Source organism: Chiloscyllium punctatum, chromosome 18, assembly GCF_047496795.1.
Source record: "Chiloscyllium punctatum isolate Juve2018m chromosome 18, sChiPun1.3, whole genome shotgun sequence".
NCBI lineage: Eukaryota > Metazoa > Chordata > Chondrichthyes > Orectolobiformes > Hemiscylliidae > Chiloscyllium > Chiloscyllium punctatum.
Window position 1 is genome coordinate 91,916,552 of NC_092756.1, and position 288,358 is coordinate 92,204,909.

The 288,358-nt window shown below is 44.5% G+C and overlaps 2 protein-coding genes across 9 annotated transcripts; one reads left to right on the plus strand and one right to left on the minus strand.

The window, feature by feature from the left end:
- The first annotated feature begins 70,666 nt into the window (after positions 1-70,666).
- LOC140489329 (uncharacterized) lies at positions 70,667-214,021 on the plus strand. 7 transcript variants are annotated; one of them, XM_072588763.1, is made up of 8 exons: positions 70,667-70,881; positions 179,601-179,703; positions 189,495-189,671; positions 193,820-194,007; positions 204,849-205,146; positions 208,527-208,726; positions 211,488-211,513; positions 212,967-214,021. In XM_072588763.1, exons 3-8 carry the CDS (start codon positions 189,510-189,512, stop codon positions 213,578-213,580), a joined length of 1,488 nt encoding a protein of 495 aa, XP_072444864.1. In that variant the 5' UTR covers positions 70,667-70,881; positions 179,601-179,703; positions 189,495-189,509; the 3' UTR covers positions 213,581-214,021. The 7 variants fall into 7 exon arrangements, with proteins under 7 accessions (XP_072444864.1, XP_072444865.1, XP_072444863.1 ...); XM_072588764.1 differs by lacking the exon at positions 70,667-70,881 and adding an exon at positions 71,932-71,969; XM_072588762.1 differs by lacking the exon at positions 70,667-70,881 and adding an exon at positions 147,100-147,258.
- Positions 214,022-250,646: 36,625 nt separating this feature from the next.
- LOC140489330 (serine/arginine-rich splicing factor 3-like) lies at positions 250,647-269,381 on the minus strand. Of its 2 annotated transcripts, XR_011963121.1 has the most exons (6): positions 269,249-269,381; positions 266,287-266,502; positions 263,943-264,086; positions 259,518-260,130; positions 256,616-256,708; positions 250,647-254,231 (listed from the first exon to the last, which is right to left on the minus strand). XR_011963121.1 is itself a non-coding variant. In XM_072588767.1 (5 exons), exons 2-5 carry the CDS (start codon positions 266,493-266,495, stop codon positions 254,204-254,206), a joined length of 474 nt encoding a protein of 157 aa, XP_072444868.1. In that variant the 5' UTR covers positions 266,496-266,502; positions 269,249-269,381; the 3' UTR covers positions 250,647-254,203. The 2 variants fall into 2 exon arrangements, 1 of the variants encoding a protein (XP_072444868.1); XM_072588767.1 differs by lacking the exon at positions 259,518-260,130.
- Positions 269,382-288,358: the final 18,977 nt, after the last annotated feature.

A 288,358-nucleotide genomic window follows, 5' to 3' on the forward strand; every position in this document is an offset into this window, starting at 1 on the left:
AGGATATGGAGGTGGTGGTGGATCTCCTGGTTCTGAAGAAATATCAGATTTGCACTCTGCTGTCATATGTGAGCGAATGGGTGTGCAATGACCCAAAATCGATATGGTTAGATATGGAGGCCTCCCAGGCAACGTGTCCCCTCATAACCTTGCTTTTCATGGATAAGATGAGATCAGTAATCAAGCGCTGTGAAAGTCCTATTATTATAAATACAGTAAAAGCATGGAGGATGGCGCAGCAGAGTGAGGGCAAGTCATTGAAGACTTCACTGTTCATCCCATTAGTGGGAGCCCCAGGATTTAGACCGAGGTCAATGGACTCCGGCTTTAGAGCGTGGGAGTGTAAAGGAATCTCCTGTCTGGGATATCAGTTGAGGGAGAGGTCAGGATGTGTTTTAGCCAATTAGGTCAGAAATATGGAATCCCTAATAGGGACCTTTTCTGATATTTCCAAGTTAGAGACTATATTCAGAAGAAAACCATGCTCTTGACTCAGCCCTACAAATATAATTTAGAACGTAGAGTGCTCCGATGTGGGAGCGCTCTCTCAGTTGGTACCTTATATCATCTGCAAAGAGGGAATGTCTTGGGGGAATATGGAGAGACTTCATGAAATTTGGAATACGGAGTTGGGGAAGAATTCTCGTCAGAAATGTGGGAGGATATATGGGGGAATGTAAGAAGATTTCAACATGCAGCAAGGCACAAGCGACACAATTGAAGATCCTCCATAAGGGCTGTATGGCGCCAGAGAGACTAGCAAAGTTTAAAAAAGTATCTTCTCCGAAATGTCCCAAACGTAAAAACTGTGTTGGCACCCTTCCACATTGCCTCTGGTCCTGTCACAAGATCCGTGGGTATTGGGGGGGCTGTAGTGAGTGAACTGGAGGGGATCTTGGTAATGGAATTTAGTTGGGGGGGGGGGGGGTCCAGTATCCCTCCTCTTAGGATTGCCAAAACCTCCCTCTTTGGACGAGCATGGGAGGAGATCATTGAATAATATTCTGATGCACTGTGCGAGGAAAGAATGAATTGGATATCAGAAAAGTCATCAGGGCTTGTAGGGTGGCACAGACTTGTGATGGAGCACGTCCCTCAGGATTATCTGTAAAGTATGGTGCACCATGCAACAGAGAAATTTGATTAGATATGGCGGCCCTTTTTAATTTATATAGACATGGATTTGTCGGCAGTATTGATAAGGGCCTTTGTATAGCCACGAGGGCTGTTATGGTGGCATGGAGGTCCCAGGGAGGGGGAAGGGGGTAGGCCAAATAAATACGGGTATAATAACTGTTGCCCCCGTGGACGGGAGCCTTGTTGGAGGTGTGGCAAGTGGAGAAATATAATATAGTGCAATATAGTGTAATTTAATTTTGGTGGATTGCGATTTAATTTAATGTTATTTTATTTAATTTAAGTTTGTGTTAGTTTGGATTAAGTTAAGTAAATAAGATTGGACTACAATCTGGAGAATAGTAGGCAGTTTATTGTTAACGATATTGTAATATAACATAATAGTCTGATATTATTCCTACTTTTCTGTGCCTTTGTACTTGGTTTTTCTTTTTTTTCATTTGTGGTTTTTTTTGTAAAACAAGGAAAATCTTTTTCAATAAATGTATACAATAGAAAAAAAGTAAGACATCATGGTGTTAGGGGCAAGGGACCGGCGTGGATAGAGGATTGGCTGACTGGCAGAAGGCAGAGAGTTGGGATAAAGAGGTCTTTTTCAGGTTGACAACTGGTGACTTGTGGAGTTCTGCAGGGGTTAGGGTTGGGACGTTATACATTACTGATCTGGATGAAGGGAACTGTAGGCATTGATGCTAAGTTCGCAGATGACACAAAAATAGGTGGAGGGACAAGCAGTGTTGAGGAAGTGTGGAGATTGCTTGGACAGACTAGGTGAGTGGGTAAACAAGTGGTAGGTGGAATAGAATGCAGGCAAGTGTGAGAATATACACTTTAGTAGGTAGAATACAGATGTCTATTTTCAAAATGGGGAAAAGCTTTGGAAATTTGAAGCAAAAGGGAATTTGGGATCCTAGTTCAGGATTCTCTTAAAGGTTAACAGGCAGATTCAGTTGGCAGTTAGGAAGGTAAATGCAACGTTAGCATTCATTGCAAGAAGAACATGGATATACAGCTGAGGCTGAATAATGCTCTGGTCAGATTCTATTTAGGATGAGTGATTTTGGGCCCAGTATCTAAGGAAGGATATGCTGGCCTTGGAGAGGGTGCAGAAGTAGTTTACAAGAATGATCCCAAGGATGAAAGGCTTGTCATACGAGGATTGATTGAGGACTCTGGGTCTGTACACGATGGACTTTAGAACGATGAGGTGGGGGAAGTCTCATTGAAACTTACAGGATACCGAGGGGCCTGGCTTGGGGGAGGTGGGGGGGAATGGTGGTGGGGAATGTGGAGAAGATGTTTCCATTAGTAGGAGAGACTAGGACCCAGTGTGAAGGGACGACCTTTCAGAACTGAGCTGAGGAAGTATTTCTTCAGACACTTCGCAAAAGAACAGCGAATCAAAAATGGATGACGCAACTCATGATCTGAAGTTTTTGAACTCAATGTTCAATCCAGAAGGTTGTGAAGTAACTCATTTGGAGGATGAGGTTAAGCTTGGAAACTGGTCACCACGTTGTCGATTCACCATATAGGGTAAGGCAGAAAGTAAAATGCAGAAAACATTTTCCCTCTGGTGTTAAATCTATACTTTTACATCACCTATTTGTGTAATTCTTCATTTTCTTCTAATTAGAAGCTGTAATATGAAGCCTTAACAATGGCCTGAGTCCAACACTAAAAGGGTGGTCCTGAAAAGCTTGTTCTGAAGGGATGAGGTTTGTAATAAAATGCTTCAAAAAAGTGAGAGTAAGAAATAAGTGAGGGATGAGGCAGTCATTGGGGCAGTAATGAAGTGACACCAGCTGAAACCATACAAATATGTTGCCTTGTTCTCCTGGCTGGTGGTAGTCATAGGTTTGGAAGGTGGTGTTGAAGAAGCTTTGATGGGTTGGTGCAGTACATCTTGTAGATGTACACAGTGCTGCCAATGTGCATTGGTGATGGAATGAATGACTGTTTCTGGCAACAGATGAGACAATAATCAAATAGAATGGGGACATGCAAGTGTCTCACCAAACCACTCACCCTCCTGATTTGGAACTATAATCGCTGCTCCTTCAGTGATGCTGGGTCAAAATCCTGTACCCTCCTTCCTAATGTCATTGTGGGTGCATGGACACCACATGGATTGCAATAGTCCCAACCACCTTCTCAAGAGCAATTAGGGATAGTCAGTATCTGAAACTCTTCACATTGTTGCCTGTAGGGATTGGAACCAAGTGGATATTATTGACTATGAGATCCTTGATTGGGGTTATTAACCTGGGCCAATTGGAGTCCTGGGTGACACATAAACAGAAGATCAACCCGGAAGGTGCATAGGGACAGGCTGCCTTAGAGTGGCTGGAAGGTGGGAGGGATGGGACCTTACTGGGTTTTCTAGGGGTCTGTATTGTATGCACTGTTTCTTGCGTAATTGGACTGTCTTACATGTGCAAATGTCATTGTTACTGTTTTACAATGATTGAAACTGGGATTTGAGGTTTCTCATTACCCTGAAAACTGGTGAACGATTGGGTTTGGGGCCTGGCTTTGCCATTCCCCTCTCTTGTAAAATTGCTATTTTTCTGTATACAGCTGTAAATGTTAATTGTTTGTGTAAACTGTGAATTGTTTAATTAAAAAAAAAATCAGAAGATCAGCCCTCTGGCAGGAGTAGTGGCTGTTGTCAGGGAGCTGTTGCTCAGGAATCTGCACCCCTGTACACACTGGTTCGAGTGGCTGTCGGAGGGGAGGGCTGTGGTGGCGAGGGTGACCAGGGTCGGGGACGTGCTGGGTGGCAGGGGCCTGGGCTGGACACTGCCGCAGGACATAGCGAGCAGGGCAGCGGTAGATGTCCAGTACGTGGCCACCGCCATCCGGTGCCTTAAAACGGCGGTGTTCAGACCCGACATAGTGCACCAGTTGGAGGACGCTCAGGTATGCGTGGATGGAATTTCACATTGGCCCCAAATCCTGCACTTCCCTCAGGAACCTGTGCCTCACAACCTGAGCCGCCTCCGGAATTTTAGTTTGGTCCCTTTTAAAGGGCATAAAATGGTGGGCCCTGTATCGACTGCTGCTGCACACTGTCCACCTCTTCTCCCTCATCCACCGCCCGGACACGCCTTGGCGTGCCCATTTGCCACCGGGCGGTGGGGATCCCCAGTGGAGGGCTCCCTACGCGAGAGAGTCCTCCCCCTTTCTCTCAGGGATCTGGGGTCGAGTGTGTTGCACGCAGTGGTCCCCTGCAACTGCACATTGTGGTGGTTCACGGACTCTCAGCCCAACTGCTTGTTCTGTGGAGTCCGTGGACCATGTATATATTGGGTGTGGGCATTTGCACTCCCTTTTTGATTTTCTTAAAAACCTCCTCCTCTGCTTTTGGTTGCACTTCAGTCCCACGCTCCTGATCTTTGGGCACCCGGTACGGAAGGGGAAAGGCAGGTCTGAAGACCTCCTAGTGGGTCTGCTCCTGGGCCTGGTCAAACTGGCCATCAACAGGTCCAGGCAGCGGGCTGTGGAGGGGGTCGTTAGGGCCGACTGCCTTCCCCTCTTCCCGGGTGTCTCTGGAGAAGGAGCACATGGTGTCCACCAACACCCTGGAGTTGTTCAAGGAGAGGTGGGTGCCACAGTGGAGTGCACTATTTCCCTGTCCAATTCTATTTTGATTTAATCCCTGCCCCCCCCTTCACTGTTTGATAACACGGCATTGCCCTTTGTTGTGGAGGGCACTGCTTGTCACTGGCTGCGCGGGTGTTTTCCTATCTTCCTGGTGGTGGAAACTGAATAAAGATTCATGCACTTTGTGTCTTTCACTGTGTCTCACACCTGCACACACACACCATGGGGGCTGGGGAAAATAAGCACTACCGCAGTTAGGCGGTAGTGAAAATAAAAAGGGAAAAGGCAAAATAAAAAAGGAGTGTCAGAGATTCTGTTCACTCAGAGCTGGCTCTGAGGAATCTTGATCATGATCAAGTACAATGCATGTGTAATAAAAGGTGACTTGGAGACTGGATACTGGCCTTTGTGAAGTTATTTCATTTTTCTCTAGCAGAAATTTTATTTTTGAGTTCACTTCAGTTCAGAGGACCCAATCACTGAAGTAGCAGTGTTTTCTAGTCCGTGAAGCTTTCAGACCAAGAGTTTGCAGCCTTCAAGTTGTTAGAACTGAGAAAGTTTAGACCCTCAATAGTGAAAAGAGAGAAAAAAAAAGAAAAATAAACAGAAGATCAGAGCCTGGGTATCCCTGGAGAAGGTGCACGCAGTGTCCACTAACACCCTTGAGATTTTCAGAGGAAGGTGGGCACTGTAGGGAGTGGAGTGCATTATTTTGCCCTCCAACTCATTTTGATTTAATCCCTGCCCTCCCTTTCACTGTTTGATCCCCTCTGAGAAGGGCACTGCTTTTCACTGGCCACCCCTGGTGTTTCCTTTCTTCCTGATGGTGGAAATTGAATAAAGATTTGCACACCTGTTGTCTTTCACTGTGTCTCACATCTACACACACACACACACACACACAAACACACAACATGGCTCGTGACCTCAGGAGATCCCAAATACCTTACACTTTTTGGACTGGTTTTTCTATTTTATTGTAGAAAACATGAAAGGGATTTTGCATACAGTAAGTTCTTACAAACAGGAGCGTGATAATGTCCAGTGAGTATATTTTTGGGATGTTGATTGGAAGAATTCCGCTGCTCATTTTCCAGATAGTACCGTGGGATCATTTATATCCACCTCAGATAGAAGTCAATGTCTAACCTGAACAACAGTGTCACTGACAATACAGCACTCTCTCAGGGCTGTGCTGGAGAGTTAACCTTAATTTCCTTTTTGGTGAAGTTCTGGAATGGGATGATTGCAGAAACTTGTAATGAAGAGATGAGGATGCTGAAGATTAACAATTGACCTAGAGTGCGGCATGGTAGCCCAGTGATTAGCACTACAGCCTCACAGCACCAGGGACTTGGGTTCAATTCCAGCCTTGGCGACTGTCTTTGTGGAGTTTGCACATTCTCCCAGTGTCTGCGTGGGTTTCCTCCGGGTGCTCCGCTTTCCTCCCACAATCCAAATGCGCAGGTCAGGTGGATTGGCCATGCTAAACTGCCTGTAGTGTTAGATGCATTAGTCAGAGGGAGATGGGTCTGAGTGGGTTACTGTTCGGAGGGTCGGTGTGGACTTGTTGGGCTGAAGGGCCTGTTTCCACACTGTAGGGAATCTAATCTAAAGTGGCTCCCTAAATGCTGGATACGTGATTGAGTTGACAATCCAGCATTGTATTGATAAGCTGTTCCTTTTTGAACCAAACATTAAAAAGGCGTCCCCTGCGCTTGGAGAGAGTGAGGACATTCCCGATGAAGGGTTTATGCCCGAAATGTCAGCTCTCCTGCTCCTTGGCTGCTGCCTGACATGCTGTGCTCCTCCAGCACCACACTTTTCAACTCCTGTTCACTTACCTGTTTAAGAACAGAGGGAGTGTGGCTGAAATGTTGACTAAAGATGTTCTACCCTCTAGTTAAAACAAACTAACTGGTCAACCATGTCCTGATTGCAGGATTCTGATCTTGATAAATTGACTGCAATTTGAAACGGGAACAATTAGCTGTGAGGTAATGTAGTGAGATCTGTGGATATGGTAGAAATGAACATTTTGGGGAGATATCAGAGGTTTAATCTCAAAGAAAGCATTTTTTTCAGGGCTAAGAAGGAGGAGCCAGGATAGGAGAGGGATAGAGCTCGCATATGCTCAATGGGCTGAATGGCTTTCTCCTGTGTTTTAAGGGTCTAGGATCATCCTTTCTTGTGGATTCTGTGGCAGATTGAATGGAGAGCAGTGAATGGATCTTCTCACTACCTTTCAGTGTTACCTTTCCCTCTGCATGTCAGGATAATTGTTAGGAAATGGAGGCTATGCAAAACTTTGCTAACCATATCCTCACTCACAACCTGCTTTGCGCTCCCTGACCAACATTTGCCAAACAGGGAGTCAATGTGTTAATTGCCAAATTCTCACCTTGGTGCAATGCTTTATCTTTCCCTTCAGATGTAACCTCCCCCAGCCTCAACTCTTTGAGATAGCTGCAGCCCTCCAATTTTGGCGTCTTGAGTGTCAGATTTCAATCACTGCACAATTGTTAACTGGGCCTTCAGCTCTCTGAGCCTTAAAGTTCATAAATTCTCTCCATTACGATGCTCTTTCAAACAGAATTCATTGACCAAGTTTTCCGATCACCTGTCTACTTATTTCAGTGGAGAAAAATTGAAGAAAGCAGCAACACAAAAAGGACTTGGGGTGACTTGTGCATGGAACAAAGAAAGCTAGCACTGTGCAGTGGGTGATCAAGAAGGCTAATTAACCTTCTATCAAGAGGGTTGGAATATAAGAGAAGGGGAGTCTTACTGCAAATGGACAAGGTGCTAGTGAGACCACATCTGGAGGAGTGTGAGCAGTTTTCTGGCTGTTATTTAAAGGAAAGATGTTATTTCATTGAAGGCAGTTCAGAGAAGGTTCACTAGGATGATCCCCGATATGGAGGGATTGTCTTATGAGTAAAGGATAAACAGGTTGGGACTCTACTTAGTGATATTTAGAAGACTTAGAGGTGATCTTGTTGAAACATAGAGTAATTGTTAGGAGGATGTTTCTCCTCATGGGAGAATCTAGGACCAGATGGCATAGTCTCAGCATAAAGGGGTGCCAATTTAAGACTGAGATGAAGAGGGTTTTCTCCTTTCAAAGGGTTTTTAAATCTTTGGAACACCTTGCCACAGAGAGTTCTTGGGGGCAGAGTCCTTGTTTATATTTAAGGCAGACAGAGATAGATTTTTGATCAGTCGGGGAATCAAGGGATACAGGGAAAGGGCAGGAGAATGGACTTGGGGTGTTTTGAGTGTTAATGCGGTGTCGTCTTGGACTTTCTCAAGATTTCCTCCCACAATTGCCCCACACCCGCAACCCAAATCACCCCCATCTGTGTTCACATCAGCTCTCTGATGGCGAAACCTGACCGCTTTGAGAAAGCAGCCGTCATGAGACAAATAATTCCAGGCGACGCCAACTCAAAAAAGTGTAAGAATTGTGACCGAATTAACACGTGCATCAAGCAGAAAAGGGCAGAAAGTGGTAAGGAGAAGAGAGTGAGAGACAGAGAGATAGAAGGAAAAAGAGGGGAAAGAAATTTCAAAGAAGTGAGAGACTGGAGATAAAGACAGGTACGTAAACAGTTCAAGTCAGAAGAGGGAGTCAGGCATTCTATAAATATCTGGCTGCAGCGTGGTGCAAAGAAGCAGCAAGCTGCTATTTTTAGTTCCTCGCACTCAGCATTTGGGAACAGCCCTGCATCCTAATGTGCTCTGGATTAGCACGGAGCTATCCCAGCAAGAATTTGACCGCATTGGAAATGTTAGACAAAGACAGGGAGGTGACTGACATTAAGAGGGGACATTACTGTAAAGTGAGGGGTGGGGAAGCAAGCGAGAGAAATGCCACTGGGTTAATATTTGATGTTGTTTTCTAGGGCTCAATTGAGGCACTCAGTCTCTGTGAGGGACAATAATTATCAATGCATTTAGGCAGGGAAGGGCAGTACAGGAGGGAGTGGAGTGCTGGGGAGGGGGTACATGAGCTATTATTTGCCTCCCGTCATTGGGAGTGAGCAGTGGTGCTAGTTTTGTGCCAGGGCAGCAAGTAAAACCACAATGGTCACTTCACAACTTAGCAATGGAAATGTTGTGTGTTCCTACACAATCTTAGCACAGAAGATGTGCCTGCAATTAAAAGAAAACATTTTACTGATAGATGCTTGTATTTTTGATTAGATTAGCTTACTTACAGTGTGGAAACAGGCTCTTCGGCCCAACAAGTCCACACTGACCCGCCAAAGCGCAACCCACTCAGACCCATTCCCCTACACCTAACACTGCAGGCAATTTAGCATGGCCAATTCACCTAACCTGCACATTTTTGGACTGTGGGAGGAAACCAGAGCACCCGGAGGAAACCCACACAGACACGGGGAGAATGTGCAAACTCCACACAGACAGCAGCCTGAGGCAAGAATTGAACCCAGGTCTCTGGTGCTGTGAGGCAGCAGTGCTAACCACTATGCCACTGACTAGCTGCTCTTTTGAAGTTTGGGCTGTTCCAATGCATCAAATGGCCAATTAAGTACTTTTGAAGTATAGCCATGTTTAATTTTTAAAATATATTTCTATTGTTCTTGAGATGTGTTAGACAAGTATGTATTGTCCACCCCCAGTTGGAGAAGGCAGTGGAAAATTGTTTTCCTGAGCTTCTGCAGTCCATGTGGTGCACAGGTGATGCTGTTAAGGAGGGAGCTCCAGGATTTAGGCCCAGCGACAGTGAAGGAACACTGATACATTTCCAAGTCAGGATGGCTTGGAAGTCAACTTGCAGGGGTTTGCTGCCTTTTTCTTTTTAGGTGCTGGAGGTCACTGCTTTGGGGGATGCAGCGGGAGGATCCTCATGAAGTTGTTGCAGCACATCTTGCGGATGGTACACACTGCTGCCGCTGCAGTGGTGGAGGGAGAAATGGCGGAAGTGGAGGATGGGCTGACAGTCAAGTTGTTTGCTGTTTTCTGGAGTGTTGTTGAAGCTGCCCCCATCCAGGCAAGCGGCAAGCATTCCATCACTCTCCTGACTTAGGCCTTGTTAATGGTTGACAGGCTTTGTGAGTGAATTCTGAGCCTCTGAGCTGCTCTTGCAGCCTGAACAATTGTGATGGGCAAAAAAAAAATGTTGATCCTTGGGATGACGTCAACATCCCGTGAACATTATGTTGATGGTGCAGTAAATAATTTCTGGTCACTGATGACGTCAGAGTGTTGAAGGTTGGGATTGAGTGATGCCAGTGCCACAAAATGTTAAGGGGAGGTGGTTAGATTCTCACCACTTCGAGGTGACCATTCATGCCACACAAGGGCCAAGCAATGTAACTTGCCAATTATCAGCTCAATCCGGAATGTTGTGGAGGTCTGGTTGCATGTTGGCAAGGACTGCTTCCTGATCTAATGTAATTGAATGCTGTGCAATCATCCACAAACATCCCCACTCTTGCCCTTATGAGAAAAGGTCATTGGTGATGCTTGATGGTATGACACTGCAACGGATGACTGATAATGAAGAGCAGATAACGAACCTCTGCTATTTTATTAGTGCTAAGAGTAACTCTGGTCAGCAGGAAGATTTCCCTTGTTCCCATTGACTTCAATTTTAATAGGAAAGCAGCAAAGACACCAAGGATTCCCTATCAAGGGAGCTCACTCTCACCTCACTCAGGACTTAGCTATTTTATCCATGTTTGATCAAATCTGCATTGAGGTCAGGAGCAAATCACCCTCACAGAACTGAGACCAAGAAGCAGTAAGCAGAATGGTGACTACCTCTTGCCAGACAGCAGTACAGATTACGCCTTCTATCAATTTTCTGAAGCCTGAGACTAGGCTGAAGGATTTGATGTGCTCTGTTTTTTTTTGTGGACATGACGTACTTGAGCAATCTTCCACATTGTCAGGTAGGTGCCAGAGTGTAGCTTGCCAGAAACAGCTTGGAAGGAGATGAATTGGCTGAGAACCAGAGTCTGTGATGCTGCAGACTTCAGGAGGGGCCAAGGTGAACCACCCACTTGCAACTTCTGCCTGCTACCCTCCTCAGCCTTATCTTCTGTGTCAGAGTGCTGCATCCGTGTGGTTTTATGCATGGAGATATTCCACTGAGCTATCCCAGCAAGAATTTGACTGCATTGGAAATGTTAGACAAAGACAGGGAGGTGACTGACATTAAGAGGGGACATTACTGCCCAGATCTTCTCATGTTTGTCATTTAGCGGCAGCACAATTCTTGGATTGTGTGGAGAGGGTAGATTCCATTTTAAATTTGCTCACTGAGCTGGAAAGTTAGATTTCAGACATTTCATCACCAGACTGGGCAACATCTTCAGTGAGCTTCTGAATGAAGGGGCTTCATTTGGAGGCTCAATGTAAGATGTTACCTAATATGGTGATGAAATGTCTGAAAATGAACCTTCAAGCTCAATGAGCAAACCTCCATCCAGACGCGCAACATGGAGGTTCAAATCTTCTCAAAACTCACGAATGCCATTTTAAAATCTCTCAAGCAGCGCAAAAGGCTCTAACGTATGAAAGAAGAGCCAAGAAAGGCAAATATTCATGTTGTCTTTGAGTACTTAAATGTTGTAATGAACAAAAACATGGACAGCCAAACTATGCACAGCAGGATCTTTTCATGGATTTGATTGAGGGTTAAATGTTTGTTAGGGACAGGTAAGAAATTGCTGAAGATAAGATATAGGAGCAGAATTAGGCCATTTGGCCCATCAAGTCTGTTCCACCATTTGATCATGACTGATGCTTCTCAAAAACATTCACCTGCCTCCTCCCCATAACCCTTGATCCCCTTACTAATCAAGAACCTACCTAACTCTGTCTTATATACATCAATGATTTAGCTTTCACAGCCTGCTGTGACAAAGAGTTCCACAAATTTATCACCCTCTGGCTGAAGAGATTCCTCCTCCTTCTCAGTTCTAAAGGGTCGTCTCTCCACTCGGAGGCTGTGCCCTCAGGTCCTGGTCTCTTCTACTGATGGAAACATCTTCTCCACGTCCTCTCTATTGCAAGCCTCTCAGAATTCTGCAAGTTCCAATCAGATCTTCCCTCATCCTTCTAACACCGTCAAGCACAGACACAGGGTCTGTAAGGGCTCCTCATATGACAAACCTTCATCCCCAGGATCATTCTTGTAAATCTCCTCTGGACCCCCTCCAATGCCAGCATATCCTTCATTCGATATGGGGCTCAAAACTACTGAAGAAAGGCTCATGCCCGAAACGTCAATTCTCCTGCTCTTTGGATGCTGCCTGACCTGCTGCGCTTTTCCAGCAACACATTTTCAGCTCAAAACTACTCCCAATATTCCAAATATGGTCTGACCAGAGCCTTATACAGCCTTAGCAAACATCACTGTGTTTGTATTCCAGTATCTCAATGTCTCAGTTATAAGGAGAACTTCCTTAACAAACACAATGCTCCAGTTCTGTGATCTTATCTGTGCTGACTGTTTGGGAAAGCTTTTCAATGACTCATATTCCTCAGGACTTGCCTCAACATCCTCCATTTCTTTCCCCCTTCAGATAGCCACCCAATTCTCTGGGAAACTTAACATTGAATCTTTTTTGCTCAGAACTTTCAGGAAGTGCCTTCCAGATCGCAATCCCTCCCTGCAGGAGAGAATATTTCAGCATCTCCCTCTGGTTTTTTTTCCAAATCACCTTAATTCCATATCTTTTGTTTTTCCAAGGCTTTTGTCAATAGACACAATATCTCCTTAATTATTTTGTCCAAAAACAAAAGCATGGTTTTGAACACCTCTATCAGATATCCTCTTAACCTTTCCTTTTCAGGGGAGAACAATTCCAGCTTCCCCAATCTCTCGACATAACTAAGGTTCCTCATCTCTGGTTCCATTTTAGTTAATCTGTTCCGCATCCTCTTTAAAGTCTTCTTGACATGCCACTTAAAGAAAAGGGCCCAGAACTGGATACTATACTCCCATTGGTGGATCTAACACGTGTTTTATAATTTTTTAACACATTTACAGATTTGACATCTCTATTATTGAGGCCAACATGACCATGAGCTTCCTTAACATCAAAACTAGTAAGACAAGTAGACAACAAAGATAGATATCTATTATGTACTCCCCCACCCCATCCCAGTCTCATTGTTCCTCTGCCTGTTTAAAATTGCGCCATTATTACACACTACCTCTCTTCATTCTTCCTGTCCAAATCAATCTGCTCCCACCTCTCTTTCATATGCCATGTATCTGTCTCTTTTAGCAGTCTTGAACTATGTCACAATGCTCCTTATTGTTTAATCATATTTCTGAGATTTGCATCATCCACAAATGTTTAAATTTTGCATTGTATACTCAAGTCAACGTAATTGAAAGGTGTTCTTTTATTTAACCCTTACAACACCACTGCACACTTCCCCGCCAAGGACCCTATAAAAGCACCCATTCATCAGTAACCTTCATTTTCTATTCCTAAGTTAGTATTACACCAATGATATCTCTATCCATTTGAACTAGCCTACTATGTGACATTTTATCAAATATGTCTATTAACAAAATATTAATCACAATACTAACCATTATAAGGTCAGAAGTGGAAACGTTCACTGATGATTGCACAATATTCAGAACGATTTACTATATCAGGCTCCTTCCTATTGACCACAGCGCTGCCTTCAACACCCATAACTTCAAACAAACTCATGTCTAAAGCCAAGACCTAGGTGTAGGCTCCCCCACTCTGTAACGGGATCCTTGACTAGCTGACCTGTAGACTGCAAATCAGTAGGAATAGGTGACAACACCTCCTCCACCATAATCCTTAACACCAATGCCCTGCAAGGCTGTGTACTCAGTCTCCTACTATATACCTTAGACACTCATGGCTGTGAGTCCAAATTCTGCCTCAACTCCATTTACAAGTTCGCTGATAACACCATCATTGTAGGTCGGATCTCAAAGAACGATGAGACAGAATACAGGAGGGAGATAGAGTGCTTAGCAGCATGCTCTAAAGACAACAATTACTCCTCAATGTCAGCAAAATGAAAGAGCTGATCATTGACTTCAGGAAGTGGAGTGGACGGCATGCCCTTGTCTATATAATCAGTGGTGCTGAGATGGAACTGGTCGAGAGCATCAAGTTCCTGGAGGTGACAATCACCAACAATCTGTCCTGGTCCACCCACATCGATGTAATGGTCAAGAGAGCACAACAACATTTCGACTTCCTCAGGAGACTAAAGAAATTCGGCACGTCCATAAGGACTCTTACCAATTTTTATAGACTCACTATGGAAAGCATTCTATCTGAATACATCACAGTGTGGAATGGCTGCTCTTCCCAAGACTGCAAGAAACAACAGAGTTGTGAACCCAGCTCAGTCCATCATGCAAACTGGCCTTCCATCCATTGACTATCTATACTCACTGTTGCCTCGGGAAAGTAACCAAAATGAAATAACTGCACAGCGACTGGAATCCCGTCACTAAATCACTCTTTATTTACTTGTGCACAGTACACTGGCTGGGGCCAGCCAGGTCAGAGTCAGTCCCCTGGACTGAGGAGATTCTGAATCTCCTATTTATTTTATTAAACAACACAGTTCACAAAACAATTAACACTAACAGCTGTATACAGAGAAACAGCAATTTTACAAGGGAGAGGAGCAGCAAAGCAAGGCCTCCAAACCCTACCATTCAACTAGTTTTCAGGGAAATCAGTCCTCCATAAAAAAAGGAATACAGTTAACAAAACTGACTTTGTAAACCAGCCAGTTCAGGAATCAGGTTTCCTCCAGAAACAAACAGAAACCAACAATAGCAGTAACACATTGTCCAGCCCACGCAGAGTCAGTCCCCTTAACTGAGGAGATTCAAAATCTCCTGGTTATATTTTTAAAATTAAAAAAAAAATTTACAAAATACAGTTGACAATAAACAGGCACTTGACAAACCTCAGTATATACAGGGGAAAGGACAGCAAAGCCAAACCCCACTGTTCAATGAGTCTTTAGGGAGATGAGGTCAAACCTCAAATCCCACTTCCATTTATCACAAAGGTAACAGTAACAAACACAGACAAGACAATGCAATCAAATGAGAAACAGTGCGTAGAACACAGACCCAAAATAGCTATAAAAAAGACACCTGACACCCGTCCCCACACATTCTGATCAGATAGTCCTTGGCTAGCCTTCCTGCAGATCAGTCATCATCCTTCCAGTCTCTGGCCACCCTGCGTACTGACCGACCCTCTCCTGGCCTGCTTTCCTCCAGCTGGTCATCGACCAACCCGCTCCCAGTTGCCTTGTATACTCACCGTACTACCCAAGGCTGCTTTCCGACAAGCTGGTTATTGGTCTCCTGGTCTCTAGCCTCCCTGCGTACTGACTGATCCTCCCCAGCCCTCTTTCCCCAGAGACGGACATCAGCCACCAGTTCCCGTCACCTCGTGTACTAACCAAACCACCCCCTGACCTGCTTTCCTACATTCAGGCTGTCTGCCTTCCAGCACCCGGCCGCCCCACGTACTGACTGACTCTTTCCCCTGGCCAGCATTCCAACACACTGGCCATCGGTTGTCTGGCTCCCAGCCTCCCTGCTTACTGACCGGTCCTCTCTAGGTCGGCCTTCCTATGGGCTGCCTGGTTCAGCCTCCCCGTGTACTAACCAGCCTGCCCCATTCTGGCTTTCCTGTGAGGACGCTATCAGTTGCCTGGCCTCGCCCACCCCCGTGCACTGACAGGCTCCTTCCGGCCCACCTTCCTCCAGGCCAGTAAGGGACCCTCCAGATTTGAGCCAGCCCACGTACTGGCTGCCCATCCCCGAGCACCTTTCCTATGGGCATGCTGTCAGCTACCTAGCCCCTAGTCACCCTGTGTACTAACAGACCCTCCTTTGCCCACCTTCCGCCAGGCCGGTCATTGACCCTCCAGCTCCCAGCCACCTTATGTACTCAGTGGCCCATTCCAACCCACACAAACACAATTAGTTACAAAACCCACATATGGTAACAGAATTCACAAAATCCTCATTGCAGTTTCCAGTACAAAGACAGTGTCCGTGGCTGAAGGTGGAGTCCATGCCCAAACTCCAAAATGTAGCAAATGCTAACCTCCCAGCACACATACAGGTGTTCAGTCTCCATAGAGGCCTGGCTCTTCCAGAGCGAACCAGGTCCATTCTCCGGAACACAGCACATTGTGAAGCTACAGTTAACTTACAGGGGTTGGTCCAGTCCCAAAGGCGGACTCCACACCACACATACAGAGGTGTTCAGTCTTTAGAGGTCTGGTCCACCCAAAGAACCACACCCACTCACAGGAACACAGTACATTGTAAAGGTGCAGTTAACTCACAGGGGGTTTAGTCCACTCCACAATGCAGCAATTGCTCACCTCCCAACACACACACACACACAGGTGTTCAGTCTTTACAGAGGCCTAGTCACCCACAAAGGGCCAGGCCTACCCCTACAGGAACAGCTCATCTGGAAAGAGGTATTGTCTCACAAGGGTTTAGTCCAAACACCAAACAAGTGAAAACACATTCAAAAGAAAGAAAACCAGAGTGCAAGGGCTGAATCCTGCCTCTAAATCAACATCGTCAAAGAGGACAAGAAGAGAATAACACACAGGCTGTGACCAGTCAGTGAAACAACAGTTTCCTAATGAGAACTGAGTTACACCTGAAACACATTGATTATGTGGACCATGTAGTTTAAAAATCAGTTCTCAATAAAAAAGGAATACCAAACTGGCCATGAACAGGTCCAGGCAGCGGGCCGTGGAGGGGGCTGTTGGGGTTGATTGCCTGCCCCTCTGCCACGGTTATGGCAGAGCCGGGGTGTCCTTGGAGAAGGAGCACGCGGTGTCCACCAACCCCCTCGAGTTGTTCAGGGAGAGGTGGGAGCCGCAGGGAGTGGAGTGTCCTATATCCCCCTCCAACTCTATTTTGATTTAATCCCTGTCCACCCCTTCAATTTTTGGTCGCGCGGCATTGCCCTTGGAGAAGGGCACTACTTGTCACTGGCCACTTGGATGTTTCCCTTCTTCCTAGTGGTGGAATATAAATAAAGATTTACACACTTGTTGTTTTTCACTGTGTCTGACACCTGCACACACACGACATGGGTGCTGGGGTACTGCTGTTAGGTGGAAGTGTGGGGGGATAAAAAGGGAGAGAAAAAAATTAAAAAAGGAATACCAGCTTACAAACTGGCTAAATAATTCAGCCTCTTTAGGAATCAGGTTTCCCTCTAAAAAAAACAGAAACCAACAACAGCAGTAACACACTGACTGTGGCACAGCCAGCACGAGTCAGTGTCTTGAACTGAGGAGATTCTAAATCGCCTGGTAATTTTTTTAATGGGTTACCCACACCAGGCAGTGTAGAGTAGACAGATACCGATCCATCACCTGTTTATTTTTTTGCTTATATCTTCCCCAGCAGCCATGTTGTGTGTGTGTAGGTGTGAGACACAGAGAAAGACAACAGATGTACAAATCTTTATTCAATTCCCACCACCAGGAAGAAAGGAAACACTAGGGTGGCCAGTGACAAGCAGTGCCCTTCTCATCAAAGGGCAATGCTGTGTGATCAAGGGGAGGGCAGGGATTAAATCAAAATAGAGTTGGAGTGGGAAATAAAGCACTCCACTCCCTTTGGCACCTACCTCTCCGTGAACAGCTTGAGGGTGTTGGTGGACACCGTGTGCTCCTTCTCCAAGGACACCTGGGCTCTGACATAACCGTGGAAGAGGGGCAGGCAATTGACCCCAATGACCCCCTCCACTGCCTGGACCTGTTTATGACCAATGTGATCAGGTGCAGGAGCAGACCCATGAAGAGGTCCTCTGACCTAGCCTTCCTCCTGAGCACTGGGTGACCTCCTGGTTATATATTTTTTTCTAAATCAAAGTAGAGTTGGAGGGGGAAAAATCCCTGTTTATATTTTTTTCAAAGGGCAATACCCTCCTGCTTTTTTTTCTTCTTCTTTTTTTTCTTTTTTTAACCCCCACACTACCGCCTAACTGCGGTAGTGCTTATTTTTTCTCCAGCACCCATGGTGTGTGTGTGCAGGTGTGAGACACAGTGAAAGACACAAAGTGCACAAATCTTTATTCAATTTCCACCACCAGGAAGATAGGAAAAACACCCGAGTGGCCAGTGACAAGCACTGCCCTTCACATCAAAGGGCAATGCTGTGTGATCAAAACAGTGAAGGGGAGGGTAGGGACTAAATCAAAATAGAGTTGGAGGGAGAAATAATGCATTCCACTTCTTGTGGTGCCCACCTCTCCCTGAACAACTCCAGGGTGTTGGTGGACACCACGTTCTCCTTCTCCAAGGACACCCGGGCCTAACGTAACCGTGGAAGAGGGGCAGCATTTGACCCTGATGACCCCCTCCGCTGCCTGGACCTATTTATGAGGAGACAGTGAGGACTGCAGATGCTGGAGATCAGAGCTGAAAATGTGTTGCTGGAAAAGCGCAGCAGGTCAGGCAGCATCCAAGGAACAGGAGAATCAACGTTTTGGACATCAGCCCTTCTTCAGGAATTCCTGAAGAAGGGCTGATGCCCGAAACATCGATTTTCCTGTTCCTTGGATGCTGCCTGGACCTATTTATGACCAGTTTGATCAGGTCCAGGAGCAGACCCATGAAGAGGTCCTCTGACCTAGCCTTCCCCCCTCAGCACTCCGTGATCTCCTGGTTATATTTTTTTTCTGCATCTCCTGGTTATATTGGTGAGCCAGGGCTTTCCTGACTGTCCCAGGTTAACAAACCCAATCAAGGACTTCATAGTCAATGAGGTCCACCTGGTTCCAATCACTACACCAACATAATCACATCCTGGCTATACTCTCCTGCACCCTCTTCTGTCACACAGAAGTTTTAACAGTTTGAATGCACTTACAAATGGATTTAAGAACAGCTTCTACCCTGCTGATATCAGATTTATGAAGGAACCTATCAAATATTAATTCTGATCTCTCTCTCTCTCTCTCTCTCTCTCTATCTATCTTCTCTGTGGTGGTAACATTATATTCTGCGCTCTGTTCTGCTACCCTGACACACTTTGTATGGTACAGTATGGCATGATCTACCTGTATAACATGTAAAGCAACTCTTTTCACTGTATTTCAGTTTATGTGACAACGATAAATCAATCAATCAACTGCTTGGATACTGAAGCTGTTTGTACCTGCATACAGCTAGACTTAAACTCATTCTGGTTTGGGCTGAGGAGTGGCAAGTAACATCTGCACCACTTGAGTGCCACACAATGACCAAGGAGAGAGTATCTATCCAAATCCATATGACTTGTTTTACCAATTTTGAATGCCTCACAATCAATACTTTGGGAAAGGTTACCATTGAATAGAAGCTTAATTGGACCAACCACAGAATCACTGTGGCTACAAGAGCAGATCAGAAATTCAGCATTTTATTGCAAGTGATGGCTTTCTGACTTCCCAAAGCCTTTCCACCATTGATGATGAAAGCACGATAATATGTTTCTAAGTCAAGATAGTATCTGACCCAAAGGGAGACTTGGAGAGGAGGTGGGCCCATGTTTCTGCTGTCCTTCACAGCAGAACAGATTGTGGTTTTTGGAAGATGCTGTTGGGGGAACCAAGCTGAGTTCCTGCAGTGAACTATGTGAACCATCCACAAAGCAGACGTCACTTATCTGGATCAAAGCAATGATAACAACACTCAAGAAACTAGACATTATTCAAGAAAGAGAATACACTTGATCAGAACTCCATGCACCACCTTAGACTTTCACTCCCAATATCACTGACACACAGTAGCTTCAGCGTGTATTAAATACAAGATAACGACAGTGTCATGAAGATGGATTAGAAACCCAAAAAACTTATGGAAGTATTGAACTTTTAATTCCACCACTTGCATTTTCAATGTAGGGCAAAAGGTGACTGCAGAGCTAAGTTCAGAAACTGTCTGGCAGAATCCCATGTGGACCCTTGTAATGTCACACCCACATAGAGTCAGAGGAACAGAAAGACTAAAAAGGAAGAGATAATGAGAGGCTGACCACTCACCCTCCTCTCAGCAGGAAGTCATCTCCTGCAAATATATTTCTGTTCAGCCTTCCAGGGATACACAAGAAAAGCTTAAAAGCCAGTTGCATCGCTAGTCCTTGTCCATATGATAACAGCCTGATGTAGTGGTGTATGGACAAGTGTGCTGTGAAGGTCACAACATGAAAATCCCTGGAGTGCACTAAACAAAAAAAACTACCCTCTCACTTGGGGTACTGCCAGCCAGCCACTGTTGAAAAGAACCAGGGCAAAAGAATTTCAGTCACCCTGCAAATAAGTCAAAACCCTTAAAAATTGACTACTAATGTCAACACTACCTGTACCATACAATGTATCAGCTGCAATTTCCTATTATTTACTCTTCACAAATGACTCAGAGACAGATCTGCATATCATTTTTGTTTAAATTTGATCTCTGTTGGACTCACTTCTTGTCCATAATATGTGTGTGCGTCTGTTGTATTATTATTTTTTCTCGTGTTTTGTAACTAATCAACTCATTATCTTGTAAACAGAAGAAAGCCTGATTAAATTGGGTCCTTTTAAAACATAACTTCATTTGGTACTGGGAAAAATGTGTCAATGGGGAAAGGACCTTCTGTTTAATCACCCTGATTACAACCAATGGGGGGAGTACATGAATAATGAAGAGGAGCCAAGGCCATCACTCCTCAATTGGAGCTAAACAATTTGTGGTATCCCATCGGGGATCATTATGAGGTGGGAGACTCACCCAGGAACTGGTCATAAAAATGACGAATCACCAAGTCTCTTTCACCAGCACCTCCCAAACCTGTAATCCCACAACCATGAAGAATAAATACAGCAGATGCATGAGAACACCATCACTTACAAGTTCCCCTCCAAGCCATAAGTCTTCCTGACTTGGAAATATATTGCTGTGGGTTGGTGGGTCTAAATTCTGAAACCCCTTATGTAATAGAGCCAAGGGAGCACTTTCAATCTACAGATTGCAATGGTTCAATAAGTTGTTTCATCACTATCTTCTTAAAGGCAATTCGGGATGGGCTACAGTCATTGACCTTGTCAACGATGCCTCTATCCCATGACTGGACAAAAACAAAGCAAGGATTAAATTCATGGCAACATTTCAGTTATCACAATGCTGGTAAACTTGAAAGGGTGCAGAAAAGCTTTACAAAGAAATGCCAGGTATGGAGGGTTTGACCTATAGGGAGAGGCTGAATAGATTGGGGCTTCTTTCCCTGGAGCATCAAAGGCTGAGGGGTGACTTTATAGAGGTTTATAATATCATGAGGGGCACAGATAGGATGAATAGCCAATTTTTTTTTTCAAAGGTAGGGGAGTCCAAAACTAGTGGGCATAGGTTTAAGGTTGAGAAAGGAGATAGATAAAAGGGATGTAAGGTGCAATGTTTTCAAGCAGGGAGTAGCGTATGTATGGAATGAGCTGCCAGAGGAATTGATGGAGGCTGGTACAATCACAACATTCAGAAGGCATCTGGATAGATACATAAATAGGAAGGTTTAGAGGGGTATCTTCCACATGCTGGCAAATGGGACTAAATTAATTTAGGATATCTGGTCGGCATGTATGAGTTGAACTGAAGGGTCTGTTTTTGTGCTGTATAACTCTATGACTGTGTGAAAGTGTTGGATGAACCAGAGGGACCTTTCCTGCAGATGTGATTTTGGACATTCCTGACATGAGTAAACATAAATTAATTACTGGGTTTCTGTCAGGAGCAGAAAACATAGGGAAATCTTTTTTCTAATCCCCAGTCTCAAGTTTTGGGGACTCAATCCATGTTTTACTCCCCTTTGGCCCCAGTGCAGATCAGCACTTGGGTCTGATGTACTGAAGAATTGAGGATCACATTCGGCACTTGGAGATAGTCAGGGCTGCAGATGATGAAAAGTCAGAGTTGATAAAGTGTGGTGCTGGAAAAAGCACAGCAGGTCAAGCAACATCAGAGGAGCGTGAGAGTCAATGTTTCAGGTAGAACCCTTCATCAGGACTCAGGACCTGATGAAGGATCCTGCCCGTAATGTTGACTCTCCTGCTCTGCAGACGCTGCTTGACCTGCTGAGCGTTTTCCAGCACCACATTTTATCAAACCACGCTCAGTACTATATACTCAATAATGGCAGCTGTATGGGGTGCGGATGGCATGGTGGTCACTTAGTCTGTATGGTTGGTTTGCTATGCAGAGTGATGCCAACAGCAAGGGTTCAATTTGCATACAGGCAGAGGTTACCATGAAGGACTCCCTATCTCGACATCTCCCCTCACCTGAGGTGTGGTGACTCTGAGGCTAAACCACCACCAAGGGTCTCTCTGTTTCTATAATGAGAGATCAGCCTATGGCCTGGTCAGACTTTGGCTATTTTCTTGCTTTCGGTCAGTGAGACTAAGAGATGCTTTTAAAGTACCTTGTTACAAAAGTAATTACTCACAGTGTCAGTTGATGAAATGAGTGTCTGAGGCCTCTGTTTTCCCCCCATATTAACCTGAAGGAATTAGGTAATTTTTCTCTTTCATTCTAATCTAATGGAGTTAAGCTCACTCTAAATGTATCTTCCTCTATCTTCTTACCTGCTGGAATGGAATTCTTTCTTGCTGTGGGTTACTCTGGGATGATTTTGTTGATGACTAGCTAATGGTCAGCAGTTGGACACTGAGCAGTGTCCAGTTGTCGGCAGTGGCCAATTAAGCGTCATTGTCCAAAATTAAAAAGCTACTCCAAAACTGCTGCCCAAACAGTCCAGCAGTGCCACAATGTCTGTAGTACCACCATTTCCAGTGTCCACTGCTGAGGCTACAACACCAAGGAGATGCCTCAATAGTTAAATTATCTCAAAGTCAGGCCAGTGTAGCTGGGGATGTCAGGACCTGGCAAAAAGTATTCTGCAATGGGAAGGGTCACCATATATTGCTGGGAGTGCTGTTGACATGAGGAACCTCTGTCACTAGCTGAATTCTCCATGGGTCAAAGAGTCTGCATCAAAGACAAATCATCCAGAACCCACAGGGGAGTTTGCCCCAGGGTTTATCACAAATGGTGGTGACTCCCCTGACATGAAATTCCCCCAGTGGCTGAAAGTGGTCCTTAACTGGCAACTTAAGTGTTTCAGTTGCCCAGTTGATGAATATCTGGGCTGCCAAGATTTTAGCAGCTGGGTCAATAGAGTAAGATTGGCAGGGAGACTTCGGGTTCCTTTGCTGGTGCCTCTCCAGGACTCCCTTGCTATTTTGCCAGCACCCCACCTCTCCCCTCCCCTCTCCAAGCCCATTTCCAAGAGGCCAGAGACAGATAGCCCTCTTGATGAAGGTTACAAAACTATGGCATGAGCCAATCTGGAGTCCACCATCTCCATAAAAGACAGTCACTCCTCCCTGGCTTTACTGCTTCGGCCTTTGGTAATATTACAAGCCCGTTTATTTCCCTATTTTGTTCTTTGTCCCTCTTTCTCTCTCCATCTCGTTTCTTTTGTCCTTCTCTGTCCTTCATACCTCCGCTCCCCTTTTCTCTTTTAATTTCTTCTATCATTTCATTCCTTCTTTGTTCTTTTTCATTCCCCTTGTTCTTCTCTCTGATAAAGCCTGACCCCCCCCCCCCCCCCCAACCTTTATGTTTCATTGAATTCCAACTGCTGACAGAACTCTGGTCATTTTCTTTCTTTTTAAATTCATTTTATCATTCGTTTCTCCCTTCCCCATTTCCGTAATTCTCAGTGTCCTTTCTGCCTCCCTAGGGTTTTCTTTGTATTCTGGCTCCTTTTTCTCTTCGCCCTCCTCTCAGCGCTGCATTAATTTGTTACTATTTAAAATCCCTGTTTCTAGGGGAGGCTAATGATGCTCTGACGTCAGTAGAGGTCAGACAGCCACCGGAGGGAGGTATCCTTTCCATCAGCGTCTCAGCTCCTTGTCGCTAAGTCCTCAGCACTCAAACAAGCTTTAGAACTCGTGCTCAGTTCGATTTCATTTACGTTTTCTTTTCGCTGTTTCTTTTTGTTTGCATTGTAACCAAATCCTCCACTTCCACGATGCAGTGGGATTAAAAACCCTCCCTCTTCCTAAACCCCCATTCCAGCAAGGTGCCCTGATCTCGCCTTTTGTGCCATTTCTGTACACTCACGACTGCAGATTGGTAAATGCTTATTGTCTTTGCTGCTTGCATCTCGTGCTGTTACAATTATTGTGCAGTTCAGTTTCACTTGTTGTCGACCAGCTCACGCCATTTCACCCCACTTTCTGCCCATTGCACAGCTTCGGAATCTGGCGTTATGACTTCTGATTTTTTTTTGCCCCAGTTGGGCTTATTTTTGGTTGCAAACGTAGCGAGCCTTTTGTGCTGAGGTTAGCAGTGCAGCGAGTGTATTGTGTCCTGACGAGGCGGGATCTCGACTTAACTAAGCTTTGTGTCGATCAGAGACAATCTCATTCACGCTGTCTTGGGGTTTCGGGAGACGGGGAGGGAGGTGGGGGGGAGCATTGATTGAAAACTTGCTGCTGTTGCTGGTGGGAATATTTCGAGAGATTAAAATATTTGTTTTTGGCGTGCATGATGTGTTACTCTATAAATATATGAGTCTAACCTCAAACCCTTATATTGAGAACTGGCGATCCCCGGTTGCATTATGTTTTTCAAGGGATGATAACAGACAATAGTGAATGACATGTTCTTGAAATGAATATTAGAAAAGACACTTTGTTCTCTCGAATTGGCATAATTCTGCAATGTGCAAATATAGGCGTATTAAAAATACTATCTTTCTGATTTGGAATGGAGACCAAATTTATTTCCATTTGTTGTGGGGACGGGGGGAGGGTGGAATTTTGAAAGTTTCATTCTGGGAGGGGACAAAAGAATACAAACGCTTTGATTCATCGAATAGAAAATGTGCAGTAGTACAAAGCACAGGGATCGCATCAGTGGTGGATCCCAACCTAATCTATGCGATCCCTTGTCTGCAACCAACCAAAAAGACAATGAGAGTCTTTGACTCTTCCCATCCCTCCTCCAACCAAAAAAAAAGTCCGGGGGCGATTAGCCGTATTCGTTTTGAATATTGATCACTTTCACTCAAAAAATTAATCAGTTTTTTTTCGAAACTCGACAAATCTGGGGTTACGTTCGAAAAACAAGTCACGAAAAATCCACAAAAAGCACCCAGAGTTACCGTCTGTAGAAGATTGCTTTGTGTAGTTATCGGAGGACGAAGCTCAGTAAAAGGCAGAGACTGCAACCCGCTTGAGACGGGGTTCCCCTCCACTGTGATCCTTATGGAATATATCTGTATCCAGGAATATGAAACTTTCCATTGTCCTACACCAGAACCCACTGTATATATGTGCACATATCGAAACACATGCATGTTTAAATATATTGAGTCTTTGTGCTGTGAGAGAGATAGGGAGTCACAGAGCCTCACACAGAAATACACACACACAAGAGGGACACCCGGAGCGAGGGAGAGAGCGAGAGAGAAATATGCACACCCAAACTCACAAAGAAAAATCAAATCCACGGGAGAGCGGAGAGGGAAAGGCACTGAGAAAGACGAACACACAAAGGGGTCCGCTACCAAACGCCACGGTAGGAGGATTTCAGCACCTAAGTCAGTGGACAGCTCCATCACCGGGGGATTTTGCTTTTTTTTCTCTCCAGACTCTGTTGGCTTTGAAGAATAAATTCACAAATCAGGCGAATAAATCTCAATGATTGGATATCAAATAAAACAATTTTGAAAGCAGTAACGGGATGGGGAGAGGGTTTCCTGAAAATAAAGAGGGTGGATAGGGCGAAACTGTCAGAAAGCCAATTTTAGATCGCTCATTATACTACCGAGTATGTATCTATTGTAAATTTTAACTAAAACAATAGTCATTTTTGTTTTTGCTAGCCAGACTTTAAAAACAGCATTCTTTGTTATACGTAAGAATGGCCTGGTTTCATTTGTCGATTGTACATGGAACTGTTACAAGGTTGAATGGGACGGAGGATTAATCTCGGCTATTTTTGAATGACCCTCATTCTCCATGAATGAGATTCTGTTCCCAGTGATAAAAAAAAAGTCTCTTTCTCTCAATGAAGCCCTGAGCAGGGGGAGGGTGTTCAGTGGCGACCCCTTGCGTTGCAACTGCTCTGTAACAGGAATTTCTCAATGGATCCGCACGGTGTGAACATTGAGAGCGGGATCAATGTGATCGGTGCTTCCAGACATATCAGTAATCCCCTTCAAATCATTTTGCTTTTCTCCAGGCGCACTCAACTCTTCAAGTGACAAGAGTGCGAGTGGATTATCACTTTGTTTAAACAAAATAGAGATGATTAAGGACTTAATGAAAGCCTCGTATCATTTCATTCCAACCACCATTAAGACAAAGGGGGTGGGGGGAGGGGGGGGGAAATATGTGCAAGTGAACATACAGGTGAAACAACCCTGGAAATTGTTGGTTAAATATATAATGTTTGTTCCCGTTGTCGCTCGGTAATGATTTTGGAAACTTCCTTCCAAAAAGCTCTGTCCTTACACCCTATAAAATACAAAAGTTCAGGAAGGCAGCTTCACCGTCACCTTCTCAAGGATAATAAGGGATGGGCAATGATTGCTAGCTCAGCCGTCGACGCGCTCACCCATGAATGTATAAAGTGAAAAGTAGCCAAACGCTACACCATTGTACTTCTATCCTGACAAGAGAGTTTATACGCACAGGGTAATGCTTTCAGAATAATTGTCTTACGTTGACTTTTTGTTTCATCTTATCCTCTTCACGATCGACACAAGTGTGTTTAATGTGCACCAATAGTAGCTTGTATTATTTATATGAATTGCAGCAAATCGTTTGGAAAATAACACCCCTGTTTAAAGTCTCAGATTCTCGCAATGCACTGTATTGAGAAATAAAATAAAATGTTGATTTGCAGAGCACCCGAAGGGTTTGGGTGGCACAGGTGCAGAATATGGGGTTAAGGCCACTATGAGAATGGTCATAGCCATACTAGGGGGTGGAGGGGGAGAATGGCCAACTTCTTCTCTTATTTCTATGTCCTCACGTGGAAAGCCTCAGTTTCTCTCGCCCCCGCAAAAGAAAATCCACGTGAATGGCAGAATTGTTTTGCTCATGCCACCTTTTAAAGAAAAGGGGCTTGTGATAAAACAGGCAATATATCTACATCTGGTGTTATTTGTACATATGCAAGGATATATATGAAGAGGTGGTACATATGTGGTGAGATGGTGGATATATTTGTGTTGTAGGAAAATCAGACGATGTTACACCTAGACAAAGAAGCTGAAAGGAATGTCATGGCATCCCTTCACAAGGGAATAACATTGGGCTCACTGCCTGATCAAATAATCTTTAATGTCTCCTGAAATAGGAGCTACAGTTTCAAAGTGAAAAGTCGTGACATTCTCGACATTTCTATCCTGTTGTTCAGGTCTGTTGCAGTCTATCTATTCTGTCCTCCCATTAGACAATTTGCAATGCTCCTTATACAGTCTCAACCTCAAGCTATAACATGTACAATTCATTAATACTGTTACTCCCACTGCGAAACCTGCAAGACCAGGATTACTACCCGTGTTTCCATTATTATTCTTATTACTGATAGGGTCAGCATTCTCATTGTTAGCATTAACACAGACCATGATTACTGGTTAACATTATCTATTGCTGGTACTATCATGCACCGATTACGATTCTAATTACTGTACGATTGAAATTGTTGCTGCGATTGTTTAGCCCTTAGCCCTTATTGATACGTACATTCGCAATGTTATTACAGGTTGTCCCAATTCCTCCATTAACGTAGTATCAGCATTACTGATATCCTTATTGGTTGTTGATGTTGTTCCTGGCACTAGCATTGAACATTTTAAAATCACTGTTTGCTTTTAATACTATTCTTGTCAGAATTCGTCATTTATTGTTGAGGATTATCAGTCAACTTTAAGACAATGTCGAACATCAGCGCCAGTACTGAGGGAGTTCTGTACTGAGGGAGTACTGTACTGAGGGAATGAGTACTACAGTGAGGGAGTGCTGTACTGAGGGAGTGCAGCAATGAGGGATTGCTGTACTGAGGGAGTGCTGTACTGAGGGAGTGAATGTTGCAGTGAGGGAGTGCTGTACTGACAGAGTGCTGTACTGTAGGAGTGCTGTACTGAGGGTGAGCTGTAATGAGAGAATGCTGTACTGAGGGTGTGCTGCACTGAGGCAGTGCTGTAATGAGGGTGTGCTGTAATGAGGGAATGCTGTATTGTGGGAGCGCTGTATGGAGGGAGTGCTGTACTGATGGAGTGCTGTACTGTGGGAGTGCTGTACTGAGGGTGCGCTGCAATGAGGGAATGCTATACTGAGGGTGTGCTGTAATGAGGGAATGCTGTTTTGTGGGAGTTCTGTATGGAGGGAGTGCTGTAATGAGGGTGTGCTGTAATGAGGGAGTGCTGTACTGAGGGAGTGCTGTATGGAGGGAGTGCTGTAATGAGGGAATGCTGTACTGAGGGTGTGCTGCACTGAGGGAGTGCTGTAATGAGGGTGTGCTGTAATGAGGGAATGCTGTATTGAGGGAGTGCTGTAATGAGGGTGTGCTGTAATGAGGGTGTGCTGTACTGAGGGAGTGCTGTACTGTGGGAGTGCTGTATGGAGGGAGTGCTGTAATGAGGGAATGCTGTACTGAGGGAGCGGTGCACTGAGGGAGTGCTGTAATGAGGGTGTGCTGTACTGAGGGTGTGCTGCAATGAGGGATTGCTGTACTGAGGGAGTGCTGTACTGAGGGAGTGCTGTACTGAGGGTGTGCTGCACTGAGGGATTGCTGTACTGAGGGTGCGCTGTAATGAAGGAATGCTGTACTGAGGGAGTGCTGTACTGAGGGAGTACTGTAATGAGGGAATGAGTACTACAGTAAGGGATTGCTGTACTGAGGGTGTGCTGTAATGAGGGAATGCTGTACTGAGGGTGTGCTGCACTGAGGCAGTGCTGTAATGAGGGTGTGCTGTAATGAGGGAATGCTGTATTGTGGGAGTGCTGTATGGAGGGAGTGCTGTACTGAGGTAGTGCTGTACTGTGGGAGTGCTGTACTGAGGGTGCGCTGCAATGAGGGAATGGTGTACTGAGGGTGTGCTGCACTGAGGGAGTGCTGTAATGAGGGTGTGCTGTAATGAGAGAATGCTGTATTGTGGGAGTGCTGTATGGAGGGAGTGCTGTAATGAGGGTGTGCTGTAATGAGAGAGTGCTGTACTGAGGGAGTGCTGTACTGTGGGAGTGCTGTATGGAGGGAGTGCTGTAATGAGGGAATGCTGTACTGAGGATGTGCTGTAATGAGGGAGTGCTGTAATGAGGGTGTGCTGTACTGAGGGTGTGCTGTAATGAGGGAGTGCTGTACTGAGGGAGTGCTGTACTGAGGGTGTGCTGTACTGAGGGAGTGCTGTACTGAGGGTGTGCTGCACTGAGGGATTGCTGTACTGAGGGTGCGCTGTAATGAGGGAATGCTGTACTGTGGGAGTGCTGTACTGAGGGAATGCTGTAATGAGGGAATGCTGTACTGTGGGAGTGCTGTAATGAGGGAATGATGTACTGTGGGAGTGCTGTAATGAGGGAATGATGTACTGTGAGAGTGCTGTACTGCGGGTGTGCTTGAAATGAGGGAGTGCTGAACTGCGGGAGTGTTGTACTGAGGTGTGCTGTAATGAGGGAGTGCTGTATGGTGGGAGTGTTGTACTGATGGTGTGCTGTAATGAGGGAGTGCTGTACTGTGGGAATGCTGTACTGAGGTGTGCTGTAATGAGGGAGTGCTGAACTGTGGGAATGTTGTACTGATGGTGTGCTGTAATGAGGGAGTGCTATACTGTGGGAATGCTGTACTGAGGTGTGCTGTAATGAGGGAGTGCTGAACTGTGGGAGTATTGTACTGATGGTGTGCTGTAATGAGGGAATGCTGTACTGTGGGAGTGCTGTACTGAGGGTGCGCTGTAATGAGGGAGTTCTGTACTGAAGGAATGCTATACTGAGGGAGTGTTGTAATGAGGGAGTGCTGTAGTGAGGGAGTACTGGTGTGAGAGAGTGCTGTAGTGAGGGAGTGCCATAATGAGGAAGTGCTTGTATTGAGGGAGTGCTGTACTGAGGGAGTGCTGTAATGAGGAAGTGCCTATAGTGAGGGAGTTCTGTAGTGAGGGAGTTCTGTAGTGAGGGAGTGCCAATACTGAGAGAGTGCTGGACTGTGGGAGTGCTGTAATGAGGGAGTGCTGTACTTAGAGTGTGCTGTAATGAGGGAGTGCTGTACTGAGGGTGTGCTGTAATGAGGGAATGCTGTACTGTGGGAGTGCTGTACTGAGGGTGTGCTGTAATGAGGGAATGCTGTACTGTGGGAGTGCTGTACTGAGGGTGTGCTGTAATGAGGGAATGCTGTACTGTGGGAGTGCTGTACTGAGGGTGTGCTGTAATGAGGGAATGCTGTACTGTGGGAGTGCTGTACTGAGGGTGCGCTGTAATGAGGAAGTTCTGCACTGAAGGAATGCTATATTGAGGGAGTGCTGTAATGAGGGAGTTCCAGTACTGAAGGAGTGCTGTAGTGAGGGAGTACTGGTGTGAGGGAGTGCTGTAATGAGGAAGTGCCTGTAGTGAGGGAGTTCCAATACTGAGAGAGTGCTGGACTGAGGGAGTGCTGTAATGAGGAAGTGCCTGTCGTGAGGAGTGCCAATACCGAGGGAGTGCTGGGCTGAGAGAGTGCTGTAATGAGGAAGTGCTGTAATGAGGAAGTGCCTGTCGTGAGGAGTGCGAATGTTGAGGGAGTGCTGGACTTTGGTAGCTCTATATGAGTGGGGAGCATGGTAAACCATTAGGGAGAGGAATTAAAGACTCAACCCCTGGTGTTCTGACCAGCATTTATCCCTCAATCAATGTCACCCAAAATAAAACGGACAATCTGGTTATGGTCAGATTGCTGTTGGTGAAGGTTTACCTGGCACCAGTTGGCTGCATTTCTATTGCTACAATACAAGGAACACACTTTGAAAAAAGGACACATATGGTTGAAAAATCCTGAGACCAGAAAAGGTTCTATATAAATGCAAGTTTGTTTTGTATTCTTAAAGAAGCAAAAGTATTTAATCATAGGCATTTTATGATCAAAACTGCCAGGCTTTAAATTGTCATATGAACTTCAGTTATATTTGTATCTATAACAATCCTGAACCTCTGCTGATCTGACTGCACCATTGGGTGGGTCCTATGGCATTGTCTTTCTCAACGTCAATCAACCTTTGCACTGCAAAACCGACATATCTAATTAATATTACCACCAGTGCTCATCTGGAATCAATCTGGAATTATTGGCTTTTATCCACTTTGCTCTATCAAGATTTCACTTAAGTAAGGTTACACCAAAACCTTAAAAAGCCAGTGAATTTTAGATCTCTCCCTTGCTTTGCATTGGCAAGTCATTAGTGCAACTTAGCGTCATTTCATTTTAAAGAGAAGGGTCTCATTTAGCACATCCTTACAGTTTCAGTATGGAGTCACACCCATGCTGCAAACAGGTCAACCAGGTCAATGCTTGAGGATTAGCAAAAACTAGCTCCAGTAACCTCTCTAACAGTGGAGTTCTAGTGGTGTACGAGGAGTCCTTGCCCTCAAGACTAAATATTTAGGATTCCAACACCATCTCAGGATACCATGGCTCCATTGGTGTGTCGTAAAATGTCCATAAAAATTTTTTTTTAAAAATGTAACTGAATTTGAATAGGAAGTGACAATTCAGTTGAGGGTTCTATGGTAATTTTTGTTTTATTCATCCATGGGATGAGGACATCGCTGGCTTGCATTTATTGCCTATCCCAGAGAGCGGTTAAAAGTCTGGGTCTGAAGTCACATGTAGGCCAGACCAGGTAAGGATGGTAGTTTCCATCCCTAAAGACATGAGTGAACTAGATGGATTTTTCCAACAATCATTTCGCAGTCATCATTAGACTCATAATTCTAGATTTTCTTTTGAATTCACATTCCACCATCTGCTGTGGCAGGATTCAAACTTGAGTTTTGGTTCCTCCAGAACATTATCTGGGTCTCTGGATTAACAACCCAGTGATAATGCCATAAGGCCATAACCTGCCCTTTCTCCCTTTCTGTCACCCCTCTGGTCTGGGTTCAAGTCGTGCCTGCCTGAGTGTATGTTATTACATGTTGGAACAGAGCATTTTTTTTACACTGGAGCAAATGGAAGCTTTAATGTTATCTTTGGATGAGCTGTATAGAAGTAAAATTGCAATTGTAGGATCATGGAACTTAGGAATAGAAGCTTTTTAAAATGTATAAATGGAATGTGGATATTCCTCACTGGACCAGCATTTATTGCCCATCCCTTGTTGCTCTTGAGAAGGTGAGCTGTCTTCTTGAACGGCTACAGGACATTTGGTTTAGGTGGATCCATAAAGCTTGTTAGGGACGTGGTTCCAGGAATTTGATGCAGTGTCAATGAAGGAACAATGATATAATTTCAAGTCTAGATGGTGAGTAGTTTGGAGTACAATTTGCAGATGTTGATGTTCTGATGTATTTGATGCTCTTGTCCTTCTGGATAATGTTGGTGAGATGCTAACTGCAGAACAGCACGGTGGCTCAGTGGTCAGTACTGTTGCCTCATAGCACCAGAGACCAAGGTTCAATTCCACCCTCGGTGACTTTCTGTGTGGAGTTTGCACATTCTCCCTGTGTCTGTGTGAGTTTGCTCTGATTTTCCTCCCACAGTCCAAAGAAGGGTAGGTTAGGTGGACTGGCCATGCTGCATGTGCAGGCTAGGTGGATTAGCTATGGAGATTGCAAGGTTACAGGGGTGGGATGCTCTTCAGGGGGTTGGTGTGGACTCAAAAGGGACAATTGACTGCTTCCTCACTGTAGGGATCCTATGACCTTGCAGTGTGTCAACATTTTGCAATATATCGTGTACACTGTATATATAACTGCTATGGAGCAGGCCATTCAGCCTTTTGAACTTGTTCCACTGTTCAATATGATCATGACTGATTTGGTTGTGGTCTCAGTTCCATTTACCTTATCAGTGTCCTGTAACCCTTGACTCCACTGTCTATTGAAAATCTAACTCAGCCTTCAGTAACTGTAAATACCCATCCTTCAGTATCACCTAGGAAAGGGAATTCCATGGATTAATAACCCTCCATAAGAAAGCAATCCTTCAACAGATTAGTCTTTTTTTTATTGTTGTACCACTGTGGAATATAGTTCACTAAATGGGCTGGAAGCCAGCTTTAGTTGAAGGGATGTTATTTGGCACCACAAATGCTTGCTAGTTGCAATTCATTCATTGAGAAATTACCTTTCAGTGGCACAAAGCAAATTTGGAAAAGAAAAACAGGAAAAACTGTAATCCAGAAAAAAATTAAACTACACACTTTACAGCAAAGGAGAATCTGTCGCTAGATGAGATGTTAGTCATTTTGAGTTTGTCACTGTTTCCTTTCATTGCACCAAAGACTTAACGTTCTCTCTCTTCTCATTCAACATTCCCAATAACTTGTTTTGGTCTCAGCTCCTTTAATTTCTTAGTATTACAGTACTGGAGATAATTTGACATGAAAGAAGATTTCTTCCTGTTTTTAGTCAGTTATAATCAGGAATAGGTCTGGAGAAACAAGGATCTTGCTTTTATAAAGCACCCTGTATGCCCTCAGAACAGCTCAATACTAATAAGGACATAGAAGGGTAGTGACTATTCTAATATAGGGATTAGGGAAGTCAATTATCTCCCTAAAACAACAATTAGATAATAACCAGAAATTATGTTTTAGTAATGTTGGTTGAAGGTAAACATTGACCAGGGCTCTCACTCCCTTGAAGTGGGACTGTGTGATCTTTAACCTCCATCTGAGAGATCAAGCATTATCTCAAAGATGGCACAATTAGCCCCCATCCTGCCCAACAGTGCAGTAATGAAATAACAGCCTAGATTCTGCATTAAAGTTCTGAAGTGTGAGTTCAACAATCTTTTGGCTTAAAGGTCAGAGTGCCGTGTGAAAGATGAAACCATGCAAATAAGGACTGGGATCCAGAAAGGTATGCTTCAAACCTGGTGAATTTTTCAAGAGGTGATTAGATGTGCTATGATGATAGAGAAACTAGGTTTTTACAGATGGACAATCTAGACAGGCCGAATGGCCACCCCATTTGTTCTTGAAGTTTTGTTGTGTGTCGATATTTCCTTTTCTGGTTGGGCCTAATTCTGATTCCAGACCAGCAGTCATGTGATTGGCTCTTAACAACCTTGAAATCCCCTAAGAAGCTCTTCAGTTCAGGACCATATGGGAATAGACAGCAAATGCTGACCCAAATGACACCTGTACCCCATGAACAAAATGAGGACAAAAATATGCTTTGTTAGAATGGGGAGGGGTTTGCAAGTACTGCATTAGATATCTACGGCACTCTGCCCTCAAGTTTATGGTTTAATCTTTGTGATTTCTCCATTTTTCTTCCTTCTTCATTTTACTCTAGTTTTCTTATGATGTATAGTCACTATTGAGTAAGAAATGTATGAGTTCAAGTCCTACTTTGAATATTTATACAATAGTTAGGGTGACATATCGGATTAAATACAAGGCAATGGCCATGTGTACCTCCTTTTAACAAAAAGAAAGCTACTGGACATAGGAAAGGCGAGTGCACGAACCAAGGATGCCAGCTTCTTGCAGCGTCCTGGTCTTCTTTCACCCAATTAGACTCTCTGTTTGTTCACTTTTACTTCTGACATGTTACTGTGGGGAATTATCTACATTGCATTTGCTTATATTGCAGCCCTAATGCATAACTGCGTCGTGTATCGGGACATTTTGAATATTTTTCTCCACCGGTCTCTCACTAAGTATACACTCATCCTTTGCTCTTTAATTTTGCATCATCTTTTACATGCATTTGTTGTGCACATTTTATCTGTTCTCCATTCCCCCCTCCTCTACTGACTTGCTCCTCCTTTGCTTTCTCCCCCTTTGCTTTTGGTAACATTTGTGATGAAGTAATTTATTTTTATTACCCAATGCAAGTGCTAATTTCTTGACTCACTACAGCCACTTATACCTGGCATTAAAATCTTTGGATACAGTTCCACATGAAAGCCAATTAATTAGAGACAATTCTGGGAAAAATTCTGGGAATGCATAAGAAAGTGGCTGAAGGAAAGCAATTGTTCCCTATTTCAGAAATGATTACCGAACTGAGCATGTTATGAGAGTATTGAGTGGTGAGACCACTGCTGTTTCTAAATTAGTTCGCAGATACAGATTCTGAAGAGGTGGCATCGCACTAGGAGGGATAGTGGAACTGCAAGAGGCACCCCTGAAATTGTAGAAAGAGCTAGGCAATATGTCTAGAGAGGCAGTGCAAAAAAAGATGAGACTTGAAGCAGTGAGATATAACAAAGACATGAAAAACAAGTGACGTGAGGCTTCCACATGTGATTGGAATGGTTAAGAACAAAGTTCTGCAATGGATGGTGATTGTGTGAAGCTTGCACATTCTCTCCGTGTCTGCGTGGGTTTCCTTTGGGTGCTCCAGTTTCTTCCCACAGTCCAAAGTTATGCAGGTTAGGTGGATTGACCATGCTCAATTGCCCCATAGTGTCCAGGGATACTCAGGCTAGGTGGATTGACTATGGTAAATGTGGTGTTATGGGGAAAGGTTAGAGAGATGGGTCTGGGTGGGATGCTCTTCAAGGTTTTGGTGCAGACTGGATGGGCCAAATGGCCTCTTTCTGCACTGTGGGGATTCTTTCATTCTATGGATTTAGAAGTAAGATTTCCATATTTATAATCCGAATCTTGATCCAAACTGAGTGTGGCATAGCAAAGCAACCAAGATGGAAAATGTAATACTACAGTGGAGTAAGTTTATTTAAGCTTATTCTCCAACAGTTGCACCCATATGCTACAAATGCAAACACATGTCCTCGAGAAAGTGGGTGAGATTCACTGTGATGAAGTAGATCAGAGACCACTTACAAATGATACAGCACCATTGTTCAGTGATGTCAGCCTTTTGTGCTTGTTGCTGACATGACTTTGCCTATATGGCATAAGCTTTGTAAAGATAAAATTGGTAAAAGCTGATGAACTAGAATACTCTGGAAGAGCATCTTTATATTCAGTGATGCCTTTGTGTTCTTTTATAGGTGTCCTGCCTGCACTCGAAAAGGAATACACTGACTGGCATCCCGAACTTAATCTAGGATTAAATATGATACAGAAATAGGTCATTCTGTCCACAAGTCCATATTAGTAATCATGCCCCATTCAGTATCCTCCTGTCTTTCCTCATCTGAACCAATCATAGAGTTATAGAGATGTACAGCGCGGAAACAGACCCTTCAGTCCAACTCGTCCATGCTGACCAGATATCCCAACCCAATCTAGTCCCACCTGCCAGCACCCAGCCCATATCCCTCCAAACCCTTCCTATTTATATACCCATCCAGATGCCTTTTAAATGTTGCAATTGTACCAGCCTCCACCACTTCATCTGGCAGCTTATTCCATACATGCACCATCCTCTGTGTGAAAAGTTGCCCCTTCGGTCTCTTTTATATCCTTCCCCTCTCACCCTAAACCTGTGCCCTCTAGTTCTGGACTTCCCCACCCCAGGGAAAATACCTTGTCTACTTATCCTGTCAATGCCCTTCAATGATTTTATAAGTCTCTATAAGGTCACCCCTCAGCCTCCAGTGTTCCAAGGAAAACAACCTCAGCCCATTCAATCTCTCCCTCAATCCTCCAACCCTGGTAACATTCTTGTACATCAATTCTGAAACTTTTCAAGTTTCACAATATCCTTCCACTAGGAAGGTGACCAGAATTGAACGCAATATTCCAAAAGTGGAATATCCAACGTCCTGTACAACCGCAACATGACCTCCCAATGCCTATATTCAATACTCTGACCAATATAGGAAAACATACTAAACGCCTTCTTCACTATCCTAACCAACTGCAACTCTACTTTCAAGGAGCTATGAACCTGCACTCCATGGTCTCTTTGTTCAGCAACACTCCCTAAGACCTTACCATTATGTGTATAAATCCTGCTAAGATTTGCTTTCCCAAAATGCAGCACCTCGCATTAATCTAAATTAAACTCCATCTACCACTCCTCAGCCCATTGGCCCATCTGATCAAGATTGCCTTTTTGAGCCTTGATTCCCTTTTCCCTCACTTGTTGGTCCAGCTTCCCCTTAAATGCACCAATACCATTTCTGCCTTGTGACAGTGGGTTCCACTCTGGGGTAAAAATATAATTCTTCTGAATTCCCTATTAGATATCTTGGTGACTATTTAATATCAATGACTTCTCATTCTGCTCTTCCCCATACAAGCAAATATTCTCTCTGTGTCCATTTCATCAAAACTACTCGTCATTATAAAGACTCCATTGGGTCAGCCCTCAGCCTACTTTTTCAAGGGGAAAGTGACCCAGCCTGTTAATCCTTTCTTGATGTGTAAAACTGCAAATGTCTGGTGTCATTGTTGTAAATCTTCTTTGCAACCTTTCCAGAGCCTCAAAATCCTTTTTATAATATGGTCCAGCAGTGTGCCTTTGGGAATAAAGGGTGGCATGGTAGCTCAGTGGTTAGCACTGCTGCCTCACAGCATCAAGGACCCAGGTTTGATTCCGGCCTCGGGCGACTGTCTGTGTGGAGTTTGCACATTCTCTCTGTATCTGTGTGAGTTTCTTCCATAGTGCCTGTTCTGCTTTTCTTTATAAATGGCAATGTTTAATGATAAGTAATCATTTAGTGCTTTTTGCATGACTGTGCATTGTTAATATAGTGACAGTGCTGCATGCAGTACTCTAAGTGTGGTCTAACCAAGTCCAATACAGGTTCAATATAGGTCTCCCAGTACATATATTTCCTTGGAAGTTGGCCTTAGATATGGAAAGACCTGTTGAAACTGAATGTTAAAGAAGCAATTATGTTTTTTTTGACAATTTCATATTCACTTTTCACCAAATTTGAAAAGTTGTATGTGCTATATCATTCTTCATTTGGTTGTAGCTATGGCGACTGCAAGACTGTTGTACCATCTACGTCACTGCCCTTCATCATAATACTAGGCATACTCTGGATGTTTCTCTGCAATGCGATTATTATTATTTAAACATTTATCAAACATCTTTATTCAAGGCGGTTTGCATTATGTCTCTGACATCAGAAGATAGAAGTGTGACGAATTGAGGATAAGTTTTGAGAACCTCAGACTTTTCTAGGGACAAAGAAGAATAAAGAGCAATAAGGGTAGCATGGTGGCTCAATGGTTAGTACTGCTACCTTACAGCACCAGGGACCTGGGTTCGATTCCAGCCTCGGGTGACTGTCTGTGTGGAGTTTGCATATTCTCCCTGTGTCTTTGTGAGTTTCCTCCCACCACCCAAAGATGTGCAGGTTAGGTGAGTTGGCCATGTAAATTGTCCACAGTGTTCAGAGATGTATAGGTTAGGTGCATTAGTCAGGGGTTAAGGTAGGGGAATGGGTCTGGGTGGGTTACTCTTCAGAGGGTTACAGCAACCCACTCTAGAATCATACCCTGGAAGTTCTAACAAATGTTTAATTTTCCTGGTTGACTAAGTAGTCTGAGTCAACCATCAGGAAAAAGCTGCTGTTGGGGTCAGTACCAAAACTTTAGAAGTTACATTCAGAAACAACAATGATCAAACTTGTTTTGTTTTGTGAGGTATTGTTTGCAACGCCAGCATTTACTTCCATCCCTAATTTGGTGCAGGCTTGGAGGGCCAAAGGGCCTTTTCCTGTGCTGTGTTTAGAGAATCCCTGTAGTGTGGAAACAGGCCATTTGGCCCAACAAGTCCACGCTAACCCTCTGAAGAGTAACCCACCCAGACCCATTCCCCTACCTTAACCCCTGACTAATGCACCTAACCTATACATCCCTAAACACTGTGGACAATTTACATGACCAACTCACCTAACCTGCACATCGTTGGGTGGTGGGAGGAAACTCACATAGACACAGGGAGAATATGCAAACTCCACACAGACAGTCACCCGAGGCTGGAATCGAACCCAGGTCCCTGGTGCTGTAAGGTAGCAGTACTAACCATTGAGCCACCATGCCACCCTTATTGCTCTTTATTCTTCTTTGCCCCTTGAGAAGATGGCTTGAATTGCTGCAATCGGCATAGTGCACATATACGTGGTGCAGACATACCCTCAATGCTGTTGGGGAGGGAGTTCCAGAATCTTGACCCAGTGTGTGTGAAGAAGCAGTAATAAAATTCCAAGTCAGGCAAGCGAGTGTTATGGAAGGGAGCTTTCAGGAGGTGGTGTTCCCATGTATATGCTGCCCTTTTCCTTCTGGGTGGAGGAGGTCATGGGTTTGGAATGTGCTGTCAAAGTGGCCTTGACAAATTGTTGCAGTGCATCTTGTAGATGGTACACACTGCTACTACTGTCCAGCAGTGAGTGGTAAAGTCAGTGAATGTTGCTGTTAATGTTTGAGTTGAGAATGTGTAACTTGAGAAGGTGCCTTTAATGTTCAGTTCTAGTCAGCAAGTGCTGAGAGGCACGAGCATGCTGACAGAGGATTGTCATAAATTGTAATCTCTACTGAGGGAGAGTCTACATTGTAGAATGGGATTAGAAGCACTTAGTCTTTTCAGTCTGAAAGAAGGAAATGGAGAGGTGATCTTCAAGAGATTTGTAAGTTGATTAAGTTTTTGAAATTATTTACTGTGATCATTGTTTTAAATTAAACTGCAGGGGGTAAAGTGTTCTTTTTGCTTTTCTAACCAAAGGCAGATCCAACTCAAATTGAGTGAAGAAGGAGCCCTAAACCCATCCTAACCCCAAATAGGGATTAAACTTTATGCTGTTGACGCTAATCTAGTCACTCAGCCAATTCATCCCCTCCCTCACTCTAAAGAGTTACTCTGACAATTTACGCTTCTAAATGTTTTGAATCAAGATAGCAAGTCTCCAATTTCCTCCCTATCTCATAACCAGGAATCTTTCCTGCTCACGCTACCTGCCTTCAGAGTGTATTGGGAGGATTAGCATGTTGATAGTCAACCTGTTTTATCAGTTATGAATACACCTTCCTTCTCTGTCAAGTCCTGGAGTATGACTTGAACCTGGAGTTTCTGGTTTGCAAGCAGGAGTACCACTGATATAACCACAAGATCTCAGTAGAATCAAATAGTTAAGCTCAAAACTGGAGCTGTGATCAAGGGCAACATGGTAGCTCAGTGGTTAGCCTCATAGCACCAGGATCCCAGGTTGATTCCACTCTTGAGTTTGGACATTCTCCCCATGTCTGTGGGGGTTCCATCCAAGTGCACTGATTTCCTCCCACGGTCCAAAGATGTGCAGTTTAGATGGATTGGCCATGCTAAATTCCCCACAGTCTCCAGAAATGTGCAGGGTAGATGGATTATCTATAATAAGCACAGGGTTATAGGATAGGGGGTGTGGGTCTGGTTGGGATGTTCTTCAGAGAGTAACAAATTTTGACCTTAACAGTGAAGCCCACATCCCATGAATGAATAGAAGGAAAACAGTAAGTGTGGCAAACTCTTTGACTTGGTGAAGCATCATTCAACCCAGTCTGGTCATGTCTTAACCTGACATACACACAGGTGAATATGGATTCTGTGCGATAATGCAATAAGGTGAAGAGAATTCTGAAGTAATAATGAGAATGCATAAGTTAATGATATCCACACATGAGTCTAACATTAACAGTCAGATGCTAGAGACTTTGAGGAGAGAGGAATGGAAGAACCAGAGGGACATGATACAAAGATCAATATTTGCATGTTAGTACATAAATAGGAGAGCTAGTTAGAACTCCTGAGAGTCAGTCAATAGTCACTTTTAGATGGTCACTCGTTGTCGACTTTTTGGGCCAAATGACCTTCTTCCACATTGTAGGATTCTATGAAAATGGCATGAACTCCGACTCCCCAAAGCCCCAAATCATTTTGCCAGCCTTCCCATCTCCTTGCCCGTCTACAAAGGGTTGATAGAATTTCAGCCTTGATCTAAAAAAAAACAAAGAACTGTGGATGCTGGAGAACAGAAACTAAAACAGGAAAAGCTGCAAAACAATACTCGGCAGGTCTGGCAACATTTGTAGAGAGAAAGCAGAATTAACATTTCAGGTGCAGTGACCCTTCTTCAGAATGTTTCTCGAGAAGGTTTACTGGACCTGAAACGTTAATTCTGCTTCCTCTCCACTGATGTTGCCAGACCTGCTAAGTTTTTCTATTTTTATTTCAGCCTTTATCTGATGCTTTCACAGTGGAGTGGGGGAGGGAAGTGGGGGGTATCTTAGCATTCATCTATTTGTGATGGTTTGCCTCTTTTAACCTGCAAACTGTGATCCTCTAACTCATTTGGAAGTCAGACTGCAGTTTTACATTGGGTCATTTGAACATCCATTGCTTCTGGGAACTTTATGTCCTGTTAACTGCCAATGTGACCCTTGCACCTATGGACCAGTTTTATTCAAGTCAGAAGCTGAAAGGATCCTGAAATAAATTTTTCAAAACCCATTTTGAGGGATTAGGAGGGTAACAGAATTACAATTACAAAAGGAAAGTTATACATGTTTTTTTTAGTAAAGGATCCTGGTAGTCAGTTTTCAGTTGTTAAGCAGATCTGATGATGTGAACTCATAGATATTTTAGAAAATATATAATGTGGAAGATGACCATTTGGCCCATTATTTTTTGTGCCAGGAAGAATGATCCGGCCTAACCAATCCTTCTTACAGTGTATCCGGATCTCTGCAGACTGAAGCTCTTCATTGTCTCCATTCTCAATGGGATCCTTGATAGGAATCCCTGCTTGGAATTCTCAGGGGCTCACCAACGGAACTCCCAGAGGAAAAACATCAATAGAAAGGGTGAGCTTTTAGACTATTTCATTGATGTTCATTCATACGTGGGATATGAGTGACACTGCCTGGGCCAGCATCTATAGCTCATATCTAGTTACCCTTGAGAAGGTGGTGATCGTAAGCTGTCTGTTTGAACTGCTGCAGTCCAGTTGCCATGGGGAACCCTGCATTGCTGCTAAGGAGGGTAGCCTGAGATTTGACCCAGCGTCAGTGAAGGAACAGTAATATACATCCACATGAGCATGGTAAGTGAGGGGAATTGTAGGTGTCCCAATGTATCTGCAATTTCTACTCTCCAGTGGTTTTTGCCCAATGATGGCAGGACTTGGGGAAGGTCTAAAATTCACCCCACCCATTATCTCAAAAACAATGTCACCAGTGCGATTCTATCTGACAATCAATGAAATGGCCTAAGAGCTCATCCTTTCTATTTACACTGTCCCTTTGGGAGTTCTGTTAGGGAGCCCCTGAGAATTTCAGGCAGGAATTACTATCGGTTTGTGTTGGCCATTACAACAGAGAGTGCTGTAGAAACTCAACAGGATCTGTGAAGACAGGAGCAGAGTTAATGTTTCGAGTTGGGCACAACTCTTCTTTGGAACTGAAGGAGACTGGAGAAATGATGGGTTTTGCACTGCAGAGACGGTTGACGGGGGAGGGGGGAGGGGAGGTGGGAAAAGGTGCAAGTGGAACAGATGGGAATGTTGCCCTGGAGCAAACGTCAAAAGGAAATGTTTACCAAAGCTCGTTTTCACAGCCTCATCCTCTTCTCTACTACTGTTCACACTTTCTTTGCCTTTAGCTCTGGGCACACTCACCATCTGTTTGACTTAGCTGTCCTCCCCAACTAACCTTCCCTCCCCCCCCCCCCCCGCTTCCCACCCCACCTTTAACAACAGCATCAAACTCAGCATGTTTTCAGTCCCCTTTAGTTTCAAAGAAGAGTCACATTGGATTTAAAACAATAACATTGCTTCTCACTCCACAGATGCAGCCATACCTGCTGTGTTTCTCCAGCAATTTCTGTTTTCATTTCAGGTTTCCTGGGTCGGCAGTGTTTTGCGTCTGTTCTATTGGCCATACCTCATTCCTAAGCTATGCAATATTCTGGGAGGAGCCCTGTTGGTTCTCAATGTTTAAGAGACCCTTATTTTGTTTTGTACTCTGAATTCCTTCGAGATACGGCAGGAACCAATCAGTGCAGCAGCAGGAATGGAGCAGAGTGAACCCAGGGGCAGGGTGGTAGCATCGGGGATTCTCAATGAAAGTTAAGTTGGACCGGTAACTAAACCCCAAAGAAAAAGAGTTTCAAAAGGCTGGTGAATGTGACACTAACGCAAATGAGAGAGCTGACTGTTAACTAGTGGGTAAGTGGTTTTCTTCCACTTTAAAGCTGCATTTAAGCATTCTACTGTCTTTGCTTTTTGAAAAACTTAAGTAAATTTTAACTTAGCTAAAATTTAGGTTACATGTATTTTAACTAAAGGTGTAGCAGGGGAGCTCAGTCCCACACCTCCCAGAAAGATAATGGCTGAGTGCTATTGTCCCTGGACTGTTAATCCAGAGACCCAGCTAAAGTTTTGAGAACCCTGGTTTGAATCCTGTCATGGCAGGTGGTGGATTTTGAATTCAATCAATATCTAGAATTAAGAATTGACTGTCGGGAGAAGCCCATCTGGTTCAATATGCCCTTTAAGGGAGGAAACTGCTATCCTCACCTGGTCTGGCCTACATGTGACTCCAATCCCACCACAATGTGGTTGACTCTAAACAGCTCACTCCCCAGAGGGCTGTGGGATTGGAGCCTGGGATGGGGATGGGCAATAACCAGCCAGTGATGCCCATAATCTTGCTAATAAGTGTTTTTTAAAAGTTGTATTGCGTGGCCCATAATAGGTGGGAAGTCTTAACAATCCTGGCAATCTGGATCTGCAGAAGTGCTATTGGTTTGGCCCTAACTATCTAGGAGTAGGTGAGTGGAGCAGATGACTGTATGGCTGACATATTGGTGCAGAAGTGAGGTCTTTGGATCCTGGATCACTGGGTCCTTTTCCAGGGAAGGTGGGACCTGTACGACACTGAAGGTTTGTACCTGAACTGGAACAGTGCCAACATCTTGTTGGGTGGGGGGGGGGGGGGGGGGGGGGTGGTGGGGGTGGTGTGTGATTGTTTAGGATAATAACAACAATAAGAGATTGACACTTCTGATGTGATAAATAGTGAAGAGGAAAGCCTCAGACAAGTGGACAGGTTGATCAGATGGGCAGATCTGTGATATTTAATCTGTAAAGTGTGAGGCGATGCATTTTGGGAGTACTAACAAGAGAATACATGTTGAATGGTAGGGCCTTAGTAACTACAGAAGGAACCCAACACACATCCTTGAAGGCAACAGGGCAGGTGGAAGATGGTTAAGAAGACATATGGAATATTTGCCTTTGTTAGTTGAGGCCATGAACGTGAGAACAGAGAGGCCTTTGGTGGTGCAGTGGTAGAGTCCCAACCTTTGAGCTTGGAAGCCTAGATTCAAGCTCCATCTGTTCCAGAGTTGGGTAATATCATTTCCGAACAAGTTGGTTTTAAAGAAAATGTATGGGACCTGGCAAGTTACAATGGAACTGTCTGAGAATTTAGATAGGCCTCAACTGGATTGCCATGAAGTTCAAACAGTCAGTTGTGAAGCCTAACAGGACCCTCTGACTCAGCATCCAGGTGCTATATTTAAAAGGCATCCGGAGAGCTTACTGGACTAACTGCAACTCATGTCCAGCACTCAATCTCTGTCCATCACCCTCACCCATGCTGGAAATGTTAGAGACAAGGCACAAGTTGGTGCCACATATTAACGATGCTTCCTTAGAAGTTCTCCAGGAGAGAAGGGAAATATCTTTCCCTCAGGATGGCAACAAAAGGACGTCCAAAGCATAAAGGACAGAGGAGAAGCCAGGGTCCATCGGCAGTTCAGGAGGACCAGGTCCCAGTGCTGCAAGAGGATGAATGATCTGCCAGGGTATGCATCACTGACTACTCAATGCTTCATGCAAACTTTGAGTGTGAGTTAAGATTGTGAGGTTGGTACCTGCAGGTGACTGTTATTTAGGAGGATGGGTACAAGGCATCTCTATCACATATCTCATGGGCAACCAGAGTCTGTCATCCTAATGGAATTACCAATGTAGCACCACTGGCAGCACAGTGGTACCCCTTCCCACACATCTGACATGGTTCACACTTAAAACAGGAGCTGCAACAGTCAGCAGCTTACACACCATCAGGTCACTGACCCTTCATCACAACCAGGAGAATGTGCACAGCTTTTCATGAAAGGCTTGTATGGAACAAGGAAACAAACACAAAAGATGGCCTTTTGAGTTGAGTTTGACCCAACTTTCCTTCCACAGTCAGTCTTGTAAACGTAAACTGTAAATATTTATTAACAGCAAGCTAGACTGCGTATAACTAAACCACTTAGGTGCTGATCAACATGGTAACGCTTCACTCATATCCCTGTAAACACTTGTGGAAATAGCCTCAGTTATGAAGGAGCCAAGTAAGTGAAGATTTTTTTATTCCAGTGGCTTGAAGGAAGAAATTAGAAATAATTTGAGGTGGGCTAAATACTGGCCTTGGCATTGACATAAAAATGTAATTTTTATACCTTATATTTATCAGCATAAATGATTCAAAGTCAAATTTGAGTTGGACTGGAAAGGGTCACTTGACCCAAAGCATTAACTCTGATTTCTCTCCACAGATGCTGCCAGACCTGTTGAGATATTCCAGCAATTTGTTTAAATTTTTGAGTTGGGCTAGGTTTTAATCTGTGCTCTAAACACTGTGGTAACATGTGAGCTCTTAGCCACATATAAGAGGTGTAGCAATGAGTGAAATACCATAATTGTAATTTAGCTGCAGGAAACATTACAGGAAGTACACTATGTTATGACCATATGACAACACTATGTGTAATAAAATGTCCATATACACATAGCAATTTCACTTCAGCTCTATGTGAGCCTGTAGTCTTGTGCTGCAGATTGAGCACATGTGTGACTTGGTTGGAATGGATCATATGTGTACTGCATGCCTCTGCACACGTGCAAACACACACTGGAACTTTATCATTCACTCACATACGCACATACACAGATTGACACACACAAATATGCAGAACACTACTCCACGTGTACAGCTTATGTGTAGGGCGTGTTACTGGTGTTTGTCTGGGTGAGTTTCCTTCTGGTTACCATCAGTTACAGTGCCTCAAGTGTACGCCTGGTCAACCTCTGTAATTTTGTTCCTTAACCAATATCACTGAGGCAAATTACCTGGTCATTTTATTCTCTGTTTGTGGGAGCTTGCTGTGTGCAAATTGGCTCCTGTGTTTCTTACATAACAACAATTGCACTTCAAAAATACTTCATTGGTTATGAACTGGCTTGGGATGCCTGAAGTTAGGGAGTGCATCATTTCAAAGGAGGTTCATACTTTGTTTCTGCTCCTTTCTCCGATATTTGTCGAGTGCTATTTCTATCTGTTCAATGATGTTCTGGAGCTATCAGTTCTGTTGACTGTTCTGCAGCTGAGTTCAAAAGCTGTTGGCAGTAATTTCTCTCTTGATACCACAAAGGAAAATTTCTAAAATTTTAAGGTTCAACAATTTTTTTATTTTGCTTCCAAATTTTCTTTGCAGAACAGTTGTTAATAAGTAGTGAAACAGCTAAAAATGATTTGGAATGTATATGGTTTCTGAATTAAGAAATTATTTTTGTAAATGGCAGTAAAATAAAAATAAAAAGTTCTTGTGTATTTGATGTTTAATTCAGAGGAGTTTTGGTTCCTGGTAATGTTTCTTTTGGTTGAGTGGAAGAAGGGGAAAGGGAGGGAAAATGTTGGGATGTCTTTGAAGAAAATAAAACTCAGAATGCAGGCCATGCATTTATTGTCCAAAGCAAATTTTTTAGAAAATAATTTGTGATTTTTCCTCTGTGATCCAATGCAGTCATTGTGCTGATGATGTTTCCCAGCCTGGCAATAGTGAGGGAATTCCAAGATTTTTACTTTGCAACAGTGAAGGAACAGCAATCTATATGCAAATCAGATTGGAACATGAATTAAGGGAGAAGGTGCAGTGATGGCATTCCAATACTCTTATTCTTGCCTCTGGCTATGAGTGCCAGAGACACTCCTTTGTATGTAAATGGAACAATGATCTGAGCTCAATGGAGATGGCAATTGGGGATTTACAGGTAGACATTAATGGTAACAAAATTAGACCTAATCCCAATGTCATTGTTGTAAGTGCTTGTGTAGAGAGACCAAGAACTGTGCTGAGCTGGATACCCCACACTGTGACCACACACCCCAGGTTCGTAAACGGACAATAACATTAGTAATGCACCTGTAGCATCTGAAATCCATCAAAGTGTTCCCAAAAATATTGATACTTTCAGGGAAGGGCAAGTAGGAAGAAAAATAAATTCTCCTTTTATGTCCTTTTCACTGGCATTGCAGATTGGCTGAAACAGCACAATTGATGGATTGGATATTCCACGGGAGCCATGCATAGTCGAGAATCAAACGCATTGATAATTCAGGAATCGATCTTATGAAATGTTAAAGTGGTGTGATTAATGTTAAGAAAAATCTTTGAGCCAAACCACAATTTGGGAACATGTGTCTTAGGTTACTAGATTGTGAGCTAAGAAAATTGGAACTATGAGCGACTGGGATTAAGATCTTCATCCTTACAGCTGTCAATTTATGGAGCAGATTCGGTACCGAACATGGTGATGTGCTGAAGCATCCAGAAAACATGCTTGCTATCAAGGCAGGAGAGAACACGAAGAGACGCATGACCTGTGAGTTGCTCAGTTGGCTTACATTTATGGAGAGCCTTCTACAAACTCAAAATGCTTTGCAGTCAATGAAGTATTTCTGAAATATTGTCACTGTTGTGGAAGCCTACAATTGTATATTACTTTGCATCCAGTCTCGGCATAAGACCCTCCTGCACCATAAATAGTATGAATTAGTTGTAGAATAAATCTTGTTTTCCTCTAGCAATCCATTTTAAGTCTGTGTCACAATGGTAGCCTTTGCTCTGAAGCAGTGTTATTTTGATTTCTCACACCAACCAGCCCGCACAGCAGCATCTCCCTGGAGAGTTCTGACTTAATATCAACTGGAGTTGAATTATGGTCAGTTTTGTGCTGTAGGCTCATGCTGCTGTGAAGTGGATTCATATAACCCACTTTGCCCAGAAACCCAACAGGCAACAAATGGATTCTGTAACTGAACACACCTTCGGTGGGTGAAAGTTAATCTATTCTGACATGATCGCTGAGTCTTTCTTAGAGAGAGGAGGAGATATTTTGTCTCACTGGTAAATATTAGACTCAAACTCAGATCCTGGAGGTAATGTGAATATTTGCCAATCAGGCCTTTGGCCAAGTGATTTCACTCTCTCTGGCCATTGTAAAGCGTTGGGTTCAGTCACAAATGCAAAGCTGCAATATTTTAGATATCAGGGATGTTAGGTTTTCTTGGTGTTGGCACTGCACCCACATCAAGTGCTAGTCTATAAATTTTCAGCCTTCAGTATTTAACCTTCCACTATTATTTTAAATGGAGAGAAAATCGGAGATTGTTGACCTGTGTTTCCCAATTAGTACTTTGGCCACCTGGCATCAATGGCATTGCACATTGGCTGAAACAGCCCAGTAATGGATGGGGACTTTTCCATGTGAGTTAGATTCAGCCAAAATCAAAAGAACTGGTAAGTGAAGGATCAATCCCAGATATTTCTGAGGTGTTAACATGATATTATAATGTGATTAAAATTTGAGAATGTCTTTATGCCAAACTGCAAAACAGGAACTAGATTACAAGGTGAAGAAATTTGGATCAATATGCAACTGGGTTCAACAACTTCAGCTTTACAACTGTTCAACATGGACTGGATCTGGAACCTAACACAGTTATGTCAACTGGTAAACTTGCTTGGAACTGAAACATGAGAGCTAGCTAAGAGACACACAAGCTGATTTGCTCAATTGGCTTTCTCTTCAATATCAAAAGAAGTTGTGAAGTGTGCTATGGTGTTTAAAGTTAAGCCTTTGTTCTTTCACGTTTCCTTGCATGTACATAACATACTTTGCAGGTGCAGTGTGAACATTTTCTCTCATTCATTCATGGGACTTAAGGTCACTGGCAAGAGCAGCATCAATTACTAACCCCATTTATTCCAAGTGGCTTGATGGCCATTTCAGAGGCCAGTTAAGAGTCAAACACATTGACGTGTATGGATTCACAAATAGACTAAGTTGGGTAACTGGAATGCTCCCTCCCCTGAAGGCCATTCATGTCTTGATGGTTTTCTTTACAATGAGCAGACAGCTCCATGACCACCATTGTTGCTGCTAGATTTCTATTACAGATTAATTAATGCAACCAAATTTTAATTCCATAGCAGGATTTGAACTGATGTATCTGGCTCATTGGTCTGGGCCTCTGGGTGATTAGCGCTGTAACTTACCCATTATGCTGCCATTTCCATGAAACATGCACATGGTGAAGAAATGGCATATTACTTCAACTCTCATGATCAAGGTAAGAATGTTAGAGGCATTGTAATGGAGATAAAGAGAAATTTGTTCAGCCACAGCGTGGTGAGTTTATGGAATTCAATGCCACAAAAGGCTGTGGAGGCCAAGTCATTGAGTATATATAAGACAGAGATAGATAGGTTCTTGAGTATCAAGGGAATCAAGGGTTATGGGGAGAAAGTGGAAGAATGGGGTTGAGAAGCGTATCGGTCGTGATTGAGTGGTGAAGCACACTAGATGGGCTGAATGGTCTAATTTCTCCCCCTATGTCTTATGAGATATGATCTTATGATTTTATGTAACACTCAAAGGGGAAGGAATTACAGAATGATCCATCAGAGAAGACAATTGATTTAAATAATTTGATTGTGTTTATCAGATATTTAAGTGTTAGGTATTGATAAGACGAAATGGGGATAATGCAGGAAGATGGTGATGAGGCAGAAAATAAACCAAGATCCAGATGAATGGCAGACCAGTTCTGAATGGCCTGCCATTGCATAGAATCCTTACATTGTCGAAACAGGCCATTCAGCCCAATGCATCCACACTAACCCTCTGAACAGCATCCCACTCAGACCCAATTCCTGTAATCCTACTAACACACCTAATCTACACATCACTGGACATTGTGGGTAATTTAGCAAGCCATCTACCTAACATGCCCATTTTTAGACTATGGGAGCAAACCGGAGAACTCAATGGAAACCCACACAGATATGGGGAGAAAGTGCAAACTTCACACAGATAGTTGCCCAAGGGTGGAATCGATCCCGGATCCCTGGCACTGTGAGGCAGCAGTGCTAACCACTGTGTCACCATGCCATCCGTCTTTCCTATCTTCCTATTTCTGCATATGGGTTTCATGTAGAACAAAGGGAGCGTTGTTGTCGAGCTAGTTGCCTTTTCCTTAACACTTCCAGTTTAAGGTTTCCTCAGCTTCCTCAATTTGGTGGTGATGCAAATAGAGGGAGTGGTGTATGGTGGGGAAGTCACTTCCTTCTATGTACCCAGCAGAAGGAAGATCCAAAGGAATCTTATAATTAAACCCATACTGCCACTATCATGAGGCAGTCAGAAGATCTAAATCTGATAAATGTGTTCTTATGCAGTCTACAATTGCCAAAACATATTATAAAGTTGCATTGTACTGTTAGTTTCCATTATGTGCATCTTCTATTGCCACACTAATGATCATCACTTACACCAGTATATTGAGAACAAAAATCCATGAAACTGTGGTTATCAAGAAACCAATAGATATTAAAAATATCAAAGGATAATGTCAGAAAATGGTGTTGAGTTAGAGGATCATCTATGATCTAATTGACTGGCAGAACAGACTGGATAGGTCAAATGGCCTACATAGCTCCTATTTCCTCAATTGATATTACACATCATGTGGAATTGATCCTTAGTAAAAAGGGTTTGGCCCTGGAAGGGATCCTGAATGAGGTTCCTTGTCATACAGATCTGCAACATTTAAAAGGCATCTGGATGGGTATATGAATAGGAAGGGTTTGGAGGGATACCGGCCGGGTGCTGGCAGGCGGGACTGGATTGGGTTGGAATAACTGGTCGGCATGGACAGGTTGGACCGAACCTCGGGGTGACAATCCCACCCTCCCCAACATTTAAAACTGGGTATAAAAGATACCAGCAAGCACAGCCTAATTGGCAATTGATGGTATTTTTCAAAATGATTCATTACAAGGAGGCCAATAGGACTTTTTGAAATAATCTTCCCTGTCTTTCCCACTTTCGTTTGGCCAAGTGAAGAAACAAGATAGAAATTAATTTTTCTTCTGATTCAGAAGGTGATCTGATCCCCTAATGATAGCCGTCAGTTTTATCAATGGCCTTTTGTAACAGTTCTCTGTGAACTTCCCGAAAGAATATTGCTGGTAAATCACTCAACGCAGGTAATGTTTTAGAAAAGAAATAAAAAAAAATCGGTGTAGAATTTCTTCAAAAACAAAAAAAAAATGAGACCAATATTCTGGCTGACTCTATGCCTTGCTCCTGACTGCTACTGTGCTGTGTGGGCGTGGGTGGCTCCCCCGCGTTTGTGAGCATTTAAAAAAAAAATCTCTAGTTAATTTAGAGCTCTTATTTTTTTTGTTTCTCTCTCACCTCCCCCGTCCCTCACGTGTGAAGCTAATGTGCATGATGCAGATTTAAATGGGACTTTCTTTGCATCAGTCTTGCTTTCATATCTTTTATCCCCTTTTGCTCTTTCGGTGTCTCCCGGTTTCATGTTTTTGAGTATCTTGCCTTTGCTGTGTCTGTATTTTTTCTCTTCCATCACCACCACCCCCCCACCCCAACTCTCTCTCTCTCTCTCTCTCTCGGTCAGTACGTGGGCGGTTAGGCTCCATGTGTGGGCGTTAGAATAGGAAACCGTAGTCAGGGTTTCTGCTATTTACGTCACTGCGAGAGACAGGCGCCTTCACTGACAAATAGAGTGAATTAATCCTCAGCTTAGCAATCGATGGTTTATGAAAGCTATCCATTTTTATCACAATATAGTCCCGATCCTTTTTTCATCCCCTTCTTGTCTTTTTCCTCGTCCAATCTGATCTCTCACATTTTCTCTTTTTTTTCTCTCTTCCACACGTTTGACCATCCCTTTTCCTTCCACCCAGTTCTCTCTCCTTTTCTCTTTCAGTTGTCACTATTTTAACCTTGCACGACCAATCCTTTATAAATAGCAGTGATAATTAATTCCACAGTGTGAATAATACTGGAACTCTGTCCTCAACAAAGTGGAGCATTTTTTTTTCTTTGAAGGTTGCAAGGTGTCTCTGTATGGGGTTTTTTTTTGCGGGGTTGGGGGTTGCATTAAGTGCCCAGGGAATCAGAGTTACGTCATTGGCACAACACTTGAGTCTGGCTTTAGGGAGTCAATCCCTAGCTAGTCATCAAAGCGTCTGGCAAAGCTGAGCTCCCAGCTTTGTGTGCGTGTGTGTGTATGTGTGTGTGTGTGTAAAATAGGTAGCGGATTTAAACCTTTTCTTTTTGTAGATTTGGGAGTTTAATACCTCATACCAGATATTATGTCAGACTTCCTTGCTGTTTTATTTTACCCTTCGGTCTCTCCTTCTGGCTTGAAGAACCGTATGTTCTTTTCTCATTAATGGGAGTTGGGTTTATAGATTCTGTCTCATGCCTGATGCACGTAAATTCAAAAGCTGCTTCCCTTTATAGGAGAAAAGACTAGAATTTTATGATATTCTGTTCCCTTCTGACTAGCTGACGGCACTCTCAGAGTGCAGGCACTGGACAAGAGGGATAGATAAATCCACCCATTTTATGTTAAGAAAAGCACAATTTTTCATCAGTGAAATTTGAGGTGTTCTCTATGCCCCATTATTCCCCACTGCAAGTCCTGGAACTGTAACAACACCGCAACATTGCTGCTGGGATGGTGTGTGAAAACCAGCTGCACTGAGTGGGAGTGGGAGGAGGAACGAGGGAGCTGTCCACCGTGCTGAAACAAAATAAATCGAGAAATGGGGTTTGGGTTCCATGGACAACCCATGTTCCTGCATTAGCGGCACAATGTTACAACAACCCAAAAAGTTGTGAGAAAAATCACTATCTCAAAGAAAGGAGGAGAATGAAAATAATAAGAGAGAAAAAAAGATATAGTGGTATTCAGGAAGAGGTACAATGATTTTGTTTTCTCAATGGACAAGACTGCATTCTTAAAATTCTGACAAGATCTTCACCAAAGTCCTCCAGGAACAACGCAAGAATGAAAAAAAAACTAATGCATATTTAATGATTCCTACCATACGTATCGGTCAAGTAAGCCCGTGCAATTTTTAGCATCTCCAAAAATGGAAAGAGAAGCCAAAAATAACAGGGTTTTACCCGCCTATAAAAAAAAAAGTCTCTTAAAAAGTGCAGGACAAGCAGTTGGTGTAACAGCTCCGAGCTGTTCTTACTGCTCATACTGGGGGGAGGTGAGACAGAGAGAGAGAGAGAGATAGGGACAGAAACACGGTGAGGAGAAAAGCAGTATTAAATTGTTCGCAAGCCTGTAGTTATTTATATGCGGTTGTGGGTGTCAAGCGAGGACAGAAAAGAATGACATCGGAGGGAAAAAGACACCCAGGTAAGCGAGTGCATTTCTCTTCTGCACCAGCATTTGATAAAACTGCTCTGCTGCAATTTTAAAAACAAACCTGAGCTCATCAACTTGACGGAAAAGCAGCTGAATTTATAGATTTGCATAAAATGTAGTTTATTCTCTGGACCATTCATTTTAAAATTAAAAAGAAAAGTGTCATCTCAGGCTTTTCCAGGATCAGTGTAAATGAAAAAGGAGCCAGTCCCAATAGGAGCTCAGTGAAGCTTTGGCGTCAGGAGCTTGTTCACGGATGGTGCATGGACTTAGATTTACAACTGTTCTAGCGACAGAGCCAACCAGATATTTCGGCCAAACCTGTTGAAATTCTTATGCAGGCAATATCGTTATCCAGCGTTTACTCAAGTCTGTTTCTCACCCACGCTTCGTATTTCTGGATATCTCCTTCTCTCTTCACGGACTGTTTCTCTCTCTCTCTCCCTCTCTCTGTCTTGTGCTGGGTTCTTTTCTGCTCGTCGCTAACAATCTTTGCTTCTTTCTTTTTGTGCTTCGCCATAGAGATTGCACTCCGTCCTTCTGCCTGCCCCCTACACTCTGTCAGTCTTCTTGTCTGGTTTATGTATTATTGTGCAACTGATTCACTTGTTTTGTCTGGTTCACCAGTCACTTGTCTATTTCTAATCATCTGTATTTCTAGGGATTCCCTTTGCTCAGTCTATTCTAGTTTTACGTAGAGGATCCCACATTGTATTTTTATATTGAAACTTCTTTACACTCTCATTCCTTGTCTCTCCTTTCCTCTCTCCACAACTTTGTTTTGAAGAACTGCCTTCTTTCTGGGCTTGGTGTCTCTTTGTTTTAATTATTCACCCCTCTGTAGAAATACATCTCTCTTTATTTCTAACTTTCTATTCTCTTTCCCCCTATCTGTTTCTTTTCTTCGCATTCATTTCCCCTCACTCTTTATTTCTTTCTATGATTCCCTCCTCCATCTTTTCCTTTCTCCTTCTTTCCTTTTCTCTCTACCTTCCTCTCCATTTTTCCCTTATCCCACTCTTTCTCTCATCCTTTTCTCCTGTCTCTCTGTTTCTATTGTTCATGTCCCATTTCCCATCTCTTCCTTTCTCCTTTCTTTCTCTCTCTATCTTTCTTTCTTTCTTTTCCCCATTCCATTCTGTCCCTCCTTTTCTCCAAGTCTCTGTTTCTGTCTTTCTTTCCACTTTTCCCTTATCTTGTTCTTTCTCTCCACCTTTCCCCCGTCTACCTGTTTCTGTCCTTCTCTTCTCTTTTTTCCCAATCTCTTCCTTTCTCTTTCTTTTCAAATCTTCTCAGTTATTTTACTTTTCCTCTTCCATTATCTCTTCCTCTCTCATTTTCTTTTCTCCTCCAAATTATTATCTATCTCTATCCATTTCTTTATTTTCCTGTCCCATCATTTTCTCTTCTTTTTTTTTACTTTCACTGTCCTTTATAATAACCCTCTCAGTTTTGTTTTTCTCTCTTCCCTTGTGTCTCTCGCAAACAAATGCACACACCACATCCTGCTGTAAACATTAAATTAAAGTGCCTGGGACGCTTACAGAGTGTCTGCACCAAACCGCCCACTTCCCTGGGTTTTTCTTGAACACTGTGTGACAATGTGAATCTTGAATAATACACCCTCCAGGCAGCCTCACCTCCCCCTTAATTATTAACATTTTACTATTAAATACACAACAACCTACTTTTCTCCAGTCATTTACAGATTCATGCCCTGAAAGTCATCATTAATCTTTTTATTATTATTGTAATGATGTGTTTATCCTCTTAACCCTACAGTGTAAGAAACCATCCTGAATTATCAATTAAATACACTTCTCATTGTTTAAAATAAACTGTTGTCATAGCTAAAGCACAGAAAAAGAAGGTGAGTGCTTTGCTTGATGTGATTATTTCCCATTACTTGCCTCCTTCCACGTCATCAGAGATTGAAAATCTGCAACAAATTGACTGATAAGTCATCTTCAAAGTGTAATATTGCATCAAACAAAAATTTGAATAGCCTAATTAAGCTATGGACTTTGATTTTCTTTTGTAAGAAAGGGGAGAGGATGGATAACTCAGATGTAGGATGTAGGGGTGCTTCCATTCTCAAAGATGCTAAATTACTGTAAGAAACTGTACCGGTTGAGAGAAGTGAGGTTTGAGAGTGATTTGAATGGTGGTTAGTATTGCCAATTTGGAAACAGAAAATAAGGCCATCACAGGATACCACACAGCCCAGGGAATGTTTACTCTGAATTAGATTAGAAATTGTAATTATGGAATAAGTTACAGCCATTTTCTTTGGAAGAGAGGAGAATGAGGGATTAATGAGTTGAGTTTTTATGAGCAGCCTAGATATAAAGAGTTGGAAGACCTTATTCTTCATGATTAGGGGTAATAACCAGGAAAATATGCTTAAGTTAAGAAATGTAAGGCTTGGAACAGATTTACAGTGATTACTTGGTTCATCAAAGAATGGTGAGTATCTGGAACTCATTGTCTAAAAGGATGTGGGAGGCAGAAGCATTCATAACATTGTAAAAGTATTTAGATATGCATTTGAAATACCATAATCTTCAAGACCCAGCAAGGAGTCTTAGGCTGGATAGCTACTTGTTGATTGGCATGGACACATTGGGCTGAATGGCCTTCTTCCATATTTAGAAGTGTCTATGGTGAATGTGTATGAGTAATCCAACCTCTGCAAAGGAGATAGCTTCATTCTACACTCATCTACCACATCCCCCTCTCATTGGAAACAAATACAATTCTGAAAAATCAGTGTCACACATTAACATTTGTCAATGCACAGTTTGCTGATCAAAGTCAAAGGAGTGGTGTTGGAGTGCAATCATGCCAAGTCACCTCAAGGCTAGCAAAGGGGAACATTAGATAGCATTCTATCTTCTGTTGCTAACCACTGCCGCCACCACCCCAGCCCTCCCCCCAACCCCTTCTTTGGAAGGTATTGCGATTTGTGAGATACAGCTGGCCTTGACTATGATGCCGTCATGGTGAAATTTCTTGCTGGCACTTCACACCACGAAGAGTCACTTCATTGGATAGCAAAGGATTTCAATTGCTTGTGAAACTACAGATTAATGTGGTTCAATGACTTCAGAAGCTCAGGGTAATAGAATAAAGGCAACTGAGAAAGAAATGTTTCTTTCGTAAAAAGGCATAGTAGAAGTACTTAACGCATTAAGACAGGACAGAAATTAAGATTGAAAAGCAACTAAAAAACTGCAATATTACTCATCCTAACTAGTCAGCCTTTACAATGCATATCCTTATCAGTGCATTTTGTGTGCTTCATTAGGATTGAGATTCACCCTAAACCATAGCATCTGAGATCATGTTATTTTGAAATAATTTGTTAATTACTTGAATGATGGTCCAGCTGAGAATGCTTTACTGTTGCCTTGAACTGGTCCTTTTGAAAATAAATTTGAGCAAGATTCTGTTTCATTGCAATTTTAGCATGTGCTATTTAATCAAACCATAGCTTCCCATCACAGAGCCTGCTAGTGAATGACTATCACCCTGGCATGGGACCAAAACAGCAAAGGTAGGTGCTTTTGTTATTTCAAGTAAATGATATATTGTTGGGAACATTTTGAAGAATTACTGATGGGCTAACAGAATGACCATTTGATCTTTGTGATCTAATCAGGGATCATCTTACCAGAGTGATTTAGTGGGCGTTCAAACCTAGTGGATGCTTGTTCTTTTTGGAGAGTGAGAGAGATGACTGTTTACTACCTGCATCCTTAGCATATACCCTTGCATTCAGTGTAATTCAGGAGACTTATGGCAATAAGTGATGAGAATGACTCTGGATCTTGTAGTCCAAAAGTGGAACTTTCAGCTCAATTGAGATTAGTGGGGTGTTTAATTAATTGAGAAACAAGACCCAGAGATTGTCGTCTTCAATTCATATTTATCTAAAAATATATCTATTTTGAAAACTTGTAACTTTAAATGATGCTGTGTTGTAATAATAAATTTAATTTCTTTTTCCATTATTTTAATAGATTAACTTACTTATGGTAAATAGGAAATTAATGCTCCTAGTTGTACCTCTGTTGAATTTAAGAATGTTAGAAATAGGAGCAGCAGAAATAGTCTCTGTTCTGCCATTCAATACAATTGTATCTTCTGCCTCAGCTTTATTTTCCTGCACGCCACTATGTTCTTTAATTCCCTGAGAGAAAAAAAAACTTTTCTGCTTCCACCTTAAATATACTTAATGATGGAGCGAGGTCTTGCTTCTCTCAAAGAGAGATGCAACTGTGGAATTCTTTACTGCAGAGAGCTGTGACAACAATGTCATTAAATACACTCAAGGCTGAATTAGACAGATTTTTAATCAAGGAGGGATACAAGGGTATGTGGAAAAGGATGAAAATTCAGTTGAGGATTATCAGATCAGCTATGATCTCCTTAAAATGCAGACTTAATGGGCTGAATGGTCTATTTCTACTCCAAAGTCTTATGGTCATTCATTCCCCATCTGTGATAGAAAATCCCGAATACTCATAACCCTCTGAGTGAAGTAAGTTATCTTGGATATAGACTAAATGGTTGACCTCTTATCCTGAGATTGTGCTCTGCTCTATATTTTCTACCACAGAACGTTGTTGGGACCCAGTTGTTAGATATATTCAAGAGGCAGCTGGACATGGCCCTTGTGGCTAAAAGGATCAAGGAATACTGAGAGAAAACAGGAATGGGATACTGGAATCACATGATCAGTCATGATCATATTGAATGGTGCTGCAGGCTCGAATGAGCTACTCCTGCACCTATTTTCTATGTTTCTATATACCCCATCCAGTATAAGCAGCCTTTTATTAGCTCCTATATATCAATCCAGTGAAGAGTTGTCAAAGTGCCTCCAGTTCAAGACTATTGTTCCTTAAACATGGAGACCAAAATTATACACAGTTCTCCAGACGTGGTCCCACTGAAACCCTATATACTGTAATTATTGCATGACTTGCTGATGTTTACATTCCACACTGTTACAATAAAGACTGACTAGCCATTTCACTTCCTGTTTGCTTGCTTTACCTGAATGTTAACATTCTGTGTTTTTTTGTAATTGTATTCAAGCTCCCCTAAGTAAAAACATTTAAAGATTTTACATTAGTATCTAATAGTTCCACTTCCTCATTAGAAAGAGATAACCAGTCCTTAGGGAAGGGGCAAGTTTGAGAAGGTGGGACCATCATGGTAACCTCAGCCAATGCAGACATTAACCACACACTGTTGGCATCACTCTGCATCAACAAACCAGCCATCTAGCCAACTGAGCTAAATGACCTAAATGGCTGAGGTTACCATGAAGGATTTTCCTTCTCAACCTCTCCTCTCACTTGGGCGTGGTGATCCCCACTGCCAGACATCCCATAGAGAGAACGCCTCTATGGTCCAATAGGACTATGCTGACGTTACCTCTCCTTTTTGGATCTAATTCCATTAAGAGAACGCTAAATATCTAGAAGTTAAAGGTAACAAGATAAAAGGAGTTGCAAATTAATTAGCTAATTGTATTAAAATGTGTATAAAGAATAATCAAGTGGATGCTTGTGGTGCCAAGGTAGTGTCCCTATCTCTGAGCCAGGAGGCCTGGCTTCAAATTTTACCTACCCTAGAGATGTGTCATAACATCTCTGAACACATTGGACAGAAAACCAATAGTATACAGAATAGCTATTGAGAAGAAAGTGTGGTTGGTTGCAATGTACTCTAATTAGCAAATGTATGTTTGGACTTTGTCACAAAACATTTAATTTCTCATCAGCAAAATATTCTACTTTTATATGTTTAATGTCAAAGTAAATGACTTCACATTTCCCTTACATTATAGATTACCAGCTATCATGCCACTCACCCACTTGACTATAGCTGTACCTCTTTAAATCCTCTGTGTCCTTTTCACAGCTCACATTCCTACGTAGCTTTACAACAGTGAGAAACTTGAATTCCTTACTCTTGGTCTTTAGCATAGATTCCAAATTGCTTAAACTTCAGTATTGATCCTTTTGAAAGTCCACTAATTATAACCCACCAATTGACAATGCCCTCTGTTTTCTGCTTGTTAAACTATTTCCAACCATGCTAATATATCAACCCCAGCTCCATGGGCTACTATCTTGTATGTCAATATTTGAGACACATAGTTGAATGCCTTTGGGAGTCCAAGAATGCTTAACAAAATCTATCTTCCTTAAAAATTCTTCAGCATTCTGCTCCTGTCATCATTTTAGGAAGAGAGTGCAAAAGACTCATGATCCTAAAATACTGGTATTTATTGTGTTTGCTAATTTCCAATCCACTGGAGCCATTATAGAATCTGAGGTATTTGGGGCATCATTACCAAGGCATGCTCTATTTCTGCAGTTACCTCTTGTAGATCCCTAGGCTGCAGGCCATTAAGTCTTGGGGATTTGTCAGCTTTGAGGATCATATGATTTCATAATGCTCTCACCTTCGTGTTCAAAATTCCCTCAATGTTATTCAAAACCAATCTCAGAGACTTAAGCAGGTTATCAGTATGATAGGTCAGTAGAATCATAGAATCCCTACAGTGTGGAAACAGGCCATTTGGCCCATCAAGTCCACATCAACCTTCTACCCAGACCCAACCCCTATCCTAAAACCCTGCATTTTCCGATGGCCAATCCACCCTAACCTGCACATCTTTGAACATTGGGAGGAAACCAGAGCACCCAAAGGAATCCCAAATAGACACAGGGAGAATGTGCAAACTCTGCACAGACAGTCACTCGGAGGGTGAATTTGAACCCAGGCCCCTGGTGCTGAGAGGCAGTAGTGCTAACCACTGAACCAATATGCCAAATGCTAAGAATACTTAGAGTACTAAGGGAGGTGTTACAGGAGCTGTTTTCAGGTGATACCTTAAACCATGTTTTAATACAGAGATGCCCTGATACTATCTGAAGAAGAATAATATAGATCTTGCTCGAGTTGAATTAATAATTATCCCTCAGTCAAAATCACAAAACCAGATCAATGTGGTCATTATCTCATTGTTGTTTGTGGGACCTTGCTGTGTACAAAGTGGCTGCCATGTGTCCTACATTTTAATGGCAATTAGGTTGAATTTGCAGTGAAGCATTTTGGGACGTATCAAATTAAACATATTAAATGTTTATTAAGATATCACATACTCCAATTTCAAGGCTGTTGTGTAAAGAATATTTTCTCCAGATACACTATGTCGTTTCCAGATCATTACCGCTCACGATCTCACAAACTATCTTCTCATTATTGTCAGATTTAAATAAAAGTTAAATTATAAATGGTTTATTGGCCAGTGACTTCTGTTAATCCACATATTTCTTGTGCACAGGTATGATAAGCCATTCTGATACTTTATAGTGAGTATGCGGAGGAGCAGGAAGCACCAGCTTTTTTAAGATTTATGTGAAGCGCTGGTGTATATTGTATATTTAATGTGCGATTGTGTGTATTTGCATACGTGTATGCATGCATGTGTGTGTAAGTGTGGGTGCGTGCATGAGTGCATATCTGGCTGCATGATTGTGTGCATGCATATTTGTGTTTGCAAGCGTGCATGTTTGTGTATGTGTATTAGCTTACTTTCTGTCATGAGGAAAGTGCTTGAATCAATCATCAAGGAAGAAATAACCAGACAGCTGGATAGAAATTGTCCCATCGGGCAGACACAGCATGGATTCATGAAAGGCAGGTCATTTTTAACTAATTTACTGGAATTGTTTGAGGGCATTATGAGCACAGTGGACAACAGGGAACTGGTGGGATATGGTGTATCTGGATTTCCAGAAGGCATTCGACAAGGTGTTGTACAAAAGACTCCTGCATAAGATAAAGGTGCACAGTGTTACGAATAACATGTTAGCATGGATAGAGGATTAGCTAACTGACATAAAGCAAAGAGTGGGGATAAATGGATGTTTTTCTGGTTGGCAATCAGTGTCTAGTGGTGTGCCTGAGGGATCAGTGTCGGGACCACAGTTATTTACAATTTACATGGACGATTTAGAGTTGGGGACCAAGTGGAATGTATCAAAGTTCACACATGACCCTAAGATGAGTAGTAAAACATGTTGGTTCAGTGCTAGACGATACTGAAATTCTAGGCAAAGGTGAGGACTGCAGATGCTGGAAATCAGAGTCTAGATTAGTGTGGTGCTAGAAAAGCACAACAGGTCAGGCAGCATCCGAGGAGCATGAAAATTGATGTTTTGGTTGATGAAGGGCTTTTGCCCGAAACGTCGATTTTCCTGCTCCTCGGATGCTGCCTGACCTGCTGTGCTTTTCCAGTACCACTCTAATATAGACACTGAAATTCTGCAGAGTGATGGAGATAGGTTAAGTGAGTGGACAAGGATCTGGCACATGGAATGCAATGTTGGTACATGTGAGGTCATCCATTTTGGTAGAAATAACAGCAAAATATATAATTATTTAAATGGCGAAAAATTGCGGCATGCTGCTGTGCAGAGGGACCTAGCTGTCCTTCTGCATGAATCACAAAAAGTTGAATTGTACGTGCAGCAGATAATTAAGAAGGCAAATGGAATATTGTCCTTCATTGCTGGAGGGATGGAATTTAATGACAGGGAGGTTATGCTGCAGCTGTATAGGATGCTGGTGAGGCCACACCTGGAATACTGTGTACAGTTTTAGTCTCCTTACTTGAGAAAGGATATACTCACACTGGAAGGGGTGCAGAGGATGTTCACTAGGTAGATTTTGGAGTTGAGGGGGTTGGCTTATGAGGAGAGATTGAATAGACTGGGACTATATTCTTTAAAATTTACAAGAATGAGAGGAATCTTATACAAATATTTAAAATTATGAAGGGAATAGATAAGATAGAAGCAGGGAGGTTGTTTCTGCTGGCAGGTGAAACTAGAACGAAGGGGAATAGCCTCAAAGTAAGGGGGCAGCAGGATCGAGGCAATCTAGCGGCACGGTGGCACAGTGGTTAGCACTGCTGCCTCACAGCGCCAGAGACCCGGGTTCTATTCCCGCCTCAGGCGATTGACTGTGTGGAGTTTGCACGTTCTCCCCGTGTCTGCGTGGGTTTCCTCCGGGTGCTCCGGTTTCCTCCCACAGTCCAAAGATGTGCAGGTCAGGTGAATTGGCCATGCTAAATTGCCCGTAGTGTTAGGTAAGGGGTAGATGTAGATGTAGGGGTATGGGTGGGTTACGCTTCGGCGGGGCGGTGTGGACTTGTTGGGCCGAAGGGCCTGTTTCCACACTGTAAGTAATCTAATCTAGGAGGAACTTCTTCAGCCAAAGGGCTGTGAATCTGTGGAATTCCCTGCCCAGTGAAGCAGTTGAGGCTACCTCGTTGAATGTTTTTAAAGCAAAGATAGATAGATTTTTGAATAGTGAAGAAATTAAGGGTTATTGCAAGTGGGTGGGTAAATAATGCTGAGCCCACAAAAAGATCAGCCATGATCTTATTGAATGGCAAACCAAGCTAGAGGAGCCAGACGGCCTACACCTGCTCCTATTTCATATGTTCTCTTATGCTCTTATGTAAGTCTATGCCTGTGTATGTGTGCATGTATGTCTGTGTGCAAGCATGCATTTCTGACTATCTGTGTGCATATACATCTGTGTTTATGTGTTTGCACATGTCTGTATGTCTGACTGCGCACGCGTATTGGTCTGTATATATACAAGCATATCTGTTTAAATGTCTACTCTTGTCTCTTCCATGCATGCCCATATGTGTGCACATACATGCATGTGTGTATTTTGTGAATTCATCTATGCATGTGCTTATAAAAGTCAAAATGTTTACTGCTACACTCACACAGATATTTTCCTTGCTTGAAGTATCTAGATTACTGATAAAATCTCTCGTCCAGCACGGAAGAAGCAGCTTGATCATATTGTGCTAAGAAAATCCATTTTTAATTTTAATCTTGCTTTTGTTTTGTTTTGCCATGCAAGGTTTTCCCTTATGTTACTCATTTTGGCCTTGTCACAGCTTGGCCGAATCGGTCTTCTTGCCCTCTGAAAAAACTGCCTGAAAGTCAACATGGCTGATTATCGATATATATCGATCCCCCACACCCAGTCCTGTACATCTGTGGAATGCACAGGTATACATCTTCCAGTTGGCATCACTGGACAGCTGTAAGGTGCAGGGATCCCTGTTAATGTTTTCCTTTCTAGCATAGTGCAATCCTTACTTTGTCACGCTGGTTCAGTATGGGCTGGAATGCTGGCTTGGGCTCTTCTGATGGTTAAATCTGAATTATACAATGACCAGAATTTCGTATTTTCTGGCCTTCCATCCTGACATCCTATCATGACTTTATCTACTGAGTCATTGAAAAGATGTTAAGGTGAGCATGTGAGGATAAGCCCCACTATATGCTGTCTCAGAACGTGGAGATCAGCTGCTATTGACCAGATATTTATGTGCTTGGGTCCCCATAATGGTCATCAGATCATTTAAAGTACTTCAGCTTAATCCATGTCAAAGGATGGTCATGGCATTTCATATCTCACCCTATATTTTGCAGCACCTGTGAGGAGATAGTTTACTAAAAATTGGAATGGAGTACCTAATTACAGAACCTTCCAGTTTTACTGAATTTAATTCATTTTCCATTGGTTCTCTCACAGGTATCGATTAATAAATGTTCATAGCTGATCATCTGGTTTGCAACAGGGTGGTGTATTTGTATGGATACGCGCACCCGCAAGGTCTCTTTGCTATTCTCTCTCTCTCTCATCATTCTCACTTTCTTCCTTTCCTCTTTTCCTTTCACTGTATCATCTTGTCTTCTCCCCTTGGTTTCTCTCTGTTCTGATTATTATTACTATTCTCTTCTCCTTTTCTATTCATATTTTGTCACTTCCTTTACTTTCTGTCTTGATCCCTCTTCCCCCTTGCTTCCTATTTCTTACTCCTCTCTTATTTCTCATCTTTCTTTCACCCATCTCCTTATCTGCTTTAATGAAGGCATTTAGAGTCATAGAGTCATAAAGATTTACAGCATGGAAACAGACCCTTCAGTCCAACCCATCCATGTCAACCAGATATCCCAACCCAATCAAGCATGGCCAATTCACCTGACCTGCACATCTTTGGACTGTGGGAGGAAACCGGAGCACCCGGAGGAAACCCACGCAGACACGGGGAGAACGTGCAAACTCCACACAGTCAGTCGCCTAAGGCGGGAAGTGAGGCAGCAGTGCTAACCACTGTGCCACCGTGCCGCCATTAGATGGAGGTGCCCAATATCCAGGTACTCATTACTCATAGGAGAAAGCATCTAAAACCTGAATTAGATTGACCTACCCATTCCAATTCTGTTGGCTTGAATCACAATTAGATTCCAGCTTGCTGGATTTGGTGAGGCTGTAGTAGAAATATTGAGATCTGTGCACCCTGGTGTGTATTAGGACTATTGAAGTTTTATAAAATGTGGAGTAATTTCATCACCTTGCTAGTAAGATAGGAGCTCCCTGGCTGTGAAATCCCACTGCTGGAGATTTGTCATTGTTGGTTTCTATTTGTTAAAGGGCTTGCACCTGTTTCAAACCACTGCCCATTGATTACAGTATTTACTACATTCATTCTAAGGCTGGTGGTGGTTCCTACTTAAAGCTTCAGCCCATCTTTTGTTGCTTGGTGTTAAGGCGGAAGCTGTCTTGGAGTACTGTGTAATCACAGCCGGTCATATACTTCATAGAATCCCCATGTAGAATCCCTACAGTGTGGAAACAAGCCATTTGGCCCAACAAGTCCACACCAACCTTCTGAAGAGCATCCCACTTGGACCCATTCTCTTATTACTCTACATTTCCCCCAACTAATGCGCTTACCTTACACATCCCTGAACACTCTGGGCAATTTAACTTGCCCAATTTACCTAAGCTGACATCTTTGGATTTCCGACTTGCTGGTATTCCGGCTTGATATGTTCATACTCAAGGTTAGGTCATGAGGGTAGAAGGAGGTATAATTTACAGCTATCAAAGCGGAAAACTTGACCTTCCTCATACCAAAGGACCAGATGGAGATAGAAAGAACTTGCCTCAAACAATGGCTAGAGAAGAACATACTATCCATGCCTTATATGAGTCTATCAACATGTGGCATGTTAGTGGTTTTGTTGGGTGTGTTTGTTGTTTATTATTTTGCACAATACTGCCATGTATGACTATGGTCTCAATGGTTTCAATTCGGTGTTGAACAGCAAAAGTGTCAATGTTTTGTGTTAAATCCTTGCTCAAGATACCAGGGTATACCCCTTGTACTTGATAAGATTAGAGGCTGGCACTTCAGCATATCCCTTAGGGAGAGGTGAGCCGGCTTTTATATTTTGAGTCCCATCTTCCCCCACAATTATTCCAAGACACTCTCCGAAACAAAAATAGGAGAAGTGACCTGGCCAGCATTAATTCCCTGCTTCATTGTTCTAGAAATAGATGGATCTGGCTTATTGTAGCCGTTTTCTGTGTGAAAATTGGCTGCTGCAATTCCTACACCACAAAAGTGACAATACTTCAACTAGCTGTAAAGTTGGCACATCCTGAAGCTATAGAAGTTGTTATGTAAACGCAAATCTTTTTATTCCTGTTGTTTGCGGGTGCTGGGGATGAGACCAAAAAAAAACACAGATGCTGGAATCCAAGGTAGACAAGCAGGAGGCTGGAAGAACACAACAAGCTAGGCAACATCAGGAGGTGGAGAAGTCAATGTTTCAGGTGTAACCCTTCTTCAGGACTAGAAGGTGGGGTTAAGGGGAGCTGCAGATAAATGGGGGGAGGAAGCATTGAGGGGGGGGGCATTGGGAAAGGGGTGGTGAGGTAGGGATAGATGAACATAGGTAGAGGGTGTGACCTGGTTGATCGATAGGAGGAAGGAATCCAGTTGGTAGCTGGAAGGAAGGGTCCATCAGAGGAATGGAAGGGAGGGGGGAGAGAGGAGGGGCTGGGAAGGGAGTCATGGGATGGATGGGAAGGACGGTTATTTGAAATTGGAGAACTCAATGTTGAGTCCTCCGGGCTGTAGGCTGCCTGGGTGAAAGACGAGGTGTTGTTCCTTCAATTTACAGCCTCATACGCTGTGGCAATGGAGGAGGCCAAGGATGGTCATGTCAGCAGGGGAGTAGAAAAGGAATTTAAAATGAGCAGTGACTGGGGGGGGGGGGGAGGGGGGTTGGTCAGGTCGGCCCCTGTGGGCCTGGCCGAGCTGCTCAGCAAAATGTGCCCTGAGTTTACATTTGGTCTCCCCGATGAAGAGAATGCCACATCGGGAGCACCAGATACAGTAAACTAGATTGGAGGAGAGGCAGGTGAACCTCTGTCTCATCTGGAAGCACGTTTGGTTTCCCTGATGTAGCTGTGAGTGCTGGTGTTGTACTTATCATCCACATATTTTCCTAATAGTGCGACAATAAGCACACTTTTAAAATACATGCTTTGGATGTGAAGTACTCCAGAATGTATTAAGGATGTGAAAGGCATCACATCAATAGAAGCTTTTGTTAAGTATTTTTGATCCCAGTCACTATCGAGTGAACAGTCCATTGGAGATAGTGACCAATTCAGTGATGTACCAAAAGTGGTCCTAGATGTGACTGACAAGAGTTAGCATCCTACAAGTACAACTTTCATAGGTGAGATAGCTTGCAGTTTGTAAATCTGTAATTGGAACTTCAGCAGAAATGCAGCCCCATTGCACAGCTCATGATTCAATAATTACAACTTGGTCAAGGCATTGGAAAATAGAAAATGGATCAACCACTGACTGAAGAATGAATACAGGGAGTTAAAAATCCATATGAAGGCATATAAATGAAGTGGGGAACGAAAATGAAAATGATTTTTCAGATCTTATTCTATTCCATTTTAATTTATCACAAACATCCTCTGAAAATATAATTCCAGGGATACCCAGTCATATCCAGTTGGACATTTTCAGTGAGAATCCAGATTTGGAATGTCAATTGTTTCTTCAGCATATTGCTGTTGCTATCTAATATCCACGAGCATGCCTCTTCTGTTAGTGGGTACTGGGTAATGCTGTAGATATGGGAACTCAAGCTGACTATTCCCCTTTCAATCTCAGAAGTGCTGTGGTCAATTGCAGAGGAGTAAAGATTATTTTGCTATGCTCCCTCTTTATGCTGATTCCTTACTCCATGCAAAGTACAAGTAGATGAACCTCCTTCCAGGGCTGCATCAATCTCACTCTGTACCTCCCAATTGGGACAGAATGTGAGTAAGTATGGAACAAGAGTCATTTGGCCAATTTAACCTGTTTGTTTCAACAAACCAAACACACATTGCATTTTGTGGTGACATCAAAGCACTTAATCTCTGCAAAAGAAGTTAACAGCATCAGAGAGTAGCGTTAGGAGAAGAAAGCCATGAAATGTCACTATGACCCTGAAAACAGTTAAATAAAGAGAACCTGACATCAAACAGTGCTACTTAATTTATTCAATCTTGATTTTCTATGTTGCATCTGTGACATATGCATTATTTTATTCAAAGTGCTAGACTTATCCAATTATCTGCAGATTTTACCTTATTAGATATTTGTATAACCCTAATATGAATGAATGTAAGAACTTAAACATATTCAAGTTTAGTAAGGACATTTGGTTTTACCATTCCATCTGACATATTCACTCCAACACGACCATATTCTCATTATATGCTCAACCTCTATTCTCTTTAGAAATGCATCTCATCAATATATGATTTTGTGACACTTTCTACCTCAAATAACCTTATGTGACAATTTATTCCATGCATTTCTTACTGTTTGAATACTACCTGAATTCCTATGTTTTTTTAAAAAAATTATCTTCTGTTCCTTGGAATGTGAATCATCATTACGAGAAACTGTTTTGCTGAATACAGGTCAGAACCCTTTTCCAAAACTTTAAGAATATCCATTGAGACCAACACACATTTAACATTGAAAAATACACTTTAAAACGTTTTAATCTATTCATTGTGCCCATTGTTCTAAAAAGCTATGCTGAAGACCATGTGATATTTGACACAAGCTGCTGATTTGGTAGCTCCATCTCCTGAAAGCTCAGCTATGATAGTCAGGTCATCAGTTGCCAACATCAACTCCAACATTCCCTATTGAGTACAAGCATTAACAGTCACCATCATTAAAGTAAGGGCAATGCAACATGGTCAGTGAAGATGTTCACTTATGCACTCCCCAGTAATCATTGCTGATGGATAATCCAATGGAGCTCCAGTGTATGCCTGGGCATCTTTGGCTGTGGCCTCCCGTCCTTTTCATCATGGACCACAACATAAGTATCTAAGCATGCCTCTGATTGGAGAGGGCAGGGATTACTGTTGGGAGGTTTCAGGGGTAGCACCTAACTGCATACTTCTCAATCAACAATGTTTCCCGTCACTAAAAACATGTAGTTGTGAGGGTTCATCGTAAATGTAGAGTGGATTAGCATGCCTTTCTTCCATGGTTACATCTGGGCCTGGTTGTCCTTGGAGAGGGAGTATTTGGTGTCCGCTGTTACATTTAAGGTCCCTCACAAACAGTGGGCACCAAAGGGGCTGGGGTGCATTATTACTCCTCAATCTGAAACTTTTATCTAAAACTCTGGGAGTTTCCATCGTTTGTTTAGATTTTTGCTGCAGCTCCCCTGAGAGGCTATCAGTTTTAATTTGGATTAATTTGGTTAACTGTTTTATTTGGTTAAAACAACAGAGTGCACAAACGCAGTGGGCAGCAGTCGAAATTCTTCTACTATTTTAAAATCGAGCATATTGATTTTAAAAAAATGGTTTTACGATATATATGTGTATCAAATTTCTGTCTTAGATTTTGCAGTATATCCATCTTTCACTACAGGGATGACATAAATGTATCAACCAGGGCTTCAAAATGTCATGCAAACTACTTTGATCTCCCCAAAGATGAGGGTTGAACGAGAGGTGGGGGCGGGGGTGGGGGATGAGGGGGAGGAAAGGGGCTCTTGGTTTAGGAGGGTGCTATGTTGAATAAATTGCGGATGGCTCACAAATCTTGTCCTTCCACTGGACCGTCTGTATAGCTTTTTAAACAACCGTGCAGAGTACTTAGAAAATAAAAGTTCCTGAAATAGCATGATACTACAGGAACAGCGAGGCCAAAGCTCGAAGATCACGCCAAAAAAAAACAGAAAGAAAAAGTGCGATTCCTGAACTAGCTGTGCTAATTTTGCAGCTGCACCGAGACATAAGGTACGTGAAAATAAAACCGACAAAATTAGCAAGTGAGACTGTTGTAGAAGCAGCTAGTTGGAACACGGTACCTATCCCGGTCCCAACAAAGTGACAGTGACTGAGTGTGTGGGGACGCTTGCGGGGAGCTGGGAGATGCCAACATTGAGGCGTCTCTCCAAGAACCGGTCAGGAGAAAAGAGAGAGAGAGAGAGAAAAATATGCCAGTCTAAAAAAAAAGATGAACTGACATCCATAGGGTATGGCAAAAGACCTCGTGAGATTTGAGTGTTGAACCTCCCCACGGAGATATTAAGAAGAGATCCAGTCAGCGGGAGCTGTCCGCGGTGCTGAAATCTACAGTGTGTAGAGAACTTGCCCTCTCAAGTACTTTGGGACTGAGATGTTTCGGCCCCTTCTCTGTTTAAAAAAAAGGAATTAAAAATAAGCTGATTGATGTCGAGTACTGAGTGTTAGTCGTGACTGCCCCGGGGATGCGTCATGCACACAGAGATGGAGGTTCCCACTGAAATCGTGACTGTGAAATGGAGTAGCGAGTGGAGGGGGAGGGGTTGCTGTGCTCTGTGTGTGTGTGTGTGTGTGTGTGTGTGTCTGTGTGCCTGTGTGTGTGTGTGTGTGCCTGTGCGTCTCTGTGTGTGTATGTGTGTGTATATGTGTGTGCGTGTGTGCGTGTGTGTGTGTGTGTGTGTGTGCCTGTGTGTGTGCGTGTGTCTGTGCCTGTGTGTGTATGTGTCTGTGTGTGTATGTGTCTGTAGAGCGGCTCACTGCTTGCAATTAGTCTGTCAGGCACGGGGCTGTTGGCTCTGTGTATCTGTCGGTACTCTGCCTGTTAACGGTGAAATCCCACTCACTCCCAGCCAAAAGAAAAGCCGACCTCCAGCGGATAGCAACAACAAGGTACTGGTTTTATTTTTAGCCCTGTCATCTGGTTTATTTATTTTCTCTCTCTCTCTCTCTCTCTCCCAATGCCAATGCTCTCGAGCGCGAGTTAGTCCAGATTGTCATATCTGAGGCAACAGGCTCGGAGAAAGTTAAGGACTAGGATGATGTTGATAGTTGCCCACTTCGGCAAGATTAAGCACCGACTTATTTACTAATACCGCCGAGAGTGAGACAGAGTCCGCGGACGGGGAGTAGGCGCCGCCAGCGAAGCCAACGCATTCTAACCGGTAAATACCGACGACACTGCCGCGGTTTCTCAGACTAGCGCCGGCCAAACAGAGCACTGGCTGGACAGGAGTTTATATTCTCTCCAAATACCGCACCCTCCCCACCCCAACAACCTCACTCGGTCTCCCACCCTCCCTCCGCGTAAACTGTCTTTTTGATCTTGTTTTGGTTTCCGATTTTGGCCAGCTTTTGGCCAGATTTTGGGGGGGGGTGGGGGTGGGGGGGGGGGGGTGGGGGTGGGTAGGGGGGAACTGTCGGCGCTTGCGAAATCCTCTGCATATTCTCCGCTTGTTCAGGAGCCTGTATTGAACTGATTCAGGGATTGTCAGTTTTTTAATAATAAAAAAAAAGGGACCGACTAATCTTTGGGTTAAGTTGAGCTTCAGCAGCGCTCAGGGAAAGGGAGACTTGCAAGAATTTTTGAAAATTTTGCATTTCTAATCTTTTATTTGTGTAGTACAGACTTCGGAGTGAAGGGCTGGAAGACCATTACATTTCCAAAAGCCTTCAAAATAGCCCCATGTTTTTATGTCAATATCACACTCTGCTGTGTTACAGACACCAATCGCACATTACGTTTGTTTACTTGTTTTTTTCTTGGGAGGGAGGGGGCGTGATTCTGAGCAGTACTCTTTCGGAACAACCTTTTTTTCCTTTATACTCCCTAAAGCTGCACTCACCGCTCTGTGCAAAGCAGTCGGGCGGAGATTGACATCCCTGCCCGTCAGTTTGACCCCCCACTGGAGCGCGAGAGTGGAGGTGAGGGTCGAGGAGTGAGCGGCGGAGGGTTTGGGGGCGGTAGCGAGTTGAGAGAGGGTAGAATAGTCTCCAACTGTTAGAAGTAAATCAGTTAGTCGTCACCGTTACCATGAACGCAGATGGGAACTTAATGCAACTACAGTCCGTTTTAGCGCAAGAACCGTTGTCTTCAACCTGTGGTGCAGCCACGTTTAGACACTTGCAATCTTCAGTGCTGACACGTATCTCACAGAGATGTGGGGAAAAGCCCTCGTGTCGAAAATGAGTACACCACCTCTGTGTCCAGTGCTGCGGGTGGGGTTCTAAGTGCGGTGGGTGCCAGCCTCAGGTGAGATGCTCTCTGCGGTTCAATGGGTCCCTGAGACCAAATCAATTCTCGGTGAGGGTGGGAGGGGGGCTGCAGTTGAGGGGTTGGGGGGAGGCAGTGGATCATCGGCGTGAGGGGTAGTTGGGTGAAGAGACTCAAAGCAAGGAATAGAAACCACTCAGTCTGCATTTGGATGGTGATATTTGTCAGGAGTGCATTGATTTACTTGGAAGAGAAGCTTCGCCCAAACACACGTGTGTTTATCCATCAGTTTCTGTAGCAATCTTGAATGTGTCCATGCCTCCGTTCTTAAGTACTCTGTTCCCAATGGCGAGACATTGGTCTTCCCATAGCAACAAGGCCAGGCTAGGCTGGCGGCCAACTCAATGGGAGCGCATTCGGAATTCCAGAACTTGTGTTTGGGGAGCAGGTTCGGTGGGAATTAGACAGGCATATTTTGCTTTGATTCCAGAATTTCCCCAATGTCCTGCTCCTGAATTTTCAGCTCCCCTTGGGGAAAGGTAGCTACCCAAATGCAGGAATCCTCCCCCACTGTCCTCGGCTCCCATATTTCCATGCGATTGCTGTTTGCGGAGGAGCCGGTTAAAGGGGACATCCTACCACCCCCACACGAAGGAAAGAATTATAGTCACAAGTAAATATCGGGTGGCTGTAGGCGGACTGAAGGTAAACATCACATATCGACTTTTGTGTTATTCTGCAGTCAGTTGGGTGGTGGAGGGGAGTGGGGGGTGGGTGGGAGTGGATGGGGAAATAGATGAGTAAAGAATCCTTTCAGGGAAAAAATGCTGGAGAATGTCCACAGCTCAGCCAACGGAATTCTCAATTAGTTTGTAAACATTATCCATCTCGCAAATGTCGAAGTGCAGGACAATTCACAATTATTTTCATATAATCAGCCTGATCAGAGGCGTTATGACACACCTCTGGAGCAGGTAGGGACTTGGAACCTGGGCCTCCTCTCTCCGCGGTTGGGACATTACCACTGCGCCACAAGGTTCTGTTCACAGGGCTACCAATTCAATTGTCAAAACCAGCACCCAAAGGGTCAGCAACTGGGAGGCACGATTGCTCTTTCTGTGGGATTTCAACCAGAGGGAGGCATCTGAAATACTCAGAGGGGAGTGACGGCTGAATGGGGCTTGTATGAAGTTGAGGTTAATGACGTAACTTGGGCAGGTTGTTGTGCAGAAACTTGAAGCACAGAGGATCACACAAAATAAAACTCAACTCAGCCAGCTCGCAACTGTCTAATTGGCTCAATCCCCTTCCTCCAGCCCATTCTACACTCTTTCTCCGCAAGTTATTCCTTGTCAAGTCTTCCCTCGATTCCCTCTTCAAAGTCAGATTTGAACCCACTTTCACCACCCTTCCAGCCAATCAATCACAACACGCTTTGCAGTGAGAAGGAAAAGAATGTTTTTTTTTTAGCACGTTTCGGTAATTATCTCAAATCTGTCTCCTCTTATTATCGTCACTTCAGCAGTAGGAGCAATTTGTCCCTATTTCCAAAGTCCATTACTTATTTAGCACCTCTGTTAAATCCCACCATAATCTCCCTGCTGTCAGGAATAAAAATAAACCCAATTTCTTCAATACCTGAGTGAACCCCCTCCCCCCCTCTTTTTGTTCTCTCTGGAAAACTTGAACGTCCTCCTCCCTATCCCATTAAGTATGAGTGATCAGAATTGGACCCAATATTCCATTCAAGTGGCTGTCCCTCAAAGAGAAAGCAGAAGGGATTGAGGAGAGGAATATCATCGTTTGAAAGAAGTGAGAGTGAGAGACTTGGCTGGGGAGGTAGGGCAAACCGTTCCCATTAAAGGGGGTGGGTGGGTGAAAAAGCCTCAGGGGTAAAAATGGACTTGGTTTGGATTTGGGAACAGTGTGGGAGTGGGGTGAAAAGAAGGTTATGAGATGCTGGAGCGCGGAAGGGGTGGGAGCATTGGAAGATTGGCAAGGATGGTGCAAAACAGAGAAATAAACAGGAAAATCACTTTCTAGATTAGGAGGCGTTGAAAGTCTAAAGTCACGTTAAGGACGACAGAAGACTAGACTTTGGGAAGAATGACTATGCAAGTTACCACTATAAAGGACCAGCACACAGAGGTGTGAGCAGGTGACATCAGCGCAAAAGAAGAATTGATGGTCGGTATTTGGAACAGGGAACTGACAGGGGTTCAGAAAGGAGGGAGAGATTTTGTTTAAGGAGGTGAAGGCTGAGGAAAACTTTAAAGAGACACTTTGGCAGAAGTTGGGGGATGTGGCTGGTTGAGATGTGAGAGGCTGGGAAGCGGCGTGAGGGTTTGCAAAGGGTGCCTGTCTCTGAAGGCTGAGGTTTGCAAAGAGTGAATGTGGGAGGCCGAGCTTCGCACAGGGGCGCAGGCGATAGGCTGACAAACCAACGTGCTCTGACGCCGGGGATGCGTCTGCCCATGCGCACGCTTTGCTATTTATTCACTGGCTCAGGTTGGAGGTTAGAGTCTTTTTTTACGTAGATTCGACCAGACTGCGAGAGTGAGCGGAGCAGCGAGAGGGAGGGAGAGAAAGAGAAGGGGGTGGGGGGAAGGAGAACTCTGAGGCGAAATGTAGCTCTCTGCAGGGCAGGGCTAGCTGAACAGATGCGCTTCCTCCATCTGAATCAGGGGATGGGTGGAGATCTGGCGAGGAACAGGGTCCCAAGTATTTCCCCCCCCCCCCCCCCCCAACCTCCATGTCCAACCCCTCCCTTGGTGAAGAGCGGGGAGATCGAGGGAGGTCCTGAGTGGTTGGAAAAAAAAGAAGGCTCCTTCAGAGCTAATACCGGAGGAGGCTCAGAGGATGGAACCATGGAGAAGGTGCAAACCACCAGACCACCGAAGGAAGAGACAGACCAACCCGTCCCCCTCGAATCTTTTTGCGGTCTGGGCTTTCTGTTTCTGCCCAAATCTGGTCAGAAAGCCCTTACCACAAAAAGCGTTTGAGGGTGGGCACTGACATCGCTGGAGACTATCCCCTCTTCCTCCTCCACCACTACCTCCTCTCCCCCTCTTCCCCTCTCCCGGCTCCGGGCTCTCACCCGCTCCCCTGTCATCTCATGAATGAATTCAAATAGAATACCTCCAAAATCATTCAGTTTAGACATGGATTGGGGTGAGGAGGGGTTTTGATGAATTGCGGGGGGAGGGGGAAATATATGTGACTTGGTCTCTAATAACCTGTGAAGCCCTCCCCCCCCCTCCTCCAAAAACAACACCTTGTTTAAAACAAAATAGCTCCCTCCCTGATAAGATCATACGCTGACTTCTATTTAGACTCCACGCAGATTGAGTTGATCTTAGCAGGGACTAAACTGTGGACAGGAGAGGATGTGCTAAAGGCAATTGAAGAGAAATAAACAGCTGGAGAACCATGGCATCTCACCAACAACCTCCCCTCTCCTCAAACAAAAATCCTACATTCGCCTGTCTAATTGCTGTTTAGCAAGCAACTTATTATTTTTTTAATTTAGGAAATGTTGAAATTGACTGCACCCTCTTCTCCCCTACAGTTTAACCTCCCTCCCACCACTCCCTATCATCCTCCTTACGCCCCTTCAAGTTGTCAGGAACAGCATACAACATAAGGCAGCTGTCGGTCAGCGCGTCTGCCTATCTATTTAACACTCACTAAACTGGACAGCAGCAAAATAGACTGCAAAATAACTCAATGAGCAGTCAGGCGGGTGTGAAGATTTATTTATTGTGTGATCACAATTGGGACGACGATTCACTTGATTGTAATCAAGTATCCAAAGACGCTAGCTAGCCCCCATCTGAAAGCAGTTTGAATATTTGTCAGAAAACCACATTTTTGCTCAGAAACATATGTAATCTCTCTCTCTCTCCTTCTGCAGACACACGCACAGAACCAGACATACACACAGACACACACACACACACACACTTTCTCCCTCTGACACACACTTAAACACAGGGACCCACAGTATCTCTTACACATGAAGCGCAAACAGGCGCATAGACACACAGGCAGACATACACTTTCGCGTACACATTGACAGAGACACTCTCGTACACATAAAGACATTTTCTCTCACGCACACAAAAGCAAACACACACAAAGACAAACTCTCTGTCACATAAACACACACAACAACATAGACACATACACAGTAACACAGATACACGCACAGTAACACAGATACACACAGTAACACAGGCACACACAAGCACTCTTGTACGCGCTGTTCCAATTGCGAGATGTAGATACCCAAACTGAGCTCCACAAAATTAATCCTTTACTCGTTTCATCGCAGAATGTTTTCATCAGAGCAAGACATTAAAATAAAACACAAAACCTGACATTTAAACCATTATACATTTCTCAAAGGCCTGCACGCACTCATTGGACAGATAACTACTGAATAACCAGGCTTGCCTCGTCTGCGTCAAAGCGGAGAGCAAAACTTAAATGAAGCAACCTTCTTAGTGAATCCACTACACATTCGCTTATGGTTGCAGTGTCTTCTAAGATTTATATTTCTTTTTTTAAATTAAAATATACTTTATATCTATTTTGCAATGGAGAACGATTTGGAATCCTTCATGGCTCCAATGTAGCCTTAATTGCTCCGTTTTCAGAGCATATGAAGTTTGTAAAATGTGTAATTTTCTTTCTCCAAGCTGTTTCAAATCAAATCTACGCAGCTTAGGTACACGTGTACTGTTTATTGCAGCAAACCTAACACAGATATTCAGTCCATGGATCCTGTTTTTCAAATTAGTCCAAGTTTAGTTGGAACGCATTCCAACCTCATAACGGAATGTGTGCGCAGTGTATAGCCTACATCAAACAGTCTAACTTGCTCCTGCGTCACACTGTTAACTTAAAAACTGATCTTTAAAAACCACCTTTAAGCAGAAGACACATAAATGAATCCCATTGATTTGTTTAAAAGGCCAAACATGCACAAGACTTTTTTTAAAAACTGAATCCTTCAGTTTGTTAGTATTTGCTTTATTTCGAGAATAATTAAAAAGATTCTCAGTCAGAATCCTAACCTACTCTCGCTCGCTCTGTAAGCATTTTCCCATCTCTACATCACGTCAAGTCTCTCCATACCCACCCCTGCCTGTGTCCATGTACCTTTCCTCTGACTGTCGCTAACTGTCTCCCAGCAGTTCAGCCTACGTTCTGTCGTTATTTCGCCCTGGCCTTTCCAGTTCTCACTTGAGGGCTGTGTCAGTGTCTGTACTTCTGTTGCTCCTTATCTGTGCCCCTCTGTCTCCCTCCCTTGTTTTGCATTCTCAACTTACAAGAGAAGATTGATGTCTGTATAGGAAGGGAATAAAATGGCGCGGGAATGGTTTCCCCACTGACCATCGAAGAAGGGGGTGGTGGTGGGTGGGTGGTGTTGTACTGATTTCAGGAACAGAGGCGGTTTTTTTTCTGCGAGCTGTTGTTTTTGTTGAACAAGTATTAGTGATTGCACCAGCCCATTGTGTGTGGGGGGATTTGTGTGTCACTGACATGTTGGTGATGTGAGGTCTGTATTAACGTGTGTGCTACAAGTGTGTGTCCTTCACTCGCCGTAGGGCTCGGTGCTGTGCTGTGAGTTGTTTTGGGATCTCCAGTTTATCTGGTGTTCCACTCTTACCAGCTTCTGCCAAGGTCTCTGCGTTTGTGTATGTCATTGGGCACTATTGCCGTGGGCGGGTTACTCTGCACCGTGCACTAGTGTTTTAGTGTGTTCTGGTGCATCACCGTGTACAAGTGTGAACTTTACAATGTACTGGGCTTTATCTACTCTTGTCTGCTTTTTTTTTACTGTGTGCTGATGAGTGTTTTCGTGCTGGTTTTGGCTTTGCAATGTTGCTGCTTGGGATGTGGACATGAGTGTTTGTGTTTTCAATGCTCTTGATGCGTGTTAGTCCAGCTGTTTCATTTAACCCAAGTATTCTGGCCGGACACTACGCGTGTGTTGGTGAACTGAGAGTTGTCAGTGTGTTTATGTGTGAGCGAAGGGACCTCAGATTAGTGTTTGGATAGTTTTGCGTTCTTGACGTGTGTGTGCATGTTTGTGTGTGTGTGCTAATGTGTTTACTTTGTTTTAGAATCATTGCGAATAAGTGCATCTGTATGGCGTGTGTGACTACGTTGGTGTAACTGACTGTGGCCTTGCACTCGATTGTATTAGTGGGTCAATGACCAGGTGATCTGGGCCAGGAGTGGATTTGGTGATACCAAAGAGTACGTGCTGTGTTCGTGCAAGATCCTATAGTCATCTGAACAAGTCCTTATGTTCACTTGGGCAGCAAATTTGACTCTCTGTCTCTCAATCTATCGAATTCCCAAAAAGTTATTTCTCCAACAACATTGTAATGCCCCTTTGATCTCTCAACATCGCTCGATACCATCGCTTTGTAGACGCGACAACGATAGGGACGTAAGTGTTGGCACATTTTGAGAGGTAACTGGAAAAGGTGGGGACAAATAAAGAGGAGGTAAAACTCCTTTATAATTGACACCAGGTATTATTTTAGCAACACGTATCCAGCAACATTGCTGGCTCCAACTGTTAATTCTAGACATTTGCCCTTTACACGCCTGACTCCCAGTGACCAGGTAAAATGACACATACCCAGATAACACTAATAATTCGATGCAACAGATTCGCATCCCATTCTTAAAATTTAAGACTGCAGCCAAAGGCTTTCTAAATTCAAATTGAAGTCGGGTTCTGGACAAATTTGCGTAAAACCAGTTCAGCAATCTGGCATCAAGTTACTGGAAGCTGAAGTTCACTGGGGGGTTTCGATAAGACGTGCAATATCACTGGTCAGTTGTAGGGAATATGTTAACAAACGAAACAGCAGGAAAGGGATGGGAACGAGATGGTTAGAGCGATGGAAGAAATGGGGGCGAGAAGGAGGGGACTGGAGGCGAGGCAGTTAAGAAAGTGTTGGAGGGGAGCAGTGTTTGAAGGGGAGAGGGAGCAGGGAAATAATTACATTCTGATTCTTGCGTAAGGTTTGTTCCTTTCAAATTCCCACCCGGACAGAGCTGTTGCGAGGACTTGCTCTCACTGGGAGCCAGCAACGAAATTCGTTGAGTAACGTCGGTCTGGCGTTGGAAAGCTATAGTCACCGCTTCTGTCTGTTATGAGGATGAGACTCCCCAGGCAGGAACTACGCTGGCTATAAGCACGGTCAGGAAACTTGACTGACACTCCACCCTCCTTGTCTTCCGGAAAACATAGGGACAGCGAAGGTGAACGGGAGGGAGAGGGGGCAGGTTTCATCCCTGAAGGTTTCATCCTCGACCCCCTTGGACAAAATTCAGGGAATTCAGCTGACGCCACCGCTCCAGTCTCCTGGCGAATCACGCCGCAAGATTGGGTACCTGGGGTGAACTCAGAAACTTTACAAGTTTGACACGAGTACTCTTCACTTCCATTGAGTGCGCTCAGATCTGTAATTAATCTTTAATTTTTCTTAATTATCAACAGTCCTCCCGGGAAAGGAAGTATTTTAAAGAAGGGCGCGTTCTTTTCTCTAAAATCAAAATCACAGGAATTGTTATGGCGCCGTTCGGACCTCTCGTTCAAGTGTAGCATTACCTTGTGTCAATCTCCTGCTTTACCCCATAGCCAGGTACACGATTTCTATCCAAATAATTTCACAGTGCCCTTTTGAATGCCTCAATTGAAATCGCCAGGACCTTCTGGCTTGAGAAAGTTCTTTCTCCTTCACATCACCCCCTGCTTCCTGTGCACATCACTTTAAATCAACGTTCCGTGTTTCTTGTTTCCTTTAGGATCAGGAACACTTTATGCCTCCCTTATCCATTCAGCCCCTTTCCCCCAAATTATTTTGTTGTTGTTGGTGGTGTTTCGCTTCTCCTTTGAAAACTGATCTCTTCCTCAACTTGATGTGTCACAGTTGGCTGGAAAAGTTTCCAAGCTTCGAATGCAGAGGGCATTTTCTGAAAGGATGGTTTGAACCACCAGAGGAAGTGATGGTTGTGGTGATAGTTGCAATCTGTAAAGATATTTGAATAAGTACATGGATTAGAGGGATATGGGCCAAGTGCAGGCAGGTGGGGCTGGTTTAGTTTGTGAACATGGTCAGCATGGACTGGTTGGACTGAAGGGTCTGCTTCCACGCTGTATGTCTCTATAATTCTATATATATTGCTTCCCCTTGCAGTGCTTCCGAAACAGAATGTCCTGGGATTTCCAGCATGGAAACTGATGCCACTTGCTCCTCATTTCCCAACCTATATTTCATCTCATGCTACCAGTATCTATTATTTTTCCTCTTTTTTGTTAGTCTCCACGTTTTTTTAAAAGACCTTTTCACTGGGTGTGGGGATAACTGGAAGGGCCAGTATTTGGTGAACATTCCTAATTACATTGGTGAAGATGGTGGCGAGCTGTCTTCTTGAACTGCTGCAGTCCATTTGGTGTAGGACCACCCAAAGCGTTGTTGAGAGGGAGTTCCAGGATTTCAACACCAATGAGAATCAGTTTGACCATTCCCTGCGGAAGTGAGAGCAACTTTCTGATCATTCGCTCGGAAAAGTTGTTTCCCCTGAATTCCTGACGGGATTTGTTGGGTTCTGCCTTCTACTTACAGTCTTTAGTTTTGAGCATTGATGGGATGCGTAGCACTGGACCACAGCAATGAGTCATCCATTTTATGCAATTCTGCAGCACACAGGAAGTCCATTTGATCCATTGTCTCTGTGCAAGCCCTTTGAAAGAGCAATTCCATTAGTCCCATCATGCAGACTTGTTCACACAGCACAATAATTGTTTTTTTTTCCCCCAATCAACTATTTGTCCACTTGCCTTCTGAAGGTTATTGTGGCTGAGATTTTAACTCAATAAAAACTGAGCCCCTGTGAATTTGCTTCCACAATCCATTCTAGCAGTGGACTCTGTTTCTGGAACACACTAACTTATGTTCTGAATTTTAACTTTGTGATCTGTGTAACTATCTTACAAGAATCACAGTGTAGAAGCAGGCCATTCAGCCCATCATGTCCATACCGGACTCCCAAACAACAAGCTTGGATGGCAATGCAGAGTGATACCAACACCACAAGTTAAATTCCTGCACCAGCTAAAGTTACCATGAAGGTACCTTCTCAACCTAAGATTAAACCAGCACCAGTCGTCTGTCTCTCTCAAATGAGAGAACAGCCTGTGGTCTGGTAAGACAATGGTGATTTTACTTTTTACTTCATTTCCCATAAGTCTGTATATTCTTTCTTTTTAAAGAAGGAATATTTTTGATTCAAGTCCCTCTTGAAAACCTTGATTAATCCGACCTCCATTGTACACTCAGGCAATACATTCCAGATCCTAATCACTCGTCATGTGCAAACATTCCTTCTCCTGTCTCCTTTATTTCTTTTGCCAATTACCTACAATCAATGTCCTCTCATTCTTGATCTTCCCACCAGTTTTCTTGATCTACTCTGTCCAGAATCCTGATGATTTTGAAGAGATTTATTGAATTTTGTCTCAACTTGCTCTTCTCCAAGAAAAAACAGACTTAATTGCTCCAATCTCCCTCTGTGCCAATGTCATTTTCGATGGTTATGTTCTTTAATTTTATGAACATAAAAAAAATAAGCTGGGAGCTGAAGTAGACAATTGGAATCACAGAATCCCTACAGCGTGGAAGCAGGCCATTCAGCCCATCTGGTCCACAGTGACCGTCCAAAGTGCATCCATCTAGACTAACCCTCTACCATAACCCTGTAGCCCTGCATTTCCCATGACCAGTCCACCTAACTTGCACATCTTTGGACTGCGGGAGGAAACTGGAGCACCTGATGACAAATGTGTACACTACAGACAGACACTCACCCAAGGGTGGAATCAACCCTGAGTCCCTAGCACTGTGAGGCAGCAGTGTTAACCACTGTCTCACCATGCAGCTCTCATGACCTCACATCTACTTTTTAGACCTACCCCACACCCCCAACCTACACCCCCTGAAGAGACTCTCTATAGTTGGATTACGATTTTTGTTTTGCTAAATCAATTTTCTATCTATACATCTGTTCAGAGAATGAGCTCAATGGTACAAGAGCAGGATATCCTGACTGAATTCCCTCTAACATTCCCCATTCAAATTGGGATTCTGAGAAGCACTCAGGAAAAGGAGCCCTGACTGATATCTTCCTCATCCTTTCAAGCAACTATCCCTTTCAAAGCTCAGACCACCAAGGCTGATTACAACATCCTCAATTACTCAAGCGTCTGGATCAGGATTAAACCTTGCTCCCTTGAATCCTTTATATCACACTAAATAGTGACTGTCTCCACTGGGCCACAGAGTGTTAACTCCCGAACCACTTTGTCCCCAATCTACCAATAGCCTGAAGGCCATTACCAAAATTGGAATGGGAAGTGGACGAATGATGGATTCGCTAAATGCCACAGCTCCATCTAATCTGCTTCCTGCCATCCTGAAGCTGGCGTGATAAACCAAATATTTATCATTGAGTTTACAACAGAATCACATAAATATTTCCATCTAAAAGAAAACCACTTAGACCAACAAATTAACACCAGCTCTCCAAATGTACATCTCATTTCATCCAATTCTCCCCATAAACCAGCTCATTTTTCATTCCTAACTAGTAGTCTGATGATCTTTAGAAAGTTGAACCCACCTCTGCAAGATGGTACATTCTAGACCCTAAGCTCTCGCTACATGCAAAACAATTCTTGTGCCACTATTGCTTCTTTTGCCATCTGTGCCCTCTTGTTCATGATCCTTTTACAAGTCAAAATTATTTTTTTCCCACCTCCTTAACTACTCTGTTCAAACCCTTTGGGATCTTGAACACCTCCGTTAGATCTATCACTCTGCTATACTCGAAGGAAAACAGTTCTAACATCTCAAATCTATTTTCATAAATGAAGTTCCACATCCCTGGAACTGTTCTTGTAAATGTCTTCTACAATGTCTCTAATGCCTTCCTTCACATCTTCACCTAGACCTGGTCCAAGAAAACCACCTTATCCCCCACCCCCAGCAGTGGAGAGATTAAGGAAGCTCAGGTCCAAAGTTGCCTGTATGTCCCAGTTCCACTCACCACGCATTATAGCACACATCATTCATATCCTGGCTCTCATGGAACTTTTTAAGAGCTACTTGGAAAATTTACAGACTGGAAAATGCAGGGTATACTGGGAAATGCCTACAGTGAATTTAACAATATTGAATTTAATGTTTCTTTGCTAAGGCAAGGGTGAAATGCTGTAATTTTTCATCATTTTTCCATTTAACTACTAAAGAGTGACACAGTGGCTCAGTGGTTAGCACTGCTGCCTCACAGCGCCAGGGCCCCTGCTTTGATTCCTGCCTCGGGTGACTGTCTGTGCGGTGTTTGCATGTTCTTCCCATGTCCGCGTGGGTTTCCTCCAGGTGCTCCAGTTTCCTCCCACAGTCAGAAGATGTGCAGATTAGGTGAATTGGCCGTGCTAAATTGCCCATAGTGTTGGGTGCATTAATCAGGGGAAGTATAGGGTAGAGGAATGGGTCTGGGTGGGATACTCTTCAGAGGGTCGGTGTGGACTTGTTGGGCCAAATAGTCAGTTTCCATACCGTAGGGAATCTAATCTAGTGGTAGAGATGTACATCATGGAAACGGACCCTTTGGTCCAACACGTCCATATCAACCAGACATCTTAAATTAATCTAGTCCCATTTACCAGCATTTGGCCCATATCTAAAATCTCCCTATTATAGCTTTCCATTTACAAACAATTTAAACAAATCTTGCAGAACTGATCGGGTTGGTGTAAAATTCCTAAGGAGTTGCAATAATTTATAATCCACATTATTTTTGATCTGGTGCTGCTCATGGAGCACCCTCTGCTTCTAAAAGTGCTTTTGCTCCTGCAGATGCCCACATACAGCAGGAGCACGCCATCGAAGTCACCATTGTTTAGGAGATAGTGAACAGAAGGCTTGAAATATATGCATGCGGTACAGCAAACTGTACAAGACAATGAGAAATGGAGTGATATTGGAGTCAAGGTGTAATAGCGAATGAAATGATTGAGAAATTACGTGCACTGGGACACTGATGTAGACAGAATGCACAGAAGACAATAATGAGAAAGGAGTGGATGTGTTCTGGGAATAGACATCCATAGAATAGATACATATTTGAGACAGGGACCCAATACCGGATCCTTACAAAGGTATTCATGGCCTGTTGGACCCAATAATGAAGGCAGCACCGTTTCCCATCAATTAAGAGTCAATAGCATTGCCATGGATCTTGAACCATATGTAGGCCAGAATTGGTAATAATGGCAGGTATCAGTCCCTAAAGGACATTAGTAAAATAAATGAGCATTTATGGCAGTTGACAATGGTTATGTAGTCATCAACTTTTATTCCACATTTATTTCTGTATAGAATTCAAATTTCTCCACCTTCCGCAGTGCAATTTGAACCCATGCCCCCAAAACGTGAAAATAAAAACAAAATACTGCACATGTTGGAAATCTGAAACAAACACAGAAAATGCTGGAGAAACTCAGCAGTTCTGGCAGCATCTGCAGAGAGAGAAACAGAATTAATGTTTTGAGTCTGGTATGACTCTTCTAGGTGATTGATTCGGAAGAGAAGTCAGACTAGTTCGGAAATGTTAACTCTTGTTTCCCCCAGCATTTTCTGTATTTGTTCTCCAGAACATTAGCCTGGAGCTGTGGATTAGTAGCGCAGTGAAATTACCTCTATGCCACTACTTCCCTCAGGATACACACTGGACAATAGTGAGTTGTGGAATAGGATCGTACTGTAGATAGGGGATCTCATGAGTTGGGGCTGGGCAAGTATATGTACAATACGCATTGGAGATGTTACACTTAATGGAAAAGTACAGTAGTTTGAGGATGTGCACTTCACAGAACAGCAATCTACATTTAAATAGCACCTATAACTTAGTTAAGAATCCTCAAGGTGCTTCACAAGAGATATTGGACTGGTGACTAAAAACTTGCTCAAAACTGTTGCTTTTAAAGAGCTTTTAAAAAGAGTGAGGAGACAGGAGGAGAGATTTAGAGATGTAATTCTAGAGCTTAGGGCCCTTGCAGTTAAAGGCATAGCCTCTAACACTAGTGTAGTTACAAGTAGGGACACACAAGAGACCAGAATTGGAATTTTGCAGCTAACTTAGAACCAGATAGAGACATTGAGAAGGAAAGGAGGTCGGACCAAGGGTGAAAGTAAAAATAAAGAGAAAGAAAGAAAATAAAACAAATTGATTTTTAAAATTTCCAATGTGGCAAACCAGAAAGAATAAGCCTCTATATTACAATATTAATTTTCAATATCAGAAAGGTTGACTGGCAGTAATTATCAATTACCACATCATCAAAAGGGCACATGGGCTGAAATGGTCAAGATTTAATTTTCATTTAGTTTAGTTTGCATGTAGTGTCCAAATTTGGAAGCTCATGCCACTTGATGTGATTTCAATGGCAACAGCAAGATGTCACATACGCAAACCTAACAGCCGACCACAGCAAGATGGATAACAAATTTTGCATTTCCATGCTTAACCATACATTTGTTGTTGTCTCAATTGCTGTAGCACGTATGCATTCATAACAACTGTTTCCATCAGCTGCCAATCTTTTTGATAAGCAGTTTAGCTTCAGCTAAATAAATTCTCCCTTGCTCAGGTAATCAGTTGAAACCTGGTATTAGTTAGAAATACAGGCACAGGAGTTGATCATTCAGCCCCTTGAATCTGTTATGGCACTCAATAAGAATGTGAGTGATCTGATTTTTAATTGTAATTTATTTGCCTTGGTTCTGTAACCCTTATGGAACAATAATCTACAAATCTCTGTCCTGAAATTTTAAGTTGGTCTGCAAACGCGTCAGTTTTTTGACATAGGAAGTTCCAAATTTTCACTCGACTTTGTGGGAAAAGATGCTTCCTGATATCACCCCAAACAGCCTGGATCTTTCTTTAAAGTTATTCCAATTTGTTCTGGATAATCCCATTGGTCAAAATAGTTTTTGTCTTTCTGCTTTATCAAAGCCACTTAGCTACCTTACAAAATTTAGTTGAAACACCTCAGAATCTTTTATATTCAAAGCAACGTGAGCCTAGTCTACTCAAACTATCATCATTTTAAAACTCTAATATCTCCAGCAGCTTGCTGATAGAATTATAATGCACCCCCTTCCAAAGCCAAAATACCCTTCTTTAATTGCAGAACCCAGAATATTTGTCAAATTGGGAACCAACCAGAGTGTTTATATTAACTGTAACATAACTTCTAAACCTTTATATGCCACAGTTCTCAATTACAGATAATTTGCCATTAGCTTTTTAAATTTTCTTTGAACCTCCTTAATGGTTTCTGATTCATCCATCAAATCTTAAATCTACCCCCTCATTCATAATTCTCAGATTCTTGTCACTTATAAAAAGATAAACTGGCTTGTCTTTCGTTGGTCTGAAGCGGATGATCCCATTTTGAATCCTAGCGGTCACCGTTTCAGATCTGAGCATCCCTAGCATTAATGGGTGAGGTAAGTGATAGCATTGCTACTATTCCAGGATAGAAACCAGACCTCATTGGATTTCATTAGCTGGAGCAAACCAGAGATTTAATTTTGGGGGCATTTTCCTGTTCATTCGAAGACCAGAGGGCCAAAGTTTAGCCTTCTTTTGCAATAGAAATGTTTTTGTTGGGTCTGATGGTATAGCGAAGAAAACCGAAGAGGTGACTCTCAGTTTGGGCGACAGGTGCTGGGAGCTAATTTACATGAGTATAGTGGGGTCTGAGACCCAATTTGCAGGGCACCTCAGTCATCGCTACACAGTGTCTACAGAATGTTGGCTATCCCCTTGACAATGGGCCAGGACCAGCTTCTAGATGTTGTTAGTCAAACTGTTCAGTAATGTCATGAGCTGGTGGGACTTAAGTCCAGGCCTCCCGGCTCAGGGCTTGGGGCAATAGCACTGTACCACAATAACCTGTCTCTATCTTATTAAATAGAGGATTGAATGTATTTACAACACTGAATATAAACACGTAAACACACACGCACATACTGTATTTAACTAAACTCAGCTAAATTAGCTGCTCGATCAACAAAACTCTAATAAGATTAAAATAAGCTTGAAAACAATTATTGAGCCAGACACAGAGCTGGTAAATATGTGGGAAATGGCAGAGAGAGAGAGAGAGAGAGAGAGAGAGAGAGAGAAAGAAAGAGAGAGAGAGATAGAGAGAGAGAGAAAGAGAGAGAGAGAGAGAGATCAAAGCCAGAAGGAAAGAAACCTAAAGGATCAGAGATGGAGGAGGCCACAGGAAGAAACAGGTTTGGAGCAAGAGATAATGTACAAGCTATTCCAACTGGATTGTATGGACCTGCATTGTATCTGTGGTCTCGTACATGTGCAAACATCACACATGTACACACACACTGGTGGAAGTAATGGAGAGATTGGAGGCTGCCTTGCCTGTCTCATACACCTCCATGTTGTGCAGTGCAATAATGATCTCATTACACCATCGTCTGTGAGAACTGACTTGAATTCAGATTCATTCGTACAGAACTGACTTGAAAACAATTTAAATCCACATATAAATTGAGGGGGCTTGTTGCAAACATTTCATTGATAAGTTTTAATTTTCGACGAATTGCTTTTCTCCTGGATTTATTGTGAAGGCATTGTATTATTCTGGCAGCTCAAAATGCCTGCAGAGATCATGCAAAAGTTGCCAAATGACCTCAGCTGAATTAAACCATCAAACCTGAGTAAAACATCACCGAGCCAAGCCTGGGAAGATTTAGGGATGCTAAGACAGCAGAACGTTTTTTTTGTTGTTATTCACTCATGGGATGTGGGTGTCATTGCCTGGGCCAGTAGTTCTTGCCCATCTCAAGTTGCTTTTTAAAACGTGGTGGTGAGCTACCTCTCTGAAATGCTGTAGTCCATTTGCTGTAGGTTGGCCCACAATGCCATTATGGAGGGAATTCCAGGATTTTGACTCAGCAACAAAGAAGGACTGATGGTATATTTCCAAATTGGTGTGTGGCTTACAGGAGAACCTGCAGATGGTAGTTTTTCATGAATTTGCTTCCCTTGTTCTTAAGGAACCCGTGATGAATTTCTATTGAGTACTTTGTACATGGTACAAACTCCTACTAAACCTTGGTGACAGAGGGAGTGGCTGTTTGTGCACGTGGTCTCAGTCAGATGGGTTGCTTTATCCTGAATGATGTCAAGGTTCTTGAGAGTTATTGAAGCTGCACCAGTCCAGGCAAGTGGGAAGTATTCCATTATACTCATGACTTGTGCCTTGTCAATGGTCAACAGGCTTTGGGAAGTCAGGAGGTGAGTTACTTGCTGAAGTATTCCAATAAGTATTCCATCTGGCTTTCTTTTGCAGCCCTTGTATTTATGTCGCTAGTCCAATTCAGTTCCTGGTTAATCGTAATGCTAGGGCATCAACAGTGGGCGACTAGTGATGGTTACATTATTCAATATCGGTTCCTGGTTAATCGTAATGCTAGGGTGTCGACAGTGGGTGATTAGTGATGGTTACATTATTCAATATCGGTTCCTGGTTAATCGTAATGCTAGGGCATCAACAGTGGCGACTAGTGATGGTTACATTATTCAATATTGGTCCCTGGTTAATCGTAATGCTAGGGCATCAACAGTGGGCGACTAGTGATGGTTACATTATTCAATATTGGTCCCTGGTTAATCGTAATGCTAGGGCATCAACAGTGGGCGACTAGTGATGGTTACATTATTCAATATTGGTCCCTGGTTAATCATAATGCTAGGGTGTCGACAGTGGGTGATTAGTGATGGTTACGCTATTGAATAACAGTTTCTGGTTAATCGTAATACTAGGGTGTTGACAGTGCGAGAGTAGTGGTGGTTACACTATTGAATATCAAGGTCGGTGATGAGATTCGCTCTTGTTGGATGCAGTCATTTCTGACATTTGTATGGCACAAATGTTCCTTGCCATTTGTTATTTTGCCTAAACCTGGATATTGTGCAGGCTTTTGTTACATTTGGACACGGACTGCCTCAAATAGTACTAAACCATGCATTTGCTGACCATACAGCTGGTACTCAGAACAGATCTGCGTAAGTCAAACTCACCTCATTTATAAAGGTTTTATTTCCCTGATTGCTGCAAGGCTGGAGTTTGTTACTTATTGCTCAGTCTTGAGAATGTGGTCGTGAGCCGTCTTCCTGAAGCCTTGCTGTCTGTGTGATGAAGGTGCTCACAGTAAGTAAGTTAGTGCCCGACTTGGGGCATCTTTTTACAGCCTCAGTATGGCATGGCTCATGGCTCTTGTCCACCCTATTGGTGACTGTTGTTTATGTGGTGCCCTGCTTGAACTGTGCTGCCAATCACAGTGGAATAGTTTCATAGTTTGGTTAGATGGGTGAGGACAGGGAGTATAATCTCAGCCAAGTGGCTTGTGAGCTCGTTCTAAACAAACTGAAATTTGCCACATTTCCCTTATTTTGTGGAATTTGTAAAAAAAAAAGAAAAGAAAGACTTGCATTAATGTAGTGCCTCTGAATCTCAGGAAGCTGCCAAGTGCCTTGGTGGCATCAAAATACTTTTGTCTTATGCTTCCTTTCTGATGTAGGGAGTATTGGAGCTAATTTGGGCTGAACAGACTGCCACAAACAAGGACAGCCAGACAGTCTGTTTTCTGATAAATATTAAACATGAAAGAATAGCAGACCGACACAGTTGATAATTATGCCTTTGGTTTCCACTTGATCTGCGTACTTCTGGTAATCCAAAGGCACCAAGGCCAAATTGAAGAGATGGCCCTTTGGATGGAATTTCACAATGAAATGAATGTTAGGCTGCATTACTACAGATTGCCCCAGTGGTTAAACAATACAGCTGCTTAAGATGATGCATAGCTTCAACACTCCAGTATTTCACAGCAAGGGTGAAAGAATCTTGTGGAGTCATGTCCCTGGAACGAACAAACATCCCAATAATCAGAGTTCAGGTGATGTTCCACCTGAACTTCCTTCTTCATCACACTCAATCAGCACATCCCTTTGTCCCTTTCTCCATTGGTGGCACAGTGGCTCAGTGGTTATCACTGCTGCCTCACAGCGCCAGGATCCGGGGTTGATTCCACCCTCGGGTGACTGTCTGTGTGGGGTTTGCACATTCTCCCCGTGTCTGCGTGGGTTTCCTCTGGGTGCTCCGGTTTCATCCCACTGTCCAAAGGTGTACAGGTTAGGGTGCATTGGCCATGCTAAATTGCTCATAGTGTCCAGGGGGATTAGCCATGGGAAATACTGGGATAGAATGAGGGGGCTGTAGGAGAGATGGGAAGCTCTTTGGAGGTTCAGTGTGGACTTGATGGGCTGAATAGCCTGCTGTAGGGATTCTATGAAGTACTACCTGGCTTCACGATAAATGTTTAATGTTATTCACCCATATCAATTCCCTGCAGCAACAACTTCCACATTCTAAGGACCCTCTGGATGGAGAGGTTACTTCCCAATTCCCTGTTAGGATTTATTGGTGACTTAGATTTACGGCCCATGGTTCTTGAACTTGCCAAGTCAATCTGACTTTCTTCTTTACTTACTTGAGCCTGTTGACCACTTGTTGAGATTAATAGTTCATCCTCCAACAATAACTCAAATGCACACTTGTAGCCAGAGAGACATGAACATGAAATCTGGAGTGACACTACAGTGCTGTAGAGGGGGAGTGCTGCATTGTCAGTAGGTGCCATCTTTCAGACCTTGTCTAGCCTCCAGGCTGACTGACAAGATCCCATTACATTCTGCTGAAGCAATTATAACTGACATTCATCCCTCAGCTAACACCAGTATGAGAAAAGGAGATTAGCCGATCATCATTACAATGTTGTTTGTGGAAGCTTGGTCCTACTCAAATTGGCTGCCATGTTTTCTAATAATGAGAGATTAAGGAAGATGAGTTATTCTACTCAGATTAGAAGAGGTTAGAAGGGACTTCCAGAGGTACTCAAAATTCCGAAGAGCTTTGAAAGATTTTGCTTGGTTGGCGTGTTGCTGTTTGATAGAGTAAACATGGAGAGAATCACTTCCACCAAAAAGACAGTTTTTAAAACAGCAAAATTGTGAAAGACCCAGGAAGATTGAGGAGTATTGTTTAAAGCAGTGTACGTCATCGTCATTTGGAATGTACTGGCTGATAGAATAGTAGAAACAGGTTCAATAATGACTTCTGAAAGAAAATCGTTCAGTTTGTTTTGAAAAGGGAACATTTATGGGGTAAGGGGAAAGTGACCTGAGCTACATATCTCATTCTATGAACAGGTATAGAAACGAGTTTGTGCAGCAGGGTTCTCAGAAGAAAAAATGAACACTCTTTAATAGAATCAAAATGGAACTCAAATTCTGTTTTACCAGATTTTTTAAAAATTTGAATTCAGTGACAGAGACAGCAGAATAAATGGCCAGGTGATATACTAATGCTGGAATGCTCTGACTGTTGATACTGTTTTAATGCTTCACCGATGTGCCATCACTACTGTCCCCGACACTTACAGCTTAATACTGAAGCATATCTCCATGGAGCTGAGTGTAGGGACGATAGTGTTTCTGAGTACAATCAGCCTGCATCAACCACAAACCTGTAGATTTTAAACCATTCTAGGAGAGTTTACTGTTTTCTATTTGTCTCTGACCCACCTCCCCTTTAAAACGGGTAGAGATTCAATTACAAATATTCCTTCACTCTCTCAATCTGTAGTGCAGAGGAACCAGAAATGAAAAATTCAGCAGGGAAAGAAACCAAGCAAAATTATTTACCCAGTCGCTTAACAACTTTATCAAAAATAATGAACTCCTATTACATAACAAATTATGAGACTGATGCTGTAATTTATCTCCAGACTCCATGCAATGTATTCCCCCCACCACCTAAAATGTCAAACCTGGTCTTCCTCTTTGAAATCTATGCTCGCTGCTTCTAATTATTCTTCCCTATTTAGTGATTTCATCCTTACATAAGGAATCCAAGATTTCCCCAGTAACTGAAGTTGAATTAATTTGCAATTAGCCAGGTTAGCTCTGACTCCCTTCTTGACCAATTCCCCACTCCTCCCGAAACAGCTCTGCCATTTAATTTCTTGGACCTGCATAATTTCTTCGTCCCCAACCCTGCAAATACCCCACCATCATAACCATCATTACTCTCGGGATCTTCGGAGGTTCCAAGGCTTTAATCTGCTTTAACCTACTTGACCTTGCCAATAATCTCTTGTTTTGTCTAGTCCAGTATTTTGGTTTTAACTACGTTAGCAATTAGTTCTATCCCAACATCCTTCCGTTTTGGAAGCACTGCAGTGAGAGGCTTGTTAAGGATTTCTGTCAATTCCCAATTCCTCTCGACAGCCATGGCTCATCAAACAACATTCTTGCCTCTTCTGTCAAAAGGTTATTGCTTTAAGAGCGTCGCAACGGAAGGTAGTAATTAGATTACTTACAGTGTGGAAACAGGCCCTTCGGCCCAACAAGTCCACACCGACCCGCCGAAGCGCAACCCATTCCCCTACATTTTACCCCTTCACCTAACACTACGGGCAATTTAATGTGGCCAATTCACCTAACCTGCATATTTTTGGACTGTGGGAGGAAACCGGAGCACCCGGAGGAAACCCACGCAGACACGGGAAGAATATGCAAACTCCACACAGTCAGTCGCCTGAGGCGTGTAGTGGCAATGTCACTAGATCGGTCACCTGAGAGGCCCCCAGACAATGCTCTGGGATTATGGGTTCAAATCCCAGCATAGCAGCAGGGGGCACTTTAATTCAATTAATCATATCAGTAAATGGAAGCAAGTCTCTGAAATGGTTCATGTGACAATATCATCAATTAATGTTAAAAACCAATCAGGATAAAAGTTAAGAGGGTGTTTCCCCTCATGGGAGAGTCTAGGACTAGAGGGCATAGTCTCAGGATAAGGGAGTGACAATTTAAGACTGAGAAGAGAAGGAATTTCTTCTTTCAGAGGGCCGTGAGTCTTTGGAACACCCTGCCAAAGGGAGTTGTAGGGCAGAGTCCTTGACCATATTTAAGGCTGAGAGAGATAGATTCTTGACCAGTCAGGGATCGAGGGTTACGGTGAAAACATGGGAAAGAGAATGTGAGGAATTCCGGATCAGGTGTGATTCTATTGAATGATGGAGCAGGCTTGAGGGGCTAAATATCCTATTGCTGTGCTTATTTCTTACCATTGTATGGCTCACTCACATCCTTTAGGGAAGGTAACTGCCATCCTTACCTGGCCTATGTTTGACTTCAGACCCACAGCAATTCTTAACTGCCCTCTGAAAAGTTTGAGTAAGCCATTGAGTTCCAGGGTAATTAGGGGTAGGCAATAAATGTTGAAATACCAGTGATTCCCATGTCCTGTGAAAGAACTTTTTAAAAAACAGTCCCACCCTAAGACATTAACTGGAACACTAAAATCTGTGCTGACAGTGCCACACATTACTGATGGTGTGCTGAGTTGTTGGAGGTACCGTTTTCAACTGAGACATTAAACTGAGACCCCAAGATATCCTTTTGAAAGAGAGTGAGGGATTTCTCTCTGGATCTTCTGGTCAATATTTATCCTGCAACCAAAATGCAGATAAAACCCTTGGAGCCACAAGACATCTTGTGCTGAATTATAAACAATATAAACGAGGCACTGAAGGAGTTGAAAGGAATTGTAAATCTTTTGTTGTTTATTTTGGGGAAGTGGGCATCACTGGCCTGCCTGGCATTTACTACCACCTCTAGTTACCCTAAGGATAAGCTGGTGAATATTCTTCACAAACTGTGGGTCAGGGGTTTAATGTAACTGACTGCCATGTTAGACCACTTCAGAAAGCAGTAACGGAGAGAACAGACTGGGGAATGATAACCTACCTCTCTACCTCAAGGAGATGTTGGGTTCATTTAAATGACAAACTCTCAGCCTTGTGGCCACTTTTACTGCTGTGCTTTTTAATATTCAGTTTTTTATATTGAAATGCTATCAAATTCTCAAACACACGATGGGATTTGAACCCTGGATTATTATTCCAGGCCCTTGTCAGTAACACAACAAGTACAATATGATTCCTGATAACCAAAATGTCGATTTTACAGCGTTAGGAAGGCAGCATGAGAGTTTTACAATAATTTGATGCTGAATGTAACAATAATTTGGATTCAGAAATTCTGGTAATGAAAGTTTACCTTGGGCACCACCTTGACAAAGGATTACATCAGACATGTCATACCTAAACAGATCATTTGGCTAAACTCTTCCAAACCCAGTGTTTATGCACCACTCAAACTTGCTCCCATCTTTCTTCGTTAAATTTGCAACTGCAGCCTTTTATTCATTTTTCTCTCGTGCACTCATCTAACCTCCCCTTCACTGCATTTTTACAATTCGTTTCAACTCTTTCTGATTAAAAACTCCACATTTTCAGCATAATCCAGACCATTTTCTGTTGTACACCCTGTTTAGTTTTATGATCCATTTCTGACATTTTGGTCCTTTTGCTGATGTCATCTATAAAGCTTGATTTAAGAAAGCCTTGCATTTATATAGCCGAGAAGTATGGTGCTGGAAAAGCATTCTCATTCCTGATAAAGGGCTTATGCCCGAAACGTTGACTGTCCTGCTCCTTGGATATTGTCTGGCTGGCTGTGCTTTTCCAGTACCACTCTTTGATTCTGATCTCCAGCATCTGCAGTCCTCACTTTCTCTTAGTTGCATTTATATAGCACCTTTCATATTATAAGCTGCTTTACAGTTAATGCAGAATCTCATGAAATGTAGTTCCCGTGGTAACGTGGGACACATTGCAGTCAGTTTACACAACAGCCAGCTCCCAAAAACTGTGCTCAGATACTGACATCACTTTAGGGATAAATATTGGCTGGAGTTCAAGAAGGACTTCTCTGCTCTTTCTCAAAATAGATCCACGGCAACACATGCATCCACCTGAGAAAGAAGAAGGGAGGTTTGGGTTTAACATCTCAACTAAAGATGATACCTTCAATAGTGCCACATCCTTCAGTATAACAACCAGTGCTCATGGGACCTAAACCCACTGAAATAAAGGAGGGTGAGGTACAACAGGTACAGATATCGCAAACTTGCAGATTATGGTTGAACCATTCTTTAATACAGAGCAGAATTACAGATTGTCATCATGACATATAACTTTAAGAAACTAATGGAAGTACAGATAAGGGATGTTAGTGATCATAGCATAATAGATAATTCCAGTAAGAAAGGATGCCAATCAGCCCTATGTTCTGTCTGGTCTCTCTGGTTTCCCCCAGCAGCCTTGGAAACCTTTATCCTTCAAACAAATTGAAAATTCCGTTTTGAAAGTTCTATATCTGTATAAATTGGTTCCAACACTCTTTGTGGTAGCAAACTCTACATTCTCTCCATCATCTAGACACTCTGATGAGTTTTCTGATCCATTTCTAGTGTTTTGGTGTGTTGGTTAATACTATACTTTTGGGCCGTGCACTCCGAATCCCGAATTCTCACTGCATAAGTAAGTTTTGTTTCATATTGTTGAAACGGATAAGAGGATTAGGCAAGAATAGCAAGTCAACGCTCAAGGTCCATTCCTGAGGAACCCAACTCACATCAACATTATTGTGGATTAGTGGTGCTGGAAGAGCACAGCAGTTCAGGCAGCATCCAAATAGCTTCGAAATCGACGTTTTGGGCAAAAGCCCTATTCCTGATGAAGGGCTTTTGCCTGAAACGTCGATTTCGAAGCTATTTGGATGCTGCCTGAACTGTTGTGCTCTTCCAGCACCACTAATCCAGAATCTGGTTTCCAGCATCTGCAGTCATTGTTTTTACCTCGTTGATTTTAACCCTACTGCGAATCCTCTTGCAAGGATGCCTGCCTTGAAGAAGTTTTCCTCCTCTCTCTACAAGAATCTTAGGGAATCCCTCTCCCACTGCAACTCCCAGATCATTTCCTCTGCGCTGAAGCTCTTCAACCATGTCGTGAAACAAACTCGCTACCACAGCCACATTTGCTTCCTCAGTGCATGCCTCTGTAACCAACTCATCCCACACGGACTCCAGACCACCTTTAAACCAGCAGAGTTCAGACCCGAACAGGGCAAACAGTACAGACTACAGATTCAAAAACACCAGCAACAGTTCTCCTTCAAGATCCTTTTATTCCTGATGAAGGGCTTTTGCCCGAAACGTCGATTTCGAAGCTATTTGGATGCTACCTGAACTGCTGTGCTCTTCCAGCACCACTAATCCAGAATCTGGTTTCCAGCATCTGCAGTCATTGTTTTTACCTCCTCAACATTATTGTGGTCAGAGGTATCCATCTCTACTGTTGGGCCTAATCTTTATCTAGATTCCAAAAGCTGATAATGATCCAGGGGTTCAAATTCCATGATTCTAATATATATTTTTGAAGTCTATCACTAATCTCTTAACAGTCCACAACACTTCCAAGTTTTGTATCTTCTTCAAATTACTGTGCCCTTGACAGTAAAGGTGAAAGTGAGGACTGCAGATGCTGGAGATTAGAATCAAGAATGTGGTGCTGGAAAGGCACAGCATGTCAGGCAGCATCCGAGGAGCAGGAGAATCGACATTTTGGGCAAAAGCCCTTCATCAGCAATGAGGCTGTGAGGCGAGGGGGTGGTGAGATAAATGGGGAGGGGGTTGGGGCTGGGGGAAGGTAGCTGAGTGTGTGATAGATAGTTGGAGGAGGGGGGTAAAGGTGATAGGTCAGAGGGGAGGGTGGAGCGGATAGGTGGAAAGGAAGATGGACAGGTAGGACAGGTCATGAGGGTGGTGCTGAGCTGGAAGGTTGGAACTGGGATAAGTGGGGGAGGGGAATAATGCCGTGGGGTTGGAGGTCCCGAGGCAGAAGATAAGGCCTTCTTCCTCTAGGTTTCGGGTGGTTAGGGAGTAGTGTTGGAGGAGGCCCAGGAGGTCAGAGAGGAGGGTGGAGTGGATAGGTGGGAAGGGAGATTGGCAGGTAGGACAGGTCATGGGGACAGTGCTGAGCTGGATGGTTGGAACTGAGATAAGGTGGGGGGAGGGGAAATGAGGAAACTGGTGAAGTCCACATTGATACCCTGGGGTTGAAATGTTCCGAGGTGGAAGATAGATGTTCTTTCTCCAGGCGTCGGGTGGTGAGGGAGCGGCGGTGGAGGAGGCCCAGGACCTGCATGTCCTTGGCAGAGTGGGAAGGGCAGTTGAGGTGTTTGGCCACGAGGTGGTGGGTGTTTGGTGTGAGTGTCCCAGAGATGTTTTCTGAAGCGCTCTGCAAATAGGCGTCTTGTCTCCCCAATGTAGAGGAGACTTTATCAAGAGCAACGGATACAGTAAATGACATGTGTGGAAGCCCTTGACAGTAAAGTCTAGCTAAATAACATGCATAAGGAAAGGAGTGGTGCCATGGTGTATAACATCCCCTAATCTGAAAACAACCATTCACCTTTGCTCTGTGGTGCCTACTACCTACCCAGCCTCATGGCCAACCTAACACTTCTGCTGTATTTCGTGAGCTTCACATTTTCTAGAATCTCAATGATATGGCATGTTATTAAATACCTTTTGGAAATTCAGATAAATCACATCAACTGCAATACTTTCATCGACTCTCATTTTGATTTCATCAAAAACTTTGATCACTCCAGTAAGTCATAGAGTCATTGAGTTCTACAACATGGAGACATGCCCTTTAGCCCACACTAGTCCATGCCGATCAAAATGTCCATCCACGCTAACCCCATTTCCCTGTCCTTAACCCATATCCTTCTAATCCTTTCCTATCCATGTATTTGCCCAAATGCCTTTTAAATGCTGTTAATGTATCTGCCTCAACCACTTCTTCTGGCAGCTTATTTGATATGCGTACCATGTTCTGTGTAAAAATGATGCACCTCAGGTTCCCTTTTATTCTTTCCCCTCTAGCCTTAAACTGATGCCCTCTAGTCCTCGATTCCCCACCCCTGGGAAAAAGACTGCCTCTTATGATTTTATACACCTCTATAAAGTCCTCTCAGTCTCCTACGCTCTAAAGAATAAAATCCTAGCTTGTCCAACTTCTCCCTATAGCTCAGACCATTGTGTCCAGACAACATCCTTGTCAATTTCTTCTGCTCTCTTTCCAGTTTAGTACTATCCTTCCTATAACAAAGTAACCAAAATTCAACACAATACTCCAAGTCCGGCCTCACCAACATCCTGTATGACTGCAAAATAACTTCCCAACTTCTATGCTCAATGCCCTGACTGATGAAGGCCAGTGTGCCAAAAGCCACCTTCACTGCCCTGACTACCTGTGACTCCACTTTCAGAGAACTGTGAACTTGAACTCCAAGATCCTTCTGTTCCATTACACTCTTTTAGGTCCTACCATTCACCATGAAACTCCTACCTCGATCTGACTTTCCAAAATGCAAGACCTCACAATTATCTATATTGAACTCCATTTGCCATTTCTCAGCCCACTTCCTCAGCTGATCAAAGTCCTGCTGCAATTTCTGATAACCTTCCTCACTGTCCATGATACCACTTATTTTAGTGTCATCAGCAAACTTACTAATCATGCCTTATATATTCTCATCCAAATAATTGATACTGATAACAAACAACAATGGGTCCAGTTCCGATCCTTGAGGCTTTCCACTAGTCACAGGCCTCCAATCCAACTAGCATCATTAGACTGTTATCCTCTGCTTCCTCACATCAAACCAATTTTGTATCCAATTTGCTTGCTCACCCTGGATTCCATGCAATCCAATTTTCCAGAGCAGCCTACCATGTGCAACCTTATTAAGGGCCTTACTAAAATCCACATAGACTCCGTACCTTCATCAACATTCCTGGTCACTTCATCAAAGATCTCTAACAAATTTGTGAGGCACCATCTCCCACTCACAAAGCCATGCTGACTACTCCTAATCAAACCCTGTCTTTCCAAATGCATGTATACCTTATCCCTCAGAATCTTCTCAAGTAACTTACCCACCACAGATGTTTAGTTTAATGTCTATAGTTCCCTGGTTTTTCTTTGCAGCCCTTTTTGAATAATGGCACAACATTCGCTCCCCTCCAGTCTTCCGGGACCTCACCGTGGCTAACAATGATGCAAAAGTATCAGCCAGGTCCCCCACAATTTCTTCTCTGGCCTCTTGCAGTGTTCTTGCATATATCTGGTCGGGACCAGGAGATTTATCCATCTTCATACATTCTAATACATCCAACACCTCTACTGTGATATGACATGGACTCATAGAGTCATAGAGTGATACAGCACAGAAACAGATTCTTCGCTCTAACCAGCAGATGTCGAATATAATCCCAAACTAAACTAATCCTATCTGCCTGCTACTGGCCCATATCTCTCCAAAACCTTTCTTGTTCATGTGTTTATCCAAATATCTTTTAAACCTTGTAATTGTACCCACATCACTTCCTCAGGAAGTTCATTTCACATGCGAACCACCCTCTGTGTAACATATTTGCCCCTCATGTCTTTTTATAATCTCTCCCCTCTCATCTTAAAAATGTGCCCCCTAGTCTGAAATCCCCCATCCTAGGGAAAAGACACCTATCATTAACTCTATCTATGCCCCTCATTAGTTTATAAATTTCTATAAAGTCGCCTCTCAACCTCCTACATTCCAATGAGAAAAGTCTCAACCTTCCTTTGCAACTCAAATCTTGCATACCAGTCAACATCCTGATAACTCTCCAGTTTAATAACATCCTTCCCATAACTAGGCAACCAGAACTGGACACAGTACTTCAGGAGAGGCCTCACCAATGTCCTGTATAACCTGAAAATGGCGTCCCAACCATTATACTCAAAGGACTAAGCCAAGCATGCCAAATACTTTTTTTAACATGCTTAACAAATTGGATGTGGTCTTCCCCAATCTATCCACATTTGTCCAAGAATGATCAATTTTTTCCCATATGACTATTACTTTAAAGCTTGCCTACAATCAAGTTAAACAGACTTGTCTATTGTTGATAGAGTTGCACTTATTTTTGAATAACGGTACTATGTTTAGAATTCTGCTAATATTACTAATATTCTGAGGAATAACAGATAATCCTCTGAGTGATGCATAGGAGCAGGAGGAGGCCATTCAGCTTCCCAAGCCTGTTCCATCATTCATTCCAGACACGGCTCGCCTGTACCTTGAGTTTATCTGGCTGCCTAGGTCCATACTTCTTAATACACCTGCCTAACAAAAGAGTGACCAATACCCCTTTTGAAATTTTTGGATTCACACCACAAACTGTTTTTGGAAGAAAATACTTGTGCAAGAATGGTAATTCAGAATGAAACAAAACAGAACAAATTCATCGTCTAGTCAAAGCTATATTGATGTGAGTTGAATAGTGGGGAAGGTCGGGCCATCAAGACAGGAATAAAGAGCAGCTGAATGCAACTGACAGAACAGAGATGCGATCAGTCAAAGTGAAGTTTGTCTGTTATTTCAGCGCAATAAACTTTCTCTAAAATGTCTCCAATGCAGGTTGCATCCTCCTCAATAATGAGAGACTGGTGTATGAGGAGATGTTGAATCAGTTAGGATTATTTTTATTTCAAGTTCAGAAGGATGAGTGTGGATAAAACAGTAACCTATAACATTCTAAATGGACTAGATTGGGTAGATGCAGGAAGGATTTGCTGACAGTGGTTGAGTCCAGAAGCAAGGGTTACCATCTAAACATATGAGGTAAACCATTTAGGACTGAGATGAGGAGAAAGTTCTTCACCCTTCACTATCACAGAGAGCAATCAAGGCTAAAATGGTGTATGATTTCAAGAAGGAATGGGATAGAGAACTTGGGGCTAAAGGGATCAAAGGATATGGAGGAAAAGCAGGAGCAGGCTATTGTGTTGGATGATCAGCCATGATGATAATAAATGGTGGAATGGGCTCAAAGGGCGATATGATCTATTCCTTCTTTTTAAAAATTCATTTGTGGGATGTGAGTGTCACAGTCTGGAAAGTATTTATTGCCTGTCCCTAGTTGCTCTTGAGAAGGTGGTAGTGAACTGCCTTCTTGAACTGCTGCAGTCTGCTTGCTGTGGGTTGACTCACAATGCATCAGACAGTGAATTCCAAGATGTTGACCCAGCAATAGAGCAGGAACGATGGTATATTTCCAAGTCAGGATGGTGAATGGCTTGAAGAGGAGCTTTAAGGTGTTGTTCCCATGTATCTAAAGCCCTTGTCCTTCTGGGTGGAAGTGGTCATTGGTTTGAAAGGTGCTCTATGAGGATCTTTGGTGGATTTCTGCACGCATCATGTAAGTAGTACACACTATTTTCTCTGTTTGCACAAGGAAAAGCCAGGGAACCGTGGATCATTGAGATTTATGACACTGGTGGGTAATTTGTTGGAGTGGATTCTGAGGGACAGGATTTATATGTATTTGGAAAGAAAAGGACTGATTAGGGATAGTCAATATGACTTTGTGTGTGGGAAATCGTGTCTCACAAACTTGATTGAATTTTTGAAATACGTGACAGAGAAGATTGATGAAGGCAGTGCAGTAGATGTTGCCTATATGGAGGTGGGTGCTGCAGATGTGAGTCCTGATGAAGGGCTTTTGCCCGATACTTCGAGTTTCCTGCTACTCGGATGCTGCCTGACCTGTTGTGCTTTTCCAGCATTGCTCTAATGTTGTCTATATGGACTTCAGCAAGATGTTTGACAAGGTTCCACATGGTGGACTGGTTAGCAAGTTTAGGGCACATGGAATCCAAGGATAGCTAGCCACTTGGATTCAACATTGGCTTGATAGTAGGAAACAGAGGGTGGTGGCAGAAGGTTGTTTTTTGGACTGGGGGCCTGTGACCAGCAATGTGCTGCTAGCATTGGCGCTAAGTCCACTTTTTTTTGTCATTTTTATAATTGATTTAGATGTGAATATAGGAGAAATAGTTAATAAGTTTTCAGATGAAACCAAAAGTAGTGGTATAGTGGACAGTGAAGAGGGTTACCTTCACTGGGCGGCACGGTGGCACAGTGGTTAGCACTGCTGCCTCGCAGCGCCGGAGACCCGGGTTCAATTCCCGCCTCAGGCGACTGACTGTGTGGAGTTTGCACGTTCTCCCCGTGTCTGCGTGGGTTTCCTCCGGGTGCTCCGGTTTCCTCCCACAGTCCAAAGATGTGCAGGTCAGGTGAATTGGCCATGCTAAATTGCCCGTAGTGTTAGGTAAGGGGTAGATGTAGATGTAGGGGTATGGGTGGGTTACGCTTCGGCGGGGCGGTGTGGACTTGTTGGGCCGAAGGGCCTGTTTCCACATTGTAAGTAATCTAATCTAAAAACCTCAGAGTACAATGGGACCTTGATCAGATGGGCCAATGGGCCAAGGAATGGCAAGTGGAGTTTAATTTAGGTAAATGTGAGGAGTTAGGTAAATCAGGGCAAGACCTGCACACTTAATGGTGGTGTCCTGGGGAAGGTTGCCGAACAAAGAGACCTTGGGGTGCAGATTCATTGTTCCTTGAAAGTGGAGTCGTAGGTAGACAGGGTGGTGAAGAAGGCACTTGGTAAATTTGGCTTATTGGTCAGTGCATTGAGTACAGAAGCTGGGAGGTGATGTTGCAGCTGTACAGAACATTGGTTAGGCTACTTTTGGAATATTGCATTCAATTCTGGTCTCCCTGATACAGGAAAGATGTTGCAAAACTTGAAACAGTACAGAAAAGATTTATAACGATGTTACCAGGGTTGGAGGGTTGGAGTTATAGGGAGAGGCTAAAAGGTTGGAGTGTAAGAGGCTGAGGGGTCACTTAAAAAGGTTTATAAAACCAAGACGGGCATGAATAGGGTGAATAGCCAAAGTATTTTGTCTGGGGTGGAGGAGTCCAACATTAGAGGGGAAAGGTTTAAGGTGAGAGGGGAAAGATTTAATAGGGTCCTAAGCAGCAAATTTTTCATGCAGAGGGTTGTGCGTGTATGGAATGAAATACCAGAGGAAGTGATGGAGACTGATACAATTACAACATTTAAAAGGGAGCTGAATGGGACATGAATAGGAAGGGTTTTGAGGGATATAGAACATAGAACAGTGCAGCATAGTACAGGCCCTTCGGCCCTCAATGTTGTGCCAACCTTTTATCGTACACTAAGATCAAACTAAACTACATACCCTTCATTTTACTATCATCCATGTACCTATCCTAGAGTCGCTTATGTCTCTGACTCTACTACCACTGCTGGCTGTGCATTCCATGCACCCACCACTTTCTGTGTAAAGAACCTACCTCTGACACCTCCCCCAAACCTTCCTCCAAACACCTTAAAATATGCCCCTTATGATAGCCATTTCTGCACTGGGAAAAAGTCTCTGGCTATCCATTCTATCTACGCCTCTCATCATCTTGTATACTTCTATCAAGACACCTCTCATCCTTCTTCACTCCAATAAGAAAAGCCCTAACTCCCTCAAGCTTTCCTCGTAAGACATGCCCTCCAGTCCAGGTAGCATCCTGGTAAATTTTCTCTGCATCCCCTCTAAATCTCCCACATTCTTCCGATAATGAGGTGACCAGAACTGAACACCATATTCCAAATGTGGTCTAACCAGGGCTAAATGCTCACAGCTCTTAAACTCAATCCCCTGCTAATGAAAGCCAACACACCATATGCCTTCTTAACAACCCTATCAACTTGGGAGACAACTTTGAGGGATTTATGGATGTGGACCCTAAGATCCCTCTGTTCCACCACATTGCCAAGAATCCTGTCTTTAACCCTGTATTCTGTATTTAGATTCGACCTTCCAAAATGAATCACTTCACATTTTTTCAGGTTGAACTCCATATGCCACTTCTCGGCCCAATTCTATAGCCTGTCAATGTCTTGTTGCAACCCACAACAGCCCTCGACACTATCCACAACTCCATCAACCTTTGTGTTATTAGCAAACTTACTAACCCACCCTTCTACTTCCTCATCCAAGTCATTTATAAAAATCACAAATAGCAGAAGTCCCAGAACAGATCCCTGCGGAACACCACTGGTCACTGAGCTCCAGGCTGAATATTTTCCATCTACTACCACCCTCTGTATTCAATAGGCCAGCCAATTCTGTATTGAGACAGTCAAATTTCCTGTATCTCATGAGTCCTTACTTTCTGAGTGAGCCTACCATAGGGAACCTTACCAAATGCTTTATTAAAATCCATATGCACCACATCCACTGCTCTACCTTCATCAATGTGTTTTGTCACATCCTTGAAGAATTCACTAAGGATTGTGAAGCATGACCTGCCCCTCAAAACCATGTTGTCTATTTCTAATTAAGCTGTGATTTTCCAAATAATCATAAATCCTGTCTCTCAAAATCCTCTCCAATACTTTGCCCACAACTGATATAAGACTGACAGGTCTGTAATTTCCAGGATTATCCCTATTCCCTTTCTTGAACAAGGGAATAATATTTGTCACCCTCCAATCATTTGACACTACTCCAGTGGACAGTGAGGACGTAAAGATCATTGCCAAAGGTGCAGCAATCTCTTCCCTTGCTTCCTGTAGTAACCTTGGGTATATCCTGTCTGGCCCAGGGGATTTAGCTATCCTCATGTTTATCAACATTTCCAGCACAACCTCCTTCTTAACATCAACTTGTTTGAGCATATCAGCCTGTTTCATGCTGTTCACACAAATGACAAGGTCCCTCTCAGTAGTGAATACTGAAGCGAAGTATTCATTAAGGACCTCTCCTACCTCCTCCAACTCCAGGTGCAAGATCCCTCCATATCCCTGATCAGCCCTCCCCTCATTTTGACCACCTTCTTGAACCTCACATAGATATAGTTTTCTCTAATCTTACCCGATAAGACTTTTCTTCTAGCTCTCCTAAGTCCATTCTTCAGTCCCTTCCTTGTAACCATCTAGAGCCCTGTCTGATCCTTGCTTCCTCAAACTTAAGTAAACTCCCTTCCTCCTCTTGACTAGATTTCCCATATCACTTGTCATCAAAGGTTCCTTCACTCTACTGTTCCCTTCCTTGCCTCAGTGGACAAGCCTATCCAGCACTCACAACAAGTGCTCCCTTAACAGCCTCCACATTTCTGTCATGCAGTTCCCTAAGAATATCTGTTCCCAACTTATACTCCCACTAATCCCCTCTCCCCCAATTAAATAGTTTTCCATACTGTCTGTTCCTCTCCCTCTCCATGACTATAGTAAAGGTTAGAGAATTATGATTACGATCATTAAAATGCTGTCCCACTGAGATATCTGTCACCTGACCTGGTTCGTTGCCAGGCACCAAATCCAATATGACCTCCCCTCTAGTCGGCCTTTCTACAGATTGAGTCAGGAATCCTTCCTGGACACGCCTGACAAAATCTGCTCCATCCAAACTATTTGCACTACGGAGGTTCTATTCAATATTAGGGATGTTGAAGTCACCCACGACAACAACCCTTTTACTTCTGCACCTTTCCACAATCTGCCTCCCACTCTGCTCCTTCATGTCTCTTATGCTATTGAGGGGGTCTATAGAAAACTCCCATGACAGTGATTAGTCCTTTCCTGTTTCTGACTTCCACCCATAATGACTCAGTAGTCAAACACTCCTCGATGACTTCCCTTTCTACAATTGATATACTATTCCTGAATAGCAATGCCACTCCCCCATCTCATTTACCTCCCTCCCTATTCCTTTTGAAATATCTAAACCCCAGGACATCCAACAACCATTCCTGCCCCCTGTGATATCCAAGTCTCTGTAATGGCCACAACATCTTAGCTCCAACTGATCCATGCTCTAAATTCATCACCCTTATTCCTGACACTTGTTGCATTAAAATAGATACGCTTCAACCTATCATACAGTCTGCAACTTTGTCCTATCAACTGTCTTTCCTTCCTTGCGGACTGTCTGCACGCTGCATCTGCCTGTTCACCAGCTACCCCATCCTCTGATCCGTAACGCTAGTTCCTATCCCCCTGCCAAACTAGTTTAAACCCTCCCGAAGAGCTCTAGCGAATCTTCGGCCCAGGATATTGGTACTCCTCCAGTTCAGGTGCAACCAATCCTCCTTGTACAAGTCCCGCCTTCCCCAGAAAGTATCTCAATATTGGAAGCCCTCTCTCCTACACCAGCTTTGCAGCCACATGTTCAGCTGCACTCACTCTGCATAAGCCAAATGCTGGCAAATGGGAGTCGATTAATTTAGGACATCTGGTCAGCTTGGAAGAGTTGGACCAAAGGGTCTGTTTCTGTCCTGTACAACTCTCTATATTTGCACTGGCCTTCGTTCAGACAAAGTTCATTTTGATGATTTCTCGGATGAAGGGGTTTTGACTTTGGGGTGGCTGAGTGGATTAGGCCTTTACTCTTTGGAATTTAGAAGAATGAGAGGTGACCTCACTGAAATGTACATGATTCTGAGGGTGTGCGAGGTGGCAGGGGTGTTGTCAGGGATATTCCCCCTTTGGAGGAAGCTAGAACATTTAAAAAATTCATTTCATGGGACGTGGATGTCTTTGGCTATTTATTGCTCATTCCTAATTGGCCGTGACAAGGTGGTGATGGGCTGTAAGTTTGAACTGCTGCAGTCCATCAGGAGTCGGAAGGGATTTTGATAAAATGACAAGGAAGAATCGATGACATATTTCCAAGTGAGGATGGTGTTTGAACTTATAGGTGGTAGTATTCCATTAATCTGCTGCCCTTGTCCCTTTTAGAGATAAAGGTTTGAAAATGGGTTTGGAACTGTGCTGTGAAGGGCTCTTGATGAGTTTTTGGAGGGCATCATGTAGGTGGTGCACGCTGCTGCCACTGTACACTAATGGTGGAAGGATTGATTGTTGAAACTGATGGATCGGGTGTCCATCAAACAGGTTGCTTTATCCCAAAAGATGCTGAGACTCTTGAGACTTGTAGTGTTGTAGCCGTACTCTTCCAGGTTAGTGGAACATACTACAGTACACTTCTGATTCTCAGCTGCTGAATTGCTTATGGATAATGTTCAACATGGACTGGTTGGACTGAAGGGCCTGTTTCTGTACTGTATGACTGTATGTCTATGACTATGTAGCCAGAGTATTGATATGACTGGTCCAGTTCAGTTTCTAGTCATTGGTGACTCCCAGGATGTAGATTGTGGGGTATTCACCAATTGCTATTGAATGTCAAAGGGGGGTGGGGGTTTAATTCTATGTTGTTGGAGATGGGCATTGCCTGGCATTTGTGTGGCACAAATTTCACTTGTTATTCATCAGCCCAAACTTGAATGATATACAGCTGGATTTGTTCATGGATTATGTTAGCATCAGAGGAACATGAATGCTGTTGAACATTGTGCAATCTATAGGGAAGATGCCCACTTCTGACCCTATGGTGGATACAAAGTCATTGGTGAATCAGCTGAAGACTTTTGGGTCAAGGTTATTACCCTCAGAAACTCTTGCAGTTACGGTCCTGAGTTTCTGAGATGATTGACCTCCAACAACCACAGCCAACTTCCAATGTGCTAATTATGGCTTCAATCAATGAAGGATATTTCCCTTTCATTCCCATTGTCTCTAGTTTTGCTTGTGATCCTTGAGGCTATTTTCAGCAAAATGTGGCCCTAACATCAAGGGCAGTCACTCACACCTCTAGGGTTCAGCTCTATTATCCATGTCTGGGCCAAGGATGTAATGAGGTCACGAGCTAAGTGGCTCTGGCAGAACCCAGATTGATGATCAGTGAGTAGTTTATTACTGAGTAAGTGTTGCTTGAGAGCACGATTGACACCATCTACTGTGGATGATCAAGATCAATGTACACAAATTGTTGGAGGTGGCCGGACAAGCTGAGAAGGCTGTTAACCTAACCTTTCAAAGTTTTATTAATACAGCAATAGGTTGCAAAGAGGCACTAAGTTCTCGTCTGAAATATTGAGTTCAATTCTAACACCACTATTTTGGAAGCATGTACAGGAATATAATGAATGCAGGAGTTGGGACCTCATGTTGAAGTTGTACAAGACAGTGGTTAGGCCACATTTGGAGCACTGCGTACAATTCTGGTCACCCTGTGATAAGAAGGATGTTGTTAAACTGGAAAGGGTGCAAAAAAGATTTACCAGAACGTTACCAAGACTGGAGGGTTTGAGTTATAAAGAGAAGCTGGATAGGATGGAACATTTTTTCCCTGAAGCATAGGAGGCTGAGTATAAAATCATGTAAAATCATGAGGGGCGTAGAGAAGGCGAATAGTCAAGGTCTTTTCCCCTGGGTAGGGGAGTCCAAAACTTGAAGGTTAAAGGTAAGACAGGAAAGATTTAAAAGGGATCTGAGGGACAACTTTTTCAAACACAAGTTGGTATGTATTTGGAACGAGCTGCCCGAGGAAGTGGTAAATATAGGTACAGTTACATTTAAAAAAACATTTGGACAGGTACATGGATACGGGCTGAAAATGTGTTGCTGGAAAAGCGCAGCAGGTCAGGCAGCATCCAAGGAGCAGGAGAATCGACCCCTGAAGAAGGGCTCATGCCCGAAATGTCGATTCTCCTGCTCCTTGGATGCTGCCTGACCTGCTGCGCTTTTCCAGCAACACATTTTCAGCTCTGATCTCCAGCATCTGCAGTCCTCACTTTTTCCAGGTACATGGATAGGAAAGGTTTAGAGAGTTATGGGCCAAATGCAAGCAAATGGGACCAATTCAGTTCAGGAAACCCAGTTGGCATGGACTATTTGGACTGCAGGGCCTGATTCCGAGCTATATGATTCTAGGACTCTGTGTCAAAGCCATGAGAGGGAGCAAATAAGATTAAGCAGGATGGTACCTGGGGTGATGGATTTGTTTTATGCCAGAAGACTGGAGAAGCTAAGGTCATTCAGCTTCAAGTAAGGATGAAGAAGAGAAGGTTTGATTAACATGCTGAAAATCATGAATGAGTTCACTCGTGTAAATGAGGAGAAAATGTTTCCAATGTCAAAACGGTTGGTCACCAGAAGAGGTAGGTTTAATGCGATTGGCAAAAGCAGCAGAGGTGACCAAACAAAACACATTCTCACAAGAAAGGTTCTGGAAATGTATTGCCTGAAACGGTAATGGAAATAGACTCAATAGGAAACTGGGCAAACACCTAAAGGAAAGCACTTACAAGGCTCTTGGGATAATAGAAGTGAAATTGAATTAATTAAGGAAAATGAATTTGCTTAATCCTTGCATCTTTTTTGAATTGCTCAGGAACTTGGGGATCTTATTGTTCTCTATTGATTACTCCATGTGAAGTTTGTGGCCAACCAGAGTCAACTTGCCAACTTGCACCATTCGCATCTGTAGCATAAACTGCTATGATGGTTTGAAATTTGGCATTCTTGCATTTTTCCTGATGAGCCCAAGATCAAAAGCATTGCTAACATGTTCAATCAATTAAACCTTTCCACCAAACATAATAGATCATTTATTTGAGTGAGTGAGGAGAAAATGTTTCCAATAGCAGAAGTGTTGGTGGCCAGAAGGCTGAGGCTGCAAGTGATTGGTAAGACCTAATAATATTATTGCTGGACTATTCACCCAGTGACCCAGGTAAAGTACTGGAGGCATGGGTTTGAATCCTGCCATGCTAGGATTCAATTAAACTCAATTAAATTCTGGAATTAGGAATCTAATGATTCCCATTAATCCATTTACAATAGTTAGGAAAAGCCCATTGGGTTCACTAATACCCTTTAGGATAGTTTTTGCAAGATTTGTGAAGGTTTGTAGCTCAGGTTGAGGTTTAGGGTGTAGGTTTGCTCGCTGAGCTGTAGGTTTGATATCCAGACGTTTCGTTACCTGGCTAGGTAACATCATCAGTGGCGACCTCCAAGTGAAGCGAAGCTGTTGTCTCCTGCTTTCTATTTATATCTTTCTCCTGAATAGGGTTCCTGGGGTTTGTGGTGATGTCATTTCCTGTTCGTTTTCTGAGGGGTTGATAGATGGTATCTAGATCTATGTGTTTGTTTGTGGCGTTGTGGTTGGAGTGCCAGGCCTCTAGGAATTCTCTGGCATGTCTTTGCTTAGCCTGTCCCAGGATAGATGTGTTGTCCCAGTCGAAATGGTGGTTTTTTTCATCCATGTGTAGGGCTACGAGGGAGAGAGGGTCATGTCTTTTTGTGGCGAGCTGGTGTTCGTGTATCCTGGTGGTTAACTTTCTTCCTGTTTGTCCTACGTAGTGTTTGTGGCAGTCCTTGCATGGAATTTTGTAGATGACGTTGGTTTTGTCCATGGGATGTACTGGGTCTTTTAAGTTTGTTAGTTTTTGTTTGAGAGTGTTGGTGGGTTTGTGTGCTACTAGGATTCCGAGGGGTCTTAGTAGTCTGGCTGTCATTTCTGAAACTTCTTTGATGTGTGGTAAGGTGGTTAGGGTTTCTGGCTGTGTTTGGTCTGCTTGTCGTGGTTTGTTCTTGAGGAACCTGCGCACTGTATTTTTTGAATATCTGTTCTTCTTGAATACGTTGTATAGGTGGTTCTCCTCTGTTTTCTGAAGTTCGTCTGTGCTGCAGTGTGTGGTGGCTCGTTGGAATAGTGTTCTGATACAGCTTCGTTTGTGTGTGTTGGGATGGTTGCTGGTGTAGTTAAGTATTTGGTCAGTGTTTTTCGGTTTTCTGTATATACAGGAACACCCATATCTCCTGACTGAATTGAAACAAAAGAACCAAGTTCTGGAAACACTGTCTGAAACATTTCAAGAGCAACATATTTTTAGGAAAAGAATCAAGAGAGCTGTTGGATGCAAAAACATCCTTTTGTGTAGTTTCTATCTAATATCCATAATTCTATGTTGAATCCTTATTGGGTTGGATGAATTAATATTACAGAAGGCTCAATCAGGCCATAAACAGTGATATTAACTAATTCAGCTGAATATAAGTTACAATGCTATAAATTAAATGTAAATTAGATAAAGGAGCAGATGTGAACTTCACCTCTGAACATGAATCCAAAAGACAAACATATAAACTCATTATTACATTAAGAGATATAATATTAAGAGTAGACGAAGTGATTGTAACGAGGTTAGCCAAGAGGACCTCATAGGGTATGAGTTCCCTGATTGGGGCTGTTAACCTGGTCCAATAAGGGAACCCTGGCTGATAGATAAGAACAGGAGTGTCAGACATCCTGTTCACTCTGAGAGCTGGCTCTGAGGGAGCTGGATCAGTGTCAAGGACTCCTCATGTGTCAATAAAGGGTGACTTGGGGACAGGATACTGGCCTCTGTGGAGTTATTTCAGTGGTGACAGGGGGAAAATATATGCGCCTGAAGAAAATAGCTCGCGACAGTTGTCTTTGAGTTGGGGTAAGAATTTCTGATATCATGCCATCACTTGGAAAGCTTGACCGTTGAAGACCTGGCCCAGTATGTGGAAAGATTGTGTTATTTATTGCAGGAAAATGACCTTGGGGCAGATGAAAAGCAGTAAGTAATTTTCCTGACAGCTTGTGGACCCGCAGCTTTTTCACTTATTCGGAGCTTAACATTTCCTGAGGCATCAGATACTAAAACCTTTCAAGAGTTGATGGATTTAGTTAAGGAATATTACGATCACAAGCCTCCTCTAATTCTGAAATACTGTCAGCTTTACTCTGCAATTCAAGAACCAGGGGAATTCATGTCAGGATTTTTTGTGAGGTTAAGATGGCAGAGACACACCACTTTAGTTTAACCCTTTAATGAGACACTGAGATATAGTTTGATATGTGGGATTAATAATGTAACTATGCAAACATGCCTATCTGAAGCCCAACTGGACTTCAAACAGGTACTACAACCGGCTTTATCATTGGAAAATGTGACAAGTGGAGCATATGAGTTACAGAATATGCCAATAGAAGTGGACACCCTGGCCATTCCAACTGAGCTTGGGGAGCCTTCCACATCCATCAAAGTTTTACTTGCACATCCACCAATATCATTTATTGTATCCATTGCTCCCGATGCGGTCTCCTCTATATTGAGGAGACTGGACACCTCTTAGTAGACCGCTTCAAGGAACATCTCCGGGACACCCGCACCAATCAACCCCACCACCCTGTGGCCCAACATTTCAACTCCCCCTCTCAATCTGCCAAGGACATGGAGGTCCTGGGCCTCCTTCACCGCCGCTCCCTCACCACCAGACGCCTGGAGGAAGAACGCCTCATCTTCTGCCTTGGAACACTTCAACCCCATGGCATCGATGTGGACTTCACCAGTTTCCTCATTTCCCCTTCCCCCACCTCACCCCAGTTCTAACCTTCCAGCTCAGTATCGTCCCCATGACCTGTCCTACCTGCCTATCTTCCTTTCCACCTATCCATTCCACCCTCCTCTCTGACCTATCGCCTCCATCGCCACCCCCATTCACCCCCATGTACTCTATGCTACTTTCTCCCCACCCCCACACCCCTCTCATTTATTTCTCCACTCTGCGGGCACCCTGCCTCTATTCCTGATGAAGGGCTTTTGCCCAAAACGTTGATTTTCCTGCTCCACGGATGCTGCCTGAACTTCTGTGCTTTTCCAGCACCACTGTAATCCAGAATCTGGTTTCCAGTATCTGCAGTCATTGTTTTTACCATGGCTAATCCGCTTAACCTACATGTCCCTGAACACTCTGAGCAATTTAGTGTGGCCAATCCACCAAAAGGCAATTACCACTGATTATAGTAGAAGGGTTGGGCCCAAACTTGATGGGGTGAAATTGGTTGAGAAAGATTTACCTTGAATGGCTCAATATTTCTCACTAGAAAATGGCTGCCTGAGTGAAGTCCTAATTAAAGACCCAGAAGTCTTTCAGGAAGGACTAACGACTATCAAAAGAGCTATTGAGCAGGAAGAAATTCCACGATACTGCCAGACCTGCTCAGTGCCATTTGCCTAATGAGAAAAAGACTGGGACCATATCCCCAATGTAGAGGAGGAGGGATGTAGTGATTGTAATGATGTCAGCCAGGTAGACCTCCTAGAATATGAGTTCCCTGACTGGGGCTATTAATGATCAGATTCCCTATGTGTGGAAACAGGCCCTTCAGCCAACCAGTCCACACTGACCCTCCGAAGAGTAACCCACCCAGACCCATTTCCCTAATGCACTTAACACTATGGGCAATTTAGCATGGTCAGTTCACCTGACCTGCACATATTTGGACTGGTCCAATCAGGGAATTCTGACTCACAGATATAAACAGGAATGTCCACTGCTTGTCACTGGTCACTCGGGTGTTTTCCTTTCTTCCTGGTGGTGGAAATTGAATAAAGATTCGTACACTTTGTGTCTCTCACTGTGTCTCACACCTGCACACACACAACATGGGTGCTGGGGGAATAAAAAAGCACTACCGCAGTTAGGCAGGAGTGTGGGGTTAAGGGAAAAAAACCAGTAGTGTCAGACATCGTGCTCACTCTGAAAGCTGGCTCTGAGGGAGCTGGACCAGTGTCAAGCACTCTCCATATGTAAATAAAGGGTGACTTTGTGATGGGATACCAGTCTCTGTGGAGTTCTCCTCTACCACACTCTCCATTTTTAAAAAGTTTTTTTTGAGAGATCAAATATGAGTGTTTGCTTTTTTCCTGCCAAAAAAATAAACAGGAATGTCAGAGGTTCTGTTCATTCTGAGAGCTGGCACTGAAGAAGGGACTTGGGTGTCCTTGTACACGAATCACAACAAGTTGGTCCGCAGGTGCAGCAGATAATGAAGAAGGCAAATGGAATATTGTCCTTAATTGCTAGAGGGATGGAGTTTAAAGACATGGAGGTTATGCTGCTACTGATTGGGTGCTGGTGGGAGCAGATTTAGGACTGAGCTGAGGAGGAACGTCTTTACCCAACGGGTTGTGAATCTGTGGAATTCCCTGCCCAGTGAAGTAGGAGAAGAGGCTATCTTGTTGAATGTTTTTAAGTCAAAGGTAGATAGATTTTTGAACAGTAAAGGAACTAAGGGTTATGGTTAGCGGAAAATGGAGCTGAGTCCATGAAAAGATCAGCCATGATCTTACTGAATGGCGGAGCAAACTCGTTGGGCCAGATGGCCTACTCCTGCTCCTATTTCTTACGTTCTTATGCTTTTATTAAGCCCGTCCAGTATCAAGTACAATGCACATGTAAATAAAGGGTGAAGTTGTGCTGGGCCTCTGTGGAGTTATTTCAGTAGGTATTATAGTGGAAGCAGAATGTCTCACCAGCATCTCATGGATGTCACAATGAGAATCAAAATCTGGAAAGAATTCATGTTTGGGTTGATAAATGGTAGGTAACAAGTGCGCCACACAAATGCCAGCTAATGACCAGTCCGAAGCTCGCTTTGATTATGATGAAAATCCCACCGCCAAATCACCCAATTAACTAATTACTAAATAAAAAAATTACAAACAGTGCCCACAGGAATAGTTTAAATTTGTTCTTTGGTAATGACTCAGCAGCAGCACCACTGATTGAGCTCATCAAGTCTAAAAAGACATAGCTGCTGGACTGGGTCTGTGGCAGGTGGTGAGGGAACCAACAAGATGGAAAAACTTGACCTCATCCTCAACATATTGTTGGTTGCAAATCTATCTGTCCATGACAGTATCAGTGAGAGTGACTAATTCATATTGAAAATGCTCTCCATCGTGTTATGTGGCACTATCACCGTGCTAAATAGGACAGACTTTGAACGGATCTAGCAACTCAAAACTGCTATCCATGGTTCACTGTGGGCCGTCAACAACAGCTGAATCACCTGCCAATGCAATCTGTAACCTCATGGCCCGGCATATCCCCCACTCAACCATTACCATTAAGCCCGGGCATCAACCCAGGTACTATGGAGAGTGCAGGAGGGCATGCCAGGAGCAGCACCAGGCATACCTGAAAATGAGGTGTCAACCTGGTGAAACTATCAAACAGGGCTGTTTGCATGCCAAACAATGTGAGCGGCAAGTGATAGACAGAACGAAGCAATCTCACATTCAGTGGATCAGATCTAAGTTCTGCAGTCCTGCCACATCCAGTCGTGAGTGGCGGTGGACAATTGAACAGCTCACTGGAGGAGGAGGGTCAACAAATATCCCCATCCTCAATGATGGAACAACCCAGCACATCATGCAAAAGATCAGGCTGAAGCATTTGCAACAATTTTCAGCCAGAATTGCTGAATGGATAATCCCTCATGGCCTTCTCTAGTACTCCTCAGCAAGGCATCTTCAGCTAATCAAATTCACTCCACATCAAGAAGCGGTTAGAGACATTGAATACTGCAAAGGCTGTTGGCCCTGAGACCAAGTACTGAAACAGTATTGAAGGCTTTTTCTCTAGAACTTGTCAAACTGTTCCAATACAGTTAAAACCCTAGTATCTACCTATCACAAAGTCATAGAGATGTACAGCATGGAAACAGACCCTTCGGTCCATCTCGTCCATGCCAACCAGATATCCTAACTTCCCATTTGCCAGCACTTAACCCATATCCCTCTAAATTCTTCCTATTCGTATACCTATCTAGATGCCTTTTAAAAGTGATTGTACCAGTCTCCACCATTTCCCCTGGCAGATCATTCCATACAGGCACCACCCTTTGCATGAAAAAGTTGCCCCTTAGGTACCTTTTAAATCTTTCTCCTCTCACCCTAAACCTACGCCCTCTCATTCTGGACTCCCTCACCCCAGGGAAAATACCTTGCTTATTTACCCTAGCCATGTCCCTCATGATTTTATAAATCTCTATAAGGTCATCCTCAGCCTCTGACACTCCAGGGAAAACAGCCCCAGGCTATTCAATTTCTCCCTGTAGCTCAAATCCTCCAACCCTGGCAACATCCTTGTAAATCTTTTTTGAACCGTTTCAAGTTTCACAACATCCTTCTGACGGAGGGAGACCAGAATTGCACACAATATTCCAAAAGTGGAAATTACTCAGGTGTGTCCTACGCACCGTCAGTCTCCTCTCAATCATCAGTAAAGTGGTGGAAGGTGTCATCAACAGTGCTATCAAACAACACCTGCTCAGCAATAACCCGCTGAGTGATGCCCAGTTTGGTGCCAGGGAGACTCAGCTCCTGACCTCAGTACAGCCTTGGTTTCAACATGGACAAAAGAGCTGAATTCTAGAGGTGAGGGAGTCAAGGCTGCATTCAACCAAGCGTGGCATCAATAAACCCTGGCAAAACTGGAATCAATGGGTATTGGGGGCTAACTCTCTGCCGGTGGGAACCATACATGGCACATAGGGAGATGGTTGTGATTGTTGGAGGTCAGTCATCTCAGCTCCAGGACACCTCTGCAGGAATTCCTCAGGGCAGTGTCCTTAGCCCAACCATCTTCAGCTGCTTCATCACAAACCTTCCCTCCATCATAAGGTCCGAAGCGGGGATGTTTGCCAATGATTACACAATGTCCAGCACCATTCACGATTCCTCATAGAGTGAGGCAGTCCATGTTCAAATATAAGAACTGGGCAATATCCAAGCTTGGACTGAAAAATGTCAAGTAACATTCATACAATGCAAATGAAGGGCAATGACAATCACCAATAAGAGACAATCTAACCACCATTCCTGACCACCATCACTAAATACCCCACTATCTATATTCTGGGGGTTACAAGAAATTCAAATGGACTCACCACATAAATACGGTGTCTCTAAGAGCAGGTCAGTGGCGAGGAATCCTGCCATGAGTAACTCACCTCCTTACTCCCCAGAGCCTGTCCACCATCGACAAGGCACAAGTCGGGAGTGTGATGGAATACTCCCCACTTGCCGAGATGGGTGTAGCTTCAACAACTCAAGAAGCTCGACACCATCCAGGACAAAGTAGCCCGCTTGACTGGCACCAGATCCACAAGCATCCACTCCCTCCACTCCCGATGCTCAGTAGCAGCAGTGTGTGTTATCTGTACTGCAGATAGTACTGTAGAAATGATGTACTGCAGAAATTCATCAAAGATCCTCAGACAGCAACTTCCAAACCCACGACTACTTCCATCCAGAAGGACAAGGATAAATGGGAACACCAGCACCTGCAAGTTCCCATCCAAGGCACTCACCGTCCTGACTTGAAAATATATTGTCGCTCCTTTACTGTTACTGGGTCAAAATCCTGGAATTCCCTCCGAAATGGCATTGTCGATCTACCTACAACACAGGGACTGCAGCGGTTCAATAAGGCAGCTCACCACCACCTTCTCAAGGGCAACTAGGGACAGGAAATAAATGCTGGGCACAGCCAGCGACACGCACATCTCATCAGTAACTAGCCAAATTAACAAGTAACAACTAACGCCCAGAACAGTAAAGCACAGGAATAGGTCCTTTGGCCCATCATGTCTCTACCGACCTTGATGCAATTTTAAACTATTCCCATCTGCCTGTAACATGGGCCGTATCCCTCTATTCCCTTCCCTCCCTCTGTATTCTGGGATAGATCTCATCAGACCCCGGGGTCTTATCTACTTTCCTGTTTTTCAAGACACCTAACATTTCTTCTTTCTTAATATCAATGTGCTCGAGAAAATCTATGTTCCCCTTCCTAATCTTACTATTATCTTTGTCCTTCACCTTGGTGAATTCTGATGAGAAGTACTTTTTAAGGTCTTCACCTATTTTCTCTAGCTTCACGCATATATTTCCTCCTTTGTTCTTGAGTGGCCCTACCCTTTCCCTAGCTACCCTCTTCCTTTCAATATTGGTATAAAATGCTTTGATATTCTCCTTAACTTTACTTGCCAAGGACATTTCATGGACTCTTTTAGTCATCCTAATTCCTTGTTTAAATTCTATCCCGCTTTCTTTATATTCCTAAATTAATTCCTTCCTTTGTACCCATATGATGGCTTAGTGGTTAGCACTGCTACCTCACAGTGTGAGGATCCTGGGTTCAATTCTACCCTTGGGAGACCTTCTGTGTGGGGTTTGTACATTATCTGTGTTGGCTTCCTCCCACAGTCTGAGGATGTGTAAGTTAGGTGGATTGGCCATGCTAAATTGTCCAGCAATGTGTGGGATATCTGGGGTTGTAGGGTATGGGTCTGGATGGTGTACTTTTTGAAGGGTTGGTGTGAACTTGATGGGCCAAGTGGCCTGCTTCCATACTGTAGGGATTCTGTTCTTTATTCTTAAACTGAAATGTGATGAGGGTTTCTGCATCGACAACTCTTACAGGCAGTGAGTTCCACATTCCCCACCACCCTCAGGATGAAAAAATAACTTCCTCACATCCACTCTAAACATCCTGTCACTTAAAATTAATGCCCTCTGGTCATTGATGCCTCCACCAAGGGAAAAAGTCTCTGCCTGTCTACCTTATTTGATCCCCCTGTATACTTTTATCTCAATCATGCGCCCCATTAGTATCCTCTGTTCCAAGGAAAGCAGCCTCAGTCTATTCAATCTCTCATCATAACTGAAACACTCCAGCCCAAACAATATCTTGTAAATCTCTCTCCAGTGCAATCACGTTCCTCCCATAATGTGGGTTCCAAAACTGTATACAACACACTCGCTGTGGCCCTAACCAGTGTTTGATACAGTTACAGCATAACCTTCCTGCTCTTAAGCTCTTTATCTCAGCTAATAACAACAAGTATCGTTTATGCTTCCTTAATCACTTTATCTTATTAGTCCCACTACCAAAGAGACTGCTGGACATGTGCACCAGGGACATGTGCACCAGGGTCCCCTCTGATTGTCAGTGCTTTCCAGGATCCTACCATTCATCATGTATTCCCTTGCCTTATTTGTCCTGCCCAAGTGCATCACCTCACTCTTATCTGGATTGATTTCCATTTAACACTGATCAGCCCATCTGACCCACCCAGTCTATATCGTCCTGTAATCTCAGACTATCCTCCTCACATTGAATTGTATTGATTTGATTTGATTCATTATTGTCACACGTACTGGGATCCAGTGAAAAGTATTATTTTGCATGCTATCCAGATAAATCATACCTTATGTAAGTACATCAGGGTAATAGAACACAGAATATAGTGTTACAGCTACATAAGTCTGATAACAGCAAAGAAGAAACTGTTCTTAAATTTGTTGGTACATGTTTTCAAACCTTTGCAATCTTCTGCCCGATGGAAGAGGGTATAACTGGTGTGGGAGGGATCTTTGATTACGTTGGCTGCTTGCCCGAAGCAACGGGAAGTATAGTTGGAGTTAATGGAAGGAAGGCTGGTTTTCATGATGGACTGGCCTGTGTTCACAACTCTCTGTAGTTTCTTGCAGTCTCGAGCACGGCAGTTGCCGTACCAAGTTGTGACATATGCAGATAGAATGCTTTCTAGGGTCCATTTATAAAAAAAATCGGTAAGCGTCATTGTGGTCATGCTGAATTTCCCTAGCCTACTGAGGGAGTAGAGGTGTTGGGGTGCTTTCTTGACTGCGGTGTGGATGGACCAGGATAGATTGTTGGTGATATTTACTCTGAAGAACTTGAAGCTCTCAACCACCTCCACCTCAGCACCATTGATACGGAGAAAGATGTGTCCTCCATTCTGTTTCCTGAAGGTGATGGTCAGCTTCTTCATTTTGCTGACATTGAGGGAGACATTGTTGTCTTTATATTGTGCAACTAAGCTGTCCATCTCCTTCCTGTGCACTGTCTTAGTCATATCATCAGCAAACTTACCGAACAACTCTCCTACATTAACGTCTAAATCATTTACATATATCACAAACAGCTAGGGCCCTAAACCTGATCCCTGCAGAACTCCACTGGACACAGACTTTCAATCAGAAGTACATCCCTCAACTATCAACCTCTGCTTCCTGCTTATTGTGGATCCAATTTGCCACATTTCCTTGGATCCCATCGGCTCTTACCTTTGCTATTAGTTACCATGTGGGACCTTAACAAAACCTTGCTGAAGTCCAAGTAGACTATATCAAATATCTTCATCGACACACCTAGTCCCTTCTTCAAAAAGTTAAATTAAGTGGTCAGACATGACCTCCCAAAAACAAAACCACCCTGATTGTTCTTTCCTAATCCCAACCTCTCCAAGTGTAGATGAATTCTGTCCCTCAAAATTGCCACCAATTGTGTCTCCATCTCTGAGGTTAGACTGACTGACTTGTAGTTTTCTGGTTTATCCCTTACTCCCTTCTTGAATAAAGGTGCCATTTTGGCCATCCACCAGCCCTCTGGCACCTCTTCTGCGGCCATAGAGGAATTGGGAATTATTGCCAGTGTCCCTACTATTTCCTTCCTTGCCTCACTCTACGCCGTTTTGGATTCATTTTATTTGGCACTGGTGATTTATCTATTTTTTAAGCCTGCCAGACCACTCAGAAGCTCCTCTCTGTTTACGCTACTCTCTTTAATTATATCACAGTGCTTCTCCTTGATTTCTATACCCACTTCATCCTTCTCACAAGTAAACACCGACAAAAAAAACCTGCATTTAGAACCCTACTGATATTATTCAGCTTCAAACACAAGTTCCCACTATGGTCCTTAATGGGCCTCACTCTTTCCCTAGCTATCTTTTGACCCTCAATGTAATTGTAAAATAACTTAGGGCTTTCCTTTATTTTACCTGATATTGTACTTTCGTTCCAATTTTTTTTTGTTCTCCCATTTCCCTCTTCACCCTCCCTCTTGCACATTCTAAACTTCTCCAGGCCTTCAGCTGTTTTGAGACCTCAATATTTGTTGTATGCCTCCAGGGTATGTGAGACCTGAACTTAGATCTAAGTGCTCCTACCTTCTGGTCGATGTCTCTAAAGGCACTGCATCAGGTAGCTTGGTCACGATTGTCAACAGTCGCCAGCCAAGGGGCTGTTGTATGGCACTACGGTCTGCCAGCATTACCCCTGTACCATGTAACAGCCACGTACACTCCAAACACACAGCACATGCTTTGAGCCAATGGTCATGTCTCAAAGTCAAAGGAGAGGCATCCTCAGTCTAACCAGGAGAAACACCCTTCAGGTTGGAGTGCCCATCACGCAAATTCAAGGGCAGCCTCTGACATCAGTCTGGAGCCTTGGGCAAGGTCAGGGTCAGGGTTTTGCATTTCGACAGGCTGGTGTGTGGGCCAAGGTCCAGTGCAACCAGTCCAGGGGGTCACAGGAAGACTTCAGAAGCTGTATGGATCTCAGGGAGGGATCTCGTCACTCATTGTTCACAGCTGTCTGGTTACATCTCTCCCATATTAGTCCTGGGGTGCTTTCCCCCCCAAAAAAAAACAAGGGGAGGTTTTCAGAGATCACTGTCATGGGAGGGAAGCTGGCTGAGGGGTTCTTAATTGTGGGGTTTGAAGGCAGACAAGAAGGAGATGATAGAGCACTGAAAGCAAAGGGACAATGTGGGACATTGATACTCAGCAGGACTCTGCCTTCAATTGGAGGAACAGTGCGCTTCTAGATTTGGCATGTTTATACCTAAGAGGCTAATGCAAGAGGATGAGGATTTAGATTGATGAATTAGGTGGGGACTTGGGGAATTTCAAAGGGACGTGTGCCAATAGTAAGGGGATGAACCTGAGACCCACTGTTCTAGGAGTGACCTCTGTTGCTTTCCATGATGCTGTGAATAACAGGAGATGGAAGTGGCTGAGACCACACCAGGAGTAGGTGGTGTAGGTGTTTTCTTCTGTGAATGAGGGGTTTTCAGTCTCAAGCACAGTGAAGCATTCAAAGGACAGCAGCTTTACACAGCCACCCATGCACTCAATCCTAAAGGTACCTGCAGGCACTGAATGCTATAAGTCAACCTCAGGCATGAACCTGCTGCGTGGAGTGCAAAACCTGGGTCCAATGCAATTGCAATGTATACTACCTTGAAAGATTGATCCTAGGCACTGAAGTAGCAGTCACTTGGCATTTACCCATAACCTCCACATGGAGTGCAATGTGTACTTCCACTTCACACCCTGGACTATCAAACATTGTGCAGTGGCAACAATGGGTGGGCTCTATATCTTCAACATTCTTGCTGCAGCTAGATGGACATTTACACACCCAACTGATGGAGAAATATTGACAAATATGATAAATGCACTTACGATGAAATGACCCCATTGCAAGCTCTATGTCCTCCAAAGGTCTTCTGTTTTCTTTGAAGACCTTTTGCCCGAAACGTCGATTTTCCTGCCCCTTGGATGCTGCCTGAACCGCTATGCTTTTCCAGCACCATTCTAATTTAGAATCTGGTTTCCAGCATCTGCAGTCCTTGTTTTTACCTTCTGTTTTCTTTGCCCTGCCCTTTCCCCAGGTTTACAGCTGGGGTGGAAGAAGCCTGTCCCACAGTGTAGGCCATTGGCCTTGGAGTTTTGGTTGAGCCATTTGTGTCTAGAGAGCCCAGACACACTAGGAGCACCCTCATCAATTGGGCCATCTACCAGGCTGAGTTCATCAGGCATGGGTGAAGGTGGCAATCTCCGGAGTGTCTAGGAGGAGATGTCTGGGAGGCCTATGAGTAGTTCCTCCATCCACCATCTGGGTGCCTATTGGCACTGCCCTGTCTCCTTGTGAGGAAGGGACACCTGAAGTGAGATCAAGCCACCTCATTCCCCCTCTTGCTTTCCCATTGGTGGTGACCCCTACTGGCTGGAGTGATGGATTGTACCTGAAAACTGAAAACTGCAGGACCTGGGACTCTGTGGCAGACACCAACCTGTCCATGGAGGCAGACAGAAGCTTGCATACCTGAGGGCAACAGGGTCCCAAAGGCAGCCTAGCCCATCCCCTGACAAGCCTGCCTGTTGCCCATGTATCCATTTGAACAATGAAAAGTTGACACCATGGGATCCTCTCCTGCCTGGAGCTGAGTGAGTGTGTGAGTGGTCTCTGGTAATCCTCCGAGTGCCAGCAATCCAAGGCATTTCTTCCTCAGCTAACTGCAGAGATATGACAGTGAGTGCTCACCAGCAGATGTTCCTGACTCTGATCCAGCTAATGTAGCCACCGTGGTGACAGTATCTGAGCTGGTGGAGGGTGCAAGAGGTAGCTCCCCTCTCTTTCTCAGAGGTGGGAGAGGGGATGTCTTGCACTGTCACCTTCCTGACCATGCTCTCCCTGGCAATGCTGCTGCTAACTGCGCAGAGTCGAAAGAGAGAACGCCTTGTGGCCACATGGTGAAGGTTGTGACGTGTCAAGAATATAATTTTCACCTGACAAAGGGGCAGCGCTGCAAAAGCTTGTAATTTCAAATAAACCTGTTGGACTATAACCTGGTGTCATGTGACTTATGGCTTTGTACACCCCAGTCCAACACCGGCACCTCCACATCAAGAATACATTGACAGTGGAGGTAAGATAGTCGTAGCCTCACCAGAGTATAGGGCTGCTCTTTCTTTAGAAAGGGAGAGAGACATGACTAGTGGCAATTTAACCTGGGGGTCACCAAGGTTGAGAATGAGAGCCCTTCATGGTAACCTGAGCTGGTAGCAGGGATTGAATGTACGCAGTCGATGTTATTGAATATTTCAAACCAACGATCCAGCCAACCAAGCTAACCAGCCCCAACGATAGGAGCAATGGCAGCATAGCACAATAATGGTTCTGACTTGGTTATCTGGAAATGGGAGTTTCTGCATCTCCCACAGGACAGGTCTTGGCCATCGCTCACAAAGACCAAGACTCTCTCTTTGTAGGAGGTGAGGAGGCAAATGTCAGGCACTCTGCGTCAACCACTCCTGGTAGAAATGACATTTTGCCAATTTCTGGTAAGATATAACTACTTGTGTTTGTCCTGATGAGTGCAAGGTGAAAAATATCTTCAGCAATGTGTCTTTTTTTCAGCAAAACTCAAGAGTTAATCGCAGTGTCACCAAAAAACTCGTGTGGTTAAGCTTCAAAGAAGGAAGTTAGTGATTGCATGACAGGCTGAAGCAATAGGGTCAACAGCTTGAAGACACAGATTTGAGATGATTGATTTGATTTGATTTGATTTAATATTGTCACGTGTACCTCAGTACAGCGAAACATTTTGTTTTGTGTGCAGTACAGACAGATCATACCGCACAAAGTCCATTAGGGTAATAGAACAGACCAAAGAGTACAATGTTAACGCTGCAGAGAAGGTGCACAGAGAGCAAGGTCAATTTTAAATTTAAATCTTGAGAGGTCCATTCAGATGTCCAATAACAGCGGGGAAGAAGCTGTTCTTGAATCTGTTGGTACGTGTGTTTAAGCTTTTGTATTTTCCATCCAACAGAAGAGGTAGGAAGAGATTATAGCCAGGGTTGGGGGGGGGGGGGGGGGTCTTTGATGATGATGGCTGCCTTCCAGGGAAGTGGGAAGTATCAGTGGAGTCAATGAATGGAAGATTAGTTTGTGTGATGGACTGGGCTGTGTTCTGTAGTTTCTTATGGATTGACAAAAGAAGCAGAGAGAAAATAAGGAGAAATTCAAGGTTTTCTGTCAGAAGTGACAGCATTTTACCCTTTGATCTTTCTCCGCACCTTCTCTGTCGCTGTAACATTATATTCTGCATTCTGTTCTGTTATCCTTTGTACCTATACAAGGTATGATTTGCCTGGCTGACACGCAAAACAATACTTCTCACTAAATCTCAGCATGTGACAATAATAAATCTAATATAATCTAATCTAAACAAAGAAAGAGTCCAAATGACTGTTTGATTCAATCCCACAACTAAGTCAGAATAGAGTGGTTCAACCGAAAGGTCTTTTTCTGTCCTGTATAACTCTATGACTGTACAACTGGGGTAGGAACTTACAATCGTTTACCAATATTAGGGCCACTTGAACACATATTAATAAAAGCTCACTCTTAGACTTGAGATATTTACGTCATCCTTATTAATGGTCACCGTTATTACGTTGGCAGGACATTGGTGAAATCACCCAGAGAAGACGTTGGAAGGAATTTCAGAAGTTGATGAACGCTGGAGTTGAAGTAACAAAGCTGTGGTACCTGCAACAAAATAACTGCACCCCTGCCAAAGCTTGTGAAGCCAACCCAGGCTTTCACATTTCAGAAAGAGCATCTATATTTGACAAGATGCCAAGATTTTGCTCTTACAAATTGGTGGTGGTGGGGTGGGGGCGAGGGGGAGGGGTGGTATGTTCACTGATGATTAAGTTTCTGAGGCTTGTCCAGCACGCCGACAGTCAGTGTTCCAACAAACAAATGTTCAATGTCAGAATATGGGAGCCTTAGAAATGCAAGGCAGCCTGAGTCAGGTAAGGTTTGAATAACTTTGATAATTACTGAACAGGGGAAAGTCAAATAGAAGTTATTGTGAGACAGGAAGTAATGTATACTCAGTTACCACTGGCAGAAGGGTGGTAATGCAAGAATACCAATGTATGATAACTGTGAAAGAACGTTTGTATGATTCTTGGGTACTTTCCAATGCCTTGATCAATGTCTTCCTTGGTGCCACCTAACCTCACCTGCCTTCGCCCTATCCAAGAATATTTAAATGAAGGCCAAATGTAGGCCATTCGGCCCGTCAAGCCTACTGCAGCATTCAATCAGATCATGGCCAATCCATTTGTATCTTGAATTCCACATTCCACATCTGCTCCTTGCCCAAGAAGGATCAATCTAAACCTGTCTTAAAAATTGTCATGACTTCATCTCTACTGCCTTATGAGGCAGAAAGATCCAAAGTCACACAACCTCTTCAAGCAAAAAAAAACCCCTCACCTTTATCCTAACTTTAGAACAATAACTCCTAATTCTTGACTCACTCACAAGAGGAACCATCCTCTTCACATCCACTCTATCAACACCATTCAGCACCTTATAAACCTCAAGCAAATCATCGTTTCTCTCCCTGAACTCTAGTGTCCCTGAACTCTTGTGGAATAAAGCCCAACTTGACCAAGCTATCCTCAGGACAATCTGTCCTGATCTACTCATGTTGACTCTATGGTCAAGAAAGCACAACAACACCTCTACTTCCTCAGGAAACTAAGGAAAATCAGCATGCCCATAAAGACTCTTATCAACTTTTATAGGTGCATCATAGAATGCATTCTATCAGGATGCATCATGGCTTGGCACGGCAACTGCTCTGCCCAGGACTGTAAGAAATTACAGAGAGTTGTGAACACAGCCCCGTCCATCACACAAGCCAATCTTCAATCCATTGACTCTATCTACACTTCTCATTGCCTCGGTAAGGCAGCCAACATCATCAAAGACCCATCCCACCGTGATTGTACTCTCTTTCAACCTCCTTCCGTCAGGCAGAAGATACAGAAGCTTAAACATTTGTACCAAAACATTCAAGAACAGCTTCTTCCCTGCTATTGTTAGACTGCTGAATGGACCTTGCAAATTTTAAATCTAATGTTAATCTCACTGTTTGTGCACCTTCTTTGAAGCCATAACATTGTATTCCTCGCTCTGTTCTATTATCCTTATGCACTTTGTATGGTATGATCTGCCAGTGCTGCACACAAAACAAGACATTTCACTGTACCCAGGTACATGTGACAATAATAAATCAAGTCAGATGTATCAATCTAGTAAACCTCCTCTGAACCGTCTCCAATGCGTTTACACATTATTCAAGATACCAGGGCTCTCTACGACTGAAGCAGATCCTTACTTTGATAAAACTGAGGATGCTGAAGCTCTGAAACAAAAACAGAAATCACTGAAGGAGCTCAGCAGTTCTGGCAGCATCTGTGGGAAGAAAGCAGAGTTGACATTTCAAGGACAGTGATTCTTCATCAGATCAGTCAGCAGATAGAAAAAAATTAGTATTTATGCTGAGGGCGAAATTGCAGTGGGTGGGGCAGGGTGGTGGCAGGGGGTCGGGAGGCGTGTGGAAGGGGAGAGGTAGGCAGATGGGTGGGGATGGATTCCTAACGCACACCCCCAAACCAACTTTGCCTTCAGCATGAAGTGGAGTCTCAGGTAGATAGGATAGTGAAGAAGGCATTTGATACAATTGCCTTGATTGGTCAGTGCATTGAGTGTAGGAGTTGGGATGTCATGTTGTGAATGTACAGGATATTGGTGAGGCCACTTTTGGAATAGGAAAGCGGTTGGTAACTTGAAAGGATCAGAAAAGATTTACAAGGATGTTGCTCGGGTGAAAGGGTTTGAGTGATAGGGAGAGACTGCATAGGCTGGGGCTATTTTCCCTGGAGCTTTGGTAGCTGAGGGGTGACCTTATAGAGGTTTATAAAATCATGAGAGACATGGATAGGGTGAATTGCAAAGGTCTTTTCCCAAGGATAGTGGAGTCCAAAGCATGGATGTAAGGAGAGAGGGGAAAGATTTAAAGGGGTCCCAAGGTATAATGTTTTCTTGCAGAGGATGGTGTGTGAATGGAATGAGCTGTCAGAGGAAGTGGTGGAGGCTGGTACAATTACAGCATTTAAAAGGCATCTGGATGGATATATGAATAGGAAGGGTTTAGAGAGATATGGACAAATGCTGGCAAATGGCACTAGATTAATTTGGGATAACTGGTCAGCGTGGACAATTTGAACCAAAGGGTCTGTTTCCAGGCTGTACAAATCTATGAGTCTTTTCCTAATTGCTAACAGTTTCAATGAGGAGTCACCAGACTCGAAATGTTAACCCTGCTTTCTTCCTACAGATCCTGCCAGACCTGCCGAGTTTAGAATTATAGAATCATAGAAATGATACAGCACAGAAGGGACCATTCAGCCCATCTTGTCCACGTCATCCCAAAGTAATCATCTCCAGCAATATCTGTTTTTGTTTCAGATCCGTGACTACCTGGTCAGGTCCATGCCCCCCTAACAACCCACCCTCCCTTCCTGGCACCTTCCCCTGCCACCGCAGGAATTGCAAAACCTGCGCCCACACCTCCCATCCAAGACCCCAAAGAAGTCTTCCATATCCATCAAAGTTTCATCTGCACATCCACACATGTCATTTATTGTAACCGTTGCTCCCGATGCGGTCTCCTCTACTTTGGGGAGACTGGACGCCTTCTCGCAGAGCACTTCAGGGAACATCTCCGAGGCACCAGCACCAATCAACCACACCGCCCCGTAGCCCAACATTTCAACTCCCCCTCTGCTGAGGACATGCAGGTCCTGGGCCCCCTCCACCACCAGTCCCTCACCACCCAATGCCTGGAGGAATAGCGCCTCATCTTCCGCCTCGGAACACTTCAACCAGGGCATCAATGTGGACTTCACCAGTTTCCTCATTTCCCCTCCCCCCACCTTACCCCAGTTCCAACCTTCCAGCTCAGCACTGTCCTACCTGCCAATCTCCCTTCCCACCCATCTGCGGCACCCTCCTCTCTGACCTATCACCTCCATCACCATCCCCATTGTACCTATTGTACTCTTTGCTACCTTCTCCCCAGCCCCACCCCCCCACCCCCTTCCCATTTATCTCTCCACCGTGGTGGCTCCCTGCCTCCATTCCTGATGAAGGGCTTTTGTCCAAAACGTCAATTTTCCTGCTCTTCAGATGCTGCCTGACCTGCTGTGCTTTTCCAGCACCACTCTAATCTAAACCCTAACCTTTATGTACAATTCCTTTCACAATAAAGGTTAACATTCCATTTTCTTTTAATTCCATCAGTTAACAGATATTTATCTACATCAGATATAAAATTATTTACTGTTTGTGGAAGACAGCTCCAAACTTCTATCGCCCTTTGTGTGAAGAAACGCTTCATAATTTCATTTTGAAAGGTTTGGCTCTAACTTTAAGATCCTGGCCCCATGCCCTAACCTTTCCAACCAACAAAATCAGTTGCTTGCTATCTAACCTACTTGTTCTCTTCATACCTTAAAACCTTTAATGAGATCAAATTTTAATCTTCTAAATTTCAGGGAATGCAACCTTGGTTTGTGTAATTGTCCCTCATAAATTAACTCTTGGAGTCCAATTTACATCCCAGTAAATCTGCACTGTACTACCTCAAAAGTACCTGAGTCCTTCTTATTGCGTTGTGCCCAGAACTGCTCAGAGTGCTCCAGTTGTAGACTAATCAGGACTTGATATAATCAAATGGATATGTCCACTATTTGGATTGTGTGTTATGTCCTGTCAGTTCTGAAGATGAGACTGTCGACATTTACACTTTGACCTAGAATTTTTGAATGTAGGTGATACTGGTTAGGCCATCATTTCTACACGTTCCATCTCTACACGTTCCTTGAGAAGGTGATGATGAGCTATCTTGAGCTGCTGTCATCGAAAGAGTGCAGAGATACTGACAGTGCTATTCAGAAGAGAGTTCCAGGATTTGATGGTGAAGAAACAGGAATATAGTCAGGATGATGTGTGGCATGGAAGGAAGCTTGCAAGGGATAGCATTCCCATTCATTTGCTGTCCTTGTCTGTCTAGATGGCAGAGGTCAGAAATATGTTGTCGATAGAGGCTTGATAAATTGATGCAGTGCATTCTGAGGTTGGTACATGCTGCTACTAGAGAAAGTGGTGGAGGCTGGTACAATTACAATATTTAAAAGGATTGGTACATGTATGGGAGGGGTTTATAGGGAAATGGGCCAATGCTGGCAAATGGGACAAGTTTAATTTAGGATATCTATTGGCATGGATGAATTGGACCGAAGGGTCTGGTGTACAACTCTAAGACTCTATTGAGAGTCAATGATGTAGGGAATGAATAGTGAAGGTAATGGATTGGTTGCTAATCAAGTGGGTTGCTTTGTCCTGGGTGGTGTTGAGCTTCTTGAGTGTCATTGGAGCTGCACTTGTCCAGGCAAGTGGAGTGTATTCCATCACTCTCCTGATTTGTGTCTTGGTAATGGGGCACAGTGTTTATGGGAGTCCAGGAAGTGAGTTAATTACTGATTGATGGTCAGTCATCAATACATTGCTGCGAGCAAGTGTCCAGGAGATACAATCTGGGGGCATAAATTAAATTTTCTGCATTTTGCTTCATTTCGTTTGAGCACTTTCCTTTAACATATATAAACAATGCAATCGGAGGTGGGGAAAGACTGATTGATTGAAACTTTTTAAAAATTTATTCATTTGTCGGATGTGGGTGTTGCTGGCTGGGCCAGTATTTATTGCCCGTCCCTAGTTGCCCCTGAGAGGGTGGGGGTGAGCTGCCTTCTTGAACTGTTGCAGTCCATCTGCTGTGGGTTGACCCACATTGCCCTTAGGAAGGGAATTCCAGGATTTTGACCCAGCAACAGCGAAGGAATAGTGATATATTTCCAAGTCAGGATGGTGAGTGGCTTGGAGGGGAACTTGAAGGTGGTGTTTCCATGTGTCTGCTGCCTTTGTCCTTCTAGATGGATCATTCAACCGGGTGAGGATGCGTCTGTTCCACTTGGTCTGAAGAGGTGGAGACTCCTGAGGGTAACGACAAAATAACCAATGGAGGAAGTGCCAGGGAGGAGCATTGGATGTCATGTGTTGAAGTCTCCTGGAATACATCCAATCAGAGTTGGCTGTCTCATCTGAACCCATTGTACACAATCAAATGTAAAGCAGCAATTTGCCTTGCTCAATAACTGTTTTCAAAGCATTTCCTTTCATAAAGTTTCTGTTCTTTTGGAACACATTAAATGGTCTCACTGCTTGTCTCGAGGTGACGGCGGAGGAGGGAATTTCTTTGGGCACAAATTATATATTCAATCAGCAGATGGGCAGCGGCCATCAGGAAATTCACAACTGATTCTAATGTCACAATGTTCCTTCCCCGAGGGTGGCTTGGTTTGGGGGAATGGACAGAGGTGGGCCAGGATATGGAGTAGGGGACAATGAGGGGTGTTGGGGAGGACTACTGTCATACCAGAGTTGGTCCATTGGAAATTGTTATTTTCACTTGCCCTACTGACAAATTGTCCATTGGAAATAAGGCATATGCCTTGTCCCCAGTACAGAAGGGAAATGAATAAATTGTAGGGTGCTACTCTCCTTCTCCTTTGGACAAATGCCTCCCCCTTTCCCTCCAACTCCTCCATTTCTCTTCCTTCATGCCCCTTACTGTAATATCTTGTAAGAGATACCTCACACCACTTGCTGAACAAGCCCTGATAATATTCCACACCGTCACTGTGACCCATCCTCACAGAAACCACATCACACGCTGTAACTTAAGCTGATATACTTAGATCATAAGACCATAAGACATAGGAGCGGAAATTAAGCCATTCAGCCCATCAAGTCTGTTCCACTATTCAATCATGGAAGTAAGTTTCCTGCTTTCTCCCCGTAACCCTTGATTCCCTTGACAATCAAGAACCTATCTATCTTTATCGTAAATATACTCAATGTCTGTGCCTTCACAGACTTCTGTGGCAATGAATTCGATAGATTCACACTCTTTGGGTGAAGAAGTTTCTCCGTATCTCTGTTCTAAAAGGTCTTATGCCCTCGGGTCCCACTGTCTCCTATCAATGGAAACATCTTCCCAACATCTACACTGTCCAGACTATTCAGTATTCTGTATATTTCAATTAGATCCCACCTCATCCTTCTAAACTCCATCACATATAAACCCAGAGTCCTCAAACGTTCCTCATATGTTAAACTTTTCATTCCTGGAACCATTCTCGTGAGCCTCCTCCGAACATGTTCCAGGGCCAGTACATCCTTCCTGAGATAAGGGATCCAAACCTGCGTACAATATTCCAAATGTGGTCTGACTCGAGAGTTATGGAGCCTCAGAATACATCCTTGCTTTTATATTCAAGTCCTCTCAAAATAAATGCCATCATTGCATTTGCCTTCCAAATTTCTGACTCAACTTGCATGTTTACCTTGAGAGATTCCTGGACTAGAATCCCCAAGGCTCTTTACAGTTCAGACTTCTGAATTTCCCCCCCGATTAGAAAATAGTCCATGCCTCTTCTTCCCACCAAAGTGCATGACCTCACACTTTCCCACATTGTACTCCTGTCAGTTCTTTGCCCACTCTCCGATCCTGTCCACATCCTTCTGCAGCCTCCCCTCAGTGCTAACTGTCCCTCTACCTAGCTTTGTATCATCTGCAAACTTACCCAGAATGCACTCAGTTTCTTCATCTAGGTCATTAATATATAAAGTGAAAGGTTGTGGTCCCAACACTGAGTCTTGTGGAACACCACTTGACACTGGTTGCCATCCTGAGAAAGACCCTTTTATCCCCACTCTCTGCTTTCCAACAGACAGCCAAGCTTCTATCCAAGCTAACACCTGCCTCTGACACCATGGTCTAACCTGCTCGTTACTTCCTCAAAGAATTCTAACAGATTTGTCAGGTATGACCTCCCCTTGATGAAATCATGCTGACATTGCCCTATTTTACCATACATTTCCAAGTGTTCAGAAATCTCATCCTTCATAATGGATTCCAAGATCTTATTCATGACAGTGGTTATGCTAATTGGTCTGTAATTTTCTGTCTTTTGCCTTACTCCCTTTTTAAGCAGGAGTGTTACATTAGCGATTTTCCAGTATTCTGGGACCCTCCCTGATTCTTGCAATTCCTGAAAGATCACCACTAACACTTTGGCTATCTCTTTAGCTATCTTCCTTAAAACTCTGGGGTGTAGTCCATTTGGTCCAGGTGATTTATCAACATTCAGGCCATTCAATTTTTCTAGCACCTTCTCCTTGGTGATAGCCACCATACTCAGCTCGGCTTCTTGAATTTTTGGGATATTACTTGTGTCTTCCACCATGAAGTGCATGACCTCACACATGACCTGAAGTAAATATTTAGTTATAGAGTCATAGAGATGTACAATTTCTTTGTTTTCCACTACTATCTCTCCAGCGTCATTTTCCAGTGGCCTAATGCCCACTTTTGCCTGTGTTTTGCCCTTTATATATTTAAACAATCTCTTACAGTCTTCCTTTATATTGCTGGCTAGTTTACCCTCATATTTAATCTTCTCCCTCTGTTGGTCTTTGTAAGCTTCCCAATCCTCTGGTTTCCCACTGCCCTTCACCACATTATATGCTTTCTCTTTTGCTTTTATGCTATCCCTGACTTCCCTGATCAGCCGTGGATGCCTCATCCTCCCTGTACTTGCTTCTTTATTCTCGGGATGAATCTCTGCTGTGTTTCCTGAATTACTCCCAGGAACTCCTGCCATTGCTGCTCCACTGTCTTTCCTGCTAGGCTCCTCTCCTGGTCAATGCTACCCAGCTCCTCCCTCATACCTCTGTAGTTGTCTTTATTCATCTCTAATACTGTTACCTCTGATTCTACCTTCACCCTCTCAAATTACTTCACACTAGTCATTGTAAAACACCCTAATGTACTTCACACCCCTCCCTGTAATGCAATCTGATATATCCCACAATCCTCACTGTAACACTCTGATATATCCCACAATCCTCACTGTAACACTCTGATATATCCCACAATCCTCACTGTAACACTCTGATATATACCCCACACCCTTCACTGTGATATACCCCACAATCCTCACTGTAACACTAATATATCCCACACCCTTCACTGTAACACACTCTGATATATACCCCACACCCTTCACTGTGATATACCCTACAATCCTCACTGTAACACTAATATATCCCACACCCTTCACTGTAACACACTCTGATATATACCCCACACCCTTCACTGTGATATACCCCACAATCCTCACTGTAACACTAATATATCCCACACCCTTCACTGTAACACACTCTGATATATACCCCACACCCTTCACTGTGATATACCCTACAATCCTCACTGTAACACTAATATATCCCACACCCTTCACTGTAACACACTCTGATATATACCCCACACCCTTCACTGTGATATACCCTACAATCCTCACTGTAACACTAATATATCCCACACCCTTCACTGTAACACACTCTGATATATACCCCACACCCTTCACTGTGATATACCCTACAATCCTCACTGTAACACTAATATATCCCACACCCTTCACTGTAACACACTCTGATATATACCCCACACTCTTCATTGTAACACTCTGATATAGCCCACACCCCTCAATGTAACACTGATATACCTCACACCCCTTATTGTAACACACCCTGAAATATCACACACACCTTACTATAACTCGCTGATATACCCCACAATCCTCTCTGTAACACTCTGATATACCCCGCATGCTTCACTGTAACACATTCTCATAAATACCCCACACCCCTCTCTGTAACACTCTGATATAACCCACACCCTTCACCGTAACACTGATAAAGTCCACAATACTCACTGTAACACACTCAAACATACTCCGTACCCCTCAGACTAACACTGATATAGCCCATGCCCCTCACTGTAACACTCTGTTATACTCCACACCCCTTATTGTTACACACCCTGAAATATCTCACACACCCTACTATAACTCACTGATAGATCCCACAATCCTCACTGTAACACTCTGATATACGCTCACCCTTTGCTATAACAATGCCCAATACCCCTCACTGTAACTCTCTCTGATATACCCCACACACATTATTGTAACACTCTGATATACAGCACACTCTTTACTGTAACACTGATATGTCCCATGCCCCTCACCACAACCCTTGCTGTCACACCTTGCTATATAATCCACACCTCTCACTAATATGCATTCTCTCAAATACCCCACACTGTAACATTCAAATACTCCCTACCCCATTCATTTTAATCTTAATATAACTACTACTCCTCATTCCTCACTGTAACACTCTGATATACCCCACAACCCTCACTGTAATACAATCTGATATACCCAACATTGTAACATTCAAGTATTCCCTACATACCCCATTTTAACATCCTAATAAAGCCACACCCCTCAATGTAGTACTCTCTGATATACTCCACAACCTTCAAGTTAAGACTCTCTGATATCAGAATGCACTCTGTGGGTATATTAGCATAATGGTCATGTGTCTGCATGAGTGATCCAGAGTCTGGACTAATGACCCAGGAATGAGAGTTTAGATCCCACTTCTGCAACAGAGAAGTGAAATTCAGTGAAGTAAATAAATCCAGAATAAAAAACGTGCATCTGTAATGGTGAAAATAAACTACTGGATTGCGGTAAAAGCCTGTTCCCCGCTTTCCTAATGCCTCTCGGGGAAGGAAATATCCTCTTCTTACCTGATTTGATCTCTGTGTGACTCCAGACCCACAGTAAAATGGGTTGCTCTGAACTGCCCTGTGCAATGGCTGCTTCATTCAGTTGCTAACACGATTCTATAGCCATGCTAAAACTGCAACATCTATCCAGCATTGCTGGAAGTCCATCATCAAGATTGGATTGGTAACACCACTAATGAATGAGTTGCCGAAACTACCAGATTGGGTCAAAAACCGATCGTGAGCGAAGCAGTGTATAGGTAAAGATCTCCTGAGATCCCCATCATCAGCAAACTCAATTCTCACCACGTTATCAAGAAACAACAGCACGAATTAGACACAGCAAAAGCTATGGGCCTTAAGAACAGAGGAATAGAAGTAGGCCATTCAGCCCATCCAGCCTACTTCACTATCAGATCATGGATCTTCATCTAGGTCCATGCAAGTTCCCCATGCTGTTTCCTCGCCACTAGTTGATGCCACTAGTTTCCAGAAATTTCTTGATCTCTGTCTTGAATATAATCAATGATTGAGCTTCCACTAACCTCTGGGGTAGACAATCCCAAATATATCACCACTGAGTGAATAAATTAATCGAAAAACAACCTGAAAGAACTGCGGATACCCAGAAATTGGAAACAAAAACAGAAATTTCTGGTAAAGTTCAGCAGGAATGGCAGAAATTCATCATTTCAGTTCTGGATGATCTTGCCCTTATCCTGAGATGATGTTTCCTGGTTTTCACCAGCCAGGGGAAACATCCTATCTATATCCACCCTGTCACACTCAATAAGAATTTTGTCAACTTCAATGAGGTCTTGCCCTCATTCTTTGAAACTCTATAAAATACAGACTCAGTCTTCTCAATCCCTATTCATAACATAACCCTACCACCCCAGGGATTGGCCTGGTGAATCTCTATAGCAATCATTCTGTGGCAAATACATCCCTCCTGAGGTAAGGAGATTAAAACTGCACACAATACACCAGGTGCAAGTTTCACTACAACTGCAGCAAGACCTCCTTACTTCAATGCTGACTATCCCCTATGATAAGGTCAACACACCATTTGCCTTCCTGATCGTTTGCTGCATCTACATGATAGCATTCAGTGACTCATGAGGACTACCCAGATCCTAACACTTCCTTACCTCACAACCCATTTAAGAAATATTCTGTCTTTTTTCTACCAAAATTAATAACTTCACACTTATCCATACTTTATTCCATCTGCCATGCTCAAACCCATTCACCTTGCCTGTCCAAAGCCTCTTGAAGCCTCAATGCACCTTCCTTACAACTTACCTTACCACCTAGGGCGGCACGGTGGCACGGTGGCACACAGGCGACTGACTGTGTGGAGTTTGCACATTCTCCCCGTGTCTGCGTGGGTTTCCTCCGGGTGCTCCGGTTTCCTCCCACAGTCCAAAGATGTGCAGGTCAGGTGAATTGGCCATGCTAAATTGCCCGTAGTGTTAGGTAAGGGGTAGATGTAGGGGTATGGGTGGGTTGCGCTTCGGCGGGGCGGTGTGGACTTGTTGGGCCGAAGGGCCTGTTTCCACACTGTAAGTAATCTAATCTAGTCTGTTGTCACCAGCAAATTTGGAAACGTTACAATTGGTCCTCTGATCCACATCATTTATATAGTTTGTGAACTTCTGTGGATGTAGCACTGATCCTTGAGATACTTCATCAATCATACAAATGATCTGTTAATTCCTAATCTCTGCTTTGTGTCTGATAACCAATTCTTAATCAACACTAGTATGTCACCCCAATCCCACGCACTCTAATTTTATTTACTAAGGTCATGTGTAGGACCTTATCAAAAGCTTTATTCAAGGTCACTATATCCATTGGTTCTTCTTGTTCAAAGCCAAAAACAGCATTCTCCAAGTTAGTCAAAAATGATTTCCTGTAGATCACCATTCTCCATTGTCTTCCTTCTGAAATAATGGGATTCTATTTTGCAGTAACCTTTCCAGAATGTGTAGAAGTTCTGAAAGATAACTATGGATACATCTTCTATGTGTTTCACCACCTCTTTTAAAGCTTTAGGATAAAGTGCTTCTGGTCCAGGGAATTTATCAACCTTCAAATCAGTTACCTTTTCGAATACTACCTCTTTAATAAGCGTAATTCCTTTTAGTTGCTCACTTTCAGAAGTGCCTTGGTCACCTAGTATTTCTGGTGGTTTGGGAGTCGTACAGGGGTCTGAACAATGTGGGCTATGGCAGATTCATGCAGGAAGTCCAGTGCTGGTAGGTGGGACTAGATTGGGTTGGGATATCTGGTCGGCTTGGACAAGTTTGATCAAAGGGTCTGTTTCCGTGCTGTACATCTCTATGTATCTATGATTTGACTCTATGAGGCCTATCGCAACTTTGAGAACAACTGGCTGCATCTTTTAACTAAGTCCTGGGTGTTAAGGCGAGATTCTCACTAGGCAACAGTGAACTGTCTATCAAGGGGGAGCTATTGCTTGTCAACAAACTTATTAACTGCAGATCTCACCTCATTAATACGCAATGTTCTATTGTACCACCTGCTACTAGCAAACCAGACACTGGAAATTCATGACATGGAAGTCAGTACGGGTGATTTCAGATCACTTCTTGTTACAAAGGACCTCCATGTTGGACACTAGGCACCAACATCAAGGGCATTGGCAATACACACAACATCCACAGACATTGACATCCAACATATGCCAGCCTCGAAGAACCTCCACTTGCAGGACGCATCTGCACTGCTGCAGTTTGGTGTGCAACACCAACCATCATTGTAATGTTGTAGCAAGGGCACTGTATGCTTAGACAGACGCACACCCAGCTCATGGACTGAATGAAGACACTTCTTCCATCATTCTCCACGATGACGGGTCAGAATACAGCAAGGAGATAAAATGCTTGGTGTCATTGTGCAAAGACAACGATCCCAGCCCTCAGTGTCGGCAGAACTAAACAACTGATCATTGACTTCAGGAAGAAAGGAGGAGGACCACCATTATCTACAGCGATGGAGCTGAGGCAGAGCGGGTTAAGAGCATGAGGTTCTTTGGACTGACAATAACCAACAATCTGCCCTGGACCTCCCACATAGATGCAATGGTCAAGAATGCACAACAACACATATACACTTCTCATTGCCACAGAAAGGCTGCCAACATCATCAAAGACCCTGGCAATGCTCTCTTTCAACCTCTTCTGTCAGGCAGAAGATACAGAAGCTTAAACACATGGATCAACAGGTTCAAGAACAGCTTCTTCCCTGCTGTTACCAGATGCTGAATGAACCTCTCTAATTTCAAATCGAATGTTGACCTTGTTTTTGTGCACCTCCTGTGCAGCTGTAACCTTGTATCCCTCGCTCTGTCTAAGCACCCTATGACCTGTATGTCCTTGTTTGCTATGAGCTATCTGTACTGCTCACAAAACAAAACTTTTTCACTGTACTTAGGTACTTGTGGCAACAATAAATCAAATCAAATCAAATCATTGGCCTTAGCTTTTTTTTAATTCCTTTTTACGTACCTAAAGAAGCTTTTATAATCTGCTTTCATGTTCATCACTAATTTGCTTTCATCCTGGTTGTCTTTTGCCAGATTCTAAATTGCTCCCAATTCTCAGGTTTACCAGTTTTTTCAAACATCCTTATATACCACTTCCTTTGATCTAATACAAGTTTTAACTTCTTTCTTTAACCATGGTTGAATTATCTTTTCCTTTGGGGATTTGTGCTTTAGAAAAACGTACATCTGTTTTATACTGCTTAATATTTTATTAAATACTAGTCATTGCCTTTTAGTGTGTTTTCCCAATCCATCCACATCCAGTTTATCACTCATACCTTCATAATTTCCCTTCTTTAGTTTTAAGGCCCCAGTTTTGGAATGAACGATATTGCACCTAAACTTAATGCAAATTTTTAAAATCATATTATGATCAATAGTTCCCAAAGTCATCTTTGTGGGAAGCTTTTTAATGAACTCTTCCTCGTTACACAACACTGAATGCAAAATAGTCCAAAACAAAAACAGAAATTGCTGGAAGAACTCTGGCCTCATCTGTGGAGAGAAAGAGAGTGTGGTGCTGGAAAAGCGCAGCAGGTCAGGCAGCATCCGAGGAGCAGGAGAATCAATGTTTTGGGCATAAAGCCTTCGTCAGAAATGCTCATCCTACTGAAACGCTTATGCCTGAAACGTCATCTCTTCTGCTCCTCGGATGCTGCCTGACCTGCGATGTTTTCCAGCACCTCACTCTCGATTCTGATCTCCAGCATCTGCAGTCCTTACTTTCTCCTCCCTCTGTGGAGAGAAAGCAGAGTTAACAGTTCGAGTCTAGTGACCCTCCTTTAGAATGGATACTATCAAAACGTTGGGACGTATGATGAAGATGGGATGGGGGTGAGAGGGGGAGAATAACCAATAGCTGGAAATGGAGCCCATGGAGAGAAAGACAGTTGGGCAAACAAAGGAATGGGTAAAGTCAACTAGGCAGAAGTGAGGACTGCAGATGCTGGAAACCAGAGTTTAGATTAGAGTGGTGCTGGAAAAGCACAGCAAGTCAGGCAGCATCCGAGATGCAGGAAAATTGATGTTTCGGGCAAACCCTTCATTAATTTAGAATGCATTCCTGATTAAGGGTTTTTGCCCGAAACATCGATTTTCCTGCTCCTCGGATGTTGCCTGACCTGCTGTGCTTTTCCAGCACCACTCTGATCTAAACAAAGGAATGGGTAAGATCAGCCTGGAAGAGTCAATGGTTGACAATGGGTTGTTTGTGTAGCAGCCCACATGATGACAAGGTCTGGTGTGTGGGGGTTGGTGCAGGGACTTGGAAGAAGGTGTTCAGGCCCTTAAATTATTGAACTCAGTATGGAGTCCTGAAGGCTGCAGGGTCCCCAAGTGGAAAATGAGTTGCAGTTCTCGCAGCTTTGCGCTGAGCTTCACTGGAACACTGCAGCAAGCTTGAGACAGAGATGTTGGCCAGGCAACAGGGTGGTCTGTTGAAATAGCAGGCAATAGGAAGCTTAGGGTCATTTTTGAGTACATAATGTAGATGTTCTGCAAAATGGTTGCCCAGTCTTCATCCCTGTCTCCCCCCCAAAACTAGTGTAGAGCAGACCACGCTGTGAGCAGCGACTTGATTGAATGAAGTGAGGGTATATTGCTGCTTCACCCGAAATCTGTGCCAGTGGCCTAGTGTAGTGAGGAGGAGGAAGTAAATGGGCAGGTGTTGCATCTTCAATGATTGAACGGGAAGGTCCTGTGTGGGTGTGGGGTCATACTGGAAGTGGAGGAAGAGTGGACTAAGGTGTCCCAGAGGGAATGGCCCTTGCAGAAGACTGACAAGGGAGAGGAGGGGAATATGTATCTGGGGGTGGCATCCCGCTGGAGGTGGCAGAACTGATAGCAACCTTTTCAATGTGGATGCTGGTAGGATTGTGAGTGAGGACCAGGAGACCCTATCAGTGTTGTGGGAGGGAAGAGGGGGTGAGGGTTGAAGTGTGGGAGCTGGGTCAGACACAACTGAGGACCCTGCCAACCATGGTGCCAGGAAATCCTCAGTTGAGCAAGACAGTAGACAGTTCAGAGGCCCCCCTGTAGAAGTTGGCATCATTGGAACAGAGATGGAGAAACTGGGCTCCTTTGATAAGATGTTAAATAGATTGGTAGATATAAAAGATCCCCATGGTCCTATCAGTGTAGGGTAGCTGCTAATGAGGCCCTTCAAAGAATACACCAAACATGAACTTGAAGGCATGAAAATAAAGACAACAGCTCCATGTTAATACAAAATGTTGCTTTCTGATTCTACCTTTCCAACTTGGATGTTATCTTGTTGTGGGCTGGGATTATCCTCTTGGGTCAATCCCTCAGGAGGCAGGTCGATTGGTTTCCAAACCAGCCTGAGAGGTTCTGAGATGGCGGTAAGACGAACGTTTGCTCTGCAGAGTCTGCAAAGTTTGCAGCACGTGATTCTTGAAGGGGTTGGTAGACGGACTCTGGAGGTTTAGACACTTCATCTGATACCTCGCTATCCTCCTTCGTAAATTCCTGACCACTCTCTCGATGTGTTTGGTATCATCCGGAATAAGCCTACTCCATTTTGGTCATCAACAGGCCAAGGTCTCCCATTAGCTGGTGAATGACCTCAAACTCTTCTGGTAGGCTTTGAGGACATCTTTAAAGCGTTTCCACTGTGTGGTACTACTGTGGCTTTAAGAAATGTATTTGGTTGAGTTTTTTTTGTGAAGAAAAGCTGATGAGCAATCTGCTTCAAAGCCAATAAGGTTAACAGCTTGTGAGGTCTTGGAGCATTTTTTAAGTTGGAACAATACACGTAGCCTGAATGGGTGGGGTCAGGCTCTCAAAGTACCAGAAATTTTAGTTTTATTTTTGTGCAGTAGCAATTACTGCGGTCTTGAAGCTGGGTTTGGAAGCTACAGTATATCGCTCCCTGTAAATCTCTCTCAGAGGTTTTTCTTGATTTTTTGTTTGTCCTGGACTGAAGAATTGTCTGTGGGAAAATCTATTTTGCTGAACTTGCCTTTGTCAAGGGTGTGTTTCTGGGATCTTATTATATTGGAACAATTACTGTTCAGTAGTCAAATAATCTATTATTCTGTTAAATTTTCCAATAGAATTAAGTTGTTCTAATTTCTTCTTTCTTTTGTTGTATTTTAACTACAGTTTATAAATAAAGTGTATTTTGCTTCTAGACCAGTAGTATGATCAATCAAATTGCATCTGGGACACAATGTTAGGCCCTTGCCTTTAAAATAAGAAATAATTAGGGTCCAGGCTACCTCCTTGATATCAAGTCATAGAGTCAGAGAGATGTACAGCACAGAAACAGACCCTTCGGTCCAACTCATCCCTGCCGACCAGACATCCCAATCCAAACTAGTCTCATTTGCCAGCACTTGGCCCATATCTCTCCAAACTCTTCTTGTTCATATACCCATCCAGATGGCTTTTAAATGTTGTACCAGCCTCCACCACTTCCTTCGGCAGCTCATTCCATACACGCACCATCCTCTGTATAAAAATGTTGCCTCTTAGGTCTCTTTTCTATCTTTCCTCTCTTAACCTCTATGAGGTCACCCCTCTGCCTTCGACGCTCCAGGGAAACAGCCCCAGCCTATTCAACCTCTCCCTATAGATCAGATCCTCCAACCCTGGCAACATTCTTGTAAATCTTTTTTGAACCCTTTCAAGTTTCACAACATCTTTCCAATTGGAAGGAGACCAGAATTGCACACAATATTTCAAAAATGGCTTAACCAATGTCCTGCACAGTCGCAACATGACCTCCCAACTCCTGTACTCAATACTCTGACCAATAAAGGAAAGCATACCAAATGCCTTCTTCACTATCCTATCTACCTGTGACTCTACTTTCAAGGAGCTATGAACCTGCACTCCAAGGTCTCTTTGTTCAGCAACGCTCCCTAGGACCTTACCATTAAGTGTATATGTCCTGCTAAGATTTGCTTTCCCAAAATGCTGCACCTTACATTTATCTAAATTAAACTCCATCTGCCACTCCTCAGCCCATTGGCCCATCCAATCAAGATCCCGTTGTAATCTGGGGTAACGTTCTTCGCTGTCCACTACACTTCCAATTTTGGTATCAACTGCAAACTTACTAACTATACCTCTGATGTTCATATTCAAATCATTTATATAAATGACGAAAAGTAGTGGACCCAGCACCAATCCTTGTGGCACAGGGTCACTGGTCACAGGCCTCCAGTCTGAAAAACAACCCTCCACCATCACACTCTGTCTTCTTCCTTTGAGCCAGTTCTGTATCCAAATGGCTTGTTCTCCTTGTATTCCATGAGATCTAATCTTGCTAACCAGTCTCCCATGGGGAACCTTGTCGAACACCTTACTGAAATCCATATAGATCACATCTACCGTTCTGTCCTCATCAATCCTCTTTGCTACTTCTTCAAAAAACTCAAGTTTGTGAGACATGATTTCCCATGCACAAAGCCATGTTGCCTATCCCTAATCAGTTGTTGCCTTTCCAAATACATGCATATCCTGTTTATCAGGATTCCCTCCAACAACTTGCTCACCACCGAGGTCGGGCTCACCGGTCTATAGTTCCCTGGCTTGCCCTTACCACCCTTCATAAACAGTGGCACCAGGTCAACCAACCTCCAGTCTTGCGGCACCTCACCTGTGACTATCAATGATACAAATATCTCAGCAAGGGGCTCAGCAATCACCTCCCCAGCTTCCCACAAAGTTCTAGGGTACAACCGGTTCAGGTCCTTCATGCATTTCAAGACATCCATCACTTCCTCCTGCAAAATACTCTTTTAGTATTTGAGAAATTGAATCACAAATTTGTAAGGAGATCTCAGTTATCTATAAGAATAATAGGGTAGTTATGATAGAGACTGCGGCTTCACACAAAGGCTGCCTCGCTGATCTTTGAGAGGCCCTATTCCCTCCCAAGTTACCCTTTTGTCCTTAATGTATTTATAAAAAACCCTTTGGATTCTCATTAACCCTATTTGCCAAAGTTATCTCAGGTCCCCTTTTTGCTCTCCTGATTTCCCTCTTAAGTATACTCCTATTGCCTTTATACTCTTCTAAGGATTCACTCGATCTCTCCTATCTATGCCTGATAATTGGTTCATCTCCTTAACCAAACCCTCAATTTCTTTAGTCATCCAGCCTTCCCTACAAGTACCGGCCTTTTCTTTCTCCCTAACAGGAATATACTTTCTCTGGGCACTCATTATCTGATTTCTGCAGGCTTCCCATTTTCCAGCCATCCCTTTACCTGTGAATGTTTGCCCCCGATCAGGTTTTGAAAGTTCTTGCCTAAAACTGTCAAAATTAGCCTTCCTCCAATTTAGAACTTCAACTGTTAGATCTGGTTTATCCTTTTCAATCACTATTTTAAATCTAATAGAATTATGGTTGCTGGCCCCAAAGTGCTCCCTCACTGACACCTCAGTCACCTGCCCTGCCGAATTTCCCAAAAGTAGGTCAAGTTTTGCACTTCTCAAGTAGGTACACCCGTATACTGACTCAGAAAATTTTGTTGTCCACTCTTTACAAATTCTTTTCCATCTAAACCCTTAACACTATGGCAGTCCCAGTCTATGTTTGGAAAGTTGAAATCCCCTACCATAACCACCCTATTATTCTTACAGATAACTGAGATCTCCTTATAAATTTGTTACTCAATTTCTCACTGACTATTAGGGGGTCTGTAATACAATCCCAACAAGGTGATCATCCATTTCTTATTTCTCAGTTCCGCTCAAATACCTCCCCTGGATGTTTTTCTGGGAATATCCTCCCTCAGCACAGCCGTAATGCTATCCCTTATCTAAAATGCCACTCCCCTTCCTCTTTTGCCTCTCTTGCTGTCCTTCCTGTAGTATTTGTATCCAGGAACATTAAGCTGCCAGTCCTGTCCATCCCTGAGCCACATTTCTATAATTGCTATGATATCCCAGTCCCATGTTCCTAACCATGCCCTGATTTCATCTGCCTTCCCTGTTAGGCCTCTTGCATTGAAGTAAATGCAGTCTAATTTATCAGTCCTACCTTGTTCTCTGCTTTGTCCTTGCCTGCCCTGGCTGTTTGACTCACCTTTGTTCTCAGATTGATCTCTTTCCTCACTATCTCCCTAGTCCCAAGCCCCCACCTTACTAGTTTAAATCCTCCCGAGAAGCTCTAGCAAATCTCCCTGCCAGTATGTTAGTCCCCTTCCAACTTAGGTGCAATCCCTCCTTCTTCTGTAGGTCTCTTCTACCCCAGAAGAGATTTCAATGATCCAGTAAGGTGAATTCTTCTCCCATACACCAGCTCCTCAGCCATGCATTCATCTGTTCTATCCTCTTATTCCCACCCTGACTAGCTCATAGCACTGGGAGTAATCCAGATATTATGACCTTCGAGGATCTCCTTTTTAAACTCCTGCCTAACTTTCTATATTCTCCCTTCAGAATCTCATCCTTTTCCCTTTCTATGTCATTGGTACCAATGTATACAATGACCTCTAGCTGGTTCCTCTCCCCCTTAAGAACATTCTGCACCCTCTCTGAGACATCCTTGATCCTGGCACCAGGGAGGCAACACACCATTCTGATATTTTGGTACTGGCTACAGAAACGTCTGTGCCTCTGACGAGAGAGTCCCCTAACACGATTGATCGCTTGGAACCCAATGTATCCCTTATTACATTAGAGCCTGTCTTGATACCAGAAACTTGGCTGTTTGTGCTACATTTCCCTGAAAGTCCATCAACCCCTTCATTTTCCAAAACAACATACTTGTTTGAAATGGGGATAGCCACAGAAGACTCCTGTACCACCTGCCTACCCCTCCTACCTTTCTTGGAGATAACCCATCTACCTCACTGCATCTGTGGCTTTTCTCCCTTCCTATAACTGCCATTCATCATACCCCCTTGTTCTTGTAAATTCCTCATTGCCTTTAACTGTCTCTCTGATCAATCCAATCGATCTGACAGGATTTGCAACCAACAATATTTATTGCAGTTATAATCCTCAGTAACCCTTAAACTCTCTCGAAACTCCCACACCCAACAAGAAGAGCATATCACTCTACTAAAGGCCATTTTACTCTTTCCAATCTACAGACACAGAAAATAGCACTGTCTTATTGCCCTACAAAACACTGCTCCAGGCTGACTTAATACTTATGGCTTATATTTTTAAAATTTAATCAAGCAACAGATCCCAATAAAAACATATAATCAAGAAAGAACCCACTCTACTCACTATTGTAGAATTACAGCAAGGCTATACTTAAGTTATACTTAAAACTATTCACTTATCTGTTTCTGTGCTGTGACCTCTCCCAAACAAGTTCCTCCAAGATCAGTTGTAAATTTCGCTGTTTGTTAAATTTTCCTAGACACACTCCGATGTCCAGTGATACACGAATTCAAACAGCAAAGGCAGTAATTGTGCAGATTCACTGCTGTGACAGTTAGCAATGTGGGTTTCTTTCTCTCTCCCTTACAGACCATGCTCGATGTCTTTGTCTGATTTTTTTCTCCTTTTAAAGGTGCTGTTGTTTTGAGTATTTTTTTCTCCAAAGTTCCAAAACAATGTAATAGTATATAAAACAGTAATTGCTGCTCCTGGAATTTGAGGAAATCACCTCCAACACCTAAAATACCTCAAAAAAGGAGCAGTTGTTACAGCTACAATTTTTTTCCTTCCTCCACTGTATGTTTTGAGGGGGTTTGGTCTCATCCATATCAACTGCCCTCCTGAAAGTCTCCTACTATGATTGAATTTTGAGACAGGCAGTTAGAATCACAGAATCCCTTTGGTGTGGAAACAGGTTGTTCAGTCCATCAATTCCACGCCAACCTCCTGAAGATCATCCCATCCAGAACCACCTCATTACCCATTCCCTGCCTTTTCCATGGCTAATCCACCCAGCCTGCATATCTCTGGACACAATGAACAATTTAGCATGGCCAATCCATCTGAACCTGCACATATTTGGACTGTGGGAGGAAACCAGAGCACCTGGAGGAAACCCACACAGACACAGAGAAAATGTGCAAACTCAATGCAGACAGTCACCCCGAGGATGGAATCAAACTCAGGGCCCTGATGCTGTGAGGCAGCAGTGCTAAACACTGGGCCACTACGGCACCCTCAGTTGGCACTCAAGCACCACAGTCCACTCAGTTTTAAGTGATTATTGTTTCAATGCTGGGAAAGTTGGCTCGGGTGAGGATGCTGCAGTTAGAATGTCGTTTTCTTTATCTTTGTCGTTTCTCGCACAGACTTCACTGGTGGTACTTCTCCAGTGCCTGTTGTACGTTGTCTCAATAGAATAGTACAGCAAGGCTGCCAATGTGTCTGCTCTGTCCAGGTTTGCAGAGTGAAGCCGATGTGACATTCTGATAACTCTGACACTCAAGTGCTCTGAGGAATGAAGGGCATGGACTGTCTCTGAATTGGGGCATTCAGTCACCACCAACAGTTAAATGGTTTATTTCCCTCTCCTGCAGTCCTGTGACCCAGAATATTTGAATGCTATTTATAGGGAGAATTGCAGAACAGTTAAGATACTCGAGTGTCTGAAACAAGAGATAGGTTTCCTCTCTGCAGCTTGAGCTGCACCTACAGACGGATGGAATAGTTTCCTTTCATTCCCTCGAAGGATGTAACCATTATTGACAGCAAAAGTCTTCTGTGTTTTCTTTTCGATTCACAGAAACTAGTGATTTGATGTAACAGACCAGCTTGGTAAGTGTCCCATAGAGGTCGTGCCAGGTAAGTACAATAACTGGTTTTGCTTAAAGGACATGAGTGAACTGTGGAAGTTTTAAATGATAATCTGACTGCTTCAGGGTCACATTTTACCTTCTTTTACCAGTCTTTTTTTATTTCCAGTGTTTGTTTCATTAGAATATATACGAAACAGAAGGCCATTCGGCCCCTTGAACCTGTCCTGCCATTCAATAAGTTCATCAGCTTCACTTTCCTGCCTGCACACATCATAACCTCCTGACTCCCTTTTAGATCCAAAATCCATCAGACTTGGCTTGGAATGTATGTAATGTTCCAGCTGCCACTGCCCTCTTGGGTAGATAATTCTAAATTCTAATTTTAAAAACCACACAACGCCAGGTTATAGTCCAACAGGTTTGTTTGGAAGCACTAGCCTTCGGAGCGCTGCTCCTTCATCAGGTGATTGACAACCTGAAAGCTAGTGCTTCCAAATAAACCTGTTGGACGACAACCTGGTGTTGTGTGATTTTTAACTTTGTATGCCCCAGTCCAAAACTAGCACCTCCAAATCCTAAATTCTAATGGCCTGTCTGAGAAGAAATTCGTCATCATCATCCCCGTCTTAAATGGGGATCACATACTTTTAACCGCATCCCCTGGTTCCAGACTACTTTACAAGAGAAACACTCTCGCCGTATCTACCCTGTCGAGTTCCCTCAGAATCTTATTTGTTTCAATAAGGTCATCTCCCACTCATCTAAATTCCAAGAGTATAGCCCAACTTGTTTCACCTTTCAACTTCTTTATCCCAGGACTTAGCCTTCTCTGATATGTCTCCAACAAAAATGTCCTAAAATAAGGAAACCAAAACTGTACTAAGGATGATAGCTGTTTTCTCAACAATGGCCTGTACAATTATAACAAGAATTTCCTTATTTTATACCTCATGAGGAATGGTGATTGGACTTTAATTTAGATAGATGTGAGATGTTGCATTTTGTAGGCAAACCAGGGCAGGATCTACACAGTTAATGAGAGGACCCTGGCGAGTATAACTGAACAAGGAAACTTGGGGGTGCAGGTCCTTGAAAGTGGAGTTGCAGGTAGACAGGACAGTGCAAAGGTTTTTGGTATGCTTTCCTTTATTGGTCAGAGCATTGTATATAGGAGTTGGGAGGTCACGTTGCGGCTGTACAAAACATTGGTGAGGCCACTTTTGGAATACTGTGTTCCATTTTCGTCTCTCTCCTATTGGAAGGATGTTGTGAAACTTGAAAGGGTTCAGTAAAGCTTTACAAAGATGTTAGGTGAAAGTGAGTACTACAGGTGCTGGAGGTTAGAGTCAAGATTACAATGGTGCTGCAAAAGCACAGTAGGTCAGGAAGCATCCGAGGAGCAGGAAAATTGACGCTTCGGTCAAAAGTTCCTGATGAAGGGCGTTTGCCCAAAACTTTGATTTTCCTGCTCTTCAGATGCTGCCTGACCTGCTGTGCTTTTCCAGCACCACTCTAATCTTTATAAAGATGTTGTCAGGGTTGGACAGTTTGAGCCAAAGGGAGAGACTGAATAGGCTGGGGCTTTTTCACTGGAGCATCGGAGGCTAAGGGGTGACCTTAGAGAGGTTAATAAAATCATGAAGGACATGGATAGAGTGAATAGACAAGGTCTTTTTTCCAACAGTAGGGGAATCCAAAACTAGAGGGCAGCGGTTTAGGGTGAGAGGGGATAGATTTAAAAGGACCTGAGGGGTAACTTTTTCATGTAGAGGGTAATGTGTGTATGGAACGAGCTGCCAGAGGAAGTGGTGGAAGCTGGTACAATTGCAACACTTAAAGGGCATCTGGAAAGATAGATGAATAGGAAAGGGATATGGGCCAAATGATGGCAAATGGAATTAGGTCAGATTGGGATGTCTGGTTGGCACAGATGAGTTGCACCAAATGGTCTGTTTCTGTGCTGTATGATTCTATGACCTCCTTGCAATAAAAGTTAACATTTCATTTGCCTTTCAAACTTTTAAATGGATAGGACTTGAACTATTATTATTGGCGTAGTAGCCATGGTACCTGAAGTACAAGTTCAATAACATTACCAACACACACCCATGCCCTATTGTTGAAGAACATATGAAATGAGGAAAAGTGAGGAATGCCTCTCTCATGTTATGCGACACTATCACTGTGCTAAATGGGCTAGAACAAATGCAGCAACTCAAGACTGGAGCTGTGGACCGTCAGTAACAGCAGAATCACATTCCAACACAATCTAACCCAGCAAGTTCCCCAATTCTACCATTACCATCAACCCAGGGAATCAACCCTGATTCAATGGAGGGGGCAGGAGGGTATGCCAACAGCAGCACAATTCATACATAAAAATATGTGCCAACCTGGTGAAGCTACAACAGAGGGCTGCGTATGTTCCAAACGTCAGCAGCTAGTGATAGGCAGAACCAAGGGATTTCAAAACCAATCAATCAGATCTAAGCTCTGGAGTCCTGCCACATCCAGTTGAGAAACAAACATTTAAACAGCTCGTTAGAGAAGGAGGTACCATAAATATTTCCATTCTCAATTATGGGGGAGCCTAGCACATCCGAGCAAAAGATAAGGCTGAAGCATTTACAACAATCTACAACTGAGCAGATGATCCATGTCAGCTTTTTTCCAGAGATCTCAGATGCCAGTCTTCACAAATTCGATTCACTCCGTGTGGTTTGAATAAATGTTTGGAGACTTTGGATACTACAATTGCTATGGATCCTGACAAATTTCAGTAATAGTATTGTAGACTTGTGTTTCAAAACTTATTGCACCCCTATCAAGCTGTTCTGCAACAGCTAAAGCACTGGCATCATCAGGAATCTGATGAACAGCTTATGTCAGAAACATCGACTCTCCTGCTCCTTGGATGCTGCCATGACCTGCTGTGCTTTTCCAGCAACACATTCTTGACTCTGATCTCCAGCATCACTTTCCCCCTGTAAATATCTATGAGAAAATTCAGAAACCTCTCAGTGATAAAATTCCTCCCTTTCCCTGTTTGAAACGGCAACTCTTGGGCATTAGATAACTCTTTTGCACAGTGAGGTGAAGTACTAGTCAGTCAGCAATACCTCTAGAGTCCCACAGTGGCTCAGTGGTTAGTACTACTGCCTTATAGTGCCAGGGACCTGGGTTCAATTCCACCCTTGGGTGACTAGCTGTGTGAGTTTGCACACTCTCCCAGCTGGTCCCTTTTGGTGCTCCAGTTTCCTCCCACAGTCCAAAGCTGTGCAGGTTAGGTGGATTGGCCATGGGAAATTGCCCCATAGTATGCAGGCTGGGTGGAGTAGCCATGGGAAATGCAGGGATATTGGGATAGGGTTATGGGACTAGGTGGGATGCTGTTCAGAGGGTTGGCATGGACCATATGGCTGGCATCCAAACTGTAGGGATTCTATGATCGATAGGCATGAGAATTAGATGCTGACTTGCAAACAAAAAAAATGCTCCTCTGATGAAGATGGTGATGAAGGAGAAACATAATTTTTTTTAAGATTACTTACAGTGTGGAAACAAGCCCTTCTGCTCAACAAGCCCACATTGACCCTCCAAAGAGCAACCCACCCAGACCCATTCCCCTACATTTACCCCATCACCTAATACTACGGTCAATTTAGCATGGCCAATTCACCTAACCCGCACATTTTTGGACTGTAGGAGGAAACCAGAGCACCCCCCACACAGACACAGGGAGAATGTGCAAACTCCACACAGACAGTTGCCTGAGGCAGGAATTGAACCTGGGTCTCTGGCATTGTGAGGCAGCAGTGCTAACCACTGTGCCGCCCACTTTTGAATAGGAAAGGCTCGACTGGATTCCCTACAGTGTGGAAACAGGCCCTTTGACCCAACAAGTCCACACCGACCCTCCGAAGAGTAACTCACTCAAGTATTCGCTCCACCCAGCCCAGAGGGAATTATTGCACAGAACATAATGGAGAGAAGATGCAAGACGACATGAGAGAGGGGAAGGGAAAACAAAATAGGACAGGCGGAGAAAGAATGTCACTAAGAAATGTGGTTGGTGACATGAAACGAACAATGAAGAGAGAGCCAAAAAGCATGATGATGAGAGAGGAAGAGAGATGACAAATGAATTAGAATTGGGTTTATTGTCATGTGCACTCAACTTACAAAGGAACGGGGGTATAATGAAAAGTGTACAATGTCGCCCACACACAATGCCATCGGAGGTACAAAAAGATAGAGAAATTATGGAAACCAAAAGTTACACCACATTACAGATATTCGTAGTATAACTTAGGAAAATAAGAAATAAAGTAAAAAATATAGACTTTACAGTCTGTCTATAAGGTCTGCCATGTGCTCTGACTGGGCTCCACCAGCTCCCAACCAGTAGCCAGCTTTGCTCTGGGCCATTGGCCACCACAAAGGATAGGCTGAAGAGACAGAGTGTTAGGCAGCGACAAATAAAAAACTAAAGAAAGACGACTATTTTTTCTGAAATCATAGAAATTTACATCATAAGAGGAGACCATTCACTCCCTCATTTCTGTGCTGCCTCTTTGAAAGAGGGTTTGTGTCTCACCCTCTGCCCTTTGCTTCATCAGTATCTCATCCTCGAGTTAATATCCCAGTCCTTTTTAAAATTATTTACAGATTCAACCTCCACTGCCTCTTTTCAGTCAGAATCCTAAATCCCCACAACTGTCTGAGTGAACACATTTCACTTCCGCCCAGATTTTCTTTTGCCAATCTCTGTGATAAAATGCTTTTTTTTAATGCGTGTGCCCATTTGTGCAACGTAAACCTGAAAGTGTGAATATGTCACATTCAGACAACTGCCGGTTGCTATGTTCGATCCTAGGAACAGAGCCAGAGAACGTTGCAAGGTTTTCAATAGGAGATTCAAAACAATTCAAGGGTCACTGAACAACGAGTTTGGGTCATTTTGTTGCAGCAAAGGGAACAGGCCCCTTACTGACAATGCTCTGTTGTAGCAGGCTCATGATCTCTGGGCTTTTCAAAGCACTTCACAAACAAATGAATTACTTTGGAAATGCTGTCAGTCCAGGAGCTACATCAGTGTCAAATCCGGTAATCGAGATTTGGAATGGGAATCACAGCAGAAGAAGAGCAGGTGCAATAGGTGGAGGTGGTTAAGAGGGCAGTGTAAATTATTTGCATGCAGAGAGTGTGCAAGGGTCTGGGGAAAAGGCTGGCACTAGGTGTGCATTTGTCAAGCCAGCGTGGGCAGGATGGGCTGAATGGCCACCTTCTGCACAATAATGCTCCTGCGATCCTGTGACTCTGAAGTTTCAATGGGAATCTGTGCAGACTAGCCAGCACAGATGGGATCGGCGAACAGGGCTTGTGGTGAGTTAAGGCAACAGAGTTTTCGAGGAGCTCGAGTTACAAAAATTCAAAAGTGGGAAAGCGGTCAGGAGTGCGCTGGAACACTTAAGGTGACAGATAATAGAGGCATGAATAAATGTTTCAGTCGCAAATGAGCTGAGGTTGTGATGAAAACTATACTATCACAATTGCGCCTGCTCTTTTTATCACAGTCAAAACAGAAAATACTCATCAAACTGGGGAGGTGATGGCCTAGTCAATTCTGGACTATTAATCCGGAGATCCTGGAAACATTCTGGGGGCCTGGAATCAAATCCTGCCCAGCAGCTGATGCAATTTGAATTCAATAAAAATAGAGTCTAAAGATGAACATGACACTATTGTCGGTTGTCGGGGAAAACCCATCAGGTTCACTAATGTCCTTCAGGCAAGGAAACTGCCATCCTTACCTGATCTGGCCTACACGTGACTCCAGACTCACAGCAATATGATTTGCTCTACATGGCTCCTTGGGCATTTAGGGATGGGCAATAAATGCTGGCTGGGGCAATGGTGACCACATCCCGTGAATGAATTTTAAAAATTAATGTTCCTGAGATTTGATGGAGAAATAAATACAGGCCAGAACACCGAGGGATGTCACTGAACCTTTTACATCCACCTGAGCAGGCAGATAAGGACAATGTTTAACGTTTCGTCAGAAAGATAGCACTCCCAACAGTGTAGCACTCTCACAATGCTGCAGTGGAACGATCATTCCCCAGAAGCTCGGAGGCAAAACTTTCTAGTCAGAGCTGGTAATCATAAAGGTGCCATTTGTAATAAAAACCTTTTCTCTTGAACAGATTTTACTGACTGTAAGATGGAGTAGCAAAAGGAGACCATTTAGCCCATTGAGTCTGTTCCACCATTCAATGGCTGATTTGATCATCTTCAACTCCATTTTCAAACCTTTTCCCCATAACCCATGATTCCCTCACTGATTAAAAACCTGTCTATCTGAATATGCTTAACCACCCAGCCCACGCTGACATAACCTCAACAGTCCTCTGCATTAAAAAATATCCACAGATTCATGACGCTTTGAGAGAGGAAATTATCTCCCTATCTCTCTCCTAACTGAGCAGCCCCTTGTTCTAAGGTTATGCCCTCTGGTTCTAGACTCTCCCACAAGGGGAAACAAACTCTCTGTGTCTGTCCTGTCACACTCCCCCCCCCCCCCCCCCCACCCCCCCAAGAATCTTAAAAACCAAGCGTTCTGAATAAGAGTCACTGGAGCTGAAACTTTATCTCTGCTTTCTCTACACAGATGTTGCCAGATCTGCTGAGTAATTTCTGTCTTTGTCCCTAAAAGTCCTAAAATGTTTCTAAAAGGTCGCCTCTCATTTTCTAAACTCCAATGAGTACAGGCCTAATCTACTCAAAATCTCCTCATTCAAAAATACCTCCATTCCCAAGATTGACCTAGCGAGTATTCTCTGTGTTGCGTCCAATGTCAGCACTTCCTTCTGTCGATAAGGGGAACAAAACTGATCACAGCTGTAGAGTCATAGAGGTGTAGTCATAGAGTCATAGTGATGTACAGCATGGAACAGCCCCTTCGGTCCAACTCGGCCTTACTGACCAGAGATTCACTTGCTAGCATTTGGCCCATATCCTTTCAAACCCTAACTATTCATACACCATCCTGATGTCTTTTAAATGTTGTAATTGTACCAGCCTCTACCACTTCCTCTGGCAGCTCATTCCATACACACACCACCCTCTGCATGAAAAGTTGCCCCTTAGGTCCCTTTTAAAGTCTTTCCCCTCTCACCTTAAACCAATGCCCTCTAGGTTTGGATTCCTGCACCCTTGGCTATTTACCCTATCCATACCCCTCATGATTTTGTAAACCTCTCAGCCTTCCGGGGAAAATAACCCTTGTGAGACTCAGTCCCACCCCAGCACTAAATGAGGGATATTAACAAGGTTAAGGGAATGAGGGTGAAGCTTGTTAAACAGAAATATGTTCAGATCCCTCTCCAGTTTCTTTGTGCGAGGCATGATTGGATTGAAAAGACGTGCCCTGATTTCACACTGCCCTGTTACTCTCTGACGCAATACCACTTCACTCCCTCATCTGTCCATGAATTAATGGCTGAGTCTATTTTTAGATTAGCTCTGCTGACATTTTCCCCCATTCAGTCTGAACGTGTTCGTCAAGGAGAAAGGAATCAGTGAAACAGAGAAAGTGAAGGGAGGGGCGAGGAAGGTGGAGAGAGAATGGAATGAAAGTGGTGGGCAGTGCAGCGGAGAGCTGAAGAAAATTGAAAAGGAGAAAAGACGCAGGGGGAACTTGAAAAATTGGGGAATGAAAGAGAGAGAAAGGGTAGAGAGAGAAAAAAGATAGAGAGAGAAGGACAGAGATATTGAGGGACTGTGAGATGGGAAATGGTGAAAATAAAGGATAGAGGAAAGAGATTAAAATAGAACCAAAAAAGAGAAAGCAGAGAAACAAAAAAGAAAATATACACACAGACAGAGAAGAAACAGAGAAAGACAATGGAACAAATGCAAATAAATGGAGAGAAAAACAGTGAGAAACTGAACATAGAAGAGACAAGAAGGGAGAGAAGGCAGCGAGAGAGCAAGATTGAGAAAATCCATAAAGGGATGAATGAAATTTGATGCACTTGAATGGCTAATTCTTTCATTCAGAACTGCCTCTCTGTGTCAGTTTTTTTTAAGAATGAGCCTTCAGCTTTTTATTCATGATGGTGGGTTTCATTCAGGTTTTGGCTGCATTCTTTTTATCTTTTTGTGACTTTGGCTGCACCTCTTTCTCTGTCCGTCTGTCTATCTGTCTATCTTTGTCTCTCAGTCTGTCTGCACCTTCAGAACCTGTCGTCTGAAGGCACGTTGCTATTTTTGGTTCCTTCATGTCTATATAAAACCCTCAGACCGAGATGCCTTGGGGCAGCATCGGCTCTTTCTGTTCTGTTTATAGAACATTTGAAGCTCTCAAGGGGGAGCTGCTGACGCAATTCAGCACGTGAGCCCCTTTGATAAATCTCGGACCCCTGACATAGAGTCTGCTTCCAGAATTTCAATTATTAACTGTCTCAGTGCTAAGGGAGTGATTCTGAAACCAGGGATGCAGTGTGGATTTGCTTCTGAATGCATTAGCAGAACACCATCACTTAACTTTCCCACTCGTGACCATTTTCACTCATTTTTATGAGATGTTGGTTTTCAATTTTTCCTCCCTCGTTTCCGACTGTCACCCCTCCATCATCAACCTCAATTGCTTAATTCTGTCTGTCTGTCTCTCTCTCTCAGCCTATCTCACTTGCTCCATCTTTTGTGCCCCTCTCCCAATTTTACACTCCCTTCTTCACCTCCGTGCTCCCCCTCATCTCTTTGTTTGCTGAAGGCAAATGTAGATGGTGATTGCCAGCAGAATTTTGCACTTGGGAGATTTATCCCATACACACACAGATATATATATAAATATATATACACACACAGATATACACACAGGTATATATGTACACACACAGATATATACACACGTATGTGAACACTCAATTGGACACTACTAAGCACTTGGATAAACACACAGATAAAAATGCAAAAACACAAATGTGCACACAGGAACAAACACATACAGGAATAAATATGCAGAAGCATGTTAATGCACATGAAAGGACATGCACACAATAGCATACATATAAAATCATGCTTGAAAACAAATGCAAACAGGGACATGCCAATTCCTACATGCACTTTTAGAATCCCTACAGCATGGGAAGAGCCCATTAAGCTCACAGAAACCCTCTAGAGAGCATCCCCTATCCTATTCCTGCAACCTTGCACATCCCATGGCTAATACATCTACCCTGCAGGTATGGGCAATTCAACATGTCCAATCCATCTAGCCTGCACATCTTTGGACTGTGGGAGGAAACCGGAGCACCCGGAAGAAACCCATACAGACATGGGGAGAACGCGCAAACTGCACACAGACAGTTGCCCAAGGGATGGAATCGAACCAAGGTCTCGACGCTATGAGGCAGTAGTGCTGACTAATAAACCAGCGTGCCACCCTTGCGCACGTACACACTTACACACACAATTTCACTCACGTGTACACAGACATGCACACACATATGCACACAGCAATTAGATAATAAACAGTAATAGATATCCAGCCAACTCTATTCCACTTCAGTCAGTAATGGCACCTCCCCCTCACAAACATGCACAAAGAAACAAACACACACAGGAACAAACAAGGAGAAGCACGTTAACGCACATGAAAGGACATACAATTAATACTCTTGAGCTTTTAATCAAATGTTTTTTTGAATGAAGCACTTCTAAGATCATCATTTACACAGGTTTACTGTTTGACTTGATCTCAAGAGTACTGAGGAACTAGGTGCTGTCCTTTCAAACAATACGCTATTCTTTTCTCGTGGTTAACATTTATCAATGATCTCCATCACTAAACCGGTTAAAATAAACCAGCCTTCAGAACCTACTTTCAACAAGCCAATAAAAGGGTTTTACAAATGTGGACCATAGAATCATACAGCATGGAAACAGATCCTTCCGCCCAACTCATCCATGCCAACTAGGTTTCCCAAACTAAACTAGCCCGGGTTTGGTCCATATCCCCCTAAATCTTTCCTACCCATGTCCCTGTCTAAGTCTCTTAAATGTCGTAACTGTACCTGCATCGACCACTTCCCCGGCAATTCATTCCACATATGAACATAGGGGTTGGGATGTCATGTTGAGTTTGTATAGGACATTGGTGAGGCCCCTTTTGGAGTGCTGTGTACAGTTCTGGTCACCCTGCTACAGGAAGGATATTATTACATTGGAGAGGGTTCAGAAAAGATTTACCAGGACATTGCCAAGAATGGAAGGTGCAAGTTATAAAGATAGGTCAGAGAGGCTTGGAAGTTATTCACTGGAACGTAGGAGGTGAGGAGTGACCTTATAGGGGTTTATAAAATCATGAGGGGCATGAATAGCAAGGTCTGTTCGCCAGGGGGTGGGGGAGTTCAAAACTAGATGACGTATGTTTAAGATGAGAGGAGAAAGATTTAAAAAGGACGTGAGGGGCAACATTTTTACACAGAGAGTGGTAAATGTGTGGAACGAACTGTCAGAGGAAGTGGTGAATGCAGATACAGTGACAACATTTAAAAGGCATTTGGACAGGTACATGAATAGGAACAGTTTGGAAGGATATGGGCCAAATGCAGGTAAGTGGGGCTCATTTGGTTTGGGAACATGTTGGAGTGGATTGGTTGGACTGAAGGGTCTAATTCCATGCTGTATGACTCTGTGACTATGACTCCATAACTACCCTTTGTGTGAAAAACTTGCCCCTCTGGTCCCTTTTAAATTTTTCTCCTCTCATCTTCAAAGTACAAAACGTGATGGTAGTAATTCCTTCATACACATGGGGGTATTTGATAAATGTGGCTATTTCAGTTTATGATTCCCTCAGGGGGAACATGGAAACGCCAGAATATGAAAGTTCCTCTCCAAGCCACACTCACACCATCCTGACTTGGAACTATATCACCGTTCGTTCACTGTCACTCGGACAAATCCAGGAACTCCACTCTGTGTGTGTATTGTATGTACTGCAAGGGTTAAAAAGGCAGCTCACCACCACCTTCTCAAGAGATATTAGGAATGGGCAACAAATGCTGGCCCAGCCAGTGACACCTACTTCCTATCAATATTTTTTTGTAATCCTGCAGTGCTTGGCTGGCCAGGGTTTGAGGAGGAATAAAAGTGGGTCAAACAAATTACTGTTGAGCCCAATTGATCCTACACATTGTATCATATTGTTATTGTTGGCATTGTATGTCAATAAGTGATTGAAACATAGAAAGTAGGAGCAGGAGTAAGCGATTCAATATTGTCCATCCCTAATTGCCCAGAGGGCAGCTGCGAGTCAACCACATTGCTGTGGGTCTGGAGTCACGTGTAGGCCAGACCAGGTAAGGATGGCAGAATTCCTTCCCTAAAGGACAGTGGTGAACCAGATGGGTTTTCCTGATAATCAACAATGGATTCACGGTCATTGTCAGTGAAATAACTCCATGAGGCTGGTATCCTATCACCAAGTCACCTTTTCATTATAAGTGGAGAGTCCTTGCCACGCAGCCAGCTCCCTCAGTGTGAACACTCTTGGTGTGAACACACCCCTGTTCCCTCCTACTCCCCATTTCCTTTGATCCTGTTAGCCTTAAGAACTATATCCAGCTCCTTCTTGAAACACTCAAAGTTTTGACCTCAACAGATATCTGTGGCAGAGAATTCTACAGACTTACCACTGGATGAAGAAATTTGTTCTCAATCCTCAATGGCCTAGCCCATATCCTAAGACTGTGACCCATGAATCCCAGATTTAGTCCTGTTAGAATTTTACAGATTTCTGATATCAGCAGCATCCCCCTGTCTTTCCACTAAATGCTAATGAATATGCATCAAATTGATTAAACCCCATTAACTGCTGTAGTGGGACCTGTGTTCCCTGACCAGTAGTTTCAGTCTTTCCATTGTTGCTTGAGTATCATTACCACCATACACCTATGAAGCAGTAACCCATTCATGGTTGGAGGGAATGTGACATCTTCATTTGGGGTAGCTCTGCTGATAAACATGTAGGGCAATCTGTGAGCAATAAATTCTTTTTCCTTATTCATTCATGGGATTGGGCATCAGGACTATTATTGTCCATGCCTAACTACTTCTTGAGAAGCAGGGAGTGAGCTGCCTTCCTGAACCCGCTGCAGTCTATCAATGTGTAGAGACACCCACAGTGCTGCTAGGGAAAGATTCTGAACCAGCAAAGCTGAAGAAACAGCCAAACTTTCTACTTACAACAAAGAAGTGGACCGAGGTGTTTGGAGGAAGGAGTTTGAAATCAAGAAGGCAGTGCTCACAACAAATAAAGGGAAACTATCTCCCTTTCTGGATTGTTAACCAGCCAGCACTGGTTTAAGAGAATTGGTGAAAAGTTCAGAGACAACATGAGCTAAGAAACAATGGGGAGAGGATAGGGTAGGAGTAATGTCAGTGGGACTTACGTTCATTCTAAGACACACAGCCAATGGCAGGTTTGACACTCATTGGGGGGTGGGGCACAATGCCCTAGTGGTATTACCATTGGACTGTTAATCCAGAGACCCCAGGTAATGTTCTTCAGACCTGGGTTCAAATCCTGCTAGGGCACATTGCGGAATTTGAATTCAAGAAAAGAAAAAGGGACAATGTGGAATTAAGAGTCTAACGATGACCATGGATCGATTGTCAGAAAATCCCATCTGGTTCATTAATGTCCTTTAGGGAAGGAAACTGCCATCCTTACCTGGTTTGGCCTACATGTGACTCCAAACCAACAGCAATATGGTTGACTCTTCATTGCCCTCTTGGCAATTAGAGTTGGGCAATAAATGTTTCCTGTGAATGAATGAAAAAACAATCGACAAGCTAATGCTGCAGAACCAGATCCACACGCATACCTCAGCAATCTCTGCAGAGAGAAAGGATATTATCGAGAATACCCTAAACAGGGAATGTTGCTCTTGGCTCATAATGTTCTGAAGACATAGATTCAAATAAATCCAGAATTGAAAGCTAGTCTGACTAACGGTGATGATGAAACTATCACTCTTTTGTTTGTTGTACAATCCCATCTGGTTTGCTTCCCTTGAGGGAAGGAAATCTGCTGTCCTTACCTGGTCTGGACTACATGTGACACCAGATCCACTCTTAACTGCCCTCTGAAATGGCAAGCCCAAACCCCGAACTACCCTATTCCTGTAGACAGTTGGAGACGGGCAACAAATACGAGGCCCTCACTCCATGAAAGAACGAACTAAAATAGACCTCAAAAAACTAATTAGAATATGGAAAGCTCTATCTGATAGAGAATCCAGTTCCAGTTCTCTAAAGGAATTGGATAAAACTTGAAGTAACATCAATTTCAAGGATAGTGGGAAAGAACAGGGGTGAGTGAATGGACTGTTCTTTGGAAGAACTAGTCTAGATGTGATGGGATGAATAGCCTCCCATTGTGTTGCAGTGTGTCACGTTTCTGACATCTTTCCAAGTTCAGGACAATGTGTAACATGTTGGCAGTAACGTGCAGGCAGTGGTGCTTCTCTGCCCTTTTTGTCACAGTTTGGGCAAATGCTGTTCAAACAGCCTTGGTGATTGGATGCAGTGCATCCCGAATTTGGCATATGGGCGGCAACGGGGCAGGGGTAAATGCTTTGAGGCTCCGTTTGATGTCAATTTCTGGGAATATGAAATAGTGAAATTTGACTCAGCACCCCTCGACTGTAGAGGGGAGAAGCGGGCAGTGTTGCTTTCTCCAATCACTGTCCTTGAAGGTTGAGTCACAGGTAGACATGATAGTGAAGAAAGCATTTGGCATGCTTGCCTTTATTGGTCAGTGCATTGAGTATAGGAGTTGGGACGTTATGTTGTGACTGTACAGGACATTGGTGAGGCCACTTTTGGAATACACTGTGTTCAATTCTCCTCTCCCTGCTATAGAAAGGATGTTGTTAAACTTGAGAGTGTGCAGAATAGATTTACAAGGGTGTTGCCAGGAGAGGAGGGTTTGAGCTATCGGGAGATGCTGAATAGGCTGAGTCTGTTTTCCCTGGAGCGTTGGAGGCTGAAGGGTGACCTTATAGGGGTTTACAAAATCGTGAGGGGCCTGGATAGGGTGAATCGCCAAGGTCTTTTCCCTGGGGCGAGTAGAGCACATACGAGTTTTTAAAAAAAGAAATAACAGCGGATGCTAGAAATCAGAAACAAAAACAGAAATTGCTGGAAAAGCTCAGCAGGTCGGGCAGCATCTGTGGTGAGAAATCAGAATTAACGTTTCGGGTTCCGGTGACCCTCCTTCAGATCTGCAAATGGGACTAGATTAATTTAGAATATCCGGTCAGCATGGATGAGTTGGTCTAAAGGGTGTGTTTCTGTGCTGTGCTCTATGACTCTGTGACAACATGAGGCAGTCTGGATACAAAGCTCATGGAGAAGAGCCTCATCTGTGATGCCTTCTATAGTGGAAGTGTCCGTCATGTTTGATGTGCAAACATGATTGCTTGCAGTGCAACAGTGGAACCATATCCTAAGAAGCAAGAGGAAGGGATAACATTGATAGACTTGAAAACACTCTTCAAAACCGTCAGTAAACCTGTTTCCCAGCTTCTTTCGTATGTTTTCCTATTTTTTCCTTGCCACCCTCAGTGTGCAACCGCATTTCCTCTCTCTCCCTCTCTTTCTTTCCCTTTCCCTCTCTCTCTCTCCCTATCTCTCTCCAACTTGCTGTGAAGTGGTGCATGGGGTGTGACGAGAAACTGGCGTTGCAGTGGTTAACTCTGCAGTCTTCCCAGGTCTAACTGCGTGTGATGTGATTGGAAATGTTTAAAAATAGAACAGATTTGAGTTTTGAAGGCAACGACCCTGTAGAAGCAGAAATAGAAGCAAAAAGCAGTTCGTGCACAGACTGTTGAGCAGGTGAGTCCTGCGTAGACTCCCAGCTGCACACACACAGCTGAACGATGGGGAACAGGGTTAGCAGAGACAGCTACTCCCACATTAAAGGCCACTCACTCATTGGTGTCAACTCATTAACCCTTCCAAGACCAGTGTCCAATACTCATCTCTGCCGTCTCTCTCATCAACAACACCTTGCTCCTCCCTCTTTATTTCATCGTTAGCACCTCACCCTCTCCTTCCTTTCCCTGGAGTGAATATTCATCTTGGGGGTGGATGGGTGAAGCAGAAATTACTGGATTGATCCGTCTGTTCTATGCCCCTTCTGAAATGTTGTGACTCGGCTCCGGTTTCAGGTTGGGCGTCGGGCTGGTGGAAATTTGACCGTGCCCACATTTTCTTGCCCGTTCCGAGTTGAATTTCCTTCCCCTGCCTGGCATCATGACACTTGGAGTGGTGGGGGCTCATTTCCCAACTTCTGTAAAAACTTGCTCCACTCCTCCTCCGGCCAGCTGCTTGGAAACAACAGCACAACCAGGAGACAGGCCTCAGTGCCAGCTCTTATCCATATCGGCCATTCCTTTATTGTCACTGGAGTCCAATCACTAACACCACATCAGCAGCAAGGGGTTCAAGCACACACACCTTTTTGAGACAGTGACAGATTGTCAGCAACATAAGCTGTCACAAATATCTCATTGGATGTTCTTGGCTGAATCAGAACTGATTCCTAATTTACTTTTTTTTGGGAGGTCTTGTGGCACAATGGTAGTGTCCTTACATCTAGGCCAGGAGGTCCTGAGTTATAATCCCACCCTAGTCAGACATGTGTCATCATGTATTTGTAAAGGTTGATTTAAAAATATCTAGGGCTGTTGTGGTGCAGTGGTCATGTCCCTATCACTGATTCTGGAGGATTAGATTAGATTTCCCAAAGCAAGGAAACAGGCCTTTCAGGTCAACCAGCCCACACCGAACCTCCGAAGATTAACCCATCCCCCTCTGACTAATACACCTTACACTCTGGGCAATTTAATATGGCCAATCCATCCTAACCTGAACATCTTTGGACTGTGGGAGGAAACCCACACAGACATGAGGAGAATGCGCAAACTCTACACAGACAGTAACCCGAGGCTGGAATTGAACCTGGGACCCTGGTACTGTGAGGCAGCAGTGCTAACCACTGTGCCTCTGCACTGCAAGGCTTAGGTTCAAATCTCACCTGCTCTAGTGGTGTATTATAACACTCCTGAACAAGTTGATTAGAAAATATAAAGACAAGATATTGCAGATGTTGCAAACGCTGCACCAAGCACAGAGAATAATGGAGGAATTCTATAGGTCTGGTGGCATGCGTCTGGATTAGTGGTGCTGGAAGAGCACAGCAGTTCAGGCAGCATCCAAGTAGCTTCGAAATCGACGTTTCGGGCAAAAGCCCTTCATCAGGAATCCTGTGTGCAGAGTTAATGTTTCAAATTGAATGTCTTTCTTCAGAGTTTTGAAGAAGAGTCAGATCACACTTGAAATGTTGACTCTCTTCTTCTCTCCACTGATGTCATCAGACCTGCTGAGTTTCTCCAGAATTCTGCGATGAAAAAATGATCTCTTCACCTGTGCTTAGATGCACGATGATTTGTCACCCTGATGTGGGTTTTTGCCTCCAGCACAGTACTTATACATTCTTAAGCTCCCACAACATAAGAATGAGATATGGGGTAACACTGTACTGAAAGAATCATAAATATTTGTTACGTAGAATCATCGAGTCATACAGCATAGAAACAGACATCCAATCAGTCCATGCAGAACATAATCCCAGACTAAACTAGCCCCACCTGCTTGCTCCTGGCCCGATATCCCCACAAACTTTTCCTATTCGTGTACCTATCTAAATGTCTTTTAAACGTTGTAACAATATCTGCATCCACCACTTCCTCAGGAAGTTCAATCCAAACGCGAACTACGTTTGTAAAAAATTTGCCCCCAATGTCTTTTTTAGATCTCTCTGCTCTCACCTTAAAAATGTGCCTTTACACCCACTATCATAGGGAAAGCAACCTACCATTAACCCTAAGTTTATCCCTCATGATTTTATAAATTTCTGTAAGGTCACCTCTCAACTTCTTATATTCCACTGAAAAAAGGTTCCAGCCTATCTGAGTTTCTTTATAACTCAAATCTTCTAAGCCTAGCAACTAGTAAATCTCTTCTGAACCCTCTCCAGCTAAGTAACATCTTGCCTATAATTGTAGAATGAGAACTGGACACAGTACTCCCAAGGAAGCTTCAGGCACTTTAATTTCTGGGCTAATAGTAAGCTATTTAGTTAAAATTAATAGAAAGTTTCTATCAGCATGTCATGCTTCAAGTGGGTCCAGTTAAGATGGAGTCTGAGACTTTATGCCCTCAGGTCACATGTTATGATACAATGAGATATTACAATCACGTCTCTTAAAAGCATTTCACATACCTAGTGTGATATAGAATTACACAAGAATCAGAGAGGCTGATCTGTCTTACCATTAATTTGAGTGAGCATCTAATACTGAGCTGAAGAGAAAATTCTTCACTCAGCTTGTAATTTTTGAAATTCTCTCACCCAAGTGTACTCAAGACTGAGATCAATAAACTTTCAGATGGTGAAGGAGCCAAGGGGTAAGGGAAATCAGGCAGGATAGTGGAGTCCACATTGAAAGATCAGCCATAACCTTTTTGAATGGCAGGGTAGTTTCCCAATGACCCAAGAAACTTACTTCTCTTTTTCTCTAATTATTTCCTGGATCTTGTGTACCGCTGGCTGGGCCAGCATTTGTTGCCCATCCCCAATTGTCCTGGAACTGAGAGTCATGTTAGTCCACTTCAGAGGGCAGCAAAACCGCACTGCTCTGGCTTTGAGGTCACATGAAGGCTCCATGGGGTAAGGACGGCAGATCTCCTTCCCATTGGGCACTGTGAATGATGTGGATTTTTTAAACACAAAAAGAAGGCAGCCATTACTGAGAATAGCTTTCAGCTCCAGACTGGATTGCAATCATACCAGTTCTGTGGAGACAACTGAACCCATATCGCCAGCACAGGACAACTGGACTATTCATGCAGTGACATTACCACCACATTATTGCTTTAATCCAGCTTGGCTGCCTTCCTATAACATCTCTAAGGCAGGAATTGAACCCAAGTCCCTAGCACTGTGAGGTAGCAGTGCTAACCATTGAGCTACCATGCCACCCCAGGCTTTCAGTCCTGTCCTGTACCTGGTTTCAAACACCCAGTTTCCTTTGCAGCACTGACTGCCATGCCTACCAACCATTCACCGTTGGTCTACGTTAGACTGTTAAGAATCCTGTACAAACATTCTCCTGCTCCATGGTTTTACCAGAGGGAAATGTTGACAGTTTTCATTTCACACTAGTACTGTTAACCCGAGATATTTTGTCTCCCCCAGTTTCGCTGCACCGGTCCCAGGTCTAGGGGTGGTAGGGGACAGTCTCTGACAAGACCCCTAGGCTGGAGCATTGTGTACGGTTGGTTTTAGAGTCATCGAGTCATACAGCAATGAAAGAGATCTTGCGGCCCAACCAGTCCATGTTGACCATAATCCCAAACTAAACTAGTCCCACCTGCCTGCGCTTGGCCCATATCCCTCCAAACCATTCCTATTCATGCCCTTATCCAAATGTCTTTTAAAGGTTGTAATTGTACCCAACACTTCGCCTGGAAGTTAGTTCCAAACATTTCTGTGTAAAAAAGAATTGCCCCTCATGCCTTTTTAAAATCTTTCTCACCTCACCTTAAAAATATACTCCCTAGTCTTGAAATCCCCCACCACAGAGAAAAGACAACTGCCAATCACCTTATCTATGCCCCTCATTATTTTATAAACCTCTATAAGGTCACCCCCTCAACCTCCTATGCTCCAGTGAAAAAAGTCCCAGCCCATTCAGCCTGTCCTAATAACCAAACCCTCCAATCCCAGCAACATCCTGGAAAATCTCTCCTGTTGCCACAGTATTGAAAAGATTAGATTACATTACAGTGTGGAAACAGGCCCTTCAGCCCAACAAGTCCACACCGACCCGCCAAAGCGTAACCCACCCATACCCCTACATTTACCCCTTACCTAACACTACGGGCAATTTAGCATGGCCAATTCACCTGACCTGCACATCTTTGGACTGTGGGAGGAAACCGGAGCACCTGGAGGAAACCCATGCAGACACGGGGAGAACGTGCAAACTCCACACAGTCAGTCGCCTGAGGTGGGAATTGAACCCTGGTCTCTGCCGCTATGAGGCAGCAGTGCTAACCACTGTGCCACCGTGCCACCAAGATGCAAATGCATTGGAGAAGGTGCAGAAACAATTCAGAAGCAAAGTTCGAGGAATGAGAAATTTCAGTGATGAGGATAGATTGAAGATGTTGGGACTGTTCTCCTTGGAGAGAGGAGGGCAGAGAGTGATCAAATAGGAGCTTTTGAAATCATGGACAGACTGGATAGAGTGGAGAGGGAGAAGATGTTCCCACTCGGATAAGGAATAAGAGTGAGAGGGCATAGACTTAAAGTGTCAAGGTCTCTCCATGTGGTAAATAGTGCAGTGAAGAAGGCATATGGCGTACTGGCTTTTATTGGTAGAGGAATTGAGTTCCGGAGTCCTGAGGTCATGCTGCAGTTGTATAAGACTCTGGTGCGGCCGCTTCTGGAATATTGTGTGCAGTTTTGGTCGCCATACTATAGGAAGGATGTGGAGGCACTGGAACGGGTGCAGAGGAAGTTTACCAGGATGTTGCCTGGTATGGTAGGAAGATCCTATGAGGAAAGGCTGAGGCACTTGGGGTTGTTTTCTTTGGAGAAAAGAAGGTTTAGGGGTGATTTGATAGAGGTGTACAAGATGATTAGGGGGTTAGATAGGGTTGACAGTGAGAACCTTTTTCCGCGTATGGAGTCAGCTATTACAAGGGGGCATAGCTTTAAATTAAGGGGGGGTAGATATAGGACTGATGTTAGGGGTAGGTTCTTCACTCAGCGAGTCGTAAGATCATGGAATGCCCTGCCAGTAGCAGTAGTGGACTCTCCCTCTTTATGGGTATTTAAGCGGGCATTGGATAGGTATATGGAGGATAGTGGGTTAGTGTAGGTTAGGTGGGCTTTGATCGGCGCAACATCGAGGGCCGAAGGGCCTGTACTGCGCTGTATTGTTCTATGTTCTATGTTCTATGAAGTCAAAAGTAGCAAAAGTGATGAAGTAATTCCACTGAGGCTGGTTACCTATCACCAAGTCACCCTTTATTTCCACATGGAGAGACCTTGACACTGATCCAGCTCCCTCAGAGCCAGCTCTCAGAGTGAACAGAACCTCTCAGACTCTTGTTTGTATCTGTCAGCCAGAGGTCCCTGATTGGAACAAATTAACACTCCCAATCAGGGAACTCATTTTCTATGAGGTCCACCTGGCCGACCTCATTACAATCACTACAGGCAATGTGAGCATCTGGAATGCACTGCCGGGAGATGAGGTGGAGACAGATTTGGTTGAGGCATTCAAGGGGACTGTTTGGATAGAAATAGTTTGCAATGGTATGGATATGTCATGAGGGAAATGGTGCTCATTTGAAGAGCTGGTGTAGGCATGATGGGCCAAATGGCCTCCTACAGCATTGTAACAGTTCTGTGATTCCGAATATAGTTGGGGAGCAAAACAGAGGATTATACTGTGCTACATGAGCCACACTAGAAAGGTAACCCAGAACCACAGCAATTGGAGGAGTTAAACCCATGGTCACAAATCCTTCTACGATCTCTCACTCACTATCTCACCGAGTGGGATTCAGCTCAAATGCTTACTTCCATTATTTTACGAGTTCATACCAGATCCCCCCCCCCCTCAGCCTTGTATGCTATAGTATTTGAAGTGTTGATCGAAATTCTCCTGAAATGTTGCGATGGTTCCCACCTCGATCTGCTCACTCAGAGATGAGTCACTCTTTCAGATAGTGAGTAGTCAATCAGTATAGCTTCACCAGTCAGAAAGTTGTAATTTCAAACCCCACTTTGCACACAGAAGTGACTAATCTCAGCTGCCACTTGAAGTACTGAGGAATTGTTGTAATGCTGCAGATTTTCCATCTTTTGGATATAGTTTTACAGTAAGATCCAGTCTCAACTCTCAGTTTGATGTGAAGGATTCCTATTTCAAAGAAGACCCAGAATTCTCCCTCGTGTTCGGGAACAATCTTCATCCCTCAACCAACCCTCACTAGAATACATTCTCTGGTCATTATCGCACTGATGCTTGTAGGAGCGTGCTGTCAGCAAATCAGCTGCTGTTTTTCCTGCAATGCTGCAGTGACTACTGTGACAATGCTGCCCCTTTAACAAGGCTATGTTGTCCTTGGTTTTTTTCAAGAGGGATTGTAAAAGGCAGAGGTTCCGATATGTCTGGAAATGTCTACTTGAAAACAAGGGCAGGGGAGTAGCCAGTTCAGGTTTTTTTTCCTAGTTTGTTTCAGTTTTAGCAAGCAGTCAGAAAACCGCTGGGAACCTCAGGAGGCAGTTACAATGAAAACTGGTTCCATGCTTCAACAGAGGTTTCTTGCCTGAATTCTCTCTCGGAAATATCACCTGCCTGTAAGATCCTGTGTTTGTATTTAACTTTTACCAAGGGGTGTGTTAGTGGGATGTTGCAGGGATTGGAGCAGCTCTTAGGTTAAGTTGCGATAGAGTCGATTGGGTTTTCAAACATGTTATTCTGAATTCTGTTTCTTTTTGTTCGTGTTTCATCCATTGTATTTAAATAAATTTTGTTTAGTTTAAAGCTGTGTGGTTTGACCAGCTGCATGACTCCCAGAATGGGCGGCACGGTGGCACAGTGGTTAGCACTGCTGCCTCACAGCGCCAGAGATCCGGGTTCAATTCCCACCTCAGGCGACTAACTGTGTGGAGTTTGCACGTTCTCCCCGTGTCTGTGTGGGTTTCCTCCGGGTACTCCGGTTTCCTCCCACAGTCCAAAGATGTGCAGGTCAGGTGAATTGGCCATGCTAAATTGCCCGTAGTGTTAGGTAAGGGGTAGATGTAGGGGTATGGGTGGGTTGCGCTTCGGCGGGGCGGTGTGGACTTGTTGGGCCAAAGGGCCTGTTTCCACACTGTAAGTAATCTAATCCACTTCACATCAGCCTAAAAAAAAGTTAGGGTCTGGGCTACCTTCCTGAAATGTTTTGAGGTGGGGGGGGGTGGGGGGTGGTGCCTGTCCCGGTCCATAATGTTATGCTTTGAAAGCACTTAATTGGCTGTGAGGCACATGGGTGTTGTGACAGGGGCTACGTAAATGCAAGCCTTTCCTCAGAGCTCACCTTGGTGCAGTTGTGATCTACAGAGCTGACTACAGCAACCCTGAGGAGGTGGAGGGGTCATCGGAGAATGGGGCACAGAGGTGGGACCAGAGATGGACTTCAACAAGGAGTCAGAGGAGGCCATTCAGCCAATTTGTGTCTGAACTAGCTCTCTGACTGAGCACCTCATATAAAGCTATTCCCCTGCTTTCTCTCTGCAACCCTGCAATTCCTACTTTAATATGCTTCCTCCACAATGGGGGATATGGAATGTGAGCATGAAGGTGTAATAGTTCAGAGGTTAAGCACACAGCATCAAGTGTGAGTTGAGAGTGTGTTGCTGGAAAAGCACAGGAGGTCAGGCAGCATCTGAGGAGCAGGAAAATCGACGTTTTCGGCTGGAGCCCTTCATCAGGAATGAGATTAGGAGGATCGGGGGTGGAGAGATAAATGGGAGGGGGTAGGGCTGGGGAGAAGGTAGCTGAGAGCATCAGGGCAGAGGAGAGGACTTGGAGTGGGGGGGGAGGGTACAATGAGAGAGGGACTCACTGAAATCTTTGGAGAGAGAGGTCGTCTTCAAGGTAGGCATCCTTGGAAGAAACTGAGGGGATGAGGGGGGTGGAGGTGACTGATATTTGTTGGACAGTTCTAGTTGGGACTTAGCTCCTGGGGGTTTAAGGGCTACCTGTTTCTCAGGCCTCCTGCACCAGCCCCCAGTTGATCCAGCCTTGCCTGCCTTGTGTTTACGTCTGACAGTGAGCCTGCCTGCGTGGAGACTCTGAGCTTGTGATGATGACTCACCGTCAGGGAAGTTTCCCTTTCTCTCTCTCTCTCCTCCACATCTCCACTCAACCCCTCCCCCCCCACCCAAACAGCCCGCTCACCAGCCCTACCTCAATAGAGTTCAGTGAAACAATATCAAGCATGAGTCACTCAGTGTGAGTCAGGATTCCCTTCCTGAAAGCTCCAGTTGCTTCAGCCTCTGCAATAAGCAGCTTGCAGCTCCACTGTTGGGGAGATCCCTGATTGTTTAACTGAATGTTGTTTTTGGGAAAGTGCCAGGGAACGCAGTGCACACGGTCGAGTCTGACACTGGAGCACAGACACCCACACCAATCAGTGGCACTCACTGGCCTCTTCCACATGACTGGCCTGCTTTGTTTTTGATCCTTTCATGGGATGTGGCCATTAATGCGTTGCCCATCTCTTATTGAGCAGACATTTCAAAGCTGCTTCGTGAGCCCCCGGGTGGTATGGGGTCACGTATAGGCCAGACTAGGCAAGGATTAGAGACAAAAATAAAACTGCATCCAAAGTAGACGGGCAGGAAGTGGAGAAGCGAATGTTTCGGGTGTCACCCTTCCTCAGGACAGAGGTGGGTGTGGGGGAGCTGCAGGTAAAGAGGGTGGTGGGGCAGCGTGGTCAAGTGGGGATAAGTGAAGACAGGTAGAGGGTATGACCTGGTTGGTCACTGAGAGGAATGAATCTGGTTGGTGTCAGGGAGCAGTGGAAGGGAGAGGGAAGAGGCTGGGAAGGGAGTCAGGGGATGGGGAGGGAGGTTATTTGAAAGTGGCAAATTTCCTTACCTGAAATTGTTGAACCAGAGGCATTATTATATACTGGATTAGTGGTGCTGGAAGAGCACAGCAGTTCAGGCAGCATCCAACGAGCAGCAAAATCAACGTTTTGGGCAATGATGAAGGGGCTTTTGCCCGAAACGTCGATTTCGCTGCTCGTTGGATGCTGCCTGAACTGCTGTGCTCTTCCAGCACCACTAATCCAGTATTTGATTTTCAGCATCTGCAGTCATTGTTTTTACCCAGAGGCATTATTACTACAACCAACGCTCGTTTCACATCGACGGACAATTGGTGATCGAAATGGGTTTCTGAAATGGCTAACCTCCCTATCCACCAAAGTCTCATTTAAACAAAATCTGTTGTGTATTTTTTAATTATTGCAAACAGCAACTGTACTTGAAGGGTACTGAGAAAAATGTCAAGAATTAAATATTCTCAAGACACTTGACATCATGCACGTCAAAGAGGCTCCACAGAATGGGTTACCCTCAACATTCACTATCTTCACCATCGATGCACTGCACTGGCTATGTATAACAGCTACAAGATGCACTGCACTAGCTGTGTGTAACAGCTATACACTGCAATAACTCATGAAGGTTCCTTCAACAGCATCTTCCAAACCTGTGAGCTCCAACATCAGATATGTCTCAACCTCATTGGCTACAAACTCCCCTCTAAGCCACACACCTGGGAAATACATCACCTGTCCCTTCAGTGTCACTGGGTCAAAATCCAGGGACTCCCTCTCCCACAGCACTACACTTCACAGGCTGCAGCTCACCACAACCTTCCTCAGGTATCAATTACATTTTAACTCCACCAGCTACTGTGGTGAGATTTGATTCCATGTCTGGGCACTCTGCCTGACCCTCTCAATTATAAGCCCAGTGCCATTGTTGAATAAGCTGTGTTCCTTGGATTGTCAGAGGCTGAGGGTGAACTTATAGAGATATATAAAATCATGAGGGGCATGGATGGTGTAAATAAACAGGGTCGTTTCCCTGGGGTATGGGAGTCCAAAATTAGAGGGTGTATGTTTAAGGTGAGAGGGGAAAGATTGAAAAGGGACCTGAGGGGTAACTTTTTCACGCAGAGTGTGGTGCATGTATGGAATGAGCTGCCAGTGGAAGTGTTGGAGGCTGGTACATTTAAAAGGCATCTGGATGGGTGTATATGAATAGGAAGGGGATATGGACCAAGTCCTGGCAAATGGGACTAGATTAGGTTAGGATATCTGGTTGACATGGGCGAGCTAGACTAAAGGGTCGGTTTCCATGCTGCTCAGTTCTATGACTCTATGACTGTACTCCACTGCCCCAACTGCTTCTCACAAGCCTTCTCCAACTATTTCCCTCAAATGTGTACTATTCACCCTGCCATCATTCCATTGGACTCGGTGGAGGTTTTCACAATCAAGATGGGCCTGGGCAAGAGTAAATGGGAGAAATCGCACTCTGTGGTGGATGGATAGAGAATGAGATATCACAGATTTCAGGCAATTTAAGGCAAAAAAAAAGAAAAACAGACATGAGGGGAATACTTTTTCATGCAGTGAGTAGTTAGACTCTGAAATATGCTGCCTGAGAGAGTATGGTGGAGGCAGGTTCAATCATAGAGGTGCACAGCACAGAAACAGACCCTTTGGTCCAACTCATCCATGCCGGCCAGATATCTCAAATGAATCCAGTTCCATTTGCCAGCATTTGGTCCGTATTCCTCCAAATCCTTCCTATTCATGTACCCATCCAGGTTCCTTTTAAATATTGTAATTGTATCAGCCTCCATCACTTCCTCTGGCAGCTCATTCCGTACACACACCAGCTTCTATGTGAAAAAGTTGTTCCTTTAAATCTTTCCCCTCTCACTTTAAACCTATGCCCTCTCATTTTTGATTGCCCTGTCCTGAGAAAAAGATCTTGACTTATTCATCCTATCCATGCCCCTCGTGATTTATAAGCCCTGATCAGGTCACCCCTCAACCTCTGACATTCCAGGGAAAATAACACCAGTCTATTCAGCCTCTCCCTATAGCTCAAACCTTCCAACCATGGCAACATCCTTGTAAATCTTTTCTGCACCCTCTTAAGTTACACAATATCTTTCCTACAGCAGGGAGAACAGAATTGAATACAATATTCCAAATGTGACTTTGCGAATATCCTGTGCAGCTGCAACATGACATCCAGACTCCTTTACTCAAACAATTGACCAATCAAGGCAAGTGTACCAAGCATCATTACCTTCTTCACTACCATGTCTACCTGCGACTCCACCTTCAGTGAACAATGAACCTGCACTCCAAGATCTCTTTGTTCGGCAATACCCCCCCAAGGACATGGGTTTTGAGGCATTTGGAAAGAATTTGTGGAAAGGTAGAATGTGTAGGGTTATGGGAGATGGCAGGAACTATTCATACAGAGAATCAGCCCAGATAACAGGGCAAAGATTCTTCTTCTGAACCGTGACCAATCTGTCACTCCCCATGGTCTTGAAATCCATATTTCCATCTTTAAGAGGAAAGAGTGATCAGTGGTTAGCACTGCTGTCTCACAGCACCAGGGACCCAGGGTTGATCCCTGCCTCGGGCGACTGTCTGTGTGGAGTTTGCACATTCTCCCCATGTCTGCCTGGGTTTCCTCCGGGTGCTCCGGTTTCCTCCCACAATCCAAAGATGTGCAGGTCAGGTGAATTGGCCATGCTAAATTGTCCATAGTGCTAGGTACATTAGTCAGGGATAAATATAGGATAGTTGAATGGGTCTGGGTGGGTTACTCCTAGGAGGGCCGGTGTGGACTTGTTAGGCCGAAGGGCCTGTTTCCATAATGTAGGGAATCTATTCTAATCCCTCTTCCTGGCAACCCACCAGATTGTTTGCAATCTCACAGCTGCATTCAACCACCTAACAGCAATACCCAGGAGAGCCCCCATTTCCATCTTGGAAACATAACCCCACTCTGGTCAGCTCAGCTGCTGCTGAAACCCTCACAATACCTTCAGACTCGAGCTATTACATACTCTAGACCTGCTATTACAATGACTAAACGTGATAGTACAACATTTAGACTCAATATTACAACAGCTAAACTCGTTATTATAACATCTAGACTTGATATTGCAACACTTAGAGTTGATATTACAACATCGAGACTTGATATTACAAATTTAGACTCAAAATTACAACATCTAGACTTACTATTGCAACACTTAGACTTATATTACAACATCTCGACCTAATATTACAACGATTAGATTTGTCTATTACAACACTCTCCCGGCCAACCTTCAGCTTCTGTACTAAGCTCATGCTAAGTTCGGTTGCCTGTATCCTATCTCAAACTAAATCTCATCCATGTGTCACTCAGTGTATTTGCTGACCTACAAACAAGGCCAGTATTTGTTGCCCATCCCTAACCCATGATGGTGAGCTTCTGCCTTGAATCATTGCAGTCTATGTGATGTAGGTACAGCCACAGTGCTCTTATAGAAGATAGTGATGTTAAGCATTATATAAAAGCTGCTATTCTTGAAAATGACTTCCATCATAGTGCATAATCCTGTTAGGCAGTACATTCCAAATCATAAGTGCAAAAGAAAAGAAACTTCTCTTCTCTCCCTTGTTCTCTGGTCACTAGCCATTAAACCTGTACCATCTGGTTCATGTCCCTCCTGCTAAAGTAAACAGTTTGATTGTACTATTAAATACCATTGTAGTTCTGGGCACTTAGAGTCATAGAGTCAGAGAGATGTACAGCATGGAAATAGACCCTTCAATCCAACCCGTCCATGCCGACCAGATATCCCAACCCAATCTAGTCCCACCTGCCAGCACCTGACCCATATCCCTCCAAACCCTTCCTATTCATATACCCATCCAAATGACTCTTAAATGTTGCAATTGTACCAGCCTTCAACACTTCCTTTGGCAGCTCATTCTGTCTCATTCATAATTCTTTCCTGGGATGTGGTCATCAATGGCATTCCACTTCTAATTACCCTTGAACTGCTATTTCAGGGGGCAATTAAGACACACAGCTATGGGTCTGGAGTCACATGTAGGCCAGCCCAAGTTAAAATGGCAGATTTCATTTCCTAATTGGTATATGAGTGAACCAAATGGATTTTTCTAACAAACTGTGATAACTGGCATGGTCATTGTCATTGAGACTAGCGTCTAATTCCAGATAGGAGCAGATTTAAAGGGCTGAATGGTCTCCTGCTCCTACTTTCCATGTTTCCACCATTATTACCTAACACCACTCTAGGGCAGCATGGTGGCTCAGTGGTTAGCACTGCTGCCTCACAGTGCCAGGGACCTGGTTCGGGATTCCCACCTTGGGTGACTGGCTGTATGAAGTTTGTACATTCTCCCCGCATCTGCACAGGTTTTCTCTGGCTTTCTCGTACAGTCCAAAGATGTGCAGGTCAGGTGAATTAGCCATGCTAAATCGCCCATAGTGTTAGGTACATTAGTCAGGGGTAAATATAGGTTTGAAGAATAGGTCTGGGTGGGTTAGTCTTCGGAGGGTCGGTGTGAACTTGTTGGGCCGAAGGGCCTGTTTCCATGCTCTAGGGAATCTAATTCACCAGCTGACAGAATGGGGTTTGAATCCCAATCCCGGGCCACCAGTCTAGATCTTTGCTTTACTAATCCACTGACATTTTGACTCTATTACTATCCACCTCCAGACCTATTGATGCTCTTCTGATCTTCTTTGGTCTAAGATCGCAAATAACTCACCCCCTGACTCCCCAGTGCCTGTTCACCATCCAAAAGGCACAAGTCAGAGTGTGATGGAACATTGTCCATGGATGCAGCTAAGATGCTTGATACCATCCAGGACAAAGCAGCCCACTTGATTGGCACTTCATCACCAACGTTCATTCTAAGGAGCATGTACGTGTGTAGTAACTCCAAGAGTCTGCAAATGGTGACTGCCATGCCTACACCTTTTGCAGTATTTATATCCAATTTCAGAAGTCACTGCCCACGTGTGGACCTCCCCACAATGGACCTCAGAGGTCAAAGCAGAAGATAAAATAATTAATGGGAACATAACCCATTCAACATTCACTCCCACCACCACTAATGGCAGCAGCGTGTACCATCAGCAAGATGCACTGTAACAATTCACCATGCCTCCTTCAAAAGCACCTTCCAAACCAGTGAATTCTACCCTCTAGAAGGACAAGGGCAGCAGATACATGGGAACACCACCACCTGCAAGTTCCCCTCCAAATCACACACCATTCTGGCTTGGAAAAATATTGCCATTCCTTCAGTGTCACTGGGTCAAAAATCTGCACTCCCTCTCTGTGGTGTGTCCCTAGACCACATGCAGAACATGGTTGTTCAAAAAACCAGCTGACAATCACCTTTTCAATAGTAACCAGGGATGGGTAATAGATGTTAGTCTACAGGTAGTTCTTCGATAATGCGATGGTTGTGTTCTTCTGCAGCCCCGCGCTATAGAAAAATCGCGCTTTAGAAACAGCGCTTAAAGTTGGCGATGTCACCGTGTTACAGCCAGCACACGCTTTAGTACAGTGTCCCCAGTGCGCCAATCGCGTTACAGCATTAACGAAATGCGCGTTACAGCAGAACGGCCTGTACCTGTGATGCCCACATCCCATGAATGAACAAAAATCATCCCAGGTTTTCTAATCTCTTCCGTAACTTTAGCCCATATTGCTGAGCATCCAGCCTTTGACACCCTCCAAACTTTCCAGTATTCAATCTACAAAGGTCTGCTTTTAACTCCAGCTTCTAAATCAGTTCCAGGTACTCTTACAATCTGAAATTAAACTGTCCCAATTCCAGCGAGGGTGCGATCTGAAGCAGAATCGTTGGATTTGTTCCATGTGTCCGGAGCAGTCTTGTATGCATGAACTGATGAACAGCAACCTCTGCTGGTAGAATTGGAGACATTCACAATGCGACTGCAATAAAAATACAACATGCCTGCTGTCACATAACAATCAGAAAACACTGAATTGAAACAGTCGAGAGCTTTAACTAGACTTAAACCATAGGGCAGTTAATTAAAGAACCTGAGTTATTGTTTGTATATTGCAAATATAAAAAGAAAAGTGGGGATTCATTTGATAATAAAAATTAGTGACAGTACATTTCTACCTCTCTAGTACAGTCCCTGCAGAAAATTATAACCAGCTCAACCTCTCTTGTGATTCAGTAAGTTTTATTTTTGAATTCTCAGTGTAACACCAGGATTGTCAATCGTGTAGTTTTAGTGACCTGTGTACAAGTCACACCGTCATACAACACGGAAACAGACACTTTGGTCCAATCAGTCAATGCCGAACATAATCCCAAAGTAATCTAGTCCCACTTGCCTGCTCCTGGCCCATAACTCTCCAAACCTTTCCTATTCATATATCGTTCCAAATGTCTTTTAAACATTGCAAATGTGTCGGCATCCACCACTTCCTCAGAATATTTATTCCGCACGCGAACCACCCTCTGCGTTAAAATGTTGCCCCTTGTGTCTTTTTTAAATCTCTCTCTCGTCTCACCTTAAAAATATGCCCCCTAGTCTTAAAATCCCCACCCTAGGGAAAAGACAACTACCATTAACCCTATCTATCCTCCTTTTGATCTTATAAGCTCCATGAAGTCACCTCTCAACCTCCATTTACTTCAGAGTTCCAGGTTTCTCATCAAGAAGGAACTTATGCAATTTATCTCGATGCAAATCAGATATCGCTATGGTTTAACTCCTGTCATAATTTGGCTCACTCATTTAATCAGTATATAACCCTTTGTGTACCCTCGTCTGTGCCTTTGTTGCCTCTGGACTCGACTATTCCAACACATAGCACAAAAGCAGAATATTGTGAATGTTGGAAATCTTAAAATAAAAACAGAAAATGCTGGAGAAACTCAGATGATATGTGAAGAGAAAACAGAGTTTATAGCTCAAATCCAATTTTTTTTGGAACTGAAGAAGTTTTCTGAGGACAAGCCATACAAGACTCAAAAGGTTAACTCTGTTTCTCTCTCCATAGATGCTGCGAGACCTTCTGTGTTTCTTCAGCAATTTCTGGTTTTGTTGGTTAAAAACACAACCACTGGTCAGTATGTGTTAGCCTGATGTGCTAATGTGTGGAGTATTATGCTGTAAAGAGCACAGCTTGAGTACAGCCATTAAAACACCCCTGCGCTACAGGTAAAAGAGATAAGATTCTATGTAAGCCTGAGTATCACTAGTCAGTCATTGTCAAATGGGACCAGGCCAATTTCAATGCTACTGGCACCATCCAATGTAAGTGTCACAAAGTAGGCTGGCACTGTGGCAAAGTGGTTAGCACTGCTACCTCACAGTGCCAGGGACCTGGGCTCGATTCTCACCTTGGGCAACTATTTGGGTGGAGTTTGCATGTCTGCACGGGTTTGCTCTGGTTTCCTCCCACAGTCCAAAGATGGGCAGGTTAGGGTGGATTGGCCATGTAAGGGGAAAAGATGTGCAGGTTAGGTGGGTTAACCATGGTCTTTTTTTAAAAAAAAATGACTGGTGGGGGTGGTAGGATGCTCTTTGGAGTGTTGGTGCAGACATAATGGGCCGAATGGCCTTTTGTAGAGATTCTACGTTCTATTATATACTCTTCTCAAATGATGCAGAGATTGATCCATATAATTGTTTGACTTGCTTCTTATTCCTGTCTATTGCGATAGTATTTCTTCTCCTGTTTAGTAACTAATAAACCCACCTTACTGGTTAAATGGGTTCCTTTTAAAAGGTAAATATATTTGTGTCTGGGTGGGAGATGCTCATAAGGGAAGGGGCCCTTTGTAAAATACCAAGAGAGTAGGGTGAATACAGAAGGAGAATCAGCTCATGCCGAAGGAGTTAATGATTTGGGGTATCCCGCCTGGAATTGGGGCAATCAGGTGACCTTACCTGGTGCCTGATTCTAACTTAGTAACTTTCACAGCAAGGTTCCACTTTGTGACAACCCCTGGTGACATCATCCATTTCCTGATTATCATATCATTAATTATGCAGCCCCCCACCTCTTCCCCCCCCAAACCCCTCACCCAACCTCACCAAAACCAAATAGATGTTTGGATCAAATATTGTGAGGTTGGCATTCGAGAAAAGAATTAAGTGATGTTCAACTCCAAACTATCTGCGCACGTGTGTGAAAAGCTAAGGACACTGGAGACCAGGTAAATGCAAAACTTCGCCCTCCCTTAATGTTTCATTTTGTTTAATGATTAAACAAAAATGACACAATAATGACTTAAAGGGCCATGATGATGGGTCAGGGAGGGGGCGCTGAGCTGTGCTCTTGTTGTAAGGAGGGGGGGTAAAGGGTAAGGGGAAGAGTTTACAAAGAGTGAACTCCACTCACAAAGAGAAAAGATTGGAAAGTTTTGAATGTGACAAAAAACAAAGGGTGGGGGTGAAGCAGCTGGGTGACGTCACAACCCCATGACGATAGAGTGTTGGCTTTACGTCATTGTGGGGGTTGTCCCCGTTGACGTGGTGGGGGCTACGCTTGGAGATTTCACTTCTAATTGAGTTCTCAGCAGAATCTTATTGGCCCCTCTCTCCCTCCCTCCTAGCCACTGTTCATGGTTCACTACGGAGATCGTCTGGGCACGGCGACGGTGGCAACCAGCAGAACCCAACTCTTCATGTGCCAGTCGGAGTGGTTCCTTGAAGAGTGTGAGTGCCACCTTCACTTTGGTACAGTTGGTGTTTTTCTCTCTGCCTTCATTATCCTTCCTCACTCTGGAAGTTCAATGTGTGCTTGCTTTGTGTGTGCCTGTTTTCCTGGGAGAGGTGTTAGCAGCCACTTTAAAAATAGGAATTACCTCCTTCCCCCTCTTCTCTCTCCCATTCCTACCTCTATGCCCCCATTACCCATCTTCACCCTCATTCCCCTCTCACGCCATGTCTATCGCTCTCCCCAATCCCTCCTCTCCCATTCTCCCTTCCCATTCCTCCCACATGTGTGGGTTTCCTCCAGGTGGCCTAGTTTCCTCCCACAGTCCAAAGGTGTGCAGGTTAGGTGAACTGGCCATGCTAAATTGCCTGTAATGTTAGGTGCATTAGTCAGGGGTAAATATAAGGTAGAGGAATGGGTCTGGGTGGGTTACTCTTTGGAGGGTTGGTGTGGACTTGTTGGACAGAGGGCCTGTTTCCATACTGTAGGGAATCTGATCTAATTCCCCTTCTACCCATTCCCCCTCTGTCCATAGCCATTACCCTTTCTCCCCCTTTTTGCCTCTCTTCCCCATTCCCCCTCTCTTCCCCCCATTTCCCCTCTCCCCCATTTCCACATTCCCTCTTCACCCTAACTCACCTCTCCCTCATTCTGCCTCTTTCCTCCTTCTCCCCAATTTCCCTCTCTTCTCCCATTCCCCTTCTTCCCATTCCCCCTCTCTCTTCCCCCATTTCTACCTCCCCTTTCACCCTAACTTACCTTTCCCCCATTCTGCCTCATTCCCCCTTTCTTACTGTTCCCCCATTACCCCTCTGTCCACCCCCATTACCCCTACTCCTCCATTTCACCTGTCTCCCCCATTCCCCCCTTCCTCCTAAAACCCCATTCTCTCTATTCCCTCTCTCTCTTCCCCTAATCCCCTCTCTTCTCCCTATTCCCCTTCTCTCTTCCTCCAATCCTCTCTCCACTCCCCTCCTTCCCCCTGTCTCTTCCCCAAAACCCACTTCTCCCCATTCCCCCTTCCCCTCAATCCCCTCCCTTCTCTGCCATCCCCCCTCTCTTCCCCTAATACCCCCTCTTCTCCCTATTCCCTCTCTCTTACTCCAATCCCCCTCTTATCCCCCATTCCCCCTCTCTTCCCCCAATCCTGTCTCTTCTTCCCCATTCCACCTCCTCCCCCATTCACCCAATTTAACCCCTCTTACCGCCACCACCACTCAATCCTATCACCTCGCAATTCTTCTCCATTGTTACTTTGATGCAGATACCCAGCTGCCACTGCAATAAATGCCCTAGTTGCATTGATACAATTCTTTCCTCCTGCCCCACAAACTACCCCACCCAAGGAACTTTCTCCCCTTTCCAGTGAAGAGCTTGGAGAAAGATCTAACGGACCTCTCTAAGAGAGAGTTTGGAATTGGGAGGGGTGAGTTGCAAGAGAGGGGGAATCAATCAGGAGGTTAACCCCAACCCTAACTGGGTCTCCAAGTGTCCTTTCACTGCATGGCTGTTGGGAAGGATGGTAGCGAAGGCTTCCATAGTGAAATGGCTCTGGCATCACATTGCTGCCCACGTTTGGACAAAGAGTATGGTCACCTGGTCATACTCTTGCTCCTGTACACTTCCCTCCAAGACATAGAGTCAGTGCCATTGGGGGTGGGGTAGGGAAAGGGTAAATGATTCAAGTCTTTTGCAACAAACCAATGTATCACAATGTTCATCTGACAAACACGTTTTGGAAGTGTCTTAGCAGAATGCATAGAATGAAACAGGTCATTCAACCCAACAAATCCACACCGACCCTCCAAAGAGTAACTCACCTAGACCCATTCCCCTACCCTGCCCTACATTTACCCCTGAAGAATGCACCTAACCTACACATCCCTGAACACTATGGGCATTTTAACATGGTCAGTTTATGTAACCTGCACATCATTGGACTGTGGGAGGAAACTGGAGCACCCAGAGCAAACCCACGCAGACACGGGGAGAATGTGCAAACTCCACAGACAGCCACCTCAGGCTGGAATCAAACCTGGGTCCCTGGTGCTGACCATTGAGACACCATCTTCCTTAAGAGACAATGGACGTGGAAGTCATAGAATCTTTATCTTTGAGAGTCTTTGAAACTGTGCCTTCTGAAAAGAGTCTTTGAAAATGGCAGATTCTTCATAATTGTTCGTGTGGAGGGGGTTGGGTCATAGGTGAGATGTTAGAGTAATCAGATCAGCCATGATTTTAGTAAATGGTGGAACAGTCCCGAAGGGCTGAGAGACTTACTAATACATATTGCTTCACCGATTGTAAATTTATTGATTGAGTTCAGAACAGTCATGGGCTCTGCAGCCTGCCTACACTCTCAGCTTTATTACCTGTTGCCCTGAGCATGCTGATGATACCTGCTCCTCTCTGGGGGTCTGGGGGTTTTCCACAAGCCTCTCAGACCCTTCACTGGTTCCTCTGGACAAGCTATTCCACTCGGTAGGTCATTACAGAGTGACTCGGCTCTGCCTCTCACCCACACCCCGGCTGCTTCTGTTTATTTTGAAAATTCTTTTCTTAAACTTGAAGATGGTTTTGTTTTGGATACAACATGGGGTTAGGATATAGAACACGTTGACTGAAAGGGAACTGGGGTCCTCAATAGGACCCTTTAAAGGGGTGGGGTAGCCTTATTAGTAAGAAATGAAATTAAGTCAATACTAAGAAACAAAGTAGGGTCAGATGGCGTAGAATCTGTGTGGGTAGAATTGAGGAACCGCAAAGGTTGAAAAAAAACCATAGTTGGAGTTAGGTACAGGCCTCCAAACAGTAATCAGGAGCTGGGGCACAAGATATACCAAGAGATAGAAAAGATGTGAAGGAAAGGCAAAGTTACAGTGATCATAGGGATTTCAATATGCAGGTGGACTGGGAAGAACAGGTTGGTAATGGATTGCAAGAAAAGGAGTTTATGGAATGTCTATGAGATGGCTTTTTGGAACAGCTTGTGGTGGAGCCCACTAGGGAACAGGCAATACTGGATTTAGTGTTGTGCAATGAGGCAGACTTGTAAGGGACCTTAAGGTGAAGGAACCGTTAGGAGGCAGTGATCATAATATGATTGCATTTACTCTGCAATTTGAGAGGGAATCAAAGGTAATGGTGTTACAATTGAATAAAGGCAACTTTGGAGGCATGAGGGAGGAGCTGGGTAGGACTGGCCAGGAGAGGAGCCTAGCAGGAAAGACAGTGGAGCAGCAATGGCAGGAGTTTCTGGGAGTAATTCAGGAGACACAGCAGAGATTCATCCTGAGGATAAAGAAGCAAGGACAGGGAGGATGAGGCAACCATTGCTGACCAGGAAAGTCAGGGGTAGCATAAAAGCAAAAGAGAAAGCATATAATGTGGCAAAGGGCAGTGGGAAACCAGAGGATTGGGAAGCTTACAAAGACCAACAGAGGGCGAAGATTAAATATGAGGGTAAACTAGCCAGCAATATAAACAAAGACTGTAAGAGAGTCTTCAAATATATAAAGGGCAAAAGGGAGGCAGAAGTGAACTGGAAAATGACTCTGGAGAGATAGTAGTGGGAAATAGCTGAGGAACTTGAATAATTACCTCATTTCAGTCTTCATGGTGGCAGACACGAGTAATATCCCAAAAATTCAAGAGACTGAGGGGGCAGAGCTGAGTATGGTGGACATCACCAAGGAGAAAGTGCTAGAAAAACTGAAAGACGTGAAGGTGGATAAATCACCTGGACCAGATGGACTACACCCCAGAGTTCTAAGGAAGATAGCTGAAGAGGGTGGAGGTGTTAGTGGTGATCTTTCAGGAATTGCAAGAATCAGGGAGGTTTGCAGAGTACTGGAAAATCGCTAATGTGACACCCCTGTTTAAAAAGGGAGTAAGGCAAAAGATGGAAAATTACAGAACAATTAGCTTAACCTTTGTCATGGGTAAAATCCTGGAATCCATCTGAACACTTGAAAGCATATGGTCAAATAGGGCAATGTCAGCATGGTTTCATCAAGGGGAGGTCATGCCTGACAAATCTGTTAGAATTGTTTGAGGAAGTAATGAGCAGGTTAGACCAAGGAGAGCCGATGGATGTTATCTACCTGGACATCAAGAAGGCCTTTGACAAGGTGCTGCACAGAAGGCTATTGAGTAAAATAAGGGCCCATGGTGTCAGAGGCAGGTGCTAGCTTGGATAGAAGTTTGGCTGTCTGGCGGAAAGCAGAGAGTGGGGATAAAAGGGTCTTTCTCAGGATGTTAGCCGGTGACAAGTGGTGTTCCACAAGGTTCAGTAATGGGACCACAATTTTTCACTTTATATGTCAATGATCTAGATTGGAGGTATACTGAACAGTGAAGAAGGTTACCTCAGATTACAACGGGATCTTGATCAGATGGGCCAATGGGCTGAAAAGTGGCAGATGGAATTTAATTCAAATAAATGCGAGGTGCTGCATTTTGGGAAAGCAAATCTTACCATTATACACTTAATGATAAGGTCCTAGGGAGTGTTGCTGAACAAAGAGACCTTGGAATGCAGGTTCATAGCTCATGAAAGTGGAATCGCAGGTTGATAGGATAGTGAAGAAGGCATTTGGTATGCTTTCCTTTATTGGTCAGAGTATTGAGTACAGGAGTTGGGAGGTCATGTTGCGGCTGTACAGGACATTGGTTAGGCCACTATTGGAATATTACGTGCAATTCTGGTCTCCTTCCTATTGGAAAAATGTTGTGAAACTTGAAAGAGTTCAGCAAAGATTTACAAGGATGTTGCCAGGGTTGGAGGATTTGAGCTAAAGGGAGAGGCTGAACAAGCTGGGGCTGTTTTCCCTGGAGCGTCAGAGGCTGAGGGATGACTTTATAGAGGTTCACAAAATCATGAGGGGCATGCATAGGATAAAAAGACAAAGTCTTTTCCCTGGGGTCGGGGAGTCCAGAACTAGAGGGGCATAGGTTTAGGGTGAGAGAGGAAAGATATAAAAGAGACCTAAGGGGCAACATTTTCACACAGAGGGTGGTACGTGTATGAAATGAGCTGCCAGAGGAAATGGTGGAGGCTGGTATGATTACAACATTTAAGAGACATTTGGATGGGTATATGAACAGGAACGGTTTAGAGGGATATGGGCCGGGTGCTGACAGGTGGGGCTAGATTGGGTCGGGATATCTGGTCGGCATAGAGGAGTTGGACCGAAGGGTGTAGTTTTAGGCCCCATATTTCAAGAAGGATGTACTGGCCCTGGAGCATATTCAGAGGAGGTTCATGAGAATCGTCCCAGGAATGAAAAGCTTAACATATGAGGAACATTTGAGGACTCTAGGTTTATACGTGATGGAGTTTAGAAGGATGAGGTGGGGTCTAATTGAAACTTACAGAATACTGAATGGCCTGGACAGGGTAGATGTTGGGAAGATGTTTCCATTGGTAGGAGAGACTTGGACCCGAAGGCATAGCCTTAGAGTAAAGGGAAAATCTTTTATAACGGAGATACGGAGAAACTTCTTCAGCCAGAGAATGGGGAATCTATGGAATTCATTGCCACGGAAGGCTGTGGAGGCCTGGTCATTGAGTATATATAAGACTGAGAAAGATAGATTCTTGAGTATCAAGGGAATCAAGAGTTACGGGAGAAAGCAGGAAAATGGGGTTGAGAAACTTATCAGCCATGATTGAATGGTGGAGCAGATTTGATGCGCTGAATAGCCTAATGTCTGTTCCTATGGTTTTATGATCTTAAGGGGCATCAATGGACAGAAATATGTATAAGATTAGTGGGAGAGAGCAAGGAAATGGATTCATTCCCGAAAGAGCCAGCACTGACTCTAAGAGGACCGGATGGCCTCGGCTTCCTGTACTTTCAATGGTTCCAATGCAACACTGAGACTTTGACACTGATGTTGTTGCTTATTGATAAGTGTAGGATGGTAATGGCACAGGAGGAGACCATTCAGCCTACTGACCTTCGGTTCTTCCAGGACAGAGGAATGGGGTTATCATGGGGCCTTTGGTTGATTCATGCAGAGTCTAATTGTTGTGTTCCTTAATGTGTGGATTGGAGTTCTCTAGAAGGCCCCAGAGATGTTGGTGTGAGGTCTTGCGGTGTCTGACAGTGAGGTAATGGCCTTCGAGAAATCACAAGACTATTAATCCGAAGAATCGAGAGACCCAGATTATGTTCTGGCGAACTGGGTTCAAGTCCTACCGTGGTAGATGTTGGTATTTGAATTCAATTTTAAAAATCTGGAATTAAGCGTCTAATGATGATCATGACACCTTTGTCAATTATTGAGGAAAAACTCATCTGGTTCACTAACGTCCTTTTGGGAAGGAAATCTGTTATCCTTACCTGGTCTGGCTTACATGTGACTCCAGACCCACAGCAACGTAGTTGACTCTTAACTGCCCTCTGGACAATTAGGGATCGACAATCCCTCACCTCACCCCATAAATGAATTACGAAAAAAATGACCGAGCTTGTTGTGAGTTAGAAAGCTGACAGTTTTGTTACTTAAAAATGACTAAATTTGGGCTTTAATTTTGTGGTAGGCTCAGAGTTGGAGGTCTTACAAAATCCAGTGACCAGTCTTCCTGCTATCTACCTGCCAAACCCTAATCCTGACTGGTGTGGGTCAATGGGTGACTCAATGCTGGGACTTTTCCCCTCCTGTCATGAGGTTGGCCACAAGGGAAGCAGGCGGCTTTAGCTGATGTTGGGCCAAAAAAGGCAGGACCCCCTTCATGTGTCATGCCCTGAACACCCACATTCATGCCCCCCCCCTTGACCATACCCTGATGTCCTCCCCAAGAAATATTGCTCTCTTTACCCTCTTCTGCCACCCCTCACACCCAACCCCAGCCTTTCAAACCCCTCCAGCTCACCCTCTCCCGTCACCCCTTGCTGGCACCTGTCATCTTCCTGAGGCCACTCTCTCACATCTCCAACTCTTCCCTCAGCCTCTCACTGACTATGGTGGTCGGAACTAGCAGCTGAATCCATTGGCGGTTACCTGCAGTCCCAGCAGTGGCCACTGCACCTGCCTGGCGCTGCTGAGACCACAGATCTGTTGGCCATCCAACCATGAAGTGACCGTTCCTCCTCTGGACGGGTGTGCACTGATGTGTTAGCCATTCTGGGGTGAGATTGCACCATGGCATCTTGTAAAATTCAGCCCAGGGTTTTTGCAGCTAGTTTTGCTATTAATCTGCAATTCCAATTAACCTTCGAGACCCACCTTTATTTGCTCCATTCCCCTCTCTTTTTGCCTTTTTAGTATCCCCCTGACATCCACATTGTCATACATTTACCATTTGAGCATTGCTGGAAAAAGTCACATTTCATTTCAAGAAAGAGTTGGTTAGTGCTCTTAAGGATAGTGGAATCAAGGGTTATGAGAATAAGGCAGGAATAGGATACTGATTGAGGATGATCATAATGAATGGTGGTGCTGGCTCGAAAGGCAGAATGGCCTACTCCTGCACCTATTGTCGATTGTCTATAAATAGAATGATTGAACTGAATTCAATAATTTAATGTCACACATGTATTTTTAAAATATAAACGGCGATAAATGATCAGTGTCACCAGGCTCTAGCGTCATTTTAAATTACTGAATATATTAAAAGATAGTGAGTTTGATAAGATTTATAGCTCAGGTTCAGGATTAGGTTGTAAATTTGCTTGCTGAGCTGTTAGGTTTGTTTTCAGATGTTTCGTCACCATACTAGGTAACATCATCAGTGAGCCTGTGGTGAAACACTGGTGGTATGGCTGCTTTTTATTTATGTGTTTAGGTTTCCTTGGGTTAGTGATGTCATTTCCTGTGGTGACCATCAACAATACCTTTACTGCCATAAAAATCACTAAAGAGGCGGAAAACAACAACAAACTGCCATTCCTAGATGTCGCAGTAGCGCGAACAGACAATGGGCAACTTCAAACCAGAGTCTACAGGAAAGCAACATCTACAGACCAAATATTGAACTACAGAAGCAACCATCCCAACACCCACAAACGAAGCTGCATTAGAACATTATTTCAATGGGCCACCACATACTGCAGCACAGAGGAACTACAAAGAGCAGAGGAAAATCACCTATACAGTGTATTCAAAAAGAATAGGGAAACACAGCCTGCTGATTTCTCAGCAATAAACCCCAACAACCAGACAAAACATGTCCAGAAACCCTAGCCACTCTCCCCTACATCAAAAACATCTCAGAAACGACTGCCAGACTACTCAGACCCCTTGGCATCATGGTTGCCCACAAATCCACCAACACAGTAAAACAGCAGCTAATAAACTTGAAAAATCCTATACAGACAACAAGAAAAACTAATGTCAGTTACAAAATACCTTGCAAGAACTGTAACAAATACTACATTGGACAAACAGGCAGAAAACTAGCCACCTGGATATATGAACATCAACTAGCCACAAAAAGACATGACCTACTCTCACTGGTATACTTATATACAGATGAGGAAGGACACTACTTCAACTGGGACACACATCCATCCTAGGACAAGCCAAACAGAGACACACATGAGAATTCCTCGAAGCATAACATTCTAACCAGAACTCTTATCGACAAACACATTGACTTGGTTCCCGTTTACCACCCCTGAGAAAAAGAACAGGAAATGACATCACCACAGGAAATGATATCACCAACCCAAAGAAACCTAAACACATAAATAAAAAGCGGGCCATATCACCAGAGGCTGACTGATGATGTTACCTAGTATGGTGATGAAAGGTCTAAAAACAAACCTTCCAACTCAGCAAGCAAACTTACATCCAGAATATTAAAAGATATTGCTAAAGTGATGTTTATTTTTCTCTCCTCTTCTTGTTCTTGGAAGTTTGGCAGAATCATTGAGTCATACAGCACGGAAACAGACCTTTTGGTCCAACCAGTCCACACTGACCATGTTCCCAAATTAAACTAGTCCCATCTATTTACACTTTGCCCTTTTCCCTCTAAACCTTTCCTATTCATTACCTTACTCAAATGTCTTAAACATTGTTAACTGTACCTGCATCCACCATTTTCTGAGAGGATCATTCCACACACAAAAAACACTCTGTGTAAAAAAGTTGCCTCTCCCATCTTTCTCCTCTCACTGTAAACATTTGCCTCCCATTTTAGACCCTTATAATTCCCCTTATCTTTGTGCCTCAGGATTTTACAAACCCGAATAAGGTAACCTCTCAGACTTGGTCGACTGTGGCATTTTCCCAGGCAATGCATCTTTCTGTCAAAGTCCATTTGTCAGCCAATCAATATTCTCTTCTCCAGTTTGGATTCTTCTGATATACTTGCACTGGAGGCAGTTCAGAGAACGATCATGAGGTTGATCCCTGGGTTAAAGGGGCCTGTCTTAAGGTCGGCCATGTTTAACCCACGGCCATTGGAGTTCAGAAATAAAGAGAAGTGATCTGGTTGAAAAATGGAAGACACTGTCTGGGTTTGACAAGGTGGATGCTGGGACAACATCCCCCCTTGTGGGGAGATGTGGAACTGCAGGTCCCAGTTTCAGAATCAGAGTTCTGAAGAGTTAAAGTCCAATCCTACTGAATGGCCAAGCAGGCTTGATGGGCTGAATGGCTGAAATGATCTTATTTAGAATGGGTTAAAGATCTCGGGACCTGGAATGTGAACTTGTTTTTCACTCTCTCCACCGACGCTAAGCTTTGCCAGCAGCCTCTGTAATTCAGTTTTACGTTTCTGCTTTTATTTTGGGTTGGGAAGGTACTCACACTCTTTTCCTTTCTGTCACTTCTTTAGAGGTAGGGAAGTAAAATGGTCTCACCGGGCCTGGATGCAGCACCACTGTGTAGCCCCCTTTCCAAGCAGAAGGTCTGCTCTGATGCTCCAACACCAGGGGCCCTCCAGCAGCACCTCTTCTACGGTGAATATGATCCGTTCAAATACGCACCCATCTTCGAAAGCGACTTTGTTCAGGTAAGGAGCAGTTCAGTACCAAGTGCTAAGCAGAGGGAAAGACATCCCTTAGAGCAGTGGGGGTGCATCACTGACTTTGAGCCAGAAATTCCAGGTTCAAATCCCACTCCAACCATGTGCTGTCCTGCATCCGAAATATATCGCCAATCCCTCAGGGTCAAAATCCTGGATCTCCCTCCCTAAGAGCATTGTAGGTCTACCTGCACCCCACAGACTGCAATGGTTCAAGGAGGGCGCTATGCCTTCTGTGGGATAATAACCATTAGCTCTACCAGCGATAAGTACAATCTCAAGAATAGTTATGGAATCATAGAATCCCTACAGCGTGGAAACAGACATTCGGCCCAATAAGTCCACACCAGTCCCCTCTGAAGAGTAACTCACCCAGACCCATTCCCCTAGCCTATTACTCTATATTTCCCCATGACTAATGGACCTAGCCTACACACTCCTGAACACCATGGGCAATTTAGCAGGGCCAATTCACCCTAACCTGCACATCTTTGGACTTCATAGAGCCATACAGCATGGGAACAGGCCCTTTGGCCCAACTGGTCCACTCCGACCAGATTTCCAAAACTGAATAGTCTCATGTGGGTGGCATGGTGGCTCAGTGGTTAGCACTGCTGCCCACAGCACCAGAGGACCTGGGTTCGATTCCAGCCTCAGCTGGCTGGTATGTGGAATCTACAAGCTCTTTGCATGACTGGGTTCCTGCAAAGAGCTTGGGGTTCCTCCCACAGTCCTAAGCTGTGCAGGTTAGGTGGATTGGCCACGCGAAATTGCCCATCGTGTCTGGGAACGTGCAGACTTGGTGGGCTAGCCTTGAGAAATGCAGAGCTCTGGGGTGGGATGCTTTTTGGAGGAACGAATGGCCTACTTCCGTACTTCAGGGATTTAACAATCTTTCATGTCCACACACCTGTCTTTTAAATATTGTAACTGTATCATTATTTTAAAAGAAAACCCCAACCCACAATTTGACAGCCAAGGAAGGTACAGTCACAATGTGACCAAACGGGTCAAATATCAATCCGCAAATTCCTCCGACTCCCACCGGTAGCAGACAGTGAGAGGGGGAGAATTTGCTGCACTCAGCCGTGTGATAGAAACAGCACTCTGTCACCCCGTGACAACACAACCCGCCAGTTGGTTAAGAAGTGAATGGTTTCCTCATTTCCCCTCCCCCCACCTTACCTCAATTCCAAACTTCCAGCTCAGCACTGTCCCCATGACCTGTCCTACCTGCCTATCTTCCTTCCCACCCATCCACTCCACCCTCCCCTCTGACCTATCCCCTCCACTCCCACCTCCATTCACCTATTGTACTCTTTGCTACCTTCTCCCCAGCCCCACCCCTCATTTATCTCTCCACCCTGGAGGCTTCCTGCCTCTATTCCTGATGAAGGGCTTTTGCCCGAACCGTCGATTCTCCTGCTCCTCGGATGCTGCCTGACCTGCTGTGCTTTTCCAGCACCACTCTGATCTAAACTCTGGTTTCCAGCATCTGCAGTCCTCACTTTTGCCAAAGAAGTGAATGGTGCCTGGACTCCCTGGGGAGCCAGTTGGCTCCAACAAAGTGGGGTTCAATCCCCAGTCTGGATGGGGCGTACTCGGGTGCCCTCCTACTTGCCCTGTCCATGGGGGAGATCACAGTGGTGTGGGTCAGACCTGCCTTTGGGCAAGAGCACCACAGCAAGAAGCAAACCCTGTGGAGGAGGCTACATAGACTTTACAGCACAAAACAGGCCATTCAGCCCAACTGGGCCATGCCAGTGTTAATAGATCTTCAGAGATGTGATTACATTCCTCTGGAGCAGGTGGAACTTGAAACTGGGCATCCTGGCTCAGAGATAGGGACACTGCCCCTTCACCATAAGCATTTCTCTACTGCCACCAGATGAGATTTTCCAACAATGGACTTGTGGTCAACATTAGACTCTTAAATCCTGAATTTTTTCAAATGAAGCTCACCATCTGCCATGATGGGATTCAGACCTGAATTTTGTTGCATATTCAGACCTGAATTTTGTAGCATATACTACAAACGAACCATTATTTGAACAAAAGGCTTTCCTGAAAAAAAAATATGCACAGAATCCCTACTGTATAGAAGCTGGCCATTTGGCCCATACTGACTTTCCAAAGAGCATCCCGTTCAGACTCACCCCTCTATCTTATAAACCTGCATTTCCAGTGGCTAACTCAACTGCACATCTTTGGGCTGTAGGAGAAGCTCAGAGGAAACCCACACAGGGGCGATAGTGCAAACTCCACACAGGCAGTTGTCTGAGATTGGAATTGAACCCAGCTCCTTGGTACTATGAGGTAGCAATGCTAACCACTGAGCCACCATACTGCTCCTTGTTTTGGCAAGTACTTTCTGATATCATCCCTAAAAGCTTGGATCTTATTGTAGGGTTAAGCCCCTTTGCTCCCGATTCCCAACCCCCCAACACCCCACCCAAACGAAAGACCTCTCTACCTCCCCTAGCAACTTCCTTAATCACCTTAAACACACCAGTTAGTTCACCCTTCAGTGTTGCTGAAAAGAGTACTGTGTTGCTGAAGCTTTTTTATCTGGCACTCAGCAGGACACTTGCAAGAATACCAAATCTCAAACGAGCTCAACAATTTATACTATGGGAGTGCTGATCGGTTGACAAGTCAAAACCGATTGGCCAGTGTGTCATCATGGGGGAAAGCAGTGGGAACTGCTGTGCTTTCTGTAATTTAGGTTTGGACATATTCCTCTTGTTTGCAGAGAACAGGTCCCCCTGTATGACTGTGGGTCACTTCTAGCTAGCCTGAGTGAGCCGCGTTATAGTCTTTAATTGTCTCTCTGTGTCCACATGGTCTTCGGCTTATGACTGTTTTGAATAGTCTCTGAGCTATTACGCCCAAAGTGAGTGTCACTGAAGTTCTCCCAGCTGAATGTTGACCACAATTTTCCCCAGTTACTTTCTCGATCAAGTGTATGTGATCAGCTGTGAAGCATTCAACAATGTGCAGGGCTTATGACGGGTTCATGATCCCTCCTGCCTTAACCCTTGGTGTGTAGTGTCATATTTATATTTGCATGCCTCCTTTGCCACTGTAAAACGCCCCAAGTCTTTTTACAAAAGTGTTATAAAGCTGTATGACCCTGAGCCACATACTGAAGTATAAAGGTGGGCAAATCAAAGCTGATTGATCGAAGAGGTAGGCTTTTAAGGAGCTTCTGAAAGGAGGAAGGAGAGCTAGAGAAGGGGAGAGGTTTAGGAATGGCACTCCAGAACTGTAAGTTTGGAGAAAATAGAATAACAAGAAAGAGAAACAGGAGGAGGCCATTCAGTCCCTCGAGCCTGCTCCACCATTCAATAGGACCATGGCTAAAGGGGTGGCACAGTGGCTCAGTGGTTAGCATTGCTGCCTCACAGCACCAGGGTCCCAGGTTTGATCCCTGCCTCGGGTGACTGTCTGTGTAGAGTTTGCACGTTCTCCTCGTATCTGCATGGGCTTCCTCCCACAATCCAACGATGTGCAGGTCAGGTAATACTAAATTGCCCACAGTGTTCGGTGCAGTAGTCAGCAGTAAATGTAGGGTAGGGTAATGAGTCTGGGTGGGTTACTGTTCGGAGGGTCGGTGTGGACTCGTTAGGCCAAAGGGCTGTTTCCATACTGTAGCTAATCTAGTCTGACATTCCTCACGTCCACCTTCCTGCCCTTTCCCTGTAACCTTTGCTTCCCCGCCTGACCGAGGAATCTATCTCCTTCAGCCTTAAATATACGCAGTGCTCCCTATGGCAATGAGTTCCAAAGACTGACAACTCGATGAGAGATGCAATTCCTCCTTATCTCAGTCTTAAATTGGCGTCCCCTTACTCTGAGACTATGCCCTCTGTTCCTAGAGTGTACCATGAGGGGAAACATCTTCTCAGCATTGATCCTGCCGAGCCCCTGAAGAATCTGATAGGTTTCAATTAGGTCATTTCTCATTCTTCTGAACTTCATTGAGTAGAGGGTCAACCTGTTTAATGTTTGCTCGTGAGACAATCCCTCCATACTGGGGACCATCAATTTGAAACAATTAAAAAGTGAGGAGATTTCTTCACGATATGAGAATTGAGTTTTGAGTTGTCATGTTCACGGGACTCCCTTACTTGCAGATTACGAAGAAGGGAGAAGTGCTGAACATTCATAACCAGGTAACCGTGGTGACCGTGGGTGTGACCTCCACAAGCCCGAACTTCAGCCTCCCTAATGTTATGCTGCTAGCCCGACCCATCAACGCTCTAAAGGAGATGATGTGTAATTGCACGGTCTCAGATGATAGATGCCCCATGGAGCTCACCAGGTAAGCAACAAGGTTGGCGTCAGCTCATGGCAAGAACCAACGCTTGGAGTCCCTGAACATGAGGATGTTTTCATTTCACTTAGCAACTACCAACCCTCCCACTCTCACTGCCTGCCACAGATCCACCAATTGATAATTATTGTGCTTGATCGCATCATAACATACCGTCTGAGCCCACCAACTCCTGGGGTGGGATTTGAACCTGGGACCTCTGACCCAGAGACTCTACCCACTCTGCCACAAACCAATCTAGATGGGTTGGTGTTTCCTGAGGGGTTTGGGAGCCAGCAGCTTAGAAGAATGCTTTGCTGCGAGGGTTAGAGAAAGTGTGACAATTAAAAACTATTAACTAGAGGTCAGTAATGGAACAAACACAGAGATTGCTGGAGAAACTCAGCAGGTCCAGCAGCAACTGTGGGGAGAGAAACAGAGTTAATGTTTCTTTTTCTCCAGAACTGGAAGAGTCACACCGAGACTCAAAACATTAACTCTGTTTCTCTCCCCACAGTCGCTGCCAGACCTGCTGAGTTCCTCCAGCAGTCTTTGTGTTTGGTTCAGATTTCCAGCATCCCCAGTATTTTGCTTTTATGCTAATGTTATGAATGGCCCAGATACAGTGAGTGGGGATGACCTACCTATTTGGACAGAGGGGTTGGAAGGCATAGATTTAAAGTTAAAGCAAAAATTGCTGGAGAAACTCAGCAGGTCTGGCAGCATCCATGGAGAGAGAGAGAGAGAGAGAATGTCACCATTTTGAATCCAGATTTTCTTTTTTAATTTGCTGACTGGGCCCAGCATTTATTGCCCATCTCTAGTTGCCCCTTGAGAAGGTGGGGGTGAGCTGCCTTCTTGAACCGCTGCAGTCCATGTGCTGTGGGTTGACCCACAATGCCCCAAGGGAGGGAGTTGCAGGATTTTGACCCAGTGGCACTGAGGGAACGGCGATACGTTTCCAAGCCGGGATGGTGAGTGGCTGGAAGGGGAAGGTCACTTCTTTGAAATGGAGTCAGACTGGAGCTGAAATGTTTTTCTCTGTCCAAATACTGCCAAAGCCACTGAGTTTCACCAACACTTTCTGCTTTGATTCCAGCGTCCGCAAATTTTTGCTTTAAAGTATTTGGCAGAAAGGTTCGAGCAGGGGTAAGGAAATAATGTTCCAACTCTCTGCTGACATATCGGCAAAGGCAGAAACTCCCATCACTTTTTTAAAAGTACTCAGTTATCCCTTTAAGAAGCAGCAATGTGCAGGGATCCTAACTGAGTGCAGCTGGACAGAGGATTGATTGCTTTTGTTGAAATGTCATTTTAGCGGTTGGTGCTGGATTGTGATGACGAGTAAATCACAAGATTGTTACAGACAATAATTAAAATAAAAACAATGTGTAAAATAATAATAGGATGGCACAGCTTATAAACCTTTCAATGCACAAATAACTACAACATGTTGCAAAAGTGCAGGTCACTTTATTTTACAGATTAAAGTTGAAAGGTCAGCTTCACTTCACAGTTTGTACCACTGGAGATCACAAGGTGTCAGGCTGAGGTCTTTAAATTGTTCAAGCACTGACATAATATTTATGAGTGTTATCAAGTAGGGGATTGGGTTTTTCGTCGCCTTGTTTTATTCCTCCATGGGATGGAGACTTTGCTGCCAATGTTGGCCCAACTCATGCCATCAAACTGATTGGCACTCTCAGCCATTTGAGAGGGCAACGCAAGATCATTGTCGAAGGTCTGTAGGCCAGACCAGGTAAGGATGGCAGATTTCCTTCCCTGAAGCACTTTAGTGAACGAGATGGGTTTTTACAACATTAGTTACATGGTCACCATTAGACTATTCTTTGAATCCCAGAGCTTTGAGGGTTCATCTGCTATGGTGGGATTTGAACCTATGTCCCCAGAACATTAAATGGATGACTATCCCGGTGACATCTCTTCTATACCACTGCCGAGGACATAGCCAATTGCTGTATTTGGTGATTTTTCTCTTTAACTGCATCACACAGGTGTTTGTGGCAGGAGAGAGTGCCAATCGGAAATAGAATTCAAGAGTTTCCTCATGAAATCCAGTCAGAATTTCCTCACATATTAGCAAGGGAACACATGTTCCGTCATTTGTATGAAGCTAGGAAGTCTTCAACTACCAAGGGTGCACTCTGACTGGCCTCCTGTTTTCCAAATTTTCTCTAGTTCTTAAATACTGTCACAAGAAAGTATGAAGAAAGACTAATCTGGTTTGCTGTCTGCTATCCAGGAAGTCACAACTGTAGTAGAGTCTTTCAGGCAGCACAGAACTTGAGTTATTTCTAACAGGAGGCACACTGCTCCCTTAAAGATTTGTAACTCTTGTGATTCTATCCTGATGATATTATGGCGAAATACTCCAACTGTGTGTCTCACGTATGTCAGCAATATTCAAGCAATGGAGCTATTGACTGATCAACCTCCTATCGATGGCTCAACAGATTCAGATTTTAGATTTCTAAAAGATTTTTAGGTTTAGATTTGTATTGTCATGTGTGCAGTGAAAGTGTATAATGTCACCACACAAGGCGCCATCTTTGGTTCAAAGTACCGAGGTACAGAATCTTAAGAACAAGGTCAAAAGAAAGATCAAAGTTAAAAGCAAAAAATTACAGTAAAATTTTTAGATTTAGGTAGAAATATAAAGGCATAAAGCCACAAGTCAAACATTACAGTATTTTGAAAGGGCTTAGTCACACTGGGACCCCACTTCCTAAAGGGGTCGATCTCCTCCTGCTTTCCCCTCATAGTCCATTCCAAGAATCCCAACACCGGGTTTACCACACTGCTGCCTGATGTAACTGCTGCTCCTGCCAATCTGTCCAGAGTATTGATCTGGTCCTTCTCCATCACTGCAGCTCACTGAGGCTGACAGCAGAGGGCGCCCTGCCCCTAAAGGCCGTGCTGCCAACGTCTCAAGCTCTGTGATGGGCCCACCAACATCGATGACACCTCTCCCCAGCACCACTGCCCGAAGGCTTGCTCCTTCCGCACTGGACGTGCTATCCCCAAGGATCCAACTCCTGCCATCAGTGCTGCATGCGCTCAGGAGGCTTGACCCGCTCTTGTCATGTTGAGGATGCCAAAAGGCCTTATCATCAGCCACGAGGCACAACTGGATCCACTCTGCACTGCTGCAGCCTCCTGGAACCTCCTTCCTCACCTGAAACCTGAACTAGGCTAGCACGAGGACTGCTTTGACAGAAGCCATGGGCACACTGAATTGGCCTCCACTGTAATTGTTGTGAGTCGACACTACTGGGCCTACTTGTATCTACGCTGCTGGCCTACTCAAGTCTAAACTGCTGGGCCCACTCAGGTCTACACTGCTGGGCCCACTCGGGGTCTACACTACTGAGCCCACTCAGGTCTACACTACTGGGCCCACTTGGGGTCTACACTACTGGGCCCACTTGGGGTCTACACTACTGGGCCCACTCGGGGTCTACACTACTGGGCCTACTCGGGGTCTACAATACTGGGCCTACTCAGGTCTACACTACTGGGCCTACTCAGGTCTACACTACTGGGCCTACTCGGGGTCTACAATACTGGGCCTACTCAGGTCTACACTACTGGGCCTACTCGGGGTCTACAATACTGGGCCTACTCAGGTCTACACTACTGGGCCTACTCAGGTCTACACTACTGGGCCTACTCGGGGTCTACAATACTGGGCCTACTCAGGTCTACACTACTGGGCCTACTCGGGGTCTACAATACTGGGCCTACTCAGGTCTACACTACTGGGCCTACTCAGGTCTATGCTGCTGGGCCCACTCAGGTCTACACTACTGGGCCCACTCAGGTCTACACTACTGGGCCCACTCGGGTCTACACTACTGGGCCCAGTCAGGGTCTACACTACTGGGCCTACTCAGGTCTACACTACTGGGCCCACTTGGGGTCTACACTACTGGGCCCACTCGGGGTCCACACTACTGGGCCTACTCGGGGTCTACACTACTGGGCCTACCCGGGGTCTACACTACTGGGCCTACTCAGGTCTACACTACTGGGCCTACTCGGGTCTACACTACTGGGCCTACTCGGGGTCTACACTACTGGGCCTACTCAGGTCTACACTACTGGGCCCACTCGGGGTCTACACAGCTGGGCCCACTCGGGGTCTACACTACTGGGCCCACTTGGGGTCTACACTACTGGGCCTACTCGGGGTCTACACTACTGGGCCCACTCAGGTCTACACTACTGGGCCCACTCGGGTCTACACTACTGGGCCCAGTCAGGGTCTACACTACTGTGCCTACTCAGGTCTACACTACTGGGCCCACTTGGGGTCTACACTACTGGGCCCACGGGGTCTACACTACTGGGCCCACTCGGGGTCTACACTACTGGGCCTACTCGGGGTCTACACTGCTGGGCCCACTCGGGGTCTGCACTACTGGGCCCACTCGGGGTCTACACTACTGGGCCCACTCAGGGTCCACAAAGCTAGGCCCACTCGGGGTCTACACTACTGGGCCCACTCGGGGTCTACACTGCTGGGCCCACTCGGGGTCTACACTGCTGGGCCCACTCGGGGTCTACACTACTGAGCCCACTCGGGGTCTACACTGCTGGGCCCACTCGGGGTCTGCACTACTGGGCCCACTCGGGGTCTACACTGCTGGGCCCACTCGGTGTCTACACTACTGGGCCCACTCGGGGTCTACACTACTGGGCCCACTCGGGGTCTACACTACTGGGCCTACTCAGGGTCTACACTACTGGGCCCACTCGGGGACTACACTACTGGGCCCACTCGGGTCTACACCGCTGGGCCTACTCAGGTCTACACTACTGGGCCCACTCGGGTCTACACTGCTGGGCCCACTCGGGGTCTACACTACTGGGCCCACTCGGGTCTACACCGCAGGGCCTACTCAGGTCTACACTGCTGGGCCTACTCAGGTGTACACTACTGGGCCCACTTGGGGTCTACACTACTGGGCCTACCCGGGTCTACACTGCTGGGCCCACTCGGGGTCTACACTGCTGGGCCTACTCAGGTCTACACTACTGGGCCGACTCGAGTCTACACTGCTGGGCCCACTCGGGTCTACACTGCTGGGCCTACTCGAGTCTACACCGCTGGGCCCACTTAGGGTCTACACTGCTAGGCCTACTCGAGTCTACACTACTGGGCCCACTTGGGGTCTACACTACTAGGCCTACTCGGGTCTACACTACTGGGCCCATTCAGGGTCTACACTACTGGGCCTACTTGTGTCTACACTGCTGGGCCCACTCAGGGTCTACACAACTGAGCCTACTCAAGTCTACACTCCTGGGCCCACTCGGGGTCTACACTACTGGGCCTACTCGGGGTCTACACTACTGGGTCCAATCGGGGTCTACACTACTGGGCCTGCTCGGGGTCTACACTACTGGGCCTGCTCGGGTCTACACTGCTGGGCCTACTCGGGTCTACACTACTGGGCCTACTCGGGGTCTACACTACTGGGCCCACTCGGGGTCTACACAGCTGGGCCCACTCGGGGTCTACACTACTGGGCCCACTCGGGGTCTACACTACTGGGCCTACTCGGGGTCTACACTACTGGGCCCAATCGGGGTCTACACTACTGGGCCTACTCGGGGTCTACACTACTGGGTCTACTCGGGTCTACACTGCTGGGCCTACTCGAGTCTACACTACTGGGCCCACTTGGGGTCTACATTAGTAGGCCTACTCGGGTCTACACTACTGGGCCCATTCAGGGTCTACACTACTGGGCCTACTTGTGTCTACACTGCTGGGCCCACTCAGGGTCTACACAACTGAGCCTACTCAAGTCTACACTCCTGGGCCCACTCGGGGTCTACACTACTGGGCCTACTCGGGGTCTACACTACTGGGCCCAATCGGGGTCTACACTACTGGGCCTACTCGGGGTCTACACTGCTGGGCCTACTCGGGTCTACACTACTGGGCCTACTCGGGGTCTACACTACTGGGCCCACTCGGGGTCTACACAGCTGGGCCCACTCGGGGTCTACACTACTGGGCCCACTTGGGGTCTACACTACTGGGCCTACTCGGGGTCTACACTACTGGGCCCAATCGGGGTCTACACTACTGGGCCTACTCGGGGTCTACACTACTGGGTCTACTCGGGTCTACACTGCTGGGCCTACTCGGGTCTACACTGCTGGGTCTACTCGGGTCTACACTGCTGGGCCCACTCGGGGTCTACACTGCTGGGCCTACTCGGGTCTACACTGCTGGGTCTACTCGGGTCTACACTGCTGGGCCTACTCGGGTCTACACTGCTGGGTCTACTCGGGTCTACACTGCTGGGCCCACTCGGGGTCTACACTGCTGGGCCCACTTGGGGTCTACACTACTGGGCCTACTCGGGGTCTACACTACTGGGCCCAATCGGGGTCTACACTACTGGGCCTACTCGGGGTCTACACTACTGGGTCTACTCGGGTCTACACTGCTGGGCCTACTCGGGTCTACACTGCTGGGTCTACTCGGGTCTACACTGCTGGGCCCACTCGGGGTCTACACTGCTGGGCCTACTCGGGTCTACACTGCTGGGTCTACTCGGGTCTACACTGCTGGGCCTACTCGGGTCTACCCTGCTGGGTCTACTCGGGTCTACACTGCTGGGCCCACTCGGGGTCTACACTGCTGGGCCTACTCGGGTCTACACTGCTGGGCCCACTCGGGGTCTACACTGCTGGGCCTACTCGGGTCTACACTGCTGGGCCTAGTCGTGTCTACACTGCTGGGCCCACTCGGGGTCTACACTGCTGGGCCTACTCGTGTCTACACTGCTGGGCCCACTCGGGGTCTACACTACTGGGCCCACTCGGGGTCTACACTACTGGGCCTACTCAGGTCTACACTACTGGGCCTACTCGGGTCTACACTGCTGGGCCTACTCGGGTCTACACTGCTGGGCCCACTCGGGGTCTACACTGCTGGGCCTACTCGGGTCTACACTGCTGGGCCCACTCGGGGTCTACACTGCTGGGCCTACTCGGGTCTACACTGCTGGGCCTACTCGTGTCTACACTGCTGGGCCCACTCAGGGTCTACACTACTGGGCCCACTCGGGGTCTACACTACTGGGCCTACTCAGGTCTACACTACTGGGCCTACTCGGGTCTACACTGCTGGGCCCACTCGGGATCTACACTGCTGGGCCTACTCGGGTCTACACTGCTGGGTCTACTCGGGTCTACACTGCTGGGTCTACTCGGGTCTACACTACTGGGTCTACTCGGGTCTACACTACTGGGCCCACTCGGGGTCTACACTGCTGGGCCCACTCGGGGTCTACACTGCTGGGCCTACTCGTGTCTACACTGCTGGGCCCACTCGGGATCTACACTGCTGGGCCTACTCGTGTCTACACTGCTGGGCCCACTCAGGGTCTACACTACTGGGCCCACTCGGGGTCTACACTACTGGGCCTACTCAGGTCTACACTACTGGGCCTACTCGGGTCTACACTGCTGGGTCTACTCGGGTCTACACTACTGGGTCTACTCGGGTCTACACTACTGGGCCCACTCGGGGTCTACACTGCTGGGTCTCCTTAAGTCTACACTACTGGGCCTACCCGGGTCTAGGCTGCTGGGCCCACTCGGGTCTACACTGCTGGGCCTATTCAAGTCTGTGCTGCTGGACCCATTCATCACTGCCAATGCTGTCACAGGGACCAAGCGCTCCATGAAGCGGTAAGTAAAATAAAATTTTTAAAAATGATAGAAGAGAGAGAGAAAAATTGAAGAAATGAAAAGAAAAGCAAATGGATTGGGCAAGCCCTGGGTTCAGAGGCCCTGCTCTGTCACCATCTGTGAGGTGAGGGAAATACTAAACACCCCCAGCAAGTTGGAGACACTCGATTGCATTCTTCAATGCCGGTGGGCTCTTGCTGTGTGCCGGTTGTATGCTGTGGTTGCCTACAAGGCAAGCCTCGAAAGCTATTTGCTTCTGAACGTGGAAACATGACCCTTTTCCATCTGGAACAGAAACTGGAAATGCAGAGCAGGTCCAGCAGCCGCAGTGAAGATACTTTAGTCACTTACCATCAGAACTGGGCAAAGGTTAGAGACATCGCAGTTCTTAATCAAGTTCCTCCCAAAGTCGCTCACCATCCTGGCTCGGAAATCTGTCGCCGTTCCTTCGGTGTTGCTGGGTCAAAATCCTGGAGCTCCCTCTCTAACGGCATTGTGGGAGGACATACGCCCTAAGGAATGCTGCATTTCAGGGGGGACAGATCTCTGGGGCACTCAGGAATGGGCAACAGTTGGTGACTTCAACATCCCCGATCTGCGAAACCAACGTCCACTGAACGAATAAACAAAATAAAAGATCATATGACACAAGAGCAGAATGACCTGGCCTCCTCAGCCTTCTGTAGCAATGAATTCCATAGATCCATCATTCTCTGGCCGAAGAGGTCTCTCCTTATCTCCATTCCAACAGTCTTCCCTTTCCTCTAAGGCAATGTCCTCAGGTCCTACTCTCTCCTGCCTATGGAAACATCTACTCTGTGCAGGCCATTCAGTATTCTCTAAGCTTCAACTAGGTCCCCCGATCCTCTTAACGTGCATTGAGTATAAACCCAAAGTCGTCAAACGTTCTTGGGACTTGGGACACAGAGGGAAAAGAAAATTGTGGAAGGGTCTATGGTTGGGTGGAAGTTGGAGTGTATAACTTTACAAATGGGATTTCAGTGTAAGGCAAAAAGACAAATAAAGTAGACAGGCAGGAGGCTGGAAGAGCACAGCAAGGCAGGGAGCATCAAGAGGTGGAGAAGTCCAATGTTTCGGGTATAATCCTTCAAGTTGTCCACTTGGATTCCAACATCTGCAGTAATTTTGTCTCTGATTAAATAAATAAAAAAAGGGGGTTTGGAATTTAAATTCCCTTATTAAATCCTCAACTTTCTCCAATTCCGACCAAAGGTTTTTAACTTTAATATTTAAACATTTTTAAGACAGAGGTAGACAAAGGTCACTCTTAATGACCAAGGGGGTGAAAGACTTTTGGGAGGAACGTGGAGTTTAAAATCAGATCAGCCATGACCTTATTGAATGGAGCAACAAGCTCAAAGGACACAGTAGACAACTTTGTTCATATGACTGGAAGGCGTTCTCTCGCCACAGACCCTGTCAATCTACAGAGCACTTTTTCTTTGATTGTATTTCGGATTGACAATTTTTACCCTACTTGTCTCTGCAGAATCAGGAGCAATATACAAATATGCCACTAGGTGGGAGTAACTGACTGCTCTAGGACTCAAGACATCAAAGAATCTCATACCTTCAGAGATGGTGATGGGGAGGAGAGATAACAGGGAATAGAATGAGATTGAGTCTGATCTTGGCTTACTGAGACTGACTTGAATTCTGAGTGTAATAAATAAAGGCCTTCGTAGCAAGAGGAATTGAGTATAGGAGCAAAGAGGTCCTTCTGCAGCTGTACAAGGCCCTGGTGAGACCACACCTGGAGTATTGTACGCAGTTTTGGTCTCCAAATTTGAGGAAGGATATTCTGGCTATTGAGGGAGTGCAGTGTAGGTTCACGAGGTCAATTCCCGGAATGGCGGGACTATCATATGTTGAAAGATTGGAGCGACTGGACTTCTATACTTGAGTTTAGAAGGATGAAAGAGGATCTGATTGAGATGTATAAGATTATTAGAAGATTGGACACTCTGGAGGCAGGAAGCATGTTTCTGTTGATGGGTGAGTCCAGAACCAGAAGACACAGTTTAAACAAGGGGTAGGCCATTTAGAACAGAGTTGAGGAGTAACTTCTTCACTCAGAGAGTGGTGGGTGTATGGAATGCTCTGCCCCAGAAGGCAGTGGACGCCATGTCTCTGAATACTTTCAAGAAAGAGATGGATAGAGCTATTAAAGAGAGTGGAATCAAGGGTTATGGGATAAGGCAGGAACAGGATACTGATTGTGAATGATCAGCCATGGTCATAATGAATGGTGGTGCTGGTTCGAAGGGCCGAATGGCCTACTCCTGCACCTACTGCCTATTATCTATTAATAACAAGGTTTTTGTAGATTGGTCCAGAACTTTCCTAGCTGTACTCAGTGGGGGAAGTGGTGCAGAAGGAATGTCACTGGACTAGTTGAGTAGATTGGGCCTGTACTCATTGGAATTTAGAAGACTGAGAGGTCACCTTATTAAAACATGCAAGGTTCTTCGGGGAATTGACAGGGTGGATGTTGTTTCTTCCCGACCGTGTGGAAGGACATCACTTAGCCCATCGAGTCCACACCGACCCCATAACCCTACATTTCTCATGGCTAACTCTTTAGACTGCGAGAGGAAATCCACGCAGACACGGGGAGAACGTGCAAACTCCACACAGTCACTCGATGCTAGAATTGAACTCGCGTCCCTGGTACTGAGAGGCAGCGGTGCTAACCACTGAGCCTCCCTGTTCTTATGGGAGAGTCTAAGACTAGAGGGCATGCTCCCAGAGTAAGGGGTCACCCACTTAAGACATAGATATGGGGGGATTTCTTCTCTCAGCAGATGGTGATAGTGTAGAGTTCTTTACCTCAGAGTGCTTTAGAGGCTGCATCATGAAGTATATTCAAGGCTGAGCTGGCGAGACTTTTAACCAGGAAAGGAATCAAGGGAAAAGTGGAGTTGAGAATTATCATATTGGCCATGATGTCATTGAATGGTGGAGTGGTGTTGATGGGCTGAATGGCCTACTTCTGCTGTAATGTATTTGGTGTCTGTTCCACCCGTGTGTGGATCACGATTGCTTGCTATGCGTTGATGCTGGTTAAGTTTTCTTTCTCCGTGTTTCTGGAACAGGCTCTTTCCCCTGAGTTTTGTCAACATCTCCATCCATGATGTCTATAACCGGCGTCTCCGTCTGAAGCTGGCCAATGGGAGGGCTTTCTACCTGCAGCTGTACGTCCACCCCGAGTGTGAGAACGAAGTGTTTGAGCGCTGGATGAAACTGGTGACCCTCCTGCACACCAACCCTGAGGAGGTGTACGGCTACGAAGCGGTGACACCGGAGATCGAGTGCATCCTGGAGCAGGCCAGTCTGGAGACCTCAGTCACCACGCTCTCTGACTGGCAGCTGGAGCCACCAGAGATGTCGCCGGTAGGTGATGCGCTTGGTTCGGAGCAAGTGGGGCTGGGGAGGGGGGGTGGGGGGGTGCATCGGGGTGGGCTCAGCTTCCTGCCCCCTGGCAGTGCCCTTTCTGCATGGGGCATCTCTCAGTGAGAGGCTGTGACCATTGAGAAGGTGAGGCTGAGGCTACTCTCAAACCAACTGTGGTCTTACTGAGCACTGGAGCAGGCTCGAGGGGCCGAATGCCCTCCTCCTTCTCCTCAGTTGTATGTTCATGGGTATCGGATAACTACTTCACAGGGAGTTCCAGCTGGACAGCTCCTTCCTGGGCCCACTTTCCTCTCACATGTCTCCCAGCTCTCCTGACAGGTGTAATGGCAATGCACCTGGAGCAGCATATCAGTGGTATTGGATGTGAGGTTCAAGTCCCACCAGAGCCGCTGCTGGACTATAAATTCAATCAATGACCTTTATAAATCTTGTGGTAGTGTCCCGACCTCTGAGTCAGGAGTCCCCGGTTTAAGTCCCAGCTGCTCCAGATTGATTAGAAATAATCTGGAACTGAAAGGTCTTCCAGGTAATGGTGACCATCACAGCTGTCGTTTTTTTTTGTTGTTGTGAAGAATCTATCTTGTTCAGGGAAGGAAATCTGCCCTCCTGTCCTGGTCTGGTCTATGTGTGACTCACATACGTAGATCGTCAGTGACGTGGTCGATTCCTAACTGCCCTCTGAAACAGCCCAGCAAAGGAAGGGCTTCAACTGTTGGCCCAGCCTGGTGATACTCACAGGAAAGAATATCCCTCGCGCAGGAACCTATGCCTCCAGAGTTGAATTCCATCAGCCCTTCCCAATTCCTTCATTCCCCTTGTCCAATCCTCTCCTCGTCGCTCTGTCCATCCGACCTTATCTACTTTTCTACACAATATATTTCCCTCTCCTCCTTTCCCATTCCTTCCAACCTCACCTCTTGCCCTCTCTTTCTCTCTCTCTCTTTCTCTCCCTTCCCCTTCGGTAAGTTGTCCCAGGCCAATCCTGAGGGAGTGTAGCCTGTCGGATGTGCCATCTTTCCACTTTCTGAAGGAGGGGCTGCTTTGAAGAAGAGCCCAGGAATTATTCCTGCATTCCTGACCAGTATTTATCAGTCACTGCAAACACTGCAGAAAGCAAAGCTGATCTGATTGCTCCCTCACTGCTGTTCATGGGAGCTTGCTGTGTTGCAATTGACAGCTCTGTTTCCTACAATTCAACTTCCAACCCATGGCTATTAAACATATTAAACATTTCATCCCCTGTTAATATTATCTGCTTGTTGGAGAGCTGTCATGGGTTCCATCAAGAGGTGAAACTCCTTCTACAGTCATACAGCATGGGCACAGACCCTTCAGTCCAAACAGTCCACGCCAAATATAATCCCAAACTAAACTATCCCACCTGCCTGCTCCTGGCCCATATCCCTCTAAACCTTTCCCAGTCATGTACTTATCAGGTATCTTTTATACGTTATAATTATGCTCACATCCACCACTGCTTCAGGAGGTTCATTCTGTGTAAAAAGTTGCCCCTCGTGTCTTTTTTAAATCTCTCCCCTCTCACCTTAAAAATATGTCCCTAGTCTTGAAATCCCTCGTCATCGGGAAAATGACAACTACCATTAATCCTGTCCATACCCTTCAAAGGAAGTGCCCACATCCAAGGTCTTGGTGCCAATAGTTTTACTGCTTTATTTCTGCCCTTTACTTGTCAATCATGTCTTGTGTGCACTGTCTGTACATTGGTCCTTAGCTCATTGTCAACTAATAGAATAGAATCCCTGAAGTGTGGAAACAGGCCCTTCAGCCCAACAAGTCCACACTGGCCCTCTGAAGAGTAACCCACCCAGACCCATTCTCTTACATTTACCCCTGATTAATGCACCTAACCTACACATCGCTGAACACTATGAGTAATTTAGCGTGGCCAATCCCCCCTAACCTGAACATCTTTAGACTGTGGGAGGAAACCAGAGCACCTGGAGGAAACCCATGCAGACATAGGGAGAATGTGCAGACAGCCGCCCGAGGCTGGAATCGAACCTGGATCCCTGGCACTGTGAGGCAGCAGTGCTAACCACTGAGCCACTGTGCCACCCATATTTCATCCTGAGGTGTTTTCCAGTATAACCATCAGCAGACAATGAGCTAAGGACCAGTCAGTGCTGGTCTGTTCAAAAACATAAATTGCTGGAAAAACTCAGCAGGTCTGGCAGTGTCTATGGAAAGAGAAATGGAGTTAACGTTTCAGGTCCAATGAACTTCTTCAGAACTGAAGAAGAGTGACCAGACCTCCAGACCTGAAACTTTAATTCTGATTTCTCTCCACAGATGCTGCCGGACCTGATGAGCTTTTCCATCACCTGCAGTTCAAGAGTCATACAGCACGAGTTGGTCCAACTCATCCAGACATTCCAATCTGACCTTGTCCCCTTTCCCAGCATTTGACCCACATCCCTCTAAACCCTTCCCATTCATGTACCCATCCAGATACCTTTTACATGATGTAATTGTACCAGCCTCCATCACTTTCTCTGGCAGCTCATTACAAACACACACACAAACACAAACACACACACACACAAACACACAGACACATAAACACACACACACATAAACACACACACACACACACAAACACACACACACACAAACACACACACATAAACACACACACACACAAACACACACACACAAACACACACACACACACGCACACACACACACACGCACAAACACACACACACATAAACACACACACACACATAAACACACACACACATAAACACACACACACAAACACACACACACAAACACACACACACACACACACATAAACACACACACATAAACACACACACACATAAACACACACACACACAAACACACACACACAAACACACACATAAACAAACACAAACACATAAACACACACACACACACACACACACATCACCCTCTGTGTGAAAATGTTGCCCTTTAGGTCCCTTTTAAATCTTTGCCCTCTCATCCTAAACCTATGCCCTCTAGATTAGGACTCCCCCCAAATTAGGAAAAAGGCTGTGACTATTCACCCTATCCATGTCCCTCATGATTTTATAAACCCACCTCCACATTCTTTGGTGTAGTGCTGGTCTGTCCTTGCCCTGCGAGCTCAGGGGCAGTTTAGGGAGCTAGGGCCACAGTCTACATTGACTGAAATGAGAACTGAACCTGTGCCTTGTGGCATTGTGCTGAACCAGGCGCTACCCAGGTAAGCGATCTTTCCCCTCTCCCCGTGTCCCGCAGGAACTCCTTATTGCTTTTCTCCCAGACAGCAACACAATCATTTGCCTCTCCCTGTTGCTGTGTTCTCCTCCTCCTCCTCCTCACCGCTGCAGGGCATGAGGGAGTACTACGAGGCAAGTCGGGCGAGCAGCAAGAAGAGTAAGCAGAGCAAGAAGAGCAAGAAGAGCAAGCAGAGTGACAAGAGTGAGAAGACCGACTGCAGTGAGAGGACCCAAAGCAAGAGAGAGGGAAGTGATGACGAGAGCTTGCCTGACTTCGACCGTGAGCAGGAACCCTGGCCTCCTGTTGAACCGTGGGTATTCCCATCCAAAGCCTAGAATTCAAGCTGGCTCAGTTGGGGAGGGGAGGGTGGGCACCCTTTGTGACCGACTCCGAGGGGGATAGTTTGAAGTCCCACTCCAGCGACCCGGGCAGGAAGACTCCAGATTCAGGGAGCACTTTGCACCCACCGTTTCGCTGATGAAATGTTAAACTGGGAATTGCACACCTGCCCCCCCCCCTGCCAAAACCCCAGGTGGATCTTTGCAGAGTAACCCAGTACCTGTCCCCAGGTTACTGGTAGATGCTTGTCCATTAATCCAATTGGTGATCTGGTTATTCTCTGGCTCCTGTTGATGGGAGCTTCCTGTGCACCAATTAGCTGCCACCTCTCTTGACACAACAAGGCGGGGCAAAGTTTGAAACCATGAGGTTGTGAAAGGTGCTATATAAATGCGTTGCATTTTTTTACCTCCGCTTCAACTGCACTTTGGTGAGGAGAGGGTTCCAGTGAGGGGTGGGGGTTGAGTGGGGCAGTCTTGCGAGAGAGGGTTGACTGCTATGAGAGTTCTGGTGCCCACTCTTAAGTGGCAGTGATGGGAGGGGTTTTTCGACAGGGGTTGGTGATGGTTCCTTCTGCTGACTTCTTTTTGCCAGTAAATTCCAACACCACTTTGAACGATCAGAAGTGATTCCTGGCATCTGTGCATCCCATTGAGATCAGCAGTTAGCCCTCAACCCTTGACTTCGTTACAGACACATTGAGTCATACAGCATGGAAACAGACCCTTCAGTCCAACCAGTCCATGCCAACCATAATCCCAAACTGAACGAGTGCCACCTGGCTGCATTTGGCCCATATCCCTCTAACCTTTCTCTTTTACGTACTTATCCAAATGTCTTGCCTTAGATTACATCTGATCTCTCTCTTAAATCCATTCCAGTTCTGCCACTATTTGCCGAGCAAACAAAAAATCTAACACATAAAAGATTTGACCGTGAGACTCTGCGCGGAAACTACAAACAGGGCAATTTGAATTCTTCAGAGAACCAGCCCCTCAACAGTGTAACTTGTGATTAAGTGTTCTCTGGATGTTCCTGTAACATACAGGCATCAAAATAAGAGAATGAGTCTGAATCTTACACAGCAGCTGAGGAGTCAGAGCTCAGAGGATGAGAAATTATTGTCCCATTCCACTGCTGCCTTTGTCAACTCCCAAATCCAACTCCACACTCCTGGCATCAATCTGACCAATAATGGAGTCAACTGGCTACCTGGACAGAGAGAGAGAGAAAATAGTGATAGAGAGAGAAGAGCGACAGAGAGAGGGAGAGTGAGAGCGACAGAGGGGAGAGAGAGATAGGGGAAAGTTGGGAGTTTCTGTGATACACTGCACATTTTACCTGCATGTTGTGGCCCAGACTTGGGGATAGTGATAGTAGAGGCTCCAATTTTCTCTCCATCAATTGGCTGGCGAAGAACCTTTCCCGTCTTACTGCATACCGTTGGCATGGGTTGGATGGATTTGATGGTTGACATTCTGTGGTAGGCCACATCGTGAATTCACCTTCCTTGTTCCTGGAGTGAGACCCAACCCTTGAGTTTCTGGTTCAGAGACAGGGATGGTATCCTACTTCACCATGAGCCCTCTTGGCCTTAAAATGTTGAATATGGATACTACCAACTAGGGGCTATAGGTCCAGGAATTAAATTGAGGCTCGCCATAGCAGATTTACCGCTGGGAATTCACATTCTGGGATGGCTTTAGTCCAGATCCAGAAATTTAACAGAAATGGTCAACGTTATAAGGTTTTGGTAGATTAAATAAAGAGACACTGTTTTCACTGAGGGAAGGATTCATAACCAAAGGGAACAGATTGAAAGCTAATTGCCAGTAGAACCAGTGCAATGGAAGGTTTGAGTTAGAAGGGGAGGCTGGATGGGCTGGGACATTTTTCACTGGAGTGTAGGAGGTTGAGGGGTGACCTTGTAGAGGTTTGTAAAATCATGAGGGGCATAGATAAGGAGGATGGCAGGTGTCTTTTCCTTAGGGTGAGAGATTTCAAGACGGTGGGGGATATTTGATAAAGAGAGAGGAGAGAGATTTAAACAAGGGGCAGGTTTTGTTTTTACACAAGAGTGGTTCGTATTTGGGGGAATGAACTTCCAGAGGAAGTGGTACAATTACAACATTTAGAAGACATTTGGCTCAGTACGTGAATAGGAAATGTCTGGAGGGATATGGGCCAAGTGCAGGCAGGTGCTAATGGTTGAGTTTGGGATTATAGTCAGCATGGATTGGTTGGACTGAAGGGTCTGTTTCCGTGCTGTATGACTGTATAACTCTACAATGGGGAGAAAATATTTCCTGCATCATGTTGTTGTGGTCTGCAACTCACAGCCTGGAAAAGCAGTGGAAGCAGATTCAATCGGGACTTCCAAAAGATAATTGGATCATTGCTTAAACTCTGTGCAGAGTTAAGGGGAAAGAGCAAGAGGAGTGCAACTAATCAATAGCCCCAGTTTGCCCAAGTGCTAAGCCAGTGTCAATGGGCTGAATGGCCTCAACCTGCGCTATCGGATGTTGGTGAACACACTGCTACTGATCATTCGAGAAATAGTCATTCTGTTACCGTGGACAAATCCCCTTCTCTGACCCTCTGACCTTTCCAATTAAACTCACAGGTTGTGATCTTCCCTTAAGCCTTGTTCATGGATTGTGTGGTGAATTTAACGGTTGACAATAGATGCCATGCTCCCAACTTACCCCCAACTTTTATGGTTTGTTCCACAGGCCAAAGAAAGAGAAGAAAAATCGAGGTATGGCATTGGATTCACAGGCTGACCATGAGATCCTCTTGTTTTGGGTAAAATAGGAGCGGGTATCAGAGAGGGCTGGAGGGATGCTGGGGTTAGGGGTTGGGGGTGGGATGGTGACGATGGTTGCTGGGTTAGGTTCTCCTGGTGTTCTTCCTCCTGGGGAGTAAGGCTGGGATTTTTCAGGAGTGGGTATTTCCCACCCCAGCTTAGCACGTCCCTCCCGATGTCGGATGTCCCATGGCTATTCCTAGTGTGAGGGGTGATCCAGTAAGAGCCTGTATCCCCAGAACATTGACCCGGGCCTCTGCATCATTGGTCAAGTGACATTACCACTGAGCCACTGTTCCCCTGGAGCATTGGGACAGTCCACAAATAACAGGAACTGCGGGTAAAGGTTTCAGCTGCTAATTAACTGATACATTGGTTGATCGGGTGATGTTATGGGGGTCAAAATGCACTGTCACAGTAGCGGAGAAATTATATATGACAGGATTGAAGGGTATGGTGTGAAAATGGGAACAGGATACCAAGTTGGATGATCAACCCTGATCGTATTGAATGACAGAACAGGCTCAAGGGGCCGAATGGTCTACTTTTGCTCCTATTGTCTATGTTTCCATGTGGTTGGAAGTTCAACTCAGAGTTAAGCCGTCTTTATCCATTCGTGGTATGTGGGTGTGACTGAATAGGCCAGCATGGGATATCCAGCCCTAATTGAGAAGGTAGTGGTCAACTGCCTTCTTGAATCACCACAGTCCTGAGGGGTAGGGACATGCGCAGTGCAGTGAGGGAGGGCGTTCCCAGAATTTGACACAGTGACAGTGAAGAATTGGTGTTACAGTTCCAAGTTGGGAGCATGTGTGGCTTTGGAGTGGAACTTGCACCTGCAGCCCTCACCCTTTCCAATTATAGAAGTCACAGTTTCAGAATGTGAGATCAAGGTCGTCGAGCTTCTTGAGTGTTGTTGGAGCTGCACCCATCTGGGCAAGAGGGGAGTATTCCATCACACTCCTGACTTTATAGCCACCGGCTCAATTTCTCTCCACGACAACTGTCTAAGGTGATCCAAGATTGTAGCACTTTCTGAGTTAAGGTTTTGAGTCCAACATGACAAAGTGAAGAGTCATACCAGACTCAAAACATTAACTCTGTTTCTCTCTCTCCACAGATACTGCCCATTCCTGCTGAGTTTCTCCACTTCTTTCTGTTTTTATTTCAGATTTCTGGCATCTGTAGTATTTTTACCTTCCCTCTGAAATGGCGTCTCAAGCCTCTCGGTTCAGGGGCAATTAGGGATAGGCAACAAATGCCAACTTTGCCAGTGATGCCCATGTCCCGTGAATGAATTAAGAAACAAATTAGAATGTAATTCCTGATTGTGTATTGAATATGAAACCATTGAGTTCGCGGCCTTCTTTGACTTGCTGAGCAGTCTGTTTGCTTGAATTGGCAGGAAAGTCAATAGGTTTCAACTTCTTTAACAAGGGATCGAAAGAGAAGCTAATGGATAAGGAACATCAATCTCAAAAAGCCAAGGCAGCACCACCACCATCTCCCACAGTCCAAGACCAAGAGAAAGAGTCAAAGGCGATGCTTGAGAAAGAGGGTAAAGGTGACAGGAACAAAACAAAGTCGAAACAGAAGGACAAATCCAAGGGCAAGGAAGACAAGGGGGATAAAGAGAAGAAGAAACAGAAGACGAAGGAGGATAAGGAGAAGCAGAAAGCAGACAGGCAGCAGGAGAAAGAGAGGCAACAGAGGGAAAAGGAGGAGAAGAAGCAGAAACAGAAGGAAAGCATGAAGCAGAAAGGCAAGGATGACAAGAGAGGGCAGGAAAAAGACAAGCGGCAGCGGGAGAAGGAAGAGAGGCAGCAGAAAAAGGAGACCAAGCAGCGGGAGAAGGAGGAGAAGAAGCAGCGAGAGCTGGCAGACAAGAAGGGGAAGGACGACAAACGCGGGAAGGAGAAAGAGAAGAGGCAACGGGGGAATGAAGACAAGAAGCAGAAAGACAAGAAGAAACAAGGCAAACCATCAGCTTCCAAGTCCAAAGAGAAAGTGGATGGATGAGATATCGACGGCTCATGGCAGGAGTTGAGAGCAAGAGTAGGGAAAAGACTGGAAGATGATAAGAGTTATCGAATGGATGAAGAGAATCCACAACAGAGGTGAATGGCTGGTGTCTAAATGTATTAGAATGGATCTCATACCTTCAGGTGAACTGGGAATAAAATACTTCCTTGCAATTTATTTTGGTTTTGACAAAGGTTAAAGGTCAAACTCCCCAAATACTTCCTTGTGATTTAAATTCAAAATTCACCCATTTTATTGGGAGAAACCTCGATGTAAGTCCTCCATGTGGGTTGGCTGAGAGATACATGAGCAGCTCTCCCAGCAACTTTCCAATATCTCGCTGTTCCTCTGACACGCTTTTCCCTGGTGTGATCAAATTGGTTTGTTACATTACTTCCTGTTGTGGGAGCAATTGGTCAAAGACTTTAGATTAAAAAAAAGAAGTATCTTTCAAATCCTACTTTTTACTTCATTCTTGTGTGCAGTTTTATTCAAGGACAAATAAAACAGGACAACAAACCTGGATCCCTCTTTCCATGCGGGCAGAAAAGCTTCTGAAGTGTTTCAGAATCCCCCTGAAATTCCCAATGGTTTGTCTTCCCTTTATCCCACCCCCTTCCTGCCTCATCACCACAAACCTTACCCCTCATTCCGCTGAAAGTATTGAGTTTTCCTTAATTTCAGGCACAATGTCAAACCTATCCCTCTGTGTGTGAAAGATCCCAGGAGAACAGCAGGACGTGAGGGGACAGCTTGTAAAATTTCTTGGTTGGCCTTCCCACTGCTGTCCTGCCTTGTCTGCCATGTTACGATAGCACAGGCCGGCTCACCTGCCCTTGACTCAACTCAGGCCCACAAATTGGGCAATTAATGGCCCATTAAAGGTGTTTTCCCACCCACCTGCCCTCAGTCCTGACGCTTGTAGGAGTGAGTTCAAGGATGAAGGGGATGTTGCCCTCCTAATGAATGGTGGGGGGGGGGGGGGGTGAGGGTGTCACCTTGCTCAACAACTTCCTCCTCTCAGGCGATGCAACCCCTACCAAGGTCTGCACCCCTTATGGAAGTGACCACCATTCCCCCCCCACCTCCCCGCTCCCCCCCCCACCCCACCCCCCCCCACCCCCCACCAACCCTCAGCTTCTCCATCCTGACCACCAGCTCTGGGTCCTCAGCTCCCAATGGCTCATGTTAGTCCAGCCAAACTGCCCTGATCCTGAGGCCTGGGGCAGTACTATGGGACAGCCTGCATGGAATTCCCATCTCCAGGTAATTCATGTTCCTTAAGCATTAAGCGGATGCAAGTTAGTCAATATTGGTGAGGAAGGGGTGGGCGTAGTGTTAGATGCTGACTCCTCAGGTGATGAAACAGCAAACTTCACTATCCAAAAACACCCTCTGCAGTGCTACTGAAGGTCTGTTGGGTGGTGGTTGAGTCACACTGGCACCAAGTCTCCAGAGTGAGGGGAGTTCAGGGAGTGGCAGTGAGCTTTTGGACCTGCAGGTAAATTGGAGAGTGGATGGGGTATATCAGATCCGAGACCTAACACGCTTTCTCACACCCCCATGCTCTTTTTCACACATGATCACTCAGTGTCTGTGAGCCTTGGGAAGTGGAGGATGGGAGAGAATATCAGGTTTGACTTACTCTGTGGAAATCTGAAACACTCTCCCAGAGAAAGGGTACGGGTGTGTTGTGGTAGGAAGTCAATTGAAGTGTTCCAAACTGTGATTGACATGTTTCTGAGGTGAGGGTGGTGAAGGTTGATCGAAGCTGGCTAAATGGAGTTGAAGTACAGTGGATGTAATGGTGAGACTAGGTGGAGGGGCAGAATGTACTCCTTCAGTTCCAATGTGTGACTTCAGACTGGTTAAATGTAACGGCTTGGCATTCTGGTCAATATACAATGGCAGCAACCATGAAGTTATTAAATTGTCATAAGCAGCCACCAGCCTTGAGAAGATCCTTTTGGGAAGGAAATCTGTGGTCCTTACTCAGACTGGACCTAGAAGTGTTTCCAACCCTACAGTCCGGTCTAAACTGACCTCTAAAGGGACTGAGAAAATCATTTTAGTTGGTTTGGTATCAGCCTTCTGAACTAATTGGAAGGCAATGGCCTGGTGGTACTATCACTGGACTGTTAATCCAGAGACATAGCTGATCTCCCAGGATCTGGGTTCGAATCCCTACACGGCAGATGGTGGAATGTGAATTCAACAACAAAAAAAGAAATCTGGAATTGAGTCTGATGGTGACCATGAATTCATTGTTGATTGGTGGGAAAACCAATCTGGTTCACTAATGTCTTTCAGGAGGAGAGCCGCCATCAGTATCTGGTCTGGCCTACATGTAACTCCAGGCCCACAGCAACAGGGCTGTCTTAACTACCCCCTGGGCAATTAGGGATGGGTAATAAATGCTGGGCCTAGCCAGCAATGCCCTCATCCTGTGAATGAATAAAAAAAATTAAACCTGGACAAGTCAAATTGGCCTTACCAGCAATGCTCGCATCAGTGAGTTTACAGTGAATGTCAAACAAGTGAGGAGCCTGACTGGCTCTTCATCCACTTTCTACTGTAGGTAACATTAACACGCCACGTGCATTCATTCAACTCACGACAGGTTGGACATCAAATCATGCAGACTGTGTGATCAGTGCCATTTTCCTGTGAGGGCCATGCTTTTGCATTTTACAGAGCGATGCAGCCATTGCTAAGTCTGGAGATGTGGGCAGCATGATCAGGATGGGGCATTTATTGCCCCAAGTGGAGTTGCCCAATGGAGATCAGGGCAGCCTCCCTTCTTGAACTGTGTGGTGAAGGTGGCAAAGAGGGAATGGAGCAATGTATCCAGTTCAGACTGGTGTGTGACACAGGGATCTCAGGGGAACTCCTAGGCAGCTGCTTCCCTAGTCCATCGGAGTGGTGGAAGCCACTGGAAATTAAAGTAAACTCATTCTAACCTGGGGACAGACATGAGCAGAAGCATCCACCTTCTCAAAGCCCGATGAGTTTACAAGACCTCCACCATCATTCTGAAGAAGATTCATATCAGACTCAGAACATTAACTCTGTTTCTCAGCAGATGCTGCCAAACCTGCTGAGCTTCGACAGCATTTTCTGTTTTTATTTCAAATCCCAACCTGGTGTGGTCAAGCTGCAGTAGACAAATTTGTTGAATTCAAATTCCACCATCTGCCATGGTAGGATTCAAACCCGGATCCGAGCTGTGTCTCTGAATTAACAGCCCAGTGATAAGACCATTAGGCCATTGCCTCCCATTACCTCAGAAGGGTGATACCAAGCCATTTTTTGCAGTCCCTTAAGAGGGCAGGTTAGACCCGACTTTAGGGTTGGAAACACATCTAGGTCCAGTCTGACTAAGGGCCACAAATTTCCTTCATCAGGTGAAGAAGGAGCAGTTCTCCAAAAGCTTGTGATTTCAAATAAACTTGTTGGGCAATAGCCCAGTATCATGTGACTTCTGACTTGATTTGTCCGAGATATCATACTGGCCCCTCACTATAAGGCCAGTTTTTCATGTCTTCTGAATCAGCCTATTGGTTGTAAGATAGAAGGCAGCCCGACATCAAAAGCCCCTTTTTTTTCTTTCTCTTTTTTTAGGGCAAAATTTCCAGTTTTTTTTTTCTTTTTTCTTTTTTTCTTTTTCCCCTAACTGCGGTAGTGCTTATTGCAAAAGCCTCTATTAGTCAAGAGTAATAAAAACACTCACATCTGAAAAGCCTTAAGGCTAATTCTTTCATGAGGAAACATCCAGATTGGAATTAGCTCATGAGGTGAAAGCTGGTAAGCGTTTACACAGCTCTTGTTCCATTTCATTACCTTCCTTGTATAAAAGAGTAAGGTCAACGCTATTCCTTAAACTTTTACAAATTCACATGATTTCATACTCAGTTTCAGGGTTTCATTCATCCAGCCAGAACATTCATTTGTTTGAGCTGTGCTTGTGAGTCGAAAAGTGCCGAAAAGTGCTTGTGGGTGCTGAAGTGTTGCCCGTTTGACTGCTGTAGTTGTGCGCTGTCCAAGGTGCTGAATCGCAGGCTCGGTCCGTGGACTCTGACAAAGGCAGAAGTGCACTTGCCGAATGTGAAACTTCTCCTTTCACCCTTGGAACTGGCCGGTGTAATCCTTCCCCGCTTCTACCTCCTGCAGATGTAACTGGCCTCACCTTTGTTGTAGCCTCGGACAGTGCTGATCTCGGATGTAGCTTGTCCAGTAACGACTGGATCCAGACTCTTCGTTGTCGGTCATGCATTAAACGAGACTGGTCATGCAAGAACTGGTGTTCGCTAACAGACCTTGCCCTAAAAGCAAACACAGCCTTTGAAATCTTCAAAATAACCCTAACTCCCAAATCTCACAATCTACTTCCTCAAGAGCAGGGGTTGCCTGAGCCATTGCTCTTGTGTATCTTAACCACACCAACATTGGGAGCTGTTCCTTCATTGCCTCTGAGGATATAGTATCTAGAATTCCTTCTTAAAACTCTCCTACCTCTGTCTCTTCCTTTAGGATGCTCCTTAGGACTTAACCCCTTTATTCGATCTAGTATATGACTCTATGACTCTATCTCCCTGTGTGGTTTAGTGTTACATTTTGTCTGACATCACTCCTGTGCAGTGCCTTTTGCCTGGATCCGTGCAACTCCAACAATACTCAAGATGTTCATTACCATCCAAGACAAAGCAGCTCACTTAATTGACACTGCATCCATCACCTTGAGCATCTCTCTCTCCACCACTGATACACAGTGGGCAGCAATCTACAAGATGCACTGCACTAATTCACCAAGGCTCCTTTGGCAGCACCTTCCAAACCTGCAGCCTGGACAAGAGAGCTGATGAATAGAAACACCCCCATCCTGCTAGGTGTCCCCTAACCCAGTCACCATCTTCACTTGGGACTGGATGTAGGTTTCCTTGCTGAGCTGGAAGGTTCATTTCCAGACGTTTCGTCACCCTACTAGGTAACATCTTCAGTGACCCTCCAGGCAAAGCACTGATATGATTCCTGCTTTCTATTTATATGTTTGGGTCTCTTTGGGTTGGTGATGTCATTTCCTGTTCTTTTTCTCAGGGGGTGGTAAATGGGGTCTAACTCAATGTGTTTGTTGATAGAGTTGTGGTTCGAATGCCGTGCTTCTAGGAATTCTCATGCATGTTTCCATTTGGCTTGTCCTGGGATGGATGTGTTATCCCAGTTGAAGTGTTCTTCCTTATCTGTATGTAAGGATACTAGTGAGAGAGGGTCATGTTGTTTTGTGGCCACATTCCTTACATACAGATAGGAAGGACACCACTTTGACTAGGACAACACATCCATCCCAGGACAAGCCAAACAGAGACATGCACAAGAATTCCTAGAAGCATGGCATTCTAACTGGAACTCTATCAACAAACACATTGGCTTGGACCCCATTTACCACTCCCTGAGAAAAAGAACAGGGAATGACATCACCATAGGAAATGACATCATCAAACTAAAGAAACCCAAACATATAAATAGAAAGCAAGAATCATCAGCAGTGCTTTGTCTGGAGACTCATTGAAGATGTTACCTAGTATGGTGGCGAAACATCTGAAAATGAACCTTCCAGCTTAGCGAGCAAAGCTACACCCAGAACCTCAACCTGAGCTACAAATCTTCTCAAAACTTGCTATCACTTGGAACTATATTGCCATTCTTTCATTGTCACTGGGTGACAATTCTGAAATTCCTTGTATATACATCACAAGGACTCCAGTGGTTCGAGATGGCAGCTCACCACCACCTTCTCAGGGGCAACTAGGGATGAGCAACAGATGTTGGTATTGTCAACAATACTCCATGGACAAATACAGCAAGAACAAGGTTCAAGGGGCTGAGGCTAAACGCCAGCTCATGGACACCTCCTCCTACTGCCCCCTTGACCATGACCCCATCTCCCACCACGAAACCATCATCTCCCAGACCATCCATAACCTCATCACCTCAGGGGATCTCCCACCCACCGCCTCCAACCTCATAGTCCCACAACCCCACACTGCCCGTTTCTACCTCCTGCCCAAAATCCACAAACCTAACTGCCCCGGCCGACCCATTGTCTCAGCCTGCTCCTGCCCCACCGAACTCATTTCTGCATACCTCGACACGGTCCTGTCCCCCTTAGTCCAAGAACTCCCCACCTACGCTCGGGATACCACCCACGCCCTCCACCTCCTCCATGATTTTCACTTCCCTGGTCCCCAACGCCTTATCTTCACCATGGACATCCAGTCCCTGTACACCTCCATCCCCCATCACGAAGGACTCAAAGCCCTCCACTTCTTCCTTTCCCGCTGTACAAACCAGTACCCTTCCACTGACACCCTCCTTCGACTGACTGAACTGGTCCTCACCCTGAACAACTTCTCTTTCCAATCCTCCCACTTCCTCCAAACCAAAGGAGTAGCCATGGGCACCCGCATGGGCCCCAGCTATGCCTGCCTCTTCGTAGGATATGTGGAACAGTCCATCTTCCGCAGCTACACTGGCACCACCCCCCACCTTTTCCTCCGCTACATCGATGACTGTATCGGCGCTGCCTCGTGCTCCCATGAGGAGGTTGAACAGTTCATCCACTTTACCAACACCTTACACCCCGACCTCAAATTCACCTGGACCTTCTCAGACTCCTCCCTCCCCTTCCTAGACCTTTCCATTTCTATCTCTGGCAACCGAATAAACACGGACATTTACTATAAACCGACCGACTCCCACAGCTACCTAGACTACACCTCCTCCCACCCTGACCCCTGTAAAAACGCCATCCCATATTCCCAATTCCTTCGTCTCCGCCACATCTGCTCCCAGGAGGACCAGTTCCAATACCTTACAACCCAGATTGCCTCCTTCTTCAAGGGCCACAATTTCCCCCCAGACGTGGTCGACGATGCTCTCCACCGCATCTCTTCCACTTCCCGCTCCTCCGCCCTTGAGCCCTGCCCCTCCAACCGCCACCAGGATAGAACCCCACTGGTCCTCACCTACCACCCCACCAACCTCCATGTACAGCGTATCATCCGCTGTCATTTCCGCCACCTCCAAACGGACCCCACCACCAGGGATATATTTCCCTTCCCTCCCCTATCAGCGTTCCAAAAAGACCACTCCCTCCGTGACTCCCTCGCCAGGTCCACACCCCCCACCAACCCAGCCTCCACTCCCGGCACCTTCCCCTGCAACCGCAAGAAATGCAAAACCAGCGCCCACACCTCCCCCTTTACTTCCCTCCAAGACCCCAAGGGATACTTCCATATCCGCCACAAATTCACCTGCACCTCCACACACATCATCTATTGCATCCGTTGCACCCGATGTGGCCTCCTCTATATTGGGGAGACAGGCCGCCTACTTGCAGAACGTTTCAGAGAACACCTCTGGGACACCCGGACCAACCAACCCAACCACCCCGTAGCTCAACACTTCAACTCCCCCTCCCACTCCACCAAGGACATGCAGGTCCTTGGACTCCTCTATCGCCAGACCATAGCAACACGACGGTTGGAGGAAGAGCGCCTCATCTTCCGCCTAGGATCCCTCCAACCACAAGGGATGAACTCAGATTTCTCCAGTTTCCTCATTTCCCCTCCCCCCACCTTGTCTCAATCAAATCCCTCGAACTCAGCACCGCCTTCCTAACCTGCAATCTTCTTCCTGACCTCTCCGCCCCCACACCACTCCAGTCTATCACCCTCACCTTGACCTCCTTCCACCTATCACATTTCCAACGCCCCTCCCCCAAGTCACTCCTCCCTACCTTTTATCTTAGCCTGCTGGACACACTTTCCTCATTCCTGAAGAAGGGCTTATTGCCCGAAACATCGATTCTCCTGTTCCTTGGATGCTGCCTGACCTGCTGCGCTTTTCCAGCAACACATTTTCAGCTCTGATCTCCAGCATCTGCAGTCCTCACTGTCTCCTCAAGGGGCTGAACAGCCTCCTTCTGTTCCTGTTGAGCTATTGAATAATTCTTGTGCAAGTTCTTGATCTGATTTTACACAGCCCATCAACTACACAGTTCTTCCTTGATACTGATATTCCGCTTTAACAGGATTGATAAAGCTGTCTTAATGGAATCTGACCATTCCAGGAGAAAAGAGCAATACTTACACGATGGTTCTCATCTGGTTTGGCGTCGGCAGCAGCATCACAGCCATCAAGGTTACCACAGCCAATGGTACCCCATTCTGTGTTGCAGGCATTACCAAAAGCTAAAGGGAGGGGAGGAGAGATGTTAAAAAAAAATAGTTGACATGACAATGAGAAAGATCTGAAGATTTTCATCTGGAATTTCTTGCTTGTGCCTTAAGTATAAACACCCACACTGCCTGGGTAACTGGCACCTTGCAACAAAGTTACAGAACTTCAACATTGTTAAAAGGAGACATGAAGTTGAAGCCTTTTGTCCTGCACTCATCAGGACAATGATGCAAGAATCAAGCTTGAGAAAAGGAATACCAACTTATACAGCATTAGATGAGGTGCCAATTGTTTGGGCCATTGTTGTTAATGAAATGGAGCAACAGTTAACAATCAAACTTAACTCTCAGAGCAGGTAGGTAGTCTCTGATTGGTGAAGGTGTTGCCAAAGCAAAGTAATTAAGCTATTAATAGCCCAGAAAGAGTCTATTCAGCCCTACAGATGCATGTCAGTCTTCATACTCCTAAGATGTTTCCTTTCAGCCTTCTTCATCTCACCTGATCAACATAGTCTTCTATCTCCTTCATGCACTTCCCCATTGTGCTATTTGCCCAAAGTACTCCTTGTGGTTGGGAATTCTTTACAATTTAGTCATGGGATGAGGCCATTGTTGACTAGGCCAGAAAAGGCAGCTAAGAGTCAGCTGTATTGCTGTGAGTCTCAAATGTAGACCTGAGTGAACCAGAGGGGCATTTTCAGTGACATTTGATGTAGTGAGTACAAGGGTGCCATTAGACTAGCATTTCATTCATGATTTTATTGAATTCAAATTTCACAATTTGCCATCCAACTTTTATTCCCTGTCCTGGAATTCTGGAATACCAGTCCAGTGGCACTATTCCTGCCCCATTAATTAAAGATCTTCTCCACCTTTAATCCATCAAATGCTTTAAAAATTCTTAAAGAGCTCTGTCAGGTAGCCTTCTTCTTGACAAAAGAGCCACAATGCCTTCAATCAATCTTGATGGGTATAACTTCCCACTTCTTCAGTTCTGAAGTGAATCTGATAATCCAGCAATGAAGACAGATCAGACAGGATAGGATTATTTTCCTTACAGCAGGGAAGGTTGGAGAAGGGAGGGCCTAACCAAAGTGTACAAAGTTCTGAGGGCACTGACAGGGTAAGATAGGGAGAAACATTACCCCTCAGGACAGGGCTCAATACCAGGGGATTCAGTTTTATGGTAAGGGACAAAGGGTTTAGAGGGTGATTCAAGAAATGTTTTCTCACTCAAAGGGTGGTGGATATCTGGAACTCACCGTCTAAAAGGGTAGAGACGGGAATCCTCAAATATTTAGATGACTTCTTGAAACACCATGGTATATAAGGCTCTGGGTCAAGTGATGAAAAATGGGATTAGATTAGATGAATGTTTGACGCCAGCATGGACACAATGGACCGAAGGGCCTCTCTCTGTGATATAATGACTCTATGAATCTATTAATTCTGGTATTGTTCTAATAAAACCTTTAGTACCTTCTTCACTGTCACAAAATTCTTCATTCTTTAATAAATGGAAACAAGAACAGTGTGGTTAATACAAACATAATATAATTTCTTCACTCTTAATTCTGTCACTCCCGAAAGGAAGTTCCGAGTTGTGCTTGCTCTTTTTTATGGCCTTATTAGCCTCTGTCACTCCACTGTTATTTTACTGGGAATACTGACTTGTTTATTCAAAAATAGGTTAAAATTTAGCTGGTAAAAGAATATTGTATAACTACAGTAGCATTTGTCTTTTAACATTGCAAACAATCTTAGCTTTATGTTTCATTTGGAACGGACAGAGGTGATTTATTATGAACTGAAAATATCTTATTGGTGTAGTCGTCATTAATCTTTCACTTATCTTAGCAATTACACTTGCTGGGACAAAGGGGTTAAGAAAATAACACACACTTCCACCCTGTTTCTGATCTGCAGACAATAAAATCACTTGAGCTCAAATTGATCTCATTCACTGCCTAACTTATGGTTGTTCAACATTGTGGCCTTAGAGGAAAATCACCTCAGTGACAGATTCATCATGTGCATTCAAAAGATTTTTTTTAACTTTATAGGATCATCTGAAACTCCATATGTCCCAAAGTGCTTTACAGTCATAGAGTCAAAGTCATAGAGTCCTACATCAAGGAAACAGACCCTTCAATCCAACCAGTCAACACTGCCCAAAATCCCAAACTAAACTAGTCTAACCCGCCTGCGCTTGGCCCATATCCCTCCAGACCTTTCCTATTCATGTACTTATCCAAATGTCTTTTAAACACTGTAACTGTACCTGCATCCACCCCTTCCCCTGGCAGTTCATTCCACACACAAACCAATCTCTACGTAAAATATTTGCCCATCACATCTTTTTAAATCTTTCACCTCTCACAAGAAAAAAATATGCTCCATGTTTTGAATTCCGCCGACTCTAGGGAAAAAAGACCCTTGTCATTCGTCTTATCTAGGCCCCTCGTGATTTTATAAACCTACACCCTGGTGAAAAAAAGGTCCTCGTCTTTCCAGGTACTGGACCTGAAATGTTCACTTTGAATTCTCTCCACAAATACTGCCAGACCTGCCGAGGTTTCCCAGCTACTTCTGGTTTTGTTTCCAAGTCTATCCTTACATCTCAAACTTTCCATCTCTGGCAACATCCTGGAAAATCTTTTCTGAACCCTCTTAATGGATTGCTTGTGTTTTTACACTGTTGGGACCTGGAAATCAGAGCAGCTGATTTGTGCCCAGGAAGATCCCCAAAACACAACAGCAGATAATGTGCTTTAGTGAAGTTGGTAGAGAGATAAATATTGAGCAGGAAACTGGGAAGAATTCCCTTGCTTGTCTCTGAACTGGCAGAACCTTTCATACCTACCTCATAAGACAGAGACAGCCTTGGTTTAATACCACACCTGAAAGACTAACTTCAATGGTGCAGCATCACCGCCACCCCCCAGTCAGTATTCATGGATTTATTGGATAACACTTCCAACCTGATATAGCAGCCACACCAATCTACTGCTACACAGCAGTTTGCATCCAACATAAAAATACAAAAAATAGGAACAGGAGCAATCCATTTGTCTCCTTGAGTTTGCTCTGGTATTCAATGAGATCAGGGTCAGCTTCAACTTCAACTGCACTTTCTTGCCTTGTCATCTCCCTATCTCAAGAATGTGACTCGTAAGAAGTTCTGCGATTTACATATTAATGAATCGAAACCTGCAACTCATTCTCAAAGATGGAAGACTTAACAGCAATCTAGTTTAATCAATATATCACATCAGTTGTATGACACAATGATCTTTTGTAATAAATTCTGTGTCCTATGATCTTGCTCCACGAGCTATCTGATGAAGGAGCAGCGCTCTGAAAGCTAGTGCTTTCAAATAAACCTGTTGGACTATGACCTGGTGTTGTGTGATTTTTAACTTTGTCCACCCCAATCCAACACTGGCGCCTCCACATTATTGCTATCTCTTGATCATAACAAACTCAAAATCCATAGATCTCAGTTTTAAACTCAACAACTGAGCAACGAAGCCCCCAGAGCTACAGAACTCCAAAGTAGCATCAATGCTTTGCGGATATTCGTATGAGCACTTCCATCTTGAAGACAAGGACAGCAGATACATGAGAACACCACCCCCTGCATGTTCCCCTCCAAGCTGCTCACTATCTCAACTTGGAAATACATCACCATTCCTTCATTGTCACTGGGTCAAAATCCCGGAATTCCCTTCCTGTGTGCATTGTGGGTCTACCTACAGAATATGGACAGCAGTGGTTCAAGTTGGCAGCTCACCCCCACCTTCTCAAAGGCATCTAGAGATGGGTCAGTGATGTCCATATCTCATGAGTGCGTGAAATAGATTTATGGTCCTGTCAGTGAAGAAGTTGCTGCTCGTCTCAGTCATACATTGGTGACCTATTGGCCTGAGACCATGTCCTTCCAAACCTATGGCATCGAGGGACAAGGACAGTAGATACTGGGGAGCAGTGCCTGCTAAAAGCCACACACCTTCCTGACTTGGAACTATATCAGCTGTTCCTGGGTTAAAATCCTTGCACTCCCTCCTGCATGGCACTGCAGGTTCATACACTCTCTGGACTACAAGAGGTTCAAGAAGGCAGCTCACCGCCACCTTCTCAGGATTTGGAATAGTCAATAAAAGCTCATCCAGACATTGATCCGCTCATCCCTGAGCCCCTGGACAGCACGGTGGCTCAGTGGTTTAGTGCTGCTGCCTCACAGCACCAGGGGCCTGGGTTTGATTCCACCCTCAGGCAATTGTCTGTGTGGAGTTTGCACATTCTCCCCATGTCTATATTGGTTTGCTCCAGGTGCTCCAGTTTCCTCTCACAGTGCAAAGATGTGCAGGTTAGGGTGGATTGGCCATGCTAAACTGTCCATAGTGTTCAGGGATGTGTAGGTCAGATGGATTAGCCGTGGGAAATGTGGGGTTATAGGGATGGGATAGGTGTGAATGGGATACTCTTAAGAGAATCACTGCATTCTCGATGGTCGAATGGCCTGTTTCCACACTGTAGGGATTCATCAATTAGATATGACTTTTGGCAATCCCATGAATGAATAGAAAAGAATGTTTTCTGGATCTAAGCTCTCCTGCTAATGGAAATCATCAACCTCTCATCATTTTGTTAAGCATTCTATACATATATATGCATCCACTTCAATGACATAATCTCTCATTATGCTTGTGAACTCCAGAGAATGTAGGCCCATCAACTCAAAATCCACTGGTCACGTTTTAACATGGGCCAATTGTGTTTAAGATAGTAGAAGCTAGATGTTGCTTTTTGGCCTCTCTGACTTGGCAAACAAATGTGTCATGTCAAGGAAAGACCCAGTGATTCATCAACAGCTGATGAACTCCAGAAATCTCTTCAGTGATAACCATCAATTAATCTCAGGATGTACCACTTCCCTTTGAGACGGGGGTGGAGGGGACTAACGTTCTGGCTTGAAAGGCTTATCCCGATGAAAGGTAGACTCATATTTTTAATAAATGTATCACCAACCTTTTGTCAGCTGGGTGTCACAGAAGGAGGCTGTTCAGCCCATCGAGTTTACACAGCAGCACTGTAGATCAATCCAGGTAGTTCCAAGCCCTGCACTATCTCTCTGCTCCTTCAAGCTTGCATCCCTCTAGTTCCTTCTCAATGTCCTTTTGCAATCGTTGATCATCTCTGCTTCTACCACATCCTTGGCAGTGAGTTTCACGTTATTACCACTTGCTACAGCAAGCGATTCTCGAACTGCTCCTCCACTTCTTGCCCAAATCCTTCGGTCTGTCTGTCCCCTCTCCCTCCCATCCCCCACCTCTAACTTGTGCCATCAGCTGATGGGAAAAGCTTTTCTTTGACTATTTTATCAACACCTACCGTCATCTTGCACACCTCAATCAAATCCTTACTCTTTGATGAAAAGCCCCGGCTTTTCCAGTCTAGTCATGCAGCTAAACTGGAGTAGCACTGTTTTCTCTAGAGACAGAAGTTTGGAGGTTAAATCTCCAACTGCCAGTCTGGTGCTTGTAAAAGATCTCATGTTTATTTAAAAATGAGTGTGGGAGGTTGTCACAGTATTCTGTTCCCCAATCTTCCTTCAATGATCATTTTCCCTTGCTGCTATATTGCCAGATCTTGCAGTTTGCAAATTGGTACCTGTATTAATCTGTGAGACAGTACCCTCTTCAAAGGAAACCGCTGGACGTGAAGCACTTTGTCACAGCTTATGGTTGTGACTGGAGTAATACGAATGCAAGCTTTCTCCTTTATCTTTTCATAATTGATGTGCCTGTGAATTAATCAAACATCAACAGTAAACGCTGGATACCTGAAATAAAACAAAACGGTGGAAATACTCACTGGGTCCTGGCAGCGCACGTGAGAGTAGAGCACAGTTAACATTTCAGGACTGTCACATTTCATTTGTTCCCTTAGACTTCCACGTGGACGTCAATTTCCTGAGAGAAAGCCCCTATTTGCTGCATCCTCACTGGGGGGGGCAGGAGGAGTGATGTCAAGTCTCATTGTATAAGTCCTGTGCAGCCTCACCGCTAGTCTGTCCAAGCTACTGTATTCGCTGACCCTAAGGGAATGCCAACTATCATATAAGGTCAATCTGGAGCAGGGAGCTCTGTAGTGTTTGCAGGCATATTCAGTTAGCCTGGCTCAATTATACAATTGTATAATATATCATTTGCTCATTTACTCATTTGCTTTTTGCATGCCTTAAAATCCAAATAAAATGACCCTAACTCCAACAGTAGCAGCTGGCTCTTTAGCATTCTGTCCTGGTAAGATGTCTGGATCTGATTGATTAAACTCAGGTAAAGCAAAGGTTTTCTATACATTTGCCTTTAAGCTCTTTGGGGTTTCACTGACACGAGAAATAGGAGCAGGGGTGGACCAATGGATCATGGCTCAATGCAATCATGGCTGATCTTTCCCATTTGATCCTCATGCCCCTCAATTCCTGAGAGATCAAAAATCAATCTTTTCCAGCCTTCAAGTGTGCCCAGCAAATCATGAGTTTTTGGATTGAGAATTTCATAGATTCACAATCCCCAAGTTGAGACATTTATGCTCATCTCAATTCTCAACCCTTTCTCCTGAGACTGCGCTGTATTGGCATGGATTCCTCAAATAGCAACAATGTGTTTGATACAGTGGTACATGTCAATGAGATTACCTCCTGATCTTCCAAGCTTCAGAGAATATAGATCCCAATTTGCTCAGCCTCTCCTTATAGGACAAGCTCATCATCCCAGTGAGCAAACCTTCACAGTGAGTGGAGTGCCGGTTCATAGTTCCTTGAAAGTAGAGTCACAGGTAGACAGGATAGCGAAGAAGGTCTGCTTGCCTTTATTAGTCAGTGCATTGAGTATGGGAGTTAGGGAGTCATGTTGCAGCTGTACAGAACATGAGTTAGGCCTCTTTTGGAATATTGCATTCAATTTTGGTCTCCCCACTATAGCAAGGATGTTGTTAAACTTGAAAGAGTTCAGAAAATATTTGCAAGCATGTAATTGCCAGGGTTAGAAGGTTTGAGCTTTTTTCTCTGGAGTGTTAGAGGTCGAGGAGCATTAAAAATCATGAGGGGCATGGATAGGGTAAAGAAAAGGTCTTTTCCAAGGTAGGGGAGTCCAAAATGAAAGGGCATAGATTTAAGGTGAGAGGAGAAAGATTTAAAAGGGACCTAAGGGGCATATTTTTCATGTAGGGGGTGGTGCATGTATGGAATGAGTTGCCAGGGGAAGTAGTGGAGACTGGTACAATTACAACATCTAAAGTGCATCAGGGTGGGTATATGAATAGGAAGGGTTTAGAGGGATATGGGCCAAGTGCTGGCAAATGGGACTAGACTGATTTAGGATATCTGGTCGACATGGATGAGTTCGACCAAAGGGTTTGTTTCTGTGCTGTATAGCTCTATGACTCAATGACAATAGATGTGTCCCTGTCGAGACACAATGTGTGACACCATAATGGACAAACACCACGTTTTTTGAATAAAACAGAAAATGCCAGTGATACTCAGAAGTTTAGATGGAGACAGAGGAGCGGAGTCAATGTTTAAGGTTGACTATCCTTTGTCAGAACTGGAAAAAGTCAGAAATGTAACATCCTTTTTTAAGCAAGTACAGAGACAAGGATACAGGAAGGACAGGAGGAAAGTGAAGTGTATGTTGATGTTGTAGCTTTAAGAGGTTATTTTGTTCTTTCTTTTTAAAGAGAGATTTTAGGACAGAGGTGTAGAACTGTCTAGTTGGAATGCCAGTAAACAGCTGGTGAGTCCTTGGGGCCTTATTTTAATAGAAGCAGCCTGGATGGGTGTGGTCAGCTCTCAAAGACCAGGATTTCCATGCATTATTTTAGCTTTTAGGTCCAGCTGAAGTTGCTGGAGTTTTGAAGTAGAAGCTATTTTCACTCCTCTCTCAGTTACAACTAGAAGTGCGGTATCTTTTCCTTTTTTTTGGGCATTTCATGTAAGAAGATCTGATTTCTGAATTTGCCTTTTTGCCCAAGGTGTGTGTTTATGGGATGTTACTATATTGGAGCAGTTAATTAGTAGTAGTTGCTGTATCTATTATTCTGTTAAGTTTTCTAGTAGAGTTAAGTTATTCCAAGTTCTTATTTCTTTTGTCGTATTTCAACTATGGTATTTTGCTTAACATTGAGTAGTTTGATGAATCAAATTGCATCTAGAATGCAGCACCTTACATTTGCCTTTGAAGTAAGAAAATATTAGGATCTATGCTACCTTCCGAATAAATTTTGAGGGGGTCCGGTCTGGTCCATAACAAATGGAAGTCAGCACAGCCCCAGAGAACCATAATCTGCTCTATCACTTGAGAGATAACTGGTGATAAGTGTAACCTGACGGTTACTGTCTCAGGCCAAGTGTGAGGTCTTTATAGTGACCTCAACTGATACAGGGATTGAACCTGCAGTTGTCTAAAGCAATAAAAGATCGGGCAATAAACATTTGCGATGTCGGTATTGCCAAAATGACTGAAAACTTTCAGAAAAATTAAGTTTCCTCCGGTTCACGTTGGTGGCCCATTGTCCCATGTTGCAGGAAACAGATTGCTCACTCTATCCCCTAGTGCCTCCACTACAAACAGGTCCCGCCACAAATTGACATTGCCAGGGAGTGGGATGATTCCCTGTTGACCAGGTTAGTCAGCTAAAGCCAGAAGCATTGAGGCCAGGTAGTGCCCAGAAACAATGCAAGAAGATCTGGGCAAAGGATGGAGAAGGAAACATTGGAATGCCTTACCCTCTGACTGTGAAAAGCAAGACGGTTCTCTAGGCTTGCATTACTGACTGCAGCGGTTGCTCCTCTGAACAGTTCTGTGGGCGACAGGGATGGTAGAGAGACTGTAGAATATTGTGTTGTGTACTTATAGCCAAGTAACTGCACTAAATCAGCCACGTGCCACCATGCACATTCCAACTGAAAATTAACAGCAAAAAAAAATTCTTCAGATCCCCGGCAATGGCAATACTTGACATTCCAATGGAGGCTTCCAAGGTAACTAACAGCCGCTGTGAATGGTTCCATGAAGCCTCTGCAGACATTAACCAGATCGGTTATGGACATTTGTTTCATATGCAAGACTTGACCAATTCCACATGTCATTTTCTCGGGATGAACAGTTATTTATATGTCCTCAGACAGTCCAGAAACTCCCTTTCTTTAGCTTCGCAAACATCACGACTGCATTTTCCTGATTGCCTCTTATTTTACCCCCCTTCACTGCCCCCCATTGAATTCACCACCACCCACAGACATTTGCCAAGGCTATTTTTCTCATCCAGTAAGGCATACGCAGTCTGAGCGTGTGACTGATCTACCAACCTGGAGACAAGCAGACTCATTAATCCTTTACGCATAGAATGTGACAAGAAAATTGGTATTTTGGTCTCTTGTCGAGTTAATCATTGGATTTGGTCAAACCACATTTACAATTTGTTGCTGCTGGCTGTTGTTATAGATTGTGTAATGTTGTAACAAGGTCAGCTAAAATATGAGTTCCCTGGTTGGGATTGTTAATCTGGTTCAATCAGGGAGCCCTGGCTGACAGATATAAACACGTGTGTCAGGGGTTCAGCTCACTCTGAGAGCTGTCTCTGAGGGAGCTGGGTAGGACCCTTCACATTTAAATAAAGGGTGACTTAATGACAGGATACTTGCCTCTGCGGAGTTATTTTAGTGGATGATGACAGTGAGATGGAGGATGTTTTACAAGCTCCACCCCAAGTTGCCTTTTATCTAGATGATACACGAATAACAGGGAAAACCAATAAGGAGTACTTATTGGAAATGCTCCTTAGACATTTCTCCAGACTGGGACCACTGATGTTTACAGTATACATTAATAACTTGGAGAGAGAAGTGAATGTAGCCAAATTTGCAGACAAAACAAAAAAATAGGCAGAAAGACAAGTTGTGAGAAGGGTATAAACAATCTACAGACAGATATTGGCAGATTTAAGTAAGTGAGCAAAAAGTTGGCAAATAGTGCATAATGTGGGAACACGCAAAGTTGTTCATCGTGGAAGGGAGAACAAAAGAACAGAACCCAACTTAAATGGAGGAAAGCTGCAGAAAGCTGCAATACAAAAGGACGTGGTGGGGGGGGGGAGCAGGGGGGCTTGTACACGAAATATTGAAAGCTTACACGTGCAGCAGGTAATCAGGAAAGTGAATGGAATGTTAGCCCTTGTTTCAAGGGGCTTGGAGTGTAGGGGTAGGGAAGTCTTACTAAGACTGTACAAGATGCTGGGGAGATACACCTGGAGGGTTGTGAGCAGTTTTGGTCTCCTTATTTAAGGAAAGATATCATTTCATTGGAGGCAGTTGACAGACTGTTCACTGGGATGACCTCTGGGGGTAGAGGGATTGTCGTATGAGCAAAGGTTAAACAGGTTGGGACTCTATTCATTGGAATGTAGAAGAATCAGAGATGATTGCATTGAAATATACAGGATTCTTTAGGGGCTTGACAGAGTGAATGCTGAGAGAACATTTCCCCGTCATGGGAGAGCCTAGGACCAAAGGGCATAGTGTCAGAATTAAGGGCTTTCCTGATAAAGGGCTTTTGCCTGGAAAGTTGATTCTCCTGCTCCTTGGATGCTGCCTGACCTGCTGTGCTTTGCCAGCACCACACTCTCGACTCAGAATAAAGGAATGCCAAATTAAAGACTGAGATGAGAAGGAAGTTCTTTTCTGCGGGTTGTGATCCTTTGGAACACCTTGCCACAGAGAGCTGTGGGGACCATATCCTTGCATTCTTCTAAGGCTGAGATTTATAGAATCTTGAACAGTTTGGGTCCTGGGTAAGGAGCAGGAAAGTAGACATGAGCAACGTTGGATCAGCCATGATCCTATTGAATGGTGGAGCAGACTCGAGGGGCTGAATGGCCTCCTCCTGTTCATATTTCTTATGGTTTAAGTCTTCTAAATGTTGGGAACAGACGAGGCCACTCCATTTAGATAAAAAATTGTGTTGGAACTATTTCTTTTGTGGAACGCATTTGTTTGGTCACTGGATATGCATGGGCAAAGGATATTTTGAGTGCTGAAAATGGTTAATTACTGAACCCAGTTGCTGTTGTACATCTGTATGCACATGCTGCGAATATTCTTGGTGATGGAATGAGATGGTAGTGGAGGAACAGCAGCGGTTTCTTCTGATCATCTTGTGTAACTTAATCAGACAACTGGCCGAACCTGTAGATAAATTACAACAGTACAGCTTTTTCTTTGAACTGAGGGGTCATTCCCACAACCTCCCTGTTTCCCTCCCTCAAGAAATTCTGATGCGATGTCCTTGTTCTGGGCAGAAATTGGCAGCTTTGTCTGTTAAGTAATAATATATGAAGAAAGCAGTCATTCTGATGCTCAATCTGTGCTCAATCTAATCATAGCTTTTGCTTATGTCTACTTAACATCCTGAGCTGGTAGGACTCACTACAGTAAGATATAAACGAATGCCTCCTGTTTAATGGAATAATATTCAAAACATAAAACCACCAAAATACACCATCTGTAAAACCGATTCAGCATATTATTGTGATAAAGGAAGAATAACTTTGGGGTAGGCACTGGCAACATGGTTATCACTGGACTGTTATTCCTGAGTCTGAGGTAATGTTCCCAGTGACCCACGTTCGAATCCCATTATAGCAGATGGTGCAACTTGAATTCAACAAAAATAAAATCTGGAATCAAGTCTAATGATGATCACGAGTCAATTTTTGGGAAAACTCCCTCTGGTTCACCAATGTCCTTTCGGGAAGGAAACTGCCAACCTTACCTGGTCTGGCCTACATGTATTGCCAGACCCACAGCAATGTGGTTGACTCTTAAGTGCCCTCTGTATGGGCAATAAAACTTACCCAGTGATGCTCTCATCCTGTATTAAGCAAAAACCTGGATTTTGAGACTAAAATTAATAGCCAACTTTGTGATCTTAAATAAAAGTTACATTTCAATTTATTTGTTTAATTATTAACCCATTTTTCTAATCAGCCTGTTATTACACACCTCTGGTGCAGGTGGGATTTGAACCCAGGGGTACCAACACTACCTGTGCACCACAATTATGTTCCAACTGGGTCTGTTGAATTTTCCATTCAAAAGACACAGCAGTGAACACATAAAGATTCACCATGCTCTCCGGTTTTACACAGTATTTTGCTTTGGGTGAGAGATAGAATCAATTTCTCCTCATTGCTGCAGTCCTGACACATCCTATCCAAATACCGGCATTTGACTCACACCCACATCTCCATGAAAACCACTCTACTCAAGGGCATTTGAAGGGGTAGGACCAAGTATTGGCAGATGTCTAATGCAATTGATTTGCTCATGACTGGCTTGTCATTGTTCATGATAGTCCCTGTATGGGACTGTGTGGATGGGGTGGACATCCTGTCTTGTTTTTGAAAAGGGTATGAGTTATCGATGGAAGTATTTTTGACATAGAAGGAATGTTCTGAGCAGAATACAATTCGCCAGAATTTAATAGGTTTATCTACATTTGATAAGGCTCCTACAATAAAACATAGAACGTAGAATTGTACAGTATAGGAATGGGCCCTTCGGCCCACAGTGTTCTGCCGAATGGGACACCAAATTAAACTAATCCCTTCTCCCTGCCCTTGGGTCATATCCCCCCATTCCTTGCATTCCATGTGCGTATCTAAAGGTCCCTTAAGTGCCCCTATCTTTCTCCATCACTACACTTGACAGCACATCCCAGACTCCAACCTCTCTCTGTGTAAAAAAAACTTGCCTCTCACATCTCCTTTGAACTTTCTCCCTCTCACCTTGATTGCATGCCCCCGAGTTTGAGACATGTTAACCCAGGGAAAATGTTTCTGACCATCAACCTTATCTACACATCTCATAATTTTATGAGATACATCTGAAGCAGGGGAGACTTGAACCCAGGCCCCCTGGCTCAGAGCTACAGGCACTACCAAGGCATCACTAAAAACTGAAACTGCCATGAGGAGAAAGTGAGGACTGCAGATCAGAGATCAGAGTTGAACAGTGTGGTGTTGGAAAAGCACAGCCAGTCAGGCAGCATTTGAGGAGCAGGAGGGTCAGCGTTTTGAGGATAAGCTTTTCATCAGGAATGCGTTGGAGACCAAGGGGGCTGAGAGATAAATGGGAGGGGGGTGGGGCTGGGGGAAGGTAGCTGGGAATGCGATAGGTTGATGCAGGCAGGGGGTAATGGTGATAGGTCTGAGTGGAGGGTGGAGCCTGATAGGTGGGAAGGAAGGACGGTTCAAGAGGGTGGTACTGAGTTGGAGGATTGTGTCTGGGATAAGATGAGGGGGAAAGGGAGATGAAGAAACAGTTGAAATCGACGTTGATGACAAGTGGTTGGAGGGTCCCAAGGCAAAAAAGAGGTGTTCTTCCTCCCGGCGTCGGGTGGCTAGAATTTGGCGGTGGAGGACGCCCAGGACTTGCATGTCCTTGGTGGAGTAGGAGAGGGAATTGAAGTGTTTGGTCACAAGGCGGTGCGTGTTGTTCTCTGAAACATTCCACAAGTTGGCACCCTGTCTCCCCAGTGTAGACGAGACCAATCAAGAGCAATGGATACAGTAGATGATGTGTGTGGAGGTGCAGGGAAAATCAATGTTGATTTCACCAGTTTCCTCATCTCCCCTCCTCCGACCTTATCCCAGACCCAACCCTCCAACTAGGCACCGTCCTCTTGAATTGTCCAACCTGTCCACCTTCCTTCCCACCTAACTGCTCCACCCTCTACTCTGACCTATCTTCCTCACCCCACACCTTCATCTACCTATCGCATTCACAACTGCATTCCCCCAAGCCCGAACCCCCTCCCATTTATCTCTCAGCCCCCTTCCCCTCCTCCCCCGACATTCATTACAAAGAGCTTATGCTCAAAATGTCAACTCTCCTGCTTTGACAAAGGGTCAGTTAGACTTGAAATGTCAGCTCTTTTCTCTCCTTACAGATGCTGCCAGACCTGCTGAGATTTTCCAGCATTTTCTCTTTTGGTTTCAGATTCCAGCATCTGCAGTAATTTGCTTTTATTTTATGTCAACTCTCCTGCTCCTCAGATGCTGCCTGACTGGTGGTGCTTTTCCAGCACCACACCTTTTGACTCTGAAATTGCCATGAGTCAACTCTCTACCCCTTACTCACACCTACATGGTGATTTTCCTTCCTGTTACTGAAGCAGAAGTCAAACTCCAGACAGAATGATTCTGTGCAGCTATGTCTCCTATTATACAACCAACTAATTAGTGGTTTGGCAGTTGAACACTTGAATATTGCTTAAAAGACATGCTGTCAAAATATTTTGGCAGGACAGTAGCAAGAAAGCCAAATTTTAAACAGAGCAACAATTTACACGGCATGAGAAAGCAATGCTGATTTGTTGGCAAGTCAACTCCAAATGGTCACAGCATTTTTATGAAGAATTCACCAGGGAACTGAAATCCCCTACATTTCTGTTCAATTCAGAACAGGCAGAATATTTGCTTCTGCTAATTCTCTGTGTACAGGATTCTGTTTATGAATATATATATCTTTGGCATAAGTCCATTTCCATCTAGAAGGACGAGGGCAGCAGATACACAGGAATGCCACCCGCTGAAAGTTCCCCTCTAAGCCACTCACCATCCTGACTCAGAAATATATCGTATATATATCATTCTTTCACTGTCACTGGGTCAGAACCCTGGAATTCCCTCCCCAATAATGTTGTGGGTCTACCTACAGCACATGGACTGCAGTGTTCAAGAAGGCAGCTCACCCCACCTTCTCAAGGGCAACTAGGAATGGACAAAACGTACTGGCCCAGCCAGCGACACCAATATGCCATGAGACATTTAAACAGGGAGCCACATTGCCAGCTCAGCTGATAATATTATTTACATTACCCTAGTACAATAACAATTAGCACACGCAGGATTGCTCAGCAAGTGCTATCTAATCACCGAAGCACATCTTAAACAACGAAATGGTTAAGTTTCTTTCCAGATATTGTGTATTTTTTGTTGTGGTCTGCTATAAACCTGTACCTGATAATCTGATTGGATATATTCCTTTGAGTTCCATCTCTCAATACCCATCTTCCAATAGCTTTGCCTCCATCATTAATCAACCCTGTCACCTACTCGAACAACGGAAAGTGAATAGAAATATCCTTAATTGCCCAACTGCATGTCATTTGACTGCCAAGTACTCTTGTTATTCCATATCCAATACTTATGTATAACAAATTAATGTTCAAAGAAAATGGATAACAAATCTTTTTTATTAATGTTCCGACTGAGCTTGGAGCATTATCCTGCAAATCAATTTTTGATTCCTGGAAAGTGGAGGACAAACCTGGAGAATTGGCAACCTTACTATAATTATTAATCTGAATGAGTGACAAAAAAAAAAGTGGCTGAAAAGAATTTCGAAAAAAGGACTTTGAAATTGGATTGTTTGAGTTCCTTGATTGTGCCCTGTGATTAATACCAGCCTGTTTTGTTGGCTGTGGTTAAAATATTAGGTCCAGTTTTGGCCATCCATGCAAAGGTGCTTGTGGAAAGTCTTGTAGCATAGTGGGTAATATTCCTGTCTCTGAGACTGAAGTTCCAGGTTCAAATCCCACCCCAGGACTCAATGGCCATAAAAGTGCATATATAACATGGATGATCAACCTGTGAATATTTCCAACAATAGAAGACAAAGAGTGGGAGGGGCTCCAGGTTAGGTATTACCATCCCCAAAAATCACACCACAACATATATGTACAGTACAAGCGTGTGCTATTACAGCAACATGGAAACCCTATGACAACTATTGCACACTGTCACCACAAAGGATCTTAAGGTCATTGAGTTGGACCAGAGGAAGTTGCTAAGAATTATAATTATAACAGGAGTTGTAGTTATTGAGATGAGTCAAGATAGGCCTTATCTCTCTAGGGAAGAGGCAGTAGAGGAAATTATGAGGAGTTTTGATATGATGGATAGGGATAAATTACTTTTACAGGTCATTTCTTTCATACCAGAATATGGACTTCAGACCATTAAAAAAAAATGAAGAGCAGGTTTATAACGTATTTGTCACAGAGACTTGTTAGGAAAAAAAAAAGCATTGACGTAGGATCTACAATAGTTTTAAAAGCAAAGTGGCAAAAATTACTAACGAGCATGGTGAAAGGGGGTGGAGACTGGGATTACACAGGTAGCTCTTTATGATGGTTGGCCTTCTGTACTGTGCATCGCTGATGATTTGGTTTGGATGAACAGGCTTGATGAACAGAAAATGTGTGACACTTACGAAGCAAGACAAAGACGCTTTACGGGGTGAGATTTGGCTGTGGGCAGTCACCTTTACTTTCACACATTATCAGATGCAGGCTAGTTGCATGAACTTTCAATGGGATGGCTAATACCAGCATGAAAATACTGTTGGAGCAGATTCAACACAATGCACACTGTGGACAAGCACAAAAGGGTTAACAATCTTGGCAGAAACCTCACGCCAATAAATCTGCATTCTTTTGAACACAACATGTTTGGCAGTGAGATTCAAGGTCCATGGTAGCTGCTGTAGAAACAGTTTCCAGTGTCCAACAATTCCTCTCCCTCCCAGTTCCTGGAAATGCAGAGTTAAGATTTACTGCCATTAACTTAGCAGTTCCTCCATGTTCCTGGAAAATATACAAACATCTACAACTCGTAAGTTCTTATAATCTTTTCTTCTTCCTTCACAAAAGCAATGTTTTATACAAGTCTGTAGTGAATGGAAGTATTGCTGTATCCCACCTGCCTGATGAAACTATTTGGAGACTCTTCAGTGATAGGTCTTTATACCTGTTGTGTCCTTGCCACCCATCAATACTCAGCACCAGTCATCGATGACTGTCAGGGGTGGGAAGACTGGCTGATGATATTTAAGACTCTTTCAACCCAGAACAGTAACTCACCAAGTCTCTTTCCAAACCCCTGCTAACTAAGACAAGTGCAGCAGATTTAAGAGCAGCCACACACTATCCTGACTTGGAAATGTATCACTATCGTTTCACTCTCACTTGGTCAAAAAATGCGACAGTACTTGTGGGTGTGCCTATACCACGATGGTAGCAAGGGTGGTTCCCCACCACCTTCTCAAGGCTATTAGGAATGGACAACGGTTGCTGGTCAATCCAACATTGTTCACACCCTGTAAAAGAATGGAAACAAAATTGTAGCAATATGGGTGAATTGAGCTATCTCAAAGCAAGAATTAAGTTTTCTCAATCTATAATAGAGAAAAACACACTGATGCAGTTACAGAATGATCCTGTTCAAGTGCAGGCCATTAGCTTTAACTGCCTTTATTCCTGATGAAGGGCTTTTGTCCGAAACATCAATTTTCCTGCTCCTCGGATGCTGCCTGTCCTGCTGTGGTTTTCCAGCACCACTCTAATCTTGACTCTAACCTCCAGCATCTGCAGTCCTCACTTATGCCTTAACTATCCTTATACCAGCTTTTTCAGGAGTATCCAATTGACACTGTTCATTCCCCATTGCCCTGCAAATGCCTTATCTTCATAACCCCCAATTCTCTTGCTGATAAAATCCTATCTCAGCTGTGAACATTCTTAATGATCTAGTCTCGATGTCCCTGTGTGATACATAATTCCGCAGATTCAGTATCCTCTGGGAGTAGCAGATCCTCCTCAGCTCTGTCCTAACAGGGTAACCCCTTACTGAGGTGATGCCCTCTGGTCCTAGATTCTCCCACAAAAGAGACAACCTTCTCATATCTACCTAGTCCAGCCTCCTAAGAATTTTTCTAAACTTCAAAGTCCAATCCACTCAAACTCCCCCCTTACCCAGGGTCTACCTACTGAACCTTCTCTGGGCTGCCTTAAATGCCAGTATATCATTCCTTAGATAAGGGAAGAAAATTGTCCCTCACATTCAATGTGGGATACAATTCAAGGTAGTAATGTCCTCCAGGGAAGGAAATAAACACCTATACCTAACCTGGCCGACATGTGACTCCAGACCCCATAGTGGTGTGGTTGACTCTTAACTGCACTCTGGGTGTTGAGGATAAATGTTGGCCTAGCCAGTGACACCCTCATTCCATGCATGGTTTTTTTGTAAAAAGTCCTTGATTCCTCTTTGTCATGGCTCAGTGGTTAGCACTGCTGCTTCACAGCGTCAGGGACCCATGTTCAATTCCATTCTTGGGTGACTGTCTGTGTGGAGTTAGTACATTCTCAGGGTCAGTGGGGTTCTGTCCTGGTGGCGATTGGAGGGGCGGGGCTCAAGGGCGGAGGAGTGGGAAGTGGAGGAGATGCGGTGGAGAGCATCGTCGATCACATCTGGGGGGAAATTGCAGTCTTTGAAGAAGGAGGCCATCTGGGTTGTACGGTATTGGAACTGGTCCTCCTGGAAGCAGATGCGGCAGAGACGAAGGAATTGGGAATATGGGATGGCGTTTTTACAGGGGGCAAGGTGTCTGCGTGGGTTTCCTATGGATGTTCCAGTTTCCTCCCACAGTCTAAAGATGTGCAGGGTAGGTGGATTAGCCATGGGAAATTATCTGTAGTGCCCAGGGATGTGCAGGCTAGGTGGATTAGCCATGGGAAGTTAGCCGTAATGTCCAGGGATGCGCAGGCTAGGTGGATTAGCCATGGGAAATTATCCGTAGTGTCCAGGGATGTTCAGGTTAGGTGAATTAGCCATGGGAAATTATCCATAGTGTCCAGGGATGTGCAGGTTAGGTGGACTAGCCATGGGAAATTATCCATAGTGTCCAGAGATGTGCAGGCTAGGTGGATTAGCCATGGGAAATTATCCGTAGTGTCCAGGGAAGTGCAGGCTAGGTGGATGAGCCATGGGAAATTATCCGTAGTGTCCAGGGAAGTGCAGGCTAGGTGGATGAGCCATGGGAAATTATCCATAGTGTCCAGGGATGTGCAGGTTAGGTGGATGAGCCATGGGAAATTATCCGTAGTGTCCAGGGATGTGCAGGCTAGGTGGATTAGCCATGGGAAATTATCCGTAGTGTCCAGGGATGTGCATGTTAGGTGGACTAGCCATGGTTAGTGCAGGATTACAGGGATAGGGTCATGAGGTTGTTTTGGTTGGGATTTGACAGACCAAATGGCCTCTTTCTGCACTTGGAGGGATTCAATGATTCTGTGAATTGCGTACACTTTCAACAGCACTATCTTTGAGCCTGCAGTTTTCTGTCACTTCCAAATGATGCTGGGTAGCTCTTTGCACATGTGCACGCTCTGCCACTGAGAAGTGGCATTTGGAGCATCCCAAGACAGCAGGTTTTTCAATCTATTCCCAGCCTACACTGGGACAGCAATTGGCGTGAGGGCACTGAGCGGGGGATGAAACTTCATTTATATGCACCATACAACATGAGGTTATCACAAAGCATTTTGCAACCAGTTCAAATACATTCAAAGTGTATTCATTGTTATGGGAAACACACAATTTGCACACAGAAACTCCCACAAACATCCATGAGAAGACAAGATTTTAGTTTTAGGTATTCACTGAGAGATTTTGGGTGAGACAAGAGGGGGAATAGCTCCTTGCTCTTCTTAAAATGTTATCTTTTGGAGTCATAGAGGTCGACTGAATAGAAAAAAAGGCCATCGGGTCTGTGCTAGCCAAACACAACATCTGAAGAAGCTTGAAATTGTGTTGCTGGAAAAGCGCAGCAGGTCAGGCAGCATCCAAGGAGCAGGAGAATCGACGTTTTGGGCATGAGCCCTTCTTCAGGAATGAGGAGAGTGTGCCAAGCAGGCTAAGATAAAAGGTAGGGAAGAGGGACTTGGGGGAGGGGCATTGGGAATACGATAGTTGGAAGGAGGTCAAGGTCAGGGTGATAGGCCGGAGTGGGGGTGGGGGTGGAGAGGTCAGGAAGAAGATTGCAGGTTAGGAAGGTGGTGCTGAGTTCAAGGGTTGGGGCATGAGACAAGGTGGGGGGAGGGGAAATGAGGAAACTGGATAAATCTGAGTTCATCCCTTGTGGTTGGAGGGTTCCTAGGCAGATGAGGCGCTCTTCCTCCAGCCGTCATGTTGCTATGGTCTGGCAATGGAGGAGTCCAAGGACCTGCATGTCCTTGGTGGAGTGGGAGGGGGAGTTGAAGTGTTGAGCCACGGGGTGGTTGGTCCGGGTGTCCCAGGTGTTCTCTGAAACGTTCCGCAAGTAGGTGGCCTGTCTCCCCAACATAGAGGAGGCCACGTCGGGTGCAGCGGATGCAGTAAATGATGTGTGTGGAGGTGCAGGTGAATTTATGGTGGATATGGAAGTATCCCTTGGGGCCTTGGAGGGAAGTAAGGGGGGAGGTGTGGGCGCACGTTTTGCATTTCTTGAGGTTGCAGGGGAAGGTGCCGGGAGTGGAGGTTGGGTTGGTGGGGGGGGGTGTGCACCTGACGAGGGAGTCACAGAGGGAGTGGTCTTTTCGTAATGCTGATAGGGGAGGGGAGGGAAATATATCCCTGGTGGTGGGTTCCGTTTGGAGGTGGTGGAAATGACGGATGATATGATGTATATGGAGGTTGGTGGGGTGGTAGGTGAGGACCAGTGGGGTTCTGTCCTGGTGGCGATGGGAGGGGCGGGGCTCAAGGGCGGAGGAGCGGGAAGTGCAGGATATGCAGTGGAGAGCATCGTCGATCACATCTGTTTCCTCATTTCCCCTCCCCCCACCTTGTCTCAGTCCCAATCCTCAAACTCAGCACTACCTTCCTAACCTGCAATCTTCTTCTTGACCTCTCCGCGCCCACCTCCACTCTGGCCTATCACCCTCACCTTAACCTCCTTCCACCTATCGCATTTCCAACGTCCCTCCCCCGAGTCCCTCCTCCCTACCTTTTATCTTAGCCTGCTTGGCACACCCTCCTCTTTCCTGAAGAAGGGCTCCTGCCCGAAACGTCGATTCTCCTGCTCCTTGGATGCTGCCTGACCTGCTGCGCTTTTCCAGCAACACATTTTCAGCTCTGATCTCCAGCATCTGCAGTCCTCACTTTCTATTTGAAGAAGCTTGACAATATCCAGCACAAAGCAATGTTGTTGGAGGCACTCTCATCCAGGGGAGTGGACAGTATTCTATTATGCTACTGACCTGTGTTTTGAAGGCAAAGAACAGGTTTTGGACAGTTTCTGACCTGCTCTTGTTTCTACAGCATTTGTCCAGCTGATCCAATTCAGTTTCTGTCAATGATAAGCCCCCTGGCTGTTGATAGTGAAGGATTCAGCGATGGTCATGCCATTGAACATCATGGTTAGATTCTCTCTTGTTAGAGGTGGTCAGTACCTGATCAATTGGTGTGGATATGCTATTATCCCTTGACTGGCCCAAGCTTGGATAGTGCAGCAGCTGCTTCAACATCTGAGTTCTGAACATTGGATGTTGGCTAATGTCTGCACAAACTTTTGAGCATCTAATGAAAGGTCATTAATGAAGCATCTGAAGATGGTTGAGCTTGGGACTGCACCCTGAGGAACCTTTGGGGTGATGTTTTGTGACTGAAATTATTGATCTCCAATAACCACAACCACCTGCCTTTGTAATAGGTATGATTCCAACTGGAGGAGAGTGATCCCTCTGATTCCCATTGACTCTAGTTTTGCTAGTACCCCTGGATACCGAACTCAGATAAATACAGCCTTGACATCAAGGGCAGTCACTCTCACTTTCACCTCTGGAGTTCAGCCTTACCTTCATGTTGCAGCAAGGCAGTAAAGATCTCAGGAGCTAAGTAGGCCTGACAAATCTTGAACTGTGAGTTGTAAGCTAGTTAATGCTGAGGAAGTTCAGCTTAAGAGCACTGTTGACATCCATTCCATCGCTTTGCTGATGATCAGGAGTAGATTGGTGGAACACTGATTGGCCAAGTTAGATTTGTCTGCTTTTTGTGGACAGGACACAACTGGGCAATTTTCCATATTATAAGAAACCAGCATGGTTTGCCTAGGGACATGACAAACTCTGGGGCACAAGGTTCAGTCCTATTACCAGAATGTTGTCAATTCCTGTAGCTAATCTTAACCTACTCAGAGACACACCTTTGGAGTAATTGGGAATTGAAGCTGGGCCTCCTGGATCAGAGGCAGGGACACTACCACTGCACCACAAGGGCTCTATAAGCAAATTTCCAAGTACTCACCATTTCCCATTTAAACCATTGATATCTTTGACTCAGATTTCAACCCGTAAACTTTCAATCCCAGTCATCTGCTATACTGAATCAACCTGCTCAAACATACTGTGAGACGCTTTTAAAACATGTGGGACTTGAACCCGGTCCTTCTGACCCAGAGGCATGGCCACTATCACTGCGCCACAAATGCTACTTTAATATTCAACATAGAGATAAATCAGGAATCAGTTCACCACTGTGACACCAGCAATTCACACATTTCCATCTAGTTCTGCATCAGGGCCGTTTGTGTGTGTAAAGTGAATGTGGTAACCATTACATGACAGAATTGGAGCATTAAGACTAGACAAGAGGCTGCCTTTCAATAGAGAGGGACAGGCAACTTTTGGTGGTTAAACCTGAGGGTCAGCAGACCTCAGGCAAAGTGAGGTTGAGGACAACCCTTCACAGTGACCTCAGCCAATCACAGAAATTGAACCCATGCTGTTGGTGTTACTTTGCATTTCAAATCAGTTGTCCAGGCAACAGAACGAACTGACACAAATATAGTTTCTAGTCAACCTGTTCAGAGATGCTACAATTCCTGGTCCACAGGCAAGGGCACGATCACTATGCTGTGGTACCCCTCAGTCCTTACAGGCTTCTGCATGAGTTACTGCCTTCAACTATTTTTCAACATCTTGCAGAGCTAATCAAATTGGAACCTGCATCTATTAAGCTAAGATGGGTCATCCAACTGGCATTCCAGCAGAAGATTGCTGCAAATGTTTCAGCCTTATCTTTCACATCGAGGTACTTTGCTCCTGCATTGTTGAGCTTGGCAATATTTGTGGACCTTTGTCTTGACTTATCCACCACCATTGATGGCTGGATGTTGCAGGAATACATCGACCTGATCTGCTGGTTCTGGGATCATAATGTCACTAATGCTATTTCGCATGCAGGTAGTCCTGTGATTTAGCTTCACCAGGTCAATGCCTCATTTTTTTAGGTATGCCTGATGCTGCTCCTAACATGCCCTCCTGCACTCTTCATTGAACCAAGTTGATCCCCTGGTTTCACGATGGTAGAGTAAAGGATATGTCAAGCCATAAGATTACAGATTGTGGCTTGACACAATTTTGCTGTTGTTGATGGTCCACAGCACATCAGCAATGCCCAGCTTTGAGTCAGCTCGGACATAGTCAGCTTGGACAAGTGGTGTACTGAGCCAGTCTGTAATGGACATTGATCAGCCCATCAGTGCTCTTCCCAGAGAATGTCTGTGCCCTTATCACTCTCAGTATTTCTTTCAATTGGTATTCAGCATGGATATTAGGTGAGGTGGGGATGGTGTAGCTATGGGTGATAGCAGACTTCCTTGCCCATGTTTGACCTGAAACCATGAGACTTCATAAGGTCCAGAGTCAAGGTACAGGACTCCCAAAGCAGCTTACTCCTTACTACATACCCAATGTATGCTTTTTCAGCACAGTCCTGGTAGTGGGATAAGACATCGTCAGGGATTGCGATAGTGGGGGGTGAGGACAATATCTGTAAGGTATAATTCCATCAGTATGACAATGGTTAGGGTATTGCTTTAGTCTGTGAACCAGCACTCCCAGTTTTTGCATAAACCCCAGCTGCCAGTAAGGACTTTGTGATGAAACGAAATTTCCCTTTGGCTGCGCCTGTCCTATTTCAACAAAATAATTGACATTTACACAACTTTCATGACGGTAGGAAGCATCTGTGCACTTTATGGTCAGTGCAGCATTTTCAAAATGATATTGTTGCCATAACTTACGTAACAGAGCAAACCAATTTAACGTGTGGTCAAAAAGAATCACAGAAACTCTGGTGTGGAGATAGGCCCTTCGGCCCAACAAGTCCACACCAACCGTCTGAAGAGTAACCCACTCAGACACACTCCCCTGCCCTATTACTATACGTTTACCCTGACTAATGCACCTAACCTACACATCCCTGAACACTGTGGACAATTTAGCAATCCACCTGACCTGCACATCTTTGGACTGTGGGAGGAAACTGGAGCACCTGGAGGAAAGCCACGTAGACACAGGGAGAATGTACAAATTCCACACAGTCACCAGAGGCGGAAATAGAAGCCAAGTCCCTGGCACACATCGAACACTGTAGCCCTCCTGCATCAAACATCAAGGTGGAATGTTGTGCTGAATTTTCTACAGAGGGACTTGAACCTGCCTACAATGGAAGGACTAGCTTAGTTTCAGTATGGTTTTGGCTCTCCATTGTCGAGTTTTGGATAAAATGCGTAGCTAAGACAGGCACAGCACTCCAAAGGGACACTGAAACAGTTAAACTGCACTCTCCCTGCCAGATGCTAATTGCAACACTGCTATTCGCTCAGATCGAACCATTGGCCTTCTGCTTCACCTACATATAGAAAATCAAATGCATTGTTTCAATGTCGCCTGGTTACCAAGAGTTTAAAACAAAAACCCAACATTCATAAATAACCTCCACGTAGTACAATGTCAGGTCTGGAATGCTGACGGAAATGAGAGCTGGAGCCTCTCCGCATTCATCCTCTGGACTTTGCTCGTCTCCAAGCTTTTTGTTTGAAGCCCCCACATCCATCATTTTCCTTCTGGTAGAACAGCAGCATAAGCTGGTTCAGGGGACAATTCACCAAGTCCACAGATACACGCGCTTTCCTAAGCAGCATTTCATATATTATGTTTCGGACATTCCTTTGGATCAGTTGGCAGTGGTCCTGCTTTTGGACGAGATGGGTATGGGGCTCATGCCCCACTCCAAGTTGTAAGCATGCAACCAAGGCCTGCACTTTCATTGTAGAACTGAAAGTGCATTGTATTTGCACAGGGGCTGCCCCTTGGCTGAGAAGTTTGCCCACCTGATAATTGCAGTGATGAATTAACTGGAATGGTCTAAGCACCCATTAACATCAAACAATGAACATTACTGCTTCATGGATCTTGCTGTATGCAAACAGGTTGCCATTTTTATCCATCCAGGGGTCAGCACTGTACTTCAAAAACAATTCATTAAAACTTGAAGAACTTTAGATTCGGAGAGACACAATAAGATGCTAATTAAATCCCAACACCAGAGCACACCTGCAAGCAGCAATCTTCAATCTAGTCCAAGCTGTTAACAAACCACTTAATCAGAATATAAATGTCAGTTTGTTAATTCAACTACATAGTGCCAAATACCTAGTACATAATGAATCAACATCAAGTACAGAAAGGGAATTTGTAAATAACATTGGTTGCATTTAAGAGGGCAAAGTTGGATACACAAGGGATAGAAATGTTTTCCTGATTGAGTTACATGAAGAGAGATGGAGTGAAGCACACATATAGCCCGAACTATTTTATGTCGTATGTTTTATACAACCAAAAGATGCCTTCAGTGCCAGGGCACTAGAACATCTGTAATGGGCAATGCAAGAACAAAATCAAGGGGAAATATTATTCCATGACCAACCCCTTCAATTGAAGCAAAACAAACAAGTGCGTCATGATGCTTAACTTGCTGCTTAAGTCAACGTCAACACTTTAAAACTTGCCCTCAGCTGCTGGTCAGAAGAACTCAAAAAAATTTTGAATAATACTCTCAGTGAAGTATTTTCTAAGATTGCAGACAGGAAAATAGAAGTGAACTGGCAGCGTTACACAATCTGTGCATGAGAGATACGAGTCTTGAGATAATGATGCCAAAATTTGCAGGTGCTAAATCAATTTTCAATCTGGTTGTCCTCGAAATTAAAACTTTATCTGGCACTTGTCCAGAAACATGAAAAGGGCGCGTGTCACCAAATTACTCAATCCTTCTTATGGACAAGTAGAAAGAGCAATCTAGCATGGGACAAACAAAAAGGGAACACCTACGTGCCCTAAGGGAACCACATACATTTGGAACTCAGCTTTGGGCAAAATAGTTCAGAAAGAACATCTTAGTTTTTGAAGGCGTTGCTGTACAGATTCACCAAATAGCAAAGCCGACATCTCAAAATTGCTGCAATTTCGGTGGTGTCTTTTTAGCCCTGCCCCCAGCTCTCCAAATCAGCAGCACACTGAATCATTCACTTGCCTTCTCCCTGTGAGCCCTCACATTAAAGGGGCAGCAGGTTTAGAGGGGATGGGAGGAAAAACCTATTCACCCAGATTTCCTCCACCCTCTGGAACTTGCTGCTTGTAAGGATGGTAGAGGCAAAAACACTCAACATATAATAAGCATTTAGACGTGCACTTGCAATGCCAAGACAAGGGCCAAGTGCTGGAAAATGGGATTAAACATTTTCTTGACTGGTGTGAATGTGGTGGGCCAAGGGACATGTTTCCACACTGCAGATTTCCATGACTCATCAAATGTCTGTTTAATTACCCTTTGAATTTAAGAGTTAAATAACAAGGATAGTTTATATTAAAAAATGACTGAGCGGAACGGGGAATTCACACAAGGGTCAATGGAAATCTGGTAGTCTCCCATAAAAGGCAGACAGTGTAATGTGCGTCAGGGTAAGGTTATTGAACCGTGGTAGGTAAATACAATTAAAGTACACATTAGCTATTCATAACTAACTGTGACAGGGCACCAACTCCACAGCATCTACAGGATGAAACAAATTCCCAAACATGATCACTCTGTGGTGTAATTTTAGTCCCGATCTTTTCATTTTCCCAGCTTTTCTTTAATTCACTCACAAAACAAGGACATCGCTGGCCAGGCCAGCATTTATTGCCCATCCCTAATTACTAGAGGACAGTTAAGAGTCAACCACATTGCTGTGGGTCTGGAGTCTGACATAGGCCAGACCAGGTAAGGATGACAGATTTCCTTCCTTGATGGGTTTTTCCAACAATCAGCAATGGCTTCATGGTCATCATTAGAACCTTAATTTCAGATTCTTTTCTATGAAAGACAAAGTTCACCAGCTACAGTGCTGTAACTTGAAGGAGGGCCCCCAGATCATTAACTGAGCTTCTGGATTAATAGCTTAGCCGTAATATCACTCAGCCATTACCTTCCCTAAGGGGAGGCAGCTCCACTGTACATTATTAAAGCTGGTACATCTTTACTGCGCTTTCAAAATTTTGCATTTACTTTTCTTCAAGGGCACTTTCAAACACCTTTGTGAAATTTCACCTCAAAATTCAATTTTGAAAAAGGATACTGTTTAGATTCTACTAATTAAAACCATCAATCTGTTGGTTTCTGATGTCAGCATTGCTGAAAAGCAAAAGGTGATGAAATTTATGGTACTTGCTAGGGGACTTCCTTGTTCACTTGCCAGATTCTCTGTGCTGCCTAAGACATAAGAGGAGGAATGGGCCGTTCAGCACCTCAAACTTCCTTTGCCATTGTTCATGGATAATTTTTACCTCAATGTTATTTTTCTGCCATATCCCTTCATGTTTTTAATATATGCAAGTTGACTAATCTCAAGTATACTCCATGTCTGAACATTCACATCCCTCTGGGAATTCCAAAGGTTCAACATCTGACATCTCTAAGATAGAGTGAAGAAATTCCTTTCAATCTCAGCTTTTGATTGCCTGAGGCACAGGGTCACCTTGCTGAGCCTGTGTCCTCTCAGCCTCCTCCCACAACTACCTGCATTATCAAGGGCATTGGCAAATGTTGGCCCCCTTTCAGTCCCAATAAGAGCCTGCTCAAATTTAGCAGCATTACTCTCTGAATTAAGGGGGCACTACTCTTTGAACGAACCAATGGATATTTTTCCGATGGTGATGCAGTTATTTCTAACGATCAACTGAATGCTTTCTAGTATTCTCCTTTCATACATGCACTTATACTCCATTGAATACAACAAATTCCCCCTCTGGTTATGAGTGCCGCAGTCTTTTGGAGTAAAACAGTTCCTTTTGAACTTCTGATTTAATCTGTTGGTGCATTTTTTATATTGATGTTCCCTAGCGAGGCTCTTCCATACAAGTGGAAACACTTGGGTCTGCTCTTATCAAAATCTTGCATAATTTTGAAGACCTCAAACCTCAGACTTCTTTTCAAGAGATAGAAAAAAAAGACCTTTCTCAACACATGCAACCAGTCAGTTATTCTACCTGTACAATGTAGGAACTGAACATTATGGCCATAAGATGTTGGACAGAATGTAAGGCATTCAGCTCAGCAAGTCTACTGTGCCATTAAATTAGATCATGGCCAATTTGATAATCCTCAACTACACTCTCCTGCTTAGCCCCCAAAAACCTTCATTCACATATTGATTAAAAACCTGTATCTCAGCCTTGAATATATTCAATAACTCTGTTTTGCAGCCTTCTGCAATGAAGAACTCTGCAGATTCACTATGCCCTCTGAAAGAAGAAATTCTTCCTCAGCTTTGTCTTAAATAGGCTAACCCTTACTGAGATTATAATCTTTGGTTCTAGACTCTCCCACAAGGAAAACAATCCACCCTATCAAGTCCCCGCAACAAACAATGAAGGGTACCATGGATTAGTGAAATCCTGCATGCACATAGCCTTCATAGTTGAAAATCAGAGGACTGGAGAGTGTGCAGAATTGGGCTGCTGCTGCTGTGTGCGTTCTTGTGCAGTTTTGTAATTAAAATATTTTAACAGGGATAGCTCATAAATGACTGCAAACAATGCACCAAAGACAACAGGTGGGATTGTAATAACCTTTATGTTGAAATCTGACAAACACAGAACAAAAGGAAACGGATATCAAAACATCAATCCAGCTCATATCAGCCTTTTAAAAAAGTCAGTATCAACAGTTTGGTTGCAATGTCTAGTGACATCAGGAGGACTCTGCTATGCTTTGCTGGTGCCACAAAATAATCTAAGCTAGACAATCAAAAACATTTTCTTAGCTCATGTCACACAAAGGGCCATCAATAATGTATTCTAATACTTATGCAACAACTTAACCTGGTTCTGGGTTCTTAAAAAAAAAATCAAGAACTAAATTAACTGAACAGCTTGTCCAACAGCAAGGAAATAAACACATGCAAATATACACCTGGACATTTTGACTCTCATACAGCTTTTCATAGAGTGAGGTTAAGTTGTGACAAGGTATAGGGTTTGTAAATACATAAACAGTTCCAGGAACTTCTCTTTAATGAGGGCTGTTGCAGCAAGTACACTATAAAATAGCTAAACGCCCAAGTACCAGGCAGACAGTTTTTGTTCTAAAAATTCATTACTCTGATAAACAAGCAAACTTGGAAACAAAAGGGAACAAAGCTGTGAACATAACTACTCCCAATTAATTAGGATTTTAATGTAAAATTGGCCCACAGTAGTAAGCGCATTGCAACAGTGTCTTCCTGCATAATTGCAGAAACGTTATTCTTCTAAACGTGCCCAGCTCTAGTTCAATGAAAAATAACATTGATGGTTTAGAGACAATTATTTTACACTCCATTATTTAAACATTTCTTTAAAATGAGAGGCTGCCCCTCTCTAGGGTGGCATTCCAAAACTAACCAAATCAGGAATGGATTTTGGTGGCTTTTCCACTAATAAATGACACCTGTGGGCTAGTGAATGGCAATGTATGTTGGAAGTTAACACAGGTTCTCAAATAAAGTGACAGACTTTGTGTATATCTTCAGAACAGCCATTTAAAAACAGGCTACTGACCTGGCTTCTAACAGCGAAATATCGAAATATTAATCCCAAAAGCAACAGACTCTCGTGACAACAATTAAAACATAAAAAAATCACATTTAGGAACGCCTTCAGAGTTGGGGGTAGAGGGTGCTCTGGAAACAGAATTAAAACTCTTAACGGAATAACTGGAATGACCTAGTCACATTACTGGATAGACAGCTTGCTCCAAGTTAAGGTTAGACTGTTAACTGCTGTCAAGGTTAGTCAGGTTTGCATCAGAACTACTCAGCTAATTTGCCCTTCAGCAGCTTCTCTTATTTAGGAAACAGTAGACAGAGTTCACTGCCCTAATATCTAGGTACAGGTCACTTAACAATGAGGAGCACAATAATTCATCCAGTACTTGCTGGTATTCTTCAATCTTGTCAGCTTGAGTTAAGTCTAGAGCAACAGCAGTTTACTGTAGCCTTGCAATATCACTGGAAGGCTATGCATGATACATGGAATACTGGCATAGCTGCCATTCCCATAACCAATGCCTTTCTACCAACTTCAATGGAAATATACAACATAAATGAACAGGTATTAGAGGGCAGAGGGAGAAACATTCTCTTCTCTTATATTGGTTGATCTGGTCCATGAGTATTTTCACATGAAGCAGTCATGTCTGCTCCATCAGGTATAGGAGAATGGGGACTCAGAAATTTGCATTCTTCTGGAGAAGTAAATGGTTATTTAAAGCAAAATCCAAAGCAAAAGAACAATGACCAACAAGTGAGTTGCTGCAGCAAGACTAAGTCCATGTGCCTTCACCCCATGTGGCATGTGCCTGGATATTTGTAACAAGTATTAAATTCAATAGTTACTTCGTTCTTAGCATTTAAAATATTTAGAACTCTAATTTTGAATGGAAGAACTTTGCATAGCTGCTGCATTACGCAAGTTTTCACCAGACAGCAAAAAAATATTATCCTGTGTTCTAAACTTTGATTCAGGGAATTGACCAGGAAAGAATGAGCTGAGAAACATCCTGCTAAAACAATACAGTACCCTAATCTGATAAAAGCCAATAGTTATCATGTGATTTCTGCTGGGTAGATTTGATTTCCTGTTTGTGTTTTCACAATTTCTTATGTCCAAGCAAAAAGAGCTTAAGCAGCCAGCATTGAGATGTAATAGGTGCACAAATCAAACTCACACTGAATGCTTGCAGTCAAATGCTCATACAAAGTAACTACTCCTGAAATAAAATGTTACTATAGGTAATGGTAGAGTGATGACTGATGCACTACAGTATCAGCAATAGTTGGAACAGAAGATGGAAGGTTTTCAACAGAGCTCCTACAGGTTTGAAAGCCACAAGAAAAATTAACGCTGGCTTGGCGGCAGCACATGTCTCGACTTTTTGACAGGATGTGGCAGTCAAAGTGAAGTCCCTGGACTCTTCCAGCTGAACAGCTCAGCACACAATCAAATCCACATCCTAACATCATGAATTATCTTTCAAAGAAATCCTTAGCTGGAATGCCAAGGGAATAGAAATTAAAAGAAGCTGAAGCAGATAGATAATAGTGCTTGCTATCAGACAGGAGGGTCCTGGGTGTCCTCTTTGGGCTGTCACTATAGTTGCTTGATTTACAAGGACAGGATTTTACCTTGATTTGGAATTACCAAGTTCTTCTGCTGTTGCCAATGTCTACTGAAAAAGAGGGGAAATCCCTAAGCCTGTAGGAACTCTCAGGACACGGAGTTCCATAGATCTCAAGAGATATTATCAGAAGCAGTGACACTAGCAGGGACTAGAAGTGCATAATACACCCTGAAAATCGCAACAGAAAAAGCAGCTTGGTGTCCCATAAGGTGACAAACATTGACCAGTTCCACAATCAGCAAAGATCCCTTTATCATTCCCCAAGAATTCTGAAAATTGTTCAATTTTTTGCACAAAGGTCAGGCATCAGTTAACAGCCAGCTTTCTGCAATCTTATCTTCCAATCTCAGTCCTACCATTTGCTTCATCATCCCAAACACAACGTTCTTTTCTTCGAGTGCTACTCTCTATTGAAAGCTGCCTTCCTTTATCCAAACTCAGACCTCAAGAAAAAGTAGTTCAAATGTATGACTTGTGTCACAGTAAGAGGGTACTACACCTTGCTGGAAAAACCCTACTTCCAGTTCCAACAGCCTTTCATTGCACTGTAATAAGCAGTAAAAACACTGTAAAGGATTCCGTGAAAAGCTACTGAGATTATTGGGTTTGTAAAAGAAACAAGTTACTTAGAACGAATATAGGCTTTGCTACTGTTCGTACACTGGTCTGAAACCCCTCTCTGGTGAGCAGTAGCACTTTTCATAGCTTTTGAGTCACAAGTTTTTTTTTTGTCTTTGTGTTTTACAAAAGAAGTCCCAAAAATTGAGAGCTGCTAAATAATGCTCATCTTTCAATAAAACAAGTTTCAGCCCCCTCTCTCCCACAAAGAAACCTGCCCCTCTCCCAGCTGCCATTCAATCTTCACCAATTGCAGAATTCCACAAGGAGAAGACCAGGTACTCTTCACTGCCAAGAGGGTGGATTGGAGAGGAGGCTGTTTCCACCACAGATGCTACTTCCGCTCTATGGACCGGGAGCGACTGGAGAGAGAGGGAGAAGAAACAAAAAAGAAATCAGTGACAAGGTGGAAACACAGACAAACGGAGTTCAAGAGTTTACTTCAAACAATACCTTGGCCCAAGGGCAGTATTTTTTTTTAAACTTTAGAAGTATTACTGGAATCCTAAGTGTCACAACCCAAGCTGGTATCGGGCAAGCAAAGGTCCCACTTCAATTTGCAGCTGAATGTTTACAAAGGCTCTGTTATATTAGAAAACTGCACACATTGCAAACCAACCTGTCGATGTTTAGATACTGACTGACACACAGATGGGATTGCAATGGCTTGCATGTTACCAGTAGTTTGGCATGTTAGGTATACAGAAATCATCAATGGGAAACAACTGTGCAGACCTCGGCATCTGTCAAAGTCATGCTGCCATCAGAAGCTCAATTTTAAGTTCAATGCTGTAAGAAACTCGGGCTATAACTCACACTTGTAGCACAACTTCAACATGGTAAAATTCTCAAAACTCTTTACAAAAATACAAAACAAAATCTAACACCATGCCAATATTGTGATTAATTTTCTTATTAGTTAAACAAAAGCTTGGCTAGACAAAGTAGGTTCGAGAAGTGTCTTAATGAAGAAGGTGCAGCAGAGCTGCTTAAGAGGAATTTCAAAAGCTCAGGAGCTAGACAGATGAAAACAATACAACCAACTTGAGAGCAAGTCAGGGTTAGTCAAAAGCTCAGAGACTGTTAAAATGGTAGACTACATGCCTTCACACGCCCTAACCAACACAACAGCACAGACAAGTTCTTAGGATCTGCTAGGTAAACAGACACTGATTTTCTGATAACAATGCTCGTAATCCAGGATTAAAATGCAAAGTGATATCATCCTGCTTCTGCAACATTCCACCTCTTCAATTGGAAGGTGCTCAGGTTGTTACCACGTGACACTGGCTGGCAGAAACAGTACATTGTTAATGTATCCTTATAATTTTCACACTGTGCTGCAGAGCAAAGCTCTTAATTTCCCTTGTCTTCCCCACCATTCATCAGTTCGTTTTAATTAAAGACCCCGTTTGTATTTTTCATTGCCATGCATTTATCGATTTGTTGTGACAGCCCCTCGGCATGCTACTCATTGCAACATTAGCAGCCAACTGCTCAACAATTAAGGCACACAAGTGGTCAGAAGCAATCTCAAGATTAAGCTTAGCCTTCCAAAGGATCAAACCCAGCATGAACCACCTCATAATCCCTCTTAATTTAGTCCCTGTGTCTAGCCATTTACAGTAAGTGTTGAGAAATACAAAGCTTGTCACACATCACATGCTAAGTAAAAATAAAAGTGTTGCTGGGTGGCGTGGAATTATAATTCACATGACTTCAAATTCTTTCAAATATCATTTGCGATCAAAGTTGACAAATGCCTCTGGGAGATATTCACACTAATATGCTGACATAGACTTAATGGGCTGTTAAAATCGGTATGCCTGGGCCCTGTACACAGAAATTTTCCCTACTTGTTGCAAGTTAATATGCAGGTTTGAAACCAAGGTGAAGGAGAGTTAGGAGGTCATCCTGAACACAATATTTGAGACCAAGTGGAGGGCTCAGACTATGTCACCTTCTCTGTCTCCATCACCACCATACTGTCAATGGAAATGGTACAAGAGGAAAAATAATTTTTAAAAATATCAAAAGCTCATGAAAGAAAGCATTTGGAACAGTTCATGGCAAGGCTTTTGGTTCATTCAAATATCCTTCAATTTCTGTACAACTGACTGTGGAGAAAAACAAAAAGAGCCCACGTATGTGGGCTAGAAAAAAAAAAGGTTGCTTTTTAACTCCCTTCACTTGGTTCTTTGTTGGCCTTTCCCTCTCCAATTCTGAAAGGCCTGAATAATGGAGGTGATCAATATCCACATTTTCTGGAAGCCCGAAAGCATCACAGACCAATTGCCAATTTTTCAAGTATGCGGAAGAGTCACAGCTGGTGCTCCAACGTGCAAGCATATTCCAGTATAGGTAAAGTTGTCAGAGTCTTACCAGACCATAGGGATACTCTCAGTAGAAAGACACAACTGACGGTGATTTAACCTAAGGGTCACCACATCTCATGCAACTTGAGAGTTTGAGAAGAGCCCTTAAACCTACGCTGTTGGCATCCCTTGAACTATCCAGCCAACTGATCGAACCAACCCAGTGTTTCACTACAGCCTACTGATGTGATAAAGAGGAGCGCAAAAACTGATATTCTTTTCTCCTCCTCTTGTGCATCAAAAGCGCAGAGGCTAATCTTTTTGCCCCAAAACTCCTACTCCAACACAGCACAACCCAGGAATCAAATCAAAGGGGCCATCAAGTATCCGAAGGAGGAATCAACATTAAGACATTCAGCAAAATTACTAACCTGTGAGATCTAGAGAAAGATCTTGATGGCTCTCGCCTTTCTCTGTCCCGTGAAATAGATCGCTCGCGACGTCGATTCTCTCTGGATCGAGACCTATTGTGGAGCATACGGTACAAGATTAAACAAGGCCAGCTTTTGTCAAGTGCCAAGAATCCCATTATTTTGGGACAATAACATGGAGGGGTCTTATAATTTGTAGAGGGAAAAGCCCTTCAGTGAAAAATATGACTGCTTAAGGAATAACCCAATTCACTTTGGCTAAATGCTGTCAATGTACTTTATGAGTAAGTCTCCAAATGTCTGCAGTAGAGGAATTTTTAAAAATGAATATGCTTGTTCAAATACATGCAAATAAAAGAACTCTAACTTCCTTTAAAAGCAGTGTTAAAAATATTTGAGGAAAAGAGCCAATTCACTTGCTCAGATTATTTTAGATCTAATAAAAATTACACACTTAGCTAAATATGGTTCAGCAGCCATTTTGAAAGTTGACAGGTTAAACTTTTTAAAATGCAGTCTTATTCCAGCTAAGGTGAACAACCACTATTTAATGGTATTTTATTGGCACATAAAATGTGGAGTTACTGTTCTCTTGGATGAGGCAGGTTAATCCTGGTTGCCCTCCCTGTTGTTATCCCTATAACAGTCCAACGCCCAGCACAATCAATGGACGCCTTGAAGACTAACCACTTGAGCTACCCAGCCTCCACACAAAAAATCCCTGAATCTACTAACTCACTTCTGCTGTCCTCCTTCCTCAGAACTGTGACCTTGGGTGTCTCACTACCAGAGTCAGGCAGAGAAGGGTGAGCAGAGGAAGTTCCACAACCAGTGCCCCTCCTTGTTGCTTTTTCAATGTTAGCACAATGATCACTTAACTACTGAAGCTATAAAGTGATTAATAAAATCTCACATAGTGTTTGTCCTTGCTATATTCTCAACACCACTATCTACTCTGATTTATTAGTTACCAGGAACTCAGTAGGGAAATTTCTGGAACCTTTCCTTTTTCTCAATCTTCAGGCTTTTGAAAAGCCAAGTTCGGCATTACCTATCTTTATGGTGAAAATTTATGGTGAAACTGAGCTAAACAGACTACTTAAGTGATCATTAATCATGCTTTAACTTTCTGCCCTATTTGAGCACAGAACAGACAGATGATATATGAGCATTAATGCAGTTACAGGTCCACCTAATTTACTGAGCAATTTTCCATGTCGGTGCCCAAATGTTAAATCTGATTCAGTGAAAACTTCAGGACTCTTTCACCAGACCCTCTCTAGTTTCTTAACAAAAGGTATCAGGATCAGGTGGTCAACTGGTAATTTGTAATTAAGGTAATTTCTTTTACCATGACTATGGACATCTAGAAGCAGTGTTTACACCACACACACTCAATTGATATGGCTTGGCAGCAGGGACCCCTTTCTACATGGACCAATGCTAGATTGTATATACAGAGTTTGGCATTTCCAAATGCAGATTCAGCCACAAATGTTAAATCAATACTGGGATCTTAGGTCATTTTTATTATGACAAAATATCAAGCAGCTTTAAGTAAACAAATTTGTTTGGATTAAGACAGCCTGGTAGTCACCAGGCTGCCAGGGTGCCTGCAAGCTCAATAATAATGTGTTGGTAGAAGTCAGAGACATCCATGAATTGGACCACACTACCCTCCTAATTAAGGACTCATTTTAAAGTTAGGCCAACTGCAATCTGCAAGGTCTGGATTGTGAAGTAGTGCTAAGCTGATCAATTTGGTTTACAATAGATCGCTCCATGACTAAAAGGATCCTTTGAAAAGCAGCTGCTACTTGCTCGTTGGAAGTCCATGTATTGGCAACAGTCACTGCAGACTTCCAAATCATATCTCAAGATTTCACATGATGCTGGGATAGTTTTATGGAAGGTGGGATCTAACCATGCAGATCAGGGAAGTGCAAAATGCAGGCAGTGGAAGTCAACTCTTTATACCAGCTATGCCTATGGGGACAAATACTAACTAAAGTGGCATTTACACTCTTTGCTCAGCCAGAAGTGTGTTAATCCTGGCCCATTTACAATTCCCAAAGGAGCTTCTGAAATGATACAACAACCTGTACCAACAAGTGGCAAGACCCATGTAAAGCTGCTCAAATGAGCAGCTCTTCACTTCAGGCTGATGCTGTATGAAGATTAGGAACCTTCATGAAACGGGAGAGGTAAACTAACAGGGGTCCTTCATTTGCTATCTGGAAACTGGGACAACTAAAATTGCCCATATCATTTGCTTATCTCCTTTGTTGGAAAAAGAAAGGAGATGGAAATTTGGAACAGAATCTCAAATTGAAGAACACTCCACAGCTGGATACACTGTCGATTCAAATTTAGAATTACAACAGGCCTGTTGCCTGATTTCAAAGGGAATGAGAAGATTGGCAGCAAATAACCCAAGAGATAACCCCAAAATTATTACGCTGGCCCACAGGATTACCCTCTAGCTTGGCTTTAGCAGTGATTTTGGCACTTCTAAACTGGCACCACAACACAAATCAAACTTACTGGCAAAAATGAAAATCAAATCAAAAGAAAATGGAAGCAGACAGCCAGGCTCTCCATCAGCATCCAAGAGGAGGCCTTCAATGCATTAATGCACAGCCTACACAAGAACTGGTGATTCTCCAGAATTTTATCTTTGTTTTTTTTAATTTCCAAGGGAACAGTTAGAGTTCAGCATAGAACAAATTACTTCATACTCCAGAAATTGCAGAAATCTGAGTCCATGTTACAAATCCTTGACACAGCTGTGAATGATCCCAGAAGGGAAAGGATTTGAAAACTGTTAGAAATGGAACCATGGTAATGGGAAGAATACAGATCGAATTCTTGATTCAAAACATAAAAAGCAGATAAAACTTACTGGAACAGTCAACATTATAGCAAATCAACAGCCGTCTGCAGGGCGTGGCATTTGGCGATGGTAGTGTGGGGAGGTTAAAAAAAGGGCCCTGAAAAGCTGAATTCATGCACGATGTATAGTGTAGAAATAAAAAAATAAAAAAAGGTATTAATTTATCTGCTGTGCGTTGGCATGGAGACCAATCGAAGCAGCCCCTTTTAGAGTGCGTTGGTACCAGATTACTGCCGATGCAGGCCTTGGGTTTGCAAAGGCTGACGGTCAAACACACCCCACAGTTGAATCGAGAGGATTTCAGATGGTTATTTTATTTTCCCCCGTTGGCTGTTTGGTCGTTATGGCTGCCAGCAGAAACAGTAGAGAAGGGACGATTGGTTTAAACAGCGTGCTGGGGTACGCAGAAAAGGACCCAAACTTGCTGGTCGAGCGGTTGGTCATTCGGTTGCACACACTCACAGACACACGTGAATGCTGGACATTTGATGTGTGAGCCGTTGCTTATATTGGGGCGCGCTGATCCCCCAGATGTAGACACAACCAGTTGATTGGCTAATGCAGACTTGGAGAAGTGGACGCTCTCTGAAAGGGGGGTAGGGGGTGAGTGCGTGGGTTTCAACTGCACATTTCATCAAAAGAAAACAAAAATGCACAGAAACACCAGTTACTATCTAACCAATTAAGATGGAATTTCATTCAACTTTTAAATACAATTGTCAGTAGTAGATGCAATGATTCAACATTGATTTAAAACCAGAAAAAGAGAAATTCTAATTATTAGGTTTTGTCACAATATTAAGCATTGAATCAAAACACTGGTCTATTTTTGACTGTCCCAATGATACTTCGAACTTCCCTATCCCCCAACCTTTAGGTGTTTCCTGCACTTACAGGACACCACATTCCTCTGCATTATTTGAGGTATAATGAGGTCCAAGTAAGAGGACCATGAACAATTTTGTGAATGGATCATCATAACATTTACTACCAGATCACCACCAAGCATGTTTGGAAATAATGAGATTCTGTGTTCCAGAAATTGGTTTGACTCAGCATTGATTTAACACTGGTAAATGTAATAAAATGTTAGTGCCAATACCTTGCAGTTCTCAAAGACCATTCTCAAACCATTGGAAACAACAAGGCGTGCTCTCAATTCAAGAAAAAATTAAAACTTTGAAAGATGACAGGTTCTATTGTAAAATCTAGGTGAGCCAAAATGTACGAAGTTTGATTCTTGACCTATGACAACAACGGATCTCAGCTGGGGGGGGAAACCAAACCCTCCGTTGACCTTAGGTACCTCACACGAAGAGGGGGGTTTGGTGCCCAATTGTAATCTAGCAACCTTCACTGATAGCAGCAGGATTTGTTGCAACCATGGTGGATGTCATGGTCAAATATATCAGAGAGCATTGTCGAAAGCAGCACTGGACTGCATACCTACAGTCAGCATTTTGAGAACGGCCTCTGAGAAACACAATGCGTGGAACGGTGGCTTCTGACTAAACAAAAAAGCAACATTGTTTTAAAGAAACTAAAATTCACAAATAATTTGTTCATAGAACAATTGTAAAATTCTGAAATATTTAATGTATGAAGAAAAGCATAATAAATTACACAATTATAGATAAACCTGCATAACTTTCTGCTTTAGATTACAAAGAACCTTCTAGCCAATAAAAGTACACAAATCTTAACTCAGCTGATAGTTTGTAAAGGGGATGCACGTTAACATAACATTTCAGCTAGAACACTAACAGTAAAATCCCATCATTAAAACTCGAGTATCATATCCTTATGTGATGTAGACACAACCAGTTCACACTACATCATGTGAAAAGACAACTATAGTTTGATATACTCCAAAAATACAATTATCTTAGTAACTCATACTGCAGAATGCAGTTACTTGACCTTCTCTTCACTTGCTGCCCTCTTGCAATCATAGACAAAGGAGGAAAGTTCAAGAGAAATCTAAAAGTTTAAATGGCATTATACAGTAGAGGTAGCAAACAAGATGTACATCTCCATCTTGAACTTTAAAGCTTGTAGTTTTAGGGTCAGACTTCCTTTAACATCCCCATTTAACTTTGAGCTGTCTGGTTAGCAGCTAAGTACAGAAGTACATTTCAGAGTCATCTCATTGCTGTCCTAGACATTAGTAAGCAGCTAAACCCCCAGAACAGACTCTCTTCCAGTCTTAAATAAACCAACTGTCACTGAAGGAGCACGAGAACTAATTCTCACCCAGGAATTCTTTCTGGACTGAAGCAAGAAAAATCCACAATTCCACAACCTCACTATGGCCTACTGCACAACACCGTCAGATGCCTGAGAGGGTGCTACTGGATAACACCCATTATATGAGCAAATAACTGAAGTGAACAGAACCTGAAAATGTCACATTTCAATTGAAGGTGTAACCATCTTAAATGAAACTTGGATTTCTCTGCTTTGCCTGGGGCATATGTAGCAAGGTGGATAATTTACTCAGCTCTGTCCCAGTGCTGCTCTAAATGCACAATTTGCAATTTTCTTGTACAGAATAAAGTTGACATCTTGGGTAAGACTAAACCAATCCTCAGCACTAAAAGGCCTAGTGCATCTCTGGTCATTTTTACTTTTGATGGTGTTAGTGGCCTGCAGCAGTCCTTTGCTACATTTTCAGATACAAATGGAGATTTTTGAGTTTTTTCAGAAGGTTTTACAATCGAGTACATTGCAGCTTAGACTGACTTTGACATCCTGTGACGTTAACACATACTTTCCAGCAGGGGAATGACTAAATACTGATCAAGAAGGGAGGGGAATCCTAACTGATCCCTTCCCTTGTAAGTTCGTGGGTGCAATCCTCATTAACTTGCTAGAAATGAAACTTCTTTCACAAAATTATAAAACTGGAACAAGTTGCAGTTGCTCAAGGTATATTCTATGCCAGGAGTTGTATCACCTGATAAACACAATTTGCTCTAGACCAGAAGTGGGAGCATCAATGAGTCATTCCCTTGTGCACACATCATTATGTCAATAACACAAAGTGCAGTAACAGTAATTGCTGGCGCAAGAGAAGATTACCACTATACATTAGAAAGTACAACAGGACAACTTCCAGCCAACAATATCATCTCAAGGCTTGGATAGCAACTAAGTAACTGACTTCCACTGTGATTTATGATTCCGAAAACTTGCTGCCTTGAAATTGTTCTGAGAGCATTACTCATGAAGAGTGTTCAAAATTGAAAATTCAGCCCAGCAGTTAATAAGAAATATGTGCAGGAATAAACCATTTGGCCCCTCAAGCCTTCTCCATCGCTCAATAAGATCTAGCTGATCAGATAATGGCCTCAACTCCACTTTCCAGTCTGTTCCCACAAAACTCTTGATTCCTCAGTTTGTTAAAGTGTCTGTCTACCTCAGCCCTGAATATATTCAATGGTTCAAACTGTACAGTTGTCTGGGATAGGTATTTCCAAACATTTGTGATCACCTGAGAGATAAAATACCTCAACTCCAACTGAAATGGGCAACAGCCTCCTGAGTCTAAGCCCCTCAACGAGATCTCCTATAATACATTTCTGTAACCTTCTTTCTACCAGGAGTTGCTTGTCAGAGTAGTGACAGAATTTCATCCAGGAATCCTTCAAGATTTCCAAGGCCAATCACAGGGACCCAAAGGTTGAAGGTAAAATACAGTTCTCTGCTATGCACACAAGGCAATTGTGAACAAAGCAAGTAATAATGAAATTTACTGACATTTTAAACATTCTCTCTTTCGAGTTGGCTACTTTGGATTCTTTCTGCGGTATTCAACTAGCTACTCAATTGCAGTTCATGACGAATGGGTACCAAGTCAAATTTGTGGTAGATTCAGGCAGCTGATAAAACAGCTGTAACAAGGATTGTTGGACATTAAAGCAAAGTAATAGCACATCACTGAGCAGTAAAGAAAGGGGATAACTGTTTATAAAGCAGAGGGCTTTCAAGATTGTCAAAACAAAAACACATTAGTTAAATAAAATTCATAAACTGAGGATTACAGCAAAGTCACTGACCATTCTTCATCCAATACAAGAAAATAGAGGACTTCAAAGATACTATTGCTAATATGTGGATGTCTGTATAATTATCAGGATATAATATAAAAGTTTCAGACCCTAAGTTATTATTGTACAGGGGTCTCTTCTTTTTCAGCACTGCAGTTATGTGCTTCTGCCACAGTTACCATGATAAGACAAAGTACAGAAAACAACTATTTCATCATTTCAGTCACCATGGCAGGCCCAACTTCAAATGCGTGCTGTTTCTGCACCTCAAATAGGAGTTCCTGCCCATCTCTGAACTAGCTTGCATACATGTTCACAGGAAGGGACAGTACATGGGGTAAAAGAAAATCATAATGTGTTTTACACTCAGTGGATCCACTCTCACCTCGAGTAGCGTCTACGTGGTGGGCTGCGATAGCGATATTCATCATAACGGGGTCGTCTGGTCCAGGGTGGTGGTGGCCCACGATAGCGCTTCCTCCTCTCACCAGAGGACAGCTCCACTCGCACACGAACGCCACACAACGTTCTGCAATTGAGAGATCAGCGTTAGCCACAAAGCAGTCACAAAAATGGAAAATGTTTCTCATTTCTCTAGTGCAGTGAGATTAGATTCCCTACAGTGTGGAAACAGGCCCTTCGGCCCAACAAATCCACACTGACCCGCTGAAGAGTAACTCACCCAGACCCATTTCCCTCTGACTAATGCAGGTAACGCAACGGGCAATTTAGCATGGTCAATTTACCTGCCCTGCACATCTTTTGGACTGTGGGAGGAAACCCACACAGACACAGCAAGAATATGCAAACTCCACACAAACAGTCACCCAAGGCTGGAATTGAACCAGGGACCCTGGTGCTGTGAGGCAGCAGTGCTAACCACTGAGCCACCGTATTCAACATAACAGATCATTCATAATTCCTCAAAAGGTTACAATTACAACAATATTACTGCTCTTTGACCACAGGAAATCAGATCTAAATCCTACTGACAACTTTAAAACATATCAGAATTGAGGGACATACTAGGTGAAGACACTGTCTTGTGTCGCTCCAAATCACTAAGTAAAAGTTGCCTACTTTGAGTCTCAGTTTGCATTTCCGAGAGCTCATCTCAGTCAGAGAAACAACTGGGCATCACAAGTAGTTTCATAACTTATAGGCTATAGAGAGAAGACTTTACTCCCAGAATGCCACTAGCGACAGCAATTGCAGAACAGATGAATGTTGAAGCTGGATGCGGGCAGGAACTGGGGCTAACGTAAAGCTCTCGATCCAGGTTCATACATATAGCTAACCACTTAGGTAAGGTACTGGAGGGCACTCACCACTAGTGGACCATTGACTGGATAAAAATCACTTCTCTAAGATAGAGGAGCTCAGAGAATAAAATATATTTCGGCACAGTTTCTGCCAATTACTGATCAAGAGTGGCTGACAGAGACAATGCTCAACTTAACAGCTCAAAACTTCATCAATCTGAACCACATTAAAGCATGAACAGAAGTAAGCTGTCTTTGAACCTGAAGGATTAAGGGAGATATACATCAACAGCCCTTGCTCACAGCCCAGAGGGTTTCTATCATGTTCCAGAATAGGATACTCTCCGCCCATTCTGCGTGTGACCAGCAATTTCAAAGCATAAAGTACAGGATCAAGGGAGGTTTCAAAAGCACATGCATATAAATAAGTAATTCCCTCAAAAGGCTCAGGACTTTTCCCACCTGAGCCCTCCCATTATTGTTTTGCAGCTCCCACCTCCTAACTAGAATTTGTCCAAAGGTTCGATAATTTGGAGTGGTATAGTGGACAATGGAGAAGGTGAGAAGTTGCAAATGGTGTTTCATTTGGATAAATGTGAGGTATTGCATTTTGGTAAAACAAAGAAGGACAGGACTTATACAATTAAAAGTAGGGTCTCAGATAGTGTTGCAGAACAAAGACACCTGGGGGTTCAGGTACATAATTCTTTGAAATTTGTTTCATAGGTAAACACCATAGATAAAAGACATTTAGCACGCTTGACTTCATTGCTCAGACCTTTTGAATATAGGAGTTGGGACATGATTTGAGGCTGTAAAGGAAGTTAGTGAGGCTTCTTCTGGAGTACTGTACCCAGATTGTCACATTATAAGAAAGGTATTAATAAGTTGGAGGAGGAGATTTCCTGTTGCCAAGAATAGAGGACTTGAGTAATCCAAGAGAGACTGGATAAGGTAGGACCTTTTTGGATGGAGCATAGGAGGTTAAGTGGTGACCTTACAGAAGTTTATAAAATCATGAAGGGTATAGATGAGGTCAATGGTAGATGTCATCTCCCTATGGTGGGGACTTAAAGACTGGGGGCATATTTTTAAGGTGAGAGCTGAAAGATTTAATAAAGTCACAGGGGCAATTTTTTTTATCTACACAGAGCAGTTAATGTGTGGAATGAACTTCTAGAGGAAGTGGCAGATGCAGGTACAGTTACAACATTTAAAAGACGTTTGGATAAGTTCATTAATAAGAAATTTGTGAAGGGATATGGACAAGTGCAGGCAAGTGGGACTAGTGCAGTTTGGGATTATGGTCAGCGGGGAATGATTGGACTGAGGGTTCTGTTTCCATGCTGTATGAGTCTATGACCTTATGGTAGACCAACAAGAATTATGCATTTAAACCTTTGGAAGTACACATAAAGGCACTGGTGTCAAAGTCCCTTCCCCTTCACGTGCACACATTCACAATACCTGCCATCCAATTCTCGTACAGCATCGGCTGCATCACGGGGGTCCTCAAATTCGACAAACGCAAAGCCTGGTGGGTTCCGTGCAACCCACACGTTGCGCAGAGGTCCATAATAACTGAAGGACCGCTCCAGCTCAGTCTTGTTTCCATTGGTTCCAAGGTCACCCACATAGACCTTGCAGTCCAGCGGACACGAATCACGACGCATCATTGCTCAGCTAGTAGAGGTTTTGTTTTATGAAGCAAAGAACAGAGTAAATCCAACATCAGGAGACACATCCCCAATGTTACACTGATAAAGACTTTCATTGTTCAAGTGCCACAGCACTGATACATTTTAGCACATTGCAACAAATCAGTTTAAATAAAATAAACTAGTCGATACAGTTAATATTCACCAAAGATTTTCAATATTTTCTTTAAAGACTGAAGTAATTCAGACATAAAGAAATCAGCCCATTTTTGTGCCAATTTAAAAAAAAAATTCACAGAATGAGGGCATCATTAGCCAGGTTAGCAGTAATTAGCCATAATATTGTGCCTTATTTAAGAAAGGCTACAAGGAAAAGCCAGGGAACTAGAGACTAGTGAGTCTGATGTCAGTGGTGGGTAAGTTGCTGGAGTGAATTCTGAGACAGGACTTACATGCATTTGAAAAAACAAGGACTGATTAGGGATAGTCAGCATGATTTTCAGAATTGGAGATCACTTATCAAATTTAGATTGAATTGTTTGAAGATGTGACCAAGAGCATAGATGAAGACACAGCAAAGTCTTTAGCAAAGTTCCATATGGTAGACTGGCTAATAAGATTACATCACATGGGATCCAGGGAGAGTTGGGTAACTGCACAGAAAATTGGCACGACAGTAATAGAGAGAAGGTAGTTATTCAGACTGTGAATAGTGAGGGGCCACAAGGATCAGTGCTAGGCCCACTGCTGTTGGTCATTTATGTAAACTATTTGGATGTGAATAAAGGAAGCATGGTTAGTAAGTTTGCTAATTACACAAAACTTGATGATGCAGGGAGCAGTGAAAGTTAGTTCAGAGCACAATGAAATTGTCAACATTTCTTGAACAGGAACACCTAGAGGTGCAGACACAAAGTTCCTTGAAAGTAGCATCATAAGCAAACAGGGTGAAGGTGTGGCTGGCACATATTCAGTGTTCTGACCAAAGAAGCAAATGTGAATTGGGATGTCATGTTATGGCTGTACAAGATGTTGGTAACGCTTGGGTGCGGGGAAGAGGAAAGGAATGCTGAGGGGGATGGGGTGAGGGATAGAGTGGATTCTGAGTGTGGGAGAGGAGGAATGCTTGGAGGGGGGCAGTTTTGGGAGGGGATGGAGGGGGCGGTGTTGGGGGGTGGCAGGGGGCAGTGTTGGGGGGCAGCAGTGTCAGGGGGCGTAGGTGGCAGTGTCGGGGGGCACTGTCAGGGGGCAGGGGGGTTGGGCGCAGCAGTATTGGGGGGTTAAGGGGGACAGTACTGCGGGACAGTGTTGGGGGGTGGAGGGGGCAGTGTTGGGGGGTGGAGGGGACGGGGGTCAGTGCCAGGGAAGTGGGGGGGGGGGGTGGGGAAAGAGTGTAGTGGGGGGTGGGGTGAGTGTAGTGGGGGGTGAGTGTAGTGGGGGGTGGGGGGGGGAGTGTAGTGGGGGGTGGGGGGGGAGTGTAGTGGGGGGTGGGGCAGGGGGGAGTGTAGTGGGGGGTGGGGGGGGAGTGTAGTGGGGGGTGGGGCAGGGGGGAGTGTAGTGGGGGGTGGGGCAGGGGGGAGTGTAGTGGGGGGTGGGGGGGGGAGTGTAGTGGGGGGTGGGGGGGAGTGTAGTGGGGGGTGGGGGGGAGTGTAGTGGGGGGTGGGGGGGGAGTGTAGTGGGGGGTGGGGGGGGGAGTGTAGTGGGGGGTGGGGGGGGGAGTGTAGTGGGGGGTGGGGGGAGTGTAGTGGGGGGTGGGGGGGGGGGGGGGGAGTGTAGTGGGGGGTGGGGGGGGGGGGGGGAGTGTAGTGGGGGGTGGGGGGGGGGGGGGAGTGTAGTGGGGGGTGGGGGGGGGGGGGAGTGTAGTGGGGGGTGGGGGGGGGGGGGGGGAGTGTAGTGGGGGGTGGGGGGGGGGGAGTGTAGTGGGGGGGTGGGGGGGGGGGGGGGAGTGTAGTGGGGGGTGGGGGGGGGTGTAGTGGGGGGTGGGGGGGGGGGGGGAGTGTTGGGGGGGGGCTGGGGGAGTGTTGGGGGGGGGGCTGGGGGAGTGTTGGGGGGGGGCTGGGGGAGTGTTGGGGGGGGCTGGGGGAGTGTTGGGGGGGGCTGGGGGAGTGTTGGGGGGGGCTGGGGGAGTGTTGGGGGGGGCTGGGGGAGTGTTGGGGGGGGGCTGGGGGAGTGTTGGGGGGGGGCTGGGGGAGTGTTGGGGGGCTGGGGGAGTGTTGGGGGGGGGCTGGGGGAGTGTTTGGGGGGGGGGGCTGGGGGAGTGTTGGGGGGGGGCTGGGGGAGTGGCGGGGAGTGTTGGGGGGGGGGCTGGGGGAGGTTGGGGGGGGGGGCTGGGGAGTGTTGGGGGGGGGGGCTGGGGGAGTGTTGGGGGGGGGCTGGGGGAGTGTTGGGGGGGGGCTGGGGGAGTGTTGGGGGGGGGGGCTGGGGGAGTGTTGGGGGGGGGGGGCTGGGGGAGTGTTGGGGGGGGGGGCTGGGGGAGTGTTGGGGGGGGCTGGGGGAGTGTTGGGGGGGGGGGCTGGGGAGTGTTGGGGGGGGGGCTGGGGGGGAGTGTTGGGGGGGGGTCTGGGGGAGTGTTGGGGGGGGGGGGTGGGGGTGGGGGGGGGGGTGGGGGTGGGGTAGTGTTGGGGGGGGGGGTGGGGGTGGGGGGGGGTAGTGTTGGGGCGGTGGGGGTGGGGCGGATAATTCGCCCGATACTGAAGGCCCAGGTTTTCTGTCAGCGATGCTCCCTCCTCCCCCAAATCCACCGACCACACTTTTTTTCTCTTTCTCCTTACCGTTTATCTCTTTTTGCCCCTCTTCACATTGACTCCTTTCTCACTCACTTACTCTCTGCTCTCCTCCCGCCGCTCGCTCCCACAAAATGGCGGACCCACACTCCGATTGATTGGCAGCGGCTCCAACCAATCCGATCCCACAAGCTGTTGGGTCGTTCGGCGACATGGCCTGTGTGACAGCGATTCCAACCAATCATATCTCGTCTCCTCCTGATTGACGTCTATACCCACGACACAAGCGCCACCAGCTTTCAAATAAGCCAATAGTTCATCGCAGAACCGCGTGGAAGGCGGGGACTATCTTTGAGGAACAGCCACTTGACCCAATCATCGCTGCGCCTGTCGCGGGGCCCGCCGCATCTGACCATTCAGGACGGCGCGACTGGGGAGGAGGCGGGATTTCGCCGGCAGCCCAATGCGGCCGATGGTAACAGTTATGCTAACGAGGTGATAGCTGGCTGCAAGAGGGGAGCTGCTCATGAGGAACATTAGTGCCGAGGGGCAGCAGCGCCAACATCAGGCTGGAGTTAAAACTGCTTTTCAGCCAATGCAGAAACTGGGCATTTGGGAGAGTAGGTTTGGAGTTCACTGAATCCCAGGAGGAGGTCAATATGTGTTCCCCATCCCTAATTGCCCTAAACTGCCAAGTGACTTGCTAAGCCATTGCAGTTATGGGTCAAACCACAGTGCTATTGGTCTGGAGTCACATGTAGGTCAGGCTGGGACAAGGTGGCAGATTTACTTTGACAATGGACATTAGTTGAGGTTTTTACAATGATTGCTAATAGTCTCTATCAATGAGACCTACTTTAAATCTCATTGTATTATTTGAATTTAAGTCCCATCTGCTAGTGGTATTGTATTTACATAGTGCCTTTACTACCTCAACACTTGTGTAACTCTTGCTGTGATGTTAGAAACACTGTCACCAATTAGTCCAAAGCAGCCTGCCAAGGCCAGAAACTAACTGCATTCACCGTACAAGTGATAGCCCAACAGGTTTATTTGAAAGTACAAGCTTTCAGAGCACTACTCCTTCGTCAGGTAGTTAGTCCTTTTCCATTCTGGTGCAACACTGGCATCTCAACATCACTGCATTCACTGTGACTGAAACTAGCTGTCAATTAATTTAATAAAAAAAATCCACAAGCTGTTATCATAGTGGTAGGATTTGAGCCTGTGGCCCAGAGGATTAGAGTCATACAGCACAGAAACAGACCCTTTGGTCCAACCAATTCATGCCAACCATAGTCACAAAATAAACTAATCCCACCTGCCAGTTCCTGGCCCATATCCCTCCAAACCTTTCCTATTCATGTATTTATCCAAATGTCTTTCAAATGTTATAACTGTACCCACAGAACTATCCTCTGGAAGTTCATTCCATACACGAACCATTAGATTAGTCTAGGCATGTGGAATACCACTACATCACTATCACCTTTCTCTCATCAGAAATTAAATCTTATACAAAGTTTCATTATGAACACATATTAATTCCTCTCTCTTGAAAGCTTTAACTTAAGGTCACTTAGCTATAAAGAACTTCAATATGGCTGAAAAGATGGATATTTTTGGGAAAGGTTCTCATCTTGTACTCATCAGGAGAAATGCAAGAATGCTAAATTTTAAACGTAAGCAATAATTTGTACAAATGAGAAAAACATGCTGATTGATTGGCAAGTTGACTCTGCCTGAGAAAGCAACAGGGAATTCAGGTTCCCTAAACACCTGGGTAACTCAAAAAGTTGGAAGATTTGAAAATATTCCTTTCGTTTGCAGAGAACAAGTACCTGTTTATGATTGCAATTCCCTCCCAACTAGCATTGTGGACCAACCCACAGCAGGTGGACTGCAATGGTTCAAGAAGGCAGAACACCACCATCTTTTCAAGAGTAGTTAGGAATGGGCAGTAAATGCTGACCAGACATATTGCACACATCCCACAAATGAATATATTTTTTAAAATGCATGTTGCTTCCAGCGTGTAAATTAGCTGTGTTATGAACTTGACTGATGGTCTTAAATTGGTTGTTGGTGTAGCCATTAGTTCACCAAGAATTGACCTGCCAACCAATCAGTGCCTTCTACAATATACATAATTTTGATTTTAAAACAAACTGGCATTCTTGCATTTGTCCTAATGAGTGCACAATGAAAACATTTGGCAATCCTTCTCTACTTTCAGTTAGATTGAAGCTACCAAATAACTATGTAATGTCCAATCACACAACCCCCCCACCCGAGATCTCTGTGCTCCTCCAATTCTGGCCTCTTCAGCAGCTCCCATTTTTATCACTGTAGCACTCACTAGCCACAGCTTCTGTTATCTGGACCTGAAATTCTGAAATTCCCACCCCTGTACCTCTCCACTATTCTATCTTGCTTTGCTCCTTTAAGACACATCTTAAAACCAACCTTTTAGGTCAGGTCTTTGGTTATTCTGATTCAGTGTCAGGCATTGTTTCATAATGGTCCACTGAAGCAGGCTGGGACATTACATTATATCGAATATGCAACATAAATGAAATCAGAGGATCTCTTTGGACAATGCAGTTGGCCTCCTATCCATTCGATTATTCTCACTGAGCACCTTTTGATCTTTTTGCCTCTCATATTCATTAGTTATTCTTTTGATAATGTACTTTCCTCTGCTTGTTTTTTTTTTACTTTCTGCAATGGCTTATTGGAACTGTGAATGGGAAGTGCTTTGATCTGTCTAGAATGATGTGTGTAAATGGTCTAATGCTCTTCACTGCATCAGACACAATTAAAATAATGACAAGTTTCCAAATCTGTCCTCTGGGTAAAACCACCAGGTATTACATGGGGCAACAGTCATTTCTTTTTCTCTCGTGCTTTCTGTTTTTACACAGGAAGAAAGTCACCGAAAGGAAATTTAAATGTCAGGGCTTGCCAAATCCTTATCACGTGTGAAACCAGAATTCCCTATTCACCTAGGAATGATAACCTGTCACATTTAAAATTGTACCAATTCTCTCATTAGCTTCAGGTTTGATCGTCTTCTTATCGAAGTTTGTGTCAATATCAGGGGTACTCAAGTTCCTGTCTTAGAATTTAATTTAATTTTAGTTCAAATTTAGTTTTCCCCAACCACCTCTTCCTAAGGATATTTTCATCATTAAAACTATAGTAATGTAAACCTTCAGTTCTTTAGAAAGGCCTGACTTCCTGAAGATTAATGAATGAAGAGGACGCAGAGAAACCTGTTCACCACTGAAATAACAGCACAGAGGCCACGATCCTATCACCAAGTCACCCTTTAGTTACACGTACAGCTCAGATCCAATCCCTACAGTGAGGAGAATCCCTGAGACTCATGTTTATTTCTGTCAGCCAGGGCTCCCTGAATTATCCAGGGTTAACAATCCCAATCCAGGATCTCATAGTCAATGAGTCCTGGCTCTGATCACTACAACCACCCTCTAATCCAATGGGAGATCCAGTGTGATCATTCAGAATCAGATAGGTAACTCAGTGATCACTCTTACAGATCTCATGCTCCTGTGAACTAGCAATAGTCAAATTAATGCCAGTGTTTGGAATAACGGTATTAGGCAAGATTTATATTGCCAAATGATCCAGTAAAGCCATTTGTTTGCGACATGTTCCTCCTAAATTATCTAGGGGGAGAGTTGGAAACACAACCAGGCAAGGACTCCAATCAAAGGCATTACTCAATACCACACTAACTGCTCTCATTCACTGAGATCTTGTTAAACAGGGACTCTCCCATCCATTATTCATAAACAGAATAATAGCAGCAGCTTGTATTTGCATTGAGCAGTACAGTATAAAGGAAGCAGTACAGCCCCTCTAGTCTGTGCTAGCTCATTCCAGAAGCAATCCAGTCTGACCCATAGCTCTGCAGTTTGTACCTACCCTGCATCTCTTACTGCAATTTGGCAGAAAGAGTAAAAAGGAAGCATAATATCTGAATGGTGAGAGATTGCAGAGCTCAAAGATATATCTGGGGATCTGGGTATCCCAGAGCATGAATTGTAAAAGGCTAATATTTTGAGACAGTAAGTGATGAGGAAAGCCAATGGAATATTATTATTTATTACGAGGGACACATATTGTTAGAAACATTTAATGTTATACAGGGCCTTGGTGATACCACACCAGGACTACCGTCTACAGCATTGCTCTCAGTATTTAAGCATCTTAATGTATTGGAAGCAGTCCAAATAAAGTTTCCCATCTCTGCATACCTCGACAGGGTCCTGTCCCCCTTAGTCCAAGAACTCCCCACCTACGTTCGGGACACCACCCACGCCCTCCACCTCCTCCATGATTTTTGCTTCCCCAGTCCCCAACGCCTTATCTTCACCGTGGACATCCAGTCCCTGTACACCTCCATCCCCCATCACGAAGGACTCAAAGCCCTCCGCTTCTTCCTTTCCCGCTGTACCAACCAGTACCCTTCCACTGACACCCTCCTTCGACTGACTGAACTAGTCCTCACCCTGAACAACTTCTCTTTTCAATCCTCCCACTTCCTCCAAACCAAAGGAGTAGCCATGGGCACCCACATGGGCCCCAGCTATGCCCTGCCTTTTCGTAGGATATGTGGAACAGTCCATCTTCCGCAGCTACACTGGCACCACCCCCCACCTTTTCCTCCGCTACATCGATAACTGTATCGGCGCTGCCTCGTGCTCCCACGAGGAGGTTGAACAGTTCATCCACTTTACCAACACCTTACACCCCGACCTCAAATTCACCTGGACCTTCTAAGACTCCTCCCTCCCCTTCCTAGACCTTTCCATTTCTATCTCGGTCAACTGAATCAACACGGACATTTACTATAAACCGACCGACTCCCACAACTACCTAGACTACACCTCCTCCCACCCTGACCCCTGTAAAAACGCCATCCCATATTCCCAATTCCTTCGTCTCCGCCGCATCTGCTCCCAGGAGGACCAGTTCCAATACCGTACAACCCAGATGGCCTCCTTCTTCAAGGGCCACAATTTCCCCCCAGACGTGGTCGACGATGCCCTCCACCACATCTCTTCCACTTCCCGCTCCTCCGCCCTTGAGTCCCGCCTCTCCAACCGCCACCAGGATAGAACCCCACTGGTCCTCACCTACCACCCCACCAACCTCCATGTACAGCGTATCATCCGCCGTCATTTCTGCCACCTCCAAACGGACCCCACCACCAGGGATATATTTCCCTCCCCTCCCCTATCAGCATTCCGAAAAGACCACTCCCTCCGTGACTTCCTCGTCAGGTCCACACCCCCCACCAACCCAACCTCCACTCCCGGCACCTTCCCCTGAAACCGCAAGAAATGCAAAACCTGCGCCCACGCCTCCCCCCTTACTTCCCTCCAAGGCCCCAAGGGATACTTCCATATCCGCCACAAATTCACCTGCACCTCCACACACATCATCTATTGCATCCGCTGCACCCGATGTGGCCTCCTCTATATTGGGGAGACAGGCCGCCTATTTGTGAAACGTTTCAGAGAACACCTCTGGGACACCCGGACCAACCAACCCAACCACCCCGTGGCTCAACACTTCAACTCCCCCTCCCACTCCACCAAGGACATGCAGGTCCTTGGACTCCTCCATTGCCAGAGCATAGCAACACGACGGTTGGAGGAAGAGCGCCTCATCTTCTGCCTAGGAACCCTCCAACCACAAGGGATGGACTCAGATTTCTCCAGTTTCCTCATTTCCCCTCCCCCTACCTTGTCTCAGTCAAATCCCTCAAACTCAGCACCGCCTTCCTAACCTGCAATCTTCTTCCTGACCTCTCTGCCCCCACCACTCCGGCCTATCACCCTCACCTTGACCTCCTTCCACCTATCGCATTTCCAACACCCCTCCCCCAAGTCCTTCCTCCCTACCTTTTATCTTATCCTGCTGGACACACTTTCCTCATTCCTGAAGAAGGGCTTATGCCCAAAATGTCGATTCTCCTGTTCCTTGGATGCTGCCTGACCTGCTGCGCTTTTCCAGCAACACATTTTCAGCTCTTTACCAAAATTAAGCCTGGACTGGGTGGGTTTTGAGGTAGATTAGATTACTACAGTGTGGAAACAGGCCTTTCAGCCCAACAAGTCCACACCGCCCCACCGCAGCGCAACCCACCCATACCCCTTCATCTACATCTACCCCTTACCTAACACTACGGACAATTTAGCATGGCCAATTCACCTGACCTGCACATCTTTTGGAGTGTGGGAGGAAACCGGAGCACCCGGAGGAAACCCGTGCAGACTCCACACAGAGAATCGCCTGAGGCGGGAATTGAACCCGGGTCTCTGGCGCTGTGAGGTAGCAGTGCTAACCACTGTGCCACTGTGCCACCCACAAGGTAAGATTGGACAGGATGTTGTATAGGACATTGGTGAGACCACTTCTGGAGTACTGTGTCCAGTTCTGGTCACTCTATTATGGGAAGTATATTATTAAACTGGAGAGGGTTCAGAAAAGATTTACCAGGATGTTGCTGGGAATGAAGGGTTTGAGTTATGGGAGAGGTTGGGTAGTGTGGGACTCTTCCACTGAAGCGTAGGAGGTTTACAGATGAACTTATAGAGGTTTGCAAAAAGTGAGTGTCAGGTGTCTTTTCCCAAGGACGGGGGAGTTCAAGACTAGGGGGGCACATTTTTAAGGTGAGCAGAGAAAAATAAAAAAAACACGAGGGGCAATTTCTTGGTGGTTTGTGTGTGGAATGAACCTCCAGTGGAAGTGGTGGATGTGGGCACAGTTACAATTTAGACAAATACATGAATAAGAAAGGTTTGGAAGGATATGAGCCAACCACAGGTAAGTGGGACTAGTTTAGTTTGGGATTATGGCCAGCATGGACTGGTTGGACCAAATGGTCTGTTTCTGTGCTGTATAACTCAATAGGTTTGTACTCGCTGGACTGAGAAGCTGGGTGGGGGGACAGAGATGCTTGATGAAGCTGTGGAAAGAACATTCCTTTGTGTGGGAGAATTGAGATTTAGGGCTCACTGTTTCAAAATGAGGGATCGCAGTATTTAAATCAGACAGGAGCAGAAATCTTTATCCTTACAGAAGCTCATGACCTTCTTCCTGAAAAGGTAGTTGAAGCAGAGTCTTTGAATATTTTTAAGGCTAAGGTAGATAGATTTTTGATAAAGAAGGGGGTGGGAGGTGAAAGGAGATTGGATAGGCAGGAATGTAATCTTATTGAATGGCAGAATAAACCCGAGGGGCCAAATGGCCTCTTTATGCTTCTCAAGTCACAGAGATGTACAGCATGGAAACAGATCTTTCAGTCCAACTCATCCATGCTGACCAGATATTCTCAATTAGTCTAGTCCCATTTGCCAGCTTTTGGCCCAAACCCTTCTAAACCCCTCCTATTCATATCCCCATTCAGTTGCCTTTTAAATGCTGTAATTGTACCAGCTCCCACTACTTCCCTGGGCAGCTCATTCCATACACGCATCTCCCTCTGCATGAAAAAGGTACTCCTTGGATCCTTTTTAAATCTTTCCCCTCTCAACTTAAATCCATGTCCTTTAGTTTTAAACTCCCCTACCTCAGGGCAAAAGACCTTGATTATTTACCCTATCTCTTGACTTTATAAATCTCTATAAGGTCACCCTTCAGTGACCAATGCTCCAAGGAAAATAGTCCCAGCCTATACAGCCTCTCCCTATAGCTCAAACCCTCCAACCCTGGCAACATCCTGATAAATCTTTTCTTAATCCTTTCAGTTTTAACAACATCTTTCCTTTTTCAGGGGAGACCAGAATTAAATGCAGTAAAGGTGGCAATGTCCTGTAAGCTAATTAAAGTATTTGTTTTACCCTGAAAGGTCATAAACTGCAAATGCTTATTACACCTCTCTACCACAGTCTTGCTTTCAAGATGTCACTTAATACCTCAAAATAAAAGCAAAATACAACAGATGTTGGAGATCTGACTTCAAAACAAAAAGTACTGAAGAAATTCGGCAGGTCTGGCAGCATATGCGGAGAGAGAAACAGCATAATGTTTTGAGTTGAACAACACCTCTACATCGGTGTTGCTGTCTACATGATGCAATGCAGCAATTTGACAATGCTCTTCTGACAGAACCATCCAAACCCATGACCACTACCATCTAGAAGGACAAGGGCAGCAGATACAGGGGAAAAAAAACACCACTTGCAAATTCCCCTCCAAGCCACATGCCAGCCTGACTCAGAAATAGATCGCCGTTCACTCTGTGTCACTGGGTCAAAATGCTGGAACTCCCTCCCTGACACCAGACGCGGACTCAACAAAATAGCTCACCACCACCCTCTCAAGGAGCAATTGGGGATGACCAATTAATCTGTGGCGATACGCCCCATGAACAGATTTCAAATGCTTCTGTCATAATCTCCCTTGAGGTTGCTTTCCCTGAAAATAAAAATCCCAGTTTCTCTCAAAGTAAATTATCAGCTGATACAGACACTGAGTGATTCAAGGGATAGACGGAGATAGTTTGTTTAATGGTGAGGCATTAGAAGGGACCAGATATCATAAAAGATGAGATATGTATGCATAATATATATGATCATTCAAGACAGATGTGGTGTCAAATGGGAGTGAATTGTTGCTTGTGTGCGAACAGGAGCTACACCTGAGGCACACAGTAGCCATTCAGTAGAATGGATCATTCCTTATTCACCAAGTATGGGAGCCGGCATTCGAATGAAAATTAACAGCACAGGAATTAATTCTCCCTGTAATCTGCTGAATGTTGTTAGCCGCTGCAGGGAAGACCCAGACACCAGGTGGCAGCTCTGATCTTCAAACCAAACCAAGGCAAGAGGGAAAAGAGAGAGAGAGAGAGAGAGAGACACCACACTTTATTACCTGGGTTATTAATACCTCTAATCAATTACAATGAAATGCTGTTGGTTGGGGAAATAGGTTAGTCATTAGCTGCAGAAGAAAGTCCCAAGAATGGTGATTGTCGTCCTTCTGTTATCAGTGATACAAACGCAGAGATTACCGGAGAAACTCAGCAAACCTGTCGACAGAGAAACAGCATTAATAACTCCAATCCAATATGACTCTTTGCCAGTGAAATACCGACACGCAGGCCAGTTTCACCAAATCACTCTTTACTTACATATGTGCAGTACATGGGCTCTGAGGCAGTCCCCAAATTGAGGAGACCTTCTGAATCTCCTGTTTACATTTTTTTAATAATTATTTTTCTGAGGAAATTCTAAACCTCCTGGTTAACTTTTTTTTCTTTTTTTTCTTTACCCCAAGCGGTAGTGCTTATTTTTCCCCAGCACCCATGGTGTGTGTGTGTGCAGATGTGAGACACAGTGAGAGACACAAGGTGTACGAATCTTTATTCAGTTTCCACCACCAGGAAGATAGGAAACACCCGAGTGGCCAGTGACAAGCACTGCCCTTCACATCAAAGGGCAACGCTGTGTGATCAAACAGTGAAGGGGAGGGTAGGGACTAAATCAAAATAGAATTGGAGGGAGAAATAATGCACTCCACTCCCTGCGGCGCCCACCTCTCCCTGAACAGTTCGAGGGAGTTGGTAGACGATGTATGCTCCTTCTCCAGATGCACCCAGGCTTGGATGTGGCTGATCTCCTGTTTTTTCTTTGCTTATTTTTCCCCAGCACCCATGGTGTGTGTGTGTGCAGATGTGAGACACAGTGAGAGACACAAGGTGTATGAATCTTTATTCAATTTCCACCACCAGGAAGATAGGAAAACACCCGAGTGACCAGTGACAAGCACTGCCCTTCAGATCAAAGGGCAATGCTGTGTGATCAAACAGTGAAAGGGAGGGTAGGGACTAAATCAAAATAGAGTTGGAGGGAGAAATAATGCACTCCACTCCCTGCGGCGCCCACCTCTCCCTGAACAACTCCAGGGTGTTGGTGGACGCCGCGTGCTCCTTCTCCAAGGACACCCGGGCTCTAACGTAACTGCGGAAGAGGGGCAGGCAGTCGGCCCTAACGACCCCCTCCATGGCCCACTGCCTGGACCTGTTGATGGCCAGTTTGGCCAGGCCCAGGGGTCTCCTGTTTTTTTTTCTTTTTCTTTTTTTTTTCTTTTTTTTTTCAGTGAAAGACACAAAGTGTACGAATCTTTATTCAATTTCCACCACCAGGAAGACAGGAAAAACACCCAAGTGGCCAGTGACAAGCACTGCCCTTCAAACCACAGGGCAATGCTGTGTGATCAAAACAGTGGAGGGGAGGGTAGGGAGTCTCCTGTTTTTTTTTGTGGTGGTGGTGGTGGAAGTCCTGGGGAGGGGCCCCAAGGCAAGCCCCAGGCAGCAGCAGTGAGGCAGGCCCCAAGCAGCAACAGGAACAGTCCTTGCACAGTCACAAAATGGTCCAACTCTCAATAGGGAAAACACCCGAGTGGCCAGTGACAAGCACTGCCCTTCAAACCACAGGGCAATGCTGTGTGATCAAAACAGTGAAGGGGAGGGTAGGGACTAAATCAAAATAGAGTTGGAGGGAGCCCTCCTGTTTATTTTTTTTTTTTCTCTTTTTTTTCCTTTTTTTTTATATATTTTTTTCAAGTGGCCAGTCACAACTCCAGGGTGTTGGTGGACACCGCATGCTCCTTCTCCAAGGACACCCGGGCTCTAACGTAACTGCGGAAGAGGGGCAGGCAGTCGGCCCTAACGACCCCCTCCATGGCCCACTGCCTGGACCTGTTGATGGCCAGTTTGGCCAGGCCCAGGGGTCTCCTGTTTTTTTTTCTTTTTCTTTTTTTTTTCTTTTTTTTTTCAGTGAAAGACACAAAGTGTACGAATCTTTATTCAATTTCCACCACCAGGAAGACAGGAAAAACACCCAAGTGGCCAGTGACAAGCACTGCCCTTCAAACCACAGGGCAATGCTGTGTGATCAAAACAGTGGAGGGGAGGGTAGGGAGTCTCCTGTTTTATCAGTCCATCAGGGCTCCCTGATTGGCCCAGGATAATATTCCCAATCAAGGATCTCACAGTCAATGGGATCTGCGTGGTCCTGTTTCCAATCACTACAGATTCAAAAAGTGAGGCAGTGTAAAAGCACAACAGGTCAGACAGCATCCGAGTGGCAGGAGAGTCAACATTTCAGGTGTAAGCCCTTCATCGGAAAGGTGGGAGACAGAAAGGGGCTGAGAGATAAATGGGAGGGTGGGGGTGGGGGTGAGGCAGCCTGGAAGATGTAGGTGGGATGATGGTGATAGGTTGGAGGGAAGTGTGGAGTGGAGAGGTGGTAAGGAAGATGGACAGGTGCAACAATGAAAGAGAGCGATGTCGAGTTGAAGGGTTGGATCTGGGATGAAGTGGGGGAGGGGAGAATGAGGAAACTGGTGAAGTCAACGTTGATATCGTGTGGTTGGAGGGTCCCAAGGTGGAAGATGAGGTGTCTTCCTCCAGGCATCTGGTGGCTTGGATTTTGTGGTGGAGGAGGCCCAGGACTTGTATGTCATTGGCGGAGTGGGAGGGGAGTTGAAGTGGGCGGCCTCAGGGCAGTGGGTTTGTTAGGTGTGTTTATCCCAGATATGTTCCCCGAAACGTTCCGTGAGTTGGCGGCCTGTCTCCCCGTTGTAGAGGAGACCACATCTAGAAGACACTGTACGTAGGAGAAAGTGAGGACTGCAGATGCTGGAGGCCAGAATTGAAAAATGTGGTGCTGGAAAAATATAGCAGGCCAGGCAGCATCCGAGGAGCAGGAGAATCGACGTTTCGGGCATAAACCCTTCTTCAGGAATGAGGCTGGTGTGGAAAGCGGGCTGAGATAAAAGGTAGGGGGGACGGTACGGGAAGAAGATTCCCTGGTGGACGGGTCTGTTTGGAGGTGGCAGAAATGACGTCACCACCACCAGGGATATATTTCCCTCCCCACCCCTATCAGCGTTCCGGAGAGACCACTCCCTCTGCGACTCCCTCGTCAGGTCCACATCCCCACCAACCCAACCTCCACTCTCGGCACCTTCCCCTGCAACCATAAGAAGTGCAAAACCTGCGCCCACACCTCCCCCCTCACCTCCTTCCAAGGCCGCAAGGGATCCTTCCATATCCATTGCAAATTCACCTGCACCTCCACACACATCATTTACTGCATCCGCTGCACCCGATGTAGTCTCCTCTACACTGGGGAGACAGGCCGCCTACTTGCGGAACGTTTCAGGGAACACCTCTGGGACACCCGCACCAACCAACCCAACCGCCCTGTGACTGAACACTTTAACTCCCCCTCCCATTCCGCCAAGGACATGCAGGTCCTTGGCCTCCTCCATCGCCAGACCCTGACCACACGACGCCTGGAGGAAGAGCGCCTCATCTTGCGCCTAGGAACCCTCCAACCACACGGGATGAATGCAGATTTCTCCAGCTTCCTCATTTCCCCTCCCCCCACCTTATCTCAATCCCAACCCCCGGATTCAGCACCACCCTCTTGACCTGCAATCTTCTTCCCGACCTCTCCGCCCCTACCCCCTCTCCGGCCAATCACCCTCAGCCTCACCTCCTTCCACCCATCGTATTCCCAGCACCCCTCCCCCAAATTCCCTCCCCCCTACCTTTTATTTCAGTCCGCTTGGCACACCAGCCTCATTCCTGAAGAAGGGCTTATGCCCGAAACATCGATTCTCCTGCTCCTCGGATGCTGCCTGGCCTGCTGTGTTTTTCCAGCACCACATTTTTTAACTGTAGATTAGGTATTTGGATGTACAGAAAAATCTCTACTGGATGTATTTGGATCCTTTATGGCCTTGGACAAACATCAAAGATCATTGGTCATCAATGATTCACTGGATCATTGCATAATAGGCAACTGGCCAAAAACCTCTCTTTTGCCTGTTTATCAAGGTGACTCCTTACCGGTCAGGCCACATTCGGGTGACTGACACCAAATGTCCACAATCTTTCTGTACCTCTTCACTTGTGTGCCTGGGTTATTTGACCAAGGGATGCGTCACAGGAAAACCCAATTTGGTTCTCATTCCACGTTCTCAGGCAAGCACAAAGCCAGCCACTTTGCAGGAATGTTAGGATGCAAAATCTGAGCCGCAGCCACCGAAGGATCGCCTTCAGAGTAAATGAGAGATGAAGCAGTTTGGAGAGAGAATTCCAGTGCTGAGGGTCTCAGCAACTGAAGATACAGCTGCCGATAGTGGAGGGATAACAACTGAGAACTTTCACAAGGGCAGAATTAGTGAAATGTTTGAGATGTCGAGGGTTGTGTGGTGCTGGAAAAAGTTCCATTCACACACAAACTCACAATACCAGAGACAGTATGTTTCAGCAAAGGTTCCAACATGGTCCAAACATGGATACAAGAACTGTACTTCAGAGGTGAAATGAGAGTGACTGCCCTTAACCCTAAGGCCACATTCAACTGAGTATGGCATGAATGAGCCCAAGAAAAGCTAGAGGAAATATTAATTGATGGACAAACAATCCATTCATTAGAGCCATGTCTGGCACATGTAGATGGTGGTGGTTGTTGGAGGTCAGTTATCTCAGCTCCAGGACATCTCAGCACGAGTTCCTCAGAGTATTGTCCCTGACCCAACCATCTTCAGCTGCTTTACCTTCCCTCCATTCCAAGGCCAGGAATCAGGACATTCACCGATGATTGCACAATGTTCAGCAGCATTCGCAACTCTTCAGATACGAAAGCAGTCCATGGCCAAATGAAGTAAGACCTGGATAATATCCAGGCTTTGGCTGAGAGGTGATTAGTGACATTTGTGCTATGCAAGTGCCAGGCAATGACCTTCTCCAACAAGAGAGAATCTATCTCTCCTTCACGTTCAACAGTATCCTGATGAAAGGCTTTTGCCCGAAACATTGATTCTCCTGCTCCTTGGATGCTGCCTAACCTGTTGTGCTTTTCCAGCACCACACTGTCGACTCTGATCTCCAGCATCTGCAGTCCTCACTTTCACCTAATATCACTATTGCTCTCCATCGATATTCTTGGTGTTGCTGTTGACCAGGAATCTAGCTAGACTAGCCTTTAAACACTGTGGACACAAGAGCAGATCATAGGCTAGGAATTCTGATGTGAGTAACTCACTTCCTGTCTCTGCAAAATTTGTCCACCATCTACAAGGCACAAGTCAGGAGTGTGATGAAATACTCCCCATTTGCCTGGATGGGTGCAGCTCCAACAACACCCAAGAAGCTGGACACCATCCATAAAACAGGCCATTTGATCTGCACCACATCCTTCATCTTCAACCTTTACTCTCTCCAACACTGAGGCACAGTAGCAGCAGTGTATACCATCTGCAGGATGCACTGCAGCAGTTCACCAAGGCTCCCTCACCAAGACCACCCAAATCTGTGACCTCTGTGCCATGGAAGGACGAGGGCAGCAGATACATGGGCACACCATCAACTAACAAGTTCCCCTCTAAGCTACTAACCATCCTGACTTGAAGCAATATCATTGTTCCTCCACTGTCACAGGGTCAAAATCCTGGAATGCCCTCCCTAAAACACTCGAGATGTCCCTACATCCTGAGGACTGTAGCAGTTCAAGAAGGCAGGTGTGATGACAATGCTGCTCCTTTAGCAAGGTTAATTTGTCCTTGGATTTTTTTCAAGAGGGGTCGTAAAGGCAGAGGTTCCAATTTGTCTAGAAATATCTAATTGAAAAGGCTTTTAAAGCTTTTCTTTTCAAACATTTTTATATTGAAAGGGGAGTGGCCAGTTCTCCCAATTCAGGGTTTTTATGGTTTAGTTTTAGCTGGGGTTCCAAAGAAACAACTCAGTGCTATCTCTCTCTCTCTCTCTCCCTCCCTGACATCTCTCTCTCTCTCTCTTTCACACACACTCACTCTCTCTCTCTCTGACATCTCTCTCCTTAAGAACCTGTATTTGAATTTACCTTTTTGCCAAAGGGTGTGTTTATGGGATGTTGCAGGAAATTGGAACAACTCTTTGTTAAAGTGCTTTTTCGTATCAGTTGGGTTTTCACAGGGTTATTCTCTTCTAAATTCGGTTTTCTTTTGTTAGTGTGTAAATCAATTCTGTTTTATTTAAAACCGAGTACTTTGGCCAGCCACAATATTCACCTTCCATCTGCTTAAAACAACGAGAAACATTAGGGTCTGGGCTCCCTTCTTAAATGTTTTGAGGGGGTGGTCTGGCCTGGTCCATGACACAGGTACCACCAGCTTCTCCAGCGCAATTAGATTAGATTGCCTATAGTGTGGAAACAGGCCCTTTGGCCCAACAACCCCACACTGACCCTCCAAAGAGTAACCCACCCAGACCCATTTCCCTCTGACTGATGCACCTAACACTATGGGCAATTTAGCATGGCCAATTCACCCAGCCTATACATCTTGGGACTGTGGGAGCAAACCCCACAGGGAGGATGTGCAAACTCCACACAGACAGTCGTCCGAGGCTGGAATCGAACCTGGGACCCTGGTGCTGTAAGGCAGCAGTGGTAATCACTGAGCCACCACACCAGGCAATTATGGCCGGGCAATAAATGATGGCCTAACCAGTGGTGCTCACCTCCCCAGAGATAAATACAGTAAAGAAAAGAAAGAGCCATTTGTTCAATCAAGCCTGCTCCCTTTCTCATTAGGATCATGGCCAACCTGATGGTGGCCTTCATTTTATCCTCTTGTCTGTCCCTCAAAGCAATTGATTTCCATTTGCATCTAACTCAGCTTTGAACATTTTTCAATGGTCCAGCCTCCACTTACTCTCTTGAGAACTCTAAACACTAATGAGCCTCTGAGAGATAAACAGCCACAGAAACTTCGGAACAGGAGTTGACCTTTCAGTTCCTCGATATGTTCACCTTAGTCTTCAGTGGGAGGCCACCTAATTTGATATTGTGCCCTTTAGTTCCAGATTTGCCCACAAGGAGAAACATCCTGTCAGCATCTTGTCAAACTCTTTCCAAATCTTACATGTTTCAATAAGATCTTGGGGAATTTATGGCATTATCCCTGGACTGTTAATCCAGAGACCAAGATAATGTTCTGGGCAACTGGGTTCGAATCCTACCTTGGGAGAGGTGGACTTTGAATTCAATTAAACAAAGCCAAACCAAGAGTTTAATAATGGCCATGAATCCATTGTCAATGATCAGAAAAACCCATCTAGGTCACTAACGTCCTGTACGGAAGGCAATTGCCATCCTTACCTGGTCTGACCTACATGTGACTCCAGACCCACAGCAATGTGGTTGTCTCTTAACCTCTTTCTGGGCAATTAGGGATGGGCAACAGATGCTCAGCTTGCCAGTGATGCCCTCAACCTGAGAATGAATTTTAAAAAAAAAACCTTTTCATTCTTCTAAACTTGAATTAGTAGAGGGTCAATCTGCTCAATGTTTCCAAAATATTATTTGGAAAGTACACAGATCTCTGAAAGTTGCCACCCAGGTAAATAGTGCTGTGAAGAAGGCATATGGCGTACTGGCTGTTATTGGTTGAGGAATTGAGTTCCGGAGTCCTGAGGTCATGTTGCAGTTGTATAAGACTCTGGTGCGGCCGCATCTGGAGTATTGTGTGCAGTTTTGGTCGCCATATTATAGGAAGGATGTGGAGGCATTGGAACGGGTGCAGAGGAGGTTTACCAGGATGTTGCCTGGTATGGTAGGAAGATTGTATAAGGAAAGGCTGAGACACTTGGGGCTGTTTTCATTGGAGAAAAGAAGGTTTAGGGGAGACTTGATAGAGGTGTAGAAGATGATTAGGGGTTTAGATAGGGTTGACCATGAGAACCTTTTCCCACGTATGGAGTCAGCTATTACGAGGGGGCATAGCTTTAAATTAAGAGGTGGTAGGTATAGGACAGATGTTAGGGGTAGATTCTTTACTCAGCGAGTCGTGAGTTCATGGAATGCCCTGCCAGTAGCAGTGGTGGACTCTCCCTCTTTATGGGCATTTAAACGGGCATTAGTTCGGCATATGGAGGATAGTGGGCTAGTGTAGGTTAGGTGGGCTTGGATCAGCGCAACATCGAGGGCCAAAGGGCCTATACTGCGCTGTATTTTTCTATGTTCTATGTTCTATTATGTGGCTCTGCTCGAGAGAGAAGATTGTGATTCTTTGGAATTTCCTACTCCTAGAAGTCTGTGGATGCTCACTTGTTGAATATATTCAAAACTGACGTGTGCCTCATTAAAGGAATTCAGGGACATGGGACTCGTGGTGGAGTTGAGGCAAAAAGCCAGCAGTGATCTTGTTGAACAGCAGAACCAGCTCAATTTTCCAAATGGCCTACTCCTGCCCCTATTTAAAAAAATCGAAAAGAACTATGGTTGCTGAAAATCAGAAAGAGAAAACAGAATTTGCTGGAAAATCTCAGCAGGTCTAGCAGCATCTATGGAAAGAAAGTGGAGTTAGTGTTTTGGCTCCAGTGATCCTTCTCCAGCTCCAATTGTTTTTGTCTTATGCCCTTAGGCTTGTCAATTTTATACATGCAAATTAAAAGAGAGACACTATTTACCACAGAGCCTAGAATCAACTGTCCTCTGATTGACCCTGGTTCCCTAGCAGTCACAAACATTCTTACACAGGATTCCCTAGCTTCACTTAAGATACAGTGGCCTTAAAGGGGTCAGGCCCATTGGCATATCATCATCTCAAAGGTGAGATACTGATGTAGAATGCCAATGGCGTGGAAGTCGACCATTCAGCCTATTGAGTCAACACCAAAGAGCATCCCACCTCTTTGCCCATGGCTAATGCACCCAACATGCACATCCCTGGACACTGTGGGGTAATTGAGCATGGTCAGTTCACCTAACCTGCACATCTTCGGACTGTGGAAAGAAACTGGAGCAAACCTGCACAGACACAGGGAGAATGTACACACTGCACACAGACAGTCACCTGAGGGTGGAATTGAACCTGGGTCCCTGGTGCTGTGAGGCAGCAGTGCTAACCACTGAGCCACCGTGCCGCCCCCAGTTACTGCTAGGAGAAAGCAGGTCCAGCAAAGAGAACGAGCCCAACGCCATAAATAGCTGCGGCTCCTTTGAGAGGATGGCCGCAATGTGCCAGTTTTCTGTCCCACTTCTCTCCATTACACAAGCAGCCACGGTGACATTCTCCTTAGTGTCAAGTTATTAAAATTTATCAGGAAGTATCTGCCAGACAATTTCTCTACACCGGTACAAGAGAGAGGAGACATGGAAATATATTTGTCATCGTGTCATGGCTGCAAACGACTCGCTAGCTCATTGCAAACACAATTTCTGTCATCCCATCAGCCAGCAGGGATGAGACAAGTAACATTACGCACTCTGTGACTGGGGAAATGCCCCTCTCATTAGGCTCTGGGTACCTGATGCCCAAACTGTGACTACTGCCCTGCTCTGGACCATCATGTCCTCATGCCATGTGGCTTCCTCAGACACTTTTTGGGCTACCTTGGCAAATTGAGAATCATAGAATCCCTACAGCAGGCCATTCAGCCCATTGACCCTCCGCAGTGCATTCCAGCCATTCCCTGTAACCCTGCATTTCCCATGGCTAACCCACCTAGCCTGCACGTCCCTGGACACTACGAGGCAATTAGCACCGCCATTCCACCTAACCTGCGGATCTGGGGCAGCATGGTGGCTCAGTGGTTAGCACTACGGCCTCACAGCGCCAGGGACCTGGGTTCAATTCCAGCCTCGGGTGACTGTGTGTGTGGTATTTGCACGTTCTCCCCGTGTCTGTGTGGGTTTCCTTTGGGTGCTCTGGTTTCCTCCCACAATCCAAAGATGTGCAGGTCAGGTGAATTGACCATGTCAAATTGCCCATAGCATTAGGTGTAAATATAGGGTAGGGGACTGGGTGTGGGCGGGTTATTCTTTGGAGGGTCAGTGTGGACTTGTTGGGCCAAAGGTCCTGTTTCCATACTGTAGGAAATCTAATCTTTGGACTGTGGGAGGTAACTGGATCACCCGGAGGAAACCCACACAGACACGAGCAGAATGTGCAAACTCCACACAGACAGTCACCTGAGGGTGGAATCGAATCCAGGTCCCTGGCGCCGTGAGGTAGCAGTGCTAACCACTGAGGCACTGTGCCGCCCCAAAGGAGTGAGTAAATGTCCTCTCATGTTCCATTCTAGAGTGGCCTGCTACACATCTTACCCACACAAACGCA

Coding starts and splice junctions, on each gene's coding strand:
- LOC140489329 (XM_072588763.1), top strand. CDS start 189,510: ATGGTCTCACCGGGCCTGGATGCAGCACCACTGTGTAGCCCCCTTTCC. Junction 194,008..204,848: donor TGCCCCATGGAGCTCACCAG/GTAAGCAACAAG, acceptor TTTCTGGAACAG/GCTCTTTCCCCTGAGTTTTG. Junction 211,514..212,966: donor GAAAGAGAAGAAAAATCGAG/GTATGGCATTGG, acceptor TTGAATTGGCAG/GAAAGTCAATAGGTTTCAAC.
- LOC140489330 (XM_072588767.1), bottom strand. CDS start 266,495: ATGATGCGTCGTGATTCGTGTCCGCTGGACTGCAAGGTCTATGTGGGT. Junction 256,709..263,942: donor CCACGTAGACGCTACTCGAG/GTGAGAGTGGAT, acceptor GCTCCACAATAG/GTCTCGATCCAGAGAGAATC. Junction 254,232..256,615: donor TCTTTCTCTAGATCTCACAG/GTTAGTAATTTT, acceptor CTCTCTCTCCAG/TCGCTCCCGGTCCATAGAGC.